Source organism: Heptranchias perlo, chromosome 3 (genome assembly GCF_035084215.1).
Source record: "Heptranchias perlo isolate sHepPer1 chromosome 3, sHepPer1.hap1, whole genome shotgun sequence".
NCBI lineage: Eukaryota > Metazoa > Chordata > Chondrichthyes > Hexanchiformes > Hexanchidae > Heptranchias > Heptranchias perlo.
In genome coordinates, this window is record NC_090327.1 from 5,035,225 (window position 1) to 5,323,582 (window position 288,358).

Here is a 288,358-nt window from a genome sequence, read left to right on the forward strand (position 1 = left end):
TCTATTTTCTTCTTTTTTATCAATTTTTTGGTTGTCCTTTGTTGGTTTCTAAAACTCTCCCAACCCCAGGCTTATCACTCTTCTTGGCAACATTTTAAGCCTCTTGTTTCAATCTAATACTCTCCTTAACTTCTTTAGTTAGCCATGGGTGGATCACTTTTCCCGTGGAGTTTTTATTTCTCAATGGAATGTATATTTGTTGAGAATATTGAAATATTTCTTTAAATGTTTGCCATTGCTTTTCAACTGTCAAACCCTTTAATTTAATTTCCCAATCTACCTTTGACAACTCGCCCCTCATACCTATGTAATTGGCTTTATTTAAGTTTAAGACTTTAGTTTCTGACTTAAGTATGTTACTTTCAAATTGAATGTGAAATTCATCATATTATGATCACTCTTCCCCAGAGATTCTTTTACTGTTGGATCACTAATTAACCCTGTCTCATTACACAATACAAGATCTAAAAAAGCCTGTTCCCTGGTTGGTTCCATGACGTATTGCGCTAGGAAACCATCTCGAATACATTCCATGAACTCATCCTCCAAACTACCTTTGCCAATTTGATCTGCCCAGTCTATATGAAAGTTAAATTCCCCCACGATTACTGCATTACCTTTGTTACAAGCTCCTATTATTGCTACTATTAGGGGGCCTATAAACTACTCCCAGCAGTGTTTTCTGCCCCTTGTTATTTCTAATTTTCCATCCATATTGATTCTAATTCCTGATCTTCCGAGCCAAGATCCTTTCTCACCCCTGTCCTTATGTCATCCTTTATTATTAGGGCTACACCCCCTCCTGTTCCACTCTGCCTGTCTTTTCCAAATGTCATGTACCCTGGAATATTTAGTTCCCAACCTTGGTCATTTTGCAACCATGTCTCTGTAATGGCTATTAGTTCAAACCTATTTGTGCAATTAATTCATCGATCTTGTTACGAATGCTCCGTGCATTCAGATAAAGAGCCTTTAATTTTGACCTTTTACCATTTTTTCCTGCTTTGACCTTACTTGTTGTTGCACTATTATTGGTAAACTCTCTGTCCCTTCTTGCCACTCTGCTTATCATCTGACGAAGGAGATAATCTCCGAAAGCTTGTGATTTTAAAATAAATTTGTTGGACTATAACCTGGTGTTGTAAGATTCCTTACATTTGTCCACCCCAGTCCATCACCGGCATCTCCACATCATATCTTTACCCAAGTCACTACACTGTTTTATTGTCCTAACTTTTCTCATTAGATTTCTAAATTTCCCCTCACCTGACCCCTCCCCCCCTTTTTTAGTTTAAAGCCCTAGCTACAGCCCTAGTTATTCGATTCGCCAGGACATTGGTCCCAGCCCGGTTTAAGTGGAGCCCGTCCTGGAACAGCTCCCTCTTTCCACAGTACGGGTGTCAGTGCCCCATAAAACGAAACCACTTCCTCCCACACCATTCTTTGAGCCACACATTTAGCTCTCTGATCTGTTTGTCCCTATGCCAATTTGCATGTGGCTGAAGTAGTAATCCAGTATGGAGCCAGGCGAAGCAGGGTCGGGGGAGGGAGGGGGGGGAAGGTGAGGGGAAGAAAGAACAAAAGGGAAGGTCTCTGATAAGGTGGAGGGCAGGAGTGATTAAATGACAAAAGGGATGATGATGCAAGGCAAGGAGGGTGGGAACGGGACAAGTAAAGAAACAAAAGATGGGGCTGTGAATGCAACATCAGAACCAATACCAACACTAGCTGTCCGAAAAAATGGGAGCAGTGGTTCTGATCTGAAGTTATTGAAATTAGTGTTGAGTCCAGAAGGTTGTAAAGTGCCTAATCGAAAGATGAGGTGCTGTTCCTCGAGCTTCCGTCGAGCTTCATTGGAACAGTGTAAGAGGCCGAGGACAGAGAGGTCGGAGTGGGAGTGGGACAGAGAATTAAAATGGCAAGTGACCGGCAGATCAGGGTCATGCTTGCAGACAGAGCGGAGGTGTTCATCAATGCGATCACTCAGTCTGCGTTTGGTCACCCCATCGTAGAGGAGACCGCATTTAGAGCAGCGAATACAGTATACTAAATTGAAAGAAGCACAAGTAAATCGCTGTTTCACCTGGAAGGAGTGTTTCGGGTCCTGGATGGTGGGAAGGGAAGAGGTGAAAGGGCAGGTGTTGCATCTCCGCTTGCACAGGAAGGTACCGTGGGGAGGAGAGCGGGTGTTGAGGGTGATGGAAGAGTGGACCAGGGTGTCACAGAGGGAGCGGTCCCTTCGGATTGCTGAAAGGGGGGGCCAGGGGAAGATGTGTTTGGTGGTGGGATCGCGCTGGAGGTGGCGGAAATGGCGGAGGATGATACGTTGAATGTGGAGGCTGGTGGGGTGGAAGGTGAGGACAAGGGGGACCCTATCATGGTTCTGGGAGGGAAGGGAAGGGTTGAGAGCAGAAGTGCGGGAAATAAGGCGGACACGGTCGAGGGCCCTGTCAACTACAGTGGAGGGGAATCCTCGGTTGAGGAAAAAGGAAGACATATCGGAAGCACTGGTGTGGAAGGTGGTATCATCAGAACAGATGAGACGGAGAAACTGGGAGAAGGGAATAAAGTCCTTACAGGAAGTGGGGTGGGAGGAAGTGTAATCAAGCTAGCTGTTGGAGTTGGTGGGCTTATAATAGATATATGTAAGGAATCTTACAACACCAGGTTATAGTCCAACAATTTTATTTTAAAATCACAAGCTTTCGGAGATTATCTCCTTCGTCAGGTGAGTGAGTGAAAGGTTCTCAAATTGCATATCTTATATTAGGCTGGGACACGCTCACACCAATCAAAGGTGTCGTTGGTGTTCAGGCAGGTTAGCCACCGAAAACAGTTCTGAATACACAATGGTCAGATTACAAAGCCAGAGAGAGAAAGAGACCCGAAAGGCAGAGAGAGAGAGAGAGAGAGAGAATGTCCAGTTGTATTAAAAACAGATAACTTTTTTTTTCCCTGCTGGTGGGGTTACGTGTAGCGTGACATGAACCCAAGATCCCGGTTGAGGCCGTCCTCATGGGTGCGGAACTTGGCTATCAATTTCTGCTCGACGATTTTGCGTTGTCGTGTGTCTCGAAGGCTGCCTTGGAGAACGCTTACCCGAAGATCGGTGGCTGAATGTCCTTGACTGCTAAAGTGTTCCCAGACTGGGAGGGAACCCTCCTGTCTGGCGATTGTTGCGCGGTGTCCGTTCATCCATTGTCGCAACAATAGATATTGGTTGATAGCCTATCCCCAGAAAAGGAGATAGAGAAGTTGAGGAAGGGAAGGGAAGAGTCAGAGATAGACCACGTGAGGCGAGGGAAGGTTGGAAATTGGAAGCAAAGTTGATGAAATTTTCCAGTTCGGGGCGAGAGCAGGAAACAGCACTGATACAGTTATTAATAAACCAGAAAAAGAGGTGAGGGAGGGGACCTGAGTTGGACTGGAAGGATATTTAAGGTGAGAGGGGAGAGATACAAAAGGGTCCAGAGGGGCAATTTTTTCACTCAAAGGGTGGTGAGTGTCTGGAACGAGCTGCCAAAGGCAGTAGTAGAGGCGGGTACAATTTTGTCTTTTAAAAAGCATTTGGTCAGTTACATGGGTAAGATGGGTATAGAGGGATATGGGCCAAGTGCAGGCAATTGGGACTAGCTTAGTGGTATAAACTGGGCGACATGGACATGTTGGGCCGAAGGGCCTGTTTCCATGTTGTAAACTTCTATGATTCTATGATTCTATGATATACTTGCCTTAAAGGGGGTGCAATGAAGGTTCACTAAATTGATTCCTGATGAGAGGGTTGCCCTATGAGGAGAGATTGAGTAGAATGGGCCTATAGTCTCTGGAGTGTCTAAGAATGAGAGGTGATCTCATTGAAATATATAAAATTCCGAGAGGGCTTGACAAGGTAGATGCTGAGAGGCTGTTTCCCTTGGCTGAACAGTCTAGAACTAGGGATCGTAGTCTCAGGATAAGGGGTCTGCCATTTAAGATAAAGAAAAATTTCTTCACTCAGAGGATTGTGCATCTTTGGAATTCTCTGCCCCAGAGGACTGTAGATGCTGAGTCGTTGAGAATATTCAAGACTGAGATTGATAGATTTTTGGACACTAAGGGAATCAAGGGATATGGGTATCGGGCGGGAAAGTGGAGTTGAGGTCGAAGATCAGCCATGACCTTATTGAATGGCGGAGCGGGCTCGAGGGGCCGTATGGGCCACTCCTGCTCCTATTTCTTATGTTCTTAGAACTTTTATAAGGGGACTTCACATTAATCCCAAGGATCTGATGATCTACATCCCAGGGTTTTGAAAGAGGAGGCTATAGCAATAGTGGATGCATTGGTGATCATCTTCCAAAATTCTATAGATTCTGGAATGGTTCCTGCAGATTGGAGGGTAGCAAATGTAACCCCACTATTTAAGAAAGGAGGGAGAGAGAAAACAGGGAACCACAGACCTGTTAGCCTGACATCAGTAGTAGGGAAAATGCTAGAATCTATTATAAAGGATGTGGTAACAGGACACTTAGAAAATAATAATAAGATTTGGCAGAGTCAACATGGATTTATGAAAGGGAAATCATGTTTGACAAACCTATTGGAGTTCTTTGAGGATGTAACTAGTAGAATAGATAAGGGGGAACCAGTGGATGTGGTGTATTTGGATTTTCAGAAGGCTTTCGATAAGGTCCCACACAGGAGGTTGGTGAACAAAGTTAGAGCACATGGAATTGGTGGTAATATACTGGCATGGATTGAGAATTGGTCAACAGACAGATAACAGAGAGTAGGAGTAAACAGGTCTTTTTCAGGTTAGCAGACTGTAACTAGTGGGGTATCGCAGGGATCGGTGCTTGGGCCCCAGCTATTCACAATCTATATCAATGATTTGGATGAGGGGACCAAATGTAATATTTCCAAGTTTGCTGATGACACAAAACTAGGTGGGAATGTGAATTGTGAGGAGGATGCAAAGAGGCTTCAAGGGATATAGACAGGCTAAGTGAGTGGGCAAGAACATGGCAGATGGAATATAATACGGAAAAATGTGAAGTTATCCACTTAGGTAGGAAAAACAGAAATGCAGAGTAATTTTTAAATGGTGAGAGATTGGGAAATGTTGATGTTCAAAGGGACCTGGGTGTCCTTGTACATGAGTCACTGAAAGCTAACATGCAGGTGCAGTAAGCAATTAGGAAGGCAATTGGTATGTTGGCCTTTATTGCAAGAGGATTTGAGTACAGGAGTAAAGATGTCTTACTGCAATTATATAGGGCCTTGGTGAGACCGCACCTGGAGTATTGTGTACAATAACGCAGGAAAATGGCGTTGGGGTAGAAGATCAGCCATGATCTTGTTGAATGGCGGAGCAGGCTCGAGGGCTGGATGGCCTACTCCTGCTCCTATTTCTTATGTTCTTATGTAGAGAAGCTGTTTCCACTTGTGAGGGAGACCAAAACTAAGGGTCATAAATATAGGATAGTCACTAATAAATCCAAATTTAAGTAATTCAGGAGAAACTTCTTTACCCAGAAGGTGATGAGAATGTGTAATTTGCACCTCCACCTTTGATGCCCTTGTCCCCATTAAAACCATTACTCTCTTTCACCCTGTTCATTCCCCCGGTACGGCCCTCATCTCCACTCCCTTAACTCCAAGGGGCGCAGACTTGAACGTTTATGGCAGACAACTGATTTAGCCATTCATCGTCAGATCTGGCTGGATGACTTAAAGTACTATCAGGTCCAGCTCTCCTCTGCCAAAACTGCTCACTATTCCAGGATCATCCTGGAATGCAAAGATAACCCCCGGCTTCTCTTCTCCACTATAAACCGTCTTCTTAAACCCCTCTCCCCGCCCCCTCCAATCTCACCTCCAACGAAAAGTGCGAGGAGCTCACGGACTCCTTTGTCACTAAGATTGAGACCATCCATTCCATAAGACCATAATAAGACCATAAGAGAGAGGAGCAGGAGTAGGCCATTCGGCCCCTCGAGCCTGCTGCGCCATTTAATGAGATCATGGCTGATCTGATTTTTACCTCAACTCCACTTTCCTGCCCTTTCACCATATCCTTTGCCTCTCTTGCTGATCAAAAATTTGTCTAACTCAGCCTTGAATGTATTCAATGACTCAGCCTCCACAGCTTTTTGGGGTAAAGAATTCCAAAGATTCACGATCCTGTGGGAGAAGAAATCCCTCCTCATTTCCGTCTTAAATGGGCGACCCCTTATTCTGAGACTATGCCCCCTAGTTTTAGATTCCCCCATGCATCTCAGCATCTACCCTATCGAGTCCCCTCAAAATCTTCTACGTTTCACTAAGATCTCCTCTCATTCTTCTAAACTCCAATGAGTATAGACCCAACCTGTTCAATCTTTCCTCATAAGACAACCCTTGCAAAAAATATAAAAACAGATAGCAAGAGTTTCTATAGTTATATAAAAAGAAAAAGGGTGGCTAAGGCAAACGTAGGTCCCTTAGAGGATGAGACCGGGAAAATAATGGTGGGAAACATGGAGATGACTGTTTCAGTCTTTATGGTAGAGGACACTAAGAATATCCCAATACTGGACAAACAGGGGGCTCTAGGGGGGGAGGAGCTAAATACGATTAAAATCACGAAGGAATTGGTACTCCGTAAATTAATGGGACTCAAGGCGGATAAATCCCCTGGACCTGATGGCTTACATCCTAGGGTCTTGAGGGCAGTGGCAGTAGGGATTGTGGATGCTTTGGTAATAATTTTACAAAATTCTCTGGACTCAGCAAAGGTCCCGGCAGATTGGAAAACTGCTAATGTAACACCCTTATTTAAAAAGGGTAGTAGGCAGAAGGCTGGAAATTATAGACCAGTTAGCCTAACCTCTGTGGTGGGTAAAATTTTGGAGTCTATTATTAAGGAGACTGTAACGGAACATTTGGATAAACATAATTTAATAGGACAAAGTCAGCATGGCTTTATGAAGGGGAAGTCATGTCTGACAAATTTGCTTGAGTTCTTTGAGGATATAACATACAGGGTGGATAAAGGGGAACCAGTGGTCGTAGTGTATTTAGACTTCCAGAAGGCATTCGACAAGGTGCCACATAAAAGATTATTGCTCAAGATAAAGAATCACTGGATTGGGGGTAATATTCTGGCATGGGTGGAGGATTGGTTATCTAACAGGAAGCAGAGAGTTGGGATAAATGGTTCATTCTCGGACTGGCAACCAGTAGCCAGTGGTGTTCCCCAGGGGTCGGTGCTGGGTCCCCAACTCTTTACAATCTATATTAACGATTTGGAGGAGGGGACCGAGTGTAACATATCAAAGTTTGCAGATGATACAAAGATGGGAGGGAAAGTAGAGAGTGAGGAGGACATAAAAAACCTACAAGGGGATATAGAGAGGCTGGGTGAGTGGGTGGAGATTTGGCAGATGCAATACAATATTGGAAAATGTAACGTTATGCACTTTGGCAGGAAAAATCAGAGAGCAAGTTATTACCTTAATGGCGAGAAACTGGAAAGTACTGCAGTACAAAGGGATCTGGGGGTCCGAGTGCAAGAAAATCAAAAAGTTAGTATGCAGGTGCAGCAGGTGATCAAGAAGGCCAACGGAATGTTGGCTTTTATTGCTAGGGGGATAGAATATAAAAACAGGGAGGTATTGCTGCAGTTATATAAGGTATTGGTGAGACCGCACCTGGAATACTGCATACAGTTTTGGTGTCCATACTTAAGAAAAGACATACTTGCTCTCGAGGCAGTACAAAGAAGGTTCACTCAGTTAATCCCGGGGATGAGGGGGCGGACATATGAGGAGAGGTTGAGTAGATTGGGACTCTACTCATTGGAGTTCAGAAGAATGAGAGGCAATCTTATTGAAACATATAAGATTGTGAAGGGGCTTGATCGGGTGGATGCGGTAAGGATGTTCCCAAGGATGGGTGAAACTAGAACTAGGGGGCATAATCTTAGAATAAGGGGTTGCTCTTTCAAAACTGAGATGAGGAGAAACTTCTTCACTCAGAGGGTAGTAGGTCTGTGGAATTTGCTGCCCCAGGAAGCTGTGGAAGCTACATCATTAAATAAATTTAAAACAGAAATAGGCAGTTTCCTAGAAGTAAAGGGAATTAGGGGTTACCGGGAGCGGGCAGGAAATTGGACATGAATTTAGATTTGTGGTTAGGATCAGATCAGCCATGATCTTATTGAATGGCGGAGCAGGCTCGAGGGGCTGATTGGCCTACTCCTGCTCCTATTTCTTATGTTCTTATGTTCTTCCATACCCAGAATCAACCTAACGAACTTTCTCTGAACTTTCTCCAATGCAAGTATGTTCTTCCTTAAATAAGGGCACCAGAACTGTACGCAGTACTCCAGGGGTGGTCTCGCCAGCACCCTGTACAATTGTAGCATGACTTCCCTGCTTTTATACTCCATCCCCCTAGAAATAAAGGCCAACATTCCGTTTGCCTTCCGGATTACCTGCTGCACCTGTATGTTGACTTTATGAGTTTCATGTACGAGGACACCCAGATCCCTCTGTACCACAGCACTTTGTAGTATTTCTCCATTCAAATAATATTTTGCTTTTTTATTTTTCCTCCCAAAGTGGATGACTTCACATTTTCCCACATTATATTCCATCTGCCAAATTTTTGCCCATTCCCTTAACCTGTCAATATCCCTTTACAGACACTTTGTGTCCTCATCGCAACTTGCTTTTCCACCTATCTTTGTATCATCAGCAAATTTGGCCACAAGACACTCTGTTCCTTCATCCAAGTCATTGATATATATTGTAAATAGTTGAGGCCCCAGCACTGATCCCTGTGGCACCCCACTAGTTACAGATTGCCATTTTGAAAATGACCCTTTTATCCCCACTCTTTGTTTTCTGTTAGTTAGCTAATCCTCTATCCATGCCAGTATATTACCCCCAACACCATGAGCTCTTATCTTGTGCAGTAACCTTTTATGTGGCACCTTATCGAATGCCTTTTGGAAATCCAAATATACTGCATCCATTGGTTCCCCTTTATCCACCCTGCCCGTTACTTCCTCAAAGAACTCTAATAAATTTGTCAGACATGATTTCCCTTTCATAAAACCATGTTGACTCTCATTGATTGTATTATGAGTCTCCAAATGTCCTGCTACTACTTCCTTAATAATGGATTCTAGCATTTACCCAATGACAGACGTTAGGCTAACTGGTCTATAGTTACCTGCTTTCTGTCTCACTCCCTTCTTGAATCGGCGTTCACGTTTGCGGTTTTCCAATCCGCTGGGACCTTTCCAGAATCCAGTGAATTCTGGAAGATTACAACCAATGCATCCACTATCTCTGTAGCCACTTCCTTTAAGACCCTCGGATGCTTCTGCTGCTTCCCTCCCTTCCTCTTGCTCACCGAGCCAAACTTCCCCGAAGGTTCCCCCTTCCCTAACCCTGAACTCGCATCTTTCTCTAGTTTCTCTCCTATCTCTCCTCGTGCCCTCTCTGAGCTTATCTTGACCATGAGACCCACCTCCTGCTTCCTCGACCCTATTCCCACCAAACTGCTGACCGCCCAACTTCCCTTCCTGGCCCCCATGTTAGCTGATATTGTTAACTGTTCCCTCTCCTCATGTACTGTCTCGCTCCCCTTCAAATCCCCCTCCTCAAAAACCCCATCCTTGACCCCTCTGTCCTTGCAAACTACCGCTCCATCTCCAACCTCCCTTTCCTCTCCAAAATCCTTGAACGTGTTGTCACCTCCCAAATCCGTGCCCATCTTTCCCACAGCACCATGTTTGAATCTCTCCAATCAGGTTTCCGCCCCTGCCACAGTACTGAAACAGCCCTTATCAAAGTCACAAATGACATCCTATGTGACTGTGACCGTGGTAAACTATCCCTCCTCATCCTTCTCCACCTGACTGCAGCCTTTGACACAGTTGACCACACCATCCTCCTCCAACGCCTCTCCTCCATCGTCCAGCTGGGTGGGACTGCCCTCGCCCGGTTCCATTCTTATCTATCCAGTCTTAGCCGCAATGACTTGTCTTCCCGCTCCAGCACTGTTACCTCTGGAGTCCCCCAAGGATCTATCCTTGATCCCCCCCTATTTCCCATCTACATGCTGCCCCTCGGCGACATCATCCAAAAACACGTCCGGTTCCACATGTTCGCTGACGACACCCAGCTCGATCTCACCGCCATCTCTCTCGACCCTCCACTTTCTCTCATTTGTCACACTGCTTGTCCGACTGGATGAGCAAAACTTTCTTCCAACTAAATATTGGGAAGCTCGAAGCCATTGTCTTTGGTCCCCACCACAAACTCCATTCCCTAGCCATCGACTCCATCCTTCTCCCTGGTCACTGTCTGAGGCTGAACCAGACCGTTCGCAATCTTGGCGTCCTATTTGACCCTGAGATGAGCTTCCGACCACATATCTGTTCCATCACCAAGACCGCTTACTTCCAGCTCTGTAAGATCGCCTGTCTCTGCCCCTGCCTCAGCTCATCTGCTGCTGAAACCCTCATCCATGCCTTTGTTAACTCTTGGTATTGACTTGACTATTCCAATGCCCTCCTGGCCGGCCTCCCATCTTCCACCCTCCATAAACTCTGCTGCCCGTATTCTAACTCACATCAAGTTCTGTTCTCCCATCACCCCTGTCCCGGATTATCATTTCTTAAAGCTTCCCCACCACTGAGGTTAAACTGATTGGCCTATAGTTGCTGGGTTTATCCTTACACCCTTTTTTGAACAAGTGTGTAACATTTGCAATTCTCCAGTCCTCTGGCACCACCTCTGTATCTATGGATGTTTGGAAGATTATGGTCAGTACCTCCGCAATTTCCACCCTTACGTCCCTCAGCAACCTAGGATGCATCCCATCCGGACCAGGTGACTTATCTACTTTAAGTACAGCTCGTCTTTCAAGTACCTCTTTATCAATTTTTAGCCCATCCAGTATCTCAACTATATCTTCCTTTACTGAGAATCTGGCAGCACCTTCTTCTTTGGTAAAGTCAGATGCAAAGTACCAATTTAGTACCTAGGCCATGCCCTCTACCTCCAGAAGTAGATCTCCTTTATGGTCCCTAATTAGCCCCACCCCTCCTCTTGCTACCCGTTTACTGTTTACATGCCTGTAGAAGACTTTTGGATTCCCTTTTATGTTGGCCGCCAGTCTATTCTCATACTCTCTCTTTGCCCCTCTTATTTCCTTTTTCACTTCCCCTCTGAACTTTCTATATTCAGCCTGGTTCTCTGTCATAGCTCTTATCTGTCATACGCCCCTTTTTTCCGCTTCACCTTACTCTCTAGCTCTTTTGTCATTCAGGGAGCTGTGGCTTTAGTTGCCCTATCTTTCTCCCTTGTGGGGATTTACTAGACTATACCTGAACCATCTCCTCTTTAAAGGCCGCCCGCTGTTCAATTACAGTTTTACCTGCCAATCTTTGATTCCAATTTACCCGGGCCAGATCTGTTCCCATCCCACTGAAATTGGCCCTCCTCCAATTGAATATTTTTACTCTAGAGTGGTCCATGTCTTTTTCCATAGCTATTCTAAAGCTTATGATACTATGATCGCTGCTCCCCCACTGACACTTGTTCCACTTGGCCCACTTCATTCCCGAGAACCAAGTCCAATTTTAACTATGTGTTAAGTGTTAATTACTGTCAATCAACCTCTCTGGGCACTGAAAATTAATTATTACAAGTGTGGAGTCTCATTCCTTCAGCTTTTAATTGTTGTTGGAGATTTTAAAAAAGAAAACATTTAAATTTTTACATTTTATTTACATCTCCTTTCTTTTTTTTCCTCTCTATCCAATCTTTCCCTCTTTATTTCTCATTCTGTACCCGATCTGACATTGAATTCACTCTCTCTAAAATTTACACTTCCTTCTCAGTCCTTGCACTGTTTATTTCTCAATCCTTCACTCTGATTGGTTGAGGAGATACCCAGTTGCTTGCCCTGTTCACTCAGGTCCCAGATGCCCTGTTCCCCCTCGCTGCCCCGTTATCAGCTCGCACTTTCAGCAACTCGCCACGCAAAAAAATGGAAAAACCTAAACGTGCAAGGGCATGTCTAAGTGACAGCACACGCCGTTCGATGCCCTGCCACAGCAAAATCTGGGCCATTATTATTATTAAAGTTTGATAAGCTTCCTTTGGTTTTGTGCTTAAGTTCTTTATTAGTTGTGCCCCTTTAAAAAGGGGAAAGGGGGGAACACTTTTGTTTAGTTTTCGGCAGCTGGCACTGGAACAACCCAGTGTCTCCACATGGCTTATTTCCGTAAAGAATACAGTTAGTGTGTGAGGTGCTGAGTAATGCTGCTTGCACTGCCTTTGCTGAAGTTACTGAGTTTCAGACTTCCGGGTTGTTGCTGAACGACCGGCCGGTGCGCCTGCGCGCGCTCCGGGCCCGGCGGCGGAAAACACGACCCGCCCCCGGTCAGCCGTCACCGCGGCGCACGCGCGTTAACCAAGCCAAGCGGCATGGAAAGCCGGCGGCGCATGCGCGTTGATCGGCTCCCAAGCGGCATATAAAAGATGGCGGCGCCGGTGCGGCGAATGTTTTACTGAGAGGGGGGGAAAAAACCGGGAAAGTCCGAGGCCATGGGGCGGCAGACTAGGCCCCGCCGCTTCATAGTGCGTGTATGTGAGAATTGAAAGGAGGGAGGGAGGGGAAAGAGACTTTCAAACGCCAACCGTGCCCGGGACATGGGTTAAGGGCCGGAGACCGCAAGCGAGCACCGCCGGGCCGGGCCGGGCCGTGACTGACACACCGAGGGGACCGGGCAGCGAGTGACAAGAGTCCGGGGCCTCGGAGTGTGAGCCATGCCCGGCGGACACGGCACCGAGTGGTGACGCCGCCTGATGAGCGCCCGCCCCGCCGCCGCCGCCGCCATGCCCACTCCCGATTGCCTCAAACAGGCGCGGGCGGCGAGCCAGCAGCCCCCGGAGAGCGGACACCCCGCCGCGTCTGTCAACAACCACAACCACCATCACCACGGCGGCACCAGCTCCGACCGACCCGCCGCCGCCGCCGCCGCCGTCTCCACCTGCTCCCTGTCTCACCCCGGGCCCAGCACCCCGGCGGCGAGTAACGGGCTCGGCCCGCCGCTCGCCAACGGAGAGGCGGGAATCCCGCCCGTCGCTCGTCCCCCCTCCTCTTCCTCCTCCTCCTCCGTCTGTATCCCGGACCCGGGGACCGCTCCGACCAGCCCGGGCTCGGCCACTACTTCTCCCCCCACCACCACCACCACCTCCACCTCCACCGCTCTCACAGTCGCCCCGCTGACCGATCACACGCGGCAAAATCAGGCCGCCCCGTCCAGCCTGCCTGCACCGGTCGCGATTACAGGTGCAGGCGGCCAGCCCAGGACCCCGACTGCCATCAGCCTCCTGCCCCCCTCCTCCTCCTCCTCCTCCTCCCCGGCAGCGACTGCGATGATCAAGACAGTGGCGGCGAGCAACCAGGTCCCGGCCCCCGCCAGACCTCCTGCTCCCACCGTCCAAAGGATCACCGTCTCCTCCCCGCACATGAAAGCGCCTCCGCTCACTCCGACAGCGGTACCCGTCCTGCAAAACTTCCAGGTCCCGGCAGGTAAGGAGCCGAGCCAGGCTGTTTTATTTTTTTTTAAAGAAAAAAGATTTCACTATCCCACAAACACCAGAGGGTCACCATTCATAAATTTGCACGTTACTCATAAGGGGGCTGTGTTGCACATGGCTGCAGCTGTGCACCCCCCTTATGAGAGTAACGTGCAAATTTATGAATGATGACCCTCTTTTTGGTGTGTTGCACATGGCTGCAGCTGTGCACCCCCCTTATGAGAGTAACGTGCAAATTTATGAATGATGACCCTCTTTTTGGTGCGTTGCACATGGCTGCAGCTGTGCCACCCCCCTTATGAGAGTAACGTGCAAATTTATGAATGATGACCCTCTTTTTGGTGCGTTGCACATGGCTGCAGCTGTGCACCCCCTTATGAGTAACGTGCAAATTTATGAATGATGACCCTCTTTTTGGTGTGTTGCACATGGCTGTGACTGTGCACCCCCTTATGAGTAACGTGCAAATTTATAGGAACAGGAGTACGCCATTCAGCCCCTCATGCCCGCTCCGCCGTTTGATAAGATCATTGTAAACAATTTTACAACACCAAGTTATAGTCCAGCAGTTTTATTTTAAATTCACAAGCTTTCGGAGGCTACCTCCTTCCTCGTTCACCTGAGGAAGGAGGTAGCCTCCGAAAGCTTGTGAATTTAAAATAAAATTGCTGGACTATAACTTGGTGTTGTAAAATTGTTTACAATTGTCAACCCCAGTCCATCACCGGCATCTCCACATCATGATAAGATCATGGCTGATCTGTGATCTAACTCCATATACCTGCCTTTGGCCCATATCCCCTAATACCTTTGGTTGCCAAAAAGCTATCTATCTCAGATTTGAATTTAGCAATTGAGCTAGTATCAATTGCCGTTTGCGGAAGAGAGTTCCAAACTTCTACCACCCTTTGTGTGTAGGAATGTTTTCTAATCTCGCTCCTGAAAGGTCTGGCTCTAATTTTTAGACTGTGCCCCCTACTCCTAAAATCCCCAACCAGCAGAAATAGTTTCTCTCTATCCACCCTATCCGTTCCCCTTAGTATCTTATAAACTTCGATCAGATCACCCCTTAACCTTCGAAACTCCAGAGAATACAACCCTAATTTGTGTAATCGCTCCCCGTAACTTAACCCTTGAAGTCCGGGTATCATTCTAGTAAACCTACGCCGCACTCCCTCCAAGGCCAATATGTCCTTCCGAAGGTGCGGTGCCCAGAACTGCTCACAGTACTCCAGGTGGGGTCTAACCATGGATTTGTATAGCATTTGTATGAATGATGACACTTTTTAGTGCATTTGTGCCCCCCCCAAAAAAAATGCAACTTGCCCCAGCGTCACAACATTCTGTATCACCAAATTAATTTGTCGAACTTGAATTTTTATCCAACGCTTTCTCAAAGTTGTGTTTTGCACGACGACTGCAGTGTGCATTTATCACAGTGTGGTGCTCGGGACAGCACAAGAGGAGGCCGTTCGGCCCGTCGTGCCTGAGCTGTCCCAATTAATCCCATTCCTCCGCTCTGTCCCTGAAATTTTTTTTTCCCCCTTCAAGTATTTATCCAGTTCCCTTTTTAGAAAGTTACTATTGAACCTGCTTCCACCGCCCTTTCAGGCAGCGCATTCCAGATCGTAACAACTCGCTGCGTTTTTAAAAAAAAATAAAATGTTTTCTCATATCGCCTCTGGCTCTTTTGCCGATCACCTAAAATCTGTGTCCTCTGGTTACCAAACCCGTCTGCCAGGGGAAACAATTTCTCCCTATCTACCCTATCAAAACCCTTCATTAATTTTGAACATCTCCATCAATTCTTCCCTTAACCTTCTCTGCTCTAAGGAGAACAACCCCAAGCTTCGCCAGTCTCTCCACAAAGCTAAAGTCCCTCATTCCTGGCACCATTCTAGTAAATCTCTTCTGCATTCTCTCTTAGTGTGGTGCTGAGAATTGACCACAATACTCCAGCTGAGGCCTAGCTAGTGTTTTATAAAGGTTTAGCATAACTTCCTTGGTTTTGTACTCTATGCCTCTATTTATAAAGCCCAGGATCGCACATGCTTTAACAGCCTTCTCATCTTGTCCTGCCACCTTCAAAGATTTGTGCATGTACACCTCCAGATCTCTGTTCCTGCACCCCCTTTAAAACTGTACCATTTAGTTTATTTTGCCCCTCCTAATTCTTCCTACCAAAATGCATCACTTCACACTTCTTTGCGTTAAATTTCACCAGTCTACGTCCTCCTGAAGTCTGTTACTATCCTTCACATTGTTTACCACATTTGAGTTTCATGTCATCTGCAGACTTTGAAATTATACCCAAGTCCAGGTCATTAATATATATCAAAAAGAGCAGTGGTCCTAATACTGACCCTTGGGGAACACCACTGTATACTTCCCTCTAGTCTGAAAAACAACCGTTCACCACTACTCTCTGCTTTCTATCCCTTAGCCAATTTTGTATCCATGATGCCACTGTCCCTTTAATCCTATGGATTTTAATTGTGCTAACATCTATTGTGTGGTACTTTATCAAATGCCTTTTGAAAGTCCATATACACAACATCAACCACGCTTCCCTAATCAACCCTCTCCATTACTTCACCAAAGAACTCAATCAAGTTAGTCAAACATGATTTTCCTTGAACAAAGCCTTTCAATTATTAGCCCATACTTTTCCAAATTAATTTTGTCCCGGATTATTGTCTCAAAGTTTCCCCGTCACAGACATTAGGCTGACTGGCCTGTAATTGCTGGGTTTATCCCCCTCTTTTTGAACAGGGGTGTAACATTTGCAATCCTCCAGTCCTCCAGCACCATCCCCATATCTAAGGAGGATTGGAAGATTGTGGCCAGAGCCTCTGCAAATTTCACCCTTCCTTCCCTCAGTAACCCAGGATGCATCCCATCTGGATCGGGTGACTTTTCCACTTTGAGTACTGCCAATCTTTTAAGTACCTCTTTATCTACCTGCTCCTTTTACTGCTACAGTGGCAGCATCCTCTTTAGTGAAGACAGATGTGAAGTATTCATTTAGTGCATCAGCCATGCCCTCTGCCTCCACAAGAAGATCTTTTTTGTCCTTAATCGGTCCCATCCTTCCTTTGACTACCCTTTTACCATTTATGTTTATAAAAGACTTTTAGGTATTTATGTTAGCTGCTAATCTATTCTCATACTCTCTTTGCCCCACTTATTCCCTTTTTTAGTTCTACTCTGTACTTTTCTGTATTCAGCCTGGTTCTCTAGTGTATTTTGAATTTTACATTCGTCCATTTTCTGTTTCATTTTCTGTTTCATTTTAATCTCTATACCTTTTAGTCATCTAGGGAGCTCCAGCTTTGGCTGACCTTCCTTTTGCCTTTAACGTTGTAAAATGCCCCACGGTGCTTCAGATGAAATTTGTCACCGAGCCACATGAGATATTAGGACACGTGACCAAAAGCTTGCTCAGAGGTAGGTTTTAAGGAGTGTCTTAGACAGAGGCATGCAGGTGGTGAGCGAACCAACACGAGGGAAAAACTTACTTGCCCTCGTCCTCGCCAATCTACCTGTCGCAGATGCATCTGTCCATGACAGTATTGATAGGAGTGACCACCGCACAGTCCTCGTGGAGACGAAGTCCCGTCTTCGCACTGAGGACACCATCCAACGTGTTGTGTGGCACTATCACCGTGCTAAATGGGATAGATTCAGAACAGATCTAGTAGCTCAAAACTGGACATCCATGAGGAGCTGTGGGCCATCAGCAGCAGCAGAATTGTATTCCAGCACAATCTGTAACCTCATGGCCCGGCATATTCCTCACTCTACCATTACCAACAAGCTGGGGATCAACCCTGGTTCAATGAGGAGTGTAGAAGAGCATGCCAGGAGCAGCACCAGGCGTACCTAAAAATGAGGTGCCAACCTGGTGAAGCTACAACTCAGGACTACATGCATGCTAAACAGCAGAAGCAACATGCCATAGACAGAGCGAAGCGATTCCAGGACTGCAGATCAAAGCTCTGCAGTCCTGCCACATCCAGTCGTGAATGGTGGTGGACAATTAAACAACTGATGGGAGGAGGAGGCTCTGTAAACATCGCCATCCTCAATGGTGGCGGAGTCCAGCACGTGAGTGCAAAAGACAAGGCTGAAGTGTTTGCAACCACCTTCAGCCAGAAGTGCCGAGTGGATGATCCATCTCAGCCTCCTCCTGATATCCCCACCATCACAGAAGCCAGTCTTCAGCCAATTTGATCCACTCCACGTGATATCAAGAAACGGCTGAGTGCACTGAATACAGCAAAGGCTATGGGCCCCGACAACATCCCAGCTGTAGTGCTGAAGACTTGTGCTCCAGGACTAGCCGCGCCTCTAGCCAAACTGTTCCAGTACAGCTACAACACTGGCATCTAACCGACAATGTGGAAAATTGCCCAGGTATGTCCTGTCCACAAAAAGCAGGACAAATCCAATCCGGCCAATTACCGCCCCATCAGTCTACTCTCGATCATCAGCAAAGTGATGGAAGGTGTCGTCGACAGTGCTATCAAGCAGCACTTACTCACCAATAACCTGCTCACCGATGCTCAGTTTGGGTTCCACCAGGAACGCTTGGGTCCAGGCGGCTGAGGCAGGGGTGGAAACGGGAGTTGGAATTAGGCGGTCTTGATGGTGCAGATAGGGAGTCGGAAGCTCATCTCGGGGTTCGATAGGACGAGGCATCTTATCAGATAATTTTTGAAAGATTTATGTTGTGCACATCCTTGTTTTGAGCCTCCAACATGATCATTCTCAAATGTCAACTTTTTATTTATAACTTGCCTTTCGTAAATCTATGCCAGCTTGGAACTATTGATCTTAGATGCTCTTTTTATTTCCTTTGGATGCTAATAACTTCTCGTTGCAAATGTAGACCCGTAAGACCATTTCATGCTTCGTTATTTCTGAAATAAGCACCCAAACGAGGGCTGCAACATTGAAAAAGTAGATTTTAGGCCACTTTGGTCTTCCTGGAAGTCTTATGCTCTGCTGACTGAGCTATCCAGACTCTTCAGTCACACTGGCAGAATATTGGGATTCTCTTCTGTGATAGGGCGGAGGGGAAATAAGAGGGGAGATTTAGTCTGCATCTGGCTATGCTGTGTGACCTGGGAATATTTGATGTGGATATGGATGCCTGAAATCTGAAGACTTCCAGTCCCAGCATGAAGATCCCTTGCCTTGAAGAATTGAAAGGGGGTGAAAAAAAAACTTGCATTTGTACAGTGCCTTTCACAACCTCAGGACACCTCAAAGCGCTTTACAGCCAATGAAGTACTTTTTTTTTGAAGTGTGATCACTGTTGTAATGTAGGAAATGTGGCAGCCAATTTGTGCACAGCAAGGTCCCACAAACAGCATTGTGATAATGACCAGGTAATCTGGTTTAGTGATGTTGGTTGAGGGATAAATATTGGCCAGGACACCGGGAAGTGCTCCCCTGCTCTTCAAAATAGTGGCCATGGGATCTTTTACCTCCACCTGAGGGCAGACGGGGCCTCGGTTTAATGTCTCATCCAAAAGACGGCAACTCTGGCAGTGCAGCACTCCCTCAGTACTGCACTGGAGTGTCAGCCTGGATTATGTGATGAAGTCTCTGGAGTGTGCTGCCACTCCACAATAAAAAGAAAACCAAAGCCTGTTCTGCAATACAGTATTGATCAAGGGGCTCTTTTTCTTGTAAGGAAAATGCTGAGCTCAAACTAACTTCAACCTTCATTTGGTACCTAATTGTTTCTGGTAGCAGCATTTCATTTTTCTGTTTGTGATCTGAGTTAGCTGAGCTTTGAGTGTGCATATCTTGTCCAGTTATCAAAAACCATTAAAGGGGCTCTCTATCTGCATGAAAAAGCATCTGATAAAAGTTTTGTTTGTAACACGTCGACAATAATCACAATAAAACATGCCATTGTATTGCTTGCTCATGACATTGATGGAAATCAAACTCCCCTTCTGCCTTTTCTCCAGACTAAAAAAAAATGTTTGCCAGACACGCGCTCATTAAAATAGATTAACTGGTTGGCAGATTGAAGTGTTTTGACGTTTTCATAATGTCAGTCTTGTTTGTTAACAAGGTAGAGATACCATAAATGTCAATGTAGGATGTCTCTGTTGGAGATTTAACTTTTTTAAAAAGACAAATCATAGAATCATTCGACATACTGTACATGCGCAGTTCTCAGAACCATCAACCAGTCCCACTCCCCTGCTCTTTTCCCCATTATCCTGCCTTTAAGTATTTATCCAATTCCCTTTTGAAAGCTACAATTGAATCTGCTTCCACTGCCCTTTCAGGCAGAGCATTCCAGATCATAACAACTCGTTACATAAAAAAGTTTCTCCTCATCTCCTCCCCTCTGGTTCTTTTGCCAATTACTTTAAATCCGTGTCCTCTGGTTACTGACCCGCCTGCCAATGGGAACAGTTTCTCCCTATCTACTGTATCAAAACATCTCATCATTTTAACACCCCTATTAAATCTCCCCTCCTTTGCTCTAAGGATAACAATCCCAGCTTCTCTAGACTATACAGTGAGAAATTTTGTTACTGACCATCCTGCAATATTATAAAGCAAAAAACCCTCGAGATAGATATATTTCCAATAAATTTTGTCACAGTTAAGCCTTTTCCCCATTATAACATGTGAAAGGGTGGTATTGAAGTCTCCATGGCAATTAAATAACTGCTCTGTCAGAGGAAACCATCCAGCTTGGAACTTATTTCGTTCAGACAAAATCGTTTTAAAACACTAAACTAATGGACTTTCCTGAGTGCAGTGCCCACTGTAAAACTGAGCTGCATAGATCGATATTGGGTTAGATTCCAGGTCCATACCAAGTGAGCTGACCTCAATTGTCATTAAGTGCTACCTGGGCATGGGAGATGAAAATTAGCTGGGGTTTCCACACACACCCACCCTCAATATGCTGCCCCCTGCTATCTAGACTCACATGAAAGATGACCTTTTGGAGACCTACCCAGGGGCAGCTGAACCAGCTCCTTCATTGTCCTGTTAAATTGACTATTTTACAGTAAATATCTAGTCTAATAAGAACTGGAAATGAGAGTCTGACGCTGGGAGTTACTGTTAAGTTTGTAGGTCAGCACTGAGATAGAGAGGTATGCTTACAGTCCATCACCTGTCTGACCTGGAGAAATGTAATGATAAAATAACGCTACCAGGACTGTGACAGCCCTGCTTGCAATGAGTTTTGGCCAGTCAGTATTGCGATCTGTAGTTCCATTTTACCTGTGTGTCGTTACGTAACTTATCTGTGTTTCCTTACAGGAATGGTGCTTGTGCGAAGTGACAGTGGACAGCTAGTGCTAGTTCCACAGAAAGCCATTGCCCAGGCCCAGGCTCAGGCCAAGGCCCGAGCCCAAGCACATGGAACTGGGAATGCTTCATCTGCAGCACCTGCTAGTAAACCCTCGATCCGAATTTCTACTGTGCAGGTAGGGGTTGAACTTTTGATTGATCCATTTTAAAATGCTTTTTCTTTGGCGTTTTAAATGTTTAATTTGTTGTTCTGGGTTTTATGCTAGGCAACTGGAACCCAGATAATTTCCAAACAAGTGAAGCCATCTACTGTCCAGCAGGTGAACCAATTGCAGGCTGCAGCCCCGACAACTGCTGTACCTCAGCGCATCACGCTCGTACAGGTGAGAAACATTCTTTTTAAAAAAAAAACCAAAATGACTTGATATAAAGCTGTGATATTGATCATTTTTAAAATTACAATAATATGTGGAAAATACTAAAATTATGAATCATACTTGTCCTGTCTGACTAAGCCGTTTTTTATCCCAGTGGTTAAAATCGAACTGGGGCATTGTTGGCTGTGGACAGCCCTCTCGCCTCTGAGTCAGAAGGTCGTATGTTCAAGTCCAACACCAGAGACCTGAGCACAAAATCCAGGCTGACGCTCCTGTGCAGTAATGAAGGAGTGCTGCACTGTCGGAGGTGCTGTCTTTCAGATGAGTCTTAGAGGCCCCGTCTGCGCTCAGGTGGATGTAAAAGATTCCATGGCAACTATTTTGAAGAAGAGCAGGGGAGTTCTCCCCGGTGTCCTGGGCCAATATTTATCCCTCAACCAACATCACTAAAACAGATTATCTGGTCATTGCTGTTTGTGGGATCTTGCTGTGCTCAAATTGGCTGCTGCGTTTCCCACATTACAACAGTGACTACACTTCAAAAGTACTTCATTGGGTGTCAAATGCTTTAGGACGTCCTGAGGTGGTGAAAGGCACTATATAAATGCAAGTTCTTTAACATTTGGCCTTCTCCCCTTGACCTTCTTTGCTCTAAGCAGTACAATCCCAGCTCCTGTAGTCTCCACAATGAGCGAACCAACACTAGGGAGAAACCTACTTGACCTTGTCCTCACCAATCTACCTGTCGCAGATGCATCTGTTTATGGCAGTATTGGTAGGAGTGACCATCGCACAGTTCTTGTTGAGATGAAGTCCCGTCTTCACACTGAGGACACCATCCAACGTGTTGTGTGGCACTACCACCGTGCTAAATGGGATAGATTCAGAACAGATCTAGCAGCTCAAAACTGGGCATCTATGAGGCGCTGTGGGCCATCAGCAGCAGCAGAATTGTATTCCAGCACAATCTGTAACCTCATGGCCCGGCATATTCCTCACTCTACCATTACCAACAAGCCAGGGGATCAACCCTGGTTCAATGAGGAGTATAGAAGAGCATGCCAGGAGCAGCACTAGGCATACCTAAAAATGAGGTGCCAACCTGGTGAAGCTACAACACAGGACTACATGCATGCTAAACAGTGGAAGCAACATCCTATAGACAGAGCTAAGTGATACCACAACAAACTGATCAGATCAAATCACTGCAGTCCTGCCACATCCTGTTGTGAATGGTGGTGGACAATTAAACAAGTAACGGGAGGAGGAGGCTCTGTAAACATCCCCATCCTCAATGATGGCAGAGTCCAGCACGTGAGCGCAAAAGACAAGGCTGAAGCGTTTGCAACCATCTTCAGCCAGAAGTGCTGAGTGGATGATCCATCTCGGCCTCCTCCCGATATCCCCACCATCACAGAAGCCAGTCTTCAGCCAATTCGATTCACTCCACGTGATACCAAGAAACGGCTGAGTGCACTGGATACTGCAAAGGCTATGGGACCTGACGACAACATAGAAAGTTTACGGCACTGAAGGAGGCCATTCGGCCCATTGTGTCCGCGCCGGCTGAGAAACGAGCCACCCAGCCTAATCCCACTTTCCCGCATTTGGTCCGTAGCCCTGCAGGTCACGGCTCTTCAGGTGCACATCCAGGTACTTCTTTTTAAAGAGTTGAGGGTTTCTGCCTCTACCACCCTCTCGGGCAGTGAGTTCCAGACCCCCACCACCCTCCAGGTGAAAAATTTTTTCCTAATTTCCACTCTAATCCTTTTACCAATCATTTTAAATCTACACTCCCTGGTTATTGACCCCTCTGCTAAGGGAAATAGGTCCTTCCTATCCACTCTATCCAGGCCCCTCACAATTTTGCACACCTCAATCAAATCGTCTCCTCTGTTCCAAGGAAAACAACCCCAGCCTATCTAAAACCTATCATCATAGCTGAAATCCGCCAGTCCTGGCAACATCCTTGTAAAACTCCTTTGCATCCTCTCTTGTGCAATTACATCCTTCCTGTAATGTGGTGACCAGAACTGTGTGCAGTACTCAAGCTGTGACCTAACCAGTGTTTTATACAGTTCCAGCATAACATCCCTGCTTTTATATTCTATGCCTCGGCTAATAAAGGAAAGCATTCCATATGCCTTCTTAAACACCTTATCTACCTGTCCTGCTACCTTCAAGGATCTGTGGACATGCACTCCAAGGCCCCTCACTTCCTCTACATCTCTCCGTATCCTCCCATTTATTGTGTATTCCCTTGCCTTGTTTGCTCTCCCCAAACGCATTACCTCACACTTCTCTGGATTGCGCTCCATTTGCCACTTTTCTGCCCACCTGCAGTCTACAGCTTTCCTCCTCACTATCAACCACACGGCCTATCTTTCATCATCTGCAAACTTCTTAATCATTGCCTCTACATTTAAGTCCAAATCGTTAATGTAGACCACAAAAAGCAAAGGACCTAGTGCCGAACCCTGCAGCACCCCACTGGAAACAGCCTTCCAGTCGCAAAAACACCCGTCGACCATTACCCTTTGCTTCCTGCCACAGCCAATTTTGGATCCAATTTGCCACATTCCCTTGGATCCCATGGGCCTGTACTTTTTTGACCAGTCTGCCATGTGGGACCTTGTTAAAAGCCGTGCTAAAATCCATGTAGACTACATCAATTGTGCTACCCTCATCGATCCTCCTTGTCACCTCAAAATTCAATCAAGTTAGTCAGACACGACCTCCCCTTAACAAATCCGTGCTGACTGGCCTTGATTAGTCCGTGCTTTTCTAAGTGACAGTTTATCCTGTCCCTCAGAATTGATTCCTTAATTTTCCCACCACTGAGGTTAGAATGACTGGCCTGTAATTACTCGGTCTCTCCTTCGCTACCTTTTTAGACAACGGTACAACGTTAGCAGTCCTCCAATCCTCCGGCACTATGCCTGTATCCAGTGAAGTTTGGAAAATGATTGTTAAAGCCTCTGCTATTTGCTCCCTGGCTTTTAACAGCCTGGGATACATTTCATCCGGGCCTGGTGATTTATCCACTTTCAAAGATGCTATTCGCCTTAATACTTCCTCTCACTCTGTTTATCCCATCCAGTATTTCACTCTCCTCCTCCTTAACTTCAATCCCTGCATCATCCCTCTCCTTTGTGAAGACAGATGCAAAGTATTCATTAAGAACCATACATCTTCCGCCTCCACACATAGTTTACCTTTTTGGTCTCTAATAGGCCCTACTCTTTCCTTAGTTATCCTCTTGCTCTTAACCCAAAGATATTTTATAAATACATTTTCTTTGATTTTACCTGCTAATATTTTCTCATGCCCTCTCTTTGCTTTCCTAATTTCCTTTTTAACTTCAACCCTGCACTTTCTATACTCTAAGCTTTTCATAGTATTGAGTTCCCGGTGACCATCAGGCTTTCTTTTTCTGCCTTATCTGAGCCTGAATATTCCTTGACATGCAGGGGGCTCTAGATTTGGCAGCCCCTCCCTTTTTCTTTGTGGGAACATGTTTACCGTGAACCCTTTGAATGTCTCACTGCTCTGACACTCATTTACCTTCAAGTAGCTGTTTCCAGTTTACTTCTGCTAAATCACCTCTCAGTTTAGTAAAATTGGCCTTTCCCCAATTGAAAACTTTCCATAACTATGCTAAAACTAACTATTATGATCACTACCACAAATGCTCTCCCACTGCTACTTCTTCCACCTGCCCCTCTTTATTTCCTTGAACTAAATCCCAGCTGTAGTGCTGAAGACTTGTGCTCCAGAACTAGCCGCGCCTCTAGCCAAACTGTTCCAGTACAGCTACAACACTGGCATCTACCCGACAATGTGGAAAATTGCCTAGGTATGTCCTGTTCAGAAAAAGCAGGACAAATCCAATCCGGCCAATTACCGCCCCATCAGTCTACTCTCAATCATCAGCAAAGTGTCATCGACAGTGCTATTAAGCGACACTTACTCACCAATAACCTGCTTCGCCAGAACCACTCTGCTCCAGGCCTCATTACAGCCTTTGTCCAAACATGGACAAAAGAGTTGAATTCCAGAGGTGAGGCGAGAGTGACTGCCCTTGACATCAAGGCAGCATTTGACTGAGTGTGGCACCAAGGAGCCCTAGTAAAATTGAAGTCAAAGGGAATCGGGGAGAAAACACTCCAGTGGCTGGAGTCATACCTAGCACAAAGGAAGATGGTAGTGATTGTTGGAGGCCAATCATCTCAGCCCCAGGACATTGCTGCAGGAGTTCCTCAGGGCAGTGTCCTAGGCCCAACCATCTTCAGCTGCTTCATCAATGACCTTCCCTCCATCATAAGGTCAGAAATGGGGATGTTTGTTGATGATTGCACAGTGTTCAGTTCTATTTGCAACCCCTCAGATAATGAAGTAGTCTGTGCCCACGTGCAGCAAGACCTGGACAACATCCAGGCTTGGGCTCATAAGTGGCAAGTAACATTCGTGCCAGATAAGTACCAGGCAATGACCATCTCCAACAAGAGAGAGTCTAACCACCTCCCCATCACATTCAAATGCATTACCATCGCTGAATCTCCCACCATCAACATCCTGGGGTCACCATTGACCAGAAACTTAACTGGTCCAGCCACATAAATACTGTGGCTACAAGAGCAGGTCAGAGGTTGGGTATTCTGTGGCAAGTGACTCACCTCCTGACTCCCCAAAGCCTTTCCACCATCTATAAAATGTGATTGGAATACTCTCCACTTGCCTGGATGAATGCAGCTCCAACAGCATTCAAGAAGCTCGACACCATCCAGGACAAAACAGGCCGCTTGATTAGCACCCCATCCACCACCCTAAATATTCACTCCCTTCACCACCGGCGCACTGTGGCTGCAGTGTGTACCATCCACAGGATGCACTGCAGCAACTCGCCAAGGCTTCTTCGACAGCACCTCCCAAACCCATGACCTCTACCATCAACAAGGACAAGGGCAGCAGGCACATGGGAATAGCACCACCTGCACATTCCCCTCCACGTCACATATCATCCCGACTTGGAAATATATCACCATTCTCATCGTCGCTGGGTCAAAATCCTGGAACTCCCTTCCTAACAGCACTGTGGGAGAACCTTCACCACACGGACTGCAGCTGTTCAAGAAGGCGGCTCACCACCACCTTCTCGGAGGCAATTAGGGATGGGCAATAAATGCTGGCCTTGCCAGCGACGCCCACATCCCATGAACGAATAATAAAAAAAAAACTGAAGTCCCTCATCCTTAAACTCTTCTGTCTCTCCCCAACTTCAAATACATTTTTAGAACTTATTTCTTTAACTGCTTTTTGGGGTCACCTCACTTCATCTTCTCTAATCCTGCTTTGTCCTGGTGGCCAACTATTGGGACCTTTGGGATGTTTTGCTACATGAACAGCAGTATACATAGGGCAAACTACCACCCCATCTCCAATCTCTTTCCCCTCAAGTCCTTGAACGTGTTGTCGCTTCCCAAATCCGTGCCCATCTTTCCAGCAACTCTGTTTGAACCTCTCTGATCAGGTTTCTGCCCCTGCCACAGCACTTAAATGGCCCTTATCAAAGTCACAAATGTCACCCTGTGGTAAACAACCCCTCCTCATCTTTCTCAACCTGTCTGCAACCTTTGATATGGTTGACCACACCATCCGCCATCAGTGCCTCTTCTCTGTCGTCCAGCTGGGTGGGACTGCCCTCGCCTTATTCCATTCTTGTCTATCCATTCGTAGCCAGAGAATCACCTGCAATGGCTTCTCTTCCTGCTCCAGCACCGTTACCTCTGGAGTCCCCCAAGAATCTATCCTTGGCCCCCTCTTATTTCTCATCTACTTGCTGCCCCTGGGCAACATCATTCAAAATCACATCAGGTTCCACAAGTACACTGATGATACCCAGCTCCACCTCACCACCATCTCTGTTGACCCCTCTACTGTTTCTGATTTATCGCGCTGCTTGTCCGACATTCAGTGCTGGATGAGCAGAAATTTCCTTCAATTTAAATATTAGGAAGTCTTCGGTCCCCACCACAAACTCTGTTCCCGAGCAATCGACTCCATCCCTCTCCCTGCCCACTGCCTGAGGCTGAACCAGACCGTTTCCAATCTTGGTGTCCTATTTGACCCTGAGATGAGCTTCTGACCTCACATCCTTTCCCTCACCAAGACCGCCTACGTCCATGTCCGTAACATCGCCTGTCCCTGCCCCTGCCCCTGCCTCAGCTCATCTGCTGCTGAAACCCTCATCCACTCCTTTGTTACCTCCAGACTTGATTATTCCAATTCCCTCCTGGCCGGCCTGCCACCTTCCACCCTCTAATCTTGAGCTCGTCCAAAATTCTGCTGCCTGTATCCTAACTTGCATCTCGTCCTGTTCACCCATCACCCCTGTGCTCGCTGACCTACATTGATTCCTGGATGGGCAACACCTTGATTTTTAAAAATTCTTTGTTTTCAAATCCCTCTATGGCCTCCCCCCTCCCTATCTCTGGTAACTTCCTCCAGCCCTACAACCCTCCGATCTCTGCCCTCCTCCAATTCTGGCCTCTTGCGCATCTCTGATTTTAATCGCTCCACCGTTGACATCGGTGCCTTCAGTTGCCTAGGCCCTAAGCTCAGGAGTTCCCTCCCTAAACTCTACCTCTCCTTTTAAGACAAGCTTTTGGTCACCTAGTATCTCCTTATGTGGCTCTGTTTCAAATTTTGTCTGAATCGGCTCCTGTGAAGAGCCTTGTGACCTTTTACTGCGTTAAAGGTGCTATGTAAATGCAGGTTGTTACAAGTGACTGTACTGAAAACATATTTCATTGGCTGGGTCGGGCCTGAAGTTGTGAAAGGTGCTGTATAAATGTAAGGTTTTTTTTGCGCCAACTGTTCAAAAAAGGGAAGAGGGATAAACCCGGAAACTACAGACCAGTCAGCCTAATGTCGGGGGTCGGGAAACTTCGAGATAATATGACACCGATGTCTTGAAGTTGTGCAAGACATTAGTAAGGCCACACTTGGAATACTGTGTACAGTTCTGGTCACCCTACTATAGAAAGGATATTATTAAACTAGAAAGAGTGCAGAAAAGATTTACTCGGATGCTACCGGGACTTGATGGTTTGACTTACAGGGAGAGGTTAGATAGACTGGGACTTTTTTCCCTGGAGAGCAGGAGGTTAAGGGGTGATCTTATAGAAGTCTATAAAATAATGAGGGGCATAGATAAGGTAGATAGTCAAAATCTTTTCCCAAAGATAGGGGAGTCTATAACGAGGGGGCATAGATTTAAGGTGAGAGGGGAGAGATACAAAAGGGTCCAGAGGGGCAATTTTTTCACTCAAAGGGTGGTGAGTGTCTGGAACGAGCTGCCAGAGGCAGTAGTAGAGGCGGGTACAATTTTGTCTTTTGAAAAGCATTTGGACAGTTACATGGGTAAGATGGGTATAGAGGGATATGGGCCAAGTGCAGGCAATTGGGACTAGCTTAGTGGTATAAACTGGGCGACATGGACATGTTGGGCCGAAGGGCCTGTTTCCATGTTATAAACTTCTATTCTAAAATTAATTGGCACTTGGAATAGTATGGGCTAATAAATGAGTCAGCACGGATTTGTTAAAGGAAAATCGTGTTTGATGAACTTGATTGAGTTGTTTGATGTAACGGAGAGGGTTGATGAGGATAGTGCAGTTGATGTTGTGTATATGGACTTTCAAAAGGCATTTGATAAAGTACCACATAATAGACTTGTTAGCTGAATTAAAACAGGATTAATTAATGACCTCATTGTAAAGGAGCGTCTAGGTAGCAGTGATCACAATGAATAGAATTTTGCATTCATTTTGAAGGAGAGAAGAGTAAGTCTAAGACCAGTGTTTTATACTTAAATAAGGGCAATTATGAGGGTATGAAGACAGAGCTGGCTAAAGTGAACTGGGAAATTAGGTTGAGGGGTAGGTCAGTAGAGATGCAGTGGCAGACATTTAATGAGATATTTCGTAACACTCAGTATAGATACATTCCAGTGAGAAAGAAAGACTCCAGGGGAAGGGCGTACCATCCGTGGCTAACTAAGGAAGTTAAAGATAGTATCAAATTGAAAGAAAAAGCATACAATTCTGCGAAGATTAGTGGCAGGTCAGAAGATTGGACAGAATATTAAAAAAAGCAAAGAATGACTAAAAGAATAATAAGGGAGAAATTAGAGTACGAGAGAAAGCTAGCTAGAAATATAAAAACAGATAGTAAGAGTTTCTACAGGTATTTAAAAAGGAAAAGAGTAAGTAAAGTGAGCGTTGGTCCTCTAGAGAGAGAGTCTGGGGAATTAATAATGGAGAATAAGGAAATGGTGGATGAATTGAACAGATATTTTGCATCTGTTTTCACTGTAGAGAACACAGATAACGTGCCAGAAATAATTGTGAATCAAGAGGTGAAAGGGAGGGAGGAACTTAAAACATTTACAATCACCAGGGAAAGGGTTCTGGAAAAAAAAATTAGAACTAAAAGCTGACAAGTCCCCAGGTCCTGACTGACTTCATCCTAGGGTCTTAAAAGTAGTGGCTGCAGAGATAGTAGATGCATTGGTATTAATTTTTCCAAAATTCCCTAGATTCTGGAAGGGGCCCACAGATGCAAAATATCTGTTCAATTCATCCACCATTTCCTTATTCTCCATTATTAATTCCCCAGACACGCACTCTAGAGGACCAACGCTCACTTTACTTACAGGAAAATAGCAAATGTAACCCCTCTATTCAAGAAAGGAGGGAGACAGAAAGCAGGAAACTACAGGCCAGTTCGCTTAACATCTGTCATAGGGAAAATGCTAGAATCTATTTTAAGGAGGTTATAGCAGGGCACTTAGAAAATCTCATTGCAATCAGGCAGAGTCAACATGGCTTAGTGAAAGGGAAATAGTGTTTGACTAATTTATTCGAGTTCTTTGAGGAAGTAACAAACAATGTGGATAAAGGGGATCCTGTGGATGTGGTGTACTTGGATTTCCAGAAGGCTTTTGGATATTAAGCTAACTGGCCTGTAGTGTCCTGCTTTCTGTCTCCCTCCTTTCTTGAATAGAGGAGTTACATTTGCTATTTTCCAATCTGATGGGCCCCTCCCACATCAAAGGCTACTACACAATAAGAGCTCATGGTGTAGGGGGTAACGTATTAGCATGGATAAAGGATTGGTTAGCTAACAGGAAACAGAGAGTAGGCATAAATGGATCACTTTCAGCTTGGCAAGATGTAACGAGTGGAGTGCCACAGGGATCAGTGCTTGGGCCTCAACTATTTACAATCTATATCAATGACTTGGATGAAGGGACTGAATGTATGGTTGCTAAATTGCTGATGACACAAAGGAAGGTAGGAAAGTAAGTTGTGAAGAGAACATAAGGAGTCTGCAAAGGGATAGAGATAGGTTAAGTGAGTGGGCAAAAATTTGGCAGATGGAGTATAATGTGGGAAAATGTGAACTTGTCCACTTTGGCAGGAGGAATAGAAAAGCAGTATATTTAAAGGGAGAGAGATTGCAGAACTCTGAGGTACAGAGGGATCTGGGTGTCCTAGTACATGAATCACAAAAAGTTAGTGTGCAGGTACAGCAAGTGATTAGGAAGGCAAATGGAATGTTGTCATTTATTGCAAGGGGAATGGAATATAAAAGTAGAGATGTTTTGCTACAGTTGTACAGGGCATTGGTGAGACCACATCTAGAATACTGTGTGCGGTTTTGGTCTCCATATTTAAGAAAGGACATAATTGCTTTGGAGGCGGTTCAGAGAAGGTTCACTCAACTGATTCCTGGGATGAGGGGGTTATCTTATGAGGAAAAGTTGGGCCTGTATACATTGGAGTTTAGAAGAATGAGAGGTGATCTTATTGAAATATAAGATCCTGAGGGGACTAGAAGGGGTAGATGCTGATGGGGATGTTTCCCCTTGTGGGAGAGACTAGAACTAGGGGCCACAGGTTAAAAATAAGGAGTCTCCCATTTAAGACGGAGATGAGGAGAAATTATTTGAGGTTTGTGAGTCTGGAACTCTCTTCCCCCAGAGAGCGGTGGAGGCAGGGTCATTGAATATTTTTACGGCTGAGTTAGATAGATTCCTGATTAACAAGGGAGTCAAAGGTTATAGCAGGTAGACTGGAAAGTAAGGTTGAGGTCACAATCAGATCAGCCATGATCTTATCAAATGGCAGAGCAGACTCGAGGGGCCGAATGGCCTACTCCTGCTCTTAGATCTTATGTATGTAAAACCCATGGGATTAAAGAGACAGTGGTAGGGTGGATACAAAATTGGCTAGGGGACAGAAAGCAGAAAGCAGAGAGTAGTGGTGAATGGTTATTTTTCAGACTGGAGGCAAGTATACAGTGGTGTTCCCCAGGGGTCAGTATTAGGACCACTGCTCTTTTTGATTATATATTAATGAGCTGGACTTTGGTAAAGAGGGTATAGTTTCAAAGTTTGCAGATGATACGAAACTCTGAAATGTGGCAAACAATGTGGAGGATAGTAACAGACTTCAGGAGGACATAGACTGGTGAAATTGAATGCAGAGAAGTGTGAAATGATGCATTTTGGTGGGAAGAATTAGGGGCAATATAAACTAAATGGTACAATAGAGGCATGGAGTACAAAGGAAATTATGCTAAATCTTTATAAAACACTGGTAAGGCCTCAGCTGGAATATTGTGTTCAGTTCCGGGCACCACACTTTAGGAAGGATGACAAGGCCTCAGAGCGGGTGCAGAGGAGATTTACTAGAATGCTGCCAGGGTTGAGAACTTCAGTTATGTGGAGAGACTGGAGAAGCTGGGGTTGTTCTCCTTTTAGAGCAGAGAAGGTTAAGGGGAGATTTGATATAAGGGTTTAAAATCATGAATGGTTTTGATACAGTAACTAAGGAGGAACTGTCTCTAGTGGCAGAAGTGTTGGTAACCAGAGGACACAGATTTAAGGTGATCAGCAAAAGCGCCAGAGGCGACATGAGAGAACATTTTTACGCAGCGAGTTGTGATGATCTGGAATGCGCTGCCTGAAAGGGCGGTGGAAGCAAATTCAATAGTAACTTTCTAAAGGGGAATTTGATAAATACTTGAATGGAAAAATGTACAGGGCTATGGGGAAAGAGCAGGGGAATGGGACTAATTGATTAGCTCTTTCAAAGCTGGAGCTACTATCCTGTGCTGTACCTACTGTGATACTTTGAACTGCTTTTAATAAAGTTGCAACAGTCAGACGGATGCAATTTTTTTGTTAAATCGGGTTTACTTTGCAACTTGATTTGGCAACAGTGCTGTGCCTGACTCTTGTCAGTTAGTGTTGTGAAGGATGTTACTAGCTGGTACAATCACAAGCTGATATACATGCACTCCATCCATTGAAACTTTAAATGGGGAACCATCCAAGTATCTGAGAGCAGCCACAGTTCATCATATTGTGTATGAAAGTCCCCTTGGGCCAAAAGAAAGTTTGTTTTAAATAGGAATAAAGTTTGTACATGGCAATAATTTCATTGTAATGCATTCTCGGTTAGTGATTTTTTTCTTTAAAGTAGTAGCTCGTACTGTATTCACTTATTGCTGGATGTGTGCAATGTGAAGTATTTCCTTGCAGCTCGATAGTTGTAATGTTTATTTTGTGATCAACATGAACTTGTTTCTTACCGCCTGCTAATAATGAAAAACTTTTTTGAATTTTTTTTAGTAAATTAAAGTATTAATTACCCAGCTAGGTATACCAGTTTTTAATTGATGCTTTCTTTTAATGTCATTAAGCCACAGACTACAGGTGGAGCAGTTGCAGCAAAGACAGTAACGACTGTCACCCAGAAACCAGCAGTGACACCAGCAGGAAGTTCAGTCACTGCACCAGTTTTGCAGACCAGTGCTTCTCCGGTAAGATTAACATACTGAACCGAAATTAAAAGCAGTTTTTAAATGAATAGCATAGCTGGGCGAATATTCTCCCACAGGGGAGGTGAGCGATTTAAGTGTCAGCAGTGGCTCAGTGGGTGGCACTCTCTCCTCTGAGTCAGAAGTTTGTGGGTTGAAGTTCCACTCCAGAGACTTGAACGCAAAATCTAGGCTGGCACTCCCAGTGCAGTCCTGAGGGAGTGCTGCACTGTCGGCGAGGCCATCTTTTGGATCTGATAAACCCCTCGGGTGGACGTAAAAGATCCCATGGCACTATTTCGAACAAGAGCATGGGTGTTCTCTACTGTGTCCAGGTCAATATTTATCCCTCAACCAACATCACTGAAAATGAGGCCACTTTCTATGAATCTATGACATACAGCTCCAGGTAAACAACTCATTATCCTATAAGTCTCATCCTTATGATACTCATGGAGCTTCTCTTTCCTGAGTAACGAGTCCACTATGACCAGTGTCTTTTTGCCTTTCAGTCTGCATCTTTGTTGCCTTTCAGTCTGCACCGTTAGTTGTTTAATTTTCCACCACCATTCACGACTGGATGCTGAATCACTGAATATATTCAAGGCTGAGATGGATAGATTTTTGGACTCGAGGGATTTTGGGAATCAAGGGATATGGGGATTGGGTGGGAAAGTGCAGTTGAGGTCAAAGTTCAGCCATGATCTTGTTGAATGGCGGAGTAGGCTCGAGGGGCCATATGGCCTACTCATGCTCCTATTTCTTATGTTCTTATGTTCAGCCTGGAGCTTTTTAATCAATTGGCAATTTTCACAACTGTTGCCCCATTTATTATACCCAGCTTCCTCGTAAATGAAGTTTGTTCTGCCGTTCAATTAGATCATAGCTGATCTTTATCTTAACTTCATTTGCTTGCCTTGGTTCTGTTCCTATTCCTGTGTCTCTCCTTTACTCTTGCTGGTTGCGTGTTCTTTGCTGTCTTTGTACCCTTATGTTTGCAGCTTAGATTACGGATACACTCCTGAGAAGCACTGGCAGTGGCCATACCTTTGACCACTTTCTAAACCAGACGTGCACTGACCTCTTTGTTTTCTTGCTGAGTGTCAATCATTTTTCCTCCTTTGCAAAGCTCAAGACGCTTTGAGAGATCTGAGTTGACATTGAGTCTGTGATCTGATCTGATTTAGAATCCTGATTTCACCAAGGCAGTATGTTTTTTTTATTTAAGGATTCACTTTCTTCAATTTGTGTTAATATTGTTATACATGTGCACCTTTTTTTTGTAGGAAACTTTGGAAAATGTGAAGAAATGCAAGAACTTCCTTGCGACATTAATTAAACTGGCTTCCAGTGGATCCCACTCGCCACTAATGTCCAATAATGTGAAGGCTTTAGTGCAGAAACTACTGGTAAGACTTGTTTACCTTCAACATTATGCATCTCTACTCTTTGATAAACGAGCATTACTTATTTTTTTGAGAAGTTAATGGGACCGTGGCGCATAAGTAGTTGTCTGGCATATATTTAATATAGAAAATCTTGCTGGTCAGGCATGGCTCCGTAGGTAGCTCTCTCGCCTCTGAGTCGGAAGGTTGTGGGTTCAAGTCCCACTCTAGAGACTTGAGCTCATAATCTAGGCTGACACTCCTGCACTGAGGGAGCGCTGCCCTGTCGGAGGTGCCGTCTTTCGGATCAGATGTTAAGCCGAGGCCCCCTCGGGCAGACGTAAAAGATCCCACGGCGCTATTTTGAAGAGCAGGGGAGTTCTCCCCGGTGTCCTGGGGCCAACGTTTATCTCTCAACCAACATCATTAAAACAGATTATCTGGTCATTATCAGATTGCTGTTTGTGGGACCTTGCTGTGCGCAAATTGGCTGCCCCATTTCCTACATAAGTGACTACACTTCAAAAGTACTTGTGCTGTAAAGCGCTTTGGGACGTCCCGAGGTCGTGGAAGGCGCTGTTTAAATGCAGGTCTTTCTTTTCAGTGTGTAGGCGTGTTAGTGATGCTTGTCTACGAAAGCTGTATTCTAATATTTGGGGAATGGGAATCTACTGAGCAATTGTTTACTCTCCAAACAAAAAGATGAACTTTGTATATTGGATGCATAATCTGCGTATGTGCAGGTGAAAATAAGGGTATAAAGCAGGACACATAAATTCTGTCAGTGAGGAGCTAGGTTTCCTGCTGGAATTCTTTCATTTTAAGAAGTGATCTTGTATCAAGGTTGCAGTCCAGAAGGCGCGTATTTCTTGTAAATCCGCTATATGTAGAATGCTTGAATAAACTTTACTTTCATAGAAGCTATTTCATCCTGTGCCAAACATACGAAACGATTTGTCGATTTCCTGCTGCTGTGCTGCCATTGCACAGCCTCTGATTTTGCTGATACTTGGCTGCTGTAGAACTCGAAATCACAAAATTTTCCTCTTCAGCAGTTTTATTAAAATAATAAATATAGATCTGAGCTAAGTTGGGCCAATTATTATTTCAACCTCAAGAAACAAATGTTATAATTTTGGAATGTCATCGGTTTTCTTTAGGACGGGAAGCTGGAAGCAGAGGAATTCACGAACCAATTATACAAAGAACTCAAGTCTTCACCACAGCCTTACCTTGTGCCTTTTCTCAAGGTAACCTCGACCTGACCTTACTCTAATGTGCAGCTTTTAAAAACTTGCAACCATTAATGTGCAGTTATACTACCACTTTTGCACGGATGGAAAGCAGTTTTCAATGTACGTCAACACAATATTGGTAGCATAACTTGGGAGACTGCAGTGAACCAAAACCATGAGGTGTTGTCCCGTCGAGAAGACTGTCTCCTGGCGGTTTGGGTTGCATAGAGTGCGATATAATTCTAGCCTCTGAAGGATAAAGATCAGGTAAATAAAGCAGTCCTTTGATGCATCAGATAGAGGTTAAACTACTTCACTGTAGGATTGTTCACTTGCTAATTGTGAAGCAGTTTCACTACACAGGACATTGTGTTTGGATTTATATGAAATGTGAGAGAACATTAAGTTGTTTTGGTTGTCTGTTAACCAGCATACATGATGTGGAGATGCCGGTGATGGACTGGGGTTGACAATTGTAAACAATTTTACAACACCAAGTTATAGTCCAGCAATTTTATTTTAAATTCACAAGCTTTCGGAGGCTTCCCCCTTCGTCAGGTGAACGATGTGAAATGAAATCCTCGAAATGAAATCGCATTTATAATTCACAGAACAATGCTTGGTGAGTACAGACAGTTTTTTCAACTGCCCGTTGCCAAGGCAATCAGTGTGCAGACAGACAGGTGTTACCTGCCAGGTCTCACAGAATATACAAATCACCAAAAAAAAAACAACAAACAAAAAAAAACAGAGATAGAGAGGTAGAAACATAGAAAAGACAGCAACTGACCCGTTATATTAAAAACAGATAACATTTGTTCGCTGGTGGGGTAACGTGTAGCGTGACATGAACCCAAGATCCCGGTTGAGGCCGTCCCCATGGGTGCGGAACTTGGCTATCAATTTCTGCTCGACGATTTTGCGTTGTCGTGTGTCTCGAAGGCCGCCTTGGAGAACGCTGACCCGAAGGTCGGTGGATGAATGTCCATGACTGCTGAAGTGTTCCCCGACTGGGAGGGAACCCTCCTGTTTGGCGATTGTTGCGCGGTGTCCGTTCATCCGTTGTCGCAGCGTCTGCATGGTCTCGCCAATGTACCATGCTCTGGGGCATCCTTTCCTGCAACGTATGAGGTAGACAACGTTGGCCGAGTTACAGGAGTATGAACCATGCACCTGGTGGGTAGTGTCCTCTCGTGTGATGGTGGTATCTGTGTCGATGATCTGGCATGTCTTGCAGAGGTTACCGTGGCAGGGTTGTGTGGTGTCGTGGACGCTGTTCTCTTGAAAGCTAGGTAATTTGCTGCGAACGATGGTCTGTTTGAGGTTGGGTGGCTGTTTAAAGGCGAGTAGTGGAGGTGTGGGGATGGCCATAGCGAGGTGTTTGTCCTCATTGATGACATGTTGAAGGCTGCGGAGAACATGGTGTAGTTTCTCCGCTCCGGGGAAGTACTGGACGACAAAGGGTACTCTGTTGGTTGCGTCCCGTGGCCTGTCGGAACTGTCGATCGATGAGTTCCGACGGGCCACAGCAAAAAATCGCATAGACCTCCTCAGGAGACTAACACGGGACGCAACCAACAGAGTACCCTTTGTCGTCCAGTACTTCCCCGGAGCGGAGAAACTACGCCATGTTCTCCGCAGCCTTCAACATGTCATCAATGAGGACAAACACCTCGCTATGGCCATCCCCACACCTCCACTACTCGCCTTTAAACAGCCACCCAACCTCAAACAGACCATAGTTCGCAGCAAATTACCTAGCTTTCAAGAGAACAGCGTCCACGACACCACACAACCCTGCCACGGTAACCTCTGCAAGACATGCCAGATCATCGACACAGATATCACCATCACACGAGAGGACACCACCCACCAGGTGCATGGTTCATACTCCTGTGACTCGGCCAACGTTGTCTACCTCATACGTTGCAGGAAAGGATGCCCCAGAGCATGGTACATTGGCGAGACCATGCAGACGCTGCGACAACGGATGAACGGACACCGCGCAACAATCGCCAAACAGGAGGGTTCCCTCCCAGTCGGGGAACACTTCAGCAGTCATGGACATTCATCCACCGACCTTCGGGTAAGCGTTCTCCAAGGCGGCCTTCGAGACACACGACAACGCAAAATCGTCGAGCAGAAATTGATAGCCAAGTTCCGCACCCATGGGGACGGCCTCAACCGGGATCTTGGGTTCATGTCACGCTACACGTTACCCCACCAGCGAACAAATGTTATCTGTTTTTAATATAACGGGTCAGTTGCTGTCTTTTCTATGTTTCTACCTCTCTATCTCTGTTTTTTTTTGTTTGTTGTTTTTTTTTGGTTATTTGTATATTCTGAGACCTGGCAGGTAACACCTGTCTGTCTGCACACTGATTGCCTTGGCAACGGGCAGTTGAAAAAACTGTCTGTACTCACCAAGCATTGTTCTGTGAATTATAAATGCGATTTCATTTCGAGGATTTCATTTCACATCGTTCACCTGACGAAGGGGGAAGCCTCCGAAAGCTTGTGAATTTAAAATAAAATTGCTGGACTATAACTTGGTGTTGTAAAATTGTTTACAACCAGCATACAGTGAGAGAGACCTTCAGTCCATTCTATGTTTCGTGAGTCTATGGTCCATGAAAAGTCCTAGCACAGTTTAAGATTCTTAAATAATGTTGCCTTTGATTGGCCTCCCAAGGCTGGACACTGTGCAAAGCATTGTTGACCGATTCAATCATCCCAAAAAACTTGAATATAATTTCTTCTGAAAGTAGCTCACAAATCATTCTTCTGAAACCTGACAGTTTAAAAATGGCACATGATTCTCTGCAACATTGCAATGCACCCTTTGAAGAATAGATTAACATTTGTACACTAAGTTTTTATTTTAATTTTAGTTTCCAGGCAAGTAAATACAAGACCATTCTGCCAGTAGTTTTGCCTTGAGCAATAACAAAATTTGGTCCACCTTTTTATGGTGTGGTAGGAGAGGGATAGAAACTTTAAGCACCCACGAGGTTGTCCTGAGCTACATATATAAAAGTAAGTGTTTTGAGACTTACTATTTTTGTAGAATGCACAAATTGACCATCTGAAAACATTTTGTATCATTTAAAATGATCTCTTGGCATGTTTCAAAATCTAATCTCTCGTGTTCAAGTTGAATATTTAAATAAAACCATAATAATTACATAGACATTACAGCAGAGAAACAAGCCATTCGGCTGGCGTTCATGCTCCATGAGCCTCCTCCCACCTTACTTCATCTAACCCCATCAACACAACCTATTCTTTTCTTCCTCATGTGTTTATCTAGCTTCCCATTAAATGTATCTGTGCTGTTCGCCTCAACCACTCCATAGCGAGTACCATATTCTCACTACTCTCTAGGTAAAGAAGTTTCTCTTGAATTCGTTATTGAATTTAATAGTGACTATCTTGTATTTATAGCCCCTAGTTTTGAACTCCCCCCACAAGTGGAAACATCTTCTCTGCGTCTACCCTATCGAGCCCCTTTAATTTTACAGACCTCTATCAGGTCACTTCTCTGCCTTCTCTTTTCCAGAGAAAAGATCCCCAGCCTGTTCAGTCTTTCCTGATAGTTGAACCCCATCAGTTCTGGTATTGTCTTTGTAAATCTTTTTTGTGCCTTTGCCTCTATCCTTTTTGTAATATGGAGACCAGAACTCTGTGCAGTGCTCAAAGTGTGGTCCAATCAAGTTCATATATAACTTCTCTGCTTTTGAATTCTATTCCTAGAGAAAGGCATAGGACTAACTTAAATTACAATTAGTAATCTTCAAATGGCCTCACGGTATCTCCTGTCCAGCATATGATCGAGTTAAATAATGAGTGTTTATGCCGGAAGAGGGGGAAAAAAGTTCTTGTATCTATTGCTAATTGGCTCGCAATGAAAAGAAATAAATAGTTTTAGGATCGAAGATTCCTCAGATTTGAGTTTGATCTTGAATTGTAGGAGCTGTTTTCCCTGTCTCCTTTGAGAGCCAATTAGGCTGCTTATTTTAGCAAATTTATATTCTCTCCAAATTCCATGAAGTCCTGGGTCCCGGTTGCATTAAGTTAGGTATATCCTTTTTCACTGTTTCAAAAAAAAAAGGCTGACTTAGTAGCTGGATGGGAACAGAATGAGATGCTAGAGATGGTTGTGTTGAGACGGTCAAATACTCCAAGTGACATAATGGGGCTGAGAGGAGCGATATTGTCTGTGGAGAGTAGCAGGTCATGATTGAGGTGCGAGGATGGATGAATATCCTGGAGTTTTGCTTGCTTTTTTTTTGTTTGAGGATCAGGAAGGATTAGTGCAGAACCTAACCCCCTCCACTTGATTTCCTGAGAGAAAAATCCATGATCAGGTAGATTTAATTCAATCTCGGGATGTCACTGGCACAGCCAGCATTTATTGCCCACCCCTAGTTGCCTTGAGGTGGTGGTCCTTACTGAACCGCTGCAGTGCAGTGTTGTGATACAACCGAGTGGCTTGCTCGGCCACCTCGGAGGCAAGTTAGGAGTCAACCACGTTGGTGTGTGACTGGAGTCACATATAGGCCAGACTGGGTAAAGACATAAGAACGTAAGAAGTAGGAGTAGGCCATCCGGCCCCTCGAGCCTGCTCTGCCATTCAACAAGACCATGGCTGATCTTCTACCCCAACGCCATTTTCCTGCACCATCTCCATATCCCTTGATACCTTTAATATCTAGAAATCTATCGATCTCTGTTTTGAATGGACTCAATGACTGAGCCTCCACAGCCCTCTGGGGTAGAGAATTCCAAAGATTCACCACCCTCTGGGTGAAGAAATTTCTCCTCATCTCAGTCCTAAATGGCCTACCCCTTATTCTGAGATTGTGACCCCTGGTTCTAGACTCCCCAGCCAGGGGAAACATCCTCCCTGCATCTACCCTGTCGAGCTCTGAGAATTTTGTATGTTTCAATGAGATCACCTCTCATTCTTCTAAACTCGAGAATACAGGCCTAGTCCACTCAATCTCTCCTCATATGGCAATCCCGCCCTCCCAGGAATCAGTCTGGTGAACCTTCGTTGCGTTCCCTCTTTGGCAAGTATATCCTTCCTTAGGTAAGGAAGACGAAAGGTTTCCTTCCCTAAAGGACATTTGTGAACCAGTTGGGTTTTTAATGACAATCCGATAGTGTCAGGGCCATTAAAAAAACACTGAATTCAAATTCTTGAACTCGCGCTCTCTGGATGATTATTCCAGGGCTCTTGATTGCTAGTCCGGTAACATAACCGCAACACCACCACCATTATCCCGCAGATTGCGTGGGGTCTGGGGGTGGGATGGGGAGCAGATTTGATGGGCTTTTCTTTGGGTGCCTTTGTTTTTCAATATGTAAATAATATGGTGCTTCAGTGTCTGATCTGAGCCACTGGAGGGCGCACAGTTTGCACGGTTCACTGAAAACCGACAGTGGTGCAAATCGAGTACTGCAACGCGGTAATAGTGAATGTTCCTTTGTTTAAAACCCTGGGGGACGTACAGATCAAAATTTGCCAGCCCTGATTTCTATTCCTGCAGTTGATGCGGACTGTCCACCTAAATGGGGTAGGCATTGAGAATGAGAAAAATCAAAAAAAAAGTTTTGTATCTTGTCAAAGGCCTTCTCCAAATCTGAAAACGTGGCTGTTGATTAGGAGAGGCAAGAATTACCTTTTTTTGAAAGAGCTATCCAATTAGTCCCACTCCCCTGCTCTTTCCCCGTAGCCCTGCAATTTTTTTCCTTTTCAAGTATTTATCCAATTCCCTTTGAAAGTTACTATTGAATCTGCTTCCACTGCCCTTTCAGGCAGTGCGTTCCAGATCATTACAACTTGCTGAGTTTTTTTTGTTTTAAAAAAAAAAGTCTCCTCTCCCCTCAGGTTCTTTTGCCAATTACCTTGAATCTGTGTCCGCTGGTTACTGACCCTCCTGCCAGTGGAAACAGTTTCTCTTTTATCAGAACCCTTTTATAATTTTGAACAGCTCGATTAAATCTCCCCATAACTTTTTGTCAGTTTTGCACATATGTTCAGCTATTCCAGGAACATTTTTATCCATCGGCCGGCTTGAGTCAGTGGAGTACTTGTAGGAAGGGTCTGTAATCTCCATCGTTGGATTATATTTAGATTAATTCACCCCGTTTGACTGTAATTAGTTTTTGTCCTAAAGTTTTCTTGTTTTAAATATAGTCTGCATTTGCAAGATACTTGCATCAACCTTCCCCCATCCAGTCTGGACTTGGGTGCAGCATTTTCCAGTTACAAGTTTTTAATTATTTCTGCAGACATTTGTAATGTGGTGTTTTACTTGCACTCCCTTTTATGTTCTGAGGAGTATATGCAATTTTGTAAACGTTATGCAGAGTTAGAGTAGATTTGATTGATGCTTCTACTGATAATTTGAAGGATGTTTTAAGAACTCTCCTACAAGTCAAAGTAATCTCAAAGATAAACACTATTTAGATACCCGAATAAATGTGACTAGATATTTGATAGATGCTGTTGATGGAGGATGGGCGTTCTGCCTTAGAAATTACCCCTCCAAATAATAGGGTCCACAGCTTTGGTTGCAGATGTTCACATTTTTATTAAGCAACAATTATGCAATAATAACGATTATTGACTATAATTAACAGCAATGCTCGCGACAAAACCTTGCCAGTTTTAGTCGGGAAATTCAAAACCCCGTTACAGTTGTGAGCTCTGTCAACTTGGTTGGCCAAATCTGCGAATTCCCAGGGTATTTGTCTCAACACCCACTCTTCATACCCATTTTTCACAACTGGTACGTGATAATCCACATGTTGTATAACGTTACCTAATTCACTTTCATCTTTCAACACTGATTTGCCTGTCCTGTCTTTACAGCCAGAGACCCGTGCTAAGTCCCTAACTTGACACTCACTCCCGAACTTTCCAGATCTAAGATCTTTCTCAGGCAGGTGTCTCCAAGAGGCACCTGCCTGAGAAAGACCTTGGATCTGGAAAGGGCAAAAGAGTAACTAGGGAGAGAGTAAGGCCTCTTAAGGATCAACAAGGTCATCTATGTGCGGAACCACAAGAGATGGGTGAGATCCTGAATGAATATTTCACATCGGTATTTACGGTTGAGAAAGGCATGGATGTTAGGGAACTTGGGGAAATAAATAGTGATGTCTTGAGGAGTGTACATATTACAGAGAGGGAGGTGCTGGAAGTCTTAACGCGCATCAAGGTAGATAAATCTCCGGGACCTGATGAAATGTATCCCAGGACGTTATGGGAGGTTAGGGAGGAAATTGCGGGTCCCCTAGCAGAGATATTTGAATCATCCACCGCTACAGGTGAGGTGCCTGAAGATTGGAGGGTAGCAAATGTTGTGCCTTTGTTTAAGAAGGGCGGCAGGGAAAAGCCTGGGAACTACAGACCGGTGAGCCTCACATCTGTAGTGGGTAAGTTGTTAGAGGGTATTCTGAGGGACAGGATCTACAGGCATTTGGAGAGGCAGGGACTGATCAGGAACAGTCAGCATGGTTTTGAGAGAGGAAAATCATGTCTCACAAATTTGATTGAGTTTTTTGAAGGGGTAACCAAGAAGATAGATGAGGGCTGTGCAGTTGACGTGGTCTACATGGACTTTAGCAAAGCCTTTGACAAGGTACCGCATGGTAGGTTGTTACATAAGGTTAAATCTCATGGGATCCAAGGTGAGGTAGCCAATTGGATACAAAATTGGCTTGACGACAGAAGACAGAGGGTGTTGTAGAGGGTTGTTTTTCAAACTGGATGCCTGTGTCCAGTGGTGTGCCTCAGGGATCGGTGCTGGGTCCGCTGTTATTTGTTATTTATATTAATGATTTGGATGAGAATTTAGGAGGCATGGTTAGTAAGTTTGCAGATGACACCAAGATTGGTGGCATTGTGGACAGTGAAGAAGGTTATCTAGGATTGCAACGGGATCTTGATAAATTGGGCCAGTGGGCCGATGAATGGCAGATGGAGTTTAATTTAGATAAATGTGAGGTGATGCATTTTGGTAGATCGAATCGGGCCAGGACCTACTCCGTTAATGGTAGGGCGTTGGGGAGAGTGATAGAACAAAGAGATCTGGGAGTACAGGTTCATAGCTCCTTGAAAGTGGAGTCACAGGTGGATAGGGTGGTGAAGAAGGCATTCGGCATGCTTGGTTTCATTGGTCAGAACATTGAATGCAGGAGTTGGGATGTCTTGTTGAAGTTGTACAGGGCATTGGTGAGGCCCTGTACAACTTGGAATACTGCGTACAGTTCTGGTCACCCTATTATAGAAAGGATATTATTAAACTAGAAAGAGTGCAGAAAAGATTTACTAGGATGCTACCGGGACTTGATGGTTTGACTTTTAGGGAGAGGTTAGACAGACTGGGACTTTTTTCCCTGGAGAGTAGGAGGTTAAGGGGTGATCTTATAGAAGTCTATAAAATAATGAGGGGCATAGATAAGGTAGATAGTCAAAATCTTTTCCCAAAGGTAGGGGAGTCTACAACGAGGGGGCATAGATTTAAGGTGAGAGGGGAGAGATACAAAAGGGTCCAGAGGGGCAATTTTTTCACTCAAAGGGTGGTGAGTGTCTGGAACGAGCTGCCAGAGGCAGTAGTAGAGGCGGGTACAATTTTGTCTTTTAAAAAGCATTTGGACAGTTACATGGGTAAGATGGGTATAGAGGGATATGGGCCAAGTGCAGGCAATTGGGACTAGCTTAGTGGTATAAACTGGGCGACATGGACATGTTGGGCTGAAGGGCCTGTTTCCATGTTGTAACTTCTATGATTCTATAAGAGCTTCCTAACGACAGGAGCTTTTCTGCCTGTTGTGTGCCTGCAATAACTTATCAGCTAAAGCTCTCTGACTGCATTGTCTTCTAATTCAAGTTTTATTGTCCAAACTGACTCATGCTTTTCACTGCATTTTACAATTAATAAAATAAAGCAATCCTGTCTTATGATTACCTGTTCAAAGAATAAAAGTGTGATCACTTAACAGGCAAAAGCTAAAAGTTAATATTACTACCTTTTTTATAGAAACTTCAAGACCGTTTAATTAACCCTCTACTGTGACTTTTGGAGACAATAGCAGAGGCAGTGACCATAAGACTCTGCATAGAAGATCTCAAATTGTAACTTATAAAAATTGAGTTTAGAATTTTAAGCTTTCAAGGTTTCAGTTAATCAACATTTTCATGACTGGAGGATTAAATTGGGCTTTCTCGGTTAGGAAATGAGCATCTTCCATTGTTGGTGACTATATTTTGGTGTGAAGTTGTAGTGGGTGAACTCTACAAGACTGATTTTAGATCCCACAAAATGTTTTGATCCTGATTTCTATTATACCTGAAGGTGGGGTGAAAAAGGTCTTGAAATACATTTCTAATTCCCAGATTTTAAGTAATAGTTTAACAGCCCTCTATTAGTAGTTTCCCCATTGCCCACTTTGGGGAGAATTTATAGCACAAACAGGCCATTTGGCCCAACTGGTCTCTGCTGGCGTTTATGCTCCACACGAGCTTCATTCCATTGGCAGAAGGGTCGAGAACCAAAAAACACAGATTTAAGGTGATTGGCAAAAGAACCAAAGGTGACATGAGAGAGCTTTTTTACGCAGCGAGTTGTTGTGATCTGGAATGCGCTGCCTGAAAGGGTGGTGGAAGCAAATTCAATTGTGGCTTTCAAAAAAGAATTGGATAAATACTTGAAGGGCTACATGGAAAGAGCGGGGGAATGGGACTAACTTGATTGCCCTTGCAAAGAGCCAGCATGGGCTCGGTGGGCCAAATGGCCGCCTTCTATGTTGTAACAATTCAATGATTTCACCCTATTGACACATCCTTCTATTCCTTTCTCCCTCATGTACTTATCTAGCTTCCCCTTTAATGCATCTACACTATTTGCCTCAACTACTCCTTGTGGAGATCCACGGTAATGGCTGTTAGGCAGCCTGGTGATAGAATGCCTTTCTCACACCCAAGATTATTATATCTGTAGAATATAATCATAGATCGTAGTATCATAGAATGATTTAAGAGAATTGAGTTAATGCGAAAAGGATTCAATTCTAATTATGATTACCTGCAGCCATTTTTGATTTCAGGTAAGAAAAACAATTTTGTAAACGTTAAAAAAAAATATATATATTTTTAAACTATCTCTAGCGAAGCTTACCTGCCTTACGGAAGTCGATGCCAAACTCCCAGGCTTTCATTCAACAGTGCCTACAGAAACCTGCAACTCCAGCTACTACCCTCGCATCAGCAGCTGCACCTGGAGCAACGAAACAACCCAACCTAGGGCAGGCTACAAGGACCATCACTGTAACTAGTGCTTCACAGCAGGCAAAACTCCTGCAGGCCTTGCCGTCGACACAGATGGTAAGAAATAACCGCATTAATGTTACACAGCAACGGCAGTATAGGCTTGTGGTATCGTAAGAAAGCTATTTAGAAACCATTTTGATTAAGTAGGATTATATGAACCTCTGTGGCAGAAGTTTCAAGGTACAGTGATTTAAGGCAATTGACAAAAGAACCAGAAGGGAGATGAGAATTTTTTTTTTTTACACAACGCGTTATGATCTGGAATTCAATGTGTGAAAGGGCGGTGGAAGATTCAGTCGTAACTTTCAAAAGGGAATTGGATAAATACTTGAAAAGGAAAAGAAATTGCAGGGCTAATGGGGAAAGAGCAGGCGAGTGGGACCATTTGGCATAGCTCTTTTAAAGAGCCAGCACAGGTGCAATGGGCTGAATGGCCTCCTTCTGTGCTGTATGATTCTACCTTTTGTGTAAAGTAATTGTTTTTATAATCTGTGTAATTTTACACTGACTTGATATCAGGCAGAATATAAACTAATGTGGAGAATACATATTGGCTTTAAAAAAAGATATGATTATTGTCCTAGACAGTGGGAGTGGAATTTTGGGTTCCTTTGTTATAGAAAAGGCATGAAAGCCATGGAGAGCTTTATGGAAAAAAAAACTTTATGCACAGCAACTGACATGAGTTTGTAACTTTGCTCCTGCTTTCCTCTTGAGTGTACCCCACTTGTTGCCTCTATCTGTTGTCATGATTTGATTACTTGCAGGTAGTGCAACAATCTGGAGTACTTCTAAAGTCACAAGCAAGCACGCTGCCAAGGACTCAAACAGTGACTTTGCAAAGACCCCCCAACCATATCACTGTGCCTGTATCTCAAATCCAGGTCAAATCAGTTCAAGGAGGTAAGGAAATATAAAAACCCGTTTCCTAATTTGCCAAATAATCATGTACATTTGGCTGGTGTTGCTGTTTTTCTTCACTCTGGTGAAACAAGTCACGCGTTCTTCAGTTGGGTCTGCTGGCCAGATGCAGCACTGTTGATAGCCACGTGTGTATCGTGGTATGTTACAGCACAGAAGGAGGCCGTTCGGCCCATCAAGCCTGCGCCGGCTCTGAAAGAACTATCCAATTAGTCCCACTCCCCTGCTATAGTATCATCGTAAATCAGTGAATCTTTTGGAATTCTCTACCCCAGAGGGCTCGGTCATTGAGTATATTCAAGCATGAGATCGATAGATCTTTTGAACTGAGAATCAAGGGATATGGGGATCTGGCGGGAAAGTGGAGTTGAGGTAGAAGTTCCAAGTTTTGAGTTTCTGTGAAGAAGCGTTGAGAGCAGAGGCAATTGTTCATGTGGAAGGAGAGGAATGGAAAAATTGAGAATTCTTAAATGGGTTTCCCTCACAGCTGAGCTAGAGTGGCGTTGGCTGTGACCTTGGAGTAAGTTGCTCTTGGCTGCAAGTTATACATGCCTCGGAAAGTACTAAAGAACAATCTGATATCGGGAGGGGTCGAGGAATATCAGCGTACTCCTTAAAATAAGTGGTCCCCCACCCCGCCGGTCCCAGTGATTATGTTCCAATTCTTGCCTTAGTGTTTCAATGGTGGTTTGAAAGCTTTACCTCATGACTCTGACATTCAAACTTTTCAATTCAGATGTATCGTCAATTCCAGTAAGTTCAGAACTACGTGCACTATCCAATCATAACCTGAATCCCAGCGCACAGAGCAGTAGACACAGCATTTGTTCTGCTAATTGTTTCCTTTTGGTTTTTGGATCTGACTGATCCCAACTAAGCATGTCACGGATAATACCATGTGGTTAGCAGAGGCCAATCAAAGCCAGGAGGTACACTGCATTCATACAGGCGCAACTTAGTAAGAATGTAAAATATATTTGCTGACATCACAGTGCAATGATTTGCTCACTGAAATGTAATGAAAATTATTTGGTTGCATGATCATTTAAGGCCCTAAAGCCGGTGTATTTCTGCACACCCTGTATGCAGTACAACTATAGAAAGAATTGTACATCCCATTTCCATCTGTGAAGGGTTCTCATTGTAACCAAGCTTGTCTTGTTGACCTTTAGCTGTGACTCAGTGGGTAGCACTCTCACCTCCTGAGTCAGAAGGTCGTGAGTTCAAGTCCCACTCCAGAGACTTGAGCACAAAATCAATGCTAACACTGAGGGAGTGCTGCACTGTCGGAGGTGCCGTCTTTCGGATGAGATGTTACACTGAGGTCCCGGCTGAAACCGCCCCCCCCCCCCCCCCGGCCCGGTGGATCCCATAGCACTATTTGAAGAAGAGAAGGGAAGTTCTCCCCGGTGCCCTGACCAACATTTATCCCTCAACCAGCACCTAAAGCAGATTATCCGGTCAACGCCTCATTGCTGTTTGTGGGACCTTGCTGTGTGCAAATTATCTGCCATGTTTCCTACATTGTAACCGTGACTACACTTCATTGGCAATAAAGCGCTTGGGGATGTCCTTAGGTCAAGAAAGGTGCTATATAAATGCAAGTCTTTTATAAAGTGAGAAAATATTTAATTCATGTTTATTTGTATGTACAGTATCTCATACTGTGAAAGTGTTAACATATACAGCCACAATACCAGACTGATAATTTATCTGCCCTGTATTCCAGATGAGAACTGTTATCTGCTCAAAACAAAAACTTTACTTTCTATAATCAGGTCCTGCAACTTCAGTTATAAAAGTACCACTCGTACAAGGATACAGGAATCCAGCAAGTGTTTTACTGCAAGCTTCACCTGGTCAAAAAATCAAAAAAGAGGTTGGAGGCATTCCTTTCAGGTAAAAACTGTTCAAACAAGTGCCACGAAAATGATTGTTGCACGTGCAGGAGATGCAAAAGAATGCAACGGAGTTATATTTTTAGTTTCACGCTTATTCATTGTATCATAAGTCAGAATGGCCTCTGTGGGTCAAACCTGACCATCGTATATAGAGTGACACAGCTAGCTGAATACCCTTAGTGTACAGTGAAACCTGGTCCTACGGACAACCGTGAAATATGGACCACCCTTCAATGTAACAAGTCCTGGTTACTTTGTGTAGTTTATACCTTTTGAAGCGTGGGAAAGGGGTCCCTGTTATGTTTTTCACAAGGGATGTCACCGGTGCCTAATTACATTGTTTTCCCACATTAGTGCTGCTGAATCTGATACAAGTGACTCCTACATGGAGTCAAAAGCCCATACTGTCTCCAGGCATCTCCTCAAATGACACTAAACGAATAATAAATGATGAATGTCTTTTATTTGTATGAATGGGTAAGTGTGCTTATTAATTGTTGATTTTATTAAAATAAAAATACCACTTTAAGATTTGTTTGCAGGAATGTGAGCATTTACAGTGTTAAAATTCATCACCTGGTCCAGATGGGATGCATCCTAGGTCACAGAGGGAAATAAGGGTGGAAATTGCGGAGGCTGTAGCCAAAATCTTCCATTCCTCCTTAGATATGGGGATGGTACTGAAGGATTGCAAATGTTACACCCCTGTTCAAAAAAGGGAGAGGGATAAACCCGGTAATTACAGGCCAGTCAGCCTAACGTCGGTGGTGGGGAAACTGAGAATAACCCGGGACAAAATTAATTGGCACATGGAAAAATATGGGCTAATAAATGGAAGCCATTTGAAGGAAAATCATGTTCTATGATGTAACGGAGAGGGTTGATGTTGTGTATATGGACTTTCAAAAGGCATTTGATAAAGTACCACATAATAGACTTAGCAAAATTAAAGTTCATGGGATTAAAGGGACAGTGGCAGCGTGGATACAAAATTGGCTGAGGGACAGAAAGCAGAGAGTAGTGGAGGGAAGTATACAGTGGTGTTCCCCAGGGGTCGGTATTAGGACCACTTCTCTTTTTGATATTAATTACCTGGACTATGGTATAGAGGGTATAATTTCAAAGTTTGCAGATGTCACGAAACTCAAATGTAGTAAACAATGTGGAGGATAGTAAGACTTCAGCAGGACATGGACAGACTGGTGAAATGGGCAGACACATGGCAGATGAAATTTAATGCAGAGAAGTGTGAAGTGATGCATTTCGATAGGGAGAATGAGGAGAGGCAATATAAACTAAATGGTACAATTTTAAAGAGAGTGCAGGAACAGAGACCTGGGTGTGTACGTACACGAATCTTTGAAGGTGGCAGGATGACTTGAGAAGGCTGTTTCTTTTTTTAAACAAAAAAGCCCAGGATCCCATATGCTTTTTTAAGAGGCATGGAGTACAAAGGAAGTTATGCTAAATCTTTATAAAACACTGGTAAGGCCTCAGCTGAAATATTGTGTTCAAATCTGGGCACCAGATTTCAGGAAGGATGTCAAGGCCTTGGAGAGGGCGCAGAAGAGATTTACCAGAACGGTGCCAGAGATGAGGGACTTCAGTTATGTAGAGAGACTGGAGAAGCTGGGATTGTTCTCCTTAGAGCAGAGAAGGTTAAGGAGAGATTGAATAGGTGTTCAAAATCATGAGCGGTTTTGACAGAGAGAAACTGCTTCCAGCAGCGGAAGGGTCGGTAACCAGAGGACACAGAATTAAGGTGATCGGCAGAAGTGCTATAGGCGACATGAGAAAACATTTTTTTAACGCAGTGAGTTGTGGTCATCTGGAACGCACTGCCTGAAAGGGTGGTGGAAGCAGATTCAATAATAACTTTCAAATATTTATCCAATTCCCTTTTGAAGAGAAAATTTACAGGGCTATGGGGGAGAAAGCAGGGGAATGGGACGAATGGGATAGCTCTTTCAAAGAGCCGGCACAGGCACAATGGGCCGAATGGCTGCCTCTTGTGCTGTACCTAGTACGATACTATGAACTGACTATGAACGTACAACTTGGCTAAACTTTTTTTTAATGCGTTCGTGGGATGTGAGCGTCGCTGGCGAGGCCGGCATTTATTGCCCATCCCTAATTGCCCTTGAGAAGGTGGTGGTGAGCCGCCTTCTTGAACCGCTGCAGTCCGTGTGGTGAAGGTTCTCCCACAGTGCTGTTAGGCAGGGAGTTCCAGGATTTTGACCCAGCGACAATGAAGGAATGGCGATATATTTCCAAGTCGGGATGGTGTGTGACTTGGAGGGGAACGTGCAGGTGGTGTTCCCATGTGCCTGCTGCCCTTGTCCTTCTAGGTGGTAGAGGTCGCGGGTTTGGGAGGTGCTGTCGTAGAAACCTTGGCGAGTATATACGGTACGAAGACCACTTGGAATATATGGACAGCTGATGCCAGTTCATTGGATGTCTGCAATTCGCAGGTTTCACTGTATGTTTATCTTCAATCTGTCAAGACCAATCTAACATCTGTAATAATAGGCTAATCACTAACAGCCACACTCCTAGGTTGATTACAGACATCCTTGTGTATTTAGTGTTGGGCTGCTTTGAACTCGAGGCGGTGGCTACTGAGGAACAATGAGTTTTAGTACATGAATCGGAGCTATGTCCTTGCCCTCCTCTGTGTGGGTGCTGGTTAACTGAGTCACCAAGGGGCCGATCGTTACCAGGCAGTGGGAGTTGTGCGGGGGGCTCGAGGCAGACGTCAAACTATCTGCATCTCCTTAGAGCAAAGCCCAGGAGACCTTAACTTGCGGACTTTATCTGCGTGCGGGTGCACAGTTGTTCTCTTTCCTCCCCCCCCCCCCCCTCCAAACCCCAGAACCTGGCGGACAGGAGAGCCAAGTCGAGCAGCAGGAGGTGGCCATCGGGGACCCAGAAGTAAGCAGTTGTGTGGGCCTCGTGGCCAAGGACTGGGTGGGGAAACTCGCGGTGGGGGGAGGGCCTCAAACTTTCTTACTCCTCCCGGCCCACAGGGAAACTTGGGGAAAATAGAAGTCCATTCGCTGTTGCTGGCTTCGGCTCCACATTCCACCAGGTCGGTGCGGCAGGGAAGCCGGGAACAAGAGGAGGCCATTCAGTCCCTCGAGCCTGTTCTGCCATTCATTTGGATCATGGCTGATCTGTATCCTAACTCGCAGGCCTCCTGTTTAAAATGGCAGTAGGGTCCCTAGTGACCTGATCTGCATGTTTAAAGAAGGACCCTATTGGCTTCCTACAGAAGAGCAGATTAAGATCACAATCCGCCTCAGGTCTCTAGAATGATGACCCTGAAAAGATATAGGAAGAACTCCCTTGTCCAACCTTGGACGCCATCAACGATCTAGGTTGTCAGCCTTGGCTCAGTTTGTAGCACTCTCTCCTCTGAATCCGAAGGCGGTGGGTTCAAGTCTCACTCCAGAGGTTATTTTTGTGACTTTTGACTCTGAATGTGAATGAACCAAAGATTGCTGTATGGTCTGAAATGGACAGGCATTCCCGTACAGCCTCTTTAACCACTTGCGTGCTCAGCAGCAGGCATTGTTTGAGTGTGTTTGCACTTTTGATGTCTATTTGCATGGAGCAGACTTTCGCTAAGATTCTTGTTTGGAATTGGGCGCAATTATCAGAACCTAATCTGTGAGGTGGAGCGTGTAAATATTTAAAGGTAACCCACCACCTAATAAGTTAAGTAGCTAATCACTGGTATAGCCTGCGGTCCAGTGTTGACTCCAGACCCACAGCAATGTGTTTGATTCTTAATTGCCCTCTGAAATGGCCTAGCAAGCCACTCAGTTGTAAAAATCTCGCTGGGGATGGGCAATAAATGCCGGCCTTGCCAGCGACGCCCACATCCCGTGAACGAATAAAAAAAAAACAGCAGGAACTTCGAGGTCCCTGCAATATAGAAGGTTACGGGGTGATTTGATTGAAGTTTTAAGGATTTTGAAAGGAATTGATTGAGTAGATGGAGAGAAACTTTTACTGCTGGTGGGGGAGTCCATGACAAGGGGGCATAACTTTAAAATCAGAGCCAGGCCATTCAGGAGAGAGGTTAGGAAACACTTCATGCAAAGGGTGGTAGAAGTGTGGAACGCTCTCCCTCAAAAAGCAGTAGATGCTAGTTCAATTAATAATTTTAAATCAGAGATCGATAGATTTTTGCTAGCCAAGGGTATTAAGGAATATGTAGCCAAGGTGGGTGGATGGAATTAGGATACAGATCAGCCATGATCTCTTTGGTTTCAGGCTTGAGGGGCTGAATGGCCCAAATGCACCAAGCAGAACTGGGACCAATATCCTCATGGGGGCATTTGCCAGTTCTGTTGGAGAGGGTTTAAACTAGTATGGCAGGGGGATGGGAACCAAAGGGCAGGTACAGAGATGACAAATTTAGACCAGGAAATGGGAAATAGAAAAGTAGTTAGTGACTCAAAGGCAAAAGAAGCAAAGGTTAAATAGTGTTCAGCACAGGAATTTGACGGGGTTATAGGGTATATACTTCAATGCAAGAAGTATTACAAACAAAGCAGATGAGCTAAGGGCACAGATAGACACATGGCAGCATGATATTGCTATAACGGAAACCTGGCTTATAGAGGGGGATAATTGGCAGCTCAATATCCCTGGATATAGAGTTTTTAGGCAGGATAGAGTGGGTGATTTAAAAAAAAAGGAGGGGTAGCATTATTGGTTAAAGAATCAATTACAGTTGTGAGAAGGGATGATATGCTAAATGGATCATCAATCGAGGCCATATGGGTTGAGCTAAGAAATAAAAAAAAGGGTCAGTCACACTACTAGGAGTGTACTATAGACCCCCGAATAGTGAAAAGGAGATAGAAGAACAAATATGTAGGCAAATTTCTGAGTGCAAAAATTAGAGGGCGATAATAGGGGATTTCAACTACCCTAACATCAACTGGGATTCAAACAGTGTGAGGGGCACAGAGGGCACAAAATTCTTGATTGGTGTCCAGGAGAACTTTTCTTAGCCAGTACGTGACAAGCCCAACAAGAGGGGATGCAATTCTAGATTTAGTCCTGGGAAATGAAGATGGGCCAGTGGGTGACCATCTTGGGGATAGTGACCACAATTCAGTTAGTTTTAACATTATTATGGAAAAGAACAGAGATAAATCAGGAGTAAACGTTTTAAATTGGGGGAAGGCAGATTTTACAGAACTAAGGTGATTTGGCAGAAGTGGACTGGACACAACTACTTGAGGAGAAATCAGTGGGAGGCACTAAAAAGTGAAATTCTATGGGTACAATGCAGACACGTCCCCTAAGAAAAAGGGTGGCACTGCCAAATTTAGAACCCCCTGGTTGTCTCGAAATATGTGGGGCAAAATAAAGCAGAAAAAGAAAGCTTATGACTGTCACAGAAAACTAAATGCTGCAGAAAGCCTAGGGGAGTATAGAAAGTACAGGGATGACGTAAAAAAGGAAATAATGAAAGCAAAGAGAGGGCATGAAAAAATATTAGCTAGTAAGATGAAAGAAAACCCAAAGATGTTTTATCAGTACATTAAGAACTAGAGGATAGCTAAGGAAAAGATGGGACCTATCAGGGATGATAAGGGTAACTTGTGTATAGAAGCAGAGGATGTGGGTAGGGTTTAATGAATATTTTGTCTCCGTATTCACACAGGAAAGGGATGATCCGGACGTAGTAGTTAAAGAGGAGAGGTGTAAAATATTGGATAAGGTAAACATAACGAGAGAGGAAGTATTAGAGGGACTGGAATCCTTGAAAGTTGATAAGTTAGCAGGGCCGGATGGATTGTTTCCTAGGCTATTGAAGGAAGCCAGGGAGGAAATAGCAAATGCTCTGAAGATCATTTTCCAATCCTCACTAGGTACAGGGGAGGTACCGGAGGACTGGAAAACTGCAAACGTAGTACCATTGTTTAAAAAGGGTAGGAGGGAAAGGCCGAACAGTTATAGGCCGGTCAGTCTTACTTCGGTGGTGGGCAAACTATTAGAATCAATACTGAGAGATAGGATAAACTGTCACTTGGAAAGGCATGGTTTAATCAGGGATAGTCAGCATGGATTTGTTCAGGGAAGGTCATGCCTTACAAATCTGATTAAATTCTTTGAGGCAGTAACGAGGAGGTTTGATGAGGGTAGTGCAGTGGATGTTGTCTACATGGATTTTAGTAAGGCATTTGACAAGGTCCCACATGGCAGACTGGTCAGAAAGGTAAAAGCCCATGGGATACAGGGAAATGTGACGAATTGGATCCAAAATTGGCTCAGTAACAGGAAACAAAGGGTAAAAGTCGATGGATGTCTTTGCGAATGGAAATGTGTTTCCACTGGTGTGCCACAGGGCTCAGTGTTGGGTCCCTTGCTGTTTGTGGTATATATTAATGATTTGGACTTGAATGTAGGGGGCATGATTGTCAAATTTGCAGACGGCACAAAAATTGGCCGTGTAGTTGCTAGTGAAGAGGATAGCTGTAGACTCCAAGAAGATATCAATGGGTTGGTGGAGTGGGTGGAAAAGTGGCAAATGGAGTTCAACCTGGAGAAGTGTGAGGCGATGCACTTAGGGAGGGCAAACAGTAAAAGGGAATACGCAGTAAACGGGAATATATTGAGAGGGGTCGAGGAAGTGAGAGACCTTGGAGAGCATGTGCACAGGTCCCTGAAGGTGGCAGTACAGGTAGATAAGGTTGTGAAGAAGGCATACGGAATGCTCTCTGTTATTAGCCGAGGCATAGAACACAAAAGCAGGGATGTAATGACGGAACTGTATAAAACACTGGTAAGGCCACAGCTGGAGTATTGTGCGCAGTTCTGGTCACCACATTACAGGAAGGACGTAATTGCTCTGGAGAGAGTGCAGAGAAGATTTACAAGAATGTTGCCAGGGCTTGAAAATTGCAGCTACGAGGAGAGATTGGATAGGCTGGGGTTGTTTCCCTTGGAGCCAAGGAGGCTGAAGGGAGACTTGATTGAGGTGTACAAAATTATGAGTGGCCCAGATAGAGTAGACAGGAAGTACCCGTTTTCCCTAGCAGAGAGTTCAAGAACTAGAGGACATAGATTTAAGCTGATTGGCGGAAGGATTAGAGGGGACATGAGGAAAATCTTTTTTACCCAGAGGGTAATTGGTGGTAGAGGCAAGGACCCTCAACTCTTCTGAAAAGTACCTGGACCTGCACCTAAAGTGCTGTAAGCTGCAGGGCTACGGACTGGGTGCTGGAAGGTGGGATTAGAATGGGCACCTGGTTGTTCTTCGAGCTGGCGCAGACACGATGGCCCCCTTCTGTGCTGTATCTTTTCTATGGTTCTATGACCTACTCCTGTTCTTTGAGGGCTCAAAATGAAGACACAGTCCATGTTTTACATTTCACTATATAGAGGCCTGGCGAAGAGTAATGAGTCCCTACATATGGAACTGTTATAGGTGGTTGTTTGAACACCTGAATACACTTCTGGCTTGATATGTAACAGCAGGAGGGCAGAATCTCAAGACTAAAATTCCTTCCACATGATGAAAACCATTCTTTTAACCAGCTGTGTTTGCGGTGGTCTGCATCAACCCTTTGAAAACTATAAAGTACATCCAACACTTGCATGTGTTTCTGATCACTTGCAAAAGAATTTATATAAATTTCATCTGAATATATGAAGTAGAACAGAACATATGGAGTTGTACAGTGTTTTTGGATTGAAATATCTTCTGAAACATTGTCCAACTTGCTGGACCTTCATTGTTGTCACATAATTTTGTATGTGTGTATATATCAAAAATATCTGCAGGAGACTTGTATGGATGAACCCACAGTAATATAGAATGTAAGAAATAGAAGCAGGAGAAGGCCATACAGCCCCTCGAGCCTGCTCTGCTGTTCAATAGGATCATGGCTGATATTCGACCTCAACTCCACTTTCCCACCCAATCCCCATGTCTCTCGATTCCCGTGGAGTCCAAAAATCTATCGATCTCAGTCTTACCTCAGTTGAATGCAAGTGCAATTTCAGATAAGCAAATTGTGGATCTGAAAATTTCAGTAAGCATGCTGGTTAACCCTCTGGACTGAAACTTTGTTCAGTTCTGAGAAAGATGCTTCCAATAACTTTTTTTTTTCCTCACTCTTGATTAGTTGCCTCGTTGATGTTTACTGTTGTGGAATTTACATATAAATTTATAATTTACCGCACAAGATAATGGGGTTAAGATGCATTTATTGGCTTTCATAGGAATTAAGCATGCAACGATAACTATTATCAACAATAATTACACATATACCTTGGGACACACTTGTGTACTGGAGAATTCACTGCGTCACAGCTTTCGAGCCCAAAGGTTCAACAACTGACCAAGTCTTGCCGAATTCTGAAGTGTGTCTTCTGACATCCTCCTTGGATAGATACAGAAAATGAGGGGCTAATAGAATGCTGGCCTTTGTATCTAGAGGATTAGAATACAAGGGGGCAGAAGTTATGCTACAGCTATACAAAGCCCTGGTTAGACCACACCTGGAGTACTGTGTACAGTTCTGGGCACCGCACCTTAGGAATGATATATTGGCCTTGGAGGAAGTGCAGTGTAGATTTACTAGAATAATACCTGGACTCCCAGGGTTAAGTTACAAGGAGAGATTGCACAAACTAGGGTTGTATTCTCTGGAATTTAGAAGATTAAGGGGTGATTTGATCGAAGTTTTCAAGCTATTAAGGGGAACTGATTAGGTAGATAGAGAGAAACTATTTCCGCTGGTTGAAGATTCTGGGACTCGGACAGAGCCTAAAAATTAGAGCCAGGACTTTCAGGAGTGAAGTTAGGAAACACTTCTACACGCAAAGGGTGGTAGAAGTTTGGAAATTTCTTCCGCAAACGGCAGTTGATGCCAGCTCAGTTGTTAGATTTAAAATTGAGATTGATAGATTTTTGTTAACCGAAGGGATGTTGGGCTAAGGCGGGTGTATGGCGTTAGGGCACAGATCAGCCATGAATCTCATTGAAAATGTTGTCTATTAGCAAATGACTGCAAGGTAAATTATAGTAATCATGGAATGATGCAGCACAGAAGGAGGTCATTTGGCCCATTGTGCCTGTGCCTGTTCTTTGAAAGAGATTTCCAATTAGTCCCACTCCCCTGCTATTTCCCCACAGCCCTGCAAATTTTTCCCCTTCAAGTATCTATTCAGTTCCCTTTTGAACGTTGTTATTGAATCGGCTTCCACCACCCTTTTAAGGCAGTCCGTTCCATTATATAACTTGCTGGTTGTTGACGTGCATGATGTTTCTGTGGTCAGATAAGCACCTGAACATTAATTGATTGCGATCCTGTTCTGTTTATGTAGTCCGTTATATTGATATGAGGAGCCCCGAGTGCTATCGATATGTCTAGTACTTGGAACCCTACGGTGCAAGCTGTGTGCCTGGTCCAGCTGGTGCCTCTTTTTTTAACGAGGAAATTGATCAAAGTCTTGCATCTTGCAAGCATACTGTTTTAACTTGATACATCTGCGCTGCAGACTGGCTGTGGTAGACGTGCCCTGTAATGGCTTGGATGGCTCCGGTAGAATACAAAAGCTTTATGCTGCGGTAAACTACAGTTCTCTGGGAAGAACTGTCTCTGTTCCAGATTGTCGTGCAGCAGAAGATACAACTCTTGACTGCCTCTCGTGAGGCAGAGGTGACGGAGGCCCGTTTCCTTGGGCAGTCCGTAAACTCGGATCCTGAAGTAGCGATGGGCGTGGTTTATAGCCTCTGCATTTGTGGTCCTTCATGAACTTGTCTGTCTCACTGCTGTTGCGCACTGCTATGGCAACCCATAAAGGAATTCCATTTTGCTTTTTAGGGTGGAATCTAAATGGCATCAGTAACTAATGAATAATAAAGAAAATTACTGGTAGGAGGGAAAAATAGCACATTACCCAGCAAAGCCAACTAATGCATGGAGCAAAATATAATCACAAATGCAAAAAAGACACTAAACAGCAACAATAATTTCCCTTTTAAGAAATTTAACTGACCCAACAACTTGCATTTATATCGTGCCTTTAACCTAGTGGAATGTCCCAAGGTGTTTCACAGGAGCATTATCAGACAAAATTTGACACTGAGCCACATGAAATATTAGGACAGGTGACCAAAAGCTTGATCAAAGTGGTAGGTTTTCAAGAGCATCTTAAAGGAGGAGAGAGAGGTGGAGAGGTTCAGGGAGGGAAATCCAGAGCTTGGGGCCTAGGCAGCTGAAGGCACGGCCGCCAATGGTGGAACAATTAAAAATCAGGGAGGTGCAAGAGGCAAGGATTGGAGGAGTGCTGAGATCTCGGAGGGTTGTAGGGCTGGAGGAGGTTAGAGATAGGGAGGGGCGAGGCCACGGAGGGATTTGAAAACAAGGATGAGAATTTTAAAATTGAGGCATTGGCGGACCAGGAGCGAATGTAGGTCAGCGAGCAGGCCGAGACACTTGACTTCCTAAATGCGCCTATTTAACATGGTGAGGTTTGTGTTATGGGGGGGCCTCGCTGTCATGAAACTTGGCATGGAACGTAATTTTAATAAATGTATCGATTTGTTAATGGGGTTTACACCTCAAACCAGCCACCAGCAAGGCTTTGTACCAATTGCAGAGCTTTGTGGAATAACCTGGTTCACTTGTTGGCCAATAATTTGCATTTTATACAGTGATTTTAACACAGAAAAAGGAATTGAGTGAGGGAAAAATAGACACCAAGCCAAAGGAGGAGATACTGGGAGGGGGTGATCAAAAGGTGGAATTTAAGCGGGACCTTTTTAAAGGAGGGGGTTTGGGGAGGGAAATCCAGAGTGGGACCTAAGCAGCTGATTGCATGGATGACTACGGTGAGGTGAAGAGATGCATGCATAAGAGACCAGCGTTTGGCTGGGAGGGGGAAGTGAGGCTGTAGGGCTGGAAGTGGTTAGAGGTAGGGAGGGGTGAGCTTATGGTGGGATTTACACACAGGATGAGAATTTGAGGCATTTTTGGGAGACTAGGAACCATTTTGATTCTATGATTTCCGGCCAGAGATGATGGGGGTGATGGGCTAGTGGGACTTAGCGCACGTTGTACTCAACAGCTTTGTTGAGCTGCAGTTTATGGATCGTGCTGGGTGGGAGGCATGTCGCGCTGCAGTAACGTGAAACGGGCATTAGCTGCACTCTTAATTTGTGCACACCGAATGCTTTGTTGGATTGAAATTTTTGGCAGGCGCACAGCTAATGCTAAGTGTTAATGGAGCCAATTCCTCCTCCTCCTTCCTTCCTTCCTTCCTCCCCCTATTTAATTTCAGCATTAATATAGAATGTACAGCACAGAAACAGGCCATTCAGCCCAATAGGTCTATGCCGGTGTTTATGCTTCACATGAGCCTCCTCCCACCTGACTTCATCTACCCCTAGTAATGTATATATTAAACTACCTACATCAGAAGTAAAGAAAAAAGATTAAGAGCTGAAAACTGGGTCTTCTGTTACTAAAGTGAAGTCAGACTTTTTGCTCAAGGGCCACAGCACTCAAGTCAGTGTTTCAAAGCCCGGTTTCGACTGCACGAGGATTAAGGGCTGTGTCCTCCAGGTCCACGTTTGACTCGTCCGTATTCTATCACTTAGCTAAGAATTATATGATTTGAAGAGTCCTATTAATTAAGAAATTCCTACTTTGTTAAATTTAAATGTAAAATAAGTCAGTATTTAAAACAGCTAATTTTATTTTGCAGCTGTTCAGTTGGTGTTTTGTCTGTAGGTCGATGGATGAAACTTCCCTTTTCACGAGATAAATTGCCTCAGCTGGTTTTTCCAAAGAGTTGTGTCAAAAAAAAAAACACGACCACTATTTTGGCTTCTTCCCTTTTTTGGGAGGGAGTGGGGAGGTGAAAAGATTTGCCAAACGCTGTTCAAAGTAGACAGTGGTCCTTCGAGCCCCTTTTACATTTCTTTTCAGAAGCCATTGTTCTGGTTTACTGAACGTTGCCCTGAGTTTTATTTGAGAGTTTCAGTAATGGAGTTGCTCAGCTGTGACATCACAATGTGAAGCATTTTTCAAAACTCTTAAGGTAACTGAACAGGGAATATTTTACAGGAGAATTTGTAAGTTGCATGGTCATTCTTACCAAGTTATTAAACCTAGCTAATGCTAGTTATAGAGGCATGTTTTATTCCTAAGCTTCTGCATTGCAAGTGTACAGTGCTACAAAACTGTCGTTCCAACTGATCTCAAGATATGATGTTTATTGACTGCTGCTGCGTTGGCTGTACATGTTACAGCGGTGGGAATTTGCTATCAGACCAAAGAGCTGTAATGTACAGTTTTGGAAGTGTGCCGAAAGGCCAATCCTGCTTTCCATGCTGGAAACACCAAGATATTTGTGGCAACTAACAGTGAAGGAGGAATAAACAGTGCCGCAATCTGCAGGTTGTGCCTTGTAGCAGAACAACTGTGATTGGATAACGTTATGCACTGTATCAGGGTTTGAATAACCTAATATCAATTGGATTTCCTCTGAATCCCTTGATGGTGTTTTCTCTTTGTAATACACTCCATAATTGGTGTTATTATTGGAGGTGAGAGGCTTCAGGAATACTACACCATAACAAACACATTTGATTGGATACAAATTTAGCATCTCGCAAAATAATTGGTTTTGTGCCATTGGAACTTGAAGGATATTAGTTTTGGGATGTGGGTCCCTGTAGTAGTACCAGCTGTTTTCGCTGGTCACTTTTTCATTGTACACATCAATTTACCTCAATTTACAAATTTAGTACAAATGCAGTGTCCAAATGTGGAACTTGCTACCAGATGGGAGTATTTGAGGCCAATAGCATAGATACATTTAAGGGGAAGCTAGATAAGTACAGGAGGGAGAAAGGAATAGAAGGATTGGGTGAGATGAAGTAAGGTGGCAGGAGGTTCATGTGGCGCATAAACACTGGCATAGACCAGTTGGGGCTGAATGGCCTGTTCCTGTACTGTAAAATTCTATGTAACTTTGTGTATGTTTCTGCTATGGTGAGGGAAAAATACAACTCCAGTATCTGTTGTTACTACTACTGAGTGGAATTTAAAATGTAATGAATGACCTCGTGTTCTACAATCCTAGAAGTTGCCAGCCACCATTTCTGCATCATTGGAGACCATTACTTGTTTTGGGCTATAGAGTTAACTGGAAAATTTTCTTTGCCCCACTCCCCCTCACCACCTCCTCTGCGAACACAGTTATAAGTGTTTTGTAAAGCAGAATAAAGGGAATGTGCAGCTACATCTCCTGCTGAAAAGTAATGCTTTACTGCAATGAACCACCAAGGGGTGCCACAGTATGCAGTGATGGTAAAATGTAATCTTGAGTTTCCTTTTTCTACAACATTGCATCAGCGGAACAGTAGGGGGCCACTTCAGCATTTTTTTTCCAAGAAACGATTTTAACGGTCTGTTTGGAAAGCCAGAGGGAAGCTGAGTTATGATCTGGAATGCGCTGCCTGAAAGGGTGATGGAAGTGGATTCAATAGTAACTTTCAAAAGGGAATTGAATAAATACTTAAAGGAAAAATTTGCAGGGCTGGAGAGGGAGTGTGTTAATGTTTCAGGTCGATGACTGACTGTTCATCAGAACTGGAAGAAGTTAGAGATTTAATAATTTATAAAGGGTTACAGAGCCTGGGGGGGGGGGGGGGGGGGGTGGGAAAAGGGTGGGTGGAGTGGGGAGGAAGGGAACAAAGGGGAAGGACTGTGATAGGATGGAGGGCAGGAGTGATTAAATGACAAAAGGGATGATGGTACAAGGCAGGGAGGGTGGTAATGGGACAAGTAAAGAAACAAAAGATGAGTCCAGAGGAGGTGAAAATGGTGGTTATACCCTACAGTTCGCTGTGACCTCTGCAGGGACTAGTGCATGCGCGCTCAGGCCCGGAGCGCGTTGGGCCCCGCATACGCGTTGTAGGCCACCAATTGCCCTCGCTGCCATTCACTAAAAGTGTGGACCAGAGGCAGAGCACCAAAAATGCAGCCGATGCAGGTAATCATAAGGTGGGGGGATGACAGCAGAGCCTGGAGGAAGGGAAGAAGTGGGGGAGAAGCAGGAGGACAGAAGTAGGGGGGAGAAGCAGTGGGGGAAAGCGGAAGGGGGGAGCCCAGAGGGATTGGGGGGTTGGTGGGGAGAAAATATGATCCAGGTCTAAGGGAGGGGGTAAGTGAGGGAGATTGTGGTCCAGATGGGGAGATGGACCACGCTCACCTCTTCTCTCTCTTTCCCCCCCCCCCCCCCCCCCCCCCCCCGGACCTGTATCATGTTCTCCTCCTCTCCCCATTAGATCCTGGTCACGCTTTTGAGCATGAACGGCAGTGAGTTCATTTCTCGGAACGCCGTGTCACAAGAGACTGTTTACAAAAATGAGAGCATGTGGAATTGGAGGCAACCTATTGGCTTACCCTCCATGGCTGCCTCCAAACCTAGACATCCATTTGTCAATGCTCCAAGCTGACCCCACCCTATCCATGTGAACCTTATCTCACCACGGGACCTCTGACTTTAACTTTGGACTTCCTTCTATTATCTCCTCGCTATTCCCTGTTTATTACCAGGACATATCTATCCTAATCTTGCAATGTAAACACGCCTATATAACTTGAGTTTCCCTGTGTCCATTCATGTGTATTTTTTGGCTGCTGCTCCGAACCTGAGCCCATAACTTCTGTTTCTTCTTTTTCTCTTTATCCTTCCAATGTTCCCCTCTCCTCCTGTCGTCAAGCCATTCTCTTGGATCCCCACCACAAACTCCGTTCCCTAGCCACTGACTCCATCCCTCCCCCACTGTCTGAGGCTGAACCAGAACGTTCGCAACCATGGCATCCTATTTGACCCTGAGATGAGCTTCCAACCACATATCCGTTCCATCACCAAGACTGCCGACTTCCATCTCCGTAACTTTGCCTGTCTCCACCCCTGCCTCAGCTAATCTGCTGCTGAGCCCCTCATCCATGCCTTTGTTCCCTCTAGACTTAGCTATTCCAATGCTCTCCTGACTGGCCTCCCATCTTCCATCCTCAATATACTTAAGCTCATCCAAAACTCTGCTGCCCGTATCCTAACTCACCTGTCACCCCTGTGCTCGCTGACCTACATTGGCTCACGGTCCACCAACACCTTGATTTTAAAATTCTCATCCTTATGCTGAAATCTCTCCGTGGCCGCGCACCTTCCTGTCCGAACTCCGTAGTGCCAGCGCCGTGCGTCCTCCAAACTCTGTAGCCTACCTGACAATGACTTGATCAAATTACACATTGCAGACAAAGAGTTGGGTGAGTATTGGCTCCCACATCCTGTCGGTGGCAATAGCAGAATGTGTTACCGTCTCCGTAGTGGTGGCAGTAGACGCGACCTCTGAAGTTGTACAACTCAATTTTGAGGCTGGAAGGTGTAAAGTGCCTAATCGAAAGATGAGCTGCTGCTCCTTGAGCTTGCATTGAGCTTCATTGGAACGGCGTAGAGGCCAAGCTCAGATCAGAGTGGGACAGAGAATTAAAATGGCAAGTAACCAGAAGCTCAGTCACGCTTGTGGACTGAGCGGAGGTGTTCAGCAAAGCGATCTCCCAGTCGGCATTTGGTCTCCCCAATGTAGAGGAGACAGCATTGTGAGCAGCGAATACAGTAAGCTAAGTTGGAATAAGTACAAGTAAATCACTGTTTCACCTGGAAAGGAGTGTTTGTGGCCCTGGATGGTGGGAAGGGAGGAGGTGAAAGGGCAGGCGTTGCATCGCCCATGCTCACATGGGAAGGTGAGTGGTTGTTGGGGGTGTTACCAGAGCCAATGAGCCCTCAGCGTTAGGGATGGTCCTAGGATGTGGAAGTACATTGAATGGGGTGGAAGGGGGTGGCTGAATTCGGAGATGGTTTTCCCTGGGTCTTGCAACTTTTGGGAAGGGACTCGGAGTTCTACTCTTCAACTCATGTTGATGCACAGATTGTGTGCTGGAAAAATTCACATGCTCATAATGCACAGTTGTGTTTAAAAGCTCTCAACTATTGTGGGTGTTTATGGATTTTTAAAAAAAAAATTAGTCTGAGTTCAGGCTTCTGAGACCAGCTGAAGCCTTCAAGTTTAAAAAACAATTAGTGGGGGCATTAAAAGATACAAGACTTCATCCTAGAACAGAGAAGGTTAAGGGGAGATGTGATCGAGGCATTCAAAATAATGAATGGTTTTGACAGAGTAAATAAGGAGAAACTGTTTCCAGTGGCAGAAGGGTTGGTAACCAAAAGACGCAGAGTTAGGTAATTGGCAAAAGAGCCGGGTGACATGAGGAAACTTTTTTTATGCAGCGAGTTATGATCAGGAATGCACCGCCTGAGAGGACGGTGGAAGCAGATTCATTGGTAACTTTCAAAAGGGAGCTGGATAAATACTTACAGGATTATGGGGAAAGAGCAGGGGAGTGGGACTAATTGGATAGCTCTTTCAAAGAGCCAGCACTGGCACAATGGGCTGAATGGCCTCCTCCTGTGCTGTACTTACTATGATACTAGGAACCTCTGCCAATAGGCTTCTGTGGGCAATAATAGGAGATGCTACAGTGAGTCCCTGTAGATTTACCCCTCTCTTGGAAGCTATGGACTGTGCCTCCACCTGTTGCTTTTGATTATCGAGGAAAGATTAGTAGCTCACTTTTTGGAGAAAGCCTGTGAATTGTCTGTCTACAGCAGTGGTGTTTTTAGTGTATCCAAAATGTTAACAGGTGACAGCAAGTTCTTTGCCAATGTTCTATTCCAGTGCTCTCCTGGCCGGCCTCCCACTCCCACCCTCTGTAAACTTGAGCTCATCCAAAACTCTGCCGCCTGTTTCCTAACTCGCACCAAGTCCCGTTCACCCATCACCTCTGTGCTCGCTGACCTACATTGGCTCCCAGTCCGGCAACGCCTCGATTTTTACAATTCTCATCCTTGTGTTCAAATCCCTCCATGGCCTCGCCCCTCCCTATCTCTCTAACCTCCTCCAGGCCTACAACCCGCCGAGATCGCTGCGCTCCTCCAATTCTGGCCTCTTGCGCATCCCCGATTTTCGTCGGTTCGCTATTGGCAGCCGTGCCTTCAGCTGCCTAGGTCCTAAGTTCTGGAATTCCCTCTCTACCCCTCTCCCCTCCTTTTTAAGGTGCTCCTTAAAACCTACTTCTTTGACCAAGCTTTTGGTCACCTGTCCTAATGCCTCCTTATGTGGTTGTCAAATTTTGTCTGTTAACACTCCTGTGAAGCGCCTTGGGATGTTTTACTGCATTAAAGGTGCTATTATAAATGCAAGTTGTTTACATTGAATTTCAGGAGCAGTGGTCGTATTAGATTCTTTGAAATACTTGGCTGTTTATCATATCCCTACATTTTAGGTCTAATTTGTAGGTAGAAAAAATTGCAACATAAACCTTCTGTGTATTGTTTTCTTCACAAATGGGACCAACCGTTGAGTTGAAATCTTCACTTTTATGTGCCTGGTAAATAATGATAACCTTCTCCATGCGCTACTAAATGGCTTCTTTAATTTTCTAGGGATGAGGATGACATCAATGATGTGGCTTCTATGGCCGGGGTCAACATCAGTGAAGAGAATGCACGAATCCTTGCAACAAACTCCGAGTTGGTGGGTGCAGTAATCCGGTCCTGTAAAGACGAAGCATTCCTCTCCTCTGTATCGCTGCAAAAAAAAACTTTAGAAATAGGTAGGTGTCCCAGCACAACAGCTCCCAAGTTTTAAAGATATAAGGGGTAAAATGCAATTTCAGGAGAGATGCAAAACAGGCAGTATCAGATCAGCCGCCCATCGTGCGCTGTCTGACGACACCCAGCTCTACCTCACCACCATGCCTCTCGACCCCTCCACTGTCTGATTTGTCACACCGCATGAGCAACCTCCTCCAATTAAATATTGGGAAGACTGAAGCCATTATCTTCAGTCCCTGCTACAAACTGCGTTCCCTAGCCACTGACTCCATCCCTTTCCCTGGCCACAGAGTCCGAACCAGACCGTTTCCAACCCTGCCGTCCTATTTGACACTGAGCTTCCGACCCCATATCCTCTCCATCACCAAGACCACCTACTTCCACCTCCATAACATCGCCCATCTCCGCCCCTGCCTCAGCTCATTTGCAGCTGAAACCCTCATCCATGCCTTTGTTAGCTCCAGGCTCAACTATTCCAATGCTCCCCTGGCCGGCCTCCCACCTTGTACCCTCTGTAAACTTGACCTCAACCAAAACTCTGCTGCCCGTATCTTAACTCGCACCAAGTCCTATTCACCCGTCACCCCTGTGCTCACTGACCTACGTTGGCTCCTGGTGCAGCAATACCTCAATTTTAAAATTCTCATCCTTGTTTTCATTTCCCTCCATGGCCTCGCCCCTCCCCTGTAACCACCTCCAGCTCTACAACCCTCCGCAATCTCTGCACTCCTCCAATTCTGGCCTCTTGCGCATCCCCGGTTTCCTATGCTCCACCATTGGCGGCAGTGCCTTCAGCTGCCTCGGCCCAAAGCTCTGCATTTCCCGTCCCCAAAACCTCTCTATCTTTATCTTTCTCTCTTCTTAAGTCACTCCTTTAAAACCTACCTCTTTGATCAAGATTTTTGTCACCTGTCCTAATATTTCCTTATATGGTTCAGTGTCAAATTTTTGTCGATTGCTCCTGTGAAGCGCCTTGGGATGTTTTTACCACATTAAAGGTGCTATATAAATGCAAGTTGCTGGGTGTGTAACGGGCGGCCGATCCGGAAACGCGTGCTTTTGCGCCCCTGCCGATGTTGAATTTTACCCCTGAACGTTCCATATAAAATGGCCTGATGCCTTTGTTTTGTTTGAAATGAGGGAAAGATGAATGTTGATGTTTGAACACTTAATTTGTCTCCCAGGTAATGTGGAAATGTTCTGATTTTCAGCGCGCTTTTAGAAATATCTATTTCTCATCGCAACTTTGGTTTCTTTTTAATTCTATTCTGCTTAACAGACACAGTTTGGTTATTGGGCTGCGTGCTGTGGCTAGATCGGAAGGTTTTTTTTTAAAAAATAGTCACTAGAAATAGTGCATGATTTCTATCTGTTTAATCCATAAACTTTGAATTGTCATCTCAATAATTTAACGCTTTATCAGGGTTCTGGTGAATTTGTGTGGCTTTGTCTCATCAGACTGGTTAATCGTCGTCTGCTGAGAACATGTTGGGAACTGTATTTGCCTGCAAACAAATGCCGAGTCGATTACTAGGCATTTTGTTGGAGCTGGCACTGTACTTCAGATGTGGTGCCTTGAGGGCCCCCGCCCTCAATCATGTATATGAGCCATACAGGACCTCTCCTAGAAGTAGTGTTTTCTCATAAAGCTCCAGCGCACTGCAGGCTTTGGGTGTGAAAATTAGCCAGTGTTCCTAGAATCATAGAATGGTCGCAGCACAGGAGGCGGCCATTTGGCCCATCGTGCCCGTGCCGGCTTTAAGAGCAATCCAGTTGGTTCCACTCCCCCGCTCCTTCCCCGCAGCCCTGCAAATTTTTCCCCTTCAAGTATTTATCCAGTTCCTTTTTGAAAGCCGCGATTGAATCGGCCGCCTCCACCCTTTCAGGCAGCGCATTCCAGATCATAACTAGTTGCTGCGTAAAATTTTTCCTCATGTCGCCTTTGGTTCTTTAAATCACCTTAAATCTGTGTCCTCTGGTTCTCTACCCTTCCGCCAATGGGAACAGTTTCTCTTTATTTACTTTACCTAAACCCTTCATGATTTTGTGCACTTCTACCAAATCTCTTCTCAACCTTCTATGTTCGAGGGGGAACAACCCCAGCTTCTCCAGTCTATCCACGTAACTGAAGTCACTCATCCTTGGTACCATTCTAGTAAACCTTTTCTGTACCCTCTAAGGCCTTCACTTCCTTCCTGAAGTGTGGTGCCCAGAATTGGGCACAATACTCCAGTTGTGGCCAAACCAGTGTTTTATAAAAGGTTCAACATAACTTCCTTGTTTTTGTACTCTGCCTCTATTTATAGAGCCCAGGACTCCGTATGCTTTTTTTTAAACCGCTTTCTCCACCAGTCCTGCCACTTTCAATGATTTGTGCACATTCTGCTCCTGATTGTCATCCAGTCACACTTGACACTGATGTGTGTGGGCATTAGGTGAGATTTGATGGTTCATGCTGTCGAATAGCTTAATAATTCACTATCCAGGCTTGAGTATGCAGTTTTGACAGCTCAGTGAGGTACTAAAGTGTGGGGCCAACTGTGGAACTGTAGCACAGCGTGAGCTGCAGCCCCTTTGGAGAGGAGCATTAAAAAGCTACTTGCCGGAGCAACTTTTTTGGTGCAGCTTGTTGGAGCCCTGTCTGGACAGGATGATGCAAGCTCCTAATCTTGGTCATGAAGGTAAGCCACCCTATATGGAAGCAGAGTTGTATTGGGTGACACTTCTGCACTCCCTGCTGGGACAGTTATGGAGTGGCATTGGCAGTTGTCTGGGGTCTCTATCACACCTGCAATTGGTGCAGGAATTGGCAGAAAGAAAATTCCTCTTATTGGACTGAAGTAATTTTGGAACAAATGGTATACTGGACTGGCATCATGCCAATGTGAATGATAAAGACAAGGATTGTAAATTTCAATAATTTTCTTTTACAGGACTCTGCACTCACTACTTTAGATGATTTTTGCAGAATAACCAGGTCATTCTTGTTTCCAAATCCCTCTATGGCCTCGCCCCTCCCTATCTCTCTAACCTCCGAGATCTCTGCCCTCCTCCAATTCTGGCCTCTTGCACATCCCCAATTTTCATTGCGCAGAAGGCTCAGCCTCCAATGCTGCAGCAGAGATGTTTCCACTTGCGGGGGGCCAAAAAAAGAGTTACTATTAAATCCAATAGGGAATTCAGGAGAATTTTTTTTACCCAGAGTGGTGAGAATGTGAACTCGCTACCACAAGGAGTAGTTGAGGCGAATAGCGTAGATGCATTTAAGGGGAAGCTAGATGAACACATGAGGGAGAAAGGAATAGAAGGATGTGCTGATAGGGTGAGGTGAAGGAGGGAGGAGGCTCGTGTGGAACACCAGCGTGGATCTGTTGAGCCAAATGGCAGTTTCTGTGCTGTACATTCCATGTAATTCTATGTAAATTTCTGAGTGCTCCTGCCAAGCGCTTTGGGATATTTTTACTATTTTTTAAAGGTGCTATGTAAATACATGTTGTCTTTGTGGATACCAGTCTAAAACAAGGCTCTCTCTTTAATTTGGCATTAAATTCTGTTCAAATCAGAGCCTATAGGGATAACTGGTACAGGAAAGTGCAACAATTCACCCTCATTTTAGGAGGGAGAGAAGACATTAGATACTGACATTTGCATCCTATATAACTACGTACAACGCTCTCGCTCAAAGTACAACCATCATATTCAGTAATAAATACATGTTTTTTTCCAAGGGGCATGCTTTTCAGTGTATTTGGAGATGGTTACTAGGTTTACAGGTGTGACTTAAAAATACCATTCACCTACTTCACAATAGGATAGTGTCCCAAGGTACCTGTAATCATGTGACCTAATTATCTAAGTAAAATAATGTTCTTAACTGCAAGTGCTAAGCTGATTGTTTTCCATCTAGACCGTTAAATGGGTTGCTATAGCAGGGGAACTCCCCCCCCCCCCCCCCCCCCCCCCCCGGGTGTTTTGGCCAATATTTATCCCTCAACCAATATCACTAAAAAAACAGTGCCGTTTGTGGCACCTTGCTGCATGCAGATTGGCTGCCGTGTTTCCTATATTATAAAAATGACTACACTTCAGAAAGTACTTCATTGGCTGTAAAGCACTTTGGGACGTCCTGAGGTCGTGAAAGGTGCTTTATAAATGCAAGTTAGTTTGTTTTCCTTTCTACTTATGTTCCCTTCTTTGACTTCCTCCCTTTGCACAGCGCGTGCGGAAGTGGGTGTGAAGTACCTGTTGGCAAAGTTGGCGATGGTTTTGGTGGCGGGGAGGGGTGCGAAAGATAAGTGCACTGATTATGTTGGTCAACATATGTTAATTGGGATGTCAACATATGTTAAAGGGATGGTACTTCTGATTTTTCTGTTGATGATCTGAATTTATCCAAGTGGCACATGGAGGATGCGTTTCATTCTAGGAATGAAGAAGTCATATAATATAATCTTGATCTAAACACGCAGAGGTAAGAGATTATGGTCCTTTCTCCAGAGGCCAGCTTTTACATAGCCTGCAAGAGTCTCCTTGCTCCTTCTTGCATTGCGCTGTAGTGCTCCCATCACCAATCATCACTACTAGCCACTGGAATTGACTATATGCCGTGTAGCAGGATCACTGAAATAACGGTGCTCACATAACCAGTAATTACCCTTTCTCCCTCTCAGCCCACTGGAATGCTGATTGATGTTGAAGATATTTTCAGTTTTAGATTGCATAAAATGCATTGTGTAAGACATTTCAGTGTTCATTAGCCAGTAGACTGGTAATTGGAATTAAATGTTATCTGTTGTTAGACCAATAGCCTGCTTAAAAATTTAAATGTGTTCTGTTCATCTGTCCATAACGCGAACAGCATCTTGCATTTATGTTGCGCCTGGAGCGATTATCAAACCTAATTTGACACCGAGCCACATGAGATAGTAAGGACAGGTGACCAAAAGCTTGGTGAGAAAGGTAGGTTTTAAGGGGAGCGGCGGAGATGTTTAAGGAGGGATTTCTGGGGTTTAGGCTGAAAATGGTGGAGTGAAGGAAATCAGATGCACAAGAGGCCAGAATTGGAGGAGGGCAGAGATCTCGGAGGGTTGTAGGTCTGGAAGAGGTTACAGAGATAGGAAGGGGTGAGGCCATGAAGGGATTTGAAAACGGGGATGCGATTTATAAAATGGAGGCGTTGGCGGACCAGGAGCCAGCATAGGTTAACGAGCATCGGTGGGGCGGGGGGCGGTGGTCCTCACGATAAACTCTTGCCCAGAAACAGCTGGTGGTGGCTGTTCAGCTTCCTGTACGTATGCACAGTGCTCCGCAAAATGTAATTGTACCTCCGAAGGATTAAAGCCGCACATGTAACATAAATAAGAGGAGTAAAAGCAGAAAATGCTGGAAGTGTGCACTCTGCACGTTAACCTGCTTTTTCGCTTTACAGTTGCTGATGGATCTTCTGTACATTTCCAGCATTTTTTTGTGTTTGGTTCAAAAATTAACGTGCAACTTACTAGCTATTGGTAGATACGGAAGGAGATAAATATACTTAATTAAAAGACTGGCTTTTCAGCCAAGTGTGCCCTGAATACCTTTGGCTGATTTAAGTGATATTTGCACTGTTTATGTATCTCTCTCCAAAAGGTTGTGATTAAAAGGAGGCTGAATATAGAATTGTTTTTGGGTATTCTCTAGTTAATACAGCTAAAAGTGCTCGAGAGGCCTTTAGCCCCTGATAATACATAGGATGTCCTATCACTATTTATTTCAGCTTCATCCCTACTCATGGATGTGACTGCAGAATCTCTCTGCAGCCCTTTTTTTCAAGCCTCAAGTGAATACCGCGTTAGAGGTGGAAAGTGCCCTGTAACTGGAGTTAATTTAATTCCAACTGCGTTCTGCCCATGTAATTTGTTAATAAAATCCTGCCCTTTTTTTTAAATCTGAGATAGTTTTGACTATGTATTTAATTCTGTTACAGCTTTTCTTTTGTAAGAAATGAGTTGTGATGGTCTGTCTCACCTTTTTGACTTGCGTCAAAAGCAAAGGTCATTTTTAAAAACAAGGCATTTATCATCAAAAGCCAATTTCACTTCCTAAACAAAAACTAGGAAAAAAAAAACTGAATTTGATTCCATTTCTTTCAAGTTTTTTTTTTAAAAAAAGCACAAGTTGACTTGGAAGTATATTAAATGTTACTAAGACTGTGTGCAAACTGTTTCTTTTTAAAAGTTTTATAGTTGTCTTTAACAAATGGGAAAGTCTGATATCTTCTGGTACGTTCTGTGGCTTTCTTCCTTCACTGTAGCTTGATCTCACTTTTCCCCTGAGCAAGTTTCTGGAGCCTGCAAAAAAAAAAACAGCAAACGCCCAAGGTGCTGGTTTAATGAGTTTTTTTTTTCCTCCCCCCTTCGATTCTGTTGGTGATCTGTCAGGCCTACTGTTTCTCGTTTCCACACTCCTTTTTATGTAACTGCGTCACTGTATCATAGCAATCTGAAAGGAAGTGGGGGTAGAAAAGTGAACCCTTTTAAGTTGATTGAATCTTTGTCTGTAGACATCAGTTTTCTGAATATCATGAAACCTGATTGAAATGGTTATTTGAGTAACCGTTCCAGTGGAAAGAGAAGCATCTTTCAAACACTTTTTTTTTGTTGTAAGTTGCATTCCGTGCCCTCCTTTGCATGGTGTTTCCTTCAGTTTCCGTTACCCCTCCAGCACAAGTGATTTTGGCCCAGGAGAGTTTGCGGACCTCCCCAAAGGCACTTACTCCCGAATGTTGCTTCTATTAACTGAAAGGTGTGTACCCGTTGGAGGTGGGGGTGTGTGTGTGAGATTCATGCACGTTAATAAACTGCCAGAGGAACGGCATTTTTCCTTCAATCCCATGAGAAGAAACAAACAGTTCAGCGTTGTGCTTTTAGGTTTTCAGGCTTGAGCAAATGCATTGAAACTGGCCATTTAGAAATGACACGTTATTGCCATCTTCAGTTGATGGATAGGAATGGGCCTTTGTGTACTCAGAATCATACAGCACAGAAGGAGGCCGTTCGGCCCATTCTGCTTGTGCTAGTCAAATTTTTCCTTTTTGCTTGCCAAATTGGACTGTATATCTGAATTCACAGTTCTATGATAGTGAGTCTGCTTGTATGCGTTTAGCAGATTAATCATAGAGGTGTAATTATGGGACTGAGGGGTGCGCAGTGACCGAAGTGTTTTACATAGAATTTTACAGCACAGAACAGGCGATTCAGCCCAGCAGGTCTATACTGGTATTTGTTCTCCACACGATTCTCCTCCCACCCATCTTAATCTAATCCAATCAGCAGAGCCTTCTATTCCTTTCTCCCTGATGTGTTTATCCAGCTTCCCCTTAAATGCATCTATGCTATTTGCCTCAACTACTCCTTGTGGTAGCGAGTTCCACATTCTCACCACTCTCTGGGTGAAGATGTTTCTCCTGAATTCCCTATTGGATTTATTGGTGACTATCTTATATCCATGACCCCTAGTTCTGGTGGCTCCCACAAGTGAAAACATTTTCTCTACGTCTCCCCTATCGAACCCCTTCATAATTTTACCTCTATTAGGTCACCCCTCAGCGTTTCCTATTCTGGAGAAAAGAGCCCCAGCCTGTTTAGTCCTTCCTGATAAGTACAGCCTCTCAGTTTTGGTATCATCCTTGTAAATCTTTTTTGCACCTTCTCCAGTTCTTCTTTATCCTTTTTGTAATGGAGACTAGAACTGTACACAGTACTCCAAGTGTGGTCTAACCAAGTTAGTATCACAGCCTTTCTACTAAGGTACAAAAAATGCATCCCGGTCACCCACTTGTAACAATTTTATTTTAATAGTTTTATAATGCATCCCGGACAACCAGGATGCGTTGATTTGTGAGTTTATTTTCTTTATGGGAGGTATAACTCTTTAGATGACTGGGCTGTGATGGTGCCACACCTGATTACTTGTCCGCTTTAAACGCAATGGGGAGTCCACATGTGAAAGCGTTGCCCAAGGCAAGAGTAGGAGTGTTTAGCAGTATGTAATAATTAGGGGCACATCACGGGAAAGTCCTTCTTACTCATGGTATATATTCTATCCCTTAGTGTGCATTTCATCTGCATGATATGTTGTAATTTAAAAAATATATATATTGTTTCATTTTAATAATTATTACAAATGTGAAGGGTGCATCTCTCCAGCTACCCCTCCCTCCTCCCAGAAATCATTGAATGCTATCTTCAAAAATTCCCCAAACGGGGATTCATTATTGAAGAGAATTGCCTTCATGAAAAATGTTTGGCGAAAGTTTTGTTTTATCTGGAAAGAAACACACAACATTAATTGCATCCAAAACACATCACTGTGATTTCAGCGCATGCCACCAATGTGAGAAAAATATATACTGTGCTCCCCTTTGCCTCCAAACAAAAACACTTGCCAAACAATTTCACAAAACACTTCCCCTTCAAATTACTTGGCTGTTTTGGCTCCAGTTTCGGTGAATCACAGAGATAATGTAAATAATAGGGATAATTCTGTACTTGCCCTGTGAATGTTATAAATGTGTAGCTAGAGAATAATGAAACAGGAAAAAAAATTAAATGACATTTAAACTATTATGTCGTAGAGAGGAACCATTTTGGTTCAGTTCAGTAAACTGGGGTGTGAGACTGTTATAAAATGGTGCCTATATACCACAACTATTCTACATTCATATAGCGCTTTTTAATATAGTAAAATATCCCAAGGCATTTCACGAGCGTTACTAAACAAAATTTAACACTGAGCCACATAGGGAGATATTAGGACAGGTGACCAAAAGCATCTTAAAGGAGGCGGAGAGGTTTAGGGAGGGAATTCCAGAGCTTGGGGCCTAGGCAGCTGAAGGCACAGCTGCCAATGATGGAGCGAAGGAAATCAGAAATTTGCAAGAGGCCAGAATTGGAGGACCGCAGAGATCTCGGAGGGTTATAGGGCTGGAGGAGGTTACAGATATAGGGTGACATTACCACAGGCCTCTGATTTGAGTGACCAAGACAAGATTTGCAGCCATGTCCATTTATACTGTATAAATTCGTTGCATTGAAAATTCCTATGTCCGCCTGCACCATTGGGATTTCCAACTCGAAAGGTTAAAGGGACATTGGTAACTTGGGTGCATAAGTCTAAGGGATAGGAGGCCGAGATATATTGGTGAACAGATGTTTTTCTGACTGGAATGAAGTATGCAGTGGGGTCTCCCAGGGATTGGTATTGGGACCATTGCTTTTCTTATATATAAATGGCCTGGGCATAGGGAGGACAATATTGAAGTTTCTGGATGATCCAAAACTTGGCCACATAGCAAATAGTGAGGAGGATAGTGGCAGAATTCAGGAGGGCATACAGACTAATGAAATGGGCAGACACATGGCAGATACAGTTTAATGCAGATAAGTGTGAAGTGATGCACTTTGGGAGGAACAACATGGAGAGGCAGTATAAGCTAAATGACACCTTGGGGTGCATATACACAAATCTTCGAAGGTGGCAGGGCAGGTTGATACGACGGTTAAGAAAGCGTATGGGATACTTAGCCTTGTAAATAGGGGCATTGAATACAAAAACAAGGAAGTTATGCTAAACTTTTACAAATTACTGGTTAGGCCTCAGCTGGAGTATTGTGTACAGTTCTGGGCACCACACTTTAGGAAAGATGTCAAGGCCTTGGAGAAGGTGCAGAAGAGGTTTACCAGGATAATACCAGGGATGAGGGACTTCAGTTATGTGGAGAGATTGGAGAAGCTGGGATTGTTATCCTTAGAGCGGAGAAGGTTAAGGGGCGATTTAATAGTTGTTCAAAGTAATGAGGGGTTTTGATAGAGCAAGTAGGGAGGAACTGTTTCTTCTGGCAAGTGGGTCGGTAACCAGAGGCAAAAGAACTGGAGGGGAAATGGGTTTTTTTTTTCCCCAGAGGTTTAAGATCTGGAACGCACTACCTGAAAGGGTGTTGGAAGCAGATTCTATAGGAACTTTCAAAAGGCAATTGGACATGTATTTGAAGAGAACTGATTTGCAGGGTTATGGGGAAAATGCTAGGGTGTGCGACTAAATTGGACAGCTCCTTCAAAGAGCGGGCACGACTGGCCGCAAGGCCTCCCTTCTGTGTTGTAAGATTCTCTGAAGTGTCCAAATTTACCTGCAGTACCTATTGGCGCCTCCCTGATAGGTGTTTTCAGTGTTAGACGTGTCACTGGCCTGCCTGTCGCATAATGCACACTGCCTTGCGTGACGCTCTAGCTGTTGTTTTGTAGTGAGTAAATAGTTTTCATCAGGCCCCATGAGCAGACCCACCCGAGAGGACCTCTGATCACTCCTTTGCACACTGGGTGACCAGAAAATAAACAAAAAAGGTAGGCACAAAAATGCAGCCAGGCGTTGAGGAGCCACACCTTTGGGTAATGGAAGGGGGGCTGCGACCTCTGGCACTCTACATAAGTGTGAAAAAATTGATTAGTCTCGGCCACAAATGGGCGTGCAGCCAAGACACCAGAAGTGGCTCATGTACATTTGATGCCACGACTCCATCAATAAGGAATTCAGGAGAAACTTCTTTACCCAGAGGGTGGTTAGAATGTGGAACTCGCTACCACAAGGAGTGGTTGAGGTGAATAGCCGATGCATTTAAGGGGAAGCTTTATAAACAAGTGAAGAAAGGAATAGAAGGATATGTTAGGGTGAGATGAAGTAGGGTGGGAGGAGGCTCGTGTAGAGCCTAAACACTGGCATAGATCAGTTGGGCCAGATGGCCTATTTCTTAGCTGTAAATTCTATGTAATCACTCTCTTAATTCCCCGGTGGGGCCGGGCAGTTTCCCCAAATGCGAGGCTCCCATCTGGGGACCTTCTCGTGCTATTCGGCGGGATGCTCCACCAAGGTGTGTCCGGTGGTAGACGAGGGCGAGGCAGCAGAGCGTGCGCAACTGCAAGGAAATCCTTCCATGCAGAATGCGTTGGCGTGGAGCGGATTTCTGAGGGAAAGCTAAAGTAGTGGTGCAGAGATTTCAGGGATGGGGCGGTGGTTTTGGGGCCTCGTGCCAATGGGCAGCCCGGTCTAAGTAGGATAAGATCGGAGGGAACCACTCCTGAAGGTAAGAATTAAATTTCACTTTTAAATATCTTCTAAATGGTACCTTTTTTAAAAAAAAAAGTTTTGCCCTCATGTTTTCTGGAGCTCCACTGCCCTTATTTTCCTCCTTCAGACATTTTCAAGTGTCCTCTGTTCTGCCTCTGCCATTGGCCATGGGCCCCACCTCACTCCAATGTGGTTGCTTTCTTGCACCCCTTCCCCAGCTCAGCTGGTGTCTTTTTTTTTTCCCCCCTCCCCACTACCTGTGCCCTTTGCACTTTGTGCAGATGCAGCTGAAGATCCGGATTCTTTCCCCTCAGTCTGGTTCAGTAATAACTGAAGTCGAATACATTTTAAAGTCCAACACATCTTTAATAGCAGGGTTCTTAGTCTGCAGCATTGATTTGGACTCCTGATAGAGTCCCTCTATGCTGGCAGAGCAAGAACAAAAACATACAGAAATCCACACGTTTTTATACAGATGAATAGGGTTGGAACATACTTAACGAGGGTCAACACCAATCATAAGCCGGGCATAGGTTGCCATGCGAGGTTACATTATTTCCGACCAATCATAAATCGTCCATGTGCTGATCATGCTGCTGTTAGACATCAAAGGGGATAACTTCCTCATCTTCCAACTTGGAATGTTCTTCCCTGTTCCTTCTGTTCCTTATCTCCCAACCTGGAATGTCTTCCAACTTTGGCTAAGCTCGTTACCTATATTGATCTGCCATAAACATGGAGACATTCAGACCAGTCCTTGACTCACATCAAAGACCTATTATTGATAAGACAATGCAGGCCTGCTGACTAAGCAAACATATGGCCCAGCAGGAGGGCCAGGCCACTTGTATCAATCTCAGTTACTAACTAATTAACCCTTTCTAACCATTTTGCATTCTGCTTCTTTGCCACGTAGACATTTTAATATTTTACCGAAAACTGACCATGTAGGGATTCTCACAGCCAGCTGGCCCATCCAACCTTGTGCTGCCAATCACCTATCTGCTCCATTCTACCGATCACTCCCTCAAACTAGAGGCAGGAGATGAGACCTTTTATCCATCGATCATAATACACTGGTTCGGCTTTAGCTGGAGTATTGTGTCCAATTCTGGGCACCGCACTTTAGGAAGGATGTGAAGGCCTTGGAGAAGGTCAAGAAAGATTTACTAGAATGGTTCCAGGGATGAGGGACTTCAGTTATGTGGATCGACTGGAGAAGCTGGGGTTGCTTTCCTTGGAGCAGAGGAGGTTGAGAGAAGATTTAATAGAAGTGTTCAAAAACCATGACTGGTTCAGACAAAGTGAATAGAGAAACAGTTCCCATTGGCAGAAGGGTCGAGAACCAGAGGACACAGATTTAAGGTGATTGGCAAAAGAATCAAAGGCAACATGAGGAAAAACCTTTTTACACAGCGAGGAGTTATGATCGGGAATGCGCTTCCTGGAAGGGCGGTGGAAGCAGATTCATTTGTGACTTTCAAAAGTATTGGATAAATACTTGAAGGGAAAAAGTTTGCAGGACTAAGGGGAAAGAGAAGGGGAATGGGACTAACTGGATTGCTCTTACAAAGAGCCGGCACCGGCTCGATGGGACAAACGGCCGCCTCCTATGCTGTAACCATTCTATGATTCTATAAATTATTATGCTTACAGGGAAAGGATCTACTCCGTTTTCGCCCTCCCTGCTCCTTCCTTTTCTCCCTCCATTCCCCCTCCTCTCTTCCACGTTTCCTCTCCCCTTGTTGGAATGTACAGGGAATTGCTCTCTGAGCAGAACATACCAGAGTCAGAATGTCTGCAGCCTCTTAATTGCGCTTACCAAACAAACTTTTAAAAAAAAATCAAAGCAAGAATTTTGGCCTAATTGATCCGTGAACTCACCCAGTGTTACTAGGATTTAGACTTAGTCTTAAAGATTCATAGCTACTTCTTAGCTGCAGGATAATGCATTATGCATCACATGGCATAATGTTCCTGTCCTTGTAGTATATTCAATGACATGAGAAGCAACACAGGAAATTCATTAGGGTTTATATAATATCGCTGTGGTGGTTTTTTAAAATGTCCCTGTGATGTCTTGTTTCCTTCTTTCTCATGGATGTCTGTTTCTCTGGTTATCCTACCTGTGTAGGTCACCAATCATATTACATTATAACTTTTCTCAGATTGGTTATTTCTGCATCTTGTCTCAATCACAAAAGAAGGTGCGATCACTGATTGCTTTTCTTATACTGGTTACTGTAGAGACTTAAGTTGTTGAGATGCACAGGATGCACTGCAGCAACTCACCAAGGCTTCTTCGACAGCACCTCCCAAACCCGTGACCTCTACCACTTAGAAGGGAAAGGGCAGCAGGCACGTGGGACCAACACCACCTGCACGTTCCCCTCCAAGTCACACACCATCCCAACTTGGAAATATATCGCTGTTCCTTCATTGTCACTGGGTCAAAATCCTGGAACTCCCTACCTAACAGCACTGTGGGAGAACCTTCACCATACGGACTGCAGCGGTTCAAGAAGGCAGCTCACCATCACTTTCTCGAGGGCATGATGTGGAGATGCCGGTGATGGACTGGGGTGGAGAAATGCAAGGAATCTTACAACACCAGGTTATAGTCCAACAGTTTTATTTGAAAATCACAAGCTTTCGGAGCTTTTCTCCTTCGTAGTTTCCTTTTGTTTAGATGACTTGGAATTGGGTGTACAGGGCACAATTTCAAAATTTGCAGATGACACAAAACTTGGAAGGGTAGTGAACAGTGAGGAGGATAGTGATGATAGACTTCAAGAGGACGTCGACAGGCTGGTGGAATGGGCAGACACATGGCAGGTGAAACTTAACAGAAGTGCGAAGTGATACATTTTAGCAGGAGGAACGAGGAATGGCAATATAAACTAAATGGTACAATTTTAAAGGGGGTGCCAGAACAGAGACCTGGGGGTATATGTGCACAAATGTTTGAAGGTAGTAGGACAGGTTGAGAAAGCGGTTAAAAGAGCATATGGGATCCTGGGCTTTATAAATAGAGACATTGAGTACAAAAGTAAGGAAGTTATATTGAACCTTTTATAAAACACTGGTTCGACCATAATTGGAGCATTGTGTCCAGTTCTGGGCATCGCACTTTAGGAAGGATGTGAAGGCCTTAGAGAAGGTGCAGAAACGATTTACTGAAATGGTTCTAGGGATGAGGGACATCAATTATGTGGATAGATTGAAGAAGCTGGGGTTGTTCTTGGGGCAGGGAAGGTTAAGAGGAGATTTGATAGAGGTATTCAAAATCATGAAGGATTTAGATAAAGTAAATAAAGAGAAACTCTTCCCATTGGCAGAAGAGTCAAGAACCAGAGGACACAGATTTAAGATGCCAAAGAACCAAAGGCGACATGAGGAAAAACTTTACTACGCAGCGAGTAGTTATAATCTGGAATGCGCTGTCAGAAAGGGTGGTGGAAGCAGATTAAGTCGTGGCTTTCAAAAAAGAATTAGATAAATACTTGAAGGGAAAAAATTGCAGGGCTATGGGGAAAGAGCAGGGCAATGGGACTAACTGGATTGCTCTTAAAAGAGCTGGCATGGGCTCATTGGCCACTTTTTGTGCTGTAACCATTGAGTTCTCACCTCCTAGCTGGAACAGGAGCAGGCCATTCAGCCCCTCGAGCCTGTTCTGCCAATTAGATCAGGGCTGATCTGTATCGTAACTCCATCTACCCACCTTGGTTCCATAACCCTTAATACCCTTACCTAATAAAAAAATCTACCTTTCAGTTTTGAAATTTTCAATTGACCCCCAGCCTCAACAGTTTTTTGGGGGAGGGTATTCCAGATTTCCACTCTCCTTTTGTGCGAAGTGCTTCCTGACATCACCCCTGAATGGCCTAGATCTAATTTTAAGGTTATGCCCCTTTTTTTGTTCTGCACTTCCCCCACCAGACGAAATAGGGTGGATAAAGAGAAACTATCAACTGCTTTACCGCTGTGTGAATGCCTCTCTTTATTCTGCTCACTGGACCCCAGCAGCAGTGCCTGTCCCACCTCTTGGCCACATGCACAGTTTGCCTTCCGTCTGCAGGCTCCACGCCTCTGGTACAGCCTGCCTCCTACACGCTCCGTGCTCCAGCCAGATGTATGAAAGTAGCAGCTTCAACAGCACTAAATAAAGATCTAAAAATAACGCCTAACGTTAGATCAACCACCTGGTGCCAATGGTAAACGCCTACCTGTGCTATCTTATTTGGGACTTTTTTTGTCGTCTTGCTAATTTATTGCATTAAACTAATTTTTTTTTTTAAAAAGTCAAATGATTCCTGCTTCAGGATCCGTTTGATCTTTTGCTTTTTAATTTTTAAAATTTCATCTCTCAAAGTAACGTGTGTGTGTGTGTGTGTGTGTGTGTGTGTGAAATCTATTGTAACCATTTTAAATAAATGCATGTTTCTGATGCTCATTACCTATTTCCACCAAGCTGTGCTTTTCCTCCTGTGATCTCTTTAATACAGTACTTGTCTTCCAAGTGACCTCGAAAGAGAGTGCTTGAGGCAAAATAAAATATGTATATTTTCCATTGCTTGGGGACAGCTTTTAGTTGTGAGATGAATGGTTATTTGAAGTTGTACTGTTAAGAATCCTGATTCCTACCCTTCCAATCAATAAAACAGACTTTTAAAAAAAAATATAGCACACACAAAAATTATGATCTCATTTTCCAGGGAACTGGATTCCTAATGAACAGGAGTCAAGTTGAGTTTCCGACTTCCCAAAGAATTGTGTGCTGCATTTTTGGGCGAGATGAAAAGTAATGCAGCCAATTGTTTTGAGCCGTGTAGGACGAGCAATCATTGACACATTCTTCCTCTTCTACAGGGAAGAGACATGGTGTGACAGAGGTGAATTCCGACGTATTGAGCACCATATCTCACGCAACGCAAGAGCGCTTACGGGAACTTGTGGAAAAACTCACTGTAATTGCACGGCATCGGTTGATGGTGTATAAGGTTTGCCATTCTTTGCACAATTTGTGTTGATAAATAATCATTTCTTATACATACATAAAATGTACAGCACAGAAACAGGCCATTCAGCCCAACTAGCCCATGCTGGTATTTATGCTCCACACGAGCCTCCTCCCACCCCTCGTCATCTAACCATATCTGCATAACCTATTCTTTTCCCCCTCATGTGTTTATCCAGGTTCCTGTTCAATGCATCTAATGCTATCGCCTCAACTACTCCTTGGTACCAAGTTCCACATTTTCACCACTCTCTCTGGGTAAAGAAGTTTCTCCTGAATTCCCTATTGGATTTATTAGTTACTATCTTCTATTTATGGCCCCTAGTTGTGGATTTCCCCCCAAGTGGAAACATCGCTACGTCTATCCTATCAAACCCTTTAGTTATCTTAAAGACCTGTCTCAGGCCACCCCCTCGGTCTTTTTTCTAGAGAAAAGAGCCCCCGCCGATAGAGTCTTGATAGTTTTAACCGCTCCATTCTGGTATCATCCATATAAATCTTCTCCAGTGCCTCTTTATCCTTTCTGTAATATGGAGACCAGAACTGTACACAGTATTCCAAGTGTGGTCTAACCAAGGTTCAATACAAGTTTAACATGAATTCTCTGCTTTTCAATTCTATCCCTCTAGAACCGAACCCTATTGCTTTGTTTGCTTTTTTTAAGTGATTGCTGGTACTTTGATTCCCAGCAGTTCATTTTGTTTCTAACCCAGCATCCCCTTGCAAGCTGCTGTTTGCAAAATAGAATTTCTTTGCCACAGGGAAGGCGCTTCACAGGAGCATTATCAGACAAAATTTGACACCGAGCCACATAAGGAGTCATTAGGACAGGTGACCAAACGCTGGGTCGGAGGTAGGTTTTAAGGAGGGTCGTAAAGGAGGAGAGAGAGGTTAGAGGGGTTTAGGGAGGGAGTTCCAGAGCTAATGGCCTTGGCAGCTGAAGGCATGGGCGCCAAAGTGGAGTGATTTAAAATCGGGGATGGACGAGAGGCCAGATTTGGAGGAGTGCCGAGATCTGAAGGTTGTAGAGCTGGAGGAGGTTACAGCGATTGGGGGGGGGCAGTGAGGCCATGGAGGAATTTGAAAACAAGGATGAGAATTTTAAATTCTCAAGAGGGATTGGAGGATAGTCTATAAATTGACGTGCTACCCCTCATTCAGTGAAGGAGCCTTGTGCTCCCCGTCTGACGCCTATACCACTGATGGATAGTGGCTTATCCAAGTGGGGATTTTTCCGTTGATCACGTTCACCCAAGTGGCTTTCTGACCTTCCGGCATGTTTTCAGTGTGTGAATTGAGGGGGTTAAGTTTCAATGCTCAGCCGAAAAGCCACCACTACTGCTAGTGAAATTAGTCTTTCTGGATTATTGGGTGGGTGGCACTTAAAAGAATCAAGAGGCTCATTTCCTTGCTTGGTAACAACAACAACTTGCATTTATATAGTGCCTTTAATGTAGTAAAACTTCCCAAGCTGCTTCACTGGAGTGTTATCAAACACAGTTTGACACCGAGCAACTTGAGATATTAGGACAGGTGACCAAAGGTTTGCTCAAAGAGGTAGGTTTTAAGGAGTGCCTTACAGGAGGAGAGAAAGCCAGAGAGGTTGAGGGAGGAAATTCCAGGGCTTTTAGGGCCTAGAAAGCTGAAGGCACGGCCGCCGATGGTAGAGCGATGGAAATCGGGGATGCGCAAGAGGCCAGAATTGGAGGAGCGCAGAGATCTCGGAGGGTTGTAGGGTGCAAGAGGCCAGAGGTACTGGTTTAAGGTGCTAAACTGTAACTCTGGGGGTGCCTTAAATTTCTAACAGCCGCTGTCACAGTGTTGCTGACGGGAACCTGCCGTGTTCATAAATTTAATGGCTTGCACAGAGAATTCCTCAGGATTGTAATACCAGATTTCTCATTCACCCCTCTCTCTTTTTGAAACATATCTTTTCATATATGACTTTAAGCTTCGTTTAAGTTTTTAATTAAAGTTCAGTCAGCAACATACTACGTATCCTCTTCAACCACAGGCCGCAATTCCCAAATCCAGAGTAATTTGCTTTTAACTTTAGACATCTAACTCCAAACCACACAGACAATTATGTTTTAAGAGCTGATCTCCTCATAAAGAAAAAAATTAGTAAAAAAAATTATAAGTAATTTCCAAAGGGAGGTTATTTATGTTGCTTGCCTTCGAGCAGGTCACTAATTCAGCTGGCTGGGTAACCAGGGTTCAATAATGTGCACTTGATGTGCTGTTGTGTAGACTGAACTTGGAATCATAGAATAATATTTTCAAAAGACATTCGATAAGGTGCAACACAAGAGGTTGATACACAAGATAAGGGCTCATGGGATTGGGGGTATATATTTGCACGGATTGAGGATTGGTTAACTGACAGAAAACAGAGAGTAGTAATGAACGGGGTCATTCTCAGGTTGGCAGGTTGTAGCTAGTGGGGTACCGCAAGGATCGGTGCTTGGGCCTCAGCTATTTACAATCTATATTAATGACTTCGATGAAGGGACTGAGTATAATGTATCCAAGTTTGCAGATGACACCAAGCTAGGTTAGAAAGTAAGCTGTGAGGAGGACAGAGTCTGCAAAGGGATATGGACAGGTTAAGTGAGTGGGCAAGAATGTGGCAGATGGAGTATAATGTGGGGAAATGTGAGGTTATTCACTTTGGAAGGAAAAACAGAATTTTTTTCAAATGGTGAGAAACTATTAAATGTTGGCGTTCAGAGAGACTTGGGTGTCCTTGTACATGAAACAGAAAGTTAACATGCAGGTACAGCTAGCAATTAGGAGGGCAAATGGTATGTTGGCTTTATTGCAAGGGGTTTGGAATGCAAGAGTAAGGAAGTCTTGCTGCAATTGTACAAGGCTTTGGTGAGACCACACCTGGAATACTGTGTATAGTTTTGTTCTCCTTGCCTAAGGAAGGATATGCTTGCCTTAGAGGAGGTGCAATGAAAGTTCACTAGATTGATTCCTGGGATGCGAGGCTTGTCCTATGAGGAAAGATTGAATGGAATGGACCTCTTCACGCGAGATTAGAAGAATATGAAGTGATCTCATTGAAACATGTAAGATTCTAGGAGGGCTTGACAGGGTAGATGCTGAGAGGATGTTTCGCCTGGCTTGAGAGTCTAGAACTAGGGGACATAGTCTCAGGATAAGGGGTCGGACATTTAGTACTGAGATAAGGAAAAACTTCTTCACTCTGAGGGTCAAAAATATTTGGAATTCTACCCCAGAGTGCTGTGGATGCTCAGTCGTTGAGTATATTCAAGACTGAGCTCGATAGATTTTTGGACTCTGGCCTCAACTCCACTTTCCCTCCCAGTCCCCATATCTCTCGATTCCTCCAAAGATCAGCCATGATCTGATTGGATAGCGGAGCAGTCTCGAGGGGCCGTATGGCCTACTCTTGCTCCTATTTCTTATGTTCTTAATGGATACAGCACAGAAGGAAGATATTCGGCCCATCGTGCCTGTGCCGGTTCTTTGAAAGAGCTATCCAATTAGTCCCACTCCCCTGCTCTTTCCTCAGAGCCCTGCAAATTTTTCTTCAAGCAAATATCCAATTCCCTTGTCTGAAAAAACTAAACAAATGGGAACTCTTATTATAATACAGCAGTTATCCTAATTTGTCTTTAAAACGATGATGGGGTTTGATAGGGTGGACGTAGAGAAGATATTTCCACTTGTGGGGAATCCAAAACTAGGGGCCATAAATTTAAAATGGTCACCAATAAATCCAATAGATAATTCAGGAGAAACTTTTTAACCCAGAGAGTGGTTCAAACATGGAACTTGCTACCATGATTCTATGAATCAGAACTTTGTAGGTGTCTGTATGGTGGTGTCATAAATTCCTGAATGCAGTGCAACCTCTTGCCAGGTAGTGAGAATTGCTGATGGGAGACATCTGGACAACAAATGGAAGCAGCGTGGAATGAGCTGCTCGTCAGCCTTCCGTTTTCGAGAAATGGCATGATCTTAAATGGAATCAATCTTTAATGTTAATATTGGCTGAAAGATGGGGGGGGCGGGGGGGTGGTGAGAAGAGATTTGTATCACGTAACAACAGCTCGCTCTTATATAGCGCCTTTAATGTCTAGGCGCTTCACAAGAAACGTTATCAAACAAACTTTGCGATTAGGAGAGGTGAGCAAAAGCTTGGTCAGAGAGGTTTTAAAGAGCGTCTTAAAGGAGGAGAGAGAGGTGGAGAGGTTTAGGGAGATGAATTCCAGGGTTTAGGGCTTAGGCAGCTGAAGGCACGGCCGCCAGTGATGAAAATCAGGGGTGCGCAAGAGGCAAGAATTGGAGGAACGCAGAGACCTCGGAGGGGTGTAGGGCTGGAGGAGGTTACGGAGACGGGGAGGAGGCGAGACCGCGGAGGGATGAGAATTTTAAAATCAGGGCAGTGCAGGGCCGGGAGCGCGTGCAGCACTGAGACCTTTCCATTGGATATACTGCCGTGCACTTACAACATCCACTGGGAGCCACCTATTGATAGCAAAATGGTATTTCACAAACTTCCCTTCACGTACCTGGTCGAGTACATGTTAGAATTCAAGTTGGGAGGCCGCTCACATCCCTTTATGAAAGGGGTGGGAGGGGGGGCGGTGGGGGAGAGCGTGGACAGGAAGTTGAGCTTACGACCCTGGACTGAAATTGCAGTCTGCAAACAACCAGTGGAATTTAGCTCGATACAGTTCATCTCTCTAAGCGTCACGATGGTTTTGCACGTGGTATTTTTTAAAGTTGATTTGATTCTAACAAGTAGATGTTAAGTAGCTTGCACTGCAAGCTCTAATAACTTAAGTGCTTGCATTGTGGAGGAATTCACTGCAGAATTTCTTTTGAGCAAACTGTACTTGAAAGGGCAGCATTTTTACAGCTTGACTCACTGGCTGCTGACCCCGCAGGAGGATGACCGATACAACCTACTGAACGACACCCGGTCTCAACTGAAGTTTTTTGAGCAGTTGGATCGATTAGAGAAACAGCGAAAAGATGAAGACGAAAGAGAAACGATGCTACGATTAGCAAGGGTAAGAATAGCTTTCATTCCAGTCATATAATTGGGTGTTTCTGGATACTATAGGGTGCTTACTGGCGTCATTGTCTTGCTGTGTGTTGGCGTATCTGTAGCCCTGACTGCACAGAGTGACGTTGGTCTGTCTGAGTTGGATTTTGACCATCACCTAGTTTACTGAAAATGCTTCTTGTTGGGATAGCTTTTGTTAATATTAGCTACACATTCCTTCATTTACAAATGGTGTAGTGTTGTGTAAACGGTTCCCAAACGAAAGCAGTGGAGTTTCATGGTCAAATCCCAGTGGCCCTACTGCTTTTAGATCTTCAAGTATTCTTCAGTATTCCAATAGACCAGTGATGCTCGGATGGATGACCGAAACTGAGAACTTGTATTCTTGCGTCGTTAAGATTGACAAACATGTAAAACGAATAGAAAGTAAGAAAATGCCAGCTGGGAGGCAGGTGGCAAAAGTTGAAAATAAAAATGTGAAGTGAAAATGGTGTGGGGAGGGCAGATGTGACAGATAACCACTATAAGAATGTGATTTTTTGGGAATTACAGCATCTAAACTTTGAAAATTGAGACCACGGGTTCCTGCGTATACAAGCCGTGGGTCAGTAACTGAAAACAAAATGATCTTTGACCCCTCTAATGTGGTCAAAGATGGCCCTGGGAGTGGCATTAGTTCACAGTGCTGCAATGCCCACTACCACACATGGTATTCTTTTTCCCGTATGTCATTGCCTCTCATTGACCGATGTAGATGGAGTGCAGACGTGCAAGTGTGTACCTGTCGTAATGTTGCAGTGGTGCACAGTTGTTCTGTACTTTAGCTGCGTAGTAGGAATTAAAGATACCCCTCGGAGTCGGGGGGGGGGGGAGGGGGTGTGGGGCAACAAGACTGACCCTTGTGCAATCCTGATCAAAGTTTTCTATTACTAGATATCAGTTAAGTAACTTGAGCTTCATCTCGATCACCTACTGGGCTTTCGCCAGAACTCCAGGGCAAAGGATGGGGGTCAGCGGTCAACCCCACAGTGCGCACCCTCCTCCTTTACAAAAACACACGGGTCTAAATAGGTCTTCAGTTCAATCTGAGTTTCTGAAATTCACTTCCTCGACATGTCTGAATCTGATTTTAAAGAATCCATACACCACAATTCAATATTATTGGGACTGTAACCAGGGAGCCTAATTTTAGTAGGTGTAGTTCACACTGCTACATTTGGAACTATTTTCCCCAGGTTGGGAATAAAGCACATTATTGGAACAGAACATGAAAAATGGTTTAATTCCCTCTGTTGACATTATTCACCTTGATCAGATAAAAAATATATTTTTTTTGCATTAGGAGCTGGCAGACACAAGGTTAAGACACAGAAATGCAATTTTTGTGAGCCTTCCCTGGAGTGCCTGTTTAATGGAATGATTTAATCTATATATAATCTGAAATAAACGTGTGGTAATAGCTGATGAGGATGTTCAGAAATCTGTTCCAATCATAAAAGGCTGTTGTGATCGTAAAACATTGTTTAAGGTTAAGATCATTAATATATCTAATTCTGATACCTGGGGAAAGGGGACATTTTTTTAAAGTTCATTTTCAAGTCATTCCCAACCTCATGGTGGTAGGATCACTGACTACAACTCACCCAGTTACCACAGCAAATGAAGGAAGCAAAGCTGCCTTGTACAGATGAATTTTCACAACTCAGCCACTCTGAAGTCTGACCCCATCTGCTCAACAGACTTCAGTCTTGCCCAGTGCAAAAGCAATACCTCTTCAATACTGCACGTAACAGGGGGATTTAGAAACACTGTGTCCTTAAGCTGAAAAACTTCTTTTTGGAATCATTTTATCCAATAGTAGAAACCAAAATAGGTGCAAGAGAATTGAGCAGTCCCGCAGCTGGTCCAATGCTTGTGCTAAATGGATCTGCTTTATTTCGAGGTGAAGGAGTACGGTGGTCGACTTTGTAAATACTGTTAATCCACAAAGTAATTGGTGTTGCACAGGTAACAAACCACTTGTTTGAGTCTAATTTCTGTTAGTGCTTAATGACTAGAGTTTGAACTCCCAATTTTGGATTCGTTTGAAAGGAATTGATAGGGTAGATGGAGAGAAACTTTTTCTGCCGGTGGGGGAGTCCAGGACAAGGGGGCATAACGTTAAAATCAGAGTCCGGCCATTCAGGAGAAAAGTTAGGAAACACTTCTTCACGCAAAGGGCGGTAGAAGTGTGGAACTCTCTCCCACAAAAAGCAGTAGATGCTAGCTCAATTAATAATTTTAAATCTGAGATCGATAGATTTTTGCAAGCCAAGGATATTAAGGGATATGGAGCCAAGGCGGGTAAATACAGATCAGTCATGATCTCATTGAATGGCGGAACAGGCTTGGAGCTGAATGGCCTACTCCTGTTCCTATGTTTAGTTTCTATATTTTTGTACCTTTTTTTTTTGTGTCCTTCAAAATGCAGCGTGGGAAAGACACAATTTATGATTTTGCTGTTAGTAAAAAATTTCTTTATAATTTTTTACTAGAACACATTTCTGAAGTTGATTTTTGCACAATTTCGCCATTCCCGATTCTGACGTCCTAACCAGCCTGGCCAGATAATGTCCTGGCCGACCGGTTTGGCATACCTCAGGAGAGTCCCAATGGGCTCTGCGGCTCATTACCAGCTCCTACCACCTGCGGCAATATTGAGCCATCATTGTCTTTGCTCAATGTGAATCTAAAATGCATCTGCAGTTTTTCGTTCCCTGCTCCTGCTCTCCACCCCTGCCCCCCCCCCCCCCCCAGGCTTTGTCTGATGGGTAAAAACAGAATTAATTAGTTTTGAATAAAAATAACTTGCAGAGTAACTTGGAAGAGCTGCTGTTTTAGAATTCACTGGCCAAAAATTTCTCATTAAATTCCCATGCTTTCTTTTGTGTTTTTCTCTGTTCCTGTTTTTTTTAAAAAAAAAGAAAATGCAATATTTGTATTGTAAGTAGTGATTGCTGAAGGCGGCAGCGAGAGCAAGTTATAACTGACGTGGGGTTGTGTAACCCAGCATTTGTGGGTCAACTGAGTCGCACCAGTGGAGGGAGAGGCAAAGGGCCCGATTTCTCCAATCGTCCGCTCCTGGCACAAGCCTCCAGCAGGTACTGGAAAATTCCCGGCAAACTTTCCCACAGACTTTTGCGTCCGCTAACTTCAATTATCCAAAGAGTGGCTGTGGTTCCAGGTGACTGCCTCTCGTATCAAGTCAAGGGAAAACTCTTGGTACATTGGCCTGAATTTGACCATGGCGAGAATAGAATGAGTCTGAGCTTCCCCTGATGGTTCACAACAAGCTGAAGAATAAGGCATCTCCATGCATTCTACTGCCCAGTTAATTAAGTGATATTTAATAATGCATTTATGTAGCAGTTTGTTACCACACAAATTAAAGAACCCCCAGGAATGGCAGATTTTTTTTTCTCCTACTGCACATAGAGGGCATGCACACAAAATGACCCCTCTCTTCCGAATGAGAATGCCGTGGCCTGGAAAGGTTTGCCACCATTATTTTGAGGTAAATAAAACTCTTGATAGATATAACTTTGGATGTGACCTTGAAACTGTCCTGGACAGTGGTGATCAGTCACTAAGCTGAGTGGTAGACTCTGAACAGTCTTTACTCCGAATAAAGATTGTAAATATTCAAGGATAGAGAAGAAAGACTTGCACTGATACATCTCCTTTCACAACCTTAGGACGACCCAAAGTGCTTTACAGCCAATGAATTACTTTTTGAAGTGTAGTCACTGTTGTAATGTAGGAAACACGACAGCCAATTTGTGCACAGCAAGATCCCACAAACAGCAATGTGATAATGACCAGATCACCTGTTTTAGTGATGTTGGTTGAGGGATAAATATTGGCACTGGGGAGAACTCCCCTGCTGCTCTTGCAAAATAGTGCCGTGGGATCTTCTACAATTACCTGAGTGGGCAGATGGGGCCTCGGTGTAACATCTCAAAAGAAAGACGGCACCTCTGACAGTACAGCACTCCCTCAGCACTGGCACTGGGAGTGTCGGCCTGGATTTTGGCCTCTAGTCTCTGGAGTGGGACTCGAACCCACGACCAGACTCCGAGCTGGAACATCACAAGCTGCAGGGCAGTGTTCGTTACCTTGGCGCACATCAACAAATGTGTTTCCACTTTGTGTGGGCTTTTAATGCTCATAGTTTGTGACGCCAGGGTAGTACTCAACATTAAAGGATAAACTTTTGGCAACTAGATTGGCTGGACAGCCATGGAGGTTCTGAGGTGCTCTGAGGCATATATGGCTGTCTTGTCTGACGCAATAGGCCCTGTCTGCGAGAGAACTTTCCTTAGCTAGTAATGTCAACAGGAAGTTACGGTCAACCTTTTATAAAACACTGGTTAGGCCTCAGCTGGAGTATTGTCCCATTCTGGGCACTGCACTTTAGGAAAGATGTCAAGGCCTTGGAGAGGATACAGAGGAGATTTACCAGAATTGTGCCAGGGATGAGGGACTTCAGTTACGTGGAGACTAGGGAAGCTGGGATTGTTCTCCTTACAGCAGAGGTTAAAGGGGAGATTTAATAGAGATGTTCAAAATCATGAATTGTTTCGATGGAATAAATAAAGAGAAACTGTTTCCACTGACAAGGTGGCCAGTAACCAGAGGACACAGATTGCCGATTGGCAAAAGAGCCAGAGGTGAGATGAGAATTTATTTTTACTTGGCAAGTTATGATCTGGAATGCATTGTCTAAAAGGGCGGTAGAAGCAGATTCAATAGTAACTTTCAAAAGGGAATGGGATAAATACTTGAAGGGGAGAAAATCGCAGGGATGTGGGATTAAATGGATAGCTCCTGTGCTGAGAGAATCTATGATTCTCTGATTGCTGTTGGCTGGCCAAATCTTGAACGTTGCTGGATATGAGTGCAAAAGGTAGGAAGGTATAGGGGAAGCTTTCCACTAAGACGCTGTTAAATGCTGTGTTTCAACTGTCCTGATTCCACCAGCTTTTGTTTTGAAAAGACCTATGGAGTTGTCTCCAGGCAATTCTGCCCCGCTGACAACTATTTAAGATTTCTCAATGCAAAAAGTCAAACTTGGCCCTGCTTAAGAGATTAGCAGGCACATTTTTACATCCCCGCAAGGCGTGAGCAGAAAGGAATGGTAAATTCTTTGAGATGCCAACCTGCGGATTAGACTTGAACTGAAACCCTGTCTGCCGGCTCAGGTGGGTGTCACGATCCCATGGGACTATGTGAAGAGCAAAAAGATTGTCCTGGCCAACATTCTTCCCTCAACCAACACCACATTTAAAAAAAATGTAACTTGTCGTTCGTTTCTTTGAGGTTTGTAGGACACTGCTGGTGCGTAAAAGCTGTTGTTTGTCCATGTAAGTTACCGCTTCAAAAAGTAAAGTTCTCTGACATTTTAAGGCACAGTATAATGCCTTCCTTTCTACCTAACTACCTACAAGTCTGTACGTCTTGGTGTCTGTCCAGATTCTCTCTCCAATTTGTTATGAGCTTATTTCTTGAAGAGCAGCACAGCTGGTCGCCTATGCTGGGAAGCTTGGTCCTGTTTTTATGCCATACTACGTACACCTTTTTGGTTCTAATGCTGTTTGAAGATCAGTAAATGAATCATCAGTCACCAGGGCAAGAGCTGGCCTTTTGAAAGGGACCTCAGACATGGGAAGATGTGAAAGTATGTGGATTAAAGGTGCCTTAATCGAAGAAACACTCTCCTATGGGCAAATACTTAGTCAACACCTTGAATGTTCATAGTTGGCCAAATGAAAGACTTTTGTACTGATTTTCTTTCTCTTCACTGAACCTCAAAATACTTTTCTGTGGGGTTTCCTTATTCCAGTGAGAGGATTGAATCCTCAATGACGTTATCTCTAGGATTTCAGTAAAGCATAATGATAAAAGGTCATCTTCCTGAAACGTTAACTGTTTCTCTCCAGCATCTGCAATATTTTGCTTTTATTAAAACATAATGATGGCTGTGTTTAGCCAGGTAGTGCACTCTCCTCTGAGTCAGTCGGTCTTGGGTTCAAGTCCCACTCCAGAGACTTGAGCACAAAATCCAGGCTGGCATTCCAATGCACTACTGAAGGAGTGCTGCACTGTCAGAGGTGCCTTCTTTCAGATGAGACGTTAAACCGAGGCCCCTTCTGCTCCCTTGGTTGCACATAGAAGATCCCATGGCACTATTTCGAAGAAGAGCAGGGGAGTTCTCCCTGATGTCGTGGCCAATATGTATCCCTCAACCAACATCATTAAAGCAGATTATCTGGTCATTATTACTCTGCTGTCTGTGGGAGCTTGCTGTGTGCAAATTGGCTGCCGCGTTTCCCTACATTACAACAGTGACTACACTTCAAAAGTACTTAATTGGCTGCAAAGCGCTTTGGGACGTCCTGAGGTCATGAAAGCTGCTATATAAAATGTAACCTCTTTAGGCAGGGAAGCCTGTGAGACCAATATAAAAAAACTCACCAAAAAAAACTCTTTAAAAAGATGTTCCCCCCACCCCCCTAGTTGGATCATAGATTTGTAGATAAAGATTGAGCTACTTTCAAGCACCAACTGCGATGAGCAGTCTGGCATTCACCAGATATAGGCAGGGAATGAGATTTTACCATTAAACCATAAACGCACGCACCTCGCTTTATCTCCTCAAAGTAAATTCTGTATTACGCCTGATAAAACATGGGCTGCGGGAACAAAGCAAATAACTTGCGTGTTCTTGTTTTCAAATTAATTCTCCTTCAGACCAAAATGCGAAGCTGTTAAATGTTGGAGGGAGTTGCTTCAGTTTCCCTTTCTGGCTGTTGGTCCATGTTCAGTTCTATTGAAAACCACCTCTTAACTTTATTGCCAGCAGTAACACTTGAACAATCAAGTGCCAAAATAAAGCGGATGTAATTACTACTGCTCTTGCTATTCTTCAGATTGACCACAGATACTAAACCCCTCTCAATATGAGAAAAGTACAAATAATTTCTTGTTATGGTAGTTTTAATTTTAACTCTTGCAAAATTGTCTTGTGGGAGGTGGGTTAATGCACTACGTTTCAAAAGAAAATAAGGACTTTAATCGGGTGGCTGCAGGGTGGGGAGGTGATCTGTATCGCCTATGAAATGGTGGCACGTCTGTTCAAATCACTGTGGGGAAAGGAAATTTGAGGTAGATTCACAGCTGGTTGCTTTTGTGGCTGTACCAGCAGAAATATGTTGGCTGCACTAACCTGGTGGTTATGGTAATGGAGGAGCAACCCAGAGGTGGTTGAATTCAAATCCTGCCATGGCAAATTGTGAAACTGAATCCAATAAATCTAGTCATTTGTGGCCAAGCACCAGGAAATGACCATGAAGCTGGGTTTTGTCATTTTAAAACCCAGCTTCAGGTCCCACCTCTACCCTGGCCAGCGCTGCCAGATCCACAAGCTCATTATCTGGTTGACTCTTAAGGCCTGCGGGGCAACTTGGGGTGGGCACTAAATACTGCCGTGCAATGGCAGAGACTGAGCAGGTGGTGCATGCCCTCAGAGCCCAGAAAAGGCAGAGTTAGGATGCAACATGCCTTCAAAGATGGGATCTCAATTTTCATATCCGAGCTATAAAAGCCTGTGTTGTGACCGGGTGTATGATTTTGAACTCTTGACTAAAATGAAATTGTCCCTTTGCCATTGTTTAACTTTAGCTTCATATGTGTGCATATGCAGGATGAGACTAAACCATACTGTATTCCAGCTGAAGATAACTTGCTTCAGAAATAATCAGCACAATGTGTCATATATCCAAAAGTGTGTCATATAATGTGCAGGGAATAGGTTCTTTTGGAATTGCTTTGCACCTAACTATTATGTGTTCTTAGCACTGTTCAGAATGCCTGCACCTGTTTTAATGTCCTGATGGTTGCAATATTGATGCACATATTCTGTAAATATTACATAATTTGTCTTAGAATTATAGGCTGCTTGTTGTGGAATAGTTATCTACAGCCAGAATGTTAAAATCTATAGACATTTTCTCTTAAACTGGGATCGGATTACTGTTTTTTTTAAACTAAATTACATTTTGTGTTTATTTTCTTGTCTGGAACAGATGACGGTCTCTCAGCAATGAGGAATTTGTTCCAGTATCCTGTTCTGGGATATTGTGAAATAAGTATCAATGTATTCAGTCTTGCATACATCAGAGGTGTAGATTGAACATAACGTTGCTGTATGGTGAACCTGTTAACTTGACTTTTTTTATTATTTGAAAGGATTTTGACAGAATTACCAAAGAGGGATCTAGTTACACTGAGACCTCAGTTGCTAAATATTAATGGGGAAATAAACACAAAGGCGACACAAGGAGGGCTTTGAAGAATGTTGGAAACTTGATTTTAGTTTTTCTTTCTACTTTTTTTTATTTCTTTTAATCACCAGAGTCGAGCCAAGCAAGAAGACCCGGAACAACTTAGGCTAAAACAAAAAGCCAAAGAGGTGAGATTAGTGCGATTTTTTTTTTTTTGCCTCTTTCCTTATTTTTCTGTTGGTTGTTTTCACGAATGGAGTTTTTTTTTTGGCAGCAGTCTCCTGGTATTTAGGTCAGGATTTGTGTAGTCGTTGCATGCCATTTTTGTGGAGGCCTCAGGCGAGGACAGGAACCGCTGAAGGCAAGGGCGACACATCAAACAAGGTCATCGTGGGGAGGATGGAAAATGGGTGTTCCTTCACATTCATCGTTTTTTTTAAAGTTATCTGAAAAATTCCAGCTGTACGTTGGATAATTGAGAGCTGAATTTAATTCTTGTACTAAAATTCAGGATTTGTTATTTGGGAATATCACAATGGGTTACATATTTTAGGATAAATGCTCATTTTGTAAATCTGTTACTGCTTATAATTATTTGGCTCAGAGGCGGAACTGGGATTTAGTTGTAAATGGAAAATGCCTCTGGCTTTTAATTTTCTAAGCCCAGCAGTTTTTCTGTTCTGTGATGGAGCCCTTGTTTCACACAGTTCATGTTTAGCTCTAGGGGTTTTATTTTATAGCTTAGACTGGTTTAAGCTTTTACTCCCAGAGGGTTCAGCATAGCAACTGTAGAAACCAACAAATAAGTTCATTTATGTCTGTTGCCGTCTCACAGTAGCCGACTTTTACATTTCCCAATATCCATTTCCTGACTCTTGTTGCCTGAGAGGAAAACCTCCACTAATTGGACCCTATTTTAATTGAGCCTTAATATTGGAGCTCACTAGTGTTAGCCCCTGGCAATAGGGAATGGAAGCAAATGAAAGTGCCCAACATTCGTGCTGTGTGTGAAATTTTTCACTTGACCTACAGATTCTATTCCCTGCTGAATAAATCATCAAGCCTGTTCGCGTTTCGTGATTAAAGATTTGACGACAGATGCTAATAAAGACAATGCTTAGTGTTTGATAAAGGCTGTGGAGCTGAAGAAATTAGTTTCCATGGACACCCCCACCCCCAACACCCCCCCCCCCCCCCCCAGCTAATGTAACAACTGTGGCTCAAACTAATACTTTTCTAAAGTAGCCTTTTCTGTTTTAATATTCGCCATGAAAAATGGAACGTGTTGGATAGAAAGCTTTTGTCCTGACTTTATTCCTCGACAGAACAACTTTAATCAAGTGCTCCTCACCATTCCTACCCCACCATTCACGACACTTGCCTTTTCTTACACAGCGACTGCTGCTTCAGAACTGTCTGGAAGGCTTTGCTGTGAAATTTATTTCCTTTTGTAGATTGGATGTTAACAAGTTTCCTTCTAACACATGCAAAGCTTACGACTCCAACCTGGTAACTCGCGGCATAATAATGTCCGAGAACCATCTGCCATTGTAAACAACAAAATAAACACCCTGTCTGGCTTTCATCAAACTATTCGATTTTGTTTTAGCTCAACCCAGAATTGCTTCACTCCTTCCCCCTTAATTTAAAAAAAACAAACAAACACTGGGGTGTGGAACGAGCTGCTTAAAAACTGGGACGCAACAACTTCTTCCTAGTAATTCTGTGTCCAAAACTGAGGTTCCTTCAATGGCTAATTAGTCCGGCTGCAGAATTTATCTACAGTGTGTGACCTCTGAGTTCTTTCCTTCCCCCCCCCCCCCCCCCCCCACTCACTCTCACCACCCCATCACACTCCTCTCTTGTGAGGAAGACTTGATGCCTTCACCTGGTGGCACAGTTAAGATTTGAGATTTGTTTTTTTTTTGTGCAGAATCAACTGCAAGTAGTGTTGCACCTCTGTTACAGCGTGCATCATCACCTTAAAAGCAGCAGCACTTTGCTTGTCTACTTTATAGCCCTATGCTGGATTTTGCATGGTAATTCATGCCATGACTAAGCTAATGTTTTAACTGCAAAAAACAACTCCAAATGATGGTGCATTAAAGTTGAATGTGAGCCTGATGTGCATCAAGCTTCTCTTGTAAAGTAAGTGTGAATATTTCAACCAGTAGGTCACTGGAAAGACCCGAGATAGCCTTCAAGGTGGGATTATAATCACAGAATGATGCGGCACAGAAGGAGGTCATTTGGCCCATCGTGCCTGTGCCGGCTCTTTGAAAGAGCTATCCAATTAGTCCCAGTCCCCTGCTGTTTTCTCCATAGCCCTGCAAATTTTTCTCCTTCAAGTATTTATCTAATTCCCTTTTGAAAGTTACTATTGAATCTGCATCCACCGCCCTTTCAGGCAGCGCATTCCAGATCATAACTCGCTGCGTTTTTTTTAAAATTCTCTTTGCGTCGCCTCTGGTTCTTTTGCCAGTTGCCTTAGATCTGTGACATCTGGTTACAAATTACAGTTCAATTTTGGAGTGCAGAAACTCCTGTTGAGGATTCATAGTCACTGGAATTTTGGTTCTATTTTATAACCCAATATAAACCTACTGTACTCTGATGATTACGGCTTCACAAGCTAATGGCCGGGTAGGACTTTAGTGTTGTACTCATCTATTCTCAAAAGGGTGATTTACTTTACGGTCACACTTAGCATGGGTCCACAGCTGGAAGATTGAATTTCCCCGCAGAGAAGTGTCACCCAACACTGAAAAGCCAAATGTTAATGAGAAGAGCTTGCAGGCTGAACCACTGGAAGAGAGAAGGCTGAGGGGTGTCCCGATAGAGGTCTTTAACATTATGAAGGGGTTTGAAAGACATAGAGAAGATGTTTCTATTTGGGGTTGGGGGGGGAGTCGGAAACTAGGGGGCGTAAATGATGGTCACTAATAAATCCAATAGGGAATTCAGGAGAAACTGCTTTACCCAGCGAGTGGTTAGAATGTGGAACTCGCTACAACGAGGAGTGACTGTCTCTATGCTATTCGCCTCACTTAAGGGGAAGCCAGAAAAGTACATGAGGGAGAAAGAAATAGAAGGATAATGCTGATAGGGTGTAAATCCTATGTGGCTTTAGAAAGTAACACCACGTTCTTGTTTTGAAACAGATGCAACAATTGGAACTTGCACAGTTGCAGCAGCGGGAAGCAAATCTTGCAGCACTAGCTGCCATTGGACCAAGGAAAAGGAAAGCTCCTGATTCCCCAGGTCTCGGGACAGGAAGTGAGGTACAGTAGACCTTTTTGCTCCTCCGCTCTAGCCCAAATCTGACAAGGAATTTAAATGAAGGCTTTTCCCATTTTCCTTCATCTTGCTCGCCTTAACTCTAAATGTCGCTGTGTTGTATGACTGCTTGTCGTGGTCAAGTTAAAACTTTCTCCACCTTTACACTGGAAAGAACAAAGCCGTCCATTTCAGCGTGCTGCAGAAACCCTGCACCCTCGCATACAATTCCACCCCTTCCCCAGCTGCCCATTCGGGCTGAACCCCAAGCACGGCCCTGCTTGATAGATCAATGGATCTGAAACTCATCTCAGGCCAAATTACCCAACAACCTGTTTTCGCCCTCCCTTGGCGTTATCATAGAATTTACAGCACAGAAACAGGCCATTCAGTCCAACTGGTCTATGCCGGTGTTTATGCTCCCCACGAACCTCATCCCACCCTTCTTCATCTCACCCTGTCAGCACATCCTTCTATTCCTTTCTCCCTCATGTACTTATCCAGCTTCCCCTTAAATGCATCTATACTGTTTGCATCAATCATTCCAAGTGGTAGTGAGTTCCACTCTCTGGCTAATGAATATCTAATTGGAATTATTAGTGACTGTCTTTTATATTTATGACCCCTAGTTTTGGACTCCCTCTTCTCCCCACCACCACAGGTGGAAACCTTTTCTCTACATCTGCCCTATTGAGCCACTTCATAATTTTAAAGACCTCTATCGGGTCACCTGTCAGCCTTCTCGTTTCTCGAGACAAGAGCCCCAGCCGGTTCAGACTTTCCTGATCGTTATAACCTCTCTCTTCTGGTATCATTCTTGTAAATCTTTTTAGTACCATCTCCAGTGCTGCTATATCCTTTTTGTAATTTGGAGACCAGAACTGTGCCCCAGAACAGTATTCTAAGTGTGGTCTAACCAAGGTCCTACACAAGTTTAACATAGCTTCTCTACTTTTCAATTCTATTCCTCTAGCAATGAACCCAGTGTTTTGTTTGCTTTTTGTATGGCCTTATTAACCTACTTTTAATAATTTGTGAATCTGTACCCCTAGATCCTTTTGCTTAGCTACCCCACTTGGACTCTTATTTTCCAAGGAGCATGTGGCCTCTTTATTCCTCCTGCTATAATGTACCACCTTACACTTCTCTACATTGAAATTCATTTACCCGCCAGTTCTGCAAGTTTATTATCAACCTCAATTCCTACCACATCACCACTGCGGTGATTCTGATCCGTGCATTTTGTCGTCGCCTGTCATTTCTTGAATGACCTCTTCACTAGTCTCCTGAGCTGCAGCATACAGTTGAAAACTGCACAGCCATCCTGTAGTGAGTTCCTGTAGTCTGTGAATTGCTGTCCCCTAAATGCATTGATTCTGAAATCCTCGTCCTCCTTTGCAAGTTCCTGCATTGGCGTCGCTCCATCGTGCTTCTGCAGCCTCTTCCAGCCCCATCACCGAGTTTGCGCCCACCATTTTCTAACGATGGTCTAACGTACGTCACCTTGCCCTGCCGTCTGTGTTGGACCCTTCAGCCATCAAGGAATTCTCTTCCTAAATCCCTTCATCTTGCTACATCTCTCCCCACCTTTAGAAGCTTTAAAGTTTATCTCTTTGTAACATGCCTTCAGTCACCTCCCCTAAAGCTTCTAATTCCTGTTTGATATCGGTTTCTTCCACCTCACTCCTTTTGTGAAGTGCCCTGGGTCATTTTGCTACATTAATGATTCTTTATATGGGCATGGAATACCCTACCAATTCCTACCACTTGCCCCAGCTGAAGTGAGCTAACTCGGAACAGACCAGGGATTGAATCTAAAACCTTCTTGATTTGTAGGTCTCACTGGATAAATTTGCTGAGCCTAATCCATTTAAGTGGTTTTTTTTTAAACAAAAGACCAGTACATTGAAGTAAAAGTCAGAGCTGTAAGAGTGGCAAGCTTTGGGTAGCATTTACAAACTGCTTGATTCCTCCATTCCAGTATTGTAGCTCTCTTGGGGAAGGAGAATAATAATCCTTTTCTGAAATAATGGCAAAAAATGCATTTCAGGGATGTTTATGTTGAATTGCATTGGTTGCTATTATAGACGTGTGGAGATGTTTGGGAATATTTCTGGTTGACGCTCCTGAATATTTTAGCAGTCTTGCAGTTTAAGTCCTTCAAAGCTGATTTTCCTTTTTGCAGTATCTGCTGTCCCTTGAGAGAAGCATTTTCTTGTGAATATTTTAATTACCCCATGTTTGAATGTTATTGCTGAGCATATCTTAAACTGCTGTCTCTAAAAACGGAGTACATTGAAACCTTCAAGAGTGTTTGTTTTAAATTTAGTAAAAGAAAAAATTCATCTTGAATGAGATTTGGTAGATTAAAGAACAAGAATGCAGTTCTTAATTTTTTTTGGTTTCTTTGTTCCTTTTTGTGTAACTGTTTAACTTTTTTGTCTGTGTTCCATTTTCATTTCATAGAATAGAATCATAGAATGATACAGCTCAGAAAGAGGCCTTTCGGCCCATCGTGCAGATGCTGGCTCTTTGAAAGAGCTGTCCAATTAGTCCCTTTTACCCTTCAAGTATTTATCCAATTCCCCTTTTGAAAGTTATTGTTGAATCTGCTTCCACCGCCCTTTCAGGCAGTGCGTTGCAGATCATCACAACTCGCTGCGTTTTAAAAAAAAATTCTCCTCTTGTCGCCTCTGGTTCTTTTGCCAATCACCTTAAATCTGTGTCCTCAGGTTCAATTTCCCATTGAATGATTTCTTATTTACTTTCTTTGCTCAGCATTTATCTAAAAATAAGTAAATCGCTCGTGTTTCTTTTTTAGACTGACTCGATGCTGACATTGCAGTTGGTTTTGTGTAAAAGCTTGACCTGATTTTCTTTCACAGTGCTATTGTGTGTGTTTTGGCTCCCTTCTTGCTGCACTTGCTTAAATATCCATCAAGTTGAATTTGCATAAGTTTTTGCCTTTATGGTCTGAGATATGTTCAGTACCAGCCGTTCCTCTGCATAAAGGATGGGACCAATGAAGGCCATTCAGCCTATTGAGCCCATTCCTTCCACAGATCATAGACTGTTTTGCCCTATCATGGACTATATCCAACTTAATGACTCCCAAAGCAAGGCTCTGCAAAGTTTTCCTTTGCCTCCAAAGGTAGTCAAGTGAAACTATTTAACTTTACAACATACATTAGTCGGGTTGCCAACTCTAATTGGGACATACTCCTGGAGGCTTCATCACATGAGCCTCCAGCTGCCCTGCCCAGTCAAACCACCTTGCTTCCTCTCTCCCACCCCAATCGCCAATATTTTTCTAACTAATAACGGTGTTCAAAGAAAATGGAAGAGAAGAACCACTTTTTCTAATGCCCCTATGATTATTCTCCAAGTGTCGCTCGCATGAAATGTCCTGGAGGTTAGTCTTTTAATTCCTGGAGACTCCAGGACAATCCCGAAGGGCTGGCAACCCTAGGCATTAGTCATCTGATGTCGTCTATAGCGTGATGTTTCTATCCGTATCAATTTGGGAGCTAGCATATTCCATAGATTATTTCTATCATTTTCACCCTTCAGTCCCATTCCTAACAAGATATTTGTCCAGTTTTTTTTTTGTAAGGAGTTAATGGAGAAAGCATTAACTGCTATTGCTGGGAGTCTGTTCCACATATCTACTGCTCTGTGGGAAAAATAATTTTTTTTTTTCTAATCTCTAGTCTTGCCTGAGGCTGACTAATTTTATATTCGTCCTCTAGTTCTGCGCTCACAGTCCAAATTAAATAACCTGCTTGCTTCTACATTATCTATGCCTCTCAGCATTTTAAAGACCTAGATCATCTTCCCCTCTTCTCACCCCCGCCACCCCCCCCCACCCCAGTCTTCTCTCCAATGAAAAAAAGTTTAGTTCTGTGTCCCTTTTCATAAAGTGGGCCCTAAATCTTGGAATAATTTTTATGCTTTCACTCATTAGTCTTCAATAGGTGGGGGGAGTATTCTTGGAAATAAGTTGCCCTGAATTATACAATATTTCACTGTGTTCTCGGCAGTGATCGAGTCACTGTTAGAATAACTTGTTTTGAGGTGCAGTAAATGATTCCAGTTAGCCTTAATGACAGCTCCACATTGAACTGGATTCAGGGAAACCTGTAAAAACGGACACCTGCAAAAAAAAAAAAGTTATTGAGACCCAAGTAACTTGCATGGTAAAATATGCAAGAGGCGCTCTCTGAAACCAGGGCACTCGCAAATTACAAATTTTAAGTTGCAAAAGGTACTTGGTGCACTGAAGGCTGCCTTCAGTGCACCAAGTACCTTTTACAACTTAAAACGCGGGGGACACAGGTCAGCGCGAGGCAGCGGCAGGTTTTGTGGAAGGGGGAGATAGTCACCTCGCGTGCATAGCAGCAGAGAAACGGGCCCCGTCCCGGGGCTGGGGCGAGAACTCCCCATTTCTGCTGAACGTTTTACAGAACGTACAGCGACCTTTTTGAAAATTAGGACGCCTGCAAAAAAAGACAGCTGATGCCAGTCCCTAAGGTGCCCATAATTTATAGGTTTCACTGTACTGTCGGGGTCAATAATTCAATCCAAATCCCAAATTTTGTTTTTTGCTATTGCAAATGGAATTCAAATTAAGGTCCCTTCATTTTGTACCCATTTCACAGTTTTTGTTGTGCTGCATCTTGTGCTGGACTGATAGGTTTGCATTCAAATCTATGTAACTCCTTGGCTTCTTTAAGACTGCTGTTTTATTGAGGTAAATCTCGTTACGTAAAATAGAATCGCAGAGTGTACTGACTGCTTTCTTTTTATTCATTAAATTTAACCTTTGTTGAGAATCAGTGCCTTCTGTTTAATACAAACTACTGGAATTCATTGCCTGACTAGCTTTACAGAGTGAATGCAAACCTGCATCTGCCTCAGTGGGTGGCCCTTTAATTAGGATGTAAACTGGATAACTTTTAACTCTTGAACTGTTGTCAATTCCAGGAAATTCCAAACATCTCGGCCTGGCTTTTCAAAAGAAAGAAAGTTTTCAGTTTACTGTACTCAAATGAACCTTGATATTAGTGTAGCTAATCAACTTTACAACTAAAATATTCTGGAAAATCTGCTTGTCCATTCTTCCCCTCCCGTAAGCTGTAGCTCAGTAGGCAGCACTTTCGCCTCTCCGTCAGAAGGTAGTTGGTTTGGGTCCCACTCCAGAGACCATGAGTGCATAATCTCGGCTGACACTCCAGTGCAGTACTGAGCGAGTGCTGCACTGTCAGAGAGTACTGTCTTTCGGATGAGATGTTAAACTGAGGCTTCCATCTGCCCTCGCAGGTGGGTATAAAAGATCCCACGTCACTATTTTGAAGCAGAGCAGGGGAGTCCTGTCCAATTTTTATCCCTCAACGAACATTACTTATATAAAAAAATGATTAATTGGTCATTTATTTCATTACGGTTTCAGGGCTCTTGCTGTGCATGAACTGGCTGCTGCATTTCCAACATTACATTACAACATTGACTCCATTTCAATAGTACTTCATTGGCTTGGGGATGCCCTGAAGTCATGAAAGGTACTATAGAAATGCAAATTTGTTCTTTCATTCCTGTTCTCTCTCTTTTGACTTATAACTCCTGTCCTCTTGTTCTTTGTGTCCCATTGCCATCTCAACTGTGCATCTCAACACTTTAATAAAAAAAAACCTGAATTGTGTTTTCCCCCCCTCCCCCTTCGTCTTTCCTACAATTAAAATGTGTTCAGTTCTTTGAGCCTCCCATAACTTTCAATCCAAACTCCTGGTTCTTTGGTTTTTATAGAATAGTCATTTATCCTGTACCTCTAATACAGGTCCAAGGATTAGGAAATACCAAGACGTCTGGTTAATGCTTTGTTTATCAACTCCGTTAGGTAGCACAACCCCTTAATACAGTGTCCAAGAGACTGGTACGACACAAAACTAGGTGGGGTTGTGCGGAAGATGCAAAGAGGCTTCAAGGTGATTTAGACAAGTTGAGCGAGTGGGCAAATTATTGGCAGATGCAGTATAATGTGGATAAATGTGAAGTTATCCACTTCGGAAGGAAAAACAGAAAGGCAGAGTATTATTTAAATGGTGATATTATTTAAATTATTTAAATAGAGATCTTGAAACATTTGCCTGAGGAAGGAGAAAATCTCCGAAAGCTTGTGAATTTAAAATAAAATTGCTGGACTATAACTTGGTGTTGTAAAATTGTTTACAGATGTACAAAGGGACCTGGGTGTCCTTGTACACCAGTCACTGAAAGCAAATATGCAGGTGCAGCAAGCAGTTAGGAAGGCAAATGGTATGTTGGCCTTCATTGCAAGAGGATTTGAGTACAGGAGCAAAGATGTCTTACTGCAGTTATACAGGGCCTTGGTGAGACCACACCTGGAGTATTGTGTGCAGTTTTGGCCTCCTTATCTAAGAAATGATATACTTGCCATAGAGGGAGTGCAGTGAAGGTTCACCAGACTGATTCCTGGGATGGCAGGACTGTCTTATGAGGAGAGATTGGGTCGACTTGGCCTGTATTCACTCGAGTTTAGAAGAATGCGAGGGGATCTCATTGAAACATATAAAATTCTGACAGGGCTAGACAGACTGGATGCCTCCCCTGGCTGGGGGGTCCAGAATGAGGGGTCACAGTCTCAGGATACAGGGTAGCACATTTAGGACTGAGATGAGGAGAAATATCTTCACTCAGAGGGTGGTGAACCTGTGGAATTCTCTACCACAGAAGGCTGTAGAGGCCAAGTCACTGAATATATTTAAGAAGGAGCTAGATAGATTTCTAGACACAAAGGGCATCAAGGGGTATGGGGAGAGAGCGAGAATATGGTATTGAGATAGAGGATCAGCCATGATCATATTGAATGGCGGAGCAGGCTCGAAGGGCCGAATGGCCTACTCCTGCTCCTATTTTCTATGGTACCAATTGTAACTTGTGTGCAGAGGACTCATCAGGATGTTGCAAGCGTGTTGTTTTGACTGCTCACGCCAACTTCAGCAAAACTGGGCTGATGTCCCCAAGGAATTCCCTTGTTAAACCTCCACTGCGCCCTCCTCCTTTTAAGACCCTCTTTAAAACCTACCTCTTGGACCAAGCTTTTGGTCCCTCCTTCCAATATCTTTTGGCTCAGCATCCATTTTTTGCCTGATTACACTTCTGTCAAATGCCTTGGTCCACTTTTATATAAATCAAGTTGTTGCCACGCATTGTATTGCAGTGAGTGGTTTGTAGCTGCCAATAAGCCAGTGTGCAGTTAAGTATGATCTTGTGTGGACACAGTATTTATACATTATATCATGTCTGTGTGCACTCCTGGCTACGACATCTTACTTTTGTTGGCACATTTTTGGGTTAACTTTTTCTCTCTCTAAGTTCAAATGTCAGCATTTATAATGGGAACTGCCTATATAAACTCGTAACACTGCAACTATATTTCCCTGCCTGTGGAATGCTGTAGCACCTCCGTCTTGCATCTCCTGGTTCCTCAGCCTGTGTTCCAAGAAACTCCTATTCTCCAACAAACACTACTTCTCCACTTTCCAAATTGGATGCGTTTTGGTACAGAACTGTATAAAGAATATAAAATCAGAGTAATGTATAAAAATAAGGACACACTGTATGACCTTTAAATGGGGGGTTGAATTATGTCTGTAGGTCCTGGTCCAGTTATCCAGCTGCCTGTAAATCTGAAGACTATATTTGGCCTTGACTCATGACTCCCCGTGTACACTGCCACCGGAGATCAATTAAAATTATGTTCGTTGCTTGTCTACACGTTGCTACTATTTAAAATGGACAGAAATTACTCAAAAGTGTGAGCTTGCTAACTTTCTAGCGTTGGGGCACCTAAATGCGATCTGCAATCCAGATACTGCGGTTACTTTGCTCTGAATTTAAGGGCAAGCTAGATAAACACATGAGGGAGATAGGAATAGAAGGTTATGCTGATAGGGTGAGAAGAAGAGTGGTGGAGGGAGGCTCGTGTGGAGCATAAACACCGGCATAGACCTGTTGGGCCGAATGGCCTGTTTCTGTGCTGTTAATTCTATGAATTGATCAGGTCTTTAAATAAGTGGTTTTTGTTTCAAGTATGCTCCCCTGGTTTAGGCTTCATGCTGGGGTTAGTTTAGAGGCCTTGCTGTCTCAATACTACTGAGTCCACAGTCTCATCCGCCTTGGTTTGGCTGCTTGCATCTGTGCTGTCCGCCTGTGGCATGGGTTGGAACTGCAGCTGCAGAAAAAGCAAAAGTACGCATTTGTACACGTGAAGAAATTTGGCCTGGTCAATGGAGCTCCGGTCAATCACTCCACACTCTTTCACATCCCAAGCACTAGGACTCTGTGTTTAAACGTGGTATAAGTTACTGTAACTACCTCTCACTGAGGCATGGATAGGCACCGCAGTCCAGAGTGTAAGTGGACACCAATCATTTTAATTAAGGCATTTCCAACTGTTGGTGATCTGTACTTTTCCATGGCAGCAGAGATTTCTGCAGCTCCTTAATTTCAGATTTTTGATGCGTTGCAGCGAGGACTGAAATTCTGTCCTTTGATCAACCAATTCTTGTTGCATCTGCTCCTGTTTTGTATTTCATAAATCTAACACTCATTATTTTGGGTTAGGAAGATGCCGAATAACTGACTGCAAGTCTCCAGATCCAGTCCACCCAGCTTTCATAACTAGTGCTTAAACAAGCTCTTTGTGACTATTAGATTGCTCAATGGGAGTCTGGTATAGGAATTTTATCATGTGCAGTTGAGTCCTCTTAAGATTAACTCATTTTAAAAATTAACTTTTTTAATCACCTCTTCTGTTCGCTGCAACGTGAAATACCATAGTTAAGAATTCATTCCACAAGATCATTTTTCTATCTTTCATGGTCATTTAAGACCAAATTACTGCTACTCCCCCTCACTGTAATAACTTTTTAACAAAATTGCTGGCAATAGGGGCTTTCTGGTTGTAAATGTGTTTAATATCTTTAATTGGTAAATATTAGCAAACCAACAAAATGGGGGGGGTCATTTTGCTAACACATTTATTGATCAGTGTCTTGTTTGCTGTTTTTCGAGGGACTTTTCTACTGGGAAATACACTTTTTTCAGCTCCTCCCTCCCCTTCCCCTGCCTATTTATTCACTCTTTTTGATCAGCTGAGTTTAACATATCGCCTACAAACTACCACCAGCAGACTGCCCTCCATAGCAATGCACATACGAAACTGATGGTCAAGCTGGTCTTTTCCTGCCCATCAAGCCTGGCCCCCACACAACGGTGGCCAGAGCATCATGACTAGACCCCCCAACCCCACAGCCATGTAATTTCCTCGGAGAGGCAAAACGAGGGAAAAAAAACCCACGGTCAGTAAGGGGGAAAATGCTCTGGAAAATTTCTCTCCGACCCCCTCAGGCGATTGAAACCAGTCGAGGAGATCACAGGGGACCGAGTGTTAACTATAAAAACACTTACCTTCTATATGATGCGATCTCTGCCCCCAATCAGGAACTGGTCCAGCTCCCTCTTGAAGGCAGTGCAGAGAGTCGGCGCCCACCACACCAGCCGGCAACACGTTCCAGAGGCGCTGTTCTGGTCTTGTATCTCATTTATAACAGCAAATGGGAGTGGAGTGGATTGGTCAACCAAAAAAATTGTCCTTACAAATCTAGTGCAACAGAGAAACCGGACAAATTAATTGATTTTTGGCAGGTTTTAAAAATTTGCAGAGGCCCACAATTGACGTCATTGCCTCTGTCACTGCTGAATATCAATGCCACAGCTCTCCCACTTTTTCTTCAACTGCCATACTCCTACCAGCTTTTCAGTACAGTTCGGTAGTATAAACAACGTCTTAATGGCGTTAAGCAGCAGGAAACGGGTTGTGCAGCAGCCTCATTCTTGATGCAGTCCAGCCAAAGTTCGTACCAAGCTCCAGATCAGTTAATGGCACTGTCATCCAAAGCTTGAGAGTAGAAGCCCCATGTCGGGCAGACGTTTTGTAGTGAACAGGTACAAGTAAGCAGTCGAAACGGCTAATGAAATGATGCCCTCTCTCTCACGGGTGTTGAAATTCAAAAATGAGCAGGTGTTGCTTCAGTTGTACAGAGCCTTGGTCAGACCCCACCCGGAGGACTGCGTTCAGTTTTGGGCACCGAACCTCGGGAAAGAAGTATTGGCCTTGGAAGGGGCACAGCGCAGATTCACCAGAATGATACCAGGGCTTAGAGGGTTAAATTATGAGGACAGGTTGCATAAACTTGGTTTGTATTCCCTTGAGTTTAGAAGGTTGAGAGGTGAACTAATTGAGGTAAGAACATAAGAAATAGGGGCAGGTGTCGGCCGAATGGCCCCTCGCGCCTGCTCCGCCATTCAATAAGACCATGGCCGATCTATCTCAACTCCACTTTCCCGCCCGATACCCATACCCCTTGGTTCCCTTGAAGCCCCAAAGAAGATGTTTTAAATGGTAAAAGGATTCGATAGGGTAGATACAGAGCAACTATTTCCTCTGGTGGAGAAATCCTGGACCAGAGGGTATAATAAAATTAGAGTACGGCTGTTCAGGAGTGAAATCAGGAAGCAGTTCTTCACGTTAGTGAAAATCTGGAACAGTCTCCCCCCTAAAAGCTGTAGATGCTGGGGATCAATTTTCTTTTTTTATTCGTTCAGGTGGGTGTCGCTGGCGAGGCCGGCATTTATTGCCCATCCCCAATTGCCCTTGAGAAGGTGGTGGTGAGCCGCCGCCTTGAACCGCTGCAGTCCGTGTGGTGAAGGTTCTCCCACAGTGCTGTTAGGGAGTTCCAGTCTGACAGCTATGTCCTTCAAGACTTGGCCAGCTCGGTCAGTCGTGGTGCTACCGAGCCACTGTTGGTGATGGACATTGAAGTCCCCCACCCAGGGTACATTCTGTGCCCTTGCTACCCTCAGCGCTTCCTCCAAGTGATGCTCAACATGGAGGACTGATTCATCAGCTGAGGGATGGCGGTAGGTGGTAATCAGCAGGAGGTTTCCTTGCCCATGTTTGACCTGATGCCATGAGACTGAGGTCTACAGATTTTTATTGGGTAAGGTTATCAAGAGATATGTATCAAAGGTGTGTAAATGAGAGTTGAGGGACAGATTTAATACAGCCATGATCTAATTGAATGGTGGAACAGGCTCGAGGGGCTGATTGGCCTACTCTTGTTCCTGATGAGTAATTATCTCTCCGTGTTCTGTTGAAGCATTTTTTGCATTTGCATTACCTGGAGTTCAAAATATTCCTTGAGCTGTCTGCCCTCCCTTGATTTTAAGTGTCGACTATAGTCAGCTTGTTTTTGAAGAGCTCAGTACATCCCAGAGAGTTACAGATCAATCAATTTATTGGACATCTATGGCTAACCAGTTAAAACATTACTGAAGGTTAGTATTTAAAAACATTTATTTGACACCACTATGGGGAAGAATCAATGAAGAAATTACAGCTTAGATTTTAACTCCTGGTGCGTGTGAGGGCTTGGGCGGTAAACAGTCTCTTTCCTTCCCCAGGAGATTTTAAACTCCTGGGCCTCATCTGCATGCTGACTGTCTGTCCCCCACCCGAACCTGGCAGGAAGCCATGGCTAGGCAGGTGGGAGCGTAATTTCGGGAGGCCGCGGCTGGGGTCCCAAAGGAATGGCCCCGGTAAATGCATGGGCAGGTTGGGAGGGCGTCGCAGTTGAGGCCTGAGGTTTTCTTGTGGAGCCTGGAGGAATGCTCCGGTACGGATTTACATATTGTCTTATTAATGTATTATCCACATTATCAGCATATATTTGGTATCAGCCTTGGCTCAGTGGGCAGCACTCTCCTGAGTCAGAACATTGTGGGTTCAAGTCCCTACTCCCAGGGACTTGCGCATATAATCCAGGTTGGCAATCCAGTGCAGTACTGAGGGAGTGGTGCCGTCTTTCGGATGAGACCTTAAAATGAGGCCCAGTCTACCCCCTCAGGTGGATGTAAAAGATCCCACAGCACTATTCTCAAGAGCAAGGGCGTTCCAATATTTATTCTCAACCAACATCACTTAAAAACCAATTAATCTGGTTATGTATCTCGTTGCTGTTTGTGGGATCTTGCTGTGTGCAAATTGGCAGTTCGTAAGAAATGCAGCAATGACTAACAGAAAAGGACCCGCTGGTCCTTCCAGCCTGTACCACATAATTGCGATACCTTGTGCATCACTATATATACACTCCCCACCCCACCTGGAACCAAGTGATCTCCCGGGAGAGGCAAAAACAACATTAAAAACGCATATCAAGTTGGGTTTCCCTACATTAGCATGGTGACTGCACTTCAAAAGTACTTCAGCTGAAAAATGCTTTGGGTCGGCTTGTAAGGCGCTATATAAATGCAAGTCCTTTCCTATATTTACTTGCCATGTTTCTTTAGATGGCTCCTTTTTGTGGAGTTATACATTAAAATTTCAGAATGTGTACAATGCTAGTGTGTCCTCTTTATCCATATAGTTGAGGTACACATCCTCTTTTCCCCTCGCTGTACAGTGTACTGTTAGAGGTACGGCTTTCTTAGAGGTACAGCAGAAAGCACAAGTGTTTTTAACATGCCATAGTTTTCTTTTAATACTGCGTCGGCAAAACTTTTATATATATTTTTTAAAAAGTCTCTCTGGCATTGTGTATGTCCATGCTGTGATCAGGAGGTTGATGGCAATGCACACATGTTTTTATGGTGATGATCAACATTGCCACTGTTGAGTAGTTTCTACTACGTACTATCCACCTAGAGAGGGTTCAGAAGCATGCTTGTTTGTTGGTGATTATGGTCATGGGTGTGGGGTCGGTAGATGGGTCCCTTTTGGGATTGGGGAAGCTTGAAATAAGATATGCCTGGCGATGGATGTTTCAGAACCCAAGATCACGGTGTATGTGATTGCACTAGAGAGGGTACAGAGGAGATTTATGAGGATGTTGCCAGGACTGGAGAATTTTAGCTAATGAGGCAAGATTGGATAGGCTGGGGTTGTTTTCTTTGGAACAGAGGAGGTTCAGGGGATATTTAATTGAGGCGTATAAAATTGAGGGGCCTAGATGGAGTGGATAGGGAGGACCTATTTCCCTTTGGGCAGTCTACGTACATTCCCTCGGGAGAAAGGTAGGGGAACCAAAGCTAGAGCTCCCTGGATGATGAAAGAGAGTGAGTAAGATGAAGCAGAAAAAGGGGACATACAACAGATGTCAGGTTGACCATACAAGTGAGAACCAGGCTGAATATAGGAAGCTCAGGGAGGAAGTGAAAAAGGAAGTGAGGGACAAAGAGAGTATGAGAATAGACTGGCAACTAACGTAAAAGAGAATCCAAAAGTCTTCAATAGGCATATTAAGGAGACAGTAGCAGAACAGTTGGATAAACATAATTTAATAGGACAAAGTTAGCATGGCTTTACAAAGGGGAAGTCATGTCTGACAAATTTGCTTGAGTTCTTTGAGGATATAACGTACAGGGTGGATAAAGGGGAACCAGTGGACGTAGTGTATTTGGACTTCCAGAAGGCATTCGACAAGGTGCCACATAAAAGATTATTGCTCAAGATAAAGAATCACTGGATTGGGGGTAATATTCTGGCATGGGTGGAGGATTGGTTATCTAACAGGAAGCAGAGAGTTGGGATAAACGGTTCATTCTCGGACTGGCAACCTGTAGCCAGTGGTGTTCCGCAGGGGTCGGTGCTGGGTCCCCAACTCTTTACAATCTATATTAACGATTTGGAGGAGGGGACCGAGTGTAACATATCAAAGTTTGCAGATGATACAAAGATGGGAGGGAAAGTAGAGAGTAGGACATAAAAACGTACAAGGGGATATAGACAGGCTGGGTGAGTGGGTGGAGATTTGGCAGATGCAATACAATATTGGAAAATGTGAGGTTATGCACTTTGGCAGGAAAAATCGGAGAGCAAGTTATTACCTTAATGGCGAGAAACTGGAAAGTACTGCAGTACAAAGGGATCTGGGGGTCCGAGTGCAAGAAAATCAAAAAGTTAGTTTGCAGGTGCAGCAGGTGATCAAGAAGGCCAACGGAATGTTGGCTTTTATTGCTCGGGGGATAGAATATAAAAACAGGGAGGTATTGCTGCAGTTATATAAGGTATTGGTGAGACCGCACCTGGAATACTGCATACAGTTTTGGTCTCCATACTTAAGAAAAGACATACTTGCTCTCGAGGCAGTACAAAGAAGGTTCACTCGGTTAATCCCGGGGATGAGGGGGTGGACATATGAGGAGAGGTTGAGTAGATTGGGACTCTACTCATTGGAGTTCAGAAGAATGAGAGGCGATCTTATTGAAACATATAAGATTGTGAAGGGGCTTGATCGGGTGGATGCGGTAAGGATGTTCCCAAGGATGGGTGAAACTAGAACTAGGGGGCATAATCTTTGAATAAGGGGCTGCTCTTTCAAAACTGAGATGAGGAGAAACTTCTTCACTCAGAGGGTAGTAGGTCTGTGGCATTTGCTGCCCCAGGAAGCTGTGGAAGCTACATCATTAAATAAATTTAAAACAGAAATCGACAGTTTCCTAGAAGTAAAGGGAATTAGGGGTTACGGGGAGCGGGCAGGAAATTGGACATGAATTTAGATTTGAGGTTAGGATCAGATCAGCCATGATCTTATTGAATGGCAGAGCAGGCTCGAGGGGCCGATTGGCCTACTCCTGCTCCTATTTCTTATGTTCTTATGTTCTTAAATAGTAAATGGGTAGTAAGAGGAGGGGTGGGGCTGATTAAGGAGATCTACGCATGGAGGCAGAGGGCATGGCTGAGGTACTAAATGAGTACTTTACCAAGGAAGATGCTGCTGCCAAAGTCACAGTAAAAGAGGAGTTTGTTGAGATACTGGATGGGCTAAAAATTGATAGAGGAGGTACTGGAAAGGCACCCGGTCCGGATGGGATGCATCCTAGGTTGCTCAGGGAAGTTAGGGTGGAAATTGCGGAGGTACTGGCCATAATCTTCCAATCCTCCTTAGATATGGGGGTGGTGCCAGAGGACTGGAGGATTGCAAATGTTACACCCTTGTTCAAAAAAGGGTGTAAGGATAAACCCAGCGACTATCGGCCAGTCAGCTTAACCTCGGTGGTGGGGAAACTTTTAGAAACGATAATCCGGGACAAAATTAACAGTCACTTGGACAAGTGTGGATTAATTAAGGAAAGCCAGCACGGATTTGTTAAAGGCAAATTATGATTAACTAATCTGAGTTTTTTTGATGAGGTAACAGAGAGGGTTGATGAGGGCATCGCAGTTGATGTGTATATGGACTTCCAAATGGTGTTTGATAAAGTGCCGCATAATAAGCTTGTCATCAAAGTTGAAGCCCGTGGAATAAAAAGGGCAGTGGCAGCAATTACTTGAAAGGAAAACATTTGCAGGGCTGCAGGGAAAGGGCGGGTGAGTGGGACTCGCTGGATTGCTCTTGCAGAGAGCCGGCACAGGCTCGGTGGGCCAAATGGCCTTCTGTACTATAACCATTCAATGATTTTTAGCAGAGAGGTCAATAACCAGGGGGCATAGATTCAAAGTAATCGGTAGAAAGATGAGAGGGGAAGAGCTGGAAAGTGGCATTAGGCTGGATAGCTGTTTTTCGGCCGGCACAGACACAATGGGCCGACTGGCTGCCTCCTGTGCCGCAAATTTCTATGATTCTAGGTGGCAAGCCATGCCCAATGCCTGAGCTAGGTAAGTCCGCACTACAGGTACAGGAACAGGTATACCTGTCACGTGCGGCCATGGTTCTTCCCACTCTGCTTCAGCCCTGCAAGTGCAAACGAGTAGGGTGGCCCTAGCTGGACAAGCAGCATGGAGCTGATGAGTTGCATGGTTTTAGCTGGTTAAACTCCAGAAGTACTCCCGTGCACACTGGTTCCCTGCACCTTGGTCTGCATCTAAGCTGTGTGTGTCGGTGGAATATGTTGCAATGGGAAAGGAGTTTGCCTTCCATGTTGAGCAAGCAGAAACCGTACAAGTAGGTGTAGATTTCACAGCAAGTTAAATTGGAAACTCTTGATGGTAATTAGTTTCTACTTGTATCCGACACCTGGCTCACCAAAACAAAAACCTTTTTAACACGCCTTGGCCCAACTGAAAGCGTAGGTCGGTGCCCTTTTCTCAGGCATTTGTGGCTGCTGGCCTCAAGCTAGCCATGAGGAAATGCCGCAACAGCGGTACAGGATAACTTGTGCTTTGTATTTTGTGTTTAGTTGAAAAATCATTATTTTCCTGCTATGGGCAGGGGGTGCCTAAGCATTGTCATTGCACAACGAGAACAAAGTGATGTATGGTCTGCCTTTAACTACACCCAGAGTAAGATGTGGCAATAGGCTATCTTTTCCCCCCACCACTTTATTGACTGCCTGTTACTGTTTTGCTGAACTAGCATTAGCAGCCTTCCTAATTAAGCTGTCTGTAAACTAGAGGGTTTAGCTTTGTTGGGTGGGTACGGTGTCATTGTGAATTCGCGCTTTGTTCGTGCTGCACAGATCTTGCAGAGCTGGGCAGTGTGCAACGTGGAGTGTTTGCCTTGAGCAATGAAGCTGATAGCTTGGATTTTAAACTGTTGACAGGGAGGTGTTCGTGTTCTGTTTGGATTCCCACAGGTGTAGAATTTGTACGTTAGTGCCATGAAAGGCATAAATGCAGCTTCTCATTGTTGACATGTTGGTATATGTTTAGAAATATATAAACTGCTCCGTTTAGGAAGTTGACCTCTTTGGGAATGTAATGTCAACAGTAGCATTGAAGCCTTCAGTTTTTTTGTGAATAATTCTTAAATTTTTCTGAACATTTATCATTAATCAATGTGCAATATACTTGAATATGAGAATTGCTACCCCCTAGTGTATTGGTCGAAATACCATAAAATTGAAAGACTTGCCAGTGTTTTTTAAATATATTTTCTGTATCCCCATCATAGCTCTGTCTCTATCACCGTAAACATTTAATCCCTTCACCACCGGCGCACCGTGGCTGCAGTGTGTACCATCTACAAGATGCACTGCAGCAACTCACCAAGGCTTCTTCGACAGCACCTCCCAAACCCGCGACCTCTACCACCTAGAAGGACAAGGGCAGCAGGCACATGGGAACACCACCACCTGTATGTTCCCCTCCAAGTTTCTCACCATCCTGACTTGGAAATATATCGCAGTTGGGTCAGACTGCAGCGGTTCAAGCAGGCTGCTCACCACCACCTTCTCGAGGGCAATTAGGGATGGGCAATAAATGCTGACCTTGCCAGCGACGCCCACATCCCCCGAATGATTAAAAAAAATCAATATCATATCTATATTGTAGATATATATAATATTTTATCTTCCCACAAAGAATCCTGAAATATATCAAATTACAGTCATTGTAGTTTTTTTTTAAGGAAATGTCTCATGAGACATTGTTCTTAGTAGGCCTGTAGTTTGAAAGTAAAGGACTTTTTTTTTGTCCCCTCTGGAGCCTCAAGTGATCAAGTTTTTCAGAACAATTATATTCATTTACAAATGTAATCTCTGGAGATGAAGTTTGTAAATGTCCTTTATGCTACTTTAGAATCCTTCAAATTCTAAAGATGTGACTGGTCAGGTGTTATAGATGTTCACAATCTCACTAGATTTTAATGCATCTTCAAAGCACCGTGAATCTGTAGTATAACAATCGGATGAGACGTTCAACCGAGGCCCAGTCTGCCCCCCCCCCCCCCCCCCCCCCAGGTGGACGTAAACGATCTCCTGACACTGTTTCAAAGAAGAGCAGGGGAATTCTCTCCAGTGCCCTGGTCAGTATTTACCCCTCAACCAAGATCACTAAGACAGATGATCTGGTCATTATCACATTGCTGTCCGTGAAACCTTGCTGTGCGCAAATTGGCTGCAGCGTTTCCTACATTACAACAGTGACTACACTTCAAAAGTTTAAAAAAAAACTGAAAACAGAGTTAGGGATAAGCGGGTCATTCTCAGGTTAGCAGGCTGTAACTAGTGGGGTGCCGCAAGGATCGGTGCTTGGGCCCCAGCTATTTACAATCTATATTAATGACTTAGATGAAGGGACCGAGTGTAATGTATCCAAGTTTGCTGACGATACAAAGCTAGGTGGGAAAGTAAGCTGTGAGGAGGAAACAGTCTGCAAAGGGATACAGACAAGTTAGATGAGTGGGCAAGAAGTGGCAGATGGAATATAATGTGAGGTTATTCACTTTGGTAGGAAGAATAGAAAAACAGAATATTTTTTAAATGGTGAGAAACTATTGAATGTTGGTGTTAGAGGGATTTGGGTGTCCTCGTACAAGAAACACAAAAGGTTAGCATGCAGGTGCAGCAAGCAATTAGGAAAGCAAATGGCATGTTGGCCTTTATTGCAAGGGGGTTGGAGTATAAGAGTAAGGAAGTCTTGCTAAAATTGTACAGGGCTTTGGTGAGATCTCACCTGGAGTACTGTGTACAGTTTTGGTCTCCTTATCTAAGGAAGGATGTACTTGACTTAGAGGCAGTGCAACGATGGTTCACTAGATTAATTCCTGAGATGAGAGGGTTGTCCTATGAGGAGAGATTGCGTAGAATGGGCTGAAACACTCTGGAGTTTAGAATGAGAGGTGACCTCATTGAAACACAAGATAGAGGGGGCTTGACAGGGTAGATGCTGAGAGATTGTTTTCCCTGGCTAGAGTGTCTAGAACTAGGGGGCATAGTGTCAGGATAAGGGGTTGACCATTTAAGACTGAGATGAAGAGGAATTTCTTCACTCATGGTTGTGAATCTTTGGAATTCTCAATCCCTGAGGGATGTGGATGCTGAGTCGTTGAGTATATTCAAGATAGATTGATAGATTTTTGGACTCCAGGGGTATGGGGATTGGGCAGGAAAGTGGAGTTGAGGTAAAAGATCAACCATGATCTAATTGAATGACTGAGCAGGCTCGAGGGGCCGTATGACCAACTCCTGCTTCTGTTTCTTATGTTATATATTTCGTTGGTTGTAAAGCGCATTGGGACCTTCTGAGATCGTGAAAGGCGCTATATAAATGCGAGTTTTTTTTCTTATGATGTAGTTTGCATACATACCTTCATATTCCAATGTATTTGGGGGGAGAAATGCCTGTTCCATCCATTTGAATCCTCATTATTTTCTTGGAGGATTATAGAAAGCACAAAAAGTCTAAGAAAATAACAAAGGGAAGAGAGTATGGTGGGGGGGGGGGGGGGGGGGAGGAAAGAACTTCCAGATGGTATCAAGGATGATGTCGTCTATATGGGCTTCCAGAAGGCATTTTGATCAAATTTTGCACAAGTGATTATTAGGGAAAAAAAAAGGTACTTACGCTTGCCACTTTGCTCTTGCATAAACCATCTCCTTTTTAATGCTGGTCCTCGTCAGTCTTGTAGGTTACGATTCAATCACTGAAAGAATCGCAAATCAAACGTTTGCCTGTCAGGTGAAAATATTTGTTTTGTAACATGCTAGCAACCCCTCCAATAGATTCCATTGTTGGTCTGTAGATTTAGCAACTAATGATTTGTTCTACCCCACCCTATTCCAGCCAGTTCCTTGCTCAGACCTTCAAAGTTGGCCTTGTTTAAATCCAAAAACCTGGTTTGTGACCCTCCTTTCTCGCTTTCGAGCCCGACTGTGAATTCACCATCATATTACGGTCATTATTCCCATGAACATCACTATTAGATTGCTAGCTATTTCTGGTTCATTACTGATAACTAAATCAAGTATCATCTGCTCCCTTGTTGGGTTGAAGATGTGATGCTTTAGGAAACTACTTTCAATGTATTTGTTGAATCTATTCCCATTTCTACTTGTGCTACCATTTGTCTCATCCCATAGGCAAGTTGAAGAATCCATTATTATGACATTTTTCTTCTTAAAGTTTGCCTGATCTGCATGTGGGATGGGTGGGGGGGGGGGAAATCCAAAACTAGGGGCCATAAATAAAGGATAGATACTAATAAATCCAATAGGGAATTCAGAAGAAACTTCTTTACTCAGAATGTGGAACGTGCTACCACGTGGAGTGGTTGAGGTGAATAGCATAGATGCCTTTAAGGGGAAGCTAGATAAGTACATGAGGGAGAAAGGAATAGAAGGATATGCTGATGGGGTTAGATGAAGAGGGGTGGGAGGAGGCTCGTGTGGAGCATAAACACCAGCATAGACCAGTTGGGCCGAATGGGTGGTTTCTGTGCTGTAAGTTCTATTTAATTCAAAGATACTGGCAGACATGCTTTACTTTGGAGCCTGCAGTCAGGTGAAGCTTTACAAAATGATTGCTGGCCTCGGGGTTTTGGGAGTGAAGTTTTTTTTTCTTTTTGAAGTGCGTGTGGACAGAAGGGGGCCCTGCCCCTGACCGGCTTGAGGGTGTGAGACCACTGGGAGATTTTCTAGCCCCGCAAATAAGAGGTTCTGGCTGTCGTTTATGGGATCCTCATTCCATCGTTGGCTATTTTAAAGGAGATGGGATTGGAGCAGTGCAGGATGGAGGAAAGGAGAGAGATTTGAGTTTGAGGAGGATGTACCCCTCAAGATAGTTTTTTTTTTCTTTCCCCCCCACCCCAAAAATAGAATTTACGAGCCACACAGATCATATGAAGACCTGTGAGGAGCTCTGCATTAAAATGTTTCATATTAGAGGCTATAGCGGAGTGGGACTAATTGGATAGCTCTTTCAAAGAGCAGGCACAATGGACCGAATGGTGGCCTCCTGTGCTGTATGATTCTATGACCGCTGTGTCACCTGCATGAAGAGCTGCAGCCAAGATCATTTGTCCAGACAGCTGTGCCTACAACAGCAAAAATTACTATGACACTCATTTTTATGCCACCGTCTCATTTTAAAGCAGCCACAGGGGACTTGTGATATATCTCTCAGGCTTCTCCTGGGCACGTATTTATCAGGTCAACGACACCATTTTGAGAAGAGCAGGGTAGTTCATTCAGTTTGGCACACCTACTGGGCAGCAGCGTGATAGGGACGCTATCAGCTGGATGTCTGGTCTATCAGATCCTGATCACCCCGAGTGACTGCGTCCTACATTCTCGCCCCTTCCCCGTATCTGAAATACCAGGTTCTGTCTGTCCTGTCCCCGACTGCTTTCAGGGCTGAAGGCTGTGTTTCTGAGGAGGAGGAGGAGGCACCAACTAGTCCCAGGGCCACTGGGGGATGTTTCAGTCAAGCTGTCACATGTTCTATTGATGCCTGCAATGATGAAAGACCTTCCACGATGCCACAAATGAGGGCTGCACGCTCCTGTCACTAGTCAGTTGTCGCACGTCCTTGGACTCTTGACCTCCGAGCCTGCAGGTAGGTGTGATGTTGCTCGAACGTCCTTTTCAGGCAAGTACCTATGAGATCTGAGTCCCATAACTCCACAGGGGCAGCTGTCTTGGTGGCCATCTCTGCAGTATCCCCTGGGAGCTGGTCCATCCTCACCCACCTCTCATTTGTGTGGCTCCCTGGTGCTCGGTCAATCTACTACATCCTCTCTTAGACTGTCTACTTCCCTCTGAGCTGGTGCGTGGAAGTGAGGAAACAAATGACGCAGAGGATGATATTGAGGGGTTTGCGGCAGAGGAACATGGGGTGGCGTTTGTTCCAGGTACTCGTGTGGCCTGCTGCTCATTATTTTCATCAGTATCAGCATCGAAGCCTACGGTGGGAGGTGCTGCCTTTCGAATGAGACGTTAAACCGAAGCCCCGTCTGCCCCCCTTGGGTAGATGTAGAAGATCCCATGGCACTATTCGAAGAGGAGCAGTGGAGTTCTTCCCAGTGCCTTGGCCAATATTTATTCTTTAAACAATGTCCTTTTAGCAGATTATCTGGTCATTATCTCATTGCTGTTTGTGGGAGCTTGCTGTGTGCAAATTGGCTGCTGCGTTTCCTACATTACAACAGTGACTACACTTCAAAAGCACTTCATTGACTGTAAAGCGCTTTGGGACGTCCTGAGGTCGTGAAAGGTGCTGTATAAATGCAAGTCTTTTCTTTTACAGGAAAGAAATTTGTTCCTGTCTCATTCTCCACTGCACTCCCTCTCCCCGTAGCTGCGATGGATCTGTAGGAAAGATAGCATATCCTAAAAATGGGTGGTGAGAAACCCATACACTAAGTACAGTTACGGGTGAGGAAGCTCCCTTCTATCTGTTGCTTTACAGGGATGCCATAGTGATTGTGTAGGTCTGCATCCACTAGCCTGTATCCTGCAATGTCCCATTTATCTTGCCCGTCTCCAACAAGTAGAGCAAGTGCCTCCACATCAGCTCTATGGTCTACTCTTTGAATAGTCAGTTCTTTAACGTTGGAGGTATTTACCCTCCAGTCTTTGTGCATGTTCCTCCTGCGATAAGATTGAGTGCGTTAAGCCAAGAAAGAGCTTGCATTTATACGGCCTTTTCATGTCCTCAGGATGTCCCAAAACGCTTAACTGGGAAGGGACGATATCTTGTCTGTTGCCTTGTCTGCCCTCATCAGGCCATTGATCATTTTACGGCACTGGTCTGCAGTTCTGGGATCGAGAGGTGGTCCTCTATTATTGCCACTTTCTCTCCACATGCTTCTGAAGTTTCCTCCCATGGGCACTCAAGTCTTTTTTTCTTGTATGTCGTATTTCATCCCCTCCCTATCTCTGTAACCTCCTCCAGCCCTCCGAGATCTCTGCGCTCCTCCAATTCTGGCCTCTAGCCCATCCCCGATTTTTATCGCTCCACCATTGGCGGCTGTACCTTCAGCTGCCTAGGCCCTAAGCTCTGAAATTCCCTCCCGAAACCTGTTTGCCCCTCTCTCTCCTCCTTAAAACCTCCAAACTTCTGGTCACCTGTCCTAATATGTCCTTAAATCAAAATACTACGGATGCTGGAAATCTGAAATAAAAAAAGAAAATGCTGGAAATACTCAGCAAGTCAGGCAGTATCTGTGGAGAGAGAAACAGAGTTAACGTTTCAGGTCGATGGCCTTTTGACAGAACTGCTGTTTCTTCCTCCACAGATGCTGCCTGACTTGATGAGTATTTCCAGTATTTTCTGCTGATATCTCCTTATGTGGCTCGGTGTCAATTTTGTTTGATGATCGCTCTTGTGAAGCACCTTGGGACCTCTTAGTACGGTTTTTAACTTCGATACAAGTGCAACAACTTGCATTTATGTAGTTTAACGTATTATTATATTTGCGTGTTCTGGAAAAGGTAGAATGTTATTTGGTTGGCTTTTTTCAGGGGTGAGAAGAGGAGGGATGCTATTTTTTCTTTTCAGATGTGCAATTCCTGGTTTATTGAATTGAGTTTCCCGAAGTTGAATGCAAATTTGAAAGTCTGAAAAATCACGCTTCTACCTATGTGCCCCGAAGCCATGAGTTCAGGATGCGAATTCGGCGTTAACTTATATAAGAACATAAGAAATAGGAGTGGGCCGTACGGCACCTCGAGCCTGCGTCGCCATTCAATCAGATCTTGGCTGATCTTTGACCTCGACTCCACTTTCCCGCCCGATCCCCATATCCCTTGATTTCCCCAAGAGTCCAAAAATCTATCGATCTCTGCCTTGAGTATATTCAAAGACTCAGCATCCACAGTCCTCTGGGGCAGATAATTCTAAAGATTCACAACCCTCTGCATGAAGAAATTCCTCCTCATCTCAGTCTTGAATGCCTGACCCCATATCCTGTGATTATGCCCCCTAGTTCTAGACACTCTAGCCAGGGGAAACAACCTCTCAGCATCTACTCTGCCAAGCCCTCTCAGAATCTTATGTTTCAATGAGGTCACCTTTCATTCTTCTAAACTCGAGTATAGGCCCATTCTACTCAACCTCTCCTCATAGGACAACCCTCTCATCCCAGAAATTAATCTAGTGAACCATCGTTGCATTGCCTCCAAGGCAAATATATCCTTCCTTAGATAAGGAGTTCAAAACTGTATGCTGTACTCCAGGTGAGGTCTCACAAAGCCCTGTGCAAATGTAGTAAGACTTCCTTACTCTTTACTCCAACCCCCTTGCAATAAAGGCCAACATACCATTTGCCTTCCTAATTGCCTGCTGTACCTGCTTACTAACTTTTTGTGTTTCTTGTACGGGGACACCCAAGTCTCTCTGAACACCAACATTTAATAGTTTCTCACCATTTAGAAAAATATTCTGTTTTTCCTACCAAAGTGAATAACCTCACGTTTCCCCACATTATACTCTAGCTGCCACCTTCTTGCCCACTCACTTAACCTGTGCAGACTGTGTCCTCCTCACAGCTTACTTTCCCACCTAGCTTTGTATCGTCAGCAAACTTGGATACGTTACACTTGGTCCCTTCATCTAAGTCATGAATATAGATTGTAAAGAGCTGAGGCCCAAGCACTGATCCTTGCGGCACCCCACTAGTTACAGCCTGCCAACCTGAGAGTGACCCGTTTATCCCTACTCTTTTCTGTCCTTTAACCGATCATTTATCCATGCTAATATATTACCCCCAACACCATGCGCCCTTACCTTTTTTTATTTGTTCATGGGATGTGGGCGACGCTGGCAAGGCCAGCATTTATTGCCCATCCCTAATTGCCCTCGAGAAGGTGGTGGTGAGCTGCCACCTTGAACCGCTGCAGTCCGTGTGGTGAAGGTTCTCCCACAGTGCTGTTAGGTAGGGAGTTCCAGGAATTTGACCCAGCAACAATGAAGGAACAGTGATGTATTTCCAAGTCGGGATGGTGTGTGACTTGGAGGGGAATGTGCAGGTGGTGTTCCCATGTGCCTGCTGCCCTTGTAATAACCTTTTTATGTGGCCCCTTTATCAAATGCCTTTTGAAAATCCAAATATACTACATCCACTGGCTCTCCTTTACCTACCCTGCTCGTTACAATTCTCAAACTCTAATAGATTTGTCACATACGATTTCCCTTTCATAAAACCATGTTGACTCTGCCTAATATGATTTTCTAAGTGCCCTGTTACCACTTCCTTTAATGGATTCCAGCATTTGCCTGACAACCAATGTCAGGCTAACTGGCTTGTATTTCCAGGTTTTCTCTCTCCCTCCCTTGAATAGCGGGGTAACATTTGCTACCTTACAATCCACTGGGACCGTTCCAGAATCTAGAGAATGTTGGAAGATCATAACCAACGCGTCCACCATCTCTGCAACCACCTCTTTTAGAACCCTCTGATGTAGGCAGTCAAGTCCAGGGATTTGTTGGCTTTTAGTCCCATTAGTTTCTCCAGTACTTTTTCTCTAGTGATATTAATTGTTTTAAGTTCCTCAATCTCATTTATCCTTTGGTTCCCCACTATTTCTGGTATGCTTTTTGTGCCTTCTACTGTGAAGACAGATACAAAATATTTAATGCATCTGCCATTTCCTGATTTCTCCATTATAATTTCTCCTGTCTCAGCCTCTGAGCGACCAATGTTTACTTTTGCTACTTTCTTCCTTTTTACATACTTGTAGAAGCTCTTACAATCTGTTTTTATATTTCTTGCTAGTTTACTTTCATATTCTATTTTCTCCCTTTTTATCAATCTTTTTTGGTCGTCCATAGTTGGTTTCTAAAACTCTTCCAATCCCCAGGCTTATTACTCTTGGCAACATTAGAGGCCCCTTCTTTCAATGTAATACTCTCCTTAACTTCTTTAGTTAGCCACGGGTGGATCACTTTTCCCATGGAGTTTTTATTTCTCAATGGAATGTATATTTGTTGAGAATATTGAAATATTTCTTTTAAATGTTTGCCATTGCTTTTCAACTGTCAAACCCTTTAATTTAATTTCCCAATCTACCTTTGACAACTCGTCCCTCATACCTATGTAATTGGCTTTATTTACGATGTGGAGATGCCGGTGATGGGCTGGGGTGGACAAATGTAAGGAGTCGCACAACACCAGGTTATAGTCCAACAGCTTTACTTGAAATCACAAGCTTTCGGAGCTTTGCTCCTTCGTCAGGTGAGTGAAGGGTTGCATAAAGGCACAGCATATATAGTCAGAGAACAATGCCTGGTGACTACAGATAATCTTTCTAACTGCCCTTTATCACACCTCGGCAGAGAGATAATCACAGCAATCAAAAGAGTGAATGGTGTTCAGACAGGTTGGTCAGGGAAACATTACATCCAAGAATACTGAATACACAAGGGGTCAAACCACCAAAGACAGAGACAGAGAATGACCAGTTGTATTAAAAACAGATAACTTTTTTTCGCTGTGTATGGAGAACAAGCCAACTACAACTTGAGTCTGGATGACTCTACGTCAGGTGGGGTTACATGTAGCGTGACATGAACCCAAGATCCCGGTTAAGGCCGTCCTCATGGGTGCGGAACTTGGCTATCAATTTCTGCTCGACAATTTTGCGTTGTCGTGTATCTCGAAGACCGCCTTGGAGAACGCTTACCCGAAGATCGGAGGCTGAATGTCCTTGACGGCTGAAGTGTTCCCCGACTGGGAGGGAACCCTCCTGTCTGGCGATTGTTGTGCGGTGTCCGTTCATCCGTTATCGCAGTGTCTGCATGGTCTCGCCAATGTACCATGCTCTGGGGCATCCTTTCCTGCAACGTATGAGGTAGACAACGTTGGCCGAGTCACAGGAGTATGAACCATGTACCTGGTGGGTGGTGTCCTCTCGTGTGATGGTGGTATCTGTGTCGATGATCTGACATGTCTTGCAGAGGTTGCCGTGGCAGGGTTGTGTGGTGTCGTGGGCGCTGTTCTCCTGAAAGCTGAGTAATTTGCTGCGAACGATGGTCTGTTTGAGGTTAGGTGGCTGTTTGAAGGCGAGTAGTGGAGGCGTGGGGATGGCCTTAGCGAGGTGTTCGTTATCATCGATGACATGTTGAAGGCTGCCAAGAACATGGCGTAGTTTCTCCGCTCCGGGGAAGTACTGGACGACGAAGGGTACTCTGTTGGTTGTGTCCCATGTTTGTCTTCTGAGGAGGTCTGTGCGATTTTTCTGTCTCTCTGTCTCTGTCTCTTTGTGATTTGACCCCTTGTGTATTCAGTATTCTTGGTTGTAATGTTTCCCTGACCAACCTGTCTGAACACCATTCACTCCTTTGATTGCTGTGATTATCTCTCTGCTGAGGTGTGATAAAGGGCAGTTGGAAAGATTATCTGTAATCACCAGGCATTGTTCTCTGACTATAAATGCTGTGCCTTTATGCAACCCTTCACTCACCTGACGAAGGAGCAAAGCTCCGAAAGCTTGTGATTTCAAATAAAGCTGTTGGACTATAACCTGGTGTTGTGCGACTCCTGGCTTTATTTAAGTTGAAGACTCTGGTTTCTGACTTAAGTACGTTACTTTCAAACTCTATGTGAAATTCTATCATATTATGATCACTCTTCCCCAGAGGTTCTTTTACTGAGATTACTAATTAACCCTATTTCATTACACAATACAAGATCTAAAATAGCCTGTTCCCTGGTTGGTTCCACGACATATTGCTCTAGGAAACTGTCTCGAATACATTCCATGAACTCATCTCCAAACTACCTTTGCCAATTTGATTTGCCCAGTCTATATGCAGATTAAAGTCCCCCACGATGACTGCATTTCCTTTGTTACAAGCTCCTATTATTTCATGATTAATACTCTGTCCAACGGTATAGCTACTGTTCGTAATAACTTCTAGTAATCCTGAAAAAATGGCATTTATTGCACAAGTAATAACTTGTTTAATTCTTGTACTCACAAAATTCCAATTGTACTGCTGACACTTTTTAAAAAAAAACGAACACAGAATTACAAAGATACAAGTCAGATTGAAGGACTAATTTTGTAGAAACTAGACCCTGTTCTGATGAGGTGCAGAAAGATGCATGTGCTGAGAGGAGCTGATGTGCTTTACTTGAAGAGAACATCTTTCTTCCTTCTCTTAATGGGCTGTGCAGCCTTTGAAGCGCTGTCTACGGTATGTTAAGGATTAAGAATCGAGATGAATTCAGTTTTACACATGTCTTTTTGATGTTGGAATGAATAATCAACAATGTAAAATCCATTTTTTTTTTAAACAATGAATGCCAGGTGGTTTCCCCAATTTAAGCAGAAATGTTGTATTGACAGACCTGCAACCTAAATGTATGATGAGCAGAAATGTGTTTCCATTAAATTTAGTTTTAAGTAACATTTTAAAGTCAGTGTGCTGCGCTGACTGACTTTTTACATGGGGAGAGTTCTGAGCTATGGCACTGGCATCTTCCTGCATCTGCCTTCACAGATGCGTGGCTAGGGGGGTGGTGGTGGGGGAAGAGATCAAGAAATTGGAGGGCCCTCGTTTTCACAGCTGGGCCTCCAGGTAACGCTGGAGATTTCAGAGATGGAACCAACCCAGGAAATTTAATTTTTTTTTTAGGAATTAGGTTTCAGATTGCTCAGGGAATACTTTTCCTGCCAGAGCAATGTTTTCTAGATATCCATTAACGGCTGGTATCCTCCTGTCCAAAACCTTATTCAAACAAAGACGCATCTGGGTTTGATATCAATAGCCATCTGAATGGTGTACCCGTCTTCATAATGTTGCATAAGCTTAGTCTCCCAGCATTGCAGTCACCCAGGCATCTGTCTTGTTTCCTTGCCCATGCCACGTTAGTGGGTGAAAGTAGAACAGAGTCTCCATTTCGCAATGCTGTCAACGTCAGGGTGATATTTTGGTTTATTTTCCTTCAAATCTTACTTTCTTAGCGGGCAAACACATGGCAGAATGAAATTTAATGCAGAGAAGTGTGAAGTGATGCATTTTGGAAGGAAAATGAGAGGTACAATAAAGCAAATGGTACAATTTTAATAGGGCTGCAGGAACATAGAGACCTGGGGGTTCAGGTACACAAAGCACAAAGGTGGCAGGACATGTTGAGAAAGCTGTTAAAGCTACAGGATCCTGGGCTTTATAAATAGAGGCAGAGAGTACAAAAGCAAGGAAGTTATGCTAAACCTTTATACATCCCTGGTTAGACCCCATCTAGGGTCCAGTTCCAGGCACCACACTTTAGAAAGGATGTCAAGGCCTTGGAGAGAGTACAGAGGAGATTTACCAGGGATGAGGAAATTCAGTTATGTGCAGACTAGAGAAGTTGGGATTGTTCTCCTCAGAGCAGATCTGGTTAAAGGGAGATTAAATAGAGGTGGTCAATATTGAGGGGTTTTGATAGATTAGTTAACAACAACTACTTAAATTTATACAGCGCCTTTAACGTGATATAACATCCCAAGGTGCTATATAAATAGTGGATAGGGGGAAACTGTTTCCACTGGCAGGAGGGTCAGTCGCCAGAGGACACAGATTTAAATGGGGGGGGGGGGGAATGGGAGGATGAAGAGATGAGAATATTTTTTACGCAGCGAGTTGTTATGATCTGGAACGCGCTGCCTGAAAGGGCGGTGGAAGCAGACTCAATAATAACTTTCAAAAAAGGAATTGGAAAAACACTTGATAGAGAAATTTGCAGAGCTATGGGGAAAGAGGGGGAGTAGGACTAATTGGACAGCTCTTTCAGAGAGCAGGCACAATGGGCCAAATGGCCTCCTGCGATATGAGCCTACATTTGAAATGAAGTTGTTTTAAGTTATTGAAGAAAATGATGAGGGATGGTAAGAGTAGGAATTGAAGGAGATCATTACCCGAGGAAGGGAAGTACTTACTGTTTTTGTCTGCTTCCTTGGTAAGCTACTTTTTCAAAGAAATATTCCTACTCACTAGTTTAAATCTTATTAATCCCCTACCCCCTGTTTGTTGCGAGATCCACCATCTTAAACGGAGAGAGAAAAACAAGAAATGTAAAAACTAAAGCGCAATTTTTTTTTAAATTGCGAAGTAAGTACAAAAAGGAGGAGAAAACTAGTTTTATAAATGCTTTCATCATATACTAAAGAAAAAATCTTTCTTTGCCAATATGAACTACAGATGCAAAATTATTTATAGATTTTTACTTATAAAAATAAATGTTTAAGTAGATAGCATACTCTTGTTTTGATTAATGCATTTATTAATTACATAGAATTTACAGCACAGAAACTGGCCATTCGGTCTGTGCCGGTGTTTATGCTCCACACGAGCCTCCTCCCACCCCTCGTCATCTCACCCTATCGGCATACCCTTCTATTCCTTTCTCCCTCATATTTATCTAGCTTCCCCTTAAATGCATCTATGCTATTTGTCTCAATTACTCCTTGTGGTAGCAAGTTCCACATTCTCACCACTCTCTGGGTAAAGAAGTTTCTCCTAAATTTCCTATTGGATTTATTAGTGACTATTTTATATTTATAACCCCTAGTTTTGGACTCCTCCACAAGCGGAAACATCTTCTCTACGTCTACCCTATCGTTCCCCTTCACAATCTTAAAGACCTCTATCAGGTCACCCGTCAGCCTTCTCTTTTCTGGAGGATGTGCTGAAATAATATAATGTGGGTGGGGTGGGGAACACTGTAGCAGAGGGGCTAACGTCTTCATCCTTTAGACTAAACAGCACCCTCCATAGAATGGGGGGGGGGGGGGGGCTATACACTGGGAAACGGGAAGGTGAGTGAGATGAAGAAATGAGCTCTACTGGCACAAACTGGCATGTTCTTTGCTCTGTTCATTTGTTGCTGGGCGGATGAGAACTTTAGTGCAAGATTCAGTCCTGCAGCATCCTTTGGTGTTTAATCTACTGTAATAGCCCAGTCTTAAAAAACCTTTTCATAAGAGTTTTTGGTCAGACTTTAGGGGTTGTTTGTTGCTGTTAAGTAGAAGATTGTGTTTGTGTGCATTTTGTAAGTGGTAGTTCGAATCAAGTATTGAGTAAGAATCAATTTTGCATGGACAAATCTCTGGACCATGTGTAAAATCTGTTAAACTCTGAAATAAATGGGAACCAGATGCTGAGCTGTCGCGATGTAGCCAACTAGAAGCCTTCCTTCAACTTGTAAAATCTAAACTGATGCTCACTTTGAAATTTAACCCTTTGCTGATAGTGTTAGATGAAGTAGGGATGGAGGAGGCTCGTGTGGAGCATAAACACCGGCATGGACCAGTTGGGCCAAGTGGCCTGTTTCTGAGCTGTACATTCTATGTAAGCCTATTTTAAAATTCAGTGTGAGGCTTTTATCATGTCTGGTGAAATATTGCTGATTCATTGGTTGGTTTCCAATCAATTTTACATCAAAAGACTAGATGAGCTGAATGCCCACAATCAAATATTTTGCTGATACAAATGAATTTTAGCTCGAGAGATTAACACCTTTAGAAATGCATTATGTACCGTATCCCTTTCAACTCTCGCTAGCAGCATAATTATGCATGAATTAGTTTCCATCACACTAACTGGAATAACTGAAAACATTCCATCTCTCCAATTCACGATATACTTTCACACATTACTCGCTCGTGTCTGTTTATAAAATTGCGAAAGATGCAAAATATTAGTGAAATCTGATCTGTAAGTCATGTGCTTTCAAATCCGCTATACAGGTGAGCTTTTTTTATTCCTTCATGGGATGTGGGCGTCGCTGGCGAGGCCGGCATTTATTGCCCATCCCTAATTGCCCTTGAGAAGGTGGTGGTGAGCCGCCTTGAACCGCTGCAGTCCGTGTGGTGAAGGTTCTCCCGCAGTGCTTTTAGGTAGGGAATTCCAGGATTTTGACTTAGCGATGATGAAGGAACGGTGATGTATTTCTAAGTTGAGATGGTGTGTGACTTGGAGGGGAACGTGTGCCCTGATCTTGGTGCATTACCTGGTTAAGAATAAGAGTGCACTATGTTGGAGCATCAGTTGGGAGGCTTTAGTTGTCCTCTGCACCATAGGAAAGGAAAAATCAGCCAAGACTCTTGCACCTGATCAGTATTCAGTGACGTGTATTGGAAAGTACGAGTGCGTGGACATTGGATATCACAGCTGAGCCCAATTCTGTGTGTGCATGGGGTCGGCTGGGGGAGGGGGGTCAGCCAGCTGTGATGCCCTTCACGGTGAATAACCAGAAGGTACTTGCTGTCCAGGTTCTTGCAAGAAGGTTGAGGTGCCACAAGGCTGCCAGCACACATTTGTGAGAGTCGGCGCTTGAGAGGAGCGAAAAATGACGAATAGTTACCGTATAATGTGATGCATAACTTGCATCTTTGAGCTGCAAGTTTTTACACGCTAGTGTTATATTACTGTATGGTAAAGTAGGTCTTAAAAGTAAAGTTGTAGCAGCGTGCGATGAGGAACGATGAGAGAGTTTAGTCTTCACGTTATTTGGAATTGTGATGGAGAGTGGGCATTTGTGCTTTCATTATGCTGCAAAAGCTGATAGAGTATCACCTCCCATTTATTTTTTTTGAATCCTCTAACTAGACCTTGCAAGAAGTGCTCACTTAATGGTTGGAGGGGAAGAGACCATTTGATTTAATTCACTCAAGCTTGTAGTTCTTGAACTGGTAAAGAGAATCCTTAATTTGAAGCTCTTTGTACAGGGTTTGATTGAATCCCTTCTTGCTGCACGATTGATGCCGAACTTAATGAAATTCTTTTGGTGGCCTGAATTGTAAGTTTTAATAAGCTCCGCAGTCTGAAGTCTTGAATGTCTTCAGTAAGCTTAGATTTATTTTGGTTTCTTTTTTTTTCTATTCCCCCCCCCCCCAGTGTAAGTGTTGTAAAGTACCAGTTGTGGACTCGTTAATGATGGGACTATATTTGTCATGATTAACACACCGCCTCATTAAAGAAAACGTTTTTTTTTTTAAAAAGATGGTCTACAGTTCTGAATTGAACAATAAAGCAATAGTGTGTCGTAGAGAATAGTGTATTAGTTTTAACCACCCCGGGTTATTTTTGAGAAATTATTACCAGGACTTAATGGCTGCATTTTTTTTTAAAAACTGCTGCCATTTGTCCCTGAAGTTCGGGCGATGACTGTGGATTGTTAAAGGACAGCACCATTGGGTTACAGAAAATCCCCAGTGGTTGTGTTTCATTTATAACATTGCCTTGGGCCTTTCACTGCATCCTGTTGGAATGACCTCCTTTTCAACCCTGTGCTGTCAGTTGTGGTGCGGAGCGCAATTTTCTTTTGACCGCATTCCAGTTAGTCACGTGGCTCCCCTGGCTTGAACTGTAACCTTTTCCTTTGGTGCGTGCTTTACCTGCGACCTGGCATTATCAACAGCCTCCCTCTTACCGCCAGAGGTGTTTGAAGAACTACAATCTTTTGAGCTCCGTAGCGAGCAAAATCTTGCACAAATGAAGTGCGATGCGTTGTGCCGAGCTCGTTTCTTTTGTCCTGCGATTAATTCCCAGAAACTATTTATCTGTTGACCTGAGGGCTTGGTGAAATTGTCCTTGGGGCTGAAAGTGGACCACATACTCTGGCTTTCAATTAGATCTACATAAATTCAGTCATCACCCAGAATCCCATCGAATTACCAGAGAAGCTATAGCCCAAAGCTAGACAGTTAATGTTTTTGCATTGGTCGATGAAAGATGGTTCTTATAGGCGTTGATTGTGAAATGTGCTCACATAGATATTTACATATTTAAACACGATCCTGCGTGTGTGTGTATAAATATAACTTGTTGCATGTACAATTTTTCTAGATCCAAAATATATGACTGCTTAAAAAAGAATTCATGTAATTTTGTAAATGGATGAAATTAGATTTGTGCAGCTTCTCATCGTATGGGATCCCTTTGACCTCTCTGTGCTTTGCCATTGGCAGATCCCCTTTTGTGAATTGTTCCAATTGATGTTGGATTTTTAGTGCCTAACATATTGATGCAGAACGTTTACCATGTGTAGCTGCCAGGTGATAGGCTCCAAATGTGGTTCATTATTTACCCAAGAAATTGCTGTAAAGAACATTTCAAACAGCAAACAGTTTGGCATTGATATCGGACAATCCCTTTTTTTTGTATGTCTTGATGTCGTACTTTTGTACACAATCTCCGTTTCCAACTGCACAGCCTCTCCATAACAAACGCTGCCTGCTTCCACCTCGAATATTGCCTGTCTCCACCCTGCCTCAGCTCGTCTGCTACTGAAAACCCTCATCCATGCCTGTCGCCTCCTAGACTCGACTATTCTAATGCTCTCGTTGCCTTGCTCCCACCCGCCATAAACTGTAGCTCATCCTAAGCTCTGCTGCCTGTACGCTGTCCTGCTCACCCATCACTCCTTGCTGGCCTACATTGGCTCCCAGTCGCCCAACAATTTGAAATTCTTATTCTTGAGGATAAATCCCTTTGAGGCCTCTCGTAGGAACAGGAGTAGGCCATTCAGCTCCTCGCGCCTGTTCCGCCATTCACTTAGATCCTAGCTGATCGGTACCTTAACTCCATCTATCCTCTCCAATCTCAGTACTCTCCAGTCTTACCCTAGCCTTTTGTGCATTCCCCCTCCTTTTGCCCCCATCGTAAGTGGTCATGCCTTATTCTCTGGAATGCCCTCCGCCTCCCCACCTCCCTCTCCTCCTTTTTAAGACCCTCCCTAAAACCCACTTGTTTGACCAAACTTTTGGTCACTCTTCCTAATATCTCCTCCTTTGCTCAGCATTCATTTTATTAATGTTTATGCCTCTGTGAAACACTGGGATGTTTTTCTACATTAAAGGTATGGTATAAATCCAAGCTGTTAACCTTATTGGTGCACAAAGAACCATTCTGTGTGCCATTTTTAATAATTGACATTTTTGATGAGTTGTGGAATTTTTTTTTTTAAGTAATTAAGTACATACCGCTGTAAATTTATCTTTTCATATTTGTTTCTGGGATGTTGGCAACCCTGGTGAGGCTGCATTTAATGCCCATCTCTAATTGTTCTGAGACGGTGGTGGGCTTTGTCCTTAAACCGCTGCCGTCCTTGTGACGACGGTGCTCCCATACGACGGTGTTTGGGTAAGGAATTCTGGGATTTTGACAGTGATGATGGGATGATATACACCCATGTAATGGGAGGGGAACCTGAAGGTGGTGGTGTTCCCATAATGTTACTGCTGTAACACACCAAGTCCCATTCACCCATCACCCCCTATGCTCGCTGACCTACATTGGCCCCTGGTCCGAGAACGCCTCGATTTTAAAATTCTCATCCTTGTTTTCAAATCCCTCCATGGCCTTGCCCCCTCCCTATCTCTGTAACCTCCTCCAGACCTACAACCCTCCGAGATCTCTGCGCTCCTCCGACTCTGGCCTCTCGCGCATCCCCGATTTTTTTAATCGCTTCACCATTGGTGGCCGTGTCTACAGCTGCCTAGGCCCTAAGCTCTGGAATTCCCTCCCTAAACCCGTCTGCCCCTCTACCCCTCTCCTCCTTCGAGATGCTCCTTAAAACCTACCCCTTTGACCGAGCTTTTGGTCACCTGTCCTAGTATCTCCTTATGTGGCGCGGTGTCAAGTTTTGTTTGATAATCGTTCCTGTGGAAGTTTTACTAGGTTAAAGGCACGATATAACCGCAAGTTGTTGCTGCTGCTGCTGTCCTTCTCGATGGTGGTGTTTGTAGGGCTGGGGGGCGCTGTCGAAGTAAGCTCGAGGAATTGCTGCAGTGCATCCTGTAGATAGTACATACTGTGGCGGAGGGGGTGAATACTGAGCACAGTGGTGTAACGGTGTTGATCAAGTGGACTTTTTTTTTGGATACACCAGAATGAGGGGTGAGTATTCAATCACATTCCCGTCTTCAGGCCCTGCAGATGGTGGAGAGGCGTTGAGAGTTCAGAAGGTGAGCCACTCATCTAGATCACCCAGCCTCTGTGCTGCTCTTGTAACTATGCTGTTGTTATTGCTGGTCCAACTTCTGATCAAAGAGACCTCTTTTTTCCCCCCCCCCCGGGTATTGATGGTGTGGCTCATGGCAATGGTGATGGCACTGAAGTTCAGAGAGGCAACGGTAGAGTCTTTCCTTCTGAGATGGTCATTGCAGGCCACTTGCGTAGTATAATTATCTGCCACTTGTCAGCCCGAGCCTAGATGTTTCCCAGGTCCTGCTAGACTGGTGGGAGATACTCCCTCATCGGATGAATTGTCACTGATGTTGAGCATGCGGGAACCGGCAGCGAACAGCCCCCACCCCTGACCTTGTGATGGCGACACGGTCAACTGAAGATGGTTCAATCTAGGATGCTTCCCTGAGGAACTCCTGCAGCAATGCCCTTGGGGCTGTGGTGATTTGGCCTCTGACAACTGTGACCGTCTTCCTGCGTGTCAGGTCTGACTGCAGCCACTGGAGGGTTTTCCCATTGACCTCAGTTTTGCTAGGGCTCCTTGTTTGAATGCTTCCTTGATGTCTGGGTCAGCTGCTCTTGCCTTTCCGCTGGCATTCAGTTCATACGTCATTGTCTGAATCCAGGCTGTGATGAGGCCAGGAGTCGAGTGGTTCTGGTGGAACATGAACTGAGCAGTGAGCGAGTTATTGGTTAGTAGGTGCCGTTTGTTGGCATTATCGATTACTTTTTCCATCAGTTTTTTGATTGGGAGAAGGCTGATGGGGTGGTAGCTGGTCTGGTTAGGTTTGTGCTTTATGTGGATAGGACGTGCCCAGACACACCTCCACATTGGACCGATGCCAGCGTCCTAGCTGCACTGGAATAGCTTGTCAATGGGGCCGACTGGTTCCGATCCACACGTCTTAGATTTACATACCATCTTTTAAGAAAATATCCCAACATAGTACAGTGCTTCGATTCGGTGAAGGGGGCAGGAGTTTCTTTTTAAAGGAGCTTATGATCAATGACCAATATTTATCCCTCGACCAATATCAAAAAAAAAACCACACACATGATCTGGTCATTTATCTGATTGCTGTCTGTGGGATCTTGCTGTGTGCAAATTCGCTGCCGCGTTTCCTCCGTTACAACAGTGACTACACTTCAAAAGTACTTCATTAGCTGTAAAGTGGTTTGGGGTGTCAGTCATGAAAAGCACAATATGGGCAATTTTTTTTCTCTCCTTTTTTTTCCTTTTCTTTCTCTTTTTCTTCAATTTGAATGCTCAGTGATCATACTTGTTTTAAATATGGTGGTTCATTCCACTGTCCAATTTTAATTGTGCCCTTTTTTTAAATATAACTGTGGTTTGGGTGTCGGCCAACTGCCTGTCCGTAGCTTGTGTGTAACCTTCATTTGAACTGGAGAGTAACGGCTTGGTAATGGTGATCACTGTAGCCCAGGGATTATTGATGTTACTGCTGGAAATCTGACAGCCACAATTCAAAAAAGGGCCCATTGTATTAAACTGTAAAGGTGATCACCTTGATACTGAATTCAAATTTACTTTGCAAATATGGAAATGAACAAAAAAAAATTTCCATGAAAATATTGGGAGTGCTGCTTACTAATGAAAATGCAAGAGGTAATTCTCTGACTTCACACTCTCAAAGAAAGAACTTGTATTTATATAGCCCCTTTCATGACCTCAGGATGTCCCAGCAAGCTTTATAACCAGTGAAGTATTTTTTGAAGTGTGGGCATTGTACTTTTGTAGGAAACGCAGCAGCCAATTTAGGCAAAGCAAGCTCCCACAAACAGCAATGTGATGATGATCAGGTCATCTGTTTTTAGTGATGTTGATTGAGGGATAAATATTGGCCAGGACACTGAGGGAGAACTTCCCAGCTCTTTGAAATAGTGCCATGGGATATTTTACGTCCCCACCCAAGAGGGCCTTAGCGAGGATGCTTGGGATATCGTGTGGACTGTGCCCTGGATATTCCTGTGTTTTTTGGAGGGCGAGTGCAAAAATCAGAAAATTACCTCCTACGCAAAGGTACTTGGTACGGTCTGAGAATGTGGCAGATTTTGTGGATTCTCAGCAACAAATCACCCACTGAGAACTGACAAACTAGCTGTGCAACTGCAATATGAATCTCTTGACATATTTTCTGCTTATAAGGCACTCGGTAACAGCAAGCATCTCCCCAGTCGGGTCTAACTGCTGGCTGTAGAATAAAGCTGTACGTATGTGTCCCAATAAACGCGCCTTATTATCACGCTGTGAAAATCACCTCTCCTGCATCAATGTGACATCTTCTGTTCCCCACACTATCCATCCTTTCTCCGCTCTCTCTGGAGTGCGAACGCCACAGTAGAGGCAGTTTATTGATGACCTGCATCCAGTAGAGCTAGATTGAGACTGCTCAAACTCATTTCGTATAAGATACTTAGCTCATAAAGAGATCGTGACAGCACAGAAGGCCATTCGGCCCATCGTGCATGTGCTGGCTCTTTGAAAGAACTATCCAATTCATCCCACTCCTTCGGTTCTTTCCCCATAAGCCCTGCAATTTTTTCCCCTTCAAGTATTTATCCAGTTCCCTTTTGAAAGTTACTATTGAATCTGCTTCCACCTCCCTTTCAGGCAGTCTATTCCAGGTTATAACAACTTGCAGCGTAAAATAATTTCTTCTCTCCTCACTGGTTCTTTTGCCAATACCCTAAATCTGTCCTCTGGTTACCAAACCTGCTGCCAGTGAAAAGTTTCTCCTTATTTACATTATCAAACCCTTTGTAATTTTGAACACCTCTATTTAATCTTCTCTTAACCTCCTCTGCCCTAAGGAGGACAATCCCAGCTTCTCTAATCTCTGCACATAACTGAATTCCCTCATCCCTGGTACCATTCTGGTAAATCTCCTACACCCTCTCCAAGGGCTTGACATCCTTCCTAAACTCTGTTGCCCAAAATTGGCCACAATACTCCAGCTGCAGCCTAACTAGTGATTTATAAAGGTTTAACATAACCTCCTTGCTTTTGTACTCTATGCCTCTATTTATAAAGCCAAGAATCCCGTATGCTTTTTTAACAGCTTTCTCAACTTGCCCTGCCACCTTCAAAGATTTTTGTACATACACCCCCAGGTGTCTCTGGTCTTGGACCCCCATTTAAAATTGTACCATTTTAGTTTACATTGCCTCTTACTCTTCCTTCCAAAATGAATCACTTCACACTTCTCGGTGTTAAACTTCGTCTGCCATGTGTCTGCCCATTTCACCAGTCTGTCTGTCTGTGTCCTCCTGAAGCCGCCTACTCTCCTCCTTGCTATTTACTACTTTACAGTGTTCTGTGTATCAGCTGAACTTATCGCTCCTTCTAACAACAGTTAACCTTCTGCTTTCCAGGGATTAAGTGGCAGCGGGAATGCACTTGGCAGTCTTGGATCAACAATGGCTCGAACGTACCTACGGCAAAGAGTAACGCGAGTTAATCTCAGGGACCTCCTCTTCTGTTTGGAGCAGGAGCGAGAAACGAATCATTCGCTGATGTTATACCGAGCGTATCTCAAATGAAAAGAAATATAGGCTGGATTGATGCACAAACACTGATGAGCCCTAAATGATGATGGTTGCACAGACGCTTCTGCTAAATGAATGCGTTGTTTCAGGAGACTGTGACTCTAGACCTTGATTGTCCTTAACTTGTTTACTCTCGTGACTTATTGTTTTTTAAAACTGAATGCAGATAGACGGGTACAATTTTGATTTTTGTTTCCAGAGAATGAAACCGAATTCTTGATTAGGTAGAATTTTCCAATATCACTTGTGACACTGAATTCCTTCTGGTTCAAAGATTCAGAAAACTGGATGGTATAGGAGGTATTTTATACATAAACAAAAAAAATTAACCTTTTGCAATTGTTCCATTTCTCAGTTGACCCTCTACTAATAACTGTGATACAGAAAATTGTTAAATGACTTGCAATGTTTTTTTTTCTCCCCCCTTAAATGTGCATGGACATGTTGCTATTCGACAGGGTAAATCCATGGATGTGTTTCCCTTTTTGAAGAGATTTTTGAAGTGCTACGATCCTTTTCTTCCTGCTCTGTATAACAGGTGCATCTGCTGTTCACACTGCTTTTCGCCAAAAAGTAAGTCTTTTGTATGTACTTGCTTTTCAAGCTCAAACCAATTAATTTTACATGACTAGTTTAACCGTTTTGAACAGTCTAGTGCCACATTTGCTCCTCTTCCACTGCAAAAAAAAATCTCCATTACTCCCGACCATTCATGTTATTTTAGACTCCTTCCTCTGGGTCTTGATCACAACTTTGCTTTTTGGGAAGTCTTGTGTGGGCTTTTCAGAAGAGCGTGAAATTTATTTAAAAAAATAAAAGGAACCCCGTTCTTCATTCCAACAAATATGACTGATGCAAAATTAACTGTGGTTCTTCCTCCTCCCTTACACCTCCCAGTAATTGTTAGCTTAGGCAAATCTTAAGTGAGTCTTAAACTGAGTCACCTGACAATCATGCTGAATCCCCCCTCTCATCTCTCCCCACCACCGCACACAAAAAATCATATCCTTAGCTTTGGGGCAAGAACAGATATGGTTACTTGAGCAATCAACTATATTTGATTCTACTCGAGTGTTAACTCTACCTGATAATTCCATAGTGGCAAAGACCCATTCTGAGATTAAAGCCTCAACACTTAGGTTCACATCCAGCACAGGTGTCAATTTGTTGGACCAAGGTATATGGCGGCTGATCATTTCCAATGTTTTGGTATTGCATCCAGAATTCCAGATTTGCTACCTTATTGCACCTTTTGTAATAGGCTGGTGGGGTCTCGGAGAGCACTAGAATTGAGGTATGTGTCCATGTTAGATTCAGACAGATAAGTGGGTATGTACTCACTAAGGTGTTAGTTTGGCTCAGTGGGTAGCACTCTGGCCTTTCAGTCAGGAGGTCGTCGATTCAAGACATTCCAGGATTTAAGCGCATAATCTAAGGCTCCACACCCAGTGCAGTACTGAGAGTGCTGCATTGTCGGAGTTGCCATCTTTTTGGAGATGTTACTGCCTGTTCAGGTGGACTTTAAAAGTCCACGGGCACTATTTGAAGAAGAGTTCTCCTGGTATCCTGCCAAACACTTACCAGCGCAACCAAAACCAATTTAACTGGTCATTTATTTGTCGTCAGTAGCACCTTGCTATGTGGAACTCTGCTGTCATGTTTCCCTCCATAGCATCGGTGACCACACTTCAAAAGTAGTTAATTGGCGGCGAAGTGCTTTTGGATGCCGCAAGGATGTGGAACAGTGCAGTACAAATGCTGGTTCTTTTCAGGGTGAGACCTCGTTGGCCCTTCAATTCTGTTATTAAGGATAAGTACAACTAATGGTAATGAGGCATTCCGTTACTTGCATGGGTGGTTGAACTGAATGGAATCCTTGCCCAGAAAGAAATGCAGTGCGTTGGGGCTCAGCTTGCGACTATGCTCTGCTCTTCTCCAGTGGGTCATCCAGGAGATACCACATATTTATCTATTATATTTCGAGTATAACGAACAAAGGAGGAGATTAGGTCATTTACCTTGATGTTCAGCAACATTATTCTGTGAATAACTAGTCTATAATCTCATATTTCCAGCCTTTCTCTCAGGTGGTTTATCTCTGCCATAGACATCTTTCCATAGACATGGCTGGAAACATGAAGGAATTTGGTTTATTTGTAAATAAATGATTGCGTTCCTTACTTTCACCCCTGCCAGAAATTATCACCGCCACTAGGCTTACTTTATTGATCTCGTACTAATATCTGATGAAGAGATGAACTGAAGGTAGCAGGTGCATCCTTTTTATGATGTGGGGAGGGAGAGATGATCACATCTGCCCAAACGTCTAAAGGAGAGTGGCATTCTTGTAATTCTCTTCCCACCCCGGGTTAGATAGGTGAAAGAATGAGGACAGCTGCAGCTGAGACAGCAACGCCAGGAATTCCCCTCGCAGGCCCTCTCCGTCGGCAGCCGGAAGATTGGCGGAAACCCTGCTTGCAGGGTTTGCACCGACCGATCTTCGGCCAGACTTGCGGCTGCCGATTTGGGAGAACTCCCCGAGGAAGTTCCCGGCGTCATTACTTCACTAGTGCCGAGCACTTCCTAATAGCGCAGGGTTTACAAGCTTTCAACCTAACTCTGGTATTCCGATTAATGAATGTTGGGAGAAAAGCCTAGAGGAGCTGGATGTCACTTTATAAACGTCTCTCGACGAGATGCGTTGAACAACTGGGATCATTTCAGGTGTCAGTTTTCCGCATCTACCAGACTCTGTACAGGAACGTGTTTCCAGATGACTTGTTCATGTGGAAAGGTACCCTTGTGTAATGTCGGTTTTGACATTTCTTTCTATTTCCCCCCCCACCGCCATTGCTATCTTCAGGCAAACCTGACTTGACTTGGAAAAAAGTTACGCCTATCATGTAAAGCATCGTGGTAACGTTATATTCAAAACATTATTTGGCCACTAACACATCCAGTGTAACATTGTTTAGGTTTATCTTCCATCAGAGTAGGAGGTGGATTTTTTTTTTTCGCAATTTAAAAAAAAAACTCTGGGAATATTCTGCAATAAAAATGATATAATTTTGGTGCCATTGAGTTTTTTTTTAATATATTATATCCTATAATGTAAAGATGGGTGCAAAGTAGTTTTGTGCCACTGACAATTCATAGTTACCTTTACCATTAGGAGGGGTTACAGAGAAACTCGTGCTGTACCATATAATGTCGCCTGCATTTTTGAACACTGTTAAGAGCACCTTGTACTCATTAAGCCTAATAAAGCTGAGGATTGGTTCTGGGGTGTAAATAGTAAAATGAGATTTAAGCCAAAGTTATATAATATATAAGAATGTTTGGACCCATGTGCATTATGACTGGTATCAGGTTCCTTTATTTGTACGTAGGCTTACAAACAGCACATGCTGTGTAAACATTATTTTTATTAAGTGATGTATATAAGCTACATTTCTTCTTGATAACCATAGTTATGTTGGTGCTTTGTACCTATTTTGTATAAAATTTTCTTTATATTTTCAGATGCCCCTATATTAAAGTAATCTTTATTAAACATTTGAAAGAATGTCAAGTGTATATATATGTTTGGTTTTGCGTATAACTTTAAAAATCATGAAAATGAAGAATGGTTATACTTGTATTTTTATCAAAATGGATTCTTGCATTAGGTGTCAGCTGTGGCTCAGTGGGCAGCACTCTCGCCTCTGAGTCAGAAGGTTGTGGGTTCAAGCCCCACTCCAGGGACTTGAGCACCTAATCTCGGTTGACACTCCCAGTGCAGCACTGCCGGAGGTGCTGTCTTTCGGATGAGACGTTAAACCGAGGCCCCGTCTGTTCTCCCATATGAATGTAACAAATCCCAAGGCACTATTTGAAGGAAAAGCATAGTTGTTCTCCCGGTGTCTTGATCAAAACTTGTTCCTCAAGCAACATGACTCAAACAGATTATCTGGTTATTTATCTCATTGCTGTTTGTGGGACCTTGCTGTGTGCAAAATTGGCTGCCGAGTTTCTGTACATTACAACAGTGACTACACTTCGAAAGAAAAAAGTACTTAATTGGGCTGTGAAGGGCTTTGTGACATCCTGGGGTGGTGAAAAAGTGCTATATAAGAGCAATTTCTTTCTCACTTAATTACTTTAGGCCCAGATTATATGTGGCTCTGAATATATTGATCACAATTTATATTGCTGTTTTGAGGTTTTTAATTGTTTTTTTTTTTAAAATGGAAATTGTCTTTTATTTTACTTTGGCAAGTAATCTAGCTGCAAAATATCTTAGTGCCAGGTTCATAGATTGTCAAAGTAATCCAAGGTTCTGCAACAGAAGGGATTATTTACAACAAAAAAAGACACGTCTTATTGGCACAAGGCAATTCAGTGATTTTTTTTGTAATACAGTACAGACTCTGTAATATTTGAGATATTTAGTGAACCTTGAAAGCTACAGTAACTTGACATTAATTTTACCCGTAAAAATTTGCTTCTGCCATATTGGATTTATTCAACAAAGCATCTGACCTTTCAGTCCAGCCCACTACTTGCTCAGCTGAAGAAGCCTAGTTTAATGACTTTTTGTGCTACTTACATGCATGTTACTAGAGTCATACAGCACAGAAAGAGGCCATTCAGCTGGCTGTGCCCGTGCTGGCTCTTTGGAAGAGCTGTGTCACTCCCCCTGCTCTCTTCCCATACTAGGTTTGTATAAAGTTTAAAGGAGATATTCGGACAGGTGGCCAAAAGCCTGGTCAAAGGTTTTAAGAAGCGTCTCGGAGGAGGGAAAGACTGAGAGGTTTAGGGAGGGAATTGCAGAGCTCCGGGCCTAGGCAGCTGAAAGCACGGCCGCCAGTGGTGGAGCGATTAAAATCGGGGGGTGACCAAGTGCTCAGAATTAGAGGAGGGCAGAGATCTCGGAGGGTTGTAGGGCTGGAGGAGGTTAGAGATGGGGGGGGGGGGTGGGGCGAGGCCATGGAGCGATTCGATAACAAGATGAGAATTTTTTAAAATCTGCGTTGCCTCGTGATATGGCAGTGTAGGTCAGCGAGCACAGGAGTGATGGGGACTTTTGTGAGTTAAGATACGGGTGGTATGGATGACAGATCACATCGACATCCAAGTATTTTCTCAAGCTTTAAAAGGTAACCTACATAATTCACCTTAAACACGGGCAAGTTGAGTTTAAAATGTCCTGCAGAGTTAAGGGGGAGGTTACAAGTAATTTTTTTTTATATAAAGAGTTGTTTGTACATGAAATGTCCTACTGGGAACAGTTTTTATATGTTAACGGCACTTTATAAATGCAAGTTGTCACAAGATCCCCTCTCTACCTCTGCACCTTTTTCTTTTCCTGGGACATTTACTCATGTTCACCCTGTCCTTAAGAAATTGCCCCCACTTACCCTTCCAACTATTAACCTTAGATTGGTAATTTCTCACGTTTTGGAAGCTGCTCAAATTTTGCATCTTCCAAATACGTTATTATAGTTTTTGACATGACTGTTCCACTGATGATCTTGTTCAGTGTTCTGCATCACTAGAACTTTGCTCTTCAACAGTTTGTTGAATCATCTGTCATTGCCTTTGACATCACCAAAACCTTGATGGGGTCTGGCATCACATGTGTCTAAACAAATTGCCCTCGTGACCTTTTTTTTTTCTTTCCTCCCCCCCCCCCCCTCCCTCCCCAAAATATATATTTCTCTCCCCACTCTCCTGAAAGCAATGATTCAATGCCTGTGTATGGTTCCACGGGCTCTGTTAGCCACCAAACCCCGGTTCTATGCAAGAGCAATCCAGCTAGTCCCACTCCCCCGCCTTATCCCCGTAGCCCTGCAAATCTTTTCCTTTCAAATACTTATCCAGTTCCCTTTTGAAGGCCATGATTGAATCTGCCTCCACCACCCCCTCAGGCAGTGCATTCCAGATCATAACCACTCGCTGTGCTTTTTTAAAAAAAACGTTTTTCCTCATGTCACCTTTGGTTCTTTTGCCAATCATCTTAAATCTATGTCCTCTGGTTCTTGACCCTTCCACCAATGGGAACAGTTTCTCTCTATCTATTCTGTCTGGACCCTTCATGATTTTGAATATCTCTATCAAATCTCCTCTCAACCCTCTCTGTTCCAAGGAGAACAACCCCAGCTTCTCCAGTCTATCCACATAACCAAAGTCCCTGATGGCTGGAATCATTCTAGTAAATCTCTTCTGCACCCTTTTTCATGGCCTTCACATCTTTTCTAAAGTGCGGTGCTGAGAACTGGACACAATGCTCCAGTTGTGGCCGAACCAGTGTTTTATAAAGGTTCATCATAACTTCCTTGCTTTTGCACTCTGTGCCTCAATTTATAAAGCCCAGGACCCCGTATGCTCTTTTAACCACTTTCTCAACTGGCCTTGCCACCTTCAACGATTTGAGCACATATACCCCCAGTTCTCTGTTCCTTTACCCCTTGTAGAGTTGTGCTCTCTAGTTTATATTGCCTCTCCTCCTCCTTCCTACCGAAATTTATCACTTCGCATTTTTCTGCGTTAAATTTCATCTGCCACTTGTCCACCCAATGTCAAGCCTGTCTATATCCTCTTGAAGTCCATTCCTATCCTCACTTTACTACGCTTCCAAGTTTTGCGTCATCTGCAAATTTTGAAATTGTGCCCTGTACACCCAAGTCCAAGTCATTAATATATATCAAGAAAAGCAGTGGTCCCAGCACTGACCCCTGGTGAACACCACTGTACACCTCCCTCCAGTCTGAAAAACAACCGTTCACCACTACTCTCTTTCCTGTCCCTTAGCCAATTCTGTATCCATGTTGCTACTGCCCCCTTTATTCCATGGGTTGCAGTCTTGATGATAAGCCTACCATGCGGCACTTTATCAAATGCCTTTTGAAAGTCCACATACACCACATCACTGCATTGCCCTCATCTACCCTCTGTTAACTCATCGAAAAACTCTTATCAGGTTAGTTGAACACGATTTGCCTTCAACAAATCCGTGCTGGCTTTCCCTAATCAATCCACACTCGTCCAAGTGACTTCTCACTCTGACCTGAATTATCGTTTCTAAAAGTTTCCCCAACATTGAGGTTAAACTACGCATGTTTGGAAGATTATGGCCAGTACCTCTGCAATTTCCACCCTTACTTCCCTCAGCAACCTAGGGTGCATCCCATCCACACTCGGTGACTTATCTACTTTAAGTACAGCTAGTCTTTCTAGTACCTCTTCTTTATCAATTGTTAGCCCATCCAGTATCTCAACTACATCTTCCTTTACTGAGACTCTGGCATCATCTTCCTTAGTAAAGCATTTGGATTCTTGTGTAGCCAAGAGCAGCCAGAACAGCCACATAATATCATAGTAGGTACAGCACAGGAGGAGGCCATTCGGCCCATTGTGCCTGGGCCAGTTCTTTGAAAGAGCTATCCAATTAGTCCCACTCTCCTGCTCTTTCCACGTACCCCTATAAATGTTTTCCCTTCAACTATTTATCCAATTCCCTTTTTGAAAGTTACAATTGAATCTGCTTACTTCACTCTTTCAGGCAACACATTCCAGATCGTTACAACTCGCTGCGTAAAGAAAGAAAAAATGTTTCCTTGTGTGGTTTCTGGCTCTTGTCCTCTGGTTACCGACCCTTCTGCTACTGGAAACAGTTTCTCCTTATTTACTCCACCAAAACCATTCATGATCTTGGATACCTCCATCAACTTTCACTTTCTGTGCTACCAGCACCATCCATGCACTGGTGATTTCATGGATGTCATATCAAGATACAATGAGCAGGTCCCAACTACATTGCTGAAGACCCCAGTAAGGTATGTCATTCCATAAAACCCACAAGCAGTAAGTGTGCATTATAACTGCCCCTATCCTCTTGTTTAAGATAGGGCAAATGTATCTCTTTCTCACTTGCTCACTCATTAGCATAATCATAGTTTTACTTTCTTGTTACACCAAATGTGTATTGGTCAATGACCAGACCAGACTTGAATTTTTCCTAGCCTGTCATGAGTTTGTTTGCTGAATTTTGATGCCCTGCTAGCAGTAGAAACTGATTTTGCTAACCTAGGTCTGCAAGACAAAGCTTTTACAGAAAAAATGTGCAATCCAAGGCAGCGAGTGTCTTTTCTTGACACAAGACAGGAGAGGGGCGGACAGGTTTAGGGAGGGAATTCCAGAGCTTAGGGCCTAAACAGCTGAAAGCACGGCCGCCAATGGCGGGGCGAAGGAAATCGGGGAATGCATAACGGCCCATAATTCCACAGGATCCAGCTGGGAGAATTCCTCGCCTTGACGAGAAGCAGATGTGCAGAAAATAATCTCAACCACAAGATCCCCTGGAATACCTGGAGAATCACCATTGCCCTGCAGCAATTAAAATGATTGTGTTCTGACAAAATTCTCAGGATGTAGAAGGAGCTCAGCGCACTACAACTGTGGAACAAGACAACTGCGCAATATCATAACTCTATGATAATACTGCGTTATTGCCAGATTTGCCGATGCCATGACTGAGAAAATAAAATCTATGGTACCTCTGACAATCCTGTTTATTCTATTCAAAGTTTAATTGCAATTGATAGTAATCATGGCTTTAACCTGTGTCATTAACTACTTGCCACGTTCCATATACAAATAAAAAGGTAAAAGTGGAAGTGTTGGGAATGAGATGACCTCTCGCACAGAAGTCTGTATTACTCTGGGACTTCGAACTAGTTGAAATATGGTTGGCAAGAAACACCAGTACCTTCAAGTGCAGCTACGTTGAGGGATAATCACTAACAAAGGGCTTTGCTGTAAAAAGAATATTATCTCACACATGCTATTTTTCTCCCAACACATCATCCGCCAGCTCCCTTAGGATATCGACATATTCCTTGCAATTACTTCAGCAAACTGTGTTTCTGTTTAAATCTTAGGTCAAAAGTGGGCATTCATCATAGCTTGTCAATTCAGGAAATCATAGACTCTTGCACCACAGAAGGTGGCCATTCGGCCCATCGTGCCTCTGACAGCTCTTTGAAAGAGCTATCCAATTACTCCCTTGCTCTTTTGAAACTTACCATTGAGTCATCTTCCCACTGCCCTTTCAGGCAGCGGGTTCGAGATCATCGTAACTTGCTGAGCAAAAGAGAATTCTCACGCCCCACTAGCTTTTTTGCCAATTATTTTAAATCTGCGTCCTCTACATACCAACCCTCCAGCCACTGGAAATAGTTTCTCCCTATCTGCTCTATCAAAACTCCTCAATTATGAATACCTTTATTAAATCTCCCCTTAACCGTCTCTATTCCTTGGAGAACAATCCCATCTTTTCCAGTCTCTCCACATAACTGAAGTCCCTCGTTCCTGGTACCGTTCTAGTAAATCTCCTCTACATTGCCCAGAATTGAACACCGTCCTCCAGCTGAGGCATAACCAGTGATTTATAAAGGTTTAGTATAACTTCCTTGCTTTTGCACTCTATGCCTCGATTTTATAAAGCCCAGGATCCTCTGCCACAATCATCAATAACATGGGAGTAAGATTTCATTCCAGTATGAATCCAGATGAAGAGACTTAAATCCATGTGTATTCATGTACGATGTATGTGCGCAATCTCACTCTCAGAGCAGATCTTCAGGTTTCGTCCTAGCTGCAGAGTCTAGTTTTACTAGTGCTTCCTGCACTCGCGCCCTGGTCTGTTTGGGACTGATTGATTTTGTCATGTACTGGAGCTGCATCATTGGAGTGTCTATTGGCACCACTGTGTCAGCCAATGAATTGGAGGCGGGTGGAACTTGCAGCAAGCTTTGCGAATAATGAATACTTTGTGTCAATCTTCACAAAAGAAAGGGACGATGCAGACATTGTAGTTAAGGAGGAGTGTGAAATATTGAATGGGATGAACATAGTGAGAGAGGAAGTATTAAGGGGTTTAGCATCTTTGAAAGTAGATAAATCGCCAGGCGTGGATGAAATATTTCCCAGGTTGTTAAGAGAAGCAAGGGAGGAAATAGCGGAGGCTCTGACCATCATTTTCCAATCCTCACTGGATACAGGCGTGGTGCAGGAGGATTGGAGGACTGCTAACGTACCGTTGTTTAAAAAGGGAGAAAGGGATAGACCGAGTAATTATAGACCAGTCAGTCTAACCTCAGTGGTGGGCAAATTATTGGATTCGATTCTGAGGGACAGCATAAATTGTTATTTAGAAAGGCATATGTTAACCAAGGACAGTCAGCATAGGAAGGTCATGTCTGCCTAACTTGATTGAATTTTTTGAGGCGGTAACAAGGAGGGTTGATGAGGGTAACGCGTTTGGTGTAGTCTACATGGATTTTAGCAAGGCTTTTGACTAGGTCCTACCTGGCAGACTGGTCAAAAAAGTAAAAGCCCATGGGATCCAAGGGAAAGTGGCTAGTTGGATCCAAAATTGGCTCAGTGGCAGGAAGCAAAGGGTAATGGTTGATAGGTGTTTTTGTGACTGGAAGGCTGTTTCCAGTGGGGTCCCACAAGGCTCAGTGCTAGGTTCCTTGCTTTTTGTGGTATATAGCAATGATTTGGACTTGAATGTGGGGGGCTTGATCAAGAAGTTTGCAGATGATACAAAAATTGGCCGTCTGGTTGGTAGTGAGGAGGGATGCTGTCGACCAGAGGAAGATATCAATGGACTGGTCAGGTGGGCAGAAAAGTGGCAAATGGAATTCAATCCAGAGAAGTGTGAGGTAGTGTATTTGGGGAGGTCAAACAAGGCAGGGCAAGGAATAAATGGTACGATACTGAGAGGTGTAGAGGAAGAGAGGGACGTTGGAGTGCATGTCCACAGATCCCTGAAGGTAGCAGGACAGGTAGATAAGGTGGTTAAAAAGGCATATGGGATACTTTCCTTTATTAGCCGGGGCACAGAATATAAGAGCAGGGAGGTTATGCTAGAACTGTATAAAACACTGGTTAGGCCACAGTTTGAGTACTGTGTACAGTTCGAGTCACCACATTACAGGAAAGATGTGATTGCACTGGAGAGGGTACAGAGGAGATTTACGAGGATGTTGCCAGGGCTGGAGAATTTTAGCTATGAGAAAAGATTGGATCGGCTGGGGTTGTTTTCTTTGGAACAGGAGGCTGAGGGGAGATTTAATTGAGATGTATAAAATTATGACGGGACTAGATAGAGTGGATAGGGAGGATCTATTTCCCTTAGCAGAGAGGTCAGTGACCAGGGGGCATAGATTTAAAGTGATTGGTAGAAGGATTAGACGGGAGATGAAGAGAAATTTTTTCACCCAGAGGGTGGTGGGGGGTCTGGAACTCACTGCCTGAAAGGGTGGTAGAGGCAGAAACCCTCAACTCATTTAAAACGTACTTGAATGTGCACCTGAAGTGCCGTAAGCTGCAGGGCCACGGACCAAGCGCTGGAAAGTGGAATTAAACTGGATAGCTCTTTTTCGGCCAGCACAGACATGATTGGCCGAATGGTTTCCTTCTGTAACTTTCTATGATTCTGTGAAACGGTCTATTTAAACAGCGCACTGCAGCAAACAAAGTCTTTTTATTAATTCATTCATAGGATGTGGGTGTCGCTGGCAAGGCCAGCATTTATTGCCCATCCCTAATTGCCCTTGAGAAGGTGGTGGTGAGCCGCCTTCTTGAACCGCTGCAGTCCGTGTGGTGAAGGTTCTCCCACAGTGCTGTTAGGAAGGGAGTTCCAGGATTTTGACCCAGTGACGATGAAGGAACGGCAATATATTTCCAAGTCAGGATGGTGTGTAACTTGGAGGGGAACGTGCAGGTGGTGGTGTTCCCATGCGCCTGCTGCCCTTGTCCTTCTTGGTGGTAGAGGTTGCGGGTTTGGGAGGTGCTGTGGAAGAAGCCTTGGCGAGTTGCTGCAGTGCATCCTGTGGATGGTACACACTGCAGCGACGGTGATAGAGGGAGTGAATGTTTAGGGTGGTGGATGGGGTGCCAATCAATCAGGCTGCTTTGTCCTGGATGGTGTCGAGCTTCTTGAGTGTTGTTGGAACTGCACTCATCCAGGCAAGTGGATAGTATTCCATCACATTCCTGACTTGTACTTCATGGGTGGTGGAAAGGCTTTGGGGAGTCAGGAGGTGAGTCACTCGCCACAGAATACCCAGCCTCTGACCTGCTTTTGTAGCCACAGTATTTACGTGGCCGGACCAGTTGAGTTTCTAGTCAATGGTGACCCCCAGGATGTTGATGGGGGATTCGGCGATGGTAATGTCGTTGAATATCAAGGGGAGGTGTATGGACTCTCTTTACCAAGTCTATTTAAAAAGAGTCTCCACCAAGTGCAGCAAACACAACTCATGACTGAAACTACAGCAACTTCTCCTGATAAAAGCAGGATTATTTCCCCAGCAAAATGCAGGGAGTGGAGGATAGCTACATAATAAAAATTATGCTTATAAAATCAACCCCAGTCACCTACAGCAGTGTGGTCTGAGGGTGGGATTGACAGGGGAATCACCCAATCACCTCCATTCTGGCCAGGAATAGTGGTGTCACTAGATGCAGCCCTGAATCATGGCTTGCTGGTTGTGGATGTTGAAGTGAAAACCCAGGACCTGCGTGATAGATGGATTTTAGTTATAGCTTCAGCAACGTAACAATGAGGAGCCACTGCAAGAGAAGCAGGTACACTGAGAAATATCTTCAATCTATAAATGTAATTAACAGAATATCTGTTGCAGATTTCTCTGGCAACCCATCAGTCACCATAGTAACTTGCTACAGCCCAACTAGTCCAGATGCAGAAATACTAAATTTTTATGATGAATTATGTAGGATAACAGAATCCATCCCACCCCATAACTGATTATTGGAGGTGATGTTTCAAAAGTACTTCATTAGCTGTAAAGCGCTTTGGGATGTCCTGAGGCCATGAAAAACGCTTTCTCAATGCAAGTTTTTTTTATTATTCGTTCATGGAATGTGGGCGTCGCTGGCAAGGCCTGCATTTATTGCCCATCCCTAAGTCTTTTATAAGAACACAAGAAGCTGAGCAAAGAAATAGTTCACTATTTTTTTCATGAGGATGCAAAGGGGAACAGAATTACTTCTCGATTACATCACTGAATTCCACCTCTCGTCCACAAATAATAACTTTGCAAAGAAAAAAACAAAAGGAAGCAAGAGTATAGTGAATAAGGCAGCTGAGCTAAGGGCACAGATAGACATGTGGAAGTACGATATCTCCGCTATTACTGAAACATGGCTTAAAGAGGGGCAGGAATGGCAGCTCAACGTTCCTGGTTACAGGGTTTTCAGACGAGATAGAGAGGGGGATAAAAAAAGGAGGGGGGGGTGGCAATATTGGTTAAAGAAACAATTACAGCTGTGAGGAGGGATGATATGTTAGAAGGATCATCAAATGAGGCCATATGGGTTGAGCTAAAGAACAAAAAAGGGGCAGTCACACTGCTGGGAGTGTACTATAGACCCCCAAACAGTTAGAGGGAGATAGAAGAGCAAGTATGCAGGCAAATTTCTGAGAAGTGTAAGAACATTAGGGCAGTAATAGTCTGGGATTTCAACTACCCTAATATTAACTGGGATACAATCAGTGTAAAAGGTATTGAGGGCACAGAATTCTTAAATTGCATTCAGGAGAACTTTTTTTAGCCAGTACATAGCAAGCCCAACAGAGGTGGAGGGGTGCAGTTCTGGATTTAGTTTTAGGGAATGAAGCTGGGCAGGTGGAGTGAGTATCAGTGGGAGAGCATTTTGGTGGTAGTGATCATAATTCAGTTAGATTTAGCATAGTTATGGAAAAGGACAGAGATAGAACAGGAGTAAAAGTTCTCAATTGGGAAAAAGCCAATTTTACTAAGCTGAGAAGTGATTTAGCAAAAGTGGACTGGAAACAGCTACTTGAAGGTAAATCAGTGTCAGAGCAGTGGGAGGCATTCAAGGGGGAGATTCAAGGGGTTCAGAGTAAACATGTTCCCACAAAGAAAAAGGGTGGGACTGCCAAATCTAGAGCCCCCTGGATGACAAGGAGCACACAGGGTAAGATAAGGCAAAAAAAGGGAAGCTTATGTCAGACACCGAGAGCTCAATACTGCAGAAAGCTTAGAGGAGTATAGAAAGTGCAGGGGTGAAATTAAAAAGGAAATTAGGAAAGTAGAGAGAGGGCATGAAAAAATACTGGCAAGAAAAATCAAGGAAAACCCAAAATGTTTTATAAATACATTAAGAGTAAAAGGATAGCTAAGGAAAGAGTAGGGCCTATTAGGTTATCTTTTTGGTCTCTGTGTGGAGGCAGAAGATGTGGGTATGGTTCTTAATGAATACTTTGGGTCTGTCGTCACAAAAGAGGGGAACAATGCAGAGATTGTAGTTAAGGAGGAGGAGTGTGAAATATTGGATGGGATAAACATAGTGAGAGGAAGTATTAAGGGGTTTAGCATCTTTGAAAGTAGATAAATCGCCAGGCCCGGATGAAATGTTTCCCAGGCTGTTAAAAGAAGCAAGGGAGGAAATATTGGAGGCTCTGACCATCATTTTCCAATCCTCCCTGGCTACAGGCATGGTGCTGGAGGATTGGAGGACTGCTAACGTTGTACCGTTGTTTAAAAAGGGAGAAAGGGATAGACCGAGTAATTACAGGCCAGTCAGCCTAACCTCGGTGGTGGGCAAATTATTGGAATCAATTCTGAGAGACAGTACAAACCGTCATTTAGAAAGGCACAGATTAATCAAGGACAGTCAGCATGGATTTGTTAAGGGAATGTCTTGTCTGACTAACTTGATTGAATTTTTTGATGATGTAACGAGGAGGGTCGATGAGGGTAGTGCGTTTGATATATTGTATATGGATTTTAGCAAGGCTTTTGACAAGGTCCCACATGGCAAACTATTTTAAAAAAACTAAATGCCCACGGGATCCAAGGTCAAGTGGCAAATTGGATCCAAAAGTGGCTCAGTGGCAGGAAGAAAAGGATAATGGTCGACGGGTGTTTTTGTGACTGGAAGGCTGTTTCTCGTTGGGTTCTGCAAGGCTCAGTACTAGGACCCTTGCTTTTTGTGATATATATTAATGATTTGGACTTGAATGTAGGGGGCTTGATCAAGAAATTTGCAGATGATACAAAAATTGGCCATGTGGTTGATAGTGAGGGGGAAAGCTGTAGACTGCAGGAAGATATCAATGGACTGGTCAGGTGGGCAGAAAAGTGGCAAATGGAGTTCAATCCAGAGAAGTGTGAAATAATGCAATTGGGGAGGGCAAACAAGGCAAGGGAGTACACAATAAATGGGAGGATAATGAGAGGTGTAGCGGAAGAGAGGGACCTTGGAGTGCATGTCCACAGATCCCTGAAGGTAGCAGGACAGGTAGATAAGGTGGTTAAGAAGGCATACTGGATACTTTCCTTTATTAGCCGAGGCATAGAATATAAGAGCAGGGAGGTTATGCTAGAACTGTATAAAACACTAGTTAGGCCACTTGAGTACTGTGTACAGTTCTGGTCGTCACATTACAGGAAAGGTGTGATTGCACTAGAGAGGGTGCAGAGGAGATTTACGAGGATGTTGCCAGGACTGGAGAATTTTAGCTTTGAGGAAAGATTGGATAGGCTGGGGTTGTTTTCTTTGATACAGAGGAAGCTGAGGGGAGATTTAATTGAGGTGTACAAAATTATGAAGGGCCTGGGTAGAGTGGATAGGGAGGACCTATTTCCCTTAGCAGAGGGGTCAGTGACCAGGGGGCATAGATTTAAAGTGATTGGTAGAAGGATTAGAGGGGAGCTGACGAGAAATTTTTTCACCCAGACGGTGGTGGGGGTCTGGAATTCACTGCCTGAAGGGGTGGTAGAGGCAGAAACCCTCATCACAATTAAAAGGTACTTGGATGTGCGCCTGATTTGCCGAGACCTACAAGGCTACGGATCAAGTGCTGGAAAATGGGATTAGGCTGGGTAGCTCTATTTCGACCGGCCGAATGGCCTCCTTCTGTGCCTTTAAATTTTCTATATTTCTATGGTTGTAGGAAAACTTTGGACGTATCAATCCCAAAGTGGTAAGAAAGCCCAGCTGGATTACATCTTATTACGGACAAACAGTGTTGTGAATGTTGAAGCTTACATCTCATTTAATACTGTAAGGTCAGACCAAAGTATTTTGACATCAAACATTAGTCTTAGCTTAAGGGCTCCAAGAACAAGCAGCCGAGTGCCAGGCAGAAATTTAGACTGGTGTAAATTGAATAAGGATAGTGACATGAAAAGCCATTTTACTATAAGTCTCAAACAGATTTGCAGAACTTTACAACGAAAAGGAGAAAACACCATCAGAAAAATATTCACTCTTAGTAAAAGCTGCAGCCGAAACTTCACCAAAGGTAATCTCCAAGAAAGCTTTAAGAAACCTAACCTGAAAAATGATCCCCTAGTTATAATACTGCAGCAATAGTACTTTCTCCAGATGGTGATAGTCTTTTCAAAGAAAGAAAGACTCGCATTTATATCGCGACCTCAGGGTGTCCCAAAGCGCTTTACAGCCAATGAAGTACTTTTGAAGTTCAGTCACTGTTGTAATATAGGAAACAGCAAGGTCCCACAAACAGCAAGGTGATATTAACCAGATAACCTGTTTTAGTGATGTTAGTTAAGAGATAAATATTGGTCAGGACACTACTTCCAGGGCATAGACAGGCAAGACTCTGTAACAAGGAAAGCAGCTGACTCCAAGGAAAGGAAATATGGTTTTACTATCCAGACGAAAAGGAGGTGAAGATATCCATCATGAAAGATCATAGACTTCAGTTTTACTAATGACATTGCTCTCTGCAATAACACAGTAAAAGATCGACAGGAATCACTAAAATGGAAACAGAAGCAGCACAAGTTCTTCCATTGAACGGAGAGAAAACCAAATGTACAATGTTAAATATCAACAAGGAAATGAGAGAGTTGAAAACTATACCAAATGTAGTATTAGAGGAGGCAATGACTTTAAATACTTGGGATCATGGAATGGAACAAAAGAAAAGGATAGCGACTCTGGAATAGATGAGACCTCTTCAATCAAATGAATCGAGTCTGGAAGTGCAAAGGGCTGGGCAGGAAAGATAACATCAACAAGGTATTCAGAAGCACAGTGGAGTCAGTGTTTATGTATGGTGCTGATTAAAAGAAGGACTTGCATTTATATAGCGCCTTACACGACGCTACATGTCCCAAAGCGCTTTACAGTCATTGAAGTCCTTTTGAAGTATTTTATGATATATATTAATGACTTGGACTTGGGTGTACAGGGCACAATTTCAAAATTTGCAGATGACATAAAACTTGGAAGTGTAGTAAACAGTGAGGAGGATAGTGATAGACTTCAAGAGGATATAGACAGGCTGGTGGAATGGGCGGACACGTGGCAGATGAAATTTAACACAGAAGTGCGAAGTGATACATTTTGGCAAGAAGAATGAAGTGAGGCAATATAAACTAAATGGTACAATTCTAAAGGGGATGCAGGAACAGAGAGATCTGGGGGTATATGTGCACAAATCTTTGAAGGTGGCAGGGCAGGTTGAGAAAGCAGTTAAAAAAACATACAGGATCCTCGGCTTTATAAAAAGAGGCATAGAGTACAAAGCAAGGAAGTTATGTTGAACCTTTATAAAAGTCATCTATAGGCATATAGATAATAAACGGGTAGTAAGAGGAGGGGTGGGGCCGATTAGGGATGACAAAGGAGACCTACTCATGGAGGCAGAGGGCATAGCCGAGGTACTACATGAGTACTCTATTTTTACCAAGGAAGAAGATGCTGCCAGAGTCCCAGTAAAAGAGGAGTTAGTTGAGATACTGGATGGGATAAAAATTGATAGAGATGGTACTAGAAAGGCTGGCTGTACTTAAAGTTGTTAAGTCACCAGGTCCGGATGGGATGCATCCTTTGTTTGCTGAGGAAGTAAGGATGGAAATTGCGGAGATACTGGCCACAATTTTCCAATCATCCTTAGATACGGGGGTGGTGCCAGAGGACTGGAGAATTGTGAATGTTACATCCTTGTTCAAAAAAGGGTGTAAGGATAAACCCAGCAACTATAGACCAGTCAGTTTAACCTCGGTGGTGGGGAAACTTTTAGAAACGATAATCCGGGACAAAATTAACAGTCACTTGGACAAGTGTGGATTCATTAAGGAAAGCCAACACGGATTTGTTAAAGGCAAATCATGTTTAACTAACTTGATAGAGTTTTTTGATGAGGTAACAGAGAGGGTCGATGAGGGCAATGCAGTTGATATGGTGTATATGGACTTTCAAAAGGCGTTTGATAAAGTGCCACATAAAAGGCTTGTCAACAAAGCTGAAGCCCATGGAATAAAAGGGGCAGTGGCAGCATGGAAATTGGCTAAGTGACAGGAAACAGAGAGTAATGGTGAACGGTTGTTTTTTGGACTGGAGGGAGGTGTACAGTGGTGTTCCCCAAGGGTCGATACTAGGACCACTGGTTTTCTTGATATCTATTAATGACTTGGACTAAGTGTACAGGGCACAATTTCAAAATTTGCAGGTGACACAAAACTTGGAAATATAGTCAACAGTGAGGAGGATAGCGATAGACTTCAAGAGGACATAGACAGGCTGGTGGCATGGGTGGACACTTGGCAGATGAAATTTAATGCAGAGAAGTGCAAAGTGATACATTTTGGTAGGAAGAACAAGGAAAGGTAATATAAACTAAAGGGTACAATTCTAAATGGGGTTCACAGGCCTTTGAAAGTGGCAGGACAGGTTGAGAAAGTGGTTAAAAAAGCATAAGGGATCCTGGGCTTTATAAATAGAGGCATAGAGTACAAAAGCAAGGAAGTTATGTTGAACCTTTATAAAACACTGGTTTGGCCACAACTGGAGTATTGTGTCCAATTCTGGGCACCACACTTTAGGAAGGATGTGAAAACCGTAGAGAGGATGCAGAAAAGGTTTACCAGAATGGTTCCAGGGATGAGGGACTTCAGTTATATGGATAGACTGGAGAAGCTGGGGTTGTTCTCCTTTGGAGCAGAAAGGATTGAGAGGAGATTTGATAGAGCTATTCAAAATCATAAAGGGTCCAGACAGAGTAGACAGAGAGAAAATGTTCCCATTGGCGTTAGGGTCGCGAACGAGAGGACACAGATTTAAGGTGATTGGCAAAAAAAACAAAGGCGACATGAGGAAAAACATTTTTACGCAGCGAGTTGTTACGACCTGGAATGTGCTGCCTGAAAGGGTGGTGGAGGCAGATTCAATAGTAACTTTCAAAAGAGAATTGGATAAATACTTGAAGGGGAAAAATTTGCAGGGCTACGGGGAAAGGGCGGGGGTGTGGGACTAACTGGATTGCTCTTGCAGAGAGCCGGCACGGGCTCGAAGGGCTGAATGGTCTCCTTCCATGCTGTAACCATTCTATGATTGTATGAAAAGCTGAACAAGTCTCAATCCAGCAGAATCTGGCCCTATATTTTCTGACTTCCAATGCACGGTACCACAAAAGATCCACTCCAATCTTTTAATACTCCTCTTTTCTAGCAACTATCAAGTTCCCTTTTTAAATCATTTATAGGCTGTGTTTCAGCAATAGTTTGTGGCAGAGAATTCCACATTCCAACCACCCTAATCTCCCTTTAAATCTTTTTTGTGATTATCTTAAATTTGTGCCCTTTCATTACCACACCACTGATCAGTGGGAACAATCTAACACTATTTACTATATAACCTTTCGTAATCTTGAAGACCTCTGTCTGGTCACCCCTTAACCTTCTTGGCTCCAGGGGAAAAATTCCTAACTTCTCAACTCTCTCTTCATAAAACTGTAATCTCCCAACCCTGGCAACATCCTACTGAATCTATACATTTCCATTGTTTTCAAATCCTTCCCCATAATGGAGCGCTCAAAACTGCATAGAGTTCTCTACATAGGAAGGGACAGGAGTAGGCCATTCAGCCCCTCGAGCCTCTTCTGCCATTCAATCTGATCCGTATCTTAACTCCAACTATCCGCCTTGGTTCCGTAACCATTAGTACCCTTGCCTAACTAAGGTCAGCTACAACTTCAATGGTACTTTCTTGCTTTTGTATTCTATGCCTTTAGATACAAAAATCGAGGATTCCATTTGCCGTTTATTCATGGTCTTATTTACTTGTGCTGCCACCTTTTAGTGACCTATGTATCTGCACATCATGGTCCCTCTGATCTTCCACTGCATTTAAAATGTTACCATGTAAGATATATTTCCCTTCACTTTATTTTAGCTTCCAAAATGTTTACCTGCCTCTCTGCCACCTATCTGCCCCCACTGCTAGCTTCTGTATGTCTTGACTCTTTCATATTCCGATTTTTACCATGCTTCCAATTTGTTATCATCGGCAAATTTCAATATTGTTCCCTTAATTCCTAAGAACCAGATCATTTATGTCTATGTCAAATAAGTGTTACCCCAACAAAGACCCCTTTAGAACGCCACTCAACGCATCTTTCCAGCATGAGAAACTTTCTTTTACTCCTAGCCTTTGCTTTTCTGCCCTCCAACCATCTCGCGATTTACCATAAGACCATAGACCGCAAGAGATAGGAGCAGGAGTAGGCCATTCGGCCCCTCGAGCCCGCTCCGCCACTTAATGAGATCATGGCTGATCTGATTTTAACCTCAACTCCACTTTCCAGCCTTTTCCCCAGATCCTTTGACTCCCTTGCTGATCAAAAATTTGCCTAGCTCAGCCTATTCAATGACTCAGCCTCCACAGCTTTTTGGGGTGAAGAATTCCAAAGATTCATGACCCTCTGGGAGAAGAAATTCCTCCTCATTTCCGTCTTAAACGGGCGACCCCTTATTTTGAGGCTATGCCCCCTAGTTTTAGATTCCCCCATGAGGGGTAACATCCTCTCAGCATCTACCCTATCGAGTCCCTTCAGAATCTTGTATGTTTCAATAAGATCTCCTCTCATTCTTCTAAACTCCAATGAGTATAGACCCAACCTGTTCAATCTTTCCTCATAAGACAACCCTTCCATACCCGGAATCAACATAGTGAACCTTCTCTGAACTGCCTCCAATACAAGTATGTCCTTCCTTAAATAAGGGCACCAGAACTGTATGCAGTACTCCAGGTGTGGTCTCACCAGCACCCTGTACAGTTGTAGCATGACTTCCCTGCTTTTATAATCCATTCCCCTAGAAATAAAGGCCAATATTCCGTTTGCCTTCCGGATTACCTGCTGCACCTGTATGTTGACTCTTTGCGTTTCATGAACAGTTTGGGTCTATACTCATTAGAGTTTAGAAGAATGAGAGGAGATCTTTGTGTTCCATGTACAAGGACACCCAGATCCCTCTGTACCGCAGCATTTTGTAGTATTTCTCCATTCAAATAATATTTTGCTTTTTTATCTTTCCTCCCAAAGTGGATGACTTCACATTTTCCTACATTATATTTCACCTGCCAAATTTTTGCCCATTTGCTTAACCTGTCAATATCCCTTTGCAGACACTTTGTGTCCTCATCACAACTTGCTTTTCCACCTATCTTCGTATCATCAGCAAATTTGGCCACAAGACACTCTGTTCCTTCATCCAAGTCATTGATATATATTGTAAATAGTTGAGGCCCCAGCACTGATCCCTGCGGCACCCCACTAGTTACAGATTGCCATTTTGAAAATGACCCTTTTATCCCGACTCTCTATTTTCTATTAGTTAGCCAATCCTCTATCCGTGCCAGTATATTACCCCCAACACCATGAACTCTTATCTTGTGCAGTAACCTTTTATGTGGCACCTTATCGAATGCCTTTTGGAAATCCAAATATACTGCATTCATTGGTTCCCCTTTATCCACCCTGCCCGTTACTTCCTCAAAGAACTCTAATAAATTTGTCAGACACAATTTCCCCTTCATAAAACCATGTTGACTCTCCTAGATTGTATTATGAGTCTCCAAATGTCCTGCTACTATTTCCTTAATAATGGATTCTAGCATTTTCCCAATGACAGATGTTAGGCTAACTGGTCTATAGTTACCTGCTTTCTGACTCACTCCCTTCTTGAATAGGGGCGTTACCTTTCCAGAATCTAGTGAATTCTGCAAGATTACAACCAATGCGTCCACTATCTCTGTAGCCACTTCCATTAAGAACCTCGGATGCAAGCCATCAGGTCCAGGGGACATGTCAGCCTTTAGACCCATTAGTTTACCTTTTTTTTATTCGTTCATGGGATGTGGGCGTCGCTGGCGAGGTCAGCATTTATTGCCCATCCCTAATTGCCCTTGAGAAGGTGGTGGTGAGCTGCCTTCTTGAACTGCTGCAGTCCGTGTGGTGAAGGTTCTCCCACAGTGCTGTTAGGAAGGGAGTTCCAGGATTTTGACCCAGCGACGATGAAGGAACGGCGATATATTTCCAAGTCGGGATGGTGTGAGACTTGGAGGGGAACGTGCAGGTGGTGTTGTTCCCATGTGCCTGCTGCCCTTGTTCTTCTAGGTGGTAGAGGTCGCGGGTTTGGGAGGTGCTGTCGAAGAAGCCTTGGCGAGTTGCTGCAGTGCATCCTGTGGATGGTACACACGGTGCGCGGGTGGTGAAGGGAGTGAATGTTTAGGGTGGTGGATGGGGTGCCAATCAAGCGGGTTGCTTTGTCCTGGATGGTATCAAGCTTCTTGAGTGTTGTTGGAGCTGCACTCATCCAGGCAAGTGGAGAGTATTCCATCACACTCTGACTTGTGCCTTGTAGATGGTGGAAAGGCTTTGAGGAGTCAGGAGGTGAGTCACTCGCCACAGAATACCCAGCCTCTGACCTGCTCTCGTAGCCACAGTATTTATATGGCTGGTCCAGTTAAGTTTCTGGTCAATGGTGACCCCCCAGGATGTTGATGGTGGGGGATTCGGCAATGGTAATGCCGTTGAATGTCAAGGGGAGGTGGTTAGACTCTCTCTTGTTGGAGATGGTCATTGCCTGGCACTTGTCTGGAGTGAATGTTAATTGCCACTTATCAGCCCAAGCCTGGATGTTGTCCAGGTCTTGCTGCATGCGGGCTCGGACTGCTTCATTATTTGAGGGGTTGTGAATGGAGCTGAACACGGTGCAGTCATCAGCGAACATCCCCATTTCTGACCTTATGATGGAGGGAAGGTCATTGATGAAGCGGCTGAAGATGGTTGGGCCTAGGACACTGCCCTGAGGAACTCCTGCAGCAATGTCCTGGGGCTGAGATGATTGGCCTCCAACAACCACTGCCATCTTTCTTTGTGGAAGGTATGACTCCAGCCACTGGAGAGTTTTCCCCCTGATTCCCATTGACTTCAATTTTACTAGGGTTCCTTGGTGCCACACTCTGTCAAATGCTGCTTTGATATCAAGGTCAGTCTCTCTCACCTCACCTCTGGAATTCAGCTCTTTTGTCCATGTTTGGACCAAGGCTGTAATGAGGTCTGGAGCCGAGTGGTCCTGGCGGAACCCAAACGGAGCATCGGTGAGCAGGTTATTGGTGAGTAAGTGCCGCTTGATAGCACTGTCGACGACACCTTCCATCACTTTGCTGATGATTGAGAGTAGACTGATGGGGCGGTAATTGGCCGGATTGGATTTGTCCTGCTTTTTGTGGACAGGACATACCTGGGCAATTTTCCACATTGTCAGGTAGATGCCAGTGTTGTAGCTGTACTGGAACAGCTTGGCTAGAGGCACAGCTAGTTTTGGAGCACAAGTCTTCAGCACTACAGCCGGGATGTTGTCGGGGCCCATAGCCTTTGTTGTATCCGGTGCACTCAGCCGTTTCTTGATATCACCTGGAGTGAATCGAATTGGCTGAAGACTGGCTTCTGTGATGGTGGGGATATCGGGAGGAGGCTGAGATGGATCATCCACTCGGCACTTCTGGCTGAAGATGGTTGCAGACACTTCAGCCTTGTCTTTTGCACTCACGTGCTGGACTCCGCCATCATTGAAGATGGGGATGTTTACAGAGCCTCCTCCTCACGTTAGTTGTTTAATTGTCCACCACCATTCACGAGCTTTGATCTGATACGTTGTTTGTGGAATTGCTTAGCTGTCCATAGCATGTTGCTCCCGCTGTTTAGCATGCATGTAGTCCTGAGTTGTAGCTTCACTAGGTTGACACCTCATTTTTAGGTATGCCTGGTGCTGCTCCTGGCATGCTCTTCTACACTCCTCCTTGAACCAGGGTTGATCCCCTGGCTTGTTGGTAATGGTAGAGTGAGGAATATGCCGGGCCATGAGGTTACAGTTTGTGCTGGAATACAATTCTGCTGCTGCTGATGGCCCACAGCACCTCATGGCTGCCCAGTTTTGAGCTGGTTGATCTGTTCTGAATCTATCCCATTTAGCATGGTGGTAGTGCCACATATCACGTTGAATGATATCCTCAGTGCGAAGACGGGACTTCGTCTCCACGAGGACTGTGCGGTGGTCACTCCTACCAATACTGTCATGGGCAGATGCATTTGCGACAGGTAGATTGGTGAGGACGAGGTCAAGTAAGTTTTTCCCTCATGTTTGTTCGCTCACCACCTGCCGCAGGGCCAGTCTGGCATCTATGTCCTTCAGGACTCGGTCCAGCTCGGTCAGTAGTGGTGCTACCGAGCCACTCTTAGTGATGGACATTGAAGTCCCCCACCCAGAGTACATTCAGTGCCCTTGCTACCTTCAGTGCTTCCTCCAAGTGGTGCTCAACATGGAGGAGGACTGATTCATCAGCTGAGGGAGGGCGGTAGGTGGTAATCAGCAGGAGGTTTCCTTGCCCATGTTTGACCTGATGCCATGAGATTTCATGGGGTCCAGAGTCAATGTTGAAGACTCCCAGGGCCACTCCCTCCTGACTGTATATCACTGTACTGCCACCTCTGGTGGGTCTGTCCTGCCGGTGGGACAGGACATACCCAGGGATGGTGATGGAAGATTCTGGGACGTTAGCTGAAAGGTATGATTCTGTGAGTATGGCTATATCAGGCTGTTGCTTGACTAGTCTGTGGGACAGCTCTTCCAATTTTGGCACAAGTCCTCAGATGTTAGTGAGGAGGACTTTGCAGGGTCGACTGGGCTTGGTTTGCCTTTGTCGTGTCCAATGCCGGGTGGTCCGTCCGGTTTTATTCTAATTATGAACTAGTACTTTTTCTCTCATTTTTTTAGTTCCTCCCTCCCCTTTCCCCCCTGATTTTTTACTATTATTGGTATGTTATTAGTGTCTTCTACTGTGAAGACAGATACAAAATATCTGTACAATTCCTCTGCAATTTCCTTGTTTTGCATTATTATTTCCCCAGTCTCATCCTCTAAGGGACCAATGTTTACTTTAACTACCCTCTTCCTTTTTATATACTTGTAGAAGCTTTTACTGTCAGTTTATATATTTCTTGCTAGTTTACTCTCATAATTTATTTTCTCCTCTTTATTATTCTTCTAGTCATCCTTTGCTGGTTTTTAAAGTTTTCCCAATCTTTGGGCTTACCAGTAATCTTTGCCATGTTGTATGCTTTTTCTTTTAACCTGATACCATCCTTGACTTCCTTAGTTAGCCATGGTTGGTTCACCCTTTTTGTGGAGTCTTTCCTCCTCACAGGGATATATTTTTGTTGCGAGTCATAAAATAACTTTTTAAATGTTTGCTCTGCTTATCCACCATCATACCATCTAATCTGTTTACCCAGTCCACTTTAGCCAATTCCGCCCTCGTTCCTTTGTAATTGCCCTTATTTAAGTTTAACGTGGTAGTTTCAGACCCAAGATCCTTGCTCTCAAACTGGATGTGAAATTCTGTCATGTTATGATCACTGCTTCCCAAGGGATCCTTTACTTTGAGATCATTAATTAATCCCGTTTCATTACCCATTACCAGATCCAAAATGGCCTGCTCCCTGGTTGGTTCCCCGACGTATTGGTCTAAGAAACAGTCTCTAATACACTCTATGAACTCCTCCTCAGGGCTACTTTTGCCAATTTGATTTGCCCAATCTATGTGAAAGTTAAAATCGCCCATGATTATTGCATTACCTTTTTTACAAGCCCCTCTTATTTCCTGATTAATATTTTGCCCTGCAGTGTAGCTATTGTTCGGGGGCCTATATACTACTCCCACCAGTGATTTCTTTCCCTTGTTATTTCTTACCTCCACTCAAATTGATATGGCAACATCACCCTTAATTCTGTGTCCACTTGTCTTGCCAAAAGTCTCTCATGTGGTACCTTATAAAATGCTTTCTGCTTTCTGAAAATACATATAAACCAAATCCACTGTATCTCCTTAGTCTATGTTTTGTTATTCCTTCTAGGATTTCTATAAGATTGGTGAAGCATGACCCGCCTTTTATAAATCATCTAAATTCATCATCCGTAGCCTAAGTTGGCTTCCCCATGAGGATATCGATCTCGGCTCCCTTCAGGTGCAACTACAACTTGCCTTTAACATTGTAAAATGTCCCAAGGCGCTTCACAGGCCTGATTATCAAACAAAATTTGATACTGAGACGCATAAGGAGATTTTAGGACAGGTGACCAAAAGCTTGGTCAAAGACCTAGGTTTTAATGAGCATCTTAAAGGGGGTCAGAGAGGCGGAGAGGTTTCGGGAGGGAATTCCGGAGCTTAGAGCCGAGGCAGCCGAAGGCACGGCCGCCAATGGCGGAGTGAAGAAAATGGAGGATGCGCAAGAGGCCAGAATTGTAAGAGGGCAGAGATCTCAGTGGATTGTAAGGCTGGAGGAGGTTACAGAGATGGGGAGAGGGGTGAGGGCATGGAGGGATTTGAAAACAAAGCACGAGAATTTTAAAATCGAGGTGTTGCCGGACCCGGAGCCAATGTAGGTCAGCCACCCCATTGGTACAGCTCGCTCATACCTCCGAACTGGCCACAATGATCCAGGAATCCGAACCTTTCTCTCCTTAGCTACGCAATTACCTCTGTAATCTGACTGTTCCTGTACTGGTTAGCACCTGGCTCTGGTTGAAGCCTTGAGATTAGAATATTTGAGGTCCTGCTTTATTATGATCTCGAACTCTTTTCACAGGACCTGAATCCTTATTTTTTTTCTCTACATCGTTGGTTCTGACATGAACTATGACTTCTGGTTGTTTCCCTCGCCCCCAAAAACCTCTATACCTGCTCCTGCATGTTTCCGTTACAGGAAGCAACAGACTCTCCAATATTTTTGTAACTAAGAAATTGAACTGTTCAAAGAAAATGAGAAAAAAAAAACACATACAAAAAGTATTTGAATGCCCCTATGATTAACATAAGAAATTGGAGCAAGAGTAGGCCATACAGTCTCTGGAGCCTGCTCCGCCATTCAATAAGATCATGGCTGATCTTCAACATCAACTCCACTTTCCTGCCCGATCCCCAAATCCCTTGATTCTCTTAGTGTCCAAAAATCTATCAATTTCAGTCTTGAATACACTCAACAGCCCTCTGGGGTAGAGAATGCCAAAGATTCACAACTCTGAGTGAAGAAATTTTTCCTCATCTCAGTCCCAAATGGCCAGCCCCTTATCCTGAGACTATGACTGCTAGTTCTAGACTCTCCAGCAAGGGGAAACAGCATCTACCCTGTCAAGCCCTCTAAGAATTTTATACATTTTAGTGAGGCCACCTCTCATTCTTATAAACTCCAGAGAGTATAGGCCCATTCTACTCAATCTCTCTTCATAGGACAACCCTTTCATCCCAGGAATCAATCTAGTGAACCTTCGTTGCACCCCCTTTAAGGCAAGTATATTCTTCCTCAGGTAAAGAGACCAAAACTGTACACAGTACTCCAGGTGTGGTCTCTCCAAAGCCGTATATAATTGCAGCAAGACCTCCTTACTCTTGTACTCCAGCCCCCTTGCAATAAAGGCGAACATACCATTTGCCTTCCTAATTGCTTGTTGTACCTGCATGTTAACTTTCTGACTACCAACATTTCTTAGTGTCTCACCTTTTAAAAGATATTCTGCTTTTCTATTCTTCCTACCAAAGTGGATAATTTCACATTTCCCCACATTATACTCCATCTGCCACCTTCTTGCCCACTCACTTAATCTGTCTATATCCCTTTGCAGCCTCTTTGTGTCCTCCTCACAGCTTACTTTCCCACCCAGCTTTGTATCGTCAGTAAACTTGGATACATTACACTCGGTCCCCTCATCTAAGTCATTAATATAGATTGTAAACAGCTGAGGCCCAAGCACCGATCCTTGTGGCACCCCACTAGTTACAGCCTGCTAACATGAAAATGACCCGTTTATTCCTACTCTCTGTTTTCTGTCGGTTAACCAATCCTCTATCCATGCTAATATATTACCTCCCCATCCCATGAGCCCTTATCTTGTGTATCAACCTGTTGTGTGGCACCTTATCGAATGCCTTTTGAAAATCCATATGTACTACATCCACTGGTTCCCCTTTATCTACCCTGCTAGTTACACCCTCAAAAAACTCTAATAGATTTGTCAAACATGATTTCTCTTTCATAAAACCATGTTGACTCTGCCCAATCTTGTTATGATTTTCTAACTGTTACTATGTCCTTAATAACGGAGTCCAGCATTTTCCCTACTACTGATGCCAGGCTAACTGACCTATAGTTCCCTGTTTTCTCTCTCCCTGCTGCGAATATTCTCACTGGTGTTGCTCGCAGCAGTGACGAACCTTCAATGCCTGGAGACTCCGGGAGTTAAGATACAGAGTGACCACAACCTAATTGGATGGCGGAACAGGTTCGAGGGGCTGAATGGCTTGCTCCTGTTCCTATGCTCCAGGACAATCCTGGAGGGTTGGTAAGCCCTCAGTGATGTGCGTATCTGTACAGGAGTTCAATTTTTCTGACTCAATCTCAGTTGTCCCAGCTAGAATCTACTTCACCTCTTTCGGTGTGCTACTTATGCCACAATTTGTTTTGTGTCGATCTGAGTAAAGTGTGGCAAAGATTTTGTTTTCATCTTTCCATTTCATGGGATTTCTGAAAGAATTTAACATTTTTCAAGGGAAGCAAATATAGTTCGGTGTTTCCTTTGCTAAACGTCTCCATTCTGTCTGAAACGATGATCCTGATCGTCGCGTGCCTTGACATTTCAACTTCTATCCCCCCCCCCCCCCCCCTCCCACCATTGACCTTATCACCTTTGACACCTACAATGCTGCCAACAAGCTCAACACAAATTGAGGAAGAGTCAGGGCCAACTATCTGCTCCTTTGTGCCAGAGGGCCATGGTGAGGTTCCACAAGAGCAGCAACAAGAAAATTTGGTGCCTCTACTTTATAAAAAAAAAACCCAGACAAATATGCCTGTTAACCTAACATCAGCCATGGCTCAGTGGTAGCACTCTCACCTCTGAGTCTGAAGGTTGTGGGTTCAGTTCCCATTACCAGAGACTTCAACACAAGATCTAGGCTGGCACTTCCAGTGTAGTACTGAGGGAGTGTTGCGCTGTCTCTCAATTGAAGCATTAAAACCTCTCGGGTCAATGTAAAAATTCTATTTTTCTAGTTCTCCCTGGTGTCCTGGGCCATTATTTATCCCTCGACCAACATCACTAAAAGAAAAACAGATTACCTGGTCATTATCATATTGTTGTTTGTGGGATCTTGCTGTGCTCAAATTGGCTGCCGCGTTTTCCTACATTACAACTGTGACTACGCTTCAAAAGTACTTCATTGGCTGTACAGCACTTTGGGGCGTCCTGAGTTTGTGAAAGGCGCTATATAAATGCAAGCCCTTCTTTCTTTACCCGCCTTTGATCCATATCTCTTGATACCCTTACCTAATAAAAAATCTATCGATCTCAGTCATTTTAATTGTCCCAGCATCCACAGATGGGGGAAGAGTTCCAGATTTCCACTACCCTTTGTGTGAAAAATGCTTCCTAACATCACCCCTGAACGGGCCTAAATCTAATTATAAGATTATGCCCCCTTGTTCTGAACTCTCCCACCAGAGGAAATAGTTTCTATGTATCTAACCTATCGAATTTCTTTATAATCAAGCAGATCACCCCTCAACCTTGTAAACTCAAGGGAATACAAACCAAGTTTATGCAACCTGTCCCTCATAATTTAACCCCTTTAGCCCTGGTATCATTCTGGTGAATCTGCGCTGCACCCCCTCCATGGCCAATATATCGTCCGTGAGGTGCGTTGCCCGGAATTGAAACAAGGCTCTGCACAACTGAAGAATCACTTCCCCACTTTTGAATTTCATATATTTTCTTCTGTGAGGAATGTGCCCCACGGTTACGAAAGAAGGCAACCCTGCTTTACTTCCACAAGCAACAATGCCCCAGAAAATGAAGACACACTATACTTTTTTTCCAGCCTCTTCTTAGTCAACAACAAAACAGTTGTATAACTTAAATAGTAATTCCAGCTTTTAAGAGTTGCAGCAAGGGAAGCTATGCCCTCCCCCAACCCACTCCTCACTGGCATTAAGCTCCTGAAAGGCCCATTCAGGGCAGGAGCTCACAGCGAGTACCTAATGAGGTAGCCCTCAGGACCTCCAGGGCGAGACAGCTTCAGTGCTGGGACGAGAATATTCACCCTCTCAAAGTTTCTTGCCGGTATTATTCTTCAATTAATTATCTTACTGCATATCCTTTCCTTGACATTTGTTTCAAATCTTGCTTTTATAAAGAATTAATTTTTGCCTTCAAGGCGCCTTAATCGAGGGTGACATTTCTCAAGTAACAGCTGCAGGAAAATAGCAACAAACCACTACCCAGGCTCATTTCACAATGACGGTGGAGAGCAGCCAATACACATAGGTGAAGGAAGGTGACTGGTCAAATCATTCTAATTGTAATGAATTTCGGCATTAACTCTGAATTAATAATTTTAAAGTTCTGGTGGTCTCAGGCAGGTGGCTGATATAAAACAGCAACATTTAAAAAAAATCTCCCAAAAAATTCTTGAGGTAAAGAAGAAAGAACTTGCGTTTATATAAGGCCATTCACGACCTCAGCATGTCCCAATTTGTGCACAGCAAGCTCCCACAAACAGCAATGGGATAATAACCAGATTATCTGTTTTTTTTAATGATGTTTGAGGGATAAATATTGGCCCAGGCCACCGGGGAGAACTCACCTGCTCTTCTTCGAAATAGTGGCCGTGGGATCTTTTACGTCCACCTGAGAGGGCAGACGGGGGCCTCGGTTTAATGTGTCATCTGAAAGACGGCACCTCTGACAGTGCAGCACTGGGAGCGTCAGCCTAGATTTTATGCTTAAGTCTCTGGAGTGGGACTTGAACCCACAACCTTCTGACTACAAAATACTGATAGTAAAAGGACAACTTCTTTCTTTCCAAATTCTTTCTTGCGCTCGTCAAGGCGAGGGATGTTTGTGCCAGCAAGTGGGACTCTTCTCTTTTGAGGTATCCAGCGTCAGCATCAAGTACTCCTCGGGTCTCATAGAGAGCACTGTCAGGTGAAGCTCACTCTACTTTGTCCCAATAACGTGCCTCAGCTCCTAAGCTCAGATGAACACCATCTACAACAACCAGTGTGACATTTTTTTTTTCATTTCCCACACCAGCTATCCTGTGTCCTCTCTTCCATAGAATTTACATAGAATTTACAGCACAGGAACAGGCCGTTGGACCAACTGGTCTATGCTGGTGTTCATGCTTCACACGAGCCTCCTCCCTCCCTACTTCATCTCACCCTATCAGCATATCCTTCTATTCCTTTCTCCCTCATGTGTTTATCTAACTTCCCCTTAAATGTATCTACACTATTCGCCTTGACCACTCCTTGTGGTAGTGAGTTCCATATTCTCACCACTCTCTGGGTAAAGAAATTTCTCCTGAATTCCCTATTGGATTTATTAGTGACTATCTTATATTTATGGCCCCTAGTTCTGGTCTCCCCCACAAATGGAAACATCTTCTCTACATCTACTCTATCAAATCCTTTCATAATCTTAAAGACCTCTATAAGGTCACTCCTCAGTCTTCTCTTTTCTAGAGAAAAGAGCCCCAGCCTGTTCAATCTTTCCTGATAGGTGTAACCTCTCAGTTCTGGTATCATCCTAGTAAATCTTTCTTGCACCTTCTCCAGTGCCTCTATATTCTTTCTATAATATGGAGACCAGAACTGTTCACGGTGCTCCAAGTGTGGTCTAACCAAGGTTCTGTACAAGATTAACACAACTTCTCTGCTTTTCAATTCTATCCTCCAGAAATGAACCCCAGTGTTTGGTTTGCTTTTTTTTATGGCCTTATTAATCTACGTCACTACTTTTAGTGATTTGTGATTGGGCATGCAAGATAAACAAAAAAACGGGAACAACAACAACAACTTGCATTTATATCGCGCCTCTAACGGAGTAAAACGTCCCAAGTTGCTTCACAGGAGTGATTATCAAACAAAATTTGATACTGAGCCACATAAGCACTTGGAGTATCGGAGGCGGCGGGAGTGGATCTGATCGTGAACCGGAGTATCGGAGGTGGCGGGAGTGGACCTGTTCATGAACCGGAATATAGGAGGTGGCGGGAGTGGATCTGATCGTGAACCGGAGTATCGGAGGTGGCGGGAGCGGACCCGTTCGTGAACCGGAGTATCGGAGGTGGCGGGAGTGGACCAGTTCGTGAACCGGAGTATCGGAGGTGGCGGGAGTGGATCTGATCGTGAACCGGAGTATCGGAGGTGGCGGGAGTGGATCTGATCGTGAACCGGAGTATCGGAGGTGGCGGGAGTGGATCTGATCGTGAACCGGAGTATCGGAGGTGGCGGGAGTGGACCTGTTCGTGAACCGGAGTATCGGAGGTGGCGGGAGCGGACCTGTTCGTGAACCGGAGTATCGGAGGCGGCGGGAGCGGATCTGATCGTGAACCGGAGTATCGGAGGTGGCGGGAGCGGACCTGTTCGTGAACCGGAGTATCGGAGGTGGCGGGAGTGGATCTGATCGTGAACCGGAGTATCGGAGGTGGCGGGAGCGGACCTGTTCGTGAACCGGAGTATCGGAGGTGGCGGGAGTGGATCTGATCGTGAACCGGAGTATCGGAGGTGGCGGGAGTGGATCTGATCGTGAACCGGAGTATCGGAGGCGGTGGGAGTGGTCCTGATCGTGAACCGGAGTATCGGAGGCGGCGGGACTGGACCTGATCGTGAACCGGAGTATCGGAGGTGGCGGGAGTGGTCCTGATCGTGAACCGGAGTATCGGAGGTGGCGGGAGTGGACCTGTTCGTGAACCGGAGTATCGGAGGTGGCGGGAGCGGTCCTGATCGTGAACCGGAGTATCGGAGGTGGCGGGAGTGGTCCTGTTCGTGAACCGGAGTATCGGAGGTGGCGGGAGTGGTCCTGATCGTGAACCGGAATATCGGTGGGAGCGGACCTGGAGGAGCGACGGGAACGCCGGGGGTGGCAGGAATGGCGGGAGTGGTACGGGTGGTCCTAGGAGAACGTCGGGAATGCTGGGAACGTCGGGAAAGCCGGATCCTCCGGAGCAATCGGTGGGATTGAAAAAAAAGTCAAGGAGTGACGTCACAGGACAGCAGGTAGGTGATTGGCTGGAAGTATTAATGCTTTTTTTCCCTCTGAGTTGGGGAAATGGGTAAAATTAAATTAAAAGCTGGGAGCATAAAACTGCTGTTAGTTTATTAAATGTAATAACTTAAACTAGTTTATTAATTAGATTAATAAAACTATAAATAACCGATTGAATAAAAACGTTGAAAAACTAATTAAATAAAACCAGGTTGATGTCAACACAAGGGAAGGAGCTGTTTGGTGAGTAGCTGGTGAGTGTTTTTTTTACTTTAGTTAATTTTTGTGAAGTTTAGTAATATAATAAATCGAGGCATGGCAGGGCACCTCAGACCCATCGAATGCACATCCCGTGCCATGTGGGAACTCCAGGACACTTCCCGTGTCCTGGACAACCACCGGTGCAGGAAGTGTCGTCAGATGGAGGAGCTCGAGCTCTGGATTTTGGAGTTTGAGCAGCAGCTGGTGTCACCGCAGTGTATCCGCGATGCTGAGCCCTATGTGGACAGCATGTTTCTGGAAGTGGTCACCCCGCAGCTTAAGAGAGTGCAGGCAGAGAGGGACTGGGTGACCGCCAGACAGACAAGGAGCAGCAGGCAGGTGGTGCAGGACTCCGCTGAGAGCATCTCACTCTCTAACCAGTATTCAGTTCTGAATACTGGTGGTGGAAGAGGGTTCAGACAGAACCAAGAACATAGCACCATGGTTGAACATAAGAACATAAGAAATAGGAGCAGGAGTAGGCCAATCGGCCCCTCGAGCCTGCTCCGCCATTCAATAAGATCATGGCTGATCTGATCCTAACCTCAAATCTAAATTCATGTCCAATTTCCTGCCCGCTCCCCGTAACCCCTAATTCCCTTTGCTTCTAGGAAACTGTCTATTTCTGTTTTAAATTTGTTTAATGATGTATAATGATGGCTCAGTTGTACAGAACGGGAGGAGAAAGGTCAGGAGAGCAATAGTGGTAGGAGATTCTATAATTAGGGGAACAGACAGGCGATTCTATGGCCACAGATGTGATTCCAGGATGGTATGTTGCCTCCCTGGTGTCAGGGTCAAGGATGTAACTGATCGGCTGCAGAACGTTCTGGAGGGGGTGGGAGAACAGCCAACGGTCGTGGTCCATATCGGTACCAAAGACATAGGTAGAAAGAGGGATGAGGTCCTGCTGGCAGATTTTAGGGAGCTAGGAAAGAGATTAATAAGCAGGACCTCAAAGGTAGTAATCTCCGGATTGCTCCCGGTGCCACGCGTTAGTGAGTATAGAAATAGGAGGATTCAGAAGGTGAATGCGTGGCTGGAGAGATGGTGCAGGAGGGAGGGCTTTAGATTCCTGGGGCATAAGGACCGGTTCTGGGGAAGGTGGGACCTGTGCAAGCCGGACGGGTTGCACCTTAACAGGACCAGGACCAATGTCCTCGTGGGGAGGTTCAGTAGTGCTGTGGGGGAGGGTTTAAACTAATTTGGTAGGGCGATGGGTACCAGGATGTAGCATTGGAAAGGAGAAACAAGATGCACAAAGGATTGGGAGAGACAGATAGCACTGGAGTAAGAAATGGTACGGTATTAGGTGGGGTCAGACTGAGAGAGAATACAAGAAGGTCTAAGATAGGTTTACAGTGCAGGTGTGTAAACGCACGAAGCCTGGTAAACAAGGTTGGTGAGCTGCAGGAGCAAATAGCCACATGGGAATATGATTTCATGGTGATAACAGAGACCTGGCTCAAAAAAGGGCAGGATTGGATACTGAATATTCCTGGATACAAGGTGTTCAGGAAAGATAGGGAAGGAAAAAAAGGAGGGGGGTGATGGCAATATTGATTAAGGAGAATATTGCAGTGCTGGAGAGAAAGGATGTCCTTGAGGGGTCAAAGACAGAATCTATTTGGTTAGAGTTAAGAAACAATAGAGGTGCCATTACTCTGCTGGGTGTATTCTATAGGCCATCAACTAGTGGGAAGAATATAGAGGAACAAATTTATAAGGGAAATTAGAGTATAGAAAGAATTACAAAGAACCATAGAGTAGTGATAATGGGGGACTTCAACCATAAGAACATAAGAACATAAGAAATAGGAGCAGGAGTAGGCCAATCGGCCCCTCGAGCCTGCTCCGCCATTCAATAAGATCATGGCTGATCTGATCCTAACCTCAAATCTAAATTCATGTCCAATTTCCTGCCCGCTCCCCATAACCCCTAATTCCCTTTACTTCTAGGAAACTGTCTATTTCCGTTTTAAATTTATTTAATGATGTAGCTTCCACAGCTTCCTGGGGCAGCAAATTCCACAGACCTACTACCCTCTGAGTGAAGAAGTTTCTCCTCATCTCAGTTTTGAAAGAGCAGCCCCTTATTCTAAGATTATGCCCCTTAGTTCTAGTTTCACCCATCCTTGGGAACATCCTTACCGCATCCACCCGATCAAGCCCCTTCACAATCTTATATGTTTCAATAAGATCGCCTCTCATTCTTCTGAACTCCAATGAGTAGAGTCCCAATCTACTCAACCTCTCCTCATATGTCCGCCCCCTCATCCCCGGGATTAACCGAGTGAACCTTCTTTGTACTGCCTCGAGAGCAAGTATGTCTTTTCTTAAGTATGGACACCAAAACTGTATGCAGTATTCCAGGTGCGGTCTCACCAATACCTTATATAACTGCAGCAATATCTCCCTGTTTTTATATTCTATCCCCCTAGCAATAAAAGCCAACATTCCGTTGGCCTTCTTGATCACCTGCTGCACCTGCATACTAACTTTTTGATTTTCTTGCACTAGGACCCCCAGATCCCTTTGTACTGCAGTACTTTCCAGTTTTTTGCCATTAAGATAATAACTTGCTCTCTGATTTTTCCTGCCAAAGTGCATAACCTCACATTTTCAATATTGTATTGCATCTGCCAAATCTCCGCCCACTCACCCAGCCTGTCTATATCCCCTTGCAGGTTTTTTATGTCCTCCTCACTCTCTACTTTCCCTCCCATCTTTGTATCATCTGCAAACTTTGATATGTTACACTCGGTCCCCTCCTCCAAATCATTAATATAGATTGTAAACAGTTGGGGACCCAGCACCGACCCCTGCGGAACACCACTGGCTACTGGTTGCCAGTCCGAGAATGAACCATTTATTCCAACTCTCTGCTTCCTGTTAGATAACCAATCCTCCACCCATGCCAGAATATTACCCCCACTATCCTAATATAGACTGGGATAGTAATAGTGTAAAAGGACAAGGTCGGGGGGGGGGGAGGAATTTTTGAAGTGTGTTCAGGAGAATTTTCTTGATCAATATGTTTTCAGCCCAACGAGGAAAGAGACATTGGTGGATCTGGTTCTGGGGAATGGGGTGGGTCAAGTGGAGCAAGTGTCAGTGGGGGAACATTTAGGGAACAGTGATCATAGTATCATAAGGTTTAGATTAGCTATGGAAAAGGACAAGGAACAATCTAGAGTAAAAATACTCAATTGGAGGAGGGCCAATTTCAGTGGGATGAGAACGGATATGGCCCGGGTAAATTGGAATCAAAGATTGGCAGGTAAAAATGTGACTTAACAGTGGGCGGCCTTTAAAGAGGAGATGGATCAGGTATATCCTAGGTACATTCCCAAGAGGGGGAAACGTAGGGTAACGAAAGCCAGAGCTCCCTGGATGATGAAAGGGCTAGAGAGTAAGATGAAGCAGAAAAAAGGGGTGTATGATGGATGTCAGGTTGATAATACAAATGAGAAACAGGCTGAATATAGAAAGTTCAGAGGGGAAGTGAAAAAGGAAATAAGAGGGACAAAGAGAGATAATGAGAATAGACTGGCAGCTAACATAAAAGGGAATCCAAACGTCTTCTATAGGCATGTAAACAGTAAACGGGTAGTAAGAGGAGGGGTGGGGCCAATCAGGGACCAAAAAGGAGATCTACTCATGGAGGCAGAGGGCATGGCTGAGGTACTAAATGAGTACTTTGCATCTGTCTTTACCAAGGAAGAAGATGCTGCCAAAGTCACAGTAAAAGAGGAGGTAGTTGAGATACTGGATGGGCTAAAAATTGATAAAGAGGAGTATTAGAAAGACCAGCTGTACTTAAAGTAGATAAGTCACCCATTCCGAATGGGGTGCATTTTAGGTTGCTGAGGGAAGTAAGGGTGGAAATTGCGGAGGTACTGGCCACAATCTTCCAATCATCCGTAGATACGAGGGTGGTGCCAGACGACTGGAGAATTGCAAATGTTGCACCCTTGTTCAAAAAGGGTGTAAGGATAAACTCAGCAACTACAGGCCAGTCAGTTTAACCTCAGTGGTGGGGAAACTTTTAGAAACGATAATCCAGGACAAAGTTAATAGTCACTTGGACAAGTGTGGATTAATTAAGGAAAGCCAGCACGGATTTGTTAAAAGCAAATCGTGTTTAACTAACTGAGTTTTTTGAGGAGGTAACAGAGAGGGTCGATGAGGGCAATGCGGCTAATGTGGTGTATATGGACTTTCAAAAGGCGTTTGACAAAGTGCCACACGATAGGTTTGTCAGCAAAGTTGAAGCCCATGAAATAATAGGAGCAGTGGCAGCATGGACACAAAATTGGCTAAGTGACAGGAAACAGAGAGTAGTGGTGAACGGTTGTTTTTCGGACTGGAGGGAGGTGTACAGTGGTGTTCCCCAGGGGTCAGTGCTGGGACCACTGCTTTTCTTGATATATATTAATGACTTGGACCTGGGTGTACAGGGCACAATTTCAAAATTTGCAGGTGACACAAAACTTGGAAGTGTAGCGAACAGCGAGAAGGATAGTGATAGACTTCAAGAGGATATAGACAGGCTGGTGGAATGGGCGGACACGTGGCAGATGAAATTTAACACAGAAACTGCAAAGTGCTACATTTTGGCAGGAAAAACGAGGAAAGGCAATATAAACTAAAGGGTACAACTCTAAAAGGGATACAGGAACAGAGAGCTCTGGGGGTATGTGTGCACAAACTGTTGAAGGTGGCAGGGCAGGTTGAGAAAGCGGTTAAAAAAGCACACGTGATCCTGGGCTTTATAAATAGAGGCATAGAGTACAAAAGCAAGGAAGTTATTATGAACCTTTATAAAACTCTGGTTCGGCCACAGCTGGAGAATTGTGTCCAATTCTGGGCGCCACACCTTAGGAAAGATGTGAAGGCCTTAGAGAGGGTGCACAAGAGATTTGCTCGAATGGTTCCAGGGATGAGGGACTTGCGTTACTTGCAAAGACTGGAGAAGCTGAGTTGTTCTCCTTAGAGCAGAGAAGGTTGAGAGGAGATTTGATACAAGTGTTCAAAATCATGATGGGTCTAGATAGAGTAGACGGAGAGAAGCTGTTCCCATTGGCGGAAGGTTCAAGAACCAAAGGACATAGATTTAAAGTGATTAAAAGTGACTCACCTCCTGACTCCCCAAAGCCTTTCCACCATCGACAAGGCACAAGTCAGGAGTGTGATGGAATACTCTCCACTTGCCTGGATGAGTGCAGCTCCAACAACACCCAAGAAGCTCGACACCATCCAGGACAAAGCAGCCCGCTTGATTGGCACCCCATCCACCACCCTAAACATTCACTCCCTTCATCACCGCTGCACTGTGGCTGCAGTGTGTACCATCTACAGGATGCACTGCAGCAACTCGCCAAGGCTTCTTCCACAGCATCTCCCAAACCCGCGACCTCTACCATCTAGAAGGACAAGAGCAGCAGGCACATGGGAACAACACCACCTGCACGTTCCCCTCCAAGTCACACACCATCCCGACTTGGAAATATATCGCCGTTCCTTCATCGTCGCTGGGTCAAAATCCTGGAACTCCCTTCCTAACAGCACTGTGGGAGAACCTTCACCACACGGACTGCAGCGGTTCAAGAAGGCGGCTCACCACCACCTTCTCAAGGGCAATTAGGGATGGGCAATAAATGCCGGCCTCGCCAGCGACGCCCACATCCCATGAACGAATAAAATAATTAACAAAAGAACCAAAGGCGACATGAGGGAAAACTTTTTTACAGAGCGAGTGGTTATGATCTGGAATGCACTGCCTGAGGGGATGGTGGAGGCAGATTCAATCGTTGCTTTCAAAAGGGAATTCATAGAATAATAGAACCATAGAAAGGTTACAGCACGGAAGGAGGCCATTCGGTCCATCGAGTATGTGCCGGCTCTATGCAAGAGCAATCCAGCTAGTTCCACTCCCCCGCCCTATCCCCGTAGCCCTGCAAATTTTTTTCCTTTCAAGTACTTATCCTATCCCCTTTTGAAGGCCATGATTGAATCTGCCTCCACCACCCCCTCGGGCAGTGCATTCCAGATCCTAACCACTCGCTGTGTAAGAAAGTTTTTCCTCATGTCACCTTTGGTTCTTTTGCAATCACCTTAAATCTATGTCCTCTGGTTCTTGACCCTTCTGCCAATGGGAACAGTTTCTCTCTATCTACTCTGTCTAGACCCTTCATGATTTTGAATACCTCTATCAAATCTCCTCACAACCTCTGTTCCAAGGAGAACAACCCCAGTTTCTCCAATCTATTCACGGAACTAAAGTCCCTCATTCCTGGAATTATTCTAGTAAATCTTTTCTGCATCTTTCCCAAAGTGCAGTGCGCAGAACTGGACCCAATACTTCAGTTGTCATCGAACCAGTGTTTTATAAAGGTTCACCATGACTTCCTTGCTTTTGTACTCTATGCCTCTATTTATAAAGCCCAGGATCCCCTATGCTTTCTTAACCGCTTTCTCAACCTGCCCTGCCACCTTCAACGATTTGTGCACATACACCCCCAGATCTCTCTGCTCCTGTATCCCTTTTAGAATTGTGCCCTCTGGTTTATATTGCCTCTCCTCGTTTTTCCTGCCAAATCACTTTGCAGTTTCTGTGTTAAATTTCATCTGCCACGTGTCCGCCCATTCCACCAGCCTGTCTATATCCTCTTGAAGTCTATCACTATCCTCCTCACTGTTCACTACACTTCCAGGTTTTGTGTCATCTGCAAATTTGGAGATTGTGCCCTGTACACCCAAGTCCAAGTGATTAATATATATCAAGAAAAGCAGTGGTCCTAGTACCCACCCCTGCGGAACGCCACTGTACACCACCCTCCAGTCCGAAAAACAACAGTTCGCCACTGCTCTCTGCTTCCTGTTACTTAGCCAATTCTGTATCCATGTTGCTACTGCCTCTTTTATTCCATGGGCTTTAATCTTGATGACAAGCCTATTATGCGGCACTTTATCAAACACCTTTTGAAAGTCCATATACACCACATCAACTGCATTGCCCTCATCTACCCTCCCTGTTACCTCATCAGAAAAAACTATCAAGTTGGTTAAACACGATTTGCCTTGAACAAATCCGTGCTGGCTTTTCCTAATCAATCTACACTTGTCCAAGTGACTGTTAATTCTGTCTCGGATTATCGTTTCTAAAAGTTTCCCCACCACTGAGGTTAAACTGACTGGCCTGTAGTTGCTGGGTTTATCCTTACACCCTTTTTGAATAAGGATGTAACATTTGCAATTCTCCAGTCCTCTGGTACCACCCCCGTATCTAAGGATGTTTGGAAAATTATGGCCGGTACCTCTGCAATTTCCACCCTTACTTCCCTCAGCAACTTAAGATGCATCCCATCCGGACCGGGTGACTTATCTACTTTAAGTACAGCTAGCCTTTCAAGCATCTCTTCTTTATCAATTTTTCACCCATCCAGCATCTCAACTACATCTTTCTTCACTGGGACTCTGGCAGCATCTTCTTCCTTGGTAAAGGCAGATGCAAAGTACTCATTTAGTACCTCAGCCATGCCCTCTGCCTCCATGAGTAGATCTCCTTTTTGGTCCCTGATTGGCCCCACCCCTCTTCTTACTACCCGTTTACTGTTTACATGCCTGTAGAAGACTTTTGGATTCCCTTTTATGTTAGTTACCAGTCTATTCTCATACTCTCTCTTTGCCCCTCTTATTTCCTTTTTCACTTCCCCTCTGAACTTTCTATACTCAGCCTGGTTCTCACTTGTATTATCAACCTGAGAACTGTCAAACGCCTCTTTTTTCTGCTTCATCTTACTCTCTATCCCTTTTGTCATCCAGGAAGCTCTGGCTTTCATTGCCCTACCTTTTCTCCCGCGTGGGAATGTACCTGGACTGTATCTCTTCCTTAAAGCAAGGAGGTTATGCTAGAACTGTATAAATCACTGGTTAGGCCACAGCTTGAGTACTGCGTACAGTTCTGGCCACTACGTTACAGGAAAGTTGTGATTGCACTAGAGAGGGTGCAGAGGAGGCTTTCATGGATGTTGTCAGGGCTGGAGAATTTTAGCTATGAGAAAAGATTGGATAGGCTGGGGTTGTTTTCTTTGGAACAAAGGAGGCTGAGGGGAGATTTAATTGAGGTGTATAAAATTATGAGGGGCCTAGATAGAGTGGACAGGGAGGACCTATTTTCCTTTGCAGAGGGGTCAGTGACCAGGGGGCATAGATTTAAAGTAATTGGTAGAAGGATTAGAGGGGAGCTGAAGAGAAATGTTTTCACCCTGAGGGTGGTGGGGGTCTGGAACTCACTGCCTGAAAGGGCGGTAGAGGCAGAAACCCTCAACTCATTTAAACAGTACTTGGATGTGCTCTTGAAGTGCCGTAACCTACAGGGCTACAGACCAAGAGCTGGAAAGTGGGATTAAGCTGGATAGCTCATTATTGGCGAGCATGGCCTCCTTCTGTGCCGTAACTTTCTATGATTCGATGAAAGGCCGCCCATTGTTCAGTTACAGTTTTGCCTGCCAATCTTTGATTCCAATTTACCTGGGCCAGATCTGTTCCCATCCCATTGAAATTGGCCCTCCTCCAATTGAGTATTTTTACTTTAGAGTGGTCCGTGTCCTTTTCCAGAGCTATTCTAAACCTTATGATACTATGATCGCTGCTCCCTAAATGTTCCTTCCTGACACTTGCTCCACTTGGCCCACCTCATTCCCCATTGGATATGTACTTGAAGGGAAAAAAACTTGCAGGACTACGGGGATAGGGCGGGGGAAGTGGGACTAGTGGATTGCTCTTGCAGAGAGCAGGCACGGACTCGACTGGCTGAATGGCCTCCTTCTGTGCGGTAATAATTCTATGATTCTATGATAAGAAGATATTAAGACAGATGACCAAGAGTTTGGCCAAAGAGTTAGGTTTTAAGGAGCTTCTTAAAGGAGGAGAGAGAGAGATGAAGAGATTTAGGGAAGGGAATTCCAGTGCTTCAGAACAATATTATTCCAAGGTACTCCAAAAGGGAATATAATTCCGCAGGAGAAGAATCTAAAGTTCTTCACCTGGAAAAAAGTAACTGTATAAAAAAAGTTAGTTTTAAAAGTTTAAATTAGGATACCATTGTAAACTATTCCTTAAGCCCACCAGAGACTCATAAATATTGACTTTACTTAGGTCCTCACTGGTTTGGGGGAATTGGCCAAGACTACAAGATTTATTAGTAAATTGGAAAACCATTTAGATAGAATGGTGAAGATCCAAAGAGAGACAATTAAACACCAAAGAATGAGAAAAGGCTAATCAAACTCACTCCTACCAAACCATGCACAATTAATATATAAGATTCTCCTCAAACCATTTAATAATTGGATGGATATGAAGAACCACAGGTAAAACTTTTGAAAAGCATAAAACTCAAAACTTTGTCTCTGGTCTCAAAATGTAATGATTTTAAAGTTCTCATCCTAGTTTTCAAATCCCTCCGTGGTCTCCCCCCCCCTCTCTATCTCTGTAACCTCCCACAGCTCTACAACCCGCTGAGATCTCTGCGCTCCTCCAATTCTGGCTTCTTGCGCATCCCCGATTTCCTTTGCTCCACCATTTGCGGCCTTGCCTTCAGCTGCCTCGGCCCCAAGCTCTAAATCCCCTAAATCTCCCTGCCTCCCTGTCTCTCTTCCTTTAAGACACTCCTTAAAATCTACCTCTTTAACCAAACTTTTGGTCACTTGTCCTAATATCTCTTTATGTGGCTTGGTGCCCAATTTTTGTGTCGTAACGCTCCTGTGAAACGCTTTGGGACATTTTACTACGTTAAAGGTGCTGTATAAATGCAAGTTGTTGTTGTAATCAAAGATTCGTCCTGCTCGTTTTAAAGGAATATATTGCTATATCTCCGAGTAGTTCTCCCAGGAGTCTATTCCACCACAAAGTTATGATGTGGAGATGCCGGTGATGGACTGGGGTGGACAAATGTAAGGAGTCGTACAACACCAGGTTATCGTCCAACAGTTTTATTTGAAATCACAAGCTTTCGGAGCTTACCTGCTTCACTCACTCACCTGACGAAGGAGGAAGCCTCCGAAAGCTTGTGATTTCAAATAAAGCTGTTGGACTATAACCTGGTGTTGTACGACTCCTTACATTTGACCACAAAGTTACCACAGTATGGAGAAAACGTTTCTAATCTTTAGTATCTCTTGACGTTTATAAATTTTGTACTATTGCTCTCTAGTTTTACTACATCTTACATGTGCCCCTTTCAGCATTTCAAAGATGCCTCTCCTCAAGAACTCCAGTTTTTTTTTTATTCGTTCATGGGATGTGGGCGTCGCTGGCGAGGCCGGCATTTATTGCCCATCCCTAATTGCCCTTGAGAAGGTGGTGGTGAGCTGCCTTCTTGAACCGCTGCAGTCCATGTGGTGACGGTTCTCCCACAGTGCTGTTAGGAAGGGAGTTCCAGGATTTTGACCCAGCGACGATGAAGGAACGGCCGATATATTTCCAAGTCGGGATGGTGTGTGATTTGGAGGGGAACGTGCAGGTGGGGTTGTTCCCATGTACCTGCTGCCCTTGTCCTTCAATGTGGTAGAGGTCGCGGGTTTGTGAGGGGCTGTCGAAGAAGCCTTGGCGAGTTGCTGCAGTGCATCCTGTGGATGGTACACACTGCAGATGGTATAACAAGTTAAAGTTCCTGCTCCTTGGCCCAATAATGTGCCCTAGTTCCAGCTCTAATTAACATCCCTTACAGCGTGAATAAACTGTCCATAGGAGAAGGCTCGTTGACCTCGATGTCAGCCGTGGCTCAGTGGGTAGCACTCTCACCTTTGAGTCAGAAGTTGTGCGTTCAAGTTCCACACCAGAGACCTGAGCACAAAGTCTAGGCTGACACTGCCAGTGCAGTACTGAGGGAGTGCTGCACTGTCGAAGGTGCCGTCTTTAGGATGAGGTGTTAAACCAAGGCCCTGTTTGCCATCTCAGGTAGATGTAAACGATCCCAGGGCACTATTTCAAAGAAGAGCTGGGGAGTTCTTCCCTGGTGCCATGGCCAATATCTGGTATTTATTACATTGCTGTAAGTGGGACCTTGCTGTGCGCAAATTGGCTTCCATGCTTCTTACATTACAACAGTGACTACACTTCAAAAGTATTTCATCAGCTAGAAAGCGCTTTGGGACATCTTGAGGTCATGAGAGGCGCTATATAAATGCAAGCCTTTCTTTGATTGCCACTTCCAATTGTCCCATCATTGGTGGCAGAGTTTTCAGCTGCGTTGACTCTACTCTCTGAAACTCCCCGCCTAAACCTCTCTGCCTCTCACTTCTCTTTGCGCCCTTAAAAGCCTTCTCAAAACCCATGTTTCCAACCACTCTTTCAGTCACCTCTGTTAGCTCTCGCACCATGGACCCTCCTTTACTTGATTTCTTGTATCCAATTTTCCTCCTTCCTCTGTAAAGACCCTTGGGATGTTTTCTCTATTAAATGTGCCATACAAATGCAACTTGTTGTAGAAGTTCCTGCCCGTTGAGAGTTTTAGTGAGCTCTCTCCCTTCTTTATGAATCATTTACACACCTGCTCTTCTCTTTTCCATCTTCTCAAACTCCAAAATTGACTTAACCAGAAGATATCATTTAATATTTACCATCATGTCTCCTGTGAGTATTAAGATACCACAGTGGACCATATTAGAACCATATGTTTTTGCTGTACACAACATGAATATAATCCTTTTAACAGTCTGTAGTCAGCATGTCCAGACCTATCTGCAGAGGATATAATTTTAAACTATTTTGATGTACATTTTGCACAAACAGTAAATGATGATATTGATTACATAAGAAAATGGACAAAATAAAAATAATTTAATGTTGAAGATCTAAAAGCAAACCTGGATTTCTTTTAAATTAACAAAATACCTTAAATTCAATAAGCCAAGCTATCCAAAGATCTTGCAAGATAAAATCTAAAAGCATACAGTATAATGCAATGAGTCTATAAACTCATCCACATGAAATGTAATCCTTTTATTTGGAACTATCACAATTTAGGAAAGACTGCAGCCAAAAATGTATTTTGCTGTGAAGGGTGAAGCACTTAGACTCATAGAATCATTTGGGACAGAAGGAGGCCATTCGGCCCATTGTGCCTACATAGGAACAGGAGTAGGCCATTCAGCCCCTCGAGCCTGCTCCGCCATTTGATAAGATCATGGCTGATCTGTGATCTTGGCCCATATCCCTTAATACCTTTGGTTGCCAAAAAGCTATCTATCTCAGATTTAAATTTAGCAATTGAGCTAGCATCAATTGCCGTTTGCAGAAGAGAGTTCCAAACTTCTACCACCCTTTGTGTGTAGAAATGTTTTCTAATCTCACTCCTGAAAGGTCTGGCTCTAATTTTTAGACTGTGCCCCCTACTCCTAAAATCCCCAACCAGCGGAAATAGTTTCTCTCTATCCACCATATCTGTTCCCCTTAATATCTTATAAACTTCGATCAGATCACCCCTTAACCTTCAAAACTCCAGAGAATACAACCCCAATTTGTGTAATCTCTCCTCGTAACTTAACCCTTGAAGTCCAGGTATCATTCTAGTAAACCTACGCTGCACTCCCTGCAAGGCCAATATGTCCTTCCGAAGGTGCGGTGCCCAGAACTGCTCACAGTACTCCAGGTGCGGTCTAACCAGGGTTTTGTATAGCTGCAGCATAATTTCTGCCCCCTTGTACTCTAGTCCTCTAGATATAAAGGCCAGCATTCCATTAGCCTTTTTGATTATTTTTTGCACCTGTTCATGACACGTCAATGATCTATGTACCTGAACACCCAAGTCCCTTTGGACATCCACTGTGCCGGCTCTTTGAAAGAGCTATCCAATTAGTCCCACTCCCCCTGCTCTTTCCCCATAAGCCCTGCAATTTTTTTCCCTTCAAGTATTTATCCAATTCCCTTTTGAAATTTATTATTTAATCTGCTTCCACCTCCCCTTCAGGTAGTGAATTCCAGATCAAAACATCTCGCTGCGTAAAAAAAAGCCTCCTCATCTCACCCCTGTTTCTTTTGCCAATTACCTTAAATCTGTGTCCTGATGCTGACGGAGGGGGCCATTTGGCCCATCGTGCCTGAACTAGTTCTGCTAGCTTTTCAGCTTGAATACTATAATCTCTTTCTCTATCATTTTATATTTTCAAATATTCATCCAATTGCGCCTTTTGAAAGTTTCTGTTCCCACTGCCCTTTCAGGCAACGCATTCCAGATCATAACAACACTGCTTAAACATCTTCACTTTCTTGCCTCATGTCGTGCTTTAATTTGAGGGAGAAATTGATTGTTGTGCAACTTCTAGCATTTAGCTTGAGGTCTTGTGAAGAAAATTGTATAGATAAAAGACAAAAAGCCGCTCAGTGTAAAATGAGAAGAAAAGGCAGAGATGCTCCCTCCTCTCGCACAATATCATGTTTATTTTCACTTACAAAACTGGTCGCATGAATTGTACTGAGCTTTATAAGTGCAAATAGAAACGGCATCATGTGGGAGAGCAGGTGATAATCTGTTTGTAACATGAGTTGATTAATTATTTCTTCCTCCAAAGGCACTTTGTCCTGTGGGCATCATAGAAATATCCTTGGATTTCTACAGTGCAGTCAGGGACAGGTCTATGCCAGAAGTCATCATCTTAATTGGATAGATGGTGTTGGTGACTGAATATCGGCGAGAGAGAGAGAGAGTGTGCTGCCGTCAACAAGTAACCTAAGGTTTCTTTAAAGAATTGAAAAAAAATAGCTTTTCTGGTTATTTTTCAATGTACAGCACAGAAACAGGCCATTCGGCCCAACTGGTCTGTGCCGGTGTTTATGCTCCACACGAGCCTCCTCCCTCCCTGCTTCATCTTGCCCTATCAGCATAACCTTCTGTTCCTTTCTCCCTCGTGTACTTAATGTCTCCTTAAATGCATCTATACTATTCACCACAACCACTCCATGTGGTAGCGAGTTCCACATTCTCACTACTCTCTGGGTAAAGAAGTTTCTCCTGAATTCCCTATTGGATTTATTAGTGACTATCTTATATTTATGACCTCTAGTTCTGGTCTCCCACAAGTGGAAACACCTTCTTTACATCAACCCTATCAAACCCTTTCATAACCTTAAAGGCCTCTATCAGGTCACCCCTCAACCTTCTCTTTTCTGGAGAAAAGAGTTCCTGATAGTTAAAACCTCTCAGTTCTGGAATCACCCTTGTGAATCTTTTTTTGCAACTTCTCAGTGTCTTTATATCTTTTTTGTAATATGGAGACCGGAGCTGTGCACAGTACTCTAACTGATGCACCTTTTTTTATTATAATTTCACTCACGTTTTCTCATTTTGTTGATGGCTTTAGAGAAGAGTAACACCAACATTAGATGGGTCATTACTGCCCAGAGTCATTGAGGACAGTGTGTCCTGGCTGAGTACGTTAACACCGAGCCACATACGGAGATATTAGGACAGGTGACCAAAAGCTTGGTCAAAGAGGTAAGTTTAAAGGAGCGACTTAGAGGAGAGAGAGGCGGAGAGGTTTAGGGAGGGAATTCCAGAGCTTAGGGCCTAGGCAGCTGAAGGCACGGCCGCCAATGGTGGAGCGATGAAAATCGGGGATCAGTTTAATAATGCTTAGTGTTTTCTCCACAAAATAGTAACTGGAGCTGGAAACATTTTTTTTATCTAAACCCTTCATTCCTTCTTAATAATAACTAATAATAATAATAACATAATAACAAATAGTTGTAAGAAATTCAGTGATTAAATCTTCATGTTCCTGACGTATGTGAGTTGTTTGACCTTTGCTCTCCCATTTTATGCTATTCTGAGAACTGCTTGATTGAATTGTAGCCTAGTAACTGCCTGTTAACCTCATAGTCCACACAAGGCTCTCAATAAAACCTATCATTTTGTCACAACTTCAGATTAAAAGAGGTTTACAATGTTACCAAAATGAGTAGTAAGCCCGAGGATTGGGAGAGTTTTAGAAATCAGCAAAGGATGACCAAGAAATTGATAAAAAGGGAGAAAATAGAATATGAGAGTAAACTAGCAAGAAATATAAAAAGATTGTAAGTGCTTTCTACAAGTATGTAAAAAGGAAGAGAGTAGCGAAAGTAAATGTGGGTCCCTTAGAGGCTGAGACAGGAGAAATTATAATGGGGAATCAGGAAATGGCAGAGACATTAAACAAATATTTTGTATCTGTCTTCACAGAAGAAGGCACAAAAAGCAGACCAGAAATAGTGGGGAACCAATGGTCTAATGAGATTGAGGAACTTAAAGTAATTAAGATTAGTAAAGAAAAAGTACTGTAGAAATTAATGGAACTAAAAGCTGACAAATCCCCTGGACCTGATGGCCCACATCCTAGGGTTTTAAAAGAGGTGGCCGCAGAGATAGTGGATGCATTGGTTTTGATCTTCCAGAATTCCCTATATTCTAGAATGGTCCCCGTGGATTGGAAGGTAGCAAATGTAACCCCACTATTCAAGAAAGGAGGGAGAGAGAAAACAACGAACTACAGGCCAGTTAGCCTGACATCGGTAGTAGGGAAAATGCTGGAATCCATTATTAAGGACGTAGTAACAGGGCACTTAGAAAATCATAATAAGATTACGCAGAGTCAACACAGTTTTATGAAAGGGAAATCGTGTTTGACAAATTTATTAGAGTTTTTTGAGGATGTAACTAGCAAGGTAGATAAGGGGGAACCAGTGGATGTTGTATATTCGGATTTTCGAAAGGCATTCGATAAGGTGCCACATAAAAGGTTGTTACACAAGATTAGGGCTCATGGGGTTGGGGGTAATATATTAGCATGGATAGAGAGAGGATTGGTTAACAGACAGAAAACAGCGAGTAGGGATAAACGGGTCATTCTCAGGTTGGCAGGCTGTAACTAGCGGGGTGCCGCAAGGATCGGTGCTTGGGCCTCAGATATTTACAATCTATATTAATGACTTAGATGAAGGGACCGAATGTGATGTATCCAAGTTTGCTGACGACACAAACCTAGGTGGGAAAGTAAGGTGTGAGGAGGACACAAAGAGTCTGCAAAGGGATATAGACAAGTTAAGGCGAGAAGATAGCAAATGGAGTATAATGTGGGGAAATGTAAAATTATCTACTTTGGTAGGAAGAATAGAAAAGCAGAATATCTTTTAAAAGGTGAGAGACTAAGAAATGTTGGTATTCAGAGGGATTTGGCCATCCTTGTACACAAATCACAGAAAGTTTACATGCAGGTACAGCAAGCAATTAGGGAGGCAAATGGTATGTTTGCCTTTATTGCAAGGGGGTTGGACTATAAGAGTAAGGAGGTCTTGCTGCAATTATATAGGGCTCTGATGAGGCCACACCTGGAGTACTGTGTACAGTTTTGGTCTCCTTATCTAAGGAAGGATATACTTGCCTTAGAGGGGGTGCAACGAAGGTTCACTAGATTGATTCCTGGGATGAGAGGATTGTCCCATGAGGAGAGATTGAGTAGAATGGGCCGATACTCTCTGGAGTTTAGAAGAATGAGAGTTGATCTCATTGAAATGTATAAAATTCGTAGGGGGCTTGACAGGGTAGGTGCTGAGAGGCTGTTTCCTCTTGCTTGAGAGTCTAGAACTAGGGGTGATAGTCTCAAGATAAGAGGTCGGCCATTTGGGACCGAGATGAGGAAAAATTTCTTCACTCAGAGGGTTGTGAATCTTTGGAATTCTGTGCCCCAGAGGGCTGTGGATGCTCGGTCGTTGAGTACATTAAAGATTGAGATTGATTGAGACACTAAGGGAATCAAGGGATGTGGGGATAGGGCAGGAAAGTGGAGTTGAGGTAAAAGATCAGCCATGATCTGATTGAATGGCGGAGCAGGCTCAAGAGGCCATCTGGCCTACTCCTGCTCCTATTTCTTATGTTCTTATGTTCTAGCAGTGTTGCTCAAGATAATTCAGATGATACAATGTTTCTCAATGCCAGGAATGTTGTACCATGCACAATGCATTATTCCGCGCCTAATGAGCAGCTGTGTTTTATCTGACCTGTCCTTTTAAGGTCAGGCAGTCTAATTTGCGGTAAATAGGATATCTCGAGCTCAATTAGAGGTTAATTGGTGGTCGTGAGGAAAATCTGAAGATTGGGAGGTGCTTGTCAGAAGGAAGCAGCACGAAACAGCTGAAATTCCCTCTCTGTGTATACTTTTGACTCTTTGATGTGTGATGGAGTCTAACACACACATATATATATGTATTATACATATATCACTTCAACAAATTAAACACTTAGTCAAGTCTAATAGGATTAGAACTACAGCTGCAGAATACTGCACAGCTGTTTTGTTTCCCATTGTTTGAGAGGTAATTAAAATATGTTCTTTGAAACACTAGACACTGTGGTTTGTCAGAAAGATGGACGATGACAGGGAGTTTCCACCGTTCTGTTGTTTGGGAGAGAGGGCGGTGGGAGGGGGAAGAGTTAGGTGGGCTGAAGGACCAAGGATTATGAATAAGCTTTAGTACAAAGCCGTGTGAGGGAAACAAGAGTAGCAATGCATGGTGATTTGGCTGTGGGTGGGAGAGAAACCAAGAGAATCCAGAAAGTTCCGTAGCAGATTTGGCAGAGAAGGTGCAAGAAAAGATTTACAAGGATGATACCAGAACTGAGAGGTTATATCTATCAGGAAAGATTGAACAGGCTGGGGCCCTTGTCTCTGGAAAAGAGAAGACTGAGGGGTGACCTGATAGAGGTCTTTAAGATGATGAAGGGGTTCGAAAGGGTAGACGGAGAGAAGATGTTTCCACTTGTGGGGAAGACCAGAACTTGGTGACTTAAATATAAGATATAGTCACTAATATATTCAATAAGGAATTCAGAAGAAACTTCTTTACCCAGAGAGTGGTGAGAATGTGGAACTTGCTATCACATGGAATATTTGAGGCTGCTAACATAGATGCATTTAAGGGAAGCTAGATAAACACATGAGGAACAAAGGAATAAAAGGATATGCTGATAGGGTGAGATGAAGTCAGGTGGGAGGAGGCTCGAGTGGAGCATAAACACCGGCATAGACCAGTTGGGCCGAATGGCCTGTTTCTGTGCTGTAAATTCTATGTAGTGATCCAAACATGAAATAGTATCATAATTTTCGCCATCCCAGTTCCTTTTGTCCTCTCTAAAGAAACTGGGTGGGTGATGAATGGTTCACAACAAAATGCTACCACATCTTTCTGAGGCTAACTAACACTTCTGTGCATGTTGTTTGGCGGTTAGGGTGTAGGGTTGCCAACTCCTGGTTGGACGTATTCCTGGAGGTTTCATCACATGACCTCTAGCCTCCGGCCGCCGACTGGCCTGTTTCTGTGTTGTAGTTTCGGTGTAACTCGATGTAAACAGAAGCACATTCAAAGCAACAGGGTTTAAACAGATGGATCACTATATTGTTTAGCAATTTGTCCATTTTAAAAAAAAAAGTGTAAATTTTTTTTCAAACGCCCAGGTTCCCATTCTCCCATTAACCTCGAGACAAGTCTACCCTGTAAGTGACTAAGTGTTCTGATTTTTTTCTCCCAGTGTGCACCTCTGTCCAGTCTGGCCATTTCAAATCCAATCTATTAATTTTCCATTTCCTATTATCACCCACCCCGGGGCCAAAGATTAGAATTATTATTCATATACCATCCTTTGGACCACAGGAAAGAACACGCAGTCTTTTTTCAATAGCTGATAAGGAAATGCGAGCACGCTAGAAATCTAAGGCTAGCTGTTTGCGGGGGTGAGGGGGGGGGCATTATAATCAGCCTGAATACCCCAGATCAATGGGGCTGGGGAAGGATCAGCCGAGGACCCCTCCCTCCTGGTTGCTACTCAGCTTAGAAATATATTTGCTTCTTCACTCTTTTCCCCGGGTCCTTCTGTTTATTTCTTGCATTTCCCCCCCCCCCCCACCATCCTGATCATTTCCCCCCCCCCCACCATCCTGATCATTTCCCCCCCCCCCACCATCCTGATCATTTCCCCCCCCACCACCATCCTGATCATTTCCCCCCCCACCATCCTGATCATTTCCCCCCCCCACCATCCTGATCATTTCCCCCCCCCACCATCCTGATCATTTCCCCCCCCCACCATCCTGATCATTTCCCCCCCCCCACCATCCTGATCATTTCCCCCCCCCCACCATCCTGATCATTTCCCCCCCCACCACCATCCTGATCATTTCCCCCCCCACCATCCTGATCATTTCCCCCCCCACCATCCTGATCATTTCCCCCCCCCACCATCCTGATCATTTCCCCCCCACCATCCTGATCATTTCCCCCCCCCCACCATCCTGATCATTTCCCCCCCCCCACCATCCTGATCATTTCCCCCCCCCACCATCCTGATCATTTCCCCCCCCCACCATCCTGATCATTTCCCCCCCCCCCACCATCCTGATCATTTCCCCCCCCCCACCATCCTGATCATTTCCCCCCCCCACCATCCTGATCATTTCCCCCCCCCACCATCCTGTCATTTTCCCCCCCACCATCCTGATCATTTCCCCCCCCACCATCCTGATCATTTCCCCCCCCACCATCCTGATCATTTCCCCCCCCCACCATCCTGATCATTTCCCCCCCCCACCATCCTGATCATTTCCCCCCCCACCATCCTGATCATTTCCCCCCCCACCATCCTGATCATTTCCCCCCCCACCATCCTGATCATTTCCCCCCTACCATCCTGATCATTTCCCCCCCCCCACCATCCTGATCATTTCCCCCCCCACCATCCTGATCATTTCCCCCCCCCACCATCCTGATCATTTCCCCCCTACCATCCTGATCATTTCCCCCCCCCCACCATCCTGATCATTTCCCCCCCCCACCATCCTGATCATTTCCCCCCCCCACCATCCTGATCATTCCCCCCCCCCTACCACCTTATCATTTCCCCCCCCTACCATCCTGATCATTTCCCCCCCACCACCATCCTGATCATTTCCCCCCCCCCACCATCCTGATCATTCCCCCCCCCCTACCACCTTATCATTTCCCCCCCCCACCATCCTGATCATTTCCCCCCCCTACCATCCTGATCATTTCCCCCCCCACCATCCTGATCATTTCCCCCCCCACCATCCTGATCATTTCCCCCCTACCATCCTGATCATTTCCCCCCCACCACCATCCTGATCATTTCCCCCCCCCCACCATCCTGATCATTCCCCCCCCCTACCATCCTGATCATTTCCCCCCCCACCATCCTGATCATTTCCCCCCCCACCATCCTGATCATTTCCCCCCCCACCATCCTGATCATTTCCCCCCTACCATCCTGATCATTTCCCCCCCACCACCATCCTGATCATTTCCCCCCCCCCACCATCCTGATCATTCCCCCCCCCCTACCATCCTGATCATTTCCCCCCCCCACCATCCTGATCATTTCCCCCCCCCTACCATCCTGATCATTTCCCCCCTACCATCCTGATCATTTCCCTCCCCCCACCATCCTGATCATTTCCCCCCCCCCACCATCCTGATCATTTCCCCCCCCTCCCATCCTGATCATTTCCCCCCCCCTCCCATCCTGATCATTTCCCACCTACCATCCTGATCATATCCCCCCTACCCCCTTCCCTTCGTTCTGTTCCCTCTTAAACACCGTTCATTTGTTAATATCTTCCAGTTCTGATGGAATGGATTTGTTGGGGTCGATAGAGAGAAACTATTTCCTCTGGTGGGGGGAGTCCAGAACAACGGGGGCCTAACCTTTAAAATTAGAGCCAGGCCGTTCAGGGGTGATGTCAGGAAGCACTTCTTCACACAAAGGGGAGTGGAAATCTGGAACTCTCTTCCCCCCCCCCAAAAAGCTGTTGAGGCTGGGGGTCAATTGAAGGTTTCAAGATTGCGATTGATAGATTTTTGTTAGACAAGCGTATTAAGGATTATGGAACCGAGGCGGGTAGATGGAGTTAAGACACAGATCAGTCATGATCTAATTGAATGGCAGAACAGGTTCGAGGGGCTGAATGGCCTACTGCTGATCCGACGTTCCTATTTTCTACACCTGAAGCATTAACTCATCTGTTCTCTTCACAGTTGCTGTTTGACCATCTAAGCATTTCCAGTACATTCTGTTGTTGTTTCAATATAGTGGGCTTGTTTCATTTATTTAACTACCAGATCTGTTTGATAAAAATGTTAACTGATTTCTGCTACAACCTGATCTATAAGTTACATTTGTAGTATACAGTAACCTGATATAATATACATAGCACATTAAGACGGTGCTGAGTTTAACGGAGTGTCTTAGAAAGAAGAAAGAAAGAACTTGCATTTATATAGCGCCTTTCTTGACCTTGGGACATCCCACAGCGATTTACAGCCAATGAAGTACTTTTGAAGTGTAGTCACTGTTGTAATGTAGGAAACGCAGCAGCCAATTTGCGCACAGCAAGATCCCACAAACAGCAATGAGATAATCTGTTTTTCGTGGTGTTGGTTGAGGGGTAAATACTGACCAGGACACCGGGGAGAACTCCCCTGCTCTTCTTCGAATAGTGCCATGGGATCTTTTACATCCACCTGAGCGGGCAAACAGGGCCTTGGTTTAACGTCTCAACTGAAAGACGGCACCTCTGACAGTGTAGCACTCCCTCGGTACTGGCTCTGGGAGTGTCAGCCTGGATTATGTGCTGAAGACTTGTGGATTTCTCGTTCCAGAAGTGACGTGAATTGTACTGTGGTAATCATTGAGTTGAACATAATGAGCATACCTGTTACAACTAGATAAAAGGTCGACATGTTTCAGGATACTTTCACTGAAACTGAAAGTTTGGTCTATAAACAGAAAATGCTTGAAACACTCTGCAGGTCAGGCAGCATCTCTGGAGAGAGAAACCGAGTTAATATTTCAGATCGATGACCTTTCATCAGAACTGGAAGAAGTTTGAGATTTAACAATTTATAAGCAAGTACAGAGCCTGGGAATGAAGGTGGGGGGGAAGGCTGTGCAGGGTGTATAATGGGCGGGTGTAACGGGCGGGTCTACTCCATCAGTATGCGTGGAGATAAGAAATAACATGGGGCAGAAAACACTGGAGGGAATAATTTATAGGCCCCCCTAGAGTAACTATACCATTGGACAGAATATTAATCAAGGAATAATAGGACCTTGTAATAAAGATAATGCAATAATCGTGGGGAACTTAAATCTGCATATAGACTGGGCAAATCAAATTGGCAAAAGCAGTCTGGAGGATGAGTTCATGGAATGTAGTCAAAACAGTTTCCTAGAACAGTACGCCATGGAACCAACCAGGGAACAGGCTATTTTAGATCTTCTATTGTGTAAAGAGACAGGGTTAATTAGTAATCTCACAGTAAAGGATCCTCTGGGGAAGAGTGATCATAATATGATAGAATTACACACTGAGTTTGAGAGTGATATACTTAAGTCCAAAACTAGAGTCTTAAACTTAACTAAAGCCAATTACATAGGTATGAAGGGCGAGTTGGCTAAGGTAGATTGGGAAATTAGATTAAAGGGTATGTAGGTAGAAAAGCAATGGCAAACATTGAAAGAAATATTTCAATATTCTCAACGAATATACTTTGCATTGAGAAATAAAAACTCCATGGGAAAAGTGATCCACCCGAGGCTAACTAAAGAAGTTAAGGATAGTATGAGATTAAAACAAGAGGCTTATAATGTTGTGAAGAACAGCCTGAGGTTTGGGAGAGTTTTAGAAACCAGCAAAGGACGACCAAAAAATTGATGGGAAGGGAGAAAATAGAATATGAGAGTAAACTAGCAAGAAATATAAAAACGGATTGTAGGAGCTTCTACAGGTACGTAAAAAAGATGAGATTAGCAAAAGTAAACGTGGGTCCCTTAGAGGCAGACAGGAGAAATTATAATGGGGAATCAGGAAATGGCAGAGACATTAAACAAATATTTTGTATCTATCTTCACAGTAGAAGACACAAAAAGCATACCAGGAATAGTGGGGAACCAACGGCCTAATGAGAGTGAGGAACTTAAAGTAATTAATCACTGATTAATTGATTAATCAGTAGAGAAAAAGTACTAGAGAAACTAATGGGACTAAAAGCTGATGAATCCTACAGGCCAGTTAGCCTGACATCAGTCGTTGGGAAAATGCTGGAATCCATTATTAAGGAAGTGGTAACAGGGCACTTAGAAAATCATAATATGATTAGGCAGAGTCGACATGGTTTTTATGAAAGGGAAATCATGTTTAACAAATTTATTAGAGTTTTTTGAAGGTGTAACTAGCAGGGTAGATAAAGGGGAACCAGTGGATGTAGTGTATTTGGATTTTTAAAAGGCATTCGATAAGGTGCCACATAAAAGGTTGTTACACAAGATAAGGTCTCATGGGGTTGGGGGTAACATATTAGCATGGATAGAGGATTAGTTAACGGACAGAAAACAGCGAGTGGGGATAAACGGGTCATTTTCAGGTTGGCAGGCTGTAACTAGTGGGGTGCCGCAAGGATCAGTGCTTGGGCCTCAGTTATTTACAATCTATATTAATGACTTAGATGAAGGGACCGAGTGTAATGTATCCAAATTTGCTGATGATACAAAGCTAGGTGGGAAAGTAAGCTGTGAGGAGGACACAAAGAGTCTGCAAAGGGATACAGACAGGTTAAGTGAGTGGGCAAGAAGATGGCAGATGGAGCTTAATGTGGGGAAATGTGAAGTTATTCACTTTGGTAGGAAGAATAGAAAAACAGAATATTTTTTAAATGGTGAGAAACTATTAAATGTTGGTGTTCAGAGAGACTTGGGTGTCCTGGTACAAGAAACACAGAAATGTAGGATGCAGGTACAGCAAGCAATTAGGAAGGCAAATGGCATGTCGGCCTTTATTGGAAAAGGATTGGAGTACAAGAATAAGGAAGTCTTACTACAGTTGTACAGGGCTTTGGTGAGACCACACCTGGAGTACTGCGCACAGTTTTGGTCTCCTTATCTAAGGAAGGATATACTTGCCTTAGAGGTGGTGCAACAAAGGTTCACTAGATTAATTCCTGGGATGAGAGAGTTGTCCTATGAGGAGAGGTTGGGTAGAATGGGCCTATACTCTCTGGAGTTTAAAAGAATGAGAGGTGATCTCATTGAAACATATAAGATTCTGAGGGGGCTTGACAGGGTAGATGCTGAGAGATTGTTTCCCCTGGCTGGAGAGTCTAGACCTAGGGAAGATAGTCTCAGAATAAGGGGTTGGCCATTTAAGACTGAGATGAGGAGAAATTTCTTCACTCAAAGGGTTGTGAATCTTTGGCATTCTCTACCCCAGAGGGCTGTGGATTCTGAGTTGTTGAATGTGTTCAAGGCAGAGATTGATAGACTTTTGGGCTCGAGGGGAATCAAGGGATACGAGGATCGGACGGGAAAGTGGAGTTGAGGTCGAAGATCAGCCATGATCTTATTGAATGGCGGAGCAGGCTCGAGGGGCCATTTAGTCTCCTGTTTCTTCTATTTCTGATGTTTCTTGTAACGAGCGTGTGTATAACAGGCTTGTGTATAATGAGTGGGTGTGTAGCGGGGGGGAGTTGTACAACTGGCGGGGTGTATAGCGGGCGGAGGGTATAACAGGCGGGGTGTATAACGGGGTTGTATCAAGCGCAGGATGTATAACGGGCGTTTATATTACTGTGGAGGAGTATAACGGGCGGGTGTATAACGGGCGGGGTCATAACAGGCGTGTATAACGGGCAGACATATAACGGGCGGAGTGTATTACTGGTGGAGTGTATAATGGGTGCGGCATATTACGGGCGGGGTGTATAAGGGTCGTGTGTATAACGGGCGGGTGTATAATGGGCAGAGTGAACAATGGGCGGTGTGTAGAGCGAACGGGGTGTACAACGGGCGGGTGTATAATGGGCAGGTGTAGAATGGGCAGGGTGCTTAACAAGCGGGTGTATAACGGGCGGGTGTAGAATGTGCCGGTGTGCAACGGGATGGTGTATAACGGGCGGGTGTTTATCGGACGGGTGTATAATGGGCAGGTGTTTATCGGACGGGTGTATAATAGGCAGGTGTTTATCGGACGGGTGTAGAATGGGCGGCGTTTAACGAGCCGGTGTTTAATGGGCAGGTGTTTATCGGACAGCTCTATAATGGGCGGGTGTTTATCGGACGGGTGTATAATGGGCAGGTGTTTATCGGACGGCTCTATAATGGGCGGGTGTTTATCGGACGGGTGTATAATGGGCAGGTGTTTATCGGACGGCTCTATAATGGGAGGGTGTTTATCGGACGGGTGTATAATGGGCAGGTGTTTATCGGACGGCTCTATAATGGGCAGGTGTTTATCGGACGGCTCTATAATGGGAGGGTGTTTATCGGACGGCTCTATAATGGGCGGGTGTTTATCGGACGGCTCGATAATGGGCGGGTGTTTATCAGACAGGTGTATAATGGGCGGGTGTTTATCAGACAGGTGTATAATGGGCGGGTGTTTATCGGACGGGTGTATAATGGGCAGGTGTTTATCGGACGGCTCTAAAATGGGAGGGTGTTTATCGGACGGCTCTATAATGGGAGGGTGTTTATCGGACGGGTGTATAATGGGCAGGTGTTTATCGGACGGCTCTATAATGGGCGGGTGTTTATCGGACGGCTCTATAATGGGCGGGTGTTTATCGGACAGGTGTATAATGGGAGGGTGTTTATCGGACGGCTCTATAATGGGCGGGTGTTTATCGGACGGGTGTATAATGGGCAGGTGTTTATCGGACGGCTCTATAATGGGAGGGTGTTTATCGGACGGCTCTATAATGGGCGGGTGTTTATCGGACGGGTGTATAATGGGCAGGTGTTTATCGGACGGGCGTATAATGGGCGGGTGTTTATCAGACAGGTGTATAATGGGCGGGTGTTTATCAGACAGGTGTATAATGGGCGGGTGTTTATCAGACAGGTGTATAATGGGCAGGTGTTCATCGGACGGGTGTATAATGGGCGGGTGTTTATCAGACGGGTGTATAATGGGCGGGTGTTTATCAGACAGGTGTATAATGGGCGGGTGTTTATCAGACAGGTGTATAATGGGCAAGTGTTTATCAGACGGGTGTATAATGGGCGGGTGTTTAACGAGCCGGTGTTTAATGGGCGAGCCATCTGCTACTGGCCGGTTTGTGGTTCCGCCAAAGTCGTATTTATCTGAGATAGAAAGAGCCAATAATTCATGAGCGCCGAGATCCCGAGTGTACTATCTGATCTTCCTATTTAGAATTGGTTTGCTCGTCCACTTTTCCCCTCTGAAATACAACTGTATATTAATTGGGACTGCGAATTATCAGTTATTGGTCAGATAGCAGGCAGCGATTAATATGCAATAAAAATATTAGTAAAGGATGAAATCAGAGCAATAGTAAGAAAAGATATTGGCTCAGAAAATCAAGATGTAGAATCAGTCTGGGTGGAGTTAAGAAGCACCAAGGGGCAGAAAACACTGGTGGGAGTTGTCTATAGGCCTCCAAACAGTAGTGGTAATGTAGGGGACAGCATCAAACAGGAAATTAGAGATGCCTATAACAAGGGTACTACAGTAATCATGGGTGACTTTAATCTATATATAGACTGGCCAAACCAAATTAGCAATAATACTGTGGAGGATGAATTCCTGGAATGTGTATGAGATGGTTTTTTAGACCAGTAAGTTGAGGAGCCAACCAGGGAACAGGCTATCCTAGATTGGGTATTGTGCAATGAGAAGGGGTTAATTAATAATCTTGTTGTGCGGGGTCCTTTAGGGAAGAGTGACCATAACATGATAGAATTCTTCATTAAGATGGAAAGTGAAGTAGTCCAATCCGAAACTAGGGTCCTAAATCTAAACAAAGGAAACTACGAAGGTATGAGGAGTGAGTTATCTATGATAGATTGGGAAGCTTCATTAAAAGGCATGACGGTGGATAGGCAATGGCTAACATTTAAGGAACGAATGCATGAATTGCAACAATTATACATTCCTTTCTGGTGCAAAAACACAAAAGGAAAAGTGGCCCAACCATGGCTAACAAAAGGAATTTAGGATAGTATTAGATCCGAAGAGGAGTCATATAAAGTTCAGAAAAAGTAGCAAACCTGAGGATTGGGAGCAGTTTAGAATTCAGGAAAAAAAGGACCAAGAGATTGATTAAGAGGGGGACAAACAGAGTATGAGAGTAAACTTGCAAGGAACATAAAAGTGGACTGTAAAAGCTTCTACAAGTATATAAAAAGAAAAGGATTAGTGAAGACAAAAGTAGGTCCCTTACAGTCAGAAACGGGAGAATTTATAATGGGGAACAGGGAAATGGCAGAGCAAATAAACAAATACTTTGGTTCTGTCTTCATGGAAGAGGACACAAATAACTTCCCAGAAATGCGAGGGAACCAAGGGACCAGTGAGAAGGAGGAATTAAAGGAAATTAGTATTAGTAAAAAAATAGTGCTGGAGAAATTAATGGGACTGAAAGCCGATAAATCCCCAGGGCCTGATAATCTGCATCCCAGAGTACTGAAAGAGGTAGCCATGGAAATAGTGGATGCATTAGATATCATCTTCCAAAATTCAATAGATTATGGAACAGTTCCTGCAGATTGGAGGGTGGCAAATGTAACCCCACTATTTAAAAAAGGAGGGAGAGAGAAAACAGGGAACTACAAACCAGTTAGCCTAACATCAGTAATAGGGAAAATGCTAGAGTCTATTATAAAGGATGTGATAACAGGACACTTAGAAAATATCAGCGGATTAGACAAAGTCAACTTGGATTTATGAAAGGGAAATCATGTTTGACAAACCTACTGGAGTTTTTTGAGGATATAACTGGTAGAATAGATAAGGGAGAACCAGTGGATGTGGTTTCTTTGGATTTTCAAAAGGCCTTTGATAAAGTCCCACACAAGAGGTTAGCGTGCAAAATTAAAGCACATGGGATTGGTGATAATATACTGGCATGGATTGAAAATTGGTTAACAGACAGGAAACAGAGAGTAGGAATAAATGGGTCTTTTTCGGGGTGGCAGGCGGTGACTAGTGGGGTATCGCAGGGATCAGTGCTTGGGCCCCAGCTATTCACAATATATATCAATGATTTGGATGAGGGAACCAAATGTAATATTTCCAAGTTTGTTGACAACACAAAACTAGGTGGGATTGTGAGTTGTGAGGAGGATGCAAAGAGGCTTCAAGGGGATATAGACAAGTTGAGTGAGTGGGCCAATACATGGCAGATGCAGTATAATGTGGATAAATGTGAAGTTATCCACATTGGAAGGAAAAACAGAAAGACAGAGTATTATGTAAATGGTGATAGATTGGGAAATGTTGATGTACAAAGGGACCTGGGTGTCCTTGTACACCAGTCACTGAAAGCAAACATGCAGGTGCAGCAAGCAGTTAGGAAGCAAATGGTATGTTGGCCTTCATTGCAAGAGGATTTGAGTACAGGAGCAAGGATGTCTTAATGGAGTTTTACAGGGCCTTGGTGAGACCACACCTGGAGAATTGTGTGCAGTTTTGGTCTCCTTACCTAAGAAAGGATATACTTGCCATAGAGGGAGTGCAGCAAAGGTTCACCAGACTGATTCCTGGGATGGCAGGATTGTGGTATGAGGAGAGATTGGGTCGACTTGGCCTGTATTCACTCGAGTTTAGAAGAATGAGAGGAGATCTCATTGAAACATATAAAATTCTGACAGGGCTAGACAGACTGGATGCAGGGAGGATGTTTCCCCTGGCTTGGGGGGGGGTCCAGAACGAGGGGTCACAGTCTCAGGATACAGGGTAGGACATTTAGGACTGGGATGAGGAGAAATTTCTTCACTCAGAGGGTGGCGAACCTGTGGAATTCTCTACAACAGAAGGCTGTGGAGGTCAAGTCACTGAATATATTTAAGAAGGAGCTAGATACATTTTAGACACAAAAGGCATCAAGGGGTATGGGGAGAGAGCGGGAATTGAGATAGAGGATCAGCCATGATCATATTGAATGGCGGAGCAGGCTCGAAGGGCCGAATGGCCTACTCCTGCTCCTATTTTCTATGTTTCTATAAATAACCTCCCACAGGATAAACAAAGGAATGTACCACAGTTGGTCTCGGACTAAATCTTATTCATTCATAAAAGACATGCCTGTTGACCGAATCAGTTCTCTCACAAATTATGGGGGTAAATGTTTGGTTTGTGTTCTCCTGTCACAGGTCCTCGTTGGCTGGGATCTCATATTAGGGACTTGTTTGTACATTCGTTCATTTTAATGAACATATAGGCGCTGCAGCCTAGGCGAGGATCGATGCAGGGTGTCCAAGCTGAAAATTCACACTTATCAAACTGGCTGGAAATCTGAAAAAGGCCTTTAGCAGTTCAAGAAGCAGGTTCATCACCACTTTCTCAATGGGCAACAAGGGATGGGCAATAAACGTAGGCCTTGCCACCAAAGCCCACATAGAATCATAGAATGATATAGCACAGAAGGAGGCCATTAGGCCCGTTGTTTCTGTGCCAGCTCATTGAAAGAGCTATCCAATTTCTCCCGATCCTCTGCTCTTTCCCCAGAGCCCTGCAAATTTTACCCCTTCAAGTATTAATCCAATTCCCTTTTGAAAGTTATTGGTGGAGCGCAGAGGATGAATTAAAAAGGAGCCTGACTGTACAACCATCTTCAATTTTCATTGGAGCAACAGAGATTTGGAAAGATGCCACTAATAGATGAAAAACACGTGAATCTTGCTGCAAATTTGCAACAGATTTCTCAATTTGCTGTTGGTCGACAGTGCTATCAAGCGGCACTTACTCACCAATAACCTGCTCATCGATGCTCAGTTTGGGTTCAGCCAGGACTGCTTGGCTCCAGACCTCATTACAGCCTTGGTCCAATCGTGGACAAAAGAGCTGAATTCCAGAGGTGAGGTGAGAGTGACTGCCCTTGACATCAAGGCAGCATTTGACCGAGTGTGGCACCAAGGAGCCCTAGTAAAATTGAAGTCAATGGGAATCGGGGGAAAACTCTCCAGTGGCTGGAGTCATACCTAGCACAAAGGAAGTTGGTAGTGGTTGTTGGAGGCCAATCATCTCAGCCCCAGGGCATTGCTACAGGAGTTCCTCAAGGCAGTGTCCTAGGCCCAACCATCTTCAGCTGCTTCATCAATGACCTTCCCTCCATTATAAGGTCAGAAATGGGGATGTTCGCTGATGATTGCATAGCGTTCAGTTCCATTTACAACCCCTCAGATAATGAAGCAGTCCGTGCCCGCATGCAGCAAGACCTGGACAACATCCAGGCTTGGGCTGAAAAGTGGCAAGTAACATTTGTGCCAGACAAGTGCCAGGCAATGACTATCTCCAACAAGAGAGTGTCTAACCACCTCCCCTTGACATTCAACTGCATTACCATCGCTGAATCCCCCACCATCATCTTCCTGGGGGTCACCATTGACCAGAAACTTAACCATATAAATACTGTGGCTACAAGAGCAGGTCAGAGGCTGGGTATTCTGTGGTGAGTCATAGAGTCATAGAGTTATACAGCACGGATAGAGGCCCTTCGGCCCATCGTGTCCGCGCCGGCCATCAAGCCCTGTCTACTCTAATCCCATATTCCAGCATTTGGTCCGTAGCCTTGTATGCTATGGCATTTCAAGTGCTCATCCAAATGCTTCTTGAATGTTGTGAGGGTTCCTGCCTCCAAAACCCTTTCAGGCAGTGAGTTCCAGACTCCAACCACCCTCTGGGTGAAAAAGTTCTTTCTCAAATCCCCTCTAAACCTCCAGCCTTTTACCTTGAATCTATGTCCCCTTGTTATAGAAACCTCAACAAAGGGAAAAAGCTCCTTAGTATCCATCCTATCTGTGCCCCTCATAATTTTGTACACCTCAATCATGTCCCCCCTCAGCCTCCTCTGCTCCAAGGAAAACAAACCCAATCTTCCCAGTCTCTCTTCATAGCTGAAGCGCTCCAGCCCTGGTAACATCCTGGTGAATCTCCTCTGCACCCTCTCTAAAGCGATCACATCCTTCCTGTAGTGTGGCGACCAGAACTGCACACAGTACTCCAGCTGTGGCCTAACCAGTGTTTTATACAGCTCCATCATAACCTCCTTGCTCTTATATTCTATGCCTCGGCTAATAAAGGCAAGTATCCCATATGCCTTCTTTACCACCTTATCCACCTGTTCCGCCGCCTTCAGGGATCTGTGAACTTGCACACCAAGATCCCTCTGACCCTCTGTCTTGCCTAGGGTCCTCCCATTCATTGTGTATTCCCTTGCCTTGTTAGTCCCTCCAAAGTGCATCACCTCGCACTTTTCCGGGTTAAATTCCATTTGCCACTGTTCCGCCCATCTGACCAACCCATCTATATCGTCCTGCAGACTGAGGCTATCCTCCTCGCTATTTACCACCCTACCAATTTTTGTATCATCAGCGAACTTATTGATCATACCTTTTACATTCATATCCAAGTCATTAATGTAGACCACAAACAGCAAGGGACCCAGCACCGATCCCTGTGGTACCCCACTGGCCACAGGCTTCCAGTCACATAAACAACGTTCGACCATCACCCTCTGCCTTCTGCCACTAAGCCAGTTTTGTATCCAAAGTGCCAAGGCACCCTGGATTCCATGGGCTCGTACCTTCTTGACCAGTCTCCTGTGGGGGACTTTATCGAGTGACTCAAAGCTTTTCCACTTCAGCACAAGTCAGGAGTGTGATGGAATACTCTCCACTTGCCTGGATGAGTGCAGCTCCAACAACACTCAAGCAGCTCAACATCATCCAGGAGAAAGCAGCCCGCTTGATTGGCACCCCATCCACCACCCTAAACATTCACTCCCTTCACCACCGGCGCACCGTGGCTGCAGTGTGTACCATCCACAGGATGCACTGCAGCAACTCGCCAAGGCTTCTTCGACAGCACCTCCCAAATCCCTGACCTCTGCCACCTAGGAGGACAAGAGCAGCAGGTACATGGGAACAACACCACCTGCACGTTCCCCTCCAAGTCACACACCATCCCGACTTGGAAATATATCGCCGTTCCTTCATCATCACTGGGTCAAAATCCTGGAACTCCCTTCCTAACAGCACTGTGGGAGAACCGTCACCACACGGACTGCAGCGGTTCAAGAAGGTGGCTCACCACCACCTTCTCAAGAGCAATTAGGAATGGGCAATAAATGCCGGCCTTGCCAGTGACGCCCACATCGCATGAACGAATATATATAATGGTTGACTTGTCCAATTTGGCGAGAATACATTTAAGTTTTTTATTGTTATGCAGGAACACTGCCAGCTAAAGATAAGGGTCTGTTGTTTCCAAAAGAACTAACCAACGGTGAGAAAAATCAAAATAAGAAAAAACAAACTTGCATTTGTGTGATCATAGAAAGCTACGGCACAGAAGGAGGCCATTCGGCCCATCATGTCCATGCTGGCTGAAAAAGAGCCACCCAGCTTAATCCCACTTTCCAGCACTTGGTCCGTAGCCCTGTACGTTCTGACACTTCAAGTTCCTGGTCCGTAGCCTTATTGGTCACGGCACATCAGGTGCATATCGAGGTACTTTTGATCTATTACTTTAAATCTATGTCCTGGTCACTGGTCACTGACCTCTCTGCTAATGGAAATAGGTCCCCCCTATCCACTCTATCTAGTCCCATCATAATTTTATATACGTAGTAAAATGTCCCAAGGCGCTTCACGGGAGCGATTATCGAACAAAATTTGACACCGAGCCACATGAGAGATATTCGGACAGGTGACCAAAAGCTTGGTCAAAGAGGTAGGTTTTAAGGAGCATCTTAAAGGAGGAGAGGGAGGTAGAGAGGTTTAGGGATGGAATTCCAGAGCTTATGGTGTAGCGATGAAAATTGTGGAAGCGCAAGAGGCCAGAATTGAACGCAGAGATTTCGAAAGGTTGTAGGGCTGGAGGAGGTTTCAGGGATAGGGAGGGGTGAGGCCATGGAGGCATTTGAAAACAAGGATGAAAATTTTAAGTTGGAGGCGTTGCTGGACTGGGAGCCAATACAGGTCAACAAGCACATGGTTGATTGGGGAATGGGACTTGGTGTGTGTTAGGATATGGAGAGCAGATTTGGATGAGCTCAAGTTTATGGAGGTAGAAAGATGGGAGGCCAGCCAGGGAACCATTGTAATATTCAAGTCTAGCGATAACAAAGGCATGGATGATGGTTTCAGCAGCAGGTGAGCTGAGGCAGGGGTGGAGACGGGTTATGTTACGGAGGTGGAAGTAGGCGGTCTTGGTAATGGAGCGGATATGTGGTCGGAAGCTCATCTCAGGGTCAAATAGGGCGCCGAGTTTGCGAATGGTCTGGTTCAGCCTCAGATAGTGGCCCAGGAGAGGGTCGGAATCGATGGCAGGGGAACGGAGTTTGAGGCGGGGACCAAAGACAATGGCTTCAGAGGGTGGTTGTAGAGGGTTGTTTTTCAAACTGGAGGCCTGTGACCAGCGGTGTGCCTCAGGGATCGGTGCTGGGTCCGCTGTTATTTGTTATTTATATTAATGATTTGGATGAGAATTTAGGAGGCATGGTTAGTAAGTTTGCAGATGACACCAAGATTGGTGGCATTGTGGACAGTGAAGAAGGTTATCTAGGATTGCAACGGGATCTTGATAAATTGGGCCAGTGGGCCGATGAATGGCAGATGGAGTTTAATTTAGATAAATGTGAGGTGATGCATTTTGGGAGATCGAATCGGGCCAGGACCTATTCCGTTAATGGTAGGGCGTTGGGGAGAGTTATAGAACAAAGAGATCTAGGAGTACAGGTTCATAGCTCCTTGAAAGTGGAGTCACAGGTGGATAGGGTGGTGAAGAAGGCATTCGGCATGCTTGGTTTCATTGGTCAGAACATTGAATACAGGAGTTGGGATGTCTTATTGAAGTTGTACAAGACATTAGTAAGGCCACACTTGGAATACTGTGTACAGTTCTGGTCACCCTATTATAGAAAGGATATTATTAAACTGGAAAGAGTGCAGAAAAGATTTACTAGGATGCTACCGGGACTTGATGGTTCGACTTATAGGGAGAGGTTGGATAGACTGAGACTTTTTTCCCTGGAGAGTAGGAGGTTTAGGGGTGATCTTATAGAAGTCTATAAAATAATGAGGGACATAGAGTCATAGAGTCATAGAGTTATACAGCACGGATAGAGGCCCTTCGGCCCATCGTGTCCGCGCCGGCCATCAAGCCCTGTCTACTCTAATCCCATATTCCAGCATTTGGTCCGTAGCCTTGTATGCTATGGCATTTCAAGTGCTCATCCAAATGCTTCTTGAATGTTGTGAGGGTTCCTGCCTCCACAACCCTTTCAGGCAGTGAGTTCCAGACTCCAACCACCCTCTGGGTGAAAAAGTTCTTTCTCAAATCCCCTCTAAACCTCCCGCCTTTTACCTTGAATCTATGTCCCCTTGTTATAGAACCCTCAACGAAGGGAAAAAGCTCCTTAGTATCCATCCTATCTGTGCCCCTCATAATTTTGTACACCTCAATCATGTCCCCCCTCAGCCTCCTCTGCTCCAAGGAAAACAAACCCAATCTTCCCAGTCTCTCTTCATAGCTGAAGCGCTCCAGCCCTGGTAACATCCTGGTGAATCTCCTCTGCACCCTCTCCAAAGCGATCACATCCTTCCTGTAGTGTGGCGACCGGAACTGCACACAGTACTCCAGCTGTGGCCTAACCAGTGTTTTATACAGCTCCATCATAACCTCCTTGCTCTTATATTCTATGCCTCGGCTAATAAAGGCAAGTATCCCATATGCCTTCTTTACCACCTTATCTACCTGTTCCGCCGCCTTCAGGGATCTGTGAACTTGCACACCAAGATCCCTCTGACCCTCTGTCTTGCCTAGGGTCCTCCCATTCATTGTGTATTCCCTTGCCTTGTTAGTCCCTCCAAAGTGCATCACCTCGCACTTTTCCGGGTTAAATTCCATTTGCCACTGTTCCGCCCATCTGACCAACCCATCTATATCGTCCTGCAGACTGAGGCTATCCTCCTCGCTATTTACCACCCTACCAATTTTTGTATCATCAGCGAACTTACTGATCATACCTTTTACATTCATATCCAAGTCATTAATGTAGACCACAAACAGCAAGGGACCCAGCACCGATCCTTGTGGTACCCCACTGGCCACAGGCTTCCAGTCACAAAAACAACCTTCGACCATCACCCTCTGCCTTCTGCCACTAAGCCAGTTTTGTATCCAAAGTGCCAAGGCACCCTGGATTCCATGGGCTCGTACCTTCTTGACCAGTCTCCTGTGGGGGACTTTATCGAAGGCCTTACTGAAATCCATGTATACCACATCCACTGCGTTACCCTCATCCACACGCCTAGTCACCCCCTCAAAAAATTCAATCAAATTAGTCAGACATGATCTTCCCTTGACAAAGCCATGTTGACTATCCCTGATTAATCCTTGCTTCTCCAAGTGGAGACTAATTTTGTCCTTCAGAATTTTTTCCAATAATTTTCCTACCACTGATGTTAGGCTCACTGGCCTGTAGTTCCCCGGTTTTTCCCTACTCCCCTTCTTGAATAATGGTACTACATTAGCGGTTCTCCAGTCCTCTGGCACATCCCCTGTGGCCAGAGAGGTTCTGAATATATGTGTCAGAGCCCCCGCAATCTCCTCCTTTGCCTCACACAGTAGCCTGGGATACATTTCGTCCGGGCCTGGGGATTTATCCATTTTTAGGCCTGCTAAAACCGCCAATACCTCCTCCCGCTCGATGTTAATATGTTCGAGTATATCACAGTCCCACTGCCGTATTTCTATGTCTACATCGTCCTTCTCCATAGTGAAAACAGATGCAAAAAATTCATTTAGAACCCCTCCTACATCTGCCGGCTCCACACACAGATTGCCATTTTTGTCCCTAATGGGCCCTATTTTTTCCCTAGTCATCCTCTTACCCTTAATATACTTATAAAACATCTTAGGATTTTCCTTTATTTTGCTCGCCAGTGTTATTTCATGGCCCCTCCTTGATCTCCTAATTTCTTTTTAAAATATCCCCCTGCACTTTTTGTACTCCTCTAGGGCTTCCTCCGTCTTTAGCCTTTTGTATCTGCCAAAAGCCCTCCTTTTTTTCCTAATCCATTCTCGTATATCCCCTGACATCCAAGGTTCCCTGGAGTTCTTGGAACCACCCTTGACCTTTACGGGAACACGTTGCCATTGTATGGTCTCAATCTCCCTTCTGAAAGACTCCCATTGCTCCGATGTGGTCGATAAGGTAGATCGTCAAAATCTTTTCCCAAAGGTAGGGGAGTCTATAACGAGGGAGCATAGATTTAAGGTGAGAGGGGAGAGATACAAAAGGGTCCAGAGGGGCAATTTTTTCACTCAAAGGGTGGTGAGTGTCTGGAACGAGCTGCCAGAGGCAGTAGTAGAGGCGGGTACAATTTTGTCTTTTAAAAAGTATTTGGACAGTTACATGGGTAAGATGGGTATAGAGGGATATGGGCCAAGTGCAGGCAATTGGGACTAGCTTAGTGGTATAAACTGGGTGACATGGACATGTTGGGCCGAATGGACTGTTTCCATGTTGCAAACTTCTATGATTCTATGATTCTATGATTCCCAATATTTAGTTGGAGGAAATTTCTGCTTCTCCAGTCAGACAAGCAGCGTGACAAATCAGAAGCAGTGGAGGGGTCGAGAGAGATGGTGGTGAGGTAGAGCTCGGTGTCATCACCATGTGGAATCTGACGTCGTGCTTTCGGATGACGTCGCCGAGGTGCAGCATGTAGATGAGAAATAGGTGGGGGCCAAGGATAGATCCTTGGTGTAGAGGTAACAGTGCGGGAGAGAGAAGAGAAGCCGTTGCAGGTGATTCTCTGACTACAACTGGACAGATAACAATGGAACCAGGCGAGCGCAGTCCCACCCAGCTGGACGATGGAGGAGAGGCGTTGGAGGAGGATGGTGTGGTCAACCATGTCAAAGGCTGTAGACAGGTGGAGAAGGATAAGGAAGGAGAGTTTACCATGGTCACAGTCACATAGGATGCTATTTTTGACTTTGATAAGGGCAGGGGCAGAAACCTGATTGGAGGGATTCACACATGGTGTTGCAGGAAAGATGGGCATGGATTTGGGAAGCAACAACATATTCAAGGGCTTTGGAGAGGAAAGGGAGGTTGGAGATGGGGTGGTTTTTTGCACGGACAGAGGAGTCAGGGGTGGGTTTTTTGAGGAATGGGGTGATGACGGCAGATTTCAAGGGGAGGGGGACAGTACCTGAGGAGAGTCCCAAAGCACTTCACAATTTATGAACTACTTTTGAAGTGTAGTCCCTTGCTATGTAAGAAAACATGGCAGCCAATTTGTACACTGCAAAATTCTACAAACAATGAGATAAATGACCCGATAATTTATTTTTAGTGGTATTGGTTAAGGGATAAATGTTGGCTAGGACACTGGGAGAACTCCCCTGCTCTTCAAATAGAGTCGCCAACCCTCCAGGATTGTCCTGGAGTCCAGGAATTGAGGATTCATCTCCAGGACACTGCTACGAGCAAAACAGGAGAAAAATCATCGGGGCATTAAACAAAATTGTGTTTTTGATTCACTTTCTTCGAACGCTTTCATTTATTAGTTATAAAAATATTGGAGATGGTGGTGGAGGGGGAGGGGAAATGCTGTTTCACTAAGATTAATTCAATTGGGTAACGGAAGAGACTGTTCCCTTTCCAATTGGCCGCGGGAAGGCAGCGTGCATGGAGGATGGACCAATGGCGGGAGTGTGGGGGCGGGGCCCTTTGAGGTGATAGGTCATGTGATGAAACCTCAAGGAATACGCCCAACCAGAGTTGGCAACCCCAGGCAGGAAATTCAGCTGAAAGTTGCCTGGCTGAGGGGAGGCGGGGTGCGTAGTGTTACTGGGCATTAGTCCCCCGACCCAACAGCGAGATGCACTCGCGGTCCCCTGTGTAAGGCGGTCACTTTAAATTTAAAAAAATTAGTCTATTTCTTCTGGGGTCTGGGCCACAGTCGGGGCCTGGGCCCCCAGTGGTCTCCACAGCCTCTGGTTACACCATGTTTAACCAGGTGTACCTCCACCAGCCACATGCTGAGTGCCACTGAAGGCCCGGGGGTTTGGGAATTCCTAACTTAGGGAGTCCTTGCCCCCCCCCCCCCCCATACCCGCAATTCCTCCTTCCGATGAGGCTCTGTTTGGGGTCAGACAGAGACTCTGCACCCAACATGTCATAGAAGAATCCCCAATGTAAGGCTGAGACCTGTTGGGCTGGGTTACAACAACAACTTGCATTTATATAGCGTCTTTAATGTAGTAATTCGTCCTAATGTGCTTCACAGGAGTGTTATCGGACAAAATCTGACACCGAGCCACGTAAGGAGATATTAGGACAGGTGACCAAAGGCTTGGTCAAAGAGGTAGGTTTTAAGGAGGACATGGAGCACCTCCCCAAAAACCAGAGGCTGTGGGGATGACTGGGGGTCCAGGCTCTGATATACAAAGCCCTGGTTAGACCACACCTGGAGCACTGTGTTCGGTTCTGGGCACCGCACCTTAGGAAGGACATATTGGCCTTGGAGGGAGTGCAGCGTAGATTTACTAGAATGATACCTGGACTCCAAGGGTTAAGTTACAAGGAGACATTACACAAACTAGGGTTGTATTCCCTGGAATTTAGAAGATTAACGAGTGATTTGATTGAAGTTTTCAAGATATTAAGGGGAACTGATAGGGTAGATAGAGAGAAACTATTTCCGCTGGTTGGGGAGTCTAGGACCAGGGGACAGAGCCTAAAAATTAGAGCCAGGACTTTAAGGAGTGAAGTTAGGAAACACTTCTACACGCTAAGTTTGGAACTCTCTTCTGCTAGCTCAATTGTTAATTTTAAATCTGATATTGATAGATTTTTGTTAACCAAAGATATTAAGTGATATGGGGCTAAGGCAGGTATATGGAGTTCGGTGACAGATCAACCATGATCTCATTGAATGGCGGAACTGGCTCGAGGGGCTAAATGACCTACTCCTGTTCCTGTGTTCCTATGTTTTAAAGGAGGAGGGAGAGGTAGAGAGGTTTAAGGAGGGAATTCCACAGTCTAGGGCCGAGAAGGCACTGCTGCCAATGGTGGAGCGATGAAAATCGGGAGTGCGCAAGAGGCCAGAATTGGAGGAGCGCAGAGATCTCGGAGGAGGTTGTAGGGCTGGAGGAGCTTACAGAGACAGGGAGGGATGAGGCCATGGAGGGATTTGAAAACAAGGGTGAGAATTTTAACAAACAGTACAATGGGAGCAGGAGGCACATAAAGTTAAGCTTCTGTTTGGCGATGACATTGCTAATGAAGTCACATGTTAATTACTAGCATAAAATAGGGAACTGCAAACGTTTTTTGTTTAAAATGTTGAGTGATTGGGCGGGAGTTGTTTCTTCTCCATGGACATTTTCCTGGAGTTTCTCTTTAAATATATCACTAGCTATTGAGGAGGAGCAAGCGGGGTCATTGTGGCTCACGTGTACTGAGGTAAAGTTTCCACTTTGGGCGCAATCGGGAAATTGGGCCCAAAATGTGCTCGAAATTGGGCTGGTTAGGTCACAGTTCAAGTTTCCGCTAAAATTCATTCGCACAATCTCGCAATTTTGACCAGGGGGTGTGGCCAGTTTTGTGGGCGGGGCCTGATTCGGGCGAATTAAGTTTTAAACCAGATCGCGGGAAAAAAACAAGCGTAAGTGGATTCAGGCGTAACTTATTTCTGTTTAAAGTTCCCCGATCTTTTGCGCTGGTTTAGCAGATTGAGCTGGAATCTGGGCACGAAACTAGCGGAAACTCGGCCCCACTATTTGCATATATTAAAGTGTAAGGTTTTATGATAAATTCTTAGTAATTTTACAAAATGGGATAGTGCATAATTTGACAGAGGAGGTGGAAAGTGATCTATCATTTTTTTTGCCCCAGCAAATAATAATCAACCTTAATATTGCATTCACATATAAAATCAGTCCTGGCACTGTTACCCAAAATGTTCAATCAAATGAAACATTTATTAAGAATATGTAGTGACTATGACAGAATAATAACTGTTACACATCTTTGGAGTCTTTACAAAGTGCAGAGTGTCGGGCCTGCGTTCCTACTGCGAAATAAGTGTCGGAATATTCCAAGTACCGTTTATTGACTGCTAATAATATACTCCTACCCGGTTTTCAAACTCAAATTGATATAGTAAATATAATATAGTTCTTAGTGCTGTTTAGAAAAAAGAAAAGCTGTGATAAAACTATGAAAATGCATTGTCTATCCTCTTAGAAAATCTGTAGTCTGCTAAAGTCTGTTATTTTACAATCGGAATGATAGATAATGATACACAATGTAGGCCACTGGGAAAAAGCAGAACGTCCTGGCACATTCAGGAACAGAAGCTTTGCATTAGCTGAGATATACAAAATGAAGAGAAAACCAAAGGTTCATACAGTATGCATCTTTCTTTCAGTGCAGAACATTTTAGATTAACGAGAGTTTAGTCCAAACTGTTCAAATCTTAATCGAATCCCGTCATTATAAGATCTTTTGACATGGAAGATTTGCAAATAGTGTGCATTTTATTAAACTGAGCTCAACTTTACGATATATAATGTATAAAAAGGGCTAATTTTCTGTTCAAAAAAACAACTTTGCGGGCTTTCCTGGAGTGGCAAAATTTCGTATTGAGCATTTTATTCAAGTGTTCCACTTTCGCTGAAAAGAATTCTAAAACATGGATTATAGAACTATTGTAAAAAAAAAATCTGTTTTGTATGCATCATTCTTTTGAACAAAGAAAATTAGCCATCATCAGTTATAACAACTGAGGGTGTGGTACCAATCTGAAACGCTGGTGTAATTACTGTCTAACAATTACACTGATAACATCACAGCAGTTAGTGCACAACAGGACTGAGACCTCACTGGATGTAATCCCATAAATGCAACCCATGTCGTGTGCTGCCTGTGTGACGAGCACTTCAGCAGGATTCTACTGGTTTGATAAGAGGGTTGTATAAAAGATACCGTCAATTCAATAACCAACACAAATCAGTTTCCACTTGTGGGGGAGTCCAGAATTGGGGGCCATAAATATAAGATAGTCACTAATAAATTCAGCAAGGAATTCAGGAGAAACATCTTTACCCAAAGAGCAGTGGGAATGTGGAACTCACTACCGCATGGAGTAGTCAAGGCGAACAGCGCAGATGCATTTAAAGGGAAGTTAGATAAACACATGAGGGAGAAAGGAATAGAAGGATATGTGGATAGGATGGGATGAAGTAAGGTGGGAGGAGGCTCGTGTGGAGCATAAACACCAGCATGGACCTACTGGGCGGAATGGCCTGTTTATGTGCTGTTAAGTTCTGTGTAAATCAAAGTACTACTTTACTCTCTAATGTTATGCCAATAGTGGTAAGATATGATTTAATGGCATTGGAGCCAGTTTTCTAATTAACCCATTTTTCAGGATCAAAGTATATGTTATACCTAATAAAATAATGATTATACATTACAATTTCCAGACAGGCAAGACTTATGTTTTAAGATACTGATGAATGTGGAACTGGTGACACCAACATTAACCCCACTTCTTTCCTCTTCTATCTTATTGTGCAGAAGTGCAACAAGAAAAGGTCTAAAACATTTGTTCAATAGTAAGCAGTTCAAGGCAAACAGAACATTCGGCTAATCCTGCTTTCAATTAATTTGACTGATAAATTTAAAAAGCCATTAATTTAAGGCACCCTAAGCTAAGTTGCGTGTGCTTAAGCTTTTAAGTACTGCACAACCTACAGTTCCGACCTAATTGCAACGTACTGTAATGCAACGATAGAGCTCCAATGCACGGTTCCACTCATTAGTAGGACGCACCTTCGTGCTTGAAATCCCTCAGGTGATCAGATCGCAACCTCAGTCAGGAGTTGCTGGCCGAAAGGAAGTAAGCAATGGAGTTAACATACAGATCAGCCATGATCTAATTGAATGGTGGAACAGGCCCGAGGGGCTGAATGGCCTACTCCTATGTTCCTATTTCACTAGAGGAAATGGCTGGATTGGGGGGAGGAGAGGGGCGGGGGAGGAGAGGGGCGGGGGAGAATCATACACTGGCCATTAGTTCACCTCTTTGTGGTCAACTTTTCACTGGTGATTTGGCCTGACCTCTTGTTGGGTGAACGTTCCATGAGTTGGGTTGCCAACCGTCCAGGATTGCTGTGGAGTCTCCAGGAATTGAAGATTAATCTGCTGGACACTGCTGCAAGCAAAACCCCGGAGAAAAATAATAGGGGCGTTGAAAAATTATGGGTTTTTTTCATATTCTTTGAACACTTTTGTTTATTAGTTATAGAAATATTGGAAATGGGGGGAGAAAAGGATATTTGTGCATACGAACATACGAATTAAGAGCAGGAGTAGGCCATTCGGCCCCTCGAGCCTGCTCTGCCATTTGATAAGATCATGGCTGATCTGATTGTGACCTCAGCCCTACTTTCCCGTCTACCTACTGTAACCTTTGACTCCCTTGTTAATCAGGAATCTATCTAACTCAGCCTTAAAAATATTCAATGGCCCTGCCTCCACCGCTCTCTGGGGAAGGGAGTTCCACAGACTCACGACCCTCTGAGAGAAAAAATTTCTCCTCATCTCCGTCTTAAATGGGAGACCCTTTATTTTTAAACTGTGTCCCCAAGCTCTCGTCTCTCCCACAAGGGGAAACATCCTCTCAGGTGCGCAGGGCTCTTTTGGAAGCAGGAGGGAATGTGATGAAACCTCCAGGAATACGTCCAACCAGCGTTGGTGACCCTATTCATGTTGGAGGGAGACTAAAGATGGGAGACAGGGGGAAAAAAAGCCTTTTTAAAAGGTAAAGCAAATCAAGACGTTCAGTGCGCAGGCTCATCTGTTAAATCAATTAAAAGAACTTTGCATTTCTATAGCCCCTTTCACGACCTCAGGACGTCCCAAAGTGCTTTACCTTTAGCCAATAATGTACTTTGAAGTGTTGTACTGTAGGGAAACACCAGTGCGAACTCGCACCCAGCAGGACCCCTGCTTACAGCAGTAATCCAGGATAGGATTGAGTACTTGAAAAACATACCCCTTATCCCAACTTTTCTTAAAACAAATTCTAAATGCTAATGGAGAAGCAACATTTTCCCTCTCTCTTTATCCAAGCATACGTATAGAATCATAGAATCTTACAGCACAGAAGGTCACTTAGTCCATCGTGCCAAAATGGATTTAATCTTATCTTTGTAATGGTTCCTTCATCCATGGCCAGTGTTTTTTTGGCTGCGTTCGAACTATCCAAATTGAAAGTTAGACTACCAGATGTTCCCACTGAGATAGTGGGGGATGAACCAGGGACCTGTTCTTCAATTATGCTCTAATAATCCCAGCGACATGCAGTAGAAGGAATGGTAACTTGTTGGAAATGTGTTCTGCATAGAAACACCGACATCCCCACACAGCACACTGCTCTGGACACACTGCTCGCAGGCAAGGACACGAGCTAGCCTATTTGACCACTGTGCCTCAACCTCGCAAGTACAGGTTTAAGTCCTTAAATGAAATCTATCAAAAAAAACTGAAGGGCTGGTATATTATTGGAACTGCAATCCTTTCTTCCCAAGAATGCCAAATCTTCAGCTCCAGTCTTAATGGAGAGGGTGTTTAACCAAAGGAATCCAATCGCAGAGCGTGCCAGGACATGACTCATTGGGGCAATTTTAACCTAACGGGAAACGTGCGGGATCAGGCAGAATGCTGGATTTGCACCAGTTTGATGTTGCTTTCCATTGACTTCTACAGAGAGTAAAATCGGGCAGGGTTTAAAACCAGCGCTGCACCTGATCCAGTCAGTCTCCCGACGGGCGGGTTAGGTTAAAATTGCCCTCCCATTGTGTCAATGTGCCTCACCTCACTGGAATAGCAGAATGTCAAGTTGGCAGTGGGATGGGAACCTGAGCGTGGATTCAGAAGGGAGAAAAGCAGAGCTGGAAATGGAAGGCAAAAAATTAGTAAGTGAGTTTGGAAGGCAGAGGAAACAAAGGTTAGAAACTGGACAACAAAGGAGTTTGGCAGTGCCTAATGGTATATAGCTCATTGCAAGGGTATAGTGAATAAGGCAGATGAGCTAAGGGCACAGATAGACATGTGGAAGTACGATATCTCAGCTATTACAGAAACATGGCTTAAACAGGGGCAGGAATGGCAGCTCAACGTTCCTGGTTACAGGGTTTTCAGACAAGATGGAGGGGTTAAAAAAAGAGGGGGAGGGGGCAATATTGGTTAAAGAAACAATTACAGCTGTGAGGAGGGATGATGTGTTGGAAGGATCATCAAATGAGGCCATATGGGTTGAGCTAAAGAACAAAAAAGGGGCAGTCACACTGCTGGGAGTGTACTGTAGACCCCCAAACAGTTAGAGGGAAATAGAAGAGCAAATATACAGGCAAATTTCTGAGAAGTTCAAAAACAACAGGGCAGTAATAGTCGGGGATTTCAACTACCCTAATATTAACTGGGATACAATCAGTGCAAAAGGTATAGAGGGTGCAGAATTATTAAATTGCATTCAGGAGAACCTTTCTAGCCAGTACAAAGCAAGCCCAATAAGAGGGGGGGGGGTGGAGGGGGGCAGTTCTGGATTTAATTTTAGGGAATGAGGCTGGGCAGGTGGAAGGAGTATCAGTGGGAGAGCATTTTGGTGGTAGTGATCATAATTCAGTTAGATTTAGCATAGTTATGGAAAAGGACAGAGATAGAACAGGAGTAAAAGTTCTAAATTGGTAAAAAGCCAATTTTACTAAGCTGAGAAGTGATTTAGCAAAAGTGGACTGGAAACAGCTACTTGAAGGTAAATCAGTGTCAGAGCAGTGGGAGGCATTCAAGGGGGAGATTCAAGGGGTTCAGAGTAAACATGTTCCCACAAAGAAAAAGGGTGGGGCTGCCAAATCTAGAGCCCCCTGGATATCAAGGAGCATACAGGGTAAGATAAGGCAAGAATAGGGAAGCTTATGTCAGGCACCGAGAGCTCAATACTGCAGAAAGCCTAGAGGATTATAGAAAGTGCAGGGGTGAAATTAAAAAGGAAATTAGGAAAATAGAGAGAGGGCATGAAAAAATACTGGCAAGAAAAATGAAGGAAAACCCAAAAATGCTTTATAAATACATAAAGAACAAGAGGGTAACTGAGGAAAGAGTAGGGCCTATTAGAGACCAAAAAGGTAACCTATGTGTGGAGGCAGAAGATATGGGTATGGTTCTTAATGAATACTTTGCGTGGGGGGGATGATGCAGAGATTGTAGTTAAGCAGGAGGAGTGTGAAATATTGGATGAGCTAAACATAGTGAGAGATGAAGTATTAAGGGGATTAGCATCTTTGAAAGTAGATAAATCACCAGGGCTGGATGAAATGTATCCCAGGCTGTTAAAAGAAGCAAGGGAGGAAATATTGGAGGCTCTGAACATCATTTTCCAATCCTCCCTGGCTACAGGCATGGTGCCCGAGGATTGGAGGACTGCTAACGTACCGTTGTTTAAAAAGGAGAAAGAGATAGGCTGAGTAATTACAGGCCAGTCAGTCTAACATCGATGGTGGGCAAATTATTGGAATCAATTCTGAGGGACAGTATAAACCGTCACTTAGAAAGGCATGGGTTAATCAAGGACAGTCAGCATGGATATGTTAAGGGAAGGTCGTGTCTGACTAACTTGATTGAATTTTTTGAGCAGGTAACAAGGAGGGTCGATGGGGGTAACGCGTTTGATATAGTCTACATGGATTTCAGCAAGGCTTTGGACAAGGTCCCAAATGGCAGACTGGTCAAAAAAGTAAAAGCCCATGGGATCCAAGGGAAAGTGGCTAGTTGGATCCAAAATTGGCTCAGTGGCAGGAAGTAAAGGGTGATGATTGACGGGTGTTTTTGCGACTGGATGGCTGTTTCCAGTGGGGTCCCGCAAGGCTCAGTACTGGGTCCATTGCTTTTTGTGGTATATAAATGATTTGGACTTGAATGTGGGGGGGCTTGATCAAGAAGTTTGCAGATGATACAAAAATTGGCCGTGTGGTAGACAGTGAGGAGGAAAGCTGTAGACTGCAGGAAGATATCAATGGACTGGTCAGGTGGGCAGAAAAGCGGCAAATGGAATTCAATCCAGAGAAGTGTGAGATAATGCATTTGAGGAGGGCAAACAAGGCAAGGGAATACATAATAAATGGGAGGATACTGAGAGGTGTAGAGGAACAAAGGGTCCTTGGAGTGCATGTCCACAGATCCCTGAAGGTAGCAGGGTAGGTAGATAAGGTGGTTAAGAAGGCATACAGGATACTTTCCTTTATTAGCCGAGGCATAGAATATAAGAGTAGGGAGGTTATGCTAGAACTGTATAAAACACTGGTTAGGCCACAGCTTGAGTACTGCGTACAGTTCTGGTCACCACATTACAGGAAAGATGTGATTGCACTAGAGGGGGTACAGAGGAGATTTCCGAGGATGTTGCCAGGGCTGGAGAATTTTAGCTATGAGAAAAGATTGGATAGGCTGGGGTTGTTTTCTTCAGAACAAAGGAGGCTGAGGGGAGATTTAATTGAGGTGTATAAAATTATGACGGGACTAGATAGAGTGGATAGGGAGGACCTATTTCCCTTAGCAGAAGGGTCAGTGACCAGGGGGCATAGATTTAAAGTAATTGGTAGAAGGATTAGAGGGGAGCTGAGGAGAATTTTTTTTCACGCAGATAGTGGTGGGGGTCTGGAACTCACTGCCTGAAAGGGTGGTAGAGGCAGAAACCCTCAACTCATTTAAAAAGTACTTGGATGAGCACTTGAAGTGCCGTAACCTACAGGGCTACGGACCAAATGCTGGAAAGTGGGATTAAGCCGGATAGCTCTTTTTTGGCCGGCACGGACACGATGGGCCGAATGTCGTCCTTCTGTGCTGTAACTTTCAGTGATTCTAAGTTCTAGTATGCTGAAATAAAGATTGCCTCCTGAGCCTCAAAGGCAAAAGACTACTTGGATTTGGAAATTCTAGGACAAAAACAACACAATCCGACGGTATTGTTTTTAAAACTTATTTTCTTCGTATTAAAATTTAATTAATTGGAAACTGCGATTAGCAAAGAAAACGCAACAACTCGCCTTGGGGGGGGAAGTTAAATCGGAGACCTGGATGAGATCGCTGATATTTTCTAAGATGACATTTACCCCAACTGATTTCCTTTAGGCGTAAAGCAGTCAAGCATCGCACCAGCTGCAAAAACAAGACCCAACTTTAAAAGTGAACCTCAGTACGGGCTAATGCACCCGAGATCGATCTACGCAGGTTCAGTTCTGGTTTATTTTCTGCTAAAATGCACAGTAAGCAAACCACTTTATTCCGATGCTGCCAAATTGACAAAACGTAAAGGTTTCGAGAATGAATTTCTTCAATGCAAAGAATTCTGAAATTTTTTTTTTTTGGTGGGGGGGGGTGGGGGGATGTTGCCTGAAGTAATGTCACTTTCAAGAACAAAAAAAAAACCCTCCTCTTAACAGAATGATAAATATTTCATTGATGTCCCACAAGCTCCAAAAGTGGACTCCAGATGCGGTCTCTGGAAATGGCAATGTTGCTACGTTCAGTTTGATGACAGACAGTAAACACCGTTACCAAATGCACAGGAAATATGTTTTTAAAATGTATTTATTTTTTTTTAAATAATTTTTTAATTTTTTTTTTGTCGCGCTCTCTCTCTCTCTCTCTACACGAGTGTGTCCGTTCAGTCCAGTGGTTCCTGTTTTATTCGAATGACGGGAGGCACACGGGACAATCTCCTGATTTCGCGCCTCAGTACATATTCGCTAAACTGGGAAGAGTCAACGCCACCACCACTGGAACCAACTATTTCAAACCCCTTCAGCTGCAACCGTTCCAAGACCTGCCGGAGGAAAGGAGAGAGGTGAAGAACGCAATCCAGCAGACCACAATACATAGTATACGCCCTCATCTCACACACCGCACGTCTCCATAAGCCAGCTTCCTTCTACCTCAAGGCCTCCATTTTAAATTTCTCATCCTTGTTTTCGAAATCCCTCCGTGGTCTCGTCCCCCCCCTGCAACCTCCTCCGAGATCTCTGCGCTCCTCCAATTCTGGCCTCTTGCGCAGCCCCCCCCAGATTTTAATCGCTCCGCCATTGGCGGCCGTGCCTTCAGCTGTCCAGGCCCCAAGCTCTGGAACTCCCTCCCTAAACCCCCCTCTCCTCCTTTTATGATGCTCCTTAAAACCTACCTCTTTGACCAAGCTTATATTCTTGTCCTAATATCTCCACATGTGGCACAGTGTCAAATTTTGTTTGATAATCGCTCCTGTGGGACGTTTTACTATGTTAAAGGCGCTATATAAATGCAAGTTGTTGTTGCCAGGACTGTCATCAAAGCGGTAGGCCACCCAGATTGGCTCGTTAACAATTTCTATTATTCATTTTGACGTTTGGGAAAGAAGCATTCGTGAAGTCGCCTTAAATTGACTTTTGTCAAATCAAAGAAAATAATGAATCCAAGCTGCTTTTTAAAAAATGTCCAATTTCAGAAATAACACGAGACTATTCAATGCATTCCCCAGAGATTAACAACGAAAACGGTTTCAGCTTCTAATACGGAATTATTTTGACTCAAACCTCTCTAATTTAGTCACTTTCCTGATCACATCCCTGAATTCATTAGGATTCTGCCCCTGCGAAGTTGTCAGTGTAAGGTTATTGTTCAATAAAGGTTTCCTGACAAGGAAGCTTTAAGGTTTGAACTCTTAATGGTCCCTCGCCAAGCAAGAGAGTGGTGAGAATGTGGAACTTGCTGCCACGTGGAGTGGCTGAAGCAGATAGTTGTGATAAATTTAATGGGAGGTTTGATGCATACATGAGGGAGAAGGGAATAGAGGGATCTGGGGGCAGGGTGGGAAGAGGTAATTAGAGTGGGAGGAGGCTGGTGTGGAGTATAAACACCAGCCAAGACTAATTGGGCCAAATGACCTGTTTTTGTGTTGTAGATTCAATGTTATAGATAAGATAATAAGACACTGGTTAGGCATCAGCTGGAGTATTGTGTTCAATTCTGGGCACCACACTTTAGGAAGGATGTCACGGCCTTGGAGAGGGTGCAGAGGTGAGGGACTTCAGTTATGTGGAGAGACTGGAGACGCTGGGATTGTTCTCCTCAGAAGAGAGAAGGTTAAGAGGAGATTTGATAGAGGTGTTCAAAATCATGAGCGGTTTTGAACAGAGTGAATAAGGAGAAACTGAATAAGTAGAAACACTTTTTACTTATTCACTCACCGTTCATGATTTTGATTTTGAACACCTCTATCAAACTCTGACAAGGGTTGGTAATCAGAGGACACAGATTTAAGGTGATTGGCAGAAGAACCAGAGGCGACATGAGGAAACACTGTCTTTTAACGCAGCGAGTTGTGATGATCTGGAATGCGCTGCCTGAAAGGGAGGTGGAGGCAGATTCAATAGTAACTTTCAAAAGGGTAATTGGATAAATACTTGGAAGGGAAAAAATGTACAGGAAAAACTGACTGGATAGCTCTTTCAAAGAGCCGGCACAGGCACGATGGGCCGAATGGCCTCCTTCTGTGCCGTACCATCCTCTGATACTATGGCCGTGATTTTAACTCGGAAAAACGGGTGGGTTGGGGGGTGAGGGGCAGCAAAAATTTTAAAAATCTAAAACCCGCCGATTTCCAGTTTTAACGGAGGCGGGATCAAGGGTGAGCGACCAACCCACTCTTAGGAGGCGGGTCGGTCAGTGAAATCTTTCAAGGAGGCCGTGGGCCTCCATTTTAACAGAGTTGTTGTTTTACTCCCTCTGGGGGGGGGGGGGCCGGGATTCCAGGGCCTTCCACTTCACGCCACGTGAGAGGAGGCAAGAAGGCCCAAAACTGCAGGTGAGTGCCTTTATAGCACAGCCCGTGGGCCCGGAGGAGCAGGAGTGCTTCCCCCAAGCCCAACATGCCTACCTGCAGCGACTCCCCCTCCACAATCTCCGACCCTCCCTCATGATCTACGGCCCCCCCTCCGCACGATCTATGACGACCGCCCCTCCCCCCCCCACCACGGACTCCGATCCCTGCTCATGACTCCCCCCCCATGACTCCCCCCCCCCCCCCATGACCGACCCCCCGATGACCGACACCCCCCCCCCCCAACCCTCGCCCAACACTTACTTGCTCGCATCCCCTCTTCTCCCGTCCGACTGAGACTAGCCGTCGGGTGGGAAACCACCAAAAAGAAAAAAAAGACGTCCTTATGCCAAAATCATAAGGTCTTCCGGGAAAGCCGTACTTCCGTGTTTCCGGTCAGGAATTCCAACCCCTCCGCCCCCTTTCCCGGCTCCCCGATAAAATCATGCCCCATGACTCCGTAGAGCATAATGCAGCGTGTGAGAGGAGGGATGACATTGAGAATGTAGAATTTAAAATTAAACCCAATGTCTGACAGGGGCACTGATACAAAGTTTCGTTAAAAGCTGGTGCGAGATTTTAAGTCAGTGAGGTGTCCCCAAGTCCTCTGCTCCTCACACATGTGCAGCACAATTGTAGGGGGATGTTTTCAAATGTTTGTTACCTCACAATTTTATAAAAGCCCTCACGTAGTTGGGATAACGAATGAACGTGATCTTTAAAATGTTAAAAACTTTCATGAATTGGAAAACTTCCTTGCCGATCAACAAAGATAAATAGTTTCACAGTTCAAAAATTAGTGTTCAAAAGTCTTTGGGATCTGGGACCATGGGTCAATTACATAGAACGGACCCTTTGGATCCAAATCCTCATTTCGGTTGCATTGAATTACATAGAATTCACAGCACAGAAACAGGCCATTCGGCCCAACTGGTCCATGCCGGTGTTTATGCTCCACACGAACCTCCTCCCTCCCCTACTTCATCTCACCCTATCACATTATAAATTAGATCAGCAATTACCCTTTTCAAAATTATTGAGTACCAGAAATCCAAAATCCAATCTCCATAATTGTCCATTTTTACTTTACATAGAATGTACAGCACAGATACAGGCCATTCAGCCCAACAGGTCCATGCTGGTCTTTATGCTCCACACGAACCTCCTCCCACGCGTCACCATCTCACCCTATCAGGATATCCTTCTATTCCTTTCTCCCTCACGTGTTTAATCTAGCTTTCCCTTAAATGCATCTATGCTCCAAACATTCACCTTTTGGAGACCTCGGGAATCGGAAGTACAATTTCAAAATTTGCGGACGACACCAAATAATTAATACTGAGGACTGTTACAAAATACAGGAAGACATTAATAAACTTAAAGAATGGGCTTGTAATTGGCAAATGAATTTCAATATAGATAAGTGTGAGCTGGTACATTTTGGTAGGAAGAATAAGGAGGCCACATACTGCTTGGAAAATAAGAGTCTAAATGGGGTAAAGGAGCAGAGGGATCTAGGGGTACAGATACACAAATCACTAAACTAGCGACACAGGTTAATAAGGCCATTAAAAAAAGTAAACAAAGCACTGGGGTTCATTTCTGGAGAAATAGAATTGAAAAGCAGAGAAGTTGTGTTAATCTTGTACAGAACCTTGGTTAGACCACACTTAGAGTACTGTGAACAGTTCTGGTCTCCATATTATAAAAAGGATATAGAGGCACTGGAGAAGGTGCAAAAAAGATTTACTAGGATGATACCAGAGAGGTTAGACCTATCAGGAAAGACTGAACAGGCTGGGGCTCTTTTCTCTAGACAAGAGAAGGCTGAGGGGTGACCTGATAGAGGTCTTTAAGATTATGAAAGGGTTTGATAGGGTAGAGGTGGAGAAGATATTTCCACTTGCAGAAGAGACCAGAACTAGGGACCATAAATATAAGACTAATAAATCGAATAGGAAATTCAGGAGAAACTTCTTTACCCAGAGAGTGGTGAGAATGTGGAACTCGCTCCCACAAGGAGTAGTTGAGGCGAATAGCATAGATACATTTAAGGGGAAGCTGGATAAACACATGAGGGAGAAAGGAATAGAAGGTTATGTTGATGGGTTTAGATGAAGAGGGGTGGGAGGAGGTTCGTGTGGAGCATAAACACCGGCATAGACCAGTTGGGCCGAACGTCCTGTTTCTGTGCTGTAAAATTTTATGTGAGGCTGGAGCCTCTCCCTCCAATCAATGAAAGGGCAAGTTTTCCGCAGCTGCCCCAGGGTCTCCTCCCTGGCGCTCCCTGGGCTGGGTGGCAAAAGGGGGGGGGGGGGGGGGGGGGGGGCGGAGTCCTTGGATTTTCCTCCCTGCCGTCACTTCTATGCAGTGGTGGGGTCTGGGGTTGGGTGGGTGGCCTGGTTTCCCCTGTGGTGGGAAAGGGAAGGAAATGCAGGCCGGTGGTGGTGGATGGGCAGACAGCAGTAGGCCTCCTCACCTGATTATCCTTCATTTTCCGTCGCTAAAATGCCTTCTTTTGGCCGGTATGGAGGTGGGAAATCCAGCCCAAGGGCCGAGAAATCTTGCAGCAGGGGAGCTCAAGCAGGTGTTAGGCGTGGCCAAATGACGCCTCTCGTTGGCTCTTACCCAATATGGCGGGCGGGGCCCGCTTCCTTTCCGCCATTTTGGGGACTTACGAGGCCGTGCAGCGCCTGAAAAAACGGACGTGACACGGCCCAATTTCCAGGCTGTGTGGAATTATTTCTTAAATGTCTACAGGACGTACGAGCAAAAAAAAAAAAAAATCACGCGGTGGGGGCATGAACTTATTACTCTTTATTCCAAGTGTCAACGTTTCATTCAACTTGCTCGACACCAAAGTTGCCAAACGACTTTACTGTTACCCTTTTAAACCTGCGCTACTTGCCCATCACCGGTCTTACCGTACCTGGACCGAGTTGAGGTGGCAGTAGCCGTTCAGAGGGAACCGGATGACGTGAGTCGAGTCATGGTTCCAGCCCGCGTTGATGGAGTTGCACATCACGTCCCCGATTTCGGGGAACACTTCCTCGATCAGGGATTTGTCTCCGCTCAGAATAATCCGCTCCCCTAACTCGGGGGCCACTCGCACCACCAGACACTCGCAGGGCCGTGAGAACCTGCCCAGCTCTCTCTCCTGTTTCCACCGCTCCAGCTCAACCAGCAGGGGCTGTAACTGGAAGTATTTGGCCTCTTCGTATAACAAGCTGTAATCCTGAGCACAAGCAACAAAGGCCCTTTAGAAACTCGGCTGACACTGAAATAACAGCTTCAGGTGTTTGCGCTACATGTTGCGACAGACGCACAGGCACCACAGATGTAAAGAAAGAAAGGACTCGCATTCCTATAGCGCCTTTCACATCCTCAGGACGTCCCGAGGGGCTTTACAGCCAATGAAGTACTTTTGAAGTGTAGTCGCTGTTGTGATGTAGGAAACGCGGCAGCCAATTTGCGCACAGCAAGATCCCACAGACAGCAATGTGATAATGACCGGATAATCCGTTTCTTCGTGATGTTGGTCATAGAATCATAGAATCATAGAAGTTACAACATGGAAACAGGCCCTTCGGCCCAACATGTCCATGTCGCCCAGTTTATACCACTAAGCTAGTCCCAATTGCCTGCACTTGGCCCAATAGATAAACATTGGGATAAACATTGGCCCCGGACACCGACCGGGGAGAACTCCCCCCTGCTCTTCTTTGAAATAGTGGCCTTGGGATCTTTTACGTCCAGCTGAGGGGGCAGACAGGGCCTGGGTTTAACGTCTCATCCGAAAGACGGCACCTCCGACAGTGCAGCACTCCCTCTGCACTGGGAGCGTCAGCCCGGATTTTGTGCTCACGGTCCCGGGAGTGGGACTCAAACCCACGACCTTCTGACTCAGAGACGAGAGTGCTAGCCACTGAGTCACAGCTGACACCTTTTAAAACTAAAGTAGTAACAACTCGCATTGTTTCGCTAAATGCACAATTGCCATGCAGGATATTCAGTCCCTAACTGTGTGGCTGTTTGCAGTATTACATGCAATAACATGGGTTGTTTGACAAAATCAGCATTAAATCCACATGCTAGGAACTGAACACACAATCTGTTTCGGAAAAGCTACCCTTGAGCACTGGTACTGTTCTCAACTTGGTATTTTAAAAAACGTGTCAGTGCTCAAGAATTCAGCGGGGAGAGTCCCCTCAGGTTGTCAGGAAAAAGAACAGAAACATTAAATCTCACAGCACAGAAGGAGGCTCTTTGGCCCATCGTGCCTGTGCTGGCTCTTTGAAAGAGCTGTCCAATCAGTCCCCCACTCCCCTGCTCTTTCCCCGTGGCCCTGCAAAGTTTTCCTTTTCAGAAGAAACTAGGAATTGTCCCCCCTAGAAAATGGGCTTATTGAAAAAAAACTACAATTGCAACACCCGAGAAATTAAAATCAGGACAGATCCAACTGCGCAAAAATTAATAACCCAAAGTTACGAGGAATTTCGGTTTGCAAATCTTACCAAAAGTAATTTTTCTTAGTGTTTAGCTGTCAACGTAGCACCGTGTACACTCATAATCGGAGGTAGGAAATGAAAATAAAAAAATCTCCAGTGGGTTTAAATGTTCATCTTCACTGCCTGGGCAATGATCTGGAATGAAAATCAAGTGGGATCTATAACGGACAGCTGATCTGTCCAGACAGATTACCATCCAGGCAGTGAAGATCAAAATCTACCCCAGTATGTGCAAACAGAAAACTCAAATGAATTTTGCCGAAAATCCGGATTTATGTAAACCTTCAACTCCCCTATTACAAAGAGGCCAAATTTAGATTTGGATTGGGAACACCTTCGCAACCACACCAAACCACGGGCTCAATATTTGTAAGTTAATCCGGATGTTAAAGGGGTCTTTTTGTTCTGGTACGACGGCAGAGATACAGGTTAACTAGGCATTTGTGAACAGAGATATTCAAAGAATCTGCATTTATATAGCGCCTTTCACGACGTGTCAAAGCGCTTTGTAGCCGATGAAGTACTTTTCGAAGTGTAGTCACCGTTGTGATGTAGGAAACGCGGCAGCCAATTTGCGCACAGCAAGATCCCACAAACGGCAATGTGATAATGACCAGATAATCTGTTATAGTGATATTGGTTGAGGGATATGTATTGGCCCAGGACACCGGGGAGAACTCCCCTGCTCTTCTTCAAAAATAGTGCCGTGGGATCTTTTACGTCCACCAGAGAGGGCAGACGGGGCCTCGGTTTAACGTCTCATCCGAAAGTAGGTCATCTCCATCCAGAGATGGAGAGAAAGAGACAGAAATAACTTCCTTTTGCAATCATGCTCGATATAATCTTATGGTAATGCATGGAAGTGTGAGGTCATCCACTTTGGACCTAAGAAAGACAGATCAGAGTATTTTCTAAATGGTGAGAAGCCGGGAACTGTGGAGGAGCAGAGAGATTTAGGGGTTCACGTACAGAAATCACTAAAAGCTAGTGGACAGGTACAAAAAATAATTAAAAAGGCTAATGGAACGTTGGCCTTTATCTCAAGGGGCTGGAATACAAAGTGATGGCAGTTATGCTGCAGCTGTACAGAGCTCTGTTTAGACCCCACCTGGATATACTGCATTCAGTTTTGGGCACTGCACCTCAGGAAGGATATATCGGCCTTGGAGGGGGTGCTGCGCAGATTCACCAGAATGATACCTGGGCTAAAAGGGTTAAATTATGACGACAGGTTGCATAGACTAGGCTTGTATTCCCGAGAGTGTAGAAGATTAAGGGGTGATCTAATTGAGGTGTTTAAGATGATTAAAGGATTTGATAGGGTAGAGAGAGAGAGAAACTATTTCCTCTGGTGGGGGGAGTCCAGAACAAGGGGGCATAACCTTAAAATTAGAGCCAGGCTGTTCAGGGGTGATGTCAGGAAGCGTTTCTTCAGACAAAGGGGAGTGGAAATCTGGAACTCTCTTCCCCCAAAAAGCTGTTGAGACTGGGGGTCAATTGAAAATTTCAAAACTGAGATTATTAGATTTTTTTGTTAGGTAAGGTTATTAAGGGACCAAGGCAGGTAAATGGAGAGATACAGATCAGCCGTGATCTAATTGAATGGCGGCACAGGCTTGAGGGGCTGAATGGCCTCTTCCTGTTCCTATGTTCTTCCATCTTCAAACTGTCTTGATGAGAATTCCCTGCAAGTTCCAGAATGTGCCCAAAAAGCAATTCTACGTTAAAATTTTGATCTTATTAATGTGACAGAGATTACTGGCGAATAAAACACTATCCTAATTTTGTCACCCAGTGTCAACATCAAGTACTCCCAGGTCAGGTATATCACGGCCACATGCAGAGTAAAGATCCGTCTACGTTGCCCCCAATAATGCATCTTAACCCCAGCTTTTTGATGAACAAATCAGCATGAATGTTTCAACTTCCCTCAGCAAGTATCCGTGTGGCTGTGCAGGATTTCATGTTCAGCGTCGCAGCATTGCGTCTTGCTCGTAATTCTGCCGAAACGATCCAAGTTTATTTCCTTAGAGACAGCAGGGAAAGGAGAGTTTCATCCCAAAGATTTGGGCTTATAGAATCACACAGCACAGAAGGAAGCCATTCGGCCCATCGTGCCTGTGCCAGCTCTTTGAAAGAGCTATCCAATTAATTCCACTCGCCTGCTCTTTCCCCACAGCCCTGCAAAATTTTCCACTTCAAGTATTTATCCAATTCCCATTTGAAAGTTACCACTGAATCTGCTTCCACCGTCCTTTCAGGCAGCGCATTCCAGATCATCACAACTCGCTGCATAAAAAAAATTCTCATCTCCCCTCTGGTTCTTTTGCCAATTACCTTAAATCTGTGTGTTCCGGTTGCTGACCCTCCCGCCAATGGAAACAGTTTCTCTCTATCTACTCTTATCAAAACCCCTCATGATCTTGAACACCTCTATTAAATCTCCCCTTAACCTTCTCTGCTCCAAAGAGAACAACCCCAGCTTCTCCAGTCTCTCCACATAACTGAAGTCCTTCATCCCTGGGACCATTCTAGTAAATCTCCTCTGCACCCTCTCCAAGGCCGTGACGTCCTTCCTAAAGTGCGGTGCCCAGAATTGGACCCAATACTCCAGCTGAGGCCTAACCAGTGATTTATAAAGCTTTAGCTTTTGTACTCTAACGCAGGTCTGGCTTGGTTCAAAACCAGATCCCAAATTTCTACTTTTCATTGCTTGCTACACATTGCACATTCACTTTGTTCCAAAAAAAAATCATCAACATTTAAGTAAACAAATTCTTCCCAATATCTGTTTTAAAACTACTTTGCACTAACTTATGTTCTTTGGCCCTACTATCTTACTTTCCTGACTTACTTAGCAGTAATATTCCGAGTTTGTCTTTTCTATACCATTTAATATTTCATATATTAAATTGGATATTGGGAATTGGATATACACTTGAAGGGGAAATATCTGCAGGGCTATGGAGAAAGAGCAGGGGGAGTGGGACTAATTGGATAGCTCTTCCAAAAGAGACACGATGGGCCTCCTTCTGAGCTGTGTGATCCTATGATTCTGTATACTTCAATAAGGTTTCCTCTTAATCTTCTTCTGTCTAGACTATAAAGCTTACATTTCGATAATTTTTCCTAATAGCTCATCTGCTTCATATGTGGATCCCCCGGTATTGTTGCTCTTCACTGGGGTGGTGACCAACACTGAAAACAATACGTTAATTGTAGTCTGACCAGTGAATTGTAAGGCCAGTGCTGTTTTGGTTAGCTAATTCCTGTATAGAAAGAAACGCTAATAAGAATGTCCTTTTCAATTTCGTAATTTCTCAGATAAAGGAAGGAGGGAGGAGAGAAAAGAGAATTAAAAACTCACAATTGGAATAAGCCTAATTCTGCAAAAAACATTCTACCACACTTTTTACATAGAATGTACAGCACAGAAACAGGCCATTCGGCCCGACTGGTCTATGCCAGCGTTTATGCTCCACGTGAACCTCCTCCCACCCCTCTTCATCTAACCCTATCAGCATACCCTTCTATTCCCTTCTCCCTCATGTGTTCAACTATTTTCCCCTTAAATGTATCCATGCTATTTGCCTCAAGTATTCGTTGTGGGAGCGAGTTCCACATTCTAACCACTCTCTGGGTAAAGTAGTTTCTCCTGAATTCCCCACTGGATTTATTAGTGACTATCTTACATTTATGGCCCCGAGTTTTGCTCTCCCCCCAAAGTGGAATCATCTTTACCTCTACCCTATCAAACCCTTTCATAATCTTAAAGGCCTCTATCAGGTTACCCCTCGGCCTTCTCTTTTCCAGAGAAAAGAGCCCCAGACGGTTCAATCTTTCCTGATTGCTTGGCTCAGTACATTAATGGAGCAAAAAGAAATACCTTCTTTTCATTGATCATAATGGTCAGTAACTTTCACTCTTATGTTATGCACTGTTATAAAAACAGTGGGTGTAATTGTGACTTTGTGCGAGTGTAAAACGAGCGATAGCCAATCGGCAGCCTGTTTTACATAGAATCATGCTGCACTGAAGGAGGCCATTAGGCCCCTCGTGCCTGTGTCGGCTTTTTGAAAGAGCTGTCCAATTAGTCCCACTCCCCTGCGCTTTCCCCATAGCCCCGCAATTTGCTCCCCTTCAAGTATATATCCAATTCCGTTTTGAAAGTTCCCATTGAATCTGCTTCCACCGCCCTTTCAGATGGTGCATTCCAGATCGTAACAACTCACTGCGTAAAAAAATTTCTTATGTGCGTTTGACAAGCGTTGCTCATCAGGAATGACAATGGTGTGATTGCTTAAAGAGCAATTTATTTTGATTTCCGTCGCTGTTAAAACTGAAACGAGCTCCATGTTTTTCACTGGGTCTGCAAGTTGCGTCACTCCTGAGTGTGGATAGGAGTGTCTGCTTTCACCTTAACACTAAAAACATTGAACGTCTGTTTGGAAAATCCCCAGGAGGTTGCAGTGGGTGTCTGGTCACGCTCCTTAAAACCTACCTCTTTGACCAAGCTTTTGATCATCTGTTCTAATATCTCCTTATGTGGCTCGGTGTCAAATTTTGTTTGATAATTGCTCCTGTGAAGTGCCTTGGGACTTTTACTACGTTAATGATGCTGTATAAATGCAGGTTGTTGTTGTTGTCTTAAAGGAGGAGGGAGAGGTAGAGAAGTGGGAATTCCAGAGCTTAGGGCCTAGGCAGCTGAAGGCACGGCCGCCAATGGTGGAGCGAAGGAAATCGGGGATGTGCAAGAGGCCAGAATTGGAGGAGCGCAGAGATCTCAGAAGGTTGTAGGGCTGGAGGAGGTTACAGAGATAGGGAGGGGCGAGGCCATGGAGGGATTTCAACACAAAGACGAGAATTTTAAATTCGAGGCATTGCTGGACCGGGAGCCAATGTAGGTCAGCGAGCTCAGGGGGTGATGGGTGAACGGGACTTGGTGTGAGTTAGGATACGGGCTGCAGAGTTTTGGACGAGCTCAAGTTTATGGAGGGTGGAAGATGGGAGGCTGGGCAGGAGAGCATTGGAACAGTCAAGCCTAGAGGTAACAGTAATATACATAATAGTCGATTCTGGACTATTACAGAGCTAACACCCAAATAACACTGTCACTTTTGGACACTGCTACGGGTGGCTGTAGATTATCTGGCCATTACCACACGGCTGTTTGTGGGATCATGCTGTGCACAAATTGGCTGCTGCGTTTCTTACATTACAACGGTGACTACACTTCAAAAAGTACTTCGTTGGCTGTAAAGCACTTTGGGACGCCCTGAGGTCATGAAAGGCGCTATATAAATGCAAGTTCTTTCTTTCATTTACCATTACCTGACTCCAAATGCGCCTTTATATATTCGCACAGGTTTTTGAATTTGCCAACTTACTTTGAAATCATCAGGAATAAGGAGTTTTGATGTTCGAAGAAAGTTTAAAATGTAACGAAACATCTGACCATCCCTGTCGATGAAGTAATGTTGCTTGAGGCTGTCCAGGACAATGGGTTCAGTGCCATCGAAGAGTCGGCCAATTCTGCAACAAGTCAACAGAAAACTCAAGGTCGGACCTCAATACTCGATACTCAAAGATACATTTTCTAAAACGGATTACAAGTTATTGGAGGCAGCACAAATGGGACGTGACATTTCACAAAAAGGAATACGAAATAGCATAAAGTTGCACAAACGATGCTCGTAAGTTAATGTCAGGCCACGTCACATGTGATTTGTAAAGCCTTTAGCTCTCATGTTGTGCATTGTACTAACAGAATCATAGAGCATAGAGGGAGGCCATTTTACCCGTTGTGCCCGTGCCGGCTCTATGAAAGAGCTATCCAATTAGTCCCACTCCCCTGCTCTTTCCCCATAACCCTGCAATTTTTCTCCTTCAAGTATTTTTCCAATTCCCTTTTGAAAGTTACTACTGAATCTGCTTCCACCGCCCTTTCGGGCTGTGCATTCCAGATCATTACAACTCACTATGTAAAAAAATTTCTCCTCATCTCTCCTCCGGTTCTTTTGCCAATTACCTTAAATCTGTGTCCTCTGGTCACTGACCCTCCTGCCAGTGGAAACAGTTTCTCCTTATTTACTCTATCAAAACCGTTCATGATTTTGAACACCTCTATTAAATCTCCCCTTAACCTTCTCTGTTCCAAGGAGAACAATCCCAGCTTCCCTAGTCTCTAATAAAGGCATATTAATGTGCAAAATACTTTTAAGAAACACTTAAGAGGCAGGATACTTTATGGGAAGAGATACTTTCAATTCAATTGAAATTCTGAAGCAGTCACTCATTCACTTGGCTGATACAACAACAACTTGCATTTATACAGCACCTTTAACATAGTAAAACGTCCCAAGGTGCTTCACAGGAGCGATTATCCATCAAAATTTGACATCGAGCCACAAAAGGAGATATTAGGACAGGTCACCAAAAGCTTGGTCAAAGAGGTAGGTTTTAAAGATCGTCTTAAAGGAGGAGAGAGAGGTAGAGAGGCGGAGAGATTTAGGGAGGGAATTCCAGAGCTTAGGGCCTGGGCAGCTGAAGGCACGGCCGCTAATGGTGGAGCGATTAAAATCGGGGATGCGCAAGAGGCAAGAATCGGAGGAGCGCAGAGATCTCAGAGGGTTGTGGGGCTGGAGGAAGTTACAGAGATAGGGAGGGGCGAGGCCCTGGAGAAATTTGAACACAAGGATGAGAATTAAAAATTGACGCGTTGCTGGACCGGGAGCCAATGTAGGTCAGGGGTGGATGAACAGGACTTGGGAGCGAGTTAGGATACGGGCAGCAGAGTTTTGGATGAGCTCAAGTTTACGGAGGGTGGAAGATGGGAGGCCGGCCAGGAGAGCATTGGAATAGTCCAGTCTGGAGGTAACAAAGGCATGAATGAGGATTTCAGCAGATGAGCTGAGGCAGGGGCGGAGACGGGCGATGTTACGGAGGTGGAAGTAGGCGGTCTTGGTGATGGAGCGGATATGTGGTCGGAAGCTCATCTCAGGGTCAGATAGGACGCCAAGGTTGCGAGCGATCTGGTTCAACCTCAGACAGTGGCCAGGGAAAGGGATGGAGTCGGTGGCTACGGAACGGAGGATATGGAGGGGACCAAAGACAATTTTTTCGGTGTTCCCAATGTTTAGTTGGAGGAAATGTCTGCTCATCCAGTACTGGATGTCGGACAAGCAGTGTGACAAATCAGAGACAGTGAAGGGGTCGATGGAGGTGGTGGTGAGGTAGAGCTGGGTCAGTGTACATGTGGAAAGTGACGTTGCGTTTTCGGATGATGCAGCCGAGAGGCAGCATGTAAATGAGAAATAGGAGGAGGCCAAGGTTAGATCCTGGGGGACTCGAGGTAACTGTAATTATATAGGGCTCTGGTGACACCTGGAGTACTGTGTACAGTTTTGGTCTGCTTAACTAAGGAAGGATATACTTGCCTTAGAAGCGGTGCAACAAAGGTTCACTAGATTGATTCCTGGGATGAGAGGGTTGTCCTATGAGGAGAGATTGAGTAAAATGGGCCTATACTCTCTGGAGTTTAGAAGCATGAGAGGTGATCTCATTGAAATGTATAAAATCCTTAGAGGGCTTGGCAGGGTAGATGCTGAGAGGCTGTTTCCTCTGACTGGAAAGTCTAAAACTAGGGGTCATAGCCTCAAGATAAGAGGTCGGCCATTTAGGACCGAGATGAGGAAAAATTTCTTCAATCAGAGGGTTGTAAATCTTTGGAATTCTCTACCCCAGAGGGCTGTGGATGCTCAGTCATTGAGTATATTCAAGATTGATTTTTGGACACTAAGGGAATCAAGGGATATGGGGATAGCGCAGGAAGGTGGAGTTGAGGTAGAAGATCAGCCTTGATCTTACTGAATGGTGGAGCAGGCTCGAGAGGCCGCATGGCCTACTCCTGCTCCTATTTCTTATGTTCTTATATAATGGCGCGGGAGCAGGAAGAAAAGCCATTGCAGGTGATTCTCTGGCTACGACTGGATAGATAAGATTGGAACCAGGCAAGGGCAGTCCCACCCAGCTGGACGACGGAGGAGAGGCGTTGGAGGGGGATGGTGTGGTCAACCGTGTCAAAGGCTACAGACAAGTCGAGAAGGATGAGGAGGGATAGTTTACTATCGTCACAGTCACATAGGATGTGACTTTGATAAGGGCCATTCCAGTACTGTGGCAGGGGCGGAAACCTGATTGGAGGGATTCAAATATGGAGTTGCGGGAAAGATGGGCATGGATTTGGGAGAAGACAACACGTTCAAGGACTTTAGAGAGGAAAGGGAGGTTGGAGATGGGGAGTTAGTTTGCAAGGACAGAGGAGTCAAGGGTGAGTTTTATGAGGAGGGGGTGATGATGGCAAATTTGAAGGGGAGTGGGACAGTAACTGAGGAGAGGGAACTGTTAACAATATCAGCTAACATGGGGGCCAGAAATGGAAGATGGGTGGTCAGAAGTTTGGTAGGAATAGGGTCGAGGGAGCAGGAGGTGGGTCTCATGGTCAAGATGAGCTCGGAGAGGTCATGAGGAGAGATAGGAGAGAAACTAGAGAAAGATGCGAGTTCAGGGCTAGGGAAGGGGGCAACCGTGGGGGAAGTTTGGCTCGGTGGGCTAGGGGAAAGGAGGGAAGCGGCAGAGGCAGCTGAACGGATGGTCTCAATCTTAGTGACGAATTTATGAGCTCCTCGCACTTGTCGTTGGAGGTGAGGGTGCTGGGGGCAGGGGAGAGGAGTTTAAGAAGACAGTTCTTGAAGGGTTGTAGGGCTGGAGGAGGGTACAGAGATAGGGAGGGGGCGAGGCTCTGGAGCAATTTGAAAACAAGGATGAGAATTTTAAAATCGAGGCATTGCTAGACCAGGAGCCAATGTCGGTCAGCGAGCACAGGGGGTGATGGTTGAACGGGATTTGGGGCAAGTTAGGATACGGGCAGCAGAGTTTTGGGTGAGCTCAAGTTTACGGAGGGTGGTAATTGGGAGGCCGGCCAGGAGAGCATTGGAACACTTGAGTCTGGAGGTAACAAAGGCATGGATGAGGGTTTCAGCAGCAGATGAGCTGAGGCAGGGGCGGAGACGGGCGATGTTACGGAGGTGGAAGTAATTTCTGAATGTCTGCAATTGTCATTTGGGAAGAGAAAGGATACTGCTTCTGGTTGGGTCAATGGAGACACACACTACTGAACCTGAGCCAGGACCACCATTTAACCTGAAATAACAGCTGTTTGGAAGGATGTCCTTTTTGGTATTAAAGGAAGGTTTGGGCAGGAGAGTGAGACTAGTTGGATTGCTAAAGAGCCAGCACGGGCTCGACGGGCTGAATGGCCTCCTTCTGTGCTGTAACCATTCTATGATCCTGAGTAGATGAAAAATGTCTTAAATATGCTTGAAGGACAAAGCTGGGCCGGAAATGAGTGAGTGCCACAGATGAGAGTATCCTTCGCCTTTAAAGACTGCAGTCTCAAAATTCCTGGGCCTGGTAGGGTGCAGCAGGTCAATCCAGGTGGGTGGCCTTCTTTCCTACTTTGGGAGATTCTGTCAAACTTCTTGTGCCCACCCCTCTGTGCAGACGCTATTAGAATAACTGGGACTGACGGGATGCCTCCGGCACTCCCAACAGTTTATATCGTGCTTCTCACGATCTCAGGACGTCCCAAAGCACTTCACCGCCAATGAAGTACTTTTTGAAGTGTAGTTACTGTTGTAATGTAGGAAAACGTGGCGGTCAATTTGCGCACAGCAAGATCCCACAAACAGCAATGAGATAATGACCAAATAATTTGTTTCTTCATTGATGTTGGTTGAGGGATAAATATTGGCCAGGACACCAAGTAGAACTCCCCTGCTCTTCTTCGAAATAGTGACCATGGGATCTTGCACGTCCGCCTAAGAGGGCAGATGAGGCCTCGGTTTAACGTCTCATCTGAGAAACGGCACCTCCGACGGTGCAGACACTCAGTTCTCCACTGGGAGTGTCAGTCTAGATTGTGTGCTCAAATCTCTAGGGTGGGACTTGAACCCGAACCCACAACCTTCTGACTCAGAGGCGAGAGTGCTGCCAACTGAGCCACGGCTGACACCATTGTAGACTGACCATATAGCAGCAGGTCTCCTGCCTACACTCAGCTATGGCGTAAGACAATAACAAAAAACCTTCGAAAAATACGACCGTTAACTTGGTGTTCATTTGTGGCAACTCTATGCTGGAATATACCATGTAAATCGAACTGGACCATAAACTCCATATTCAGTCAGGATAAGATCTCCCGGCTGGCCTCCCACCTTCCACCCTCCGTAAACTTGAGCCCATTCAAAACTCTTCTGCCTGTATCCTAACTCGCACCAAGTCCTGTTCACCCATCACCCCTGTGCTCGCTGTCCTACATTGGCTCCTGGTCTGGTAACGCCTTGATTTTAAAATTCTCATCATCGTGTTCAAACCCCTCCATGGCCTCGTCCCTCCCTATCTCTGTAACCTCCTCCAGCCCTACAACCCTCCGAGATCTCTGCGCTCCTCCAATTCTGGCCTCATGCACATTCCCGATTTCCATCGCTCCACCATTGGCAGCCGTGCCTTCAGCTGTCTAGGCCCTAAGCTCTGGAATTCCCTCCCTAAACCTCTCCGCCTCTCTATCCTCTTTAAGACGCTCTTTAAAACCTACCCCTTTGACCAAGCTTTTGGTCATCTGTCCTAATATCTCCTGATGTGGCTCGGTGTCAAATTTTGTTTGATAATCGCTCCCTGTGAAACACCTCGGGACGTTTTACTACATTAAAGGCGCTATATAAATGTAAGTTCTGTCGCAATTTCATAGGTCGGTTTGCTCTGGACATATTTTATAACTAATTTTAAAAAACGAACATATGTCGCATTATATTATTTTTTCACGCAGTAACTCATTTACCTTGAATCAGAAAACTTAGTTAGCGTTGTCAAGCTACTGGTGTACATGTGACCTCCCACATCAATGTGCACTGGGGCATTGGACTTGGTGAGCTGTGCTGGCGTCGGGATCCCTTGATTGTTGAGCGGAGAGACCGGTGACCTCGTCAGCAAGGGTCTCGACATGTTGTGTCGACTGTCCTGTAAGGAAATGGCCACATCAGTTCAGTCAAACCCACCTGCCTAGGTTAAAACAGCAAATTCAAAGCAAAGTATTTTAAGTGAGATGAAACCCAAAAGGTAGAAGCAGCATTTAAACCAAAGCACAGATTATACTCACTAGGAAGCTGTGCAAAGTTGACTCAAAAGCTCTGTCTCTTTTACTATTTAAAAAATAAACATTAAACCTTGAAGGATATTTTAAAAAAAGTACCACTAAAGCTATTAGCAGGTTTTGCTGCCTTAGAATTGTGGAAACTTTTGCAAATGGCAAAGTTGACCAGATTTACTGCTATTAAATAGACCTGCAATACAAAAAAGAGTGAGAGCTTTAAATGGCCGAACAGAAACACATATGCTCAAAGCGATGTCAGCACCCAAATCATATCTCAGCAACTTTCTGGACAGACACAAGACAAATGTACCATTTGCAATCATTTCTGGAGAAAAACAAGTCAATTATGAAGTTTGCTGAAAATGTCCAAGAAACAATAATAAAAGAAAAAACTTGCATTTATATAGAGCCTTTCTCGATCTCAGGACGTCCCAAATGCTTTACAGCCATTGAAGTACTTTTGAAGTGTAGTCACAGCAAGGTCCCACAAACAGCAACGTGATAATGACCAGATAATCTGGGTCTTAGTGATGTTGATTGAGGGATAAATATTGGCCAGGACACCAGGGGAGAACTCCCCTGCTCTTCTTCAAAATAGTGCCATGGCATCTTTTATGTCCACCTGAGGCCTCAGTTTAATGTCTCATCTGAAAGATGGCATCTCTGACAGTGCAGCACTCCCTCAGCACTGCACTGGGAGCATTGGCCTGGATTTTGTGCTCAAGTCTCTGGAGTAGGACTCGAACCCACAACCTTCTACCCTCAGAGGCGAGAGTGCTACCCACTGAGCCACGGCTGACACCTAAATAATGAAGGTTACCATGCCTCACATCTGCGTATTAACACTTGTGATTTTTAATTAAGCCAAGTTTTGCGAGGAGCTGGCAGTCTGTTAAAAGTATGTTACCGGTCAAGTCTGGTGAAAACGTAACCATGGTGATAAAGCATTAATTGTTAAGAGTAAACAGCAATTTATGGGAAGGGGTTCCATTCACAAACAGTATTGGAAACCAACAAGAAACTAATAACAAAAAAAAAGAAATTTGAAAATTGCACTCCCTCCCAGTGAAGCCACAGCAATGTTGTGTTTATTGACGTATGTGTGGACACTTGGGACAATGTCCACATACCCAGTGTCTGACTGGATGGATAGAGCCAGGCAGACGGGCTAAATTCATCAATTCTCTTCAGTTTCTAACTGAAAAGGGAAGGAGATTAAAAGATAAAGATGTGGAATTCAGAAGACAAAAGACAATAGGTGCGATCCTCCGCCGTAAGCTCCGTGAGAACGACATCTCGCCGTCTGGCTTCCCCGTTCAAATGAATGGAACGATGAAGTTCCTGCACTGGCCTGATGGCTACAGACTAATCTCGCCAGAAAAAAAAGGTACAGAGTCATTTCAAATCAAAGGACACTTTTAACGGCGTGATCAGCCTTAATGACTGCCAAACGACCTTCCAAGCACTGAAAATTAACTTTTACAAGCTCATTCCTTCAGACTTTAATTGTTGTCGGACATTTTAAAAATAAAAATGTTATAATTTTTTTTTTACTTTTTCTTTCATCTCTGTCTCTTCATTCAATCTTTCTTACCCTCTCTATTTCGCTTTCTGTACCTGATTTGACATTGAATTCACTATTCTAACTCACACTTCCTGGTTCAGTCTCTGCGCTGCTCGTTAACGATGCTTCATCAATCCGATTGTTAAGGGGATAGACAGCCGCTTGCCCCGTTCGCACAGCTCCCAGATGCCCAGGGGGCTGTGTTGGATTGAGGGCCCCATGAGAGGAACTTACTGCACAGAAGCCCAGGAAAAGTCTAAAAAAAACGGCAGGAGCCGTTTGTTCGTTTGCTGCTCACGGGAAAATCCAGCCCATTATATTTTAAATCATCGTAAGCAACAGTTCAGATTGTAACAGCGGTTGTGCTGCACCGACCAGTATGCATGTGTACTGACAACAACCACTCCTTAATCTTTGCTGGGCATGGTGAAAATAGCCTCAGAGCTAAAAATGTAAAGAGCCCAAAGGGATCTCTGCTGCTTCCATGATTAGAGCTGAAAATATCAGTATTCTGGAAGCAGCAGCAAGTACAAAATGCCCGTACACCCGGGGAATAAATATTGGAGTCAGCAATGTTCAGCGACATGGGCTGGAAGACACTCCAGAAGACTGGTGAACCCTAGCAGATGTACATAGCGAGACAAAACAAGTGCACCTCTACAATGCTGAAGAAGGGCATTGTCTATCTGGGTGATGATATTAAAAATATTCCTACTGTATACAAGTAAAAAGCTTGTAAAGATTAATGAAAGAACTTGCATTTATATAGTACTTTCAAAAAGTGTCGACAGCCAATTAAATACTTTTGAAGTGTAATCACTGTTGTAATGTAGGAAGTGCATCAGCCAAATTGCGCACAGCAAGATCCCACAAACAGCAATGACCAGATAATCCAGCTTTTAGTGATGTTGGTTGAGGGATCAATATTGCCTGAAGACGCTGAGGAGAACTCCCCAGCTCTTCTTCGAAATAGTGGCTGTGGGATCTTATACGTTCACCTGCGAGGGCAGACGGGGCCTCGGTTTAACATCTCATCCGAAAGACGGCACCTCCGACAGTGCAGCACTCCCTCACTACTGCACTGAAGTATCAGCCTAGATTTTTGTGGTCAAGTCTCTGGAGTGGGACTCGAACCCACGACCTACTGACTCAGAGACGAGAGTGCTACCCACTGAGCCACAGCTGACAATTACTGGCAAGTGTGCCTCCCTCCATGATGCCCCTTAAGACGAGTTTCCAATCTCAGACGAGATTGTAATGGGGCAGTACTAAGAGCAGGAGCTTGTTCAAAGGAACGGAGGGATAAATGACAGGCAAGTCAATCCTGGCAACTATGTACCCCGCCTAGTGACATCTTACAGGGCATCATTGGCAGGGGCCCAGGGTGCTTGACTAGCTGTCCGTTTCGTATCAAAAATCAGGTCTTGAGGAAGGGAACAATGCTGCATACCTTGTCACCACCCAAACTCAAACCCATCCTCAGATTCTGAACAACAACGATGACGTGCATTTATGCAGTGCCTTTAAGAAAAAGATGCAAGGAAAAAGATGGATGCTGAGCCAAAGAAGGAGAGATTTTTTTTTAATATTCGTTCATAGGATGTGGGCGTCGCTGGCAAGGCCGGCATTTATTGCCCATACCTATTTGCCCTTGAGAAAGTGGTGGTGAGCCGCCTTCTTGAACCGCTGCAGTCCGTGTGGTGAAGGTTCTCCCACAGTGCTGTTAGGTATTTCAGGATTTTGACCCAGCGACGGTGAAGGAACGGCGATATATTTCCAAGTCGGGATGATGTGTGACTTGGAGGGGAACGTGCAGGTAGTGTTGTTCCCATGTGCCTGCTGCCCTTGTCCTTCTAGGTGGTAGAGGTTGCGGGTTTGGGAGGGGCTGTCAAAGAAGCCTTGGTGAGTTGCTGCAGTGCATCCTGTAGATGGTACACACCGCAGCCACGGTGCGCCGGTGGTGAAGGGAGTGAATGTTTAGGGTGGTGGATGGGGTGCCAATCAAGCGGGCTGCTTTGTCCTGGATGGTGTCGAGCTTCTTGAGAGTTGTTGGAGCTGCACTCATCCAGGCAAGTGGGGAGTATTCCATCACACTCCTGACTTGTGCCTTGTAGATGGTGGAAAGGCTTTGGGGAGTCAGGAGGTGAGTCACTCGCCACAGAATACCTAGCCTCTGACCTGCTCTTGTAGCCACAGTATTTATGTGGCTGGTCCAGTTAAGTTTCTGGTCAATGGTGACCCCCAGGATGTTGATGGTGGGGGATTCGGCGATGGTAATGCCATTGAATGTTAAAGGGAGGTGGTTAGACTCTCTCTTGTTGGAGATGGTCATTGCCTGGCACGAATGAAACTTGCCACTTATCAGCCCAAGCCTGGATGCTGCACGCGGGCACGGACTGCTTCATTATCTGAGGGCTTGCAAATGGAACTGAACACTGTGCAATCATCAGCGAACATCCCCATTTCTGACCTTATGATGGAGGGAAGGTCATTGATGAAGCAGCTGAAGATGGTTGGGCCTAGGTTTCTTCTGCTGTTTAGCATGCATGTAGTCCTGAGTTGTAGCTTCACCAGCATCTCATTTTTAGGTACGCCTGGTGCTGCTCCTGGCATGCTCTTTACACTCCTCATTGAACCAGGTTTTGATCCCCTGGCTTGTTGGTAATGGTAGAGTGAGGAATATGCTGGGCCATGAGGTTACAGATTATGCTGGAATACAATTCTGCTGCTGCTGATGGCCCACAGTGCCTCATGGATGCCCAGTTTTGAGCTGTTAGATCTGTTCTGAATCTATTCCATTTCGCACAGTGATAGTGCCATACGACACGATGGAGGGTGTCCATAGTGCGAAGACGGGACTTCGTCTCCACAACGAATGTGCGGTGGTCACTCCTACTAATACTGTCATGGACAGATGCATCTGCGACAGGTAGTTTGGTGAGGACGAGGTCAAGTAGGTTTTTCCCTCGTGTTGGTTCGCTCACCACCTGCCGCAGGCCCATTCTGGCACTATGTCCTTCAGGACTCGGCCAGTAGTTGAGCTACCGAGCCACTCTTGGTGGTGGATATTGAAGTCTCCCACCCAGAGTACATTCTGTGCCTTTGCTACCCTCAGTGCTTCCTCCAAGTGGTGCTCAACATGGAGGAGGACTGATTCATCAGCTGAGGGAGGACAGAAGGTGGTAATCAGCAGAAGGTTTCCTTGCCCATGTTTGACCTGATGCCATGAGATTTCATGGGGTCCGGAGTCAATGTTGAGGACTCCCAGGGTCACTCCCTCCTGACTGTATATCACTGTACCGCCACCTCTGGACAGGACATACCCAGGGATGGTGATGGAAGAGTCTGGGACGTTGGCTGAAAGGTATGATTCTGTGAGTATGGCTATGTCAGGCTGTTGCTTGACTAGTCTGTGGGACAGCTCTCCCAATTTTGGCACAAGTCCCCGGATATTGGTGAGGAGGACTTTGCAGGGTCGAGGTCGACTGGGCTTGGTTTGCCTTTGTCGTGTCCGGTGCCTAGTGGTCCGATGCTGGGTGGTCTGTCCGTTTTTTTTCTTATTGTGACTTTCTTGGCAGAGGGCAGTTCAGAATCAACCACATTGCTGTGGGTCTGTAGTCACATTATAGGCCAGACCGGGTAAGGACGTTAGTGAACCAGATGGGTTTTTACAACAATCCGGGTAGTTTCACGGCCACCATTACCGATACTAGTATTTTTTAATTCCAGATTTTTATTTAATTGAATTTAAACTCCCCAGCGGCCGTAGCAGGATTTGAACTCATGACTCCGGATTACTGGTCGAGTAACATAACCACTAGGCTACTGTACCTGATACAGTATTATTAGGGGGGAAGGGTGGGGACTGATCAAAAGCTCGGTCAAAGAGGTGGGTTTTAAGATGGGCCTTAAAAGGAGGTGGAGGGATTTAGGCAGAGAATTCCAGAGCAGGGAGCCTGACTTATAGACCCCAATAATCTCATTACTGTCCATCCTCAGGTTGGATTAGAGTTCCAATAAAGAGATGAAGCCGTATCTAATTATAACAAGCAGTGCTTCTCAGGTTTTCATGTAAAATTAATAACTTTCAATGTGATGAACACAATGGGAGCAAAAACAGAAGGAGTAAATATACTGCCTTCCAATATTCATTGTTACTTCAGTCAATTTGCCAGTTTGCCAAAAATATTATCAACAACAGCAACTTGCATTTATATAGCGCCTTTAACGTCCCAAGGCGCTTCACAGGAGCGATTATAAAACAAAATTTGACACCGAGCCACACAAGGAGATATTAGGACAGGTGACCAAAAAGCTTGGTCAAAGAGGTAGGTTTTAAGGGGCGACTTAAAGGAGGAGAGAGAGGCAGAGAGGTTTAGGGAGGGAATTCCAGAGCTTAGGGCCTAGGCAGCTGAAGGCACGGCCGCCAACGGTGGGGAGCGATTAAAATATGGGGACGCGCGAGAGGTGAGAATTGGAGGAGCGCAGAGATCTCGGAGGGTTGTGGGGGTGATTTGCAATCCAATGCCTGAGCCAGCTTCCGCGGCCGGTGAGCACCCACAGGGACTGCAGTGTGCACTCGAGACAGGTGGAAACATTATTATTTCAATTAAGTTTCCTTTGTCTTTTTATTATGATTTGGGTTTTATTAGTTGTGCCCCTCTTAAAAAGGGAGCACTTTTGTTGGATCTTTTGTTTGGCGACACTGGGACAACCCAGTGTCTCCTTAGGGGTTAATAAAAAGAGCAATACCTGAGTCAGGTAGGTGTGCAGGATATCGAGACGCCTGTTGACCAGCCAATTTGGTTTAGTGGCATGACTTGGAGGAGTAGACCAATCATTGGGGTCTAGGACATTTCTCACTCTATTTCACATAAGCCCTGCAAGCCATTACCTCATGGAATTGGGTAATACTGGCTGGACAGGAGGATCGGGCTGGAACGTGGAGTGGAGGTCGAAGATCAGCCATGATCTTATTGAATGGCGCAGCAGGCTCGAGGGGGCGTATGGCCTACCCCTGCTCCTATTTTTTATGCTCTTATGGACAGGTAGCAGGTGGAGGTTTATCACTGCTTAGTGCTGGTAAGGTGTGCAGTGTTGGCTGGTTAAACCTCAGCTTTGTTTGTTTGGAGCTCCCCTCTTTGCAACCTGTGCCTACATTCTGCACCTTCTGATCAATGGAGTGTGTCCCTACAGAGAGACACTGTACCCTCCAGATCAGCCAAACAGAACCTCTCCTTGCGTGGAATTCTCCGCGATTTGGTGCACAGAATTTTAAGACATGGTGATGGGTTCCCATGTGTGCTAGGAACCCGGCGACCAAGATAATATGATGTATGAATTGTTTATTAATGTATATTGGTAGATAGAATGTACAATCTGATTAGATGCCGAGTGGAAATGAATCTCTAATAAAATGTCTTCATTCTGGGAACGTTGTTGGAATTTCAAAAGCAGAGCCAAGCAAACCCTTAAAAGGGGGGAAAATGCGTGACTATGTTCAACTAATGAATTAAAAATTATCTATTGATGGTTATAATCACGCATGAACCAGCAGGCCTGTTGCTGGAATATGGGTCAAAGGAACTATTTAAAGGTATACTTTAATCAGCTTTACTTCACCAATTTCCTGCAACGGATCCATCAGAATGTGCACTGGAGCCCAGTTTGTAAATCAGAAACAATGGAACATGGGAACAGGAGGAGGCCATTCAGCCCCTCCAGCCTGCTCAGTCATTCAATTAGATCACGGCTGATCTGTACATTAACTCCATCCACCCGCCTTGGTTCCATAACCCATGATACCCTTCGCCTAACAAAGATCTATCAACGCAGCTTTGAAATTTTCAATTGACCCCCCCCCAGCCTCAACAGCTTTTTGGGGGAAAAGAGTTCCAGATATCCACTCCCCTTTGTGTGAAGAAGTGCTTCCTGACATCACCTCTGAATGGCCTGGCTCTAATTTTAAGGTTATGTCCCCTTGTTCTGGACTCCCCTACAACAGAGGAAATAGTTTCTCTCTCTCTCTCTCTCTACCCCATCAACGCCTTTAATCATCTTAGACATCTCAATTAGATCACCCCTTAATCTTCTATATTCGAGGGAATACAAGCCTAGTCTATGCAGCCTGTCCTCATAATTAAGCCTTTTAGCCCCGGTATCATTCTGGCGAATCTGCGCTGCACCCCATTAGGTGAATCCCATAACAAGGATTAATAATGTACATCTTCCGAGATTTATACAGTGTGATTCTTTCATCAGACCTCCCGTTTGCTTTTACTTATAAATATTAAATTCACATGATTTCAAGAAAAGCCTGATCAAAACCTTGAAATGTTTCACTAGGAATTGCTTTTCATATCAGAAAGTAGCCTCATTCAATATTCACTATTTTCTCTGAAGGCATGTATGGCAAATTATTTTTCCTACAGCTCTCAGAAGATATGAATTTTGCTTTGGAGCACTTGCCTCCTAAAAATAAAATGTCTTAGGAGCACCTTCAAGCTTAAAAACAAAAATACTAACTCCGAGATATGAAACGGGGTCATAGGTTAACAATAATCAAGGTGCCCAGCTGAAAATGTAAGTGCGTTACTGAAATGTAAGCAAACCAGTTCTGACGATTAGCAGGGTTACAGGCTGGGATAGCAAGTTAGAGAAAGTGGAACAGATGGTAATTTGTAGTTAAGACGCTATTAACCAGGATTAAAGTGGTGCAGAGGGACGACAGCTCACAGGCTGAAACATCAGCAGGGGGCGGGGGGGGGGGGGGGGGGAGGCCGCCACGGAATCCTACAGCACAGAAGGCGGCCATTCGGCCCATCGTGCCTGTGCCGGCTCTTTGAAAGAGCTATCCAATTAGTCCCACTCCCCTCGCTCTTTCCCCACAGCCCTGCAAGTTTTTCCTTTTGAAGCATTTATCCAATTCCCCTTTTGAAAGTTACTATTGAATCTGCTTCCACCGCCCTTTCAGGCAGCGCGTTCCAGATCATATCAACTCGCTGCGTAAAAAAATTTCTCCTCATCTCCCACCTAACTTTTTGTATCCACGCTGCCACTGCCCCTTTAATCCCATGGGCTTCAATTTTGCTAACAAGTCTATTATGTGGCACTTCATAAAACGCCTATTGAAAGTCCATATACACAACATCAACTGCACTACCTTCATGAACCCTCTCTGTTACTTCATCAAAGAACTCAGTCAAGTTAGTCAGACACGATTTGCCTTTAACTAGTCCATGCTGGCTGTCATTTATTAACCCATGTTCTTCCAAGTGACAATTAACTTTGTCTCAGATTATTGAATCTAAAAGTTTCCCCACCGCCGTTGACATTCGCAACTCTCCAGTCCTCTGATACCACTCCCACTGCCAACGAATCATAGAGAGGTTACAGCACGGAAGGAGGCCATTCGGCCCATCGAGTCCGCGCCGGCTCTATGCAAGAGCAATCCAGCCAGCCCCACTCCCCGTAGCCCTGCAATTCTTTTCCTTTCAAAAACTTATCCAGTTCCCTTTTGAAGGCCATGATTGAATCTGCCTCCACCACCTCCTCTGGCAGTGCATTCCAGATCCTAACCACTCGCTGGGTAAAAAAGGTTTTTCCTCATGTCACCTTTGGAAGGATTGGAAGATTGTGGCCAGAGCCTCCGTTATTTCCACCCCTACTTCCCTCAGCAACCTAGGATGCATCCCATCCGGTCGGGATGACCGATTTCTGTGAGTCATTTCTGACAATTTGTTATAACCTAGTTATGTCTACATTTGTGCTCTTGTGCACAGATGCTTTTCAAAACATCCTCGGTCTACAGCACTGAAAAGCAAATAAATCATTTGTGGTCTTAAAAAGTGCGGGATTATTGAGGGTCTCAAGAGCAACTGTTGCTTCTGCTGTTATTGGTGTCAGAATATTTTTGCCCCCCCACCCTCCCCTGAGGGTGAGTATAATCTGTGTGGTCTGCACTTGATCGAGAGCTACATTAACAAGCATTGTATTGTCTATAATGTAGACAATCTAAGTACTGAATGTCACCTGTGGTTCAGAGGGTAGCACTCTCTCCTCCCACCTGACGGACTTGAGCACAAAATCCAGGCTGACACTCCCAGAGCCAGTACAGAGGGAGTGCTGCACTGTCGGAGTTGCCGTCTTTCACATGAGACGTTAAACCGAGGCCCCGTCTTTCCTCTCAGGTGGACGTAAAAGATCCCACGGCCACTATTTCGAAGAAGAGCGGGGGGGGTTCTCCCCGGTGTCCTGGCCATTATTTATCTCACAATTAAATAAAAAAAACAGATTATATGGCCATTGTCAATTGCTGTTTGTGTATTGCTGCCGCGTTTCCTACGTTACAACAATGATTACACTTCAAATTGGCCGCAAAGCGCTTTGGGTCATTCTGATGTCGTGAAAGGCTCTATATGAATGCAAGTCTTTCTTATATGATGTCGTGGCGATAACGGAGACCTGGCTCAAAGAAGGGCAGGATTGGGTACTAAATATTCCTGGATACAAGGGGCGCTAAATTGGGCCGTGTGGCGCCCATTGTTTCGGCGCTACACGGCCTCTCTGACATCCAAGATGGCGTCTTGGATGCGCATGCACGTTTCCAGCGTGACGTGCGCCGGACGCCACCTTGGTATAGGAGTTAGCGCAGGCGCAGACAACGAACGCTGGAATCACGGAAAGTAGGGAGAAAATGGCTTCAATCAGTGTGCAACGCTGATCTAAAGTGATAGACACCATTTTGGGACTTAACCAATGCACAGTCTTAACCCCGACCATCTGAACGTGTCTTAAGAGTGCCTGGTGGACCACCCCCCCCTACCAGCGCTATTTAAAGGTTAGTGCTGGATTATTGCTTCTGGCTGCCGAGACATTTGTAACTGTTTTTGGAGGTCTCCTACACTTGAATAAATTTAAAACAGAAATCGACAGTTTCCTAGAAGTAAAGGGAATTAGGGGTTACGGGGAGCGGGCAGGAAATTGGACATGAATTTAGATTTGAGGTTAGGATCAGATCAGCCATGAACTTATTGAATGGCGGAGCAGGCTCGAGGGGCCGATTGGCCTACTCCTGCTCCTATTTCTTATGTTCTTATGAATACTGGGACACGGGGACAGAGCCAAACATTTAGAGCCAGGACGTGCAGGAGTGAAGTTAGGAAATGCTTCTACACGCAAAGGGTGGGAGACGTTTGGAATGCTCTTCTGCAGACGGCAGTTGATGCTAGCTCACTTGTGTATGTTAAATCTGAGATTGATAGATTTCTGTGAACCAAGGGTATTAGGGGATATGGGGCTAAGGCGGGTATATGGAGTTAGGTCACAGGTCCACCATGATCTCATTGAATGGTGGAACAGGCTCGAGGGGCTGAATGCCACTGCCACTGACGAACCGGATTCTTTCCCCTCAGTCTGGTTCAGCAAGAACTGATTCGAGTACACCGTAAAGTTCAACACAACTTTAATAGCAGATCTTAGTCTGTAGCTTCAATTCAGATTCCTGAGAGAATCCGAACGATTCTAACAGAATAAGGAGACAAAGACAAAGACAAAAACTCATACCTTTATACAGATCGATAGGGGTTGGAACATCATTAACACAAGAGTCAACACCAATCATAAGCCGGGCACAAGTTGCCATGCGGGGTTACATTATTTCCGGCCAATCATAGATAATCCATGTGCTGACCATGTTGCTGTTAGACATCAAAGGGGATACTTCCTCACCTTCCAACTTGGAATGTTCTTCCCTGTTCCTTCTGTTCCTTATCTCCCAACCTGGAATGTCTTTCAACTTTGGCTAAGCTCGTTACCTATATTGATCTGCCATAAACATTGTTTACAATTGTCAACCCCAGTCCATCACCGGCATCTCCACATCATAAACATGGAGACATTCAGACCAGTCCTTGAATCACATCAAAGACCTCTCATTGATAAGACAATGCAGGCCTGCTGACTAAGCAAACATATGGCCCAGCAGGAGGCCAGGCCACCTGTATCAATCTCAGTTACTAACTAATTAACCCTTTCTAACCATTTTGCATTCTGCTTCTTTGCCACATAGGCATTTTAATATTTTACCAAAAACTGACCACGTAGGGATTCTCACCACTTGCTGCCTCTTGATATGCGCCACCTTCTCCTGCAAGAAAGCGGGACATGTGTCTGGGTGATGTGCCTGTCATGGTTGGATAGCTGCCTGTGTGTGGCCTGTGAGTTGTGGGTGGGCGGCTTGCAACAGTGGTAATGTGTAAGGGTGAGAGGAAGCATCTGGTTGGAAGAGTTGAGTATTGATGGAAAGAGTTTATTGGTATGTGGGTGATGGGGGTGTAGTGCGTGGTGCAGTTGGTAGGAGACACCACTTGACAGTTGACCTCACTCACCTTGACCACTCATGTCAAAGCATTGAACTTCTTCCTGCACTGCATCCATGGTCATGATGCTGTGCGCCTGGCATTGACTTTGTCCCCCGCTGCCTTTTGGATAAATGTCTGGAGGGTCTCTTGCACTCCCTCCCCACCCCCCCACTGCGGGTATAGGATGTCCCTCCTTCTGGTCACCTTTTGCACCAAGGTCTCTGTTGCATCAGCAGAGAACCTTGGTGCATGCACTCTGGCAGATTGGTGAGGCCTGGCTTGCAGATTGGAGGATGTGGCATTTAATAATGCGCAACCTTTATTCAATGTTTAAACATAACTCATAAGTGTGCAAACATAGGATGGGACCTGCATCTGTGTTTTACGTGTGTGATGTCTGCTCACCGTTCAGACTCCGTGCAGACAGTAGACTGTTATTTTCAGCAAATAACAGGTACCAGCTACCTTTAAGAGATTTCTAAGAAACATCCTCCCTTTAAGAGATTGAGCTCCCCCTTCTGGTGGAAAGTGTGAATTGCATTGATCCCACGTGCAAGGCCCGGAACGGAACGCTGATTGCAGGTGAATCCTCGGGCAGCCGAAACTCGCGTCCTGCCTGCGGAGGGGTCATTGGGCGCGGGGTAATAGCGCATCACGCTACCTGCGCCCAAAAACGGCCCTTATCCAATATTTTCCCCCAAGATGTTCAGGAAAGAAAGGAGGGGGGGTGGCAGTATTTACTAAGGAGAATCTTGGAAAGAGAGGATGTCCTGGACACAATCTATTTGGTTAGAGTTAAGAAACAATAGAGTTGTCATTACAGTAGTGGGTGTATTCTATAGGCCACCAACTAGTGGGAAGGGTATAGAGGAGCAAATTTTCAGGGAAATTAGAGAGAAGTGCAAAAGCCATAGAGTAGTGATAACAGGGGACTTCAATATAGACTGGGATAATAATATTAGGGGCAAAGAACAGGAAGAATTTTTGAAGTGTGTTCAGGAGAACTTTCTTGACCAGTACATTTCCAACCCAATGATGAAGGAGGCATTGCTGGACTTGGTTCTGGGGAATGAGGTGGGCCAAGTGGAGTATGTGTCAGTGGGGGAACATTTAGGGAGCAGCGATCATAGTATCATCAGGTTTAGAATAGCTATGGAAAAGGACATGGACCACTCTAAAGTAAAAATACTCAACTGGAGGAGGAACAATTTCAGTGGGATGAGAACAGATCTGGCCTGGATAAATTGGAATCAAAGATTGGCAGGCAAAACTGTAATTGAACAGTGGTCGGCCTTCAAGGAGGAGATTGTTTGGGTACAGTCTGGGCATATTCCGACAAGGCAGGAAGTCCTTGTGAAGACGAAGTCCCGTCTTCACACTGAGGACACTATCCAACGTGTTGTGTGGCACTATCACCCTGCTAAATGTGATAGATTCAGAACAGATCTAGCAGCTCAAAACTGGGCATCCATGAGGCGCTGTGGGCCATCAGCAGCAGCAGAATTGTATTCCAGCACAATCTGTAACCTCATGGCCCGGCATATTCCTCACTCTACCATTACCAACAAGCCAAGGGATCAACCCTGGTTCAATGAGGAGTGTAGAAGAGCATGCTAGGAGCAGTACCAGGTGTTCCTAGAAAAATATGGTGCCAAATTGGTGAAGCTACAATACAGGACTACATGCATGCTAAACAGCAGAAGAAACATGCCATGGACAGAGCTAAGCGATTCCACAACCAACGGATCAGATCAAAGCTCTGCAGTCAAGGCAGCAAGGAGCCCTAGTAAAATTGAAGTCAATGGGAATGAGGGGGAAAACTCTCCAGTGGCTGGAGTCATACCTAGCACAAAGGAAGATGGTAGTGGTTGTTGGAGGCCAATCATCTCAGCCCCAGGACATTGCTGCAGGAGTCAAGGCTGAAGAGTTTGCAACCATCTTCAGCCAGAAGTGCCGAGTGGATGATCCATCTCGGCCTCCTCCCAATATCCCCATCATCACAGAAGCCAGTCTTCAGCCAATTCGATTCACTCCACGTGATATCAAGAAACAGCTGAGTGCACTGGATACAGCAAAGGCTATGGGCCCTGACAACATCCCTGCTGTAGTGCTGAAGACTTGTGCTCAAGAACTAGCCATGCCTCGAGCTAAGCTGTTCCAGTACAGCCTATAATGACCCGATCTACCCGACAATGTGGAAAATTGCCCAGGTATGTCCCATCCACAAAAGGCAGGACAAATCCAATCCGGCCAATTATCGCCCCATCAGTCTACTCTCAATCATCAGCAAAGTGATGAAAGGTGTCGTTGACAGTGCTATCAAGCGGCACTTACTCACCAATAACCTGCTCACTGATGCTCAGTTTGGGTTCCGCCAGGAACACTCTGCCCCAGACCTCATTACAGCCTTGGTCCAAACATGGACAAAAGAGCTGAATTCCAGAGGTGAGGTGAGAGTGACTGCCCTTGACATCAAGGCAGCATTTGACCGAGTGTGGCACCAAGGAGCCCTAGTAAAATTGAAGTCAATGGGAATGAGGGGGAAAACTCTCCAGTGGCTGGAGTCATACCTAGCACAAAGGAAGATGGTAGTGGTTGTTGGAGGCCAATCATCTCAGCCCCAGGGCATTGCTGCAGGAGTTCCTCAAGGCAGTGTCCTCGGCCCAACCATCTTCAGCTGCTTCATCAATGAACTTCCCTCCATCATAACGTCAGAAATGGGGATGTTCGCTGATGAGTGCACAGTGTTCAGTTCCATTTGCAACCCCTCAGATAATGAAGCAGTCCGTGCCCGCATGCAGCAAGACCTGGACAACATCCAGGCTTGGGCTGATAAGTGGCAAGTAACATTCGCGCCAGACAAGTGCCAGGCAATGACCATCTCCAACAAGAGAGAGTCTAACCACCTCCCCATGACATTCAACGGCATTACCATCGCCGAATCCCCCACAATAAACATCCTGGGGGTCGCCATGAACAGAAACTTGACTGGACCAGCCACATAAATACTGTGGCTACAAGAGCAGGTCAGAGGCTGGGTATTCTGCAGCGAGTGACTCACCTCCTGACTCCAAAAAGCCTTTCCATCATCTACAAGGCACAAGTCAGGAGTGTGATGGAATACTCTCCACTTGCCTGGATGAGTGCAGTTCCAACAACACTCAAGAAGCTCGACACCATCCAGGACAAAGCAGCCCGCTTGATTGGCACCCCATCCCCCACCCTAAACATTCACTCCCTTCATCACCGGCGCACCGTGGCTGCAGTGTGTACCATCCACAGGATGCACTGCAGCAACTCGCCAAGGCTTCTTCGACAGCGCCTCCCAAACCCGCGACCTCTACCACCTAAAAGGACAAGGGCAGCAGGCACATGGGAACAACACCACCTGCACGTTCCCCTCCAAGTCACACACCATCCCGACTTGGAAATATATCGCTGTTGCTTCATCGTCGCTGGGTCAAAATCCTGGAACTCCCTCCCTAACAGCACTGTGGGAGAACCTTCACTGCACGGACTGCAGTGGTTCAAGAAGGGGGCTCACCACCACCTTCTCAAGGGCAATTAGGGATGATGGTTCAATAAATGCTGGCCTTGCCAGGGACGCCCACATCTCATGAATGAATTAAATAAAACTAAAGCCGGAGCTCCCTGGATGTCAAAAGAGATAGTGAGTAAGACAAAGCAGAAAAAAGGGGCGTTTGACAGTTCTCAGGTTGATAATACAAGTGAGAAGCAGGCTGAATATCGAAAGTTCAGAGAGGAAGTGAAAAAGGAAATAAGAGGGGCAAAGAGAGAGTATGAGAATAGACTGGTGGCCAACATAAAAGGGAATCCAAAAGTCTTCTACAGGCATGTAAACAGTAAACGGTAGTAAGAGGAGGGGTGGGGCCAATTAGGGACCAAAAAGGAGATCTACTCATGGAGGCAGAGGTCATGGCTGAGGTACTAAATGAGTACTTTGCATCTGTCTTTATCAAGGAAGAAGATGCTGCCAGAGTCTCAGTAAAGGCATGATGTGGAGATGCCGGTGATGGACTGGGGTTGACAAATGTAAACAATTTTACAACACCAAGTTATAGTCCAGCAATTTTATTTTAAAATCCACAAGCTTTCGGAGGCTTCCTCCTTCCTCAGGTGAATGTGGAACCTGAGGAAGGAGGAAGGAGGAAGCTGAGGAAGGAGGAAGCCTCCGAAAGCTTGTGGATTTTAAAATAAAATTGTTGGACTATAACTTGGTGTTGTAAAATTGTTTACAATCAGTAAAGGAAGATATCGTTGAGATATTGGATGGGCTAAACATTGATAAAGAGGTATTGGAAAGGCTAGCTGTACTTAAAGTAGATAAGTCACCCAGTCCAGATGGGATGCATCCTAGGTTGCTGAGGGAAGTAAGGGTGGAAATTGCGGAGGTACTGGCCATAATCTTCCAAACATCCTTAGATTATGGGTGTGGTGCCAGAGGACTGGAGAATTGCAAATGTTACACATTTGTTCAAAAAAGGGTGTAAGGATAAACCCAGCAACTACAGGCCAGTCAGTTTAACCTCAGTGGTGGGGAAACTTTTAGAAACGATAATCTGGGACAGAGTTAGCAGTCACTTGGACAAGTGTGGATTGATTAGGGAAAGCCAGCACAGGTTTGTTACAGGCAAATCGTGTTTAACCAACTTGATAGAGTTTTAGGATGAGGTGACAAAGAAGGGAGAGGAGGGCAATGCGGTTGATGTGGTGTATTTGGACTTTCAAAAGGCATTAAATAAAGTGCCGTAGAATAGGGTTGTCATCAAGATTGCGGCCCATGGAATAAAAGGGGCAGTAGCAGCATGGATACAGAATTGACTAAGTAACAGGAAACAGAGAGTCGTGGTGAACGGTTGTCTTTTGGACTGGAGGGAGGTGTACAGTGGTGTTCCCCAGGGGTCAGTGATGGGATCTCTGCTTTTCTTGATATATATTAATGACATGGACTTGGGTGTACAGGGCACAATTTCAAAATTTGCGGATGATACAAAACTTGGAAGTGTAGCGAACTGTAAGGACGATAGTGATGAACTTCAAGAGGATATAGACTGGCTGGTGGACACGTGACAGAGGAAATTTAACGCAGTGAAATGCGAGATGATACATTGCAGGAGGACGAATGAGGAGAGGTAATATAAACCAAAGGGCAAAATTCTAAAAGGGGTACAGGAACAGAGAGATCTGGGGGTATATATACACAAATCGTTGAAGGTGGCAGGTTGAGAAAGCGGTTAAAAAAGCATACGGGATCCTGAGTTTTATAAATAGATGCATAGAGTACAAAGCAAGGAAGTTGTGATGAACCTTTATAAAACACTGGTTCGGCCACAACTGGAGTATTGTGTCCAGTTCTGGGCACCGCGCTTTAGGAAAGATGTGAAGGCCTTAGAGAGGGTGCAGGAGAGATTTACTAGAATGATTCCAGGGATGAGGGACTTTATTTAAGTGGCTAGACTGGAGAAGCTGGGGTTATTCGACTGCCATGAGGAGGAATTTCTTCACTCAGAGGGTTGTGAATCTTTGGAATTCCCTACCGCAGAGAGCTGTGGACGCTGAGACATTGAATATGTCCAAGGCTGAGATCGATAGATTTTTGGACTCTAGGGGAATCAAGGGATTTGTGGATCGGGCAGGAAATTGGAGTTGAGGTCGAAGATCAGCTATTCCTTGGAACAGAGAAGTTTGTGAGGAGATTTGATAGAAGTATTCAAAATCATTCAGGGTCTAGACAGAGCAGAGAGATAGAAACTGTTCCCATTGGTGGAAAGGTCAAGAACCAGAGGACATAGATTTAAGATGATTGGCAAAAGAACTAAAGGCGACATGAGGAAAAACGTTTTTACACAGTGAGTGGTTAGGATCTGGAATGCACTGCCAAGTTGTGGGGGGGGGGGGTTGCCATGATAGAGGCATTTAATCATGGCCTTCATAAGGGAACTTAATAAGTACTTGAAAGGAAAAAATCTGCAGGGCTATGAGGATAAGGCGGGCAAGCGGGGCCAGCTGGATTGCTCTTGCATAGAGCCGGCACGGAGTCGATGGGCCGAATGGCCACCTTCTGTCCTGTAACCTATGATTCTATACTGTATAAAACTGCACTTTAGATAAGACAACGGCATTTCGGGTTTCATAATGTAACCACTCGGTTTAATATAGTATATATAGGCTTAACTGACTTAAGATAGAAATTTACAGCACAGAAGGAGGCCATTTGGCCCATCGTGTCTGTGCCGGTCGATAAAAAGCCATCCAGCCTAATCCTACTTTCCAGCTCTTGGTCCGTAGCCCTGTAGGTTACGGCACTTCAAGTGCACATCCAAGTACTTTTTAAATGAGTTGAGGGTTTCTGCCTCTACCACCCTTTCAGGCAGTGAGTTCCAGACCCACACCACCCTCTGGGTGAAAAAAATTCTTCTTAACTCCCTTCTACCAATTACTTTAAATCTATGCCCCCTGGTTTTTGACACCTCTGCTAAGAGAAATAGGTCCTCCCTATCCATTCTATCTTGGTCCCTCATAATTTTATACACCTCAATTAAATCTCCCCTCAGCCTCCTTTGTTCCAAAGAAAACAACCCCAGCCTATCCAATCTTTCCTCACAGCTAAAATTCTCCAGCCCTGGCAACATCCTCGTAAATCTCCTCTGTACCCTCTCTAGTGCAATCACATCTTTCCTGTAATGTGGTGATCAGAACTGTACACATCTGTGGCCTAACTAGTGTTTTACACAGTTCTAGCATAACCTCCATGCTCTTATATTCTATCCCGTATGCCTTTTTAACCACCTTATCTACCTGTCCTGCTACCTTCAGGGATCCTTGGAGATGCACTCCAAGGAACATAGGAACAGGAGTAGGCCATTCAGCCCCTCAGGACCTTCTGTTCCTCTACACCTCTCAGTATTCTACCATTTATTGTGTTTTCCTTTGCCTTGTTTGCTCTCCCCAAATGCATTACCTCACACATCTCCGGATTGAACTCCATTTGCCACTTTTCTGTCCACCTGACCAGGCCATTGATATCTTCCTGCAACTTTCCTCCTCACTATCAACCATATGGCCAACTTTTGTACCATCTGCAAACCTCTTAATCATGCCCCCTACATTTAAGTCTAAATCATCGATATATACTACAAAAGGCAATGGACCTAGTACTGAGCCCTCCGGAACCCCAGTGGAATTAGCCTTTCAGTCACAAAAACACCCGTCAACCATTACCCTTTGCTTCCTGCCACTGAGCCAATTTTGGATCAAACTTGCCACTTTCCCTTGGATCCCATGGGTTTTTACTTTTCTGACCAGTCTGCCATGTGGGACCTTATCAACAGCCTTGCTAAAATCCATGCAGACTACATCAAACACGCTACCCTCATCGACCCTCCTTGTTAGCGCCTCAAAAAATTCAATCAGGTTAGTCAGACATGACGTTCCCATAACAAATCCATACTGACAGTCTTTGATTAATCCGTGCATTTCTAAATGATGATTAATACTGTAACTCAGAATTTTTCCAATAATATGCCCACCACTGAGGCTAGGCTGATTGGCCTGTAATTACTCGGTCTATCCCTTTCTCCCTTTTTAAATAATGGTACGACGTTAGCAGTCCTCCAATCCTCTAGCACCACGCTTGTAGCCAGGGAGGATTGGAAAATGATGGTCAGAGCCTCCGCTATTTCCTCCCTTGCTTCTCTTAACAGCCTGGGATACATTTCATCCGGGCCTGGGATTTATCTACTTTCAAAGATGCTAAACCCCTTAATACTTCCTCTCTCACTATGTTTATCCCATCCAATATTTCACACTCCTCCTCCTCCTTAACTACAATCTCTCCATCGTCCCCACCTTTAGAGATTGGAAGAAGTGCAATTCAATGATCTACTCGAACATGTCAATTTTTCAATAACTCTAGCAGCAGATAGGATGTGTGGGAGTAACTGGACGACACTGGTCACTAGTGATATACTCTGAAGTCCAGTTACCAACCTCGCAAGTATGAAACGTATACCTGTAAGGACAGCTGCTTGTTTCTTCCATTAAAAAGAGGAGCTTTCAGTTGGAGCAATGTTTAAAACACATTTTGACACATTCAGCATATAGAGAGATTCATAACCTACCCTTTAAAAGGTCCACCAGCCCACAATATTAAAATGTAAGATAAAATCTTTCACATTCCAAACACTCCACAAGAAACACAACACAAAACTTTGATGATATAATTAAAACCAGTGCAACTGTACAACTTGAAATTGTCCATTCCATCATTGTAATAACATTTCCACTGAGTTTAATATAATCAAAATTTATTCTCCTCTCACTTGCACTGAACTGATACGGAAGAGTTACATAGAATTTACAGCACAGAAACAGGCCATTCGGCCCAACTGATCTATGCCGGTGTTTATGCTCCACATGAGCCTCCTCCCTCTCAGCTTTATCTCACTCCATCAGCATATTCTTCTATTCCTTTCTCCCTCATGAGTTTATCTAGCTTCCCCTTAAACGCATCTATGCTATTCACCTCAAACACTCCTTTTGGTGGCGAGTTCCACATTCCAACCGCTCTCTGGGTAAAGAAGTTCCTCCTATTGCATTTATGAGTGGCTATTTTATATTTATGACCTCTAGTCTCCCTCACAAGTGGAAACATCTTCTCTACGTCTACCCTATCAAACCCTTTCATAATCTTAAAGACCTCTATCAGGTCACCTCCTCAGCCCTTCTCTCTTCCAGAGAAAATGGCATCCAACATCACTAGCCCGGCATTGATTGAATCTGGTTGGCTAACTGAGGGTGGTCTGGCAACTTCTCAAGTAGACCAGAGGTTAACTGCCAGCACTGGCCGTTGCCTGAGCTTTGGCTTGTTATAGTTTGGTGAGTTCTGACAATTTCGGTCCTATTATTGGAAAGATCAAGTGCCACACATTAGTGAGGCGTTCAATTGTTTGGGGATGGGGCGGGTGGGGGTGGAAACAAGGATAGAATTCTTCAAATTCTTGCCACCTGAGTTGGATTACACTCAGTTCACATGAGGCTATAAGTGTCAGCCGTGGTTCAGTGGGTAGCACTCTCGCCTCTGAGTCAGAAGGTCGTGGGTTCAAGTCCCACACCAGAGACTTGAGCACAAAGAGGAGGCTGACGCTCCCAGTGCAGTACTGAGGGAGCGCTGCACTGTCGGAGGTGCCATGAGAGGTTAAACCGAGGCCCCATTTGGCCTCTTAGGTGAACATAAAAGATCGTATTTCGAAGAAGAGTAGGGGTGGTGTCCTGGGCCAATATTTATCCCTCAACCAACATCACAAAAACGGATTATCTGGTCATTAATCACATTGCTGTTTGTGGGAGCTTGCTGTGAGTAAATTTGCTGCCGTGTTTCTTACATTACAACAGTGACTACACCTCAAAAATATTTCATTGTTTGCAAAGCGCTTTGGGAAGTCCTGAGCTCGTGAAAGGCGCTGTAGAAATGTAAGTCTTTCTTTCTTTTAATAAGTTGAATAGAACAATGTGCAAAACAAAAGCCTTGAAGTAATGCAGTGGGCATTATTAAAAGCATTTTCCTTTGTTAATGAACCGTTTATAAGAGTCCAAAAGGAGATGTAATCATCAAAGAGCTGATCGGAATCAGCTGTGGTTAAACACACAGGTGCAGGGCCTCATTTTTAACATGCTGGAGTTCAGACTTCCTCCAGAGCAGGCTTTTGCAGCAATAAATCAATATCATGCTGCCAGCCCCTACTGTTAGGTGTGTACAGGCAAAACTAATATAGACTGATGTGAACTAATCACCCGAGCTTTGGCTTGTTATAGTTTGGTGAGATCTGACAATTTTGGTCATATTATTGGAAAGATCAAGTGCTGCACATTAGTGAGGCGTGCAAAGCACTGCAGATGTTTTAAGCCCAGCCCACACTCCAACTGACAGGAATTATATTGCCCATCAAACATAACTTCTTTCTGGACTCTAGGGGAATCAAGGGATATGGGGATTGGGCGGGAAAGTGGAGTTGAGGTTGAAGATCAGCCATGATCTTATTGAATGGCGGAGTTGGCTTGAGGGGCCATACTCCTGCTCTTATTTCTTATGTCCTTATTAATTCATTCATGGGATGTGGGCATCGCTGGTAAGGCCGGCATTTATTGAACCATCCCAAATCGCTCTTGAGAAGGTGGTGGTGAGCCGCCTTCTTGAACCGCTGCAGTCCGTGTGGTGAAGGTTCTCCCACAGTGCTGTTAGGTAGGGAGTTCCAGGATCTTGACCCAGCGACGATGAAGGAACGGCGATATATTTCCAAGTCGGGATGGTGTGTGACTTGGAGGGGAACGTGCAGGTGGTGTTGTTCCCATGTGCCTGCTGCCTTGTCCTTCTAGGTGGTAGAGGGCGCGGGTTTGGGAGGTGCTGTCAAAGAAGCCTTGGTAAGTTGCTGCAGTGCATCCTGTGGATGGTACACACTGCAGCCACTGTGCGCCTGTGGTGGAGGGAGTGAATGTTTAAGGTGGTGGATGGGGTGCCAATCAAGCGGGCTGCTTTGTCCTGGATGGTGTTGAGCTTCTTGAGTGTTGTTGGAGCTGCACTCATCCAGGCAAGTGGAGAGTATTCCATCACACTCCTGACTTGTGCCTTGTAGATGGTGGAAAGGCTTTGAGGATTCAGGAAGTGAGTCACTCGCCACAGAATACCCAGCCTCTGACCTGCTCTTGCAGCCACAGTATTTATGTGGCCGGTCCAGTTCAGTTTCTGGTCAATGGTGACTCCCAGGATATTGATGGTGGGGGAATTCGGCGTTGGTCACGCCGTTGAATGTCAAAGGGAGGTGGTTAGACTCTCTCTTGTTGGAGATGGTCATTGCCTGGCAATTGTGTGGCACGAATGTTACTTGCCACTTATCAGCCCAAGCTGATGATTGAGAGTAGACTGATGGGGTGGTAAAATGGCCGGATTGGATTTGTCCTGCTTTTTGTTGCCGGGACATACCTGGGCAATTTTCCACATTGTTGGATAGATGCCAGTGTTGCAGCTGTACTGGAACGGTTTTGCTAGAGGCGCGGCTAGTTCTGGAGCACAAGTCTTCAGCACGACAGCTGGAATGCTGTTGGGGCCCATAGCCTTTGCTGTATCCAGTGCACTCAGCTGTTTCTTGATATCACGTGGAGCGAATCGAATTGGCTGAAGACTGGCTTCTGTGATGGTGGGGATATCGGGAGGAGGCCGAGATGGATCATCCACTCGGCACTTCTGGCTGAACATGGTTGCAAACGCTTCAGCCTTGTCTTTTGCACTCACTTGCTGGACACTGGCATCATTGAGGATGGGGATGTTTACGAAGCCTCCTCCTCCTGTTAGTTGTTTAATTGTCTACCACCATTCACGACTGGATGTGGCAGGACTGCAGAACTTTGATATGATCCGTTGGTTGTGGAATCGCTTAGCTCTGTCTATAGCATGTTGCTTCCGCTGTTTAGCATGCATGTAGTCCTGTGTTGTAGCTTCACCAGGTTGGCACCTCATTTTTCGGTACGCCTGGAGCTGCTCCTGGCATGCTCTTCTACACTCCTCCTTGAACCAGGGTTGATCCCCTGGCTTGTTGGTAATGGTAGAGTGAGGAATATGCCGGGCCATGAAGTTACAGATTGTGCTGGAATACAATTCTGCTGCTGCTGATGGCCCACAGTGCCTCATGGATGCCCAGTTTTGAGCTGCTAGATCTGTTCTGAATCTATCCCATTTAGCACGGTGGTAGTGCCACACAACACGTTGGATGGTGTCCTCAGTGTGAAGACGGGACTTCATCTCCACAAGGACTGTGCGGTGGTCACTCCTACCAATACTGTCATGGTCAGATGCATTTTTCGACAGGTAGATTGGTGAGAACGAGGTAAAGTAGGTTTTTCCCTCACGTTGGTTCTCTCACCACCTGCCGCAGGCCCAGTCTGGCAGCTATGTCCTTCAGGACTCGGCCAGCTCGGTCAGTAGTGGTGCTACTGAGGCACTTTTGGTGATGGACAATGGAGACCCCCCCCCCAAAGAGTACATTCTGTGCCCTTGTTACCCTCAGTGCTTCCTCCAAGTGGTGCTCAACATGGAGGAGGACTGATTCATCAGCTGAGGGAGGACGGTAGGTGGTAATCAGCAGGAGGTTTCCTTGCCCATGTTTGACCTGATGCCATGAGATTTCATGGGGTCCGGAGTCAATGTTGAGGACTCCCAGGGCCACTCCCTCCTGACTGTATATCACTGTACCGCCACCTCTGGTGGGTCTGTCCTGTCGGTGGGACAGGATATACACAGGGATGGTGATGGAGGAGCATAGGACATTGGCTGAAAGGTATGATTCTGTGAGTATGGCTATATCAGCCTGTTGCTTGACTAGTCTGTGGGACAGCTCTTCCAACTTCGGCACAAGATGTTAGTGAGGAGGACTTTGCAGGACTGGGCTTGGTTTGCCTTTGTCGTGTCCGGTGCCTAGTGGTCCGTCTGGTTTTATTCTTATGACTTTTTTTAGCGGGATTGTACAACTGAGTGGCTTGCTAGGCCATTTCGGAGGGAAGTTAAGAATCCAACACATTGGTCTGGAGTCACATTTAGGCCAGACCGGGTAAGGACGGCAGGTTTCCTTCCCTGAAGGGCATTAGTGAACCAGATGGGTTTTTACGACAACCCGGTAGTTTCATGGCCACCATTACTGATACTAGCTTTTTATTCCAGATTTTATTTAATTAATTGAATTTAAATTCCTCAGCTGCCGTGGTTGGATTTGAACTCATGACTCTGGATTATTAGTCCAGGCCTCTGGATTACTAGTCCTGTAACATAACCACTATACCCTTCTTAACACAGTTATTACGATAAAAGTGTCCATAAAATCATAATCAAAGTTTGAGTGAGTAAATATCTTTGTAATTTGAGCCCGGGTTTCCCAATCGTTGGAATTACTGGTGTAATAACGTTCCCTCTTCACAATGTTTCAGCTTTTCCACCCTGGTAACTTCTTTATTTCTGCTTGACAAAAGCACCCATCAACACGGTGTCTGAAGACTGGTTTAACCCAGTTAAGTGCTCAACCTAAGACGTAGCTAGTGACCTCCAGCAGCTACAAAGAACGTATTAAACCCAATGTGTTTGTTTGCACCTTTTGTGTAAATAAAGGGCCTGGAATTCGCTGGAGTGGGGCATCTCGCAGTGTGTCCCGTGAGTTGGATTTCTTTTTCTCACCCTTCAGCTCGAAAAATATTTGAGCCGCAAATTACATAGAACGTGCAGCACAGAAACAGGCCATTCGGCCCAACAGATCTATGCAGGTGTTTATGCTCCACACGAGCCTCCTCCCTCCCTACTTCATCTAACACTATTCAGCATATCCTTCTATTCCTTTTTCCCTCACATGTTTATCAGGCTTCCCCGTAAATGCATCTATGCTATTTGCTAAAACCACTCCCTGTGGTCGTGAGTTCCACATTCGCACCACTCTCTGGGTGAAGACGTTTCTCCTGAATTCCCTACTGGATTTATTAGTGACTATCTTATATTTATGGCCCCTAGTTCTGGAAGAGCGAGCTGATAACGGGCACGGCCAGGGCAAAGGGGCATCGGGGACCTTAGTGAACGACGGGACCAACAATGAGATTTAAGGATAGAGAAAGAAACAGAGGGATGACGGAAAAGAATTGGAGTCAAATCAGGTAAGAAAGAGATAAAAAGAAAGGAAAGAAGGATTGGATTAAGAGAGAGAGGAAAAAAAAAGGGACAGAAAGGAAAAGTAGGAAAAAATGTTAAAAATGTAAAATTTGAAAAACCTCTAGGAACAATTTACTACCTGTAGGAATGAGAGTCCACAGTTTCAATTGTTCCCTTTCTGGGCCGGAGAGGTTGAGTGGGATTGCAAAAACATAAATCTCATCATTTAAAGGGTCCTTACGTCATTAAACCTCTCCACCTCTCTCCTCCTTTAAGACGCTCCTTAAAACCTACTGCTTTGACTAAACTTTTGATCACCTGTCCTAATATCTCCTTATGTGGCTCAGTACCAAATTTTGTTTGATAATCGCTCCCGTGAAGCGCCTTGTGACGTTTTACGACGTTAAAGGCACTATATAAATGCAAGTTGTTGTTGTTGTTAAGTACCAGCCCTAACTTTCTGCGTTGAGTTTATTAATTGGTAATTAATGCTCAAATGCAGCAATATCTTAAAACTTCTAGGAGGTTGAGGGCGAGCTCCCGTTTTTGCGCGGCTAACAGTGGAGTGGCGCAAATCGTCCAGCGGTTTTTGCCGATTCAAAACTCACGGTGTATCCCTTCCTCGCCCCTAATTGCTGTTTTTTTTTGAATGCACTAATAATGGCGAGTGCCATTAAACTCGCCATTATTTTCCCAGCAAATTCTGGGCCATCGTTTTATTTAAGGGCTGATTATCTAAGTCCACTGGCTGGCCAAGAGCCTCATTTGCCGGACAAGCGGATCAGGAAATAGTGAGCCAGCTGCCTAAGGTCTTTATAAAATCACTGGTTAGACTCCAGCTGGAGTATTGTGTCCATTTCTGGACACCGGACTTTAGGAAGGATGTCAAGGCCTTGGAGAGGGTGCAGAGGAGATTAACCAGAATGGTGCCAGGGGTGAGGGACTTCAGTTATGTGGAGAGACTGTGACGATCCGGATTCTTTCCCCTCAGTCTGGTTCAGTAATAACTGAAGTCGAATACATTTTAAAGTTCAGCACAACTTTAATAGCAGGGTTCTTAGTCTGCAGCATTGATTTGGACTCCTGATAGAGTCCCTCTATGCTGGCAGAGCAAGAACAAAAACATACAGAAATCCACACGTTTTTATACAGATGAATAGGGTTGGAACATACTTAACGAGGGTCAACACCAATCATAAGCCGGGCATAGGTTGCCATGCGAGGTTACATTATTTCCGGCCAATCATAAATAATCATGTGCTGACCATGTTGCTGTTAGACATCAAAGGGGATACTTCCTCACTTTCCAACTTGGAATGTTCTTCCCTGTTCCTTCTGTTCCTTATCTCCCAACCTGGAATGTCTTTCAACTTTGGCTAAGCTCGTTACCTATATTGATCTGCCATAAACATGGAGACATTCAGACCAGTCCTTGACTCACATCAAAGACCTATCATTGATAAGACAATGCAGGCCTGCTGACTAAGCAAACATATGGCCCAGCAGGAGGGCCAGGCCACTTGTATCAATCTCAGTTACTAACTAATTAACCCTTTCTAACCATTTTGCATTCTGCTTCTTTGCCACGTAGGCATTTTAATATTTTACTAAAAACTGACCACGTAGAGATTCTCAACTGGAGAAGCTGGGATTGTTCTCCTCAGAGCAGAGAAGGTTAAGGGGAGATTTAATAGAGGTGTTCAAAATCATGAAGGTTTTAAGAATAAATTATGAAGGGCTTTGATAGAATAGATGGGGGAGAAACTATTTCTACTGGCAGGAGGATCAGTAACCAGAGGACACAGATTTAAGGTAATTTGCAAAAGAACCAGAGGGGAGATCAGCGGAAAAATTTTTAAGCATCGTGTTACGATGATCTGGAATGCGCTGCCTGAAAGGGCGGTGGAAGCAGATTCAATAGTAACTTTCAAAAGGGAATTCGATAAATATTTCAAAAAGAAAAATTTGCAGGGCTATGTTGAAAGAGCGGGGAGTGGGACTAATCGGATAGAACATAAGAAATAGGAGGAGGAGTAGGCCAAATGGCCCCTCGAGCCTGCTCCGCCATTCAATAAGATCTTAGCTGATCTTCGACCTCAACTCTACTTTCCCGCCCGATCCCCATATCCCTTGATTCCCCTAGAGTCCAAAAATCTATCTCTTTCAAAGAGCCGCCACAGGCATGATGGGCCAAGTGGCCTCCTTCTGTGCTGCAAGATTCTATGAAATGGAGTGTATGGGAGAAGAAAATAAATTGATGTAACTGCCTGTTATTTTTGTTAGTGAATTAAATTCCAGGGTCAAATACTGCCTCCTGTCACTTAGGGAGTCTGAGTGTATGTGATGTACACAACAATCCCTAAATATCAGTTCAACCGCTCAGCAGATTTAATATCCAGGCTTTAATCTGAAAAACTAAGAAGAGACAAATGTTATCTATTTATTATTAATTCAGGGAGGTTAGACAGACATTTGGTTATAAAATTTGCTGATCTCTGGGCTCCTCCAATTCTGGCCTCTTGCGCATCCCCGATTATCTTCCATTGGCGGCTGTGCCTTCAGCTGCCTAGGCCCTGAGTTCTTCCTAAACCTCTCTACCCTGCTCTCTCCTCCTTTAATACGCTCCTTAAAACCTACCTCTTTGACCAAGCTTTTGGTCATCTGTCCTAATATCTCCTTATGTGGCTCAGTGTCAAATGTTGTTTGATAATCACTCCAGTGAAGTGCCTTGGGACATTTTACTACGTTAAAGGCGCTATATAAATGCAAATTGTTATTGTTGAACATTTGCTTAGAGACCATGAGCCTATGAACCCTGCCTAATGTTTTAACTTTACAGCATTGCTTTTCATTGAATATATGGCACCACCTTTCCCACTATAACTTGGTCCAAAAATTGCGACTTTAAAGGGGCACCATCTTTATAGCAAAATGTTTGCAAACTTTTTGTTTGGGAAGAAAGAAGAGTTGTTTTGTCATTTTTTAAATCACAGTGATCTCATGCACGAATGATGTGAAGATGTTTTTCAACATAATTTGTCCATTTGTAGATAAATAGATCAATTTCAAGTTATTCAAAAAGAAATGAAACATTTTCTAGTTTTAAAAAAATTGCATGTAAAAGTAGATTACTGTTTGGAAATTCTTTAGTTCCTAGCCCAGTGATGCACAATAGCTTCCATGGGTGAAACAACCCCTTTCCTCCCAAGATAAGGTTATTCAGTATTAAACTATTATGGTTCAAATCCCACTCCAGTGCCTTGAGCACAAAACCTAGGCTGACACTTCAGTGCATTAGTGCTGCACTGTCGGAGGTATCGTCTCTCAGCTAAACGAAAGTCAGCATGGATTTGTTAAAGGAAAATAGCGTTTGACAAACTTGATTGATTACTTTTATGAAGTAACGGAGAGGGTTGATGAGGGTAGTGCGGTTGATGTTGTGTATACGGACTTTCAAAAGGCATTTGATAAAGTGCCAGATAATAGGCTTGTTAGCAAAATTAAAGCCTATTAAAGGGACAGTGGCAGCGTGGATAGAAAATTGGCTAAGGGACAGAAAGCAGAGAGTAGTGGTGAACGGTTGTTTTTCAGACTGGAGGGAAGTATAAAGTATATTAATAGTGGAAAGAATGTTTAATCAGCCTGTAGTCTTTTTGGAAAAGTTCTTTATGTGGCAGATTATGTTCTAGCCTTTCACTTCTGAATCCTGGGTCTGGATTTGGCCCAATCAACGGGATAAATTCTCTTAGTGGCGTTCCCCAGGGGTCAGTATTAGGACCACTGCTCTTCTTGATACATATTAACGACCTGGACTTGGGTATAGTGGGTATAATTTCAAAGTTTGCAGATGACACAAAATTCGGAAATGTAGTGAACAACGTAGAGGATAGTAACAGACTTCAGGAGGACACAGACTGGTGAAATGGGCAGACACACGGCAGATGAAATTTAACGCAGAGAAGTGTGAAATGATGCTTTCTGGAAGGAAGAATGAGGAAAAGCAATATAAACTAAATGGTACAATTTTAAAGGGGGTGCAGGAACAGAGAGACCTGGGGGTGTATGTACACAAATCTTTGAAGGTGGCAGGACAAGTTGAGATGGCTTTTAAAAAAGCACATGAGATCCTGGGCTTTATTCTGGACATTCATCCACCGACCTTCGGGTAAGCGTACTCCAAGGCGGCCTTCGAGACACACGACAACGCAAAATCGTCGAGCAGAAATTGATAGCCAAGTTCCGCACCCATGAGGACGGCCTCAACCGGGATCTTGGGTTCATGTCACGCTACACGTTACCCCACCAGCGAACAAATGTTATCTGTTTTTAATATAATGGGTCATTTGCTGGCTCTCTCTGCCTTCCGGATGTTTCTGCCTCTCTCTGTGTTTTTTTTTCTCTGTTTTTTTTCCCTGTTTGTTTTTTTGTTGAATGTGTATTCGGGGGTTCTGCAGGTGACACCTCTCTGTCTGAACACGGTGATTGCCTTGGCAACGGGCAGTTGCAGGGGCAGTCTGTAAACACCATGTATTGTTCAATATGTATAAATGCGTAGGCTTCAAGGAGCTCTTGAAACATTTGCCTGAGGAAGGAGAAAATCTCCGAAAGCTTGTGAATTTAAAATAAAATTGCTGGACTATAACTTGGTGTTGTAAAATTGTTTACAATTTATTAATAGAGGCATAGAGTACAAAAGCAAGGAAATTATGCTAAACCTTTATAAAACACTGGTTAGGCCTTAGTTGGTGCATTGTATTCAGTTCTGGGCACCACACTTTAGGATGCATGTCAAGGCCTTGGAGGGGGTGCAGAGCCGTGACCTGCAGGGCTACGGACCAAATGTGGGAAAGTGGGATTAGGCTGGGTGGCTCGTTTCTCAGCCGGTGCGGACTCGATGGGCCGAATGGCCTCCTTCTGTGCCATAAATTTTCTATGATTCTAGGGTGCAGAAGAGATTTATTAGACTGGTGCCAGGGACGAGGGACTTCAGTTTTATTAAGAGACTGGAGAAGCTGGGGTTGATCTCCTTAGAGCAGAGAAGGTTAAGGGGGGATTTGATAGAGGTGTTCAAGATCATGAGGGGTTTAGATAGAGTAAATAAGGAGAAACTGTTTCCAGTTGCAGAAGGGTTGATAACCAGAGGACACAGATTTAAGGAGATTGGCAAAAGAACCTGGGCAGACACATGGCAGATGAAATTTAACGCAGAGAAGTGTGAAATGATGCATTTTGGTAGGAACAATGAGGAAAAGCAATATAAACTAAATGGTACAATTTTAAAGGGGGTGCAGGAACAGAGAGACATGGGGGTATATGTACACAAATCTTTGAAGGTGGCAGGACAAGTTGAGAAGGCTGTTAAAAAAGCATATGGGATCCTGGGCTTTATTAATAGAGGCATAGAGTACAAAAGCAAGGAAATTATGCTAAACCTTTATAAAATGAGGAAATGTTTTTTTTAACCCAGCGAGTTGTGATGATCTGGAACGCGCTGCTTGAAAGGGCGGTGGAAGCAGATTCAATAATAACTTTCAAAAGGGAATTGGATAAATACTTGAAGGGAAAAAATTCACAGGGCTACGGGGACGGAGCGGGGGAGTGGGACTAATTGGATAGTTTTTTCAAAGAGCCAGCACAGGTACGATGGGCCAAACGGCCTCCTCCTGTGCTTTATCTACTATGATTAATCAAGGCCCCGTCTGCCCTCTCAGGGGTAAAAGATCCCACGGCACTATTTCGAAGAAGAGCAGGGAAGATCCCCCCCGGTGTCCTGGCCAATATTTATCCCTCAACCAACATCACTAAAACAGATTATCTGGTCATTATCACATTGTTGTTTGTGGGATCTTGCTGTGCGCAAATTGGCTGCTGCGTTTCCTACAGTACAACAGTCACTACCTTTCAAAAGTACTCCATTGGTTGTAAAGCGCTTTGGGACGCCCTGAGGTCATGAAAGGAGCTATAGAAATGCAAGTCTTTTTTTCTTTATAATTGCAACAACCGCTTGAGGTCACGAGCAAAATACTCTGGGGATCTTAAGGTTTTCTTTGAAAACCGCAAATTATTTAAAAGAAACAGATTAAAGTAACATGGATTTATAAAAATCGCTGTACGGTTGCTGATCGTTAGCTGTCTGAGTCTCAGTTTCTGGCTGTCTGATTTGTTTTGCGCAGTAGGACACATTGAACCACAGAAGGAGAGTAGATCCGTCTCAAACCAGACTCTTCAGACATTCTCTGCAACGTGGATATCTATTGGCTTGGACAATCTGAAATATCAGACCAGCTGCAGCATACCGCGAAATCTAACAGTGTCAGCTTGGCTCGGTGGTAATCACCCTCTGAGTCAGAGGTCGTGGGTTGAAGCTCCACTTTAGGTCCATTGAACGAGACGTTAAGCCGAGGCCCCGTCTGCCCTCTCAGGTGGACGTGAAATATCCCATGGCACTATTCAAAGAAGAGTAGGGGAGTTCTCCCTGGCGTCCTGGCCAATATTTATTCTTCAACCAAAACCATTAAAAAAGATTATCTGGTCATTATCACACTGCTGTTTGTGGGATCTTGCTGTGCGCAAATTGGCTGCCGCGTTCCCTACATTATAACAGTGACTACACTTCAAAAGTACATCACTGGCTGTAAAGCGCTTTGGGACGTCCTGAGGTTGTGAAAGGCGTTGGAGTACAAGAGCAAGGAAGTCTTACTACAATTGTACAAGGGCTTTGGTGAGACCTCACCTGGAGTACTGCGTACAGTTTTGGTCTCCTTATCTGGGGAAGGATATACTTGCCTTAGAGGCGGCGCAACAAAGGTTCACTAGATTAATTCCTGGGATGAGAGGGTTGTCCTATGAGGAGAGGGTGAGTAGAATGGGCCTATACTCTCTGGAGTTTAGAAGAATGAGAGGTGATCTCATTGAAACATATAAGATTCTGAGGAGGTTCGACAGGGTAGATACTGAGAGGTTGTTTCCCCTGGCTGGAGAGTCGAGAACTAGAGGGCATAGTCGCAGGATAAGGGGTCGGCCATTTAAGACTGAAATGAGGAGGCATTTCTTCACTCAGAGGGTTGTGAATCTTTAGAATTCTCTACCCCAGAGGGCCGTGGATGCTGAGTCATTGAGTTTATTCAAGGCTGAGATCGATAAGCTTTTGGACTCCAGGGGAATTAAGGGATGCGGGGATCGGGCAGGAAAGTGGAGTTGAGGTTGAAGATCAGCCATGATCTTATTGAATGGCGGAGCAGGCTCGAGGGGCCGTATGGCCTACTCACAGAATCATAGAAAGTTACAGCACAGAGAGAGGCCATTTGGCCTATCGTGTCCGTGCTGGCCAAAAAAGGGCAATCCAGCTTAATCCCATTTTCCAGCACTTGGTCCGTAGCCCTGTAGGTTACGGCACTTCAAGTGCACATCCAAGTACTTTTTAAATGAGTTGAGGGTTTCTGCCTCTACCACCCTTTCAGGCAGTGAGTTCCAGATCCCCACCACCCTCTGCGTGAAAAAAAATTCTCCTCAGTTCCCCTCTAATCCTTCTACCAATTACTTTAAATCTATGCCCCCTGGTCACTGACCCCTCTGCTAAGGGAAATAGGTCCTCCCCATCCACCCTATCTAGTCCTGTCATAATTTTATACACCTCAATTAAATCTCCCCTCAGCCTCCTTTGTTATAAGGAAAACATCCCCATTCTATCCAATCTTTTCTCATAGCTAAAATTCTCCAGTCCTGGCATCATCGTTGTAAATCTCCTCTGTACCCTCTCTAGTGCAATCACATCTTTCCTGTAATGTGGTGACCAGAACTGTACGCAGTACTCAAGCTGTGGCCTAACCAATGATTTATACAGTTCTAGCATAACCTCCCTGCCCTTATATTCTATGCCTTGACTAATAAAGGAAAGTATTCCGTCTGCCTTTTTAACCACCTTAACTACCTATCCTGCAACCTTCAGGGATCTGTGGACATGCACTCCAAGGTCCCTTTGTCCCTCTACACCTCTCAGTATCCTCCCGTTTATTGTGTATTCCCTTGCCTTGTTTGCCCTCCCCAAATGCATTACCTCACACTTCTCTGGATTGAATTCCATTTGCCACTTTTCTGCCCACCTGACCAGTCTATTGATATCTTCCGGCAGTCTACAGCTTTCCTCCTCACTGTCTACCACACGGCCAATTTTAGTATCATCTGCAAACTTCTTGATCATGCCCCCCACATCCAACTCCAAATCATTAATATATATCACAGCCTTGCGGGACCCCACTGGAAACAGCCTTCCAGTCGCAAAAACACCCGTCAACCATTACCCTTTGCTTCCTGCCACTGAGCCAATTTTGGATCCAACTTTCCCTTGGATCCCATGGGCTTTTACTTTTTTGAACTATCTGCCATGTGGAACCTTGTCAAAAGCCTTGCTAAAATACATGTACACTGCATCAAACACATTACCCTCATCGCCCCTCCTTGTTACCTGCTCAAAAAAGTCAATCAAATTAGTCAGACAAGTTACGCCTGCTCCTATTTGTTATGCTTTTATGTATAAATGCAAGCCAGTCTTTCTTCCTCGTTCTTTTTTTGAGCACAAAATCTAGGCCCGCACTTCAGTGCTTTACTGAGAGTACAGCATTGTCGGAAGTGTTGCGTTTCAATTAAACCGAGGCCCCATCTGCCTGTTCAGGTGGACCTAGGGGCTGCAGTAACCTGAGACGTCAGCTGCTGATGCACACAGGCAGGAATGACTTTTGAACTAAAGTAATCAGAGTTCAGTCGCTGGCCTCAGCTGGCTGGAACCGGTTTGAATTAACCAAGTTTCGTGAAAGACAAAGGAAATGTGATAAGACACAAGTCCTTATTTAGAAAAAGGAGTAATGAGGTAATGCTACCTAAGTCCTTGGGACAGAGCCAATGAGGAGAAGACCCAGGCAAAAGCAAGCAGGCCTAAACCAAAGGGAGAGAGACAGCACAGCTTCAAGAGATAAGATTCGGAATAAGAATGAAGGATCTGGGGCGTGGAGCCAGAGCGTAGACTCCGGAGACCAACCACCGCAGAAGTGGAAGACCCTACGTCAGGGACGTAGAGACGACGTCGAAAGAGAGAGAGAGAGAACGGAACGCCTGGCCAGCGTCAGCTCTCCTTTTCGGGTATTATCCTTTATATTCTGTGACCACTCAGGGAGTGTTAGAGAAACCTCGTGGGTGTGCGTTTAGATCTTAGTTTGGGTATAAGACTCTATAACCTGGTGTAAACTGCATGCCTATATCTAACCAGATGTATAAGCTATATATGATCTAACGGCGTGAATAAAGTGAATTGAGAGTTAAGAGAGAAGTGACTCTTCTCCTCTTTGTACTAAGCCAGTAACCGTAACCGGTGACTTCCGGTCAACAACGTAAAAGATCTTACAATATATATCAATGACTCAGATGAAGGGACCGAGTGTAATATATCCGAGTTTGCTGAAGATGCAAAGCTAGGTGGGAAAGTAAGCTGAAAGGAGAACACAAAGGGGCTGCAAAGGGACATAGACAGTCTAAGTGGGTGGGCGAGAAGATGGCAGATAGAGTATAATGTGAGGAAATATGAAATTATCCACTGTGGTAGGAAGAATAGAAAAGCAGAATATTTCTTAAAAGATGAGAGACTAAGAAATGTTGGTAGTCAGAGGGATTTGGGTGTCCTTGTACTTGAATCACAGAAAGTTAACATGCAGGTACAGCAAGCAATTAGGAAGGCAAATGGTATGTTAGCCTTTATTGGAAGGGGTTGGAATATAAGAGTAAGGAGGTCTTGCTGCAATTATATAAGGCTCTGGTGAGACCACACCTGGAGTACTGGAAGGTTATACTTGCCTTAAAGGGGGTGCAACAAAGGTTCACTAGATTGATTCCTGGGATGAGAGGGTTGTCCTTTGAGGAGAGATTGAGTAGAAAGGGCCTATAGTCTCTGGAGTTTGGAAGCTTAGAAACATAGAAAATAGGAGCAAGAGTAGGCCATTCGGCCCTTCGGGCCTGCTCCGCCATTCAAAATGATCATGGCTGATCGTCTAACTCAGTACCCTGTTCCCGCTTTTCCCCCATATCCCTTGATCCCTTTAGCATTAAGAAATATATCTATCTCCTTCTTGAATACATCTAATGACTTGGCCTCCACTGCTTTTTGTGGTAGAGAATTCCACAGGTTCACCACCCTCTGAGTGAAGAAATTTCTCCTCATCTATATTCTAAATGGCATACCCCGTATCCTGAGACGGTGACCCCTGGTTCTGGACTCCCCAGTCATTGGGAACATCCTCCCTGCATCTAGTCTGTCTGGTCCTGTTAGAATTTTATATGTTTCGATGAGATCACCTCTCATTCTTCTAAACTCTAGTGAATATAGGCCTAGTCGACCCAATCTAGGAACATAGGAACAGGAGTAGGCCATTCAGCCCCTCGTGCCTGCTCTGCCATTTGATAAGATCATGGCTGATCTGTGATCTAACTCCATATACCTGCCTTTGGCCCATATCCCTTAATACCTTTGTTGCCAAAAAGCTATCTATCTCAGATTTAAATTTAGCAATTGAGAGCTAGTATCAATTGCCATTTGCGGAAGAGAGTTCCAAACTTCTACCACCCTTTGTGTGTAGAAATGTTTTCAAATCTCGTTCCTGAAAGGTCTGGCTCTAATTTTTTAGACTGTGCCCCCTACTCCTAGAATCCCCAACCAGCGGAAATAGTTTCTCTCTATCGGTCTCTAATGGGTCCCACCCCTCCTCTTACTGCCCGTTTACTATTTACATGCCTATAGAAGGCTTTTGGATTCCCTTTTATGTTGGTCGCCAGTCTATTCTCATACTCTATCTTTGCCCCTCTTATTTCCTTTTTTACTTCCCCTCTGAACTTTCTATACTCAGCCTGGTTCTCACTTGTATCAACCTGACATCTGTCATACGCCCCCTTTTTCTGCTTCATCTTATTCTCTATCTCTTTCGTCATCCAGGGAGCTCTGGCTTCAGTTGTCCTACCTTTTCCCCTGGTGGGAATGTACCTAGACTGTACCCGAACCATCTCCTCTTTAAAGGCTGCCCGTTGTTCGATTACATTTTTACCTGCCAATCTTTGATTCCAATTTACCCGGGCCAGATCTGATCACAACTCACTGAAATTGGCCCTCCTCCAATTAAGTATTTTTACTCTAGATTGCTCCTCGTCTTTTTCCATAACTAATCTAAACCTTATGATACTGTGATCACTGTTTCCTAAATGTTCCCCCACCAACACTTGCTCTGCTTGACCCACCTCATTCCCCAGAACCAGATCCAGCAATGCCTCCCTCCTCGTTGGGCTGGAAACATATTGATCAAGAAAATTCTCCTGAACACACTTCAGAAATTCCTCCCCCCGCTTTGCCCTTTACACTATTACTATCCCAGTCTATATTAGGATAGTTGAAGTCCCCCATTATCACTACTCTATGGTTCTTGCACCTCTCTGTTATTTCCCTGCAAATTTGCTCCTCTATATCCTCCCCACTAGTTGGTGGCCTATAGAATACACCCAGTAGTGTAATGGTACCTCTATTGTTCCCTAACTCTAACCAAATAAGATTCTATCCTTGACCCCTCCAGGACATCCTCTCTCTGCAGCACTGCAATATTCTCCTTAATCGATACTGCTGCCCCACCCCACCCCCTTTCTTTCCTTCCCTATCTTTCCTGAACACCTTGTATCCAGGAAAATTTAGTACCCAATCCTGCCCTTTTTTTGAGCTAGGTCTCCGTTAACGCCATGAAATCATATTCCCATGTAGCTTTTTGCTCCTGCAGCTCACCAACTTTGTTTACCACACTTCGTGCGTTTACACATATGCACTGTAGGCCTATCTCAGACCTCCTTGTATTCTCTCTCAGTCTGATCCCACCTAATACCGTACCATTTCTTACTCTAGTGCTATCTGTCTGACCCAATCCTTTGTGCACCTTTTTCCTCTTTTCTAATGCTACATCCTGGTGCCCATCCCCCTGCCAAATTAGTTAAAACCCTCCCCCGCAGCACTAGTGACCCTCCCCGTGAGGACATTGGTCCCAGCTCCGTTGAGGTGCAACCCGTCAGGCTTGAACAGGTCCCACCTTCTCCAGAACTGGTCCAAGTGCCCCAGGAATCTAAAGCCCTCCCTCCTGCACCATCTCTTCAGCCACGCATTCATCTGCTCTATCCTCCTATTTCTACGCTTGCTAGCGCATGGCACCGGGAGTAATCCGGAGATTATTACCTTTGAGGTTCTGCTTATTAATCTCTTTCCTAGCTCCCTAAAATCTGCCTGCAGGACCTCATCCCTCTTTCTACCTATGAGATTGGTACAGATATGGACCATGACCTCTGGCTGTTCACCCTCCCCTTTCAGAATGTTCAGCGGCCGCTCAGTGACATCCTCTTGGGCACAATGAAGAAACAGCGTCCCAGCGCTTCCTGGGCCTTAAATGCAGAAGCAATGTTAAAAGGGGGCAAGTCAAATGGAAGCCTCATGAGTGACCCAGAAGATCTTTTCTCAAGGTAATGGGGAAGGGGGGGGGGGGAAATGGATGGTTATAATCCCAGCTTTTGATAACTTAAGATATGAAGTTATCACAACTTACTTGTGTCGTAAGCTGTGATTTTCATGACAGTGGGTCTGCATTTTAATTTAAAGGAGCTGTGGCCCATGAATATGAGATTTTGTTGCTGTGCTAATGCTGGGATGACAACAGTCCGGGCAACCTGCTTTGCAAGGAGCTGGTAAGAGGGTTGTTGCAGGCAGTAGGTGGAGAAACAAGGCAAACAAGTGTTGGTATGAAAGAATAATGGTATGGGAATGGTTTGACTGTGTGTTTCCTCCTTTTATGCTAGGTGGCATGGAGCGGGTGTAATATTGGGGGCGGGGGGAGGGAGTGAGGATTCTTACCCCGTGGTAGGGAAACAATTGTTAGTGGCTCAAAAGAGGCACAGGCAAATTTCTTCAGCAGCTGTCGAGGGGGAAAACGGCCACAAGTCCCCTTATCAGCCTCCAAATAAGTCATCTCGCAAAAGGTGCATACAGCAGGGAAGGCAGCCTCTGTCACTACAATAACTTGCATTTATATCGCGCCTTTAATGTAGTAGAACGTCCCAAGGCACTTCACATGAGTGATTATCAGGCAATATTTGACACTGAGCCACATAAGGAGATATTAGGTCAGGCGACCAAAAGCTTGGTCAAAGAGGTAGGTTTTAAGGGGTATCTTAAAAAGGCGGAGAGGTAGAGAGGTGCAGAAGTTTAGATGGTGGAGCGATGAAAATAGGAGATTCACAAGGGGCCAGAATTGGGGGAGCGCAGAGATCTCGGAGGGCTGTAGGGCTGGAGAAGGTAACAGAGATAGGGAGGTGGTGAGGCCATGGAGGGATTTGAAAATAAGGATGATAATTTTAAGATCGAGGCGTTGCCAGACCGGGAGCCAATGTAGGTCAGCGAGCACAGGGGGGGAGATGGGTGAACGGGACTTGTTGTACGTTGGGATACGGGCAGCAGAGCAGGTCCGTACGGGCCTGCCCTCTCCCAGCTCAGAGGCCAATGGGCTGCCCGATATTGCCGCGGCCCCGAGCTGGCGAGCTGACCCAGGCGATCATCTTTCACCCGCATGCCCGTTGGCTGATTGCTGACGATGCCTGGCCCTCAAAACGGACCGGGTTTCTCACCGGGACTATTGGGTCGCTGGTGGCCAAAGTCCGCAGTGGGGGAAAATCCACCCCAATATATTACGCTGCACATTTTACAAAAAAGGTTCTGCCCATTTCTAATGCATTTTCTTTTCTGTGAAACAATTTGATTTGCGCATTTCTGCCGTTAATAGCTCACCCCTCTATTTTCTTAAAAAAAAACTTAAATTTACAATTTTTTTTTAGATAAAAGCAAGTCACTATTGCTTCCCAGAACTGAGAGGTTACAACTAGCAAGAAAGGCTGGAAGCTCTTTTCTCCAGAGGTGACCCGATAGAGGTCTTTAAAATAATGAAGGATTTTGATAGGGCAGACGTAGAGAAAAGTTTCCACTTGTGGGGGAGTCCAAAACTAGAGGTCATAGATATAAGATAGTCACTAATAAATCCAATAAGGAATTCAGGAGAAACTTCTTTACCCAGAGAGTGGTTAGAATGTGGAACTCGCTACCTCATGGAGTAGTTGAGGCGAATAGTGTAGATGTATTTAAGGGGAAGCTCGATGAGGGAGAAAGGAATAGAAGGATATGCCGATAGGGTGAGATGAAGTAAGGAGGGAGGAGGCTCGTGTGGATATAAACAACGGCATAGACCAGTTGGGCCGAATGGCCTGTTTCTGCACTGTAAATTGTACGTAATATTTATTTCAAAGCATTCATTATGAATCATAGAATCAAACAGCACAGAAGGCTGCCATTCGGCCCATCGTGGCTGTGCTTTGAAAGAGCTATCCAATTAGTCCCACTCTCCCTCCTCTTTCCCAAAAGCCCTGCAAATTATGCAATAGAAAAATAGAGGCATTCCTTTTACTTCTAGGCGATAGAAGGTAAGTGAGCTCAGTTTGACCCGCTGCCCTGTGACATATCACCTCCAATATTTTCATTGGAAACATAAATGATATTTGTCTCTGAGAAAATGAGCCTTTTAAGAAAGAAAGAACTTGCATTTTTTAGCACCTTTCACGACCTCAGGATATCCAATGTACTTTGCAGTTAATGAAACTTTTGAAGTGGTCGTCACTGTTGTAAGGTAGGAAACGTGGCAGCCAATTTGTGCACAGCAAGATCCCACAAACAGCAATGAGATAATGACCAGATAATCTGTTTTAGTGATGTTGGATGAGGGATAAACATTGGCCCAGGATACCGGGAAGAACTCCCCTGCTCTTCTTCAAAATAGTGCTGAGGGATCTTTTACGTCCACCTGAGAGGGCAGATGGGGGCCTCGGTTTAAGGTCTCATCCGAAAGACGGCACCTCTGACAGCGCAGCGCTGCTTCAGTCTGCACGGAGAGCGTCAGCCTAGATTGTGTATTCAAGTCCCTGGAGTGAGACCCGAACTCATGACCTTCTGATTCAGGAGGCAAGAGTGAGCCACTCACTGAGCCACGGCTGACACCGAGACCGGCTTCACCCCACCTTCTCCCCAGCCTCATTTAAAAAATCTGCCTTTCCTCTTAAAAGGCGGTTTATTGCATCTTTTTGCACCGCATTTTAAACCAACTTTGTTTTTTTTTCTGCCGAGGGAACGGAGTTATAAATTCCGGTGTCTGTGCACAGAGCCCCCTGGCTATGTTGCACCTTCTATTGCACTGCAGTTCCTTCGAGCGTCAGAAAGCACACACGTGCAAAGCTACTCGGCCTGATGGAAATGAATGCCCTTTGAAGAGCAGAACATTTACGTAACCAGTAATTTAAGGGGTAATGGAAACAGAATGTTTGCGTTATTTCAAACGAAAGCTTATCAAAATGTCTTGGGGTAAACATGTTTATTATCTTACAGTTCAAATACAGATAGACTGGAACAGGCTCAGTCTGTTGAGGGAATACTGAACAGCCGAAAAATTGGCTTGATTTCAAATTTCTAAACAAGGGTACTGCAGAGGGAAACAGATAAATAAGAACATACATTTATATAGCGCCTTTCATGACCTCAGAATGCCCCAAATTGCTTTACAGCCAATTAAGTACTTTTTGGAAGCGTAGTAACTGTTGTAATGTACGAAACGCGGCAGCCAATTTGCGCACAGCAAGCTCCCATAAACAGCAATGAGATAAATGACCAAATAATCTGGTTTTTAAAAAAAAATTGATGTTGCTTGAGGAATAAATATTGGCCAGGACGCCAGGGAGAACTCCTCTGCTCTTTTTCGAAATAGTGGCCACCGGATCCATCCAAGAGGGCAGACGGGGCCTCGGTTTAACGTCTCATCCGAAAGGCGGCACCTCCGACAGCGCAGCACTCCCTCAGCACTGCACTGGGAGCGGTAGCCTGGATTATGTGCCAAAGCCCTCGGGGTGGGTCTCGAACCCAGGAACAGGAGGTGAGAGTGCTACCCACTGAGCCAAGGCTGACAGTCAGACAGTAAGATATATTGGGGATATACAGTAATGCTACTACTTATCTGGTTTTGATAGTCCAATTTTTAAATGGAAAGTCCAGAAATTTAAAAAAAAATGTAAATTGGATATAAATATCTGATTTTTAAAGACTATTTTTTGCATTTACTTCTGTTTCTTTTGCTGTGTTGGCATTAATTATTGAGGTTATTACGATGTTCAATTTATCATCAGGGAAGCCAGTTCAACCCAGCACTAATGAAGAATCTCGATCAGAAATGTGAACCTACCTTTTTTTTCTTTTTCAGGTATTTCCAGCAATTTCTGTTTTTAATTCAGATTTTCAGCCTTTAGAATTTGCTCCTTTTTATTGATCCGGTCACAACCCTGCTTATTGTCCTGCCCAAATCTAGTTTTGGATTATCAAAGCACGTAAGAGGGGCATTCGAAAATCCGTTGCCAGAGAAGGGATGAGGCTGTTGTGCTTTTTTGGAAATCAGTTCATAGAATCATGCAGCACAGAAGGAGGCCATTCGGCCCATCGTGCCTGTGCCGGCTCTTTGAAAGAGCTACCCAATTAGTCCCACTCACCTGCTCTTTTCCCCATAGCCCTGTAAATTTCCCTTTTTCAAGTATTTATCCGATTCCCTTTTGAAAGTTACTACTGAATCTGCTTCCACCGCCCTTTCAGGCAGCGCATTCCAGATCGTAACAACTCGCTGCATAAAAAAAAAACCTCCTCATTCCCCCGCCCCCCACCCCCCAAGTCTTTTTTAGCAATTATCTTAAATCTGTGTCCTCTGGTTACAGACCCTCCTGCCAGTGGAAACAGTTTCTCCTGATCTACTCTATTAAAACCCACCATGATTTTGAACGCTTAATCTTGCCTTCTGCAACATTGAGAAGATGCGCGAAGCCAATTGGTGGTTTTTGACAGCAAGGCTTGCCTGGGATTTGAACCCAGGACCTCGCGCATTTCATTTAGCCAAACATCCTCAGCGAGAATCATACCCTTAGACCAATGAGGCGCTGGCAAGCTGCCACCAGCAGCACAAGTCTAAAGCTAGCAATGACTGGATAGAGGAAATGAGAAAAACACTAACCGCTGGTGAGGATGAGAGTTTTGTTTGGCCTCCTCACTGTTCCCATGCACACAATCAAAAAGACACCTTTGGGTGTAACTGGATTTTTTTTTAAAATTCGTTCATGGGATGTGGCGTCGCTGGCGAGGCCAGCATTTATTGCCCATCCCTAATTGCCCTTGAGAAGTCCTTCTAGGTGGCAGAGGTCGCGGGTTTGGGAGGTGCTGTCGAAGAAGCCTTGGCGAGTTGCTGCGGTGCATCCTATGGATGGTACACACTGCAGCCACGGTGCGCTGGTGGTGAAGGGAGTGAATGTTTAGGGTGGTGGATGGGGTGCCAATCAAGCGGGCTGCTTTGTCCTGGATGGTGTTGAGCTTCTTGAGTGTTGTTGGAGCTGCACTCATCCAGGCAAGTGGAGAGTATTCCATCACACTCCTGACTCATGCCTTGTAGATGGTGGAAAGGCTTTGGGGAGTCAGGAGGTGAGTCACTCGCCACAGAATACCCAGCCTCTGACCTGCTCTTGTAGCCACAGTATTTATGTGGCTGGTCCAGTTAAGTTTCTGGTCAATGGTGATCAGATGTTAATTGTGGGGGATTTGGCGATGGTAATGCCATTGAATGTCATGGGGAGGTGGTTAGACTCTCTCTTGTTGGAGACGGTCATTGCCTGGCCACTTGTCTGGTGTGAACTACAACTGTAAAAATGTAATTAGGATTATACTTTATGAAAATCCTAGTGACAACAGTAATCTCATTGGGATTTTACTAAAGTAGGAAAAATTTAGGAGAGCTAAGGGGGAAAGAGCAGGGGAGTGGTTTTTTAAAAAATTTGTTCATGGGATGTGGGCGTCGCTGGCGAGGCTGGCATTTATTGCCCATCCCTAATTGCCCTTGAAAAGGTGGTGGTGAGCCGCCTTCGTGAACCGCTGCAGTCCGTGTGGTGACGGTTCTCCCACAGTGCTGTTAGGAAGGGAGTTCCAGGATTTTGACCCAGCGACGATGAAGGAACGGCGATATATTTCCAAGTCGGGATGGTGTGTGATTTGGAGGGGAACGTGCAGGTGGTGTTGATCCCATGTGCCTGCTGCTCTTGTCCTACTAGGTGGTAGAGGTCGCGGGTTTGGGAGTTGCTGTCGAAGAAGCCTTGGCGAGTTGCTGCAGTGCATCCTGTGGATGCTACACACTGCAACCACAGTGCGCCGGTGGTGAAGGGAGTGAATGTTTAGGGTGGTGGATGGGGTGCCAATCAAGCGGGCTGCTTATTCCTGCATGGTGTCGAGCTTTGAGTGTTGTTGGAGCTGCACTCATCCAGGCAAGTGGAGAGTATTCCATCACACTCCTGATTTGTGCCTTGTAGATGATGGAAAGGCTTTGGGGAGTCAGGAGGTGAGTCACTCGCCGCAGAATACCCAGCCTCTGACCTGCTCTCGTAGCCACAGTATTTATATGGTTGGTCCAGTTAAGTTTCTGGTCAATGGTGACCCCCAGGATGTTGATGGTGGGGGATTCGGCGATGGTAATGCCGTTGAATGTCAAGGGGTGGTGATTAGACTCTCTCTTGTTGGAAATGGTCATTGCCTGGCACTTATCTAATTGGATAGCTCCTTTAAAGATCCAGCACAGGCACAATGGGCCGAATGGCCTCCTTCTGTACTTATGATTCTATGATAAAGTATAATAAAGGGCATGTAAGATTTTTGTAGAATGCCCATTTAAACTCTGAAAAACATTCAGCAATACAAGTATAGATTTTGTCCTTTCCAAACCTGGATTTTTTCGGGAGGGCACTTTGAAGTCTCTAACACCAGGTTTAAGTAATGTTGATGGTAGCAGTGGGAGCAATTGAAGACGATGAATTGAGCACAACATTAAAGAATCTCGAGTTAGGCGAGCTCTTATCTATAAAGGGGTGACTTTCCAATCTTGGACACCCAGTGAGGAGCTAAGATCACGGGGTGGAGAATTCTGGCTATAGTGTTGTAGCTTTATCTCCAACACATGCTCCCCACGAGCTTGGATTTCCCACTGGAAGCATGGAATCACTCCCACAGTGTATTGCTACACATTAAATAAGTGCAGTGATAAGACGGAGGTAAAATTTTCTGTTCCTGTGTCTGGGCCTATTGGATTTTCTAGGTGCAGCACTTAGAAGAAAATTGGGAGGGGAGCAGGGCGTTTAAATTAATGGACAGGAAACTGGATGGGCTCCGTAACAGGTGAGCACTCCCCTCTCATTTTCTTCAATTCGGTGCACCGAGGTGACCCTTTAAATCCAGATGCAGGAACAGAAAAATCTGCCCCACTATTTGCAGTGTAAACTGACCCCTGCCTCCATCAAGAAAGAAAAGGATCTAATTATATTTGTCCTGGAGTTCAACTTCCAGAAAATGTTGGGTTAGCAAAGCTCTGCCTGCCTTTTTTATGTCAATAAACTGGGAATTAAAGCACAACTACATCCTCATAACTAATGAATATTCACAGTGCAGTTACAAACTGTAATAAATTCTCCATAGTGTTATATACGTCAAGTCACTGCTTGTAAGTTGAATTGGAAATTGAGCTCAATTCTGCAAGTTAGCATGATTTAAAAAAAAATGTATTGCAAAAACAATGTCCCCAAACAACAGACTGCTGTCAAAATAAATGTTGGTGAATCACTTGCTCAGACACTTTTGGACTTTTAGCGCTACCCACCACAGTTCGACAGGTACTAATTTGGGTTAATTTGCACTAAATGATCCTAATTTAAGTTTCTCTTCCACTTTAGCTGTAACTTGAAAACACTGCGGCAAAGCATAGGCACGAACGTGCACACTACCACAGCGTGACATAGAGAGAGGATCTTAAAAAAAAACCAGATTAAATAAAGTCATTGAAGGCTAGAATTTCCAATCTGGGAGAACAAAAGCAAGTCTTCCTTCCATTAGTAGTTTCTAAAAATACGAGAAAAACTGTGATACCCACCGTACCTGAAACATTACATATTTGGGTGCAGGTATAATGTAGTACACATTATCCTACAAACAGTACAAATGACCAGCAAACCCCAAAGTGGCTTTGCATGTTTTGGATTACGTTTTGTGTTTAAATCCAACAAGTAGCATGCAAGACTGTAAATATTTTATACCGTCAGCAATGACCTTGGAGTGCAATCTCAAAAATGTCTCCTGAGAGCCTTTTTCAGAGCCAGGGCAAGTCAGGAAAGTCAATTAAAAAATGTGGCTCTTCTGTGGAAAGTTTGGGCCAATTTCGTACGTCTGTAGGTGAATGAACAACAACAACTTGCATTTTAACGTAATAAAACATCCCAAGGCCTTTCACTGGAGCGATTATCAAACAAAATTTGACACCGAGCCACATAAGCAGATATTAGGATAGGTGGCCAAAAGCTTGGTTTTAAGGAGTGTCTTAAATGAGGAGAGAGGAGTAGAGAGGCAGAGAGATTTAGGGAGGGAATTCCAGAGCTTAGGGCCTAGGCAGCTGAAGTATCGACAAGGCACAAGTCAGGAGTGTGATGGAATACTCTCCACTTGCCTGGATGAGTGCAGCTCCAACAACGCTCGAGAAGCTCGACACCATCCAGGACAAAGCAGCCCGCTTGATTGGCACCCCATCCACCACACTAAACATTCACTCCCTTCACCACCGGCGCACTGTGGCTGCAGTGTGTACCATCCACAGGATGCACTGCAGCAACTCGCCAAGGCTTCTTCGACAGCACCTCCCAAACCCGCGACCTCTACCACCTAGTAGGACAAGAGCAGCAGGTACATGGGAACACCACCACCTGCATGTTCCCCTCCAAGTCACACACCATCCCGACTTGGAAATAGATCACTGTTCCTTCATCGTCGCTGGGTCAAAATCCTGGAACTCCCTACCTAACAGCACTGTGGGAGAACCTTCACCACACGGACTGTAGCGGTTCAAGAAGGCGGCTCACCACCACCTTCTCAAGGGCAATTAGGGATGGGCAATAAATGCTGGCCTTGCCCGCGACGCCCACGTCCCATGAACGAATTTTTAAAAAAAGCATCTGGTGACGTAAGTCAATCTTGAAGACGTTGTTTTGCAGACTTACTTCATATGTTGAATGCAGAATCAGAGTGCGTTAAAGGAGACCCCTTCTAAAATTTGGTTACATTCAATCAGTTCAGTCTCCAACTCCTGCATAAATCATGTTGCAACACTTGTTACAACTACAAGTAACATATTGCAAGAAATAACTGGAGATTTCAAATGAACTGCAAATGGGAGATTTAATGAGGTGTTCAAAATCATGAAGGGTTTTGATAGAGTAAATAAGGAGAAACTGTTTCCACTGGCAGAAAGGTCGGTAACCAGAGGACACAGATTTAAGTTAATTGGCAAAAGAACCAGAGGTGGCAAGAGGAAAAAAAAAATTTACGCAGCGAGTTGTTATGATCTGGAATGCACTGCCTAAAAAGGGCGGTGAAAGGAGATTCAATAGTAACTTTCAAATGGGAGTTGGATAAATACTTGAAGGGGACAAAATTTACAGGGCTATGGGGAAAGAGTAGGGGAGTGGGACTAATTGGGTGGCTCTTGCAAAGAGCCAGCAAAGGCACGATGGGCCGAACGGTCTCCTCCTGGGCTGTACGATTCGATGATTGTAACTAGAAAAGGAGATCCTACAAAGAGTAGACTGTAACACTGTGCAGAGTGCTACATGAGATTTCATTTCTAGAAGACAAGGACATAGGAGCAGAAGTAGGCCATTCAGCCCCTCGAGCCTGTTCCACCATTCAATTAGATCATGGTTGATCTGTATCTTAACTCCATCTACCCGCTTTGGTTCCGTAACTCTTAATACCCTTGCCTAACAAAAATATATCGATCTGTTTTGAAATTTTCAATTGACCCCCAGCCTCAACAGCATTTTTTTTGGGGGGGGGGGGGGGGTGCAGAAAAAGAGTTCCAGATTACCACTCCCCTTTGTGTGAAGAAGTGCTTCCTGACATCACCCCTGAACGGCCTGGCTCTAATTTTAAGGTTATGCCCCCTTGTTCTGGACTCTCCCACCAGAGGAAATAGTTTCTCTCTCTCTACCCTATCAAATCCTTTAATCATCTTAAACGCCTCAATTAGATCACCCCTTAATCTTCTATATTCCAGGGAATACAAGCCTAGTCTATGCAACCTGTCGTCATAATTTAACCATTTTAACCCCGGTATCGTTCTAGTGAATCTGCGCTGCACCCCCTCCAAGGCCAATATACCCTTCCTGAGGTGCGGTGCCCAGAACTGAATGCAGTATCTCCAGATGGGGTCTGACCAGCGCTCTGGAACATAACTTCCACCCCTTTATATTCCAGCCTCCATGAGATAAAGTCCAACATTCAATTAGCCTTTTTAATTACTTTTTTGGGCCTGTCCACTAGCTTTTGGTGATTTCTGCACTCGGACCCCTAAATCTCTCTGCTCCTGCACGGTTCCGAGCTTCTGGCCATTTAGAAAATAAAATGCATCTTCCCAGATGGAACAGTAGACACGAGGCTCGCTGCAAGGCTTACTCTGACGATCCGGATTCTTTCCCCTCAGTCTGGTTCAGTAATAACTGAAGTCGAATACATTTTAAAGTTCAGCACTTTAATAGCAGGGTTCTTAGTCTGCAGCATTGATTTGGACTCCTGATAGAGTCCCTCTATGCTGGCAGAGCAAGAACAAAAACATACAGAAATCCACACGTTTTTATACAAATCAATAGGGTTGGAACATACTTAACGAGGGTCAACACCAATCATAAGCCGGGCACAGGTTGCCATGCGAGGTTACATTATTTCCGACCAATCATAAATCGTCCATGTGCTGATCATGCTGCTGTTAGACATCAAAGGGGATAACTTCCTCACCTTCCTGAGGAAGGAGAAAATCTCCGAAAGCTTGTGAATTTAAAATAAAATTGCTGGACTATAACTTGGTGTTGTAAAATTGTTTACAACCTTCCAACTTGGAATGTTCTTCCCTGTCCCTTCTGTTCCTTATCTCCCAACCTGGAATGTCTTTCAACTTTGGCTAAGCTCGTTACCTATATTGATCTGCCATAAACATGGAGACATTCAGACCAGTCCTTGAATCACATCAAAGACCTATCATTGATAAGACAATGCAGGCCTGCTGACTAAGCAAACATATGGCCCAGCAGGAGGGCCAGGCCACTTGTATCAATCTCAGTTACTAACTAATTAACCCTTTCTAACCATTTTGCATTCTGCTTCTTTGCCACGTAGGCATTTTAATATTTTACTGAAAACTGACCACGTAGGGATTCTCAACTCCGTTGCCAGTGAAGCTCGGAGATGTGAAAGAATCGCATCGTCCCTCCTTGATGGCCTGGGATGTTGAAGTGGGTGGAAGGTGAACTCCTTCTAGCATCGTATTGAACAGCTCATCAGTACACCAATGCTGTGCACCACCCACCTCAATAGAGCAGCAACATTTACCACCCTCTCCTCCCTCCCCAGTTCAATCCAGGATTTCAAATGAAAACATCAGAAAGACTGAGCAGTCTGGGTCTCTTTTCTATATAAAAAAGAAAACTGAATGAGAGGTGACCTGATAGGGAGGTCTTTGAATATACGATGGGGTTCGATAGGGCGGACGTAGAAGATGATGTTCCCACTTGTGGGGGAGTCCAAAACTAGGGGCCATAAATATAAGATAGTCGCTAATAAATCCAATAAGGAATTCAGGAGAAACCTCTTTACCCAGAGAGTGGTTAGAAAGTGTAACTCGCTATCACAAGGAGTGGTTGAGGCGAATAGCATAGATGCATTTAAAGGGGAAGTTATACAAGTACATGAGGGACAAAGGACTAGAAGGATATGATGACAGGGTGAGATGAAGTAAATAAAAGAATGGGAGGATGCTCGTGTGAAGCATGCACACCAGCATAGACCGGTTGGGCTGAATGGCCTGGTTCTGTGCTGTACATTCGATTTAATTCTATCAGGCTGGCGTATGTGTTATTTTTATCTGCCCCTCAGATTAGTTGCATGCCTTTGGGCATGTACAAAAAATGAATTCAAAACCTGGATGTGGTATAAGTTCTGTTATAAATAGCAGGTATAATGAAAACTAGATGTAATTTGTCATGATTAAAAGAAAACAGCTACTGCAAGAACAAAAAACTGAGGTACTGTCTCCTTAAAAACTGCTTTGCTGTAATATGCTGTTCTTGCTGGAGTATTATAATTCACACATAATGACAATACTTTCAGTTATATGACCCCAGGAGAAGGAAAGGAAAAAAGGTAGAGATGTACAATGTGTGCAGTAAAATTTCCAGCAAAACGTTATTTCCTATTCCCAACAGATGTTTGCAAGACGCAGGACAAATCTGTATTTTTTTTTTCTTCTGGTAGCTTCCAAACCAAGTACAGCACCATCAGATAATAGAAAAGACAATTATTTGAAAATAGCAAGTCAAAGCCATTACTAGCCTCAAGTTTTATTTGAATTAGACACGGTAAAAAAAAAATAAATGCA

General features: G+C 44.6%; 2 protein-coding genes across 6 annotated transcripts in view; one reads left to right on the plus strand and one right to left on the minus strand.

The window, feature by feature from the left end:
* Positions 1-12,525: 12,525 nt before the first annotated feature.
* On the plus strand, positions 12,526-146,418 carry LOC137309826 (transcription initiation factor TFIID subunit 4-like). Of its 3 annotated transcripts, none has more exons than XM_067977858.1 (15): positions 12,526-13,578; positions 20,892-21,058; positions 21,149-21,265; positions 33,032-33,151; positions 34,435-34,557; positions 35,694-35,783; positions 45,946-46,161; positions 46,875-47,010; positions 48,807-48,927; positions 66,483-66,652; positions 82,623-82,753; positions 87,693-87,818; positions 96,267-96,323; positions 99,297-99,416; positions 146,214-146,418. In XM_067977858.1, the coding sequence occupies exons 1-15, from the start codon at positions 12,849-12,851 to the stop codon at positions 146,247-146,249; spliced, it is 2,460 nt and encodes an 819-aa protein (XP_067833959.1). In that variant the 5' UTR covers positions 12,526-12,848; the 3' UTR covers positions 146,250-146,418. The 3 variants fall into 3 exon arrangements, with proteins under 3 accessions (XP_067833959.1, XP_067833951.1, XP_067833954.1); XM_067977850.1 differs by lacking the exon at positions 146,214-146,418 and adding an exon at positions 138,497-142,246; XM_067977853.1 differs by lacking the exon at positions 146,214-146,418 and adding an exon at positions 138,497-138,663 and having other exon boundaries at positions 99,297-99,411.
* Positions 146,419-212,428: 66,010 nt separating this feature from the next.
* The window catches only part of kctd1 (potassium channel tetramerization domain containing 1), a 155,811-nt gene continuing 79,881 nt past the window's right edge, over positions 212,429-288,358 (minus strand). For all 3 annotated transcript variants that reach the window (XM_067977883.1, XM_067977870.1, XM_067977875.1), the window contains 4 exons: positions 237,785-237,963; positions 232,275-232,419; positions 225,309-225,614; positions 212,429-220,354 (listed from right to left, as the gene is read on the minus strand). In XM_067977883.1, coding sequence (XP_067833984.1) covers positions 220,196-220,354; positions 225,309-225,614; positions 232,275-232,419; positions 237,785-237,963 — 789 coding nt within the window. In that variant the 3' untranslated portion in view covers positions 212,429-220,195. The remainder of the gene's footprint in view (positions 220,355-225,308; positions 225,615-232,274; positions 232,420-237,784; positions 237,964-288,358) is intronic.

Excerpts from the sequence above, each read along its gene's own strand:
- LOC137309826 (XM_067977850.1), top strand. The coding sequence starts at position 12,849 with ATGAGCGCCCGCCCCGCCGCCGCCGCCGCCATGCCCACTCCCGATTGC. Across the intron at positions 33,152-34,434 it reads TGCAGACCAGTGCTTCTCCG|GAAACTTTGGAAAATGTGAA; the intron begins GTAAGATTAACA and ends TTTTTTTTGTAG. Across the intron at positions 66,653-82,622 it reads AAAAAAAACTTTAGAAATAG|GGAAGAGACATGGTGTGACA; the intron begins GTAGGTGTCCCA and ends CCTCTTCTACAG.